Raw genomic sequence first — 288,358 nt, 5'->3', positions numbered from 1 at the left:
TCGAGGCGGCGAGGTAATCAAAACGGCTGCGGTGGTGGCTTTGATTAATGCCGTCTCAGACCGGCGGTCCCAGCAAAAAACTCAGGATAATCGGACGGCGAAGGGTTCTTGCGTCTGAAATTTCAGACGTTCTGATACGTTGACTCTATGGGGTACGTGGTGGTACCGCGAAGCCGTGCGAAAAGTCGGTCGTTCACTGTACACTGGCAACTCCTCCAGCCGACGATGGGGCGTCAAAGACGATTCGCTGCGATTCCTGTCTGTTACTCGAGCCAGCATTACCGCGGCTGTCGTTCCCTTTCAATAAAATTACAGCTAATTTTCCCTGATAAAAGCACAAAATCCCTTAGTTCTTCCAGACTACCCAATATCCCTGAGAATTCCCGGTTGGTAGACACCCTGTTAATTAAAACGAATTATCTAATTAGGCAGAATGCAAGAAATAATTTGAGTATCTCGAAGCGACGGCAAACAGCATCACATTCGTTCTGTCAAGCTGCACCCGTGAGCAAAAGTATACGGACCAGGGATCGCGCGATAAAACTAATTTTCTCCTGTGTGAATGCAACTCGAAAATAAAGATAGTAGTCAAAACTCCGCATTACGCATTTTCTAGTGCACAAGTCAGTTTCAGTTTATGCGTGCTAATTACGAACAAATTATGTTTTTTCGGAGACAGTGTGGTGCGTATACTTTTGCTCACGGGTGTACGTAGAATTCGCATATTTTTAATGTTTGGCTCAAGTGAAACACCCTGTATAGCAACATTTCATGCCACCTCAATTAAAAAAAGTATTTCAATATTCCTCCTTGCTGGGTGGAATCGAACACGTCACACGTGTTCAATCACAACAGCCTTACACTTTGGCGCTGCGCCGTAAATGCGCGCGGACAACGAGGGCAACATCCCCAGCATTTGCATGTACCAGCGTGTCATGCATCTCGGAGGCCGCGCACGGAGTTCTCGCTGGCACTGCTAGGTGACGCAGCATGTCTAAGGGGAAGCACAACAGGAGTTCGGCTGCAGTACACGCCTCATCATGACGAGTTTCGGCGGTGGAAATATGGTGTGTTGCTACACTGATTTAATGCTAACCACATTAACCTCGACATAACCATGGGAGTGGTTTTGTTGGATTTTTTTAATGAGGGGATTACACTTGCTCTGAATGTTATAAAGGGAAATGCTGATGGTCAAGCCATGCGGTAGTAGCACCACCAGGTCATGGGCAGATCCAGGGTAGCATTAAAAAGGGGGTCCTGGGCCCTCCTTTGGATCTGCCAGCACACCTTGTGGTGGAGAACAATACTTCAGTGATACTCTGGCCTACAAGATCAGGAAGTTTGACATGGGGTCACACCACAACAGCCTTGATGCCATGCTGATGATACAAGCATCGTAAAAATCACATCTTCAAGTGCCATTCATATGCGAAAAAAAAAGAAAAAAGAGGGCTACAAGGGCGTAGTGTAGGCAATATTTAATTGATTGCTGTCAATTCTACTCATACAAGACACACTGAAAAATATTTTGCAAAAGGATATTCATCAGGAGACACCCTCTAATACCAGATGCATTCCACAACTTTCATAAGAGAGGCTAAAATGTGATGTTTAACATTTCTAAAGTGCACAAAGGGTTGCGAGGTATGCTGCCGTGGAGGGCTTTGGACTAATTTTGACCGTTTGTTCCTTCCCCAAGAATGGTACATGAGTGTTTTTGCATTCCAACCATTATCAAAATGTGGCGGCCACTGTCTGGAATCTAACCCACAAGATCATGCTCAGCAGCAAAACACCACAGCCACCAAGCCACTGTCACGGGTACTATAAAGAGTGCTAAAGAGCATCTTTTAGGGTTGTGGCTGTTATAGAAATACCTGCAATCTGCATTGCACCTCAGCCTTCACAATTTACAGTCCAAAGTGGACCAACTGTTGCCCCCCCCCCTAATGCACACAAATTTTCTAACAATGTTGAAAAGCCTCTACATAACAGACATGCAAATCATTTGTACAATGAGTACGTACTTATATTGGAAGCCACAAGCAACTGTAACATCAGTACTGCTGTGTGCAAAACAAGTTGAACTACCAGCATCACAACACAGGACAAGTGAACCAAAAGATAAAATACTGACAATCACTTAAGTATCCTTAAGTGAGCTGAATGCAAAAGCATAATGACTTTTCTAATTAATTAATAATGTCCATGACATGTGACATCATACATTGCCACGTTCCCTTCAAAACTGTATCTTAATCCACCTTGCTCCGATTTGTACCAGCCTCCCTCCACCTCGTTCAACCTTAATTCACTCCAAATTAAGTAATCTTGGAGTACCTTGTTATAACTTAAATTCAATCTAGATCACATGATTTACCTATAATTACTACTAATTACCATTTTTATACAATTTACTATCTTGTGTATTACTACTGATGTCCTACAAGCTGCCGATGACATAACATTCATTTTTGGTACCACTCGTGGACAACGATGGCTTTCCTGCCTCATGGGACATATAATGCCTTCGCATTAATGCGTGCCATGAAGCTGATGAATTCAGCCTTTAATGAAACCTAGCCTATGAAAGATGCGGCAGCGTAGGGCTTAGGATCAATTTAGACCATCAGGGGTTCAACACGCACCTATATCTAAATATGAGTGTTCTTGCACTCTGCCCTCGATATGAATACGGTCACGTTGTCGAGCATTGAACCTGTGACCTCAAGCTCAATAGCAGATCATAGCCACGGAGCAAAACACAACACAATACTTGTGGAGTTGAAGTAGTACTTTATCTGCATAACAACACAGATTTCAAGAATCAGCACTTCTGATTTCCTTCATAACATGGGCTACATGCAGCAGGTTTATTTTCTTGATTTTTTTATTTACACAAAGCTTAACCAAATAAAACGAACTGTGCACACATCATAGTGACAATGCATGAAGACATAAAATGATGAAAATAAAGAGATGAATGTAACATTCTGCAGTTCATATGTCTATGCATCCACTTATGGCTTGCTTTGCGACGCCTCTTTCCTTGCAGCATCTTGGAGCAACTGTGTGTCCACTTCATCTGCTGGCAGCTGAACATAACGCACTACGGACCCTCTTATGAAGCAGTTCTTGACAGAGAGCTAGAACAAAATGACCATTTTAGCATAAAAAAATGTTTACTGGTAATGTGAGTACACAAGCTATCACATTTGTTTACAAACAAATAAAGCAGAAATTATGTTCAAAGTACGGTGTTGATTCCCTATGAATTCCCTGTTGAATCCGTATGGCAGGTCAACTATTGCTGATATGTTATGGTACTTATTGAATGTGTTTTAATGTTATTATGACAATCATTCAGTGTCCAACTTTCTTTTGAATTTGCACGAACTTGTAAATGGCAGTTTTAATGAATAGACGTTTAGGTATTGTTTGTCTAAACTATACTCCATTAGGCTTGCTTTAGCATGTGCAAGTGACCTGCTCCTCGTGAATTCGCAAGTGCGCCGGACACACAAGGCGCATTACAGTACTGCTGGTGCATGCGAAAGATACGCTGAGCAACTATACCTGGCTAGCCACACAAAAGAAGCGTCAACACTGAAATGCGGCAACCAACTAGTGCGAGCAAACTGTGCAGTCATATTTCGCGCCCTTTCACGGAGAAAGATCGACATGCAAACGTTACTCACCATGTGGGGGTACTTGTCCTGCTCAGTCACACTGATGTCTGTGAGCTTTATGTTTAGATACTGGTCCACAGAGTGGAGCGTTCCGCACATACTGCCAAGAAGAAAACAAACGAAAATAAACGCAACCCTTTCAGATGCGCATAAATGGTTGGCAGCTTGACTGACTCCTCACCTTAAGTCATTTTTCAGCTCTACGACAACATCTTTCCCGACCAAGGACTTGAAGAACGAGTAGAACAACTGCAAAAATAACACATAAACATAAATAACAGGTTGAATTTGTCCATGCGCAAACTATACACGCAAAAACGTTTCGTCACGGTAAATGAGAAGCAAGCAGGCAAAAACACCCGCTTTCTCGTGCTCTAGCATGCCGCAACTCTTAAGCACACGGCACAATAAAGAAAACACACGGGTAAACTTCTCACCATGTTCACAAAAACGCAAAAGAAAAGTTTCTTGACAGCACAAACGTCTTTTTTCTGGAGCCCAACTAGCCGATCGAACCACGCAGACCGAACTAGAAGCGTTGCAAAGACAGCACGGACAGCACCCAGAGATCGGTGGGTTGGATGGATGGATGGATGGCGGCTACACCCTTTGTAACGGGCGGCGGCCGGCGCCACCTAGCCTTTTGCTTCCCCTCCTATTTTTTTTTTCTTTATATCCCCTTCTCCTTAAACTAGTTTTTACTCCCCTCCTCCCCCCAAAATAAATATCTAAAATAGTATAGAAAACATTAGCTCCCCGATTTATGGTATTATCTCTCCCTTGACTTCCTCCACCAATCCTCTAGCCTCCCCTTCGTTACTGCCACTCATAGAGTTTCCTACAAAAATTGTAGGAAACTCTATGCTGCCACTCTTCTCTCGTCTATTTGCCCTCGTTCCCAGGGAAAACCTAATGCCCCTTCCATATCTGTCACTGTTCCCTCAGCCAGAGTCGGGCGAAGGTCTGTGCATCTCAGCACTATATGCTCTGTGGTCTCAATTTCGGCTCCGCAAGCTGCGCACAAAAGGTCCACGTCTTCAAATTTAGCCCTGTATGTTTTCGTTCTCAAAACCCCCGTCCTAGCTTCGAATAATAGTGAGCTGCCCCGCGAGTTATCAAATAAGAGCTCTCTCTTTATCTCCTGTTTTTGTGTCCTATACATAGATAGCGCTGGCTTTCCGAGCATTCTTTCTTCCCACATTTTTCTTTCCGTCTCCTTCACCTCCTTTCCCACACTAGAACCACGTTGGACCCCCTGCCTCGGCTATAGGTATCTAATCCTCAGCTTCCCAGTTCTAAGTGTCCACTTTGTGTTCAAACTATTAATGTATAGATATTTGTACACTTTTCCCGCCCACCTTTTTCCCCCAGTGCTGGGAGTCTGTTCATATTTTAGCTTACTTATTGCCTCTCTACCTTCGAATGACGTCCATCCCATGTCCCCCTGCACTCCCTCATTAGGGGTGTTCTCGTGCGCTCCTAAGGCCAACCTGCCTACACTTCTCTGTCTTGTTTCCATGCATGCCTGAACTTTCGATTTCATGCACAGTACTAAATTTCCGAATGTGAGGCTAGGTACCATAATCCCTTTCCATACCCCTCTAATCACCTCGTACCTATTATAGTTCCATAGTGCCTTGTGTTTCATTACAGCTGAGTTCCTTTTCACTTTATCAATCATAATTTTTTCATGTTCTTCCAAGTACTTTGTGCCCTCGTTTAGCCATATGCCCAAATACTTGTGTTTTTCAACATGATCAATCTTAGTGCCTTGTATTTCCAATGCTTCCCCCTTTCTTCATTGTATACTATTATACCAGACTTCTCTCTACTGAATTGCAGTCCCAAATTTTCTCCCTCCTCTCTACATATCCCCATTAGTTCCTGTAGCCCTACTCGGGTGTCAGCAAGCAGTACAATATCATCTGCATTCATCAGTCCGGCTAGTACTTGAGCTACCTTCTGCCCTGCTCTGTTCTAGCCGCTTTTCATTTGGCTCATGTAAATCATAAAAAGCAGGGGCGACAATGGACAGCCCTGCCTGAGACCACTTCTTATTTTAGCTGGCTTTGTAGTTTCCCCCTCCCATGTTATCTCTACCTCATCAGCTGTATAAACTTGTTGTAGGAATCGAGCCACCTTTCTATCTAGACCACATTCCTTCAACTGGCTCCATAACTTTTCTCTGTTTACATTTTCATAGGCTCCTCTAATGTCTAAAAAAGCTATCCATAGTGGTTTCTGCCTGACTGCCGCTATCTCTATGCCCCCCCCTGTGTTATATAACAAATAAATTATCATCTAGCCGTCTCTTCCTTTGAAATACATTCTGCAGCTCTCCCAAGATCTCTTCACGTTCTGCCCATTCCTCCATTCTCATTTGCACCATCTGCATTGCTACTCTGTATATGACTGATGTGACAGTTATTGGCCTGTAGGATTTAATGTTGTCCTTGCCCTTACCTTTGTAAACTAATATCATTCTGCTTGATTTCCAGTCCTGTGGAACATCTCTCCCTAAAACTATTTGTTCGATAAGTTGTCGTAATATTAATTTACTTTGCTGGCCTAATATGCTTATCAATTTCATAGGTATGTCATCAGGTCCTGTCGCTGTTCCCACCAGTTCCCACGGGGACCTTGTGTTCTGTGCCATTCCTTACTTGTCATCCCTCTAGCACGACACTGATGCCGATGATGATCGTGCTATGTATATGTCGTATGTTACGCTTATCTGACCCAGCTACACGGGGCCCTTTCGATCGTGATCGATCCTTTGAAATCGAATTTCTCCATTGGCTTTCCATTGAATTTTTTCGATTGACTCGTGATTGAGAAATCAAGCAGGCAGCCAATCGCGTTCGAGAAATTTGGTACCGACTGGGCTCGACGAAAGTGCCCCCCCTCCCCCCCCAGCTTAGCTCGTTGCCAAAGTCAGAAAACAAGAAAAAGAAAAGATGATGTCGTGTGGACCACTTACTCATTTTTTCCTATAAGAAATAAAATATGGCACTGATAGAAAACAATGTTAAGAAGGAAAATGCGCCCCCATTCTCTATTGTCAAGCTTCGCAAGGAGCCAGCTGGTCCTTCATTCTATGAAAAGCCATTCCCGTTAAAAAACCGTTGGCGAGGGGAACGGATGTTGTTATTTTTTTTAAGGATGTGCGAATATTTAAAATTTCAAATACTTCGGGTTTTGGATACCACCAGTTCGAGCGAACGCCTGGCAATCATGTCTGCGTGCCTCACCTTAGGCAGCCTGCGAATTTTCTAAAATTTACTGTTTGGCCAACCTCCCCTTGTTTCATTCCTAGTATTGCAGCGATCGAGCTACTCTGCGTGCATCTGGTGACGTGCTCTTCATTTGTTTTGTCTGTGGCATTGTCGGTGCACCAGAGGAATATGATCACCTTTCAAGCTTCTCCGGTCACCTAACCTCAAGTTGTTAAATGCATTACATATGTATCGAATAGCATATATAAATGGGTCTTTTTCACCCCTAACGGTCTGAACGGTCTGCCGGCAATTTTTGTCACATTAAAGTATGGAAATATTTGGTGCTAAGTTCGATATTCTGAAATCGTTCTTCAAATATTCGCATTCGATTCGAGTCGCAGTTTCGCTCGAAAGACGAAGCATCGATTGCGATAGCAAATAATTATATAAATAGCTATACAAAGTAAGGATAGCAGTTTTATCGGCCGTATATCACTGTAAACAATCGGTTACTAACAAATTAACAAGTATGGTGTAGCGCGCGCACAGGCAAAAATGAACAAAATCCCACTTGATGATTGCGGACACTCGCTGGCAAAACGCTGGCGTGAGGAAGCGCGGCTGCAGGAGCGAGTGAATTGACCTTCGTGCTGTCTCTCGCTTCAGCGTGAACTATAACCTTCGAAAACACAGGGCAGACGAAGCTATCAGCTCCCGGCGCGAATAGACTCTGTCCTCATCGCGGCCGCGCCACACGCAGCCGCCGCCGGAGTAGAACGCCCACGACGGCGGCGGAAGTGCGCCTGCAGTGTCCATATAATTGTTATCGGAATAAGGATACCGCTATTCGAACACCCCTACAATTTTATTGCGATAGCAATTATATGGACACTCCAGGCACATTTTTGCTGTCGCCGTCACCCGTGATGTAACTACAGTTACTGAATCGTTTGCTCCTTCCGTGCGACAATCAGTAGTATACTGATGCGCATTTAGCGACCGAGTGTAAGGGGAGGTGACGATCGCGGCTCAAGATCGCGTGACCCGCCGTGGTTGCTCAGTGGCTATGCTGGTGAGCTGCCGAGCACGGGGTCGCGGGATCGAATCGACGGGCGCGAAATGCGAAAACACCCGTGTGCTTACATTTAGGTCAACGTTGAAAAACCCAAGGTGGTCGAAATTTTCGGAGCCCTCCACTACGGCGTGCCTCGTAATCAGAAAATGGTTTTGGCACATAAAAACCTATAATTTAATTTAATCACTCTCGCACGGTGGAATGTGGGGAGGCAGCGCGGGAGAGAGGGGGGCGGCTCCGCCAACAAGTGCGTACTTGGCACTGCCGCTCGCCGTCGCGCGCGCTGTATCTTGAAAGGGATCCGCAGACGGCTCATGCTGTTCTCGCCACTCCTGCGTTGAAGCGATAGACCGCACGAAGGTCACTTTTAGCTCGCTGCTGCTGCAGCGCTTGCTCACACCAGCGTTTTGTCAGCGAGTGTCCGCGCTCATTGAGCGTGATGTGCTCATGTTTGCTTGTGTGCGCTGACACCCTGCTTGTTAATTCACTTAGCAAGCGGATGTTTTCAAGTTTATATAGCCGTTAAAACTACTATCCTTACTTCGTGTAGCTGTCTACTAATTTGCTATCGCAATCGATGCTTCGCCTTTCGGGCGAAACCGCGACCTTTTTTACAAGTTCAAGATAAACTTTAATCAAATACCCCATTTGGTCTTATTTGGTGATAAAATGTTCATTATTAGCAGATGGAAGGATTCCGTTTCGCGTCCAGGCCATTGTACGTGTGCGACTGGCAATTGCGTAAGTAAGATTTCAGCTCCGAACAAGCGTTGTCAAAATGCATGACGTCACAGGGAGCTGGTGCAAAAAAGGCGGGAATTTCAAGGTATTTCATTTTTGCGTCCTTTCTGACTGACGATTTTTCCGCTCATGGTAAGACTGACCCACATTCAAGGGATTTATAATCGCAGCGAAGCAGTGATGGTAAAATATAGTGTTTTTATTTGCCATCTCAGCGCTGTGCGTTTATTACATTTCATATTACATTTCAAAGTCAGCTTTGCTGCCTTCATCTAGGAGAGATCAGTGAAGTCTGTGGCTTTCAGCGGGGAAACCCTGTCAGCCAGTGCCCGCTTGTAAGCTGTGCTAAATGCGTAGGATATGTGCCTCGGTGCTCGAGAGACTACTTCGCTTTCAAATTTCTGCACAACTTCGGCGATGAAGTCCATGTACTGTGCCAGAGGCCTCATCCGGGCTGTAACTTCGGTCACCTGGAAATCCGTTATTTGCGAACCTGCGCACACACGTATAAAGAAGACAACGAGAGGGTAACGACATTAACACATAATTTTTCGAAGCGCGCGTGGCTATATATGTCCCAGTCTTACGCTAAGTTTGTTTTCGTGCACGAACATAATGCTTACGCTGCGCAGCACAATCCTTTGCTCTCACTATATGTAAGGCGGTGCACGTTCATTATTTTTCATGTTTGGACTCCTTCCAAAGGTGTACCTGTCAAAAAACATTGGTAGCAGGACCTCTCCTCCAACGCGCATGTAAGTATCGCAAGAGAGAAAAAAAACCTCTACAACTTGTGTGGCAACAATTTCTGGAATGAATTGAAAGGAAATAACGCCAAATTCGTTGTGAACTTTCGGGAGTGCTGCTTATTTGACTGGTTAGTGTACCTTTATACAGCCTTATGTAATTTATTTTATCCATTACCTTCCATATAGATAACTGAAACTTTCTCTGTCATCTGGGCCCGATGCAGACTTTCTTGATCGAAATAATGGATTGCTATTCATCACTCACTCACTCACTCACTCACTCACTCACTCACTCACTCACTCACTCACTCACTCACTCACTCACTCACTCACTCACTCACTCGGAGCGGGTTTGACTCAGACGCCGGGAAATAAATGGTTGTGTCGAGACCAGAATCATCCCCTATAGCTCAGAGGTTACATGCATCTCGTACATTCTGTGCAGTTGTCTTGGCGCGTCTCGAGCTTGAAGTAGATGTTGCCGGTGTCAACGAGCAGTTCGGCAACCACAGTGTTGGATCGGTCGTCGGCGATCACCTCGACTTCGTAACGGGCGACCACACCCCGGAGGTTCAAGTTGCACCAAATCTCGACAAACGGGGAGCCATTTTCCTGGTCGCCGCGCAGGCCGCAGTCACCGACTCGTCGTACCTGCACCGCCAAAGATCGTTTTACGCGGTGCAAATTTAGTCGAGACAATTGCACACCTTGCCAGAATGGCAAGGTGTACAGTAGTAATATTCAGAAATGGAAACTTGCTCATTCTTCATGAGGCTCTATAGGGTCTTTAGACATCGGCGCGGTGAATACAAGCAATAGATGTTTGAGATATTGATGGCGCATAAGCTGAGAAAAGGCAGTGATTTCGAAAAAAAAAATTGTGTAAGTGACCACAAGCGTATACACCATTCTTTCATCATAGAAAATAAGGAGTGAAATATAATGACGATAAAGTTGCACAAAAGCTCGAATGGATGCTGGAGTGTGGTGGCACATGCATAGGCGTATCTCCCGAGGGGGGGGGGAGGTCATTATACCCCCACCGTCAGAAGTGGGTCAGTCAAAGACTTGAAAGTGTGCTCACAAAATTCATGTTTTGATTTTTTATTCTGTACAAAAGCCATTTGGATGGGTTAAAATGCTGTCGGTCCTGCAGCATCACTAAAACATTAGCCTGAAGAACATTCGCAGCCGCAGCAGTAAATGGTTTACCAAAACCAACTGGAGTACATTTTATGTTCCTATAAGGATGCGTGGTAGGGCCACTTTATTTATGATATTCATTAAAGACATATATATCAGTTAAAATTAAATTGGACGCTGATGACTGTGTTATTTACTCGGAAATCAAACGTACTTCTGACCGACCGAAGCTGAATCAGGACTTCCAGAAGATTAGTGAATGGTGTCAATTCTGGCAAATGGAAATAAATTTCTAAAATACTTTTTTTGACTAATATACTTGAAACCTTTGAAAACCTTTAAAATTAAGCTGCTGTGAAAATAATCTGCTTGTTGCTTGGACAACTCACTTTGAATGCTTAAGACATTGGATTAATAACACCCTTCATTGGCCAAAACACATTGACCACGTTATAGCTAAACCAATTTGGAAACCGTTCTTTCTTCGAAGAGCTTTAAAATTATCACCCCCTGCTGTTTGGTTGCTATATGTGCACTGTTATCTTACCACTATCAGACCATGCTTGTATAATTTGGGATCCTTTTACTAAAACTACACTGATACAGTGTTGATACATCAAAGGTAATGTCTTTGTCATCCGGATACGCCACGAGACAACGACATAACTTCACAGTTATTCCCTTTCGCAGCCGCGTTATTGCTTCAAGTACTGCTTCTTTTCTGGAGTGGTTAGCGAGTGGTAACTAACTAAAGTGGTAACAGACTAACTAAATATGAACTTCTTCAATCAAGTCCTGACCCTTTTGTTTAGAAACTAATGTGGTGAAATCATGTACGTTTTTGTATAAAGATGACGTTCTTCAATCAAGTCCTGACCCTTTTGCTTAGAAACTAATGTGGTGAAATCTTGCACTTTTTTTTGTATACACTGTGATTTGTGTCCGTATTTCATACATTTTTCAACTTTTACGATTTTAGCGTAAAATTACTGATTTGTAGAGCTTGTTTACGATTGCCGTATTGACGGCAATAATTGCACGACTTTTCATTTGCGTCCCATTTATTTAGGGCTGAACAGATCTCAACAGCTAGAATGCAAATATATAGTAGTCGAACAATTTTTCAGAATCTTACTTTTTGGAGCCGCTGGATTATTTTGAACTACCGGCGGTAGCGCCGCTATTAAAATGGCAGTTAAATTTTAGCTGCCGTTACATGAATATTTCATATATAAGCATCACGAACACTTTCGTTTTCTTTTTGTGATGCAAATCATTTCTTCCAGCGAGTTACCTTATGCATTGCACTCCTACCGCACAATGTCAGGTAAGTTATTTAATAAACTGTGTGTGTATTGACTAAGGAAACAATTTTTACTATTTTTCACAAAATTTTTGTATTTCTTGGCTTCGGCGGTAAATAGCGTGTTTTTTTTAGTTTTAAGGTTAGCAAGTCCTGTATTTGTTACATTTCTGCAAATCTTGCTATCAGTCTTGTTTCATTGCCCGCCTTGCCAAAATCCTCCTAGATGATTGCAGTATAAATAAAATCCCTCTACACCCTGCTGGTAAATTGACTGTTTTTCAGTCACCTGCACGCACATTAGGCGTGAAACGTCTACGATTCACTTCACAGTTTTAGTGCAAATTTTTCTGACTTTATTGTATCATTTCACTGACACGCTTCAACAAACTTTCGCTACGCGGGATTGTAATTGTTAATTATGCGTGATTGATAATCAGGTCTGTCAATGACAAAGATACGCTAACTGAGACATTGTTCAGCCTCTTTTGATGCAATATATATATATATATATATATATATATATATATATATATATATATATATATATATATATAGTCATATCATCAGAAGCCAACAAACACTGACACCAAGAACAACATAGGGGAAATTACTTGTGTTTAATAAATGAAATAAAGAAACGATAAATTAATGGAAATTAAAGTGGATGAAAAAACAACTTGGGAACCGAACCCACAACCTTCGCATTTCGCGTGCGATGCTCTACCAATTGAGCTACCGCGGCGCCGTTTCCACATCCACTTTCTTGGGTATTTATGTGTCCTAGTAAAACCCTGGGAGTGTTAGCCAGCGCCACCACTCACAGACCTTGGCGGCGGACGTGGAACGTCCTTTTTGCCGCAGGCGTCACGAGAACGTGGTCTTTATGGGTGAAGGCAACTGGTCAATAAACCCACACATGCTACCTGAAGGCATCAATGTTGCCGGATTCGAGACCCTCGTTACGTAATAAACGAGAAGAGAGGGGGTTAACCGAGGGTCCCGATTTTTATTAGTCATATCATCAGAAGCCAACAAACACTGACACCAAGGACAACATAGCGGAAATTACTTGCGCTTAATAAATGAAATAAAGAAACGATAAATTAATGGAAATTAAAGTGGATGAAGAAACAACTTGCCGCAGGTGGGAACCGAAACCACAATTAGGGTAGAGCATCGCAAGCGAAATGCGAAGGTTGTGGGTTTGGTTCCCACCTGCAGCAAGTTGTTTTTTCATCCACTTTAGTTTCCATTAATTTATCGTTTCTTTATTTCATTTATTAAGTACAAGTAATTTCCCCTGTGTTGTCCTTGGTGTCAGTGTTTGTTGGCTTCTGATGATATGACTAATAAAAATCGGGACCCCCGGTTAGCCCCCTCTCTTCTCGTTTATTACATAACGAGGGTCTCGAATCCGGCAACATTGATGCCTTCAGGTAGCATGTGTGGGTTTATTGACCAGTTGCTTTCACCCATAAAGATCACGTTCTCGTGACGCCTGCGGCAAAAAGGACGTTCCACGTCCGCCGCCAAGGTCTGTGAGTGGTGGCGCTGGCTAACACTCCCAGGGTTCTACTAGGACACATAAATACCCAAGAAAGTGGATGTGGAAACGGCGCCGCGGTAGCTCAATTGGTAGAGCATCGCACGCGAAATGCGAATGTTGTGGGTTCGGTTCCCACCTGCAGCAAGTTGTTTCTTTCATCCACTTTAATTTCCATTAATTTATCGTTTCTTTATTTCATTTATTAAGCACAAGTAATTTCCCCTATGTTGTCCTTGGTGTCAGTGTTTGTTGGCTTCTGATGATATGACTAATAAAAATCGAGACCCTCGGTTAACCCCCTCTCTTCTCGTTTATTACATAACGATGGTCTCGAATCCGGCTACATTGATGCCTTCAGGTAGCATGTGTGGGTTTTATTGACCAGTTGCCTTCACCCATAAAGATCACGTTCTCGTGTCGCCTGCGGCAAAAAGGACGTTCCACGTCCGCCGCCAAGGTCTGTGAGTGGTGGCGCTGGCTAACACTCCCAGGGTTCTACTAGGACACATAAATAACCAAGAAAGTGGATGTGGAAGCGGTGCCGCGGTAGCTCAATTGGTGGAGCATCGCACGCGAAATGCGAAGGTTGTGGGTTCGGTTCCCACCTGCGGCAAGTTGTTTCTTTCATCCACTTTAATTTCCATTAATTAATCGTTTCATTATTTCTTTTATTAAGCACGAGTAATTTCCCCTATGTTGTCCTTGGTGCCAGTGTTTGTTGGCTTCTGATGATATGACTAATACAAATCGGGACCCTCGGTTAACCCCCTCTCTTCTCGTTTAATATATATATATATATATATATATATATATATATATATATATATATATATATATATATATAAGCCATGTCACGAATGGCGTGAGTGTTATCAGCGTGACATAGCATTCGCGAAAGGAAAGTAACGAGTGCCGAGTTTTTAATTAAGGAAATGCAAACAAAGCAGATGACTATTATTGTTGTGTGACAAGATAAGCCCCAATGGGTGAAAAAAATTTAAAGAGTGTAATCGTCATCTATTTTGCCCGCATTTCCTTTCTTTAACGCTGCAAGCCCTGCACTTCTAAGCGCAAGCAAGGCAGATGTCGATTATTGTTGTAGGACACGATAAGCCCCAAAGGGTGCAAACTTCTTTAAGAGTGTAAACTCTTAACAGTTGTACGCCATTTAGTGAAAAAAATTACACCATAAGGAGGGTGAAAAGCGTATGTGTAGTCTAAGTGAAAACCAGAACTTTGTTTTCAAAGAGAACCTTGGACACTCTAAAAACAGTTGCACCCTTCGGGGTGTATATTTGCCACACACTCTTAAAACGGTTGCACCCTTTGGGGTGTATATTTGTCCCTCAACTATAATCGTCATCTGCCTAGCTTGCGTTTCCTTTCTTGAAAGCTCGGCGCTCGCTACACTCCTGTCGAGAAGCTGTGTCACACTGAAAACGCGCATGCTGTTCGTGACTGGGAAATACCGGGCTCGCAGCGTTAAAGGAAGGAAACGCGGGCAAGACAGATGACGATTATCGTTGCGGGACAAGATACGCCCCAAAGGGTGTAAACTTTTCTAAGAGTGCACAACGATAATCGTCATCTGTCTTGCTTGCATTTCCTTTCTTTAACGCTGCGAGCCCGGTACTTCCCAGTCACGAACGGCATGCGCGTTATCAGCATGAAGAAGCATTCTCGACAGGAAAGTAGCGAGCGCAGTGTTTTCAAGAAAGGAAACGCAAGCAAGACATGACAATTATTGTTGTGGGACAAATATACACCCCAAAGGGTGCAACTGTTCCAAGAGTGAAGTGCCACTTGCGAGAGTTCCTGCATGCGTCGGGCTTTATGAAGCGCGTTTACATTTAGTCATTTCGCCCATTCAGGGTGAACGTGAGTTTTGCGAGAACTCTCGGAGGCGAAGTTATAAAATGGCACTAGCAGTAACACCCACGAAAATAATTTTCCAGGACGCCGTTTTCTTTTTTTTTATGCGCACTTCAGTGTGCAATCCAGCCAAAGAAGGTCAATATTTTATGCAGGAATTAATACCACGTAAGGAACAATTTGCGACGCTATAGATAGCTTATGACATTCCTGGCATGAAATTACTAAAGTGAGCCCAGAATTAATGGTGGCGATTTTTGCAGCGTGGCAAAAGTGCACCCTAAAAGGTGCGTAGGTTTTTCAGACTGCGCTCGGTGCCTCGGTCGAGGTGCGTGCGTACTCACCCTTCGGCGCAGGTTTAGCAGTGTCCCGTTTTGCAGGTGGAACTCGACGTACCCCGAGAATGTCCAGTTGCGCTGGTTGTCTACGTCGAATGAGATGTCCGGAAGCGAAAGCACGTCGACGCCGGCGCTGGACAGTAGCTGGTCCAACACGAAGTCGATGTGCCCGGGGCTTGCGCAAGCGCAAACTGCGCAGTGAAAACGCGTATACGCGAGGAAGTTACGGGCTGCTTCATATGCTTGTAATTAAACGGGACAGGTGTGTACAGCGCAGGCAAGAATAGCCGACGCCAACGTTAACTGATCAACGCTTCTCTTTATATTTTGATATATTTGATATATTTGGATGACGGTCAGTCATGCACAAAGAGTTCAAATAAATCGACGAATATTACATAACACCGAGAAACACAAAATTTTGTAACAAAGCGCGAAACAATACAACACATTTGCATATGCTTGAAATGGCATGAATATGAAAAGCAGCGATCGACAAAAAAATTCGAAAGATGTACTATTCCTGAAAATAAATGGACTAGGACAGGCTTTAATCAGAAAATTTTGATTACACGAAGGATCAATATATTCATAGTTTAATAAGTTTAGAAGGGAAGGTAGCTTGTAGGACAAAGATTGTTCATCATAATTAGTTCTAGGGGTGGGTACAGTCCACATTTCTTTGTGCCTGGTTGGGCGAACACTTGTGTTTGCTTTTAACTTAGCAAGATGGATTATGGTATCGGTACCGTACTTAACAAAAGCTTTATAACACAACATCAGCCTATATAATTATATAAACAGAACACTGGAAGAATTTCGTATTTTGTAGAAGAACCATATAACGTACAGCAGCAATATGTCGTATGGATATTTTCTGCAGCAAATACAGCTTGCGCAAATTTGTCACACCAGTAGTACACCACACTATGCTGCAGTACTGCAACAGAGAGGACACTAATGCATTGTAAATCATAATCTTCACCTTTGTAGAAAGAATACATCGCGTACGTGCAAGGACACCAATGGCAGATGACATCTTTGAATGACATCCGGATCGCCGCTGCAACTTCGTGAATTCCTGCGGTACCGCTAGAGATGCTCTATAGAAGGGCGTAAATCTATGTCTGATTCTCTCTAAAAAAACTTTGCACCATCTGAGGCTTATGTTGACCACAAGCAGTAATCATAACTTATCTTGCGTGCCTTTGCTTTCTTTAATGTTCTTCGAACGTAACGTGCGGTTTAAACCATTCTAAATATGTATGCAGATTACAAACCTAACAAGCCAGAGCAAAAAGACCCTGAAAGTGAAAGGAAGAAAAAAACGATAAGTTTTTCTTGACTGCGGAATTCTCTCGAGTATCTCTTTAGAAGATTGCTTAGAGACCTTTAAACCACAAGCACACCACTTGTGACAGCGCAGGTCAATGTCTTTGATAAGGCCGCAAGGGTCAAGCACTCTCTCCGGTGTCTTGGAAGATTGTAACCCTTGAGGGAGCCTCATGGAGATTCACTTGTGATACATGGCTTTTCCACCGGGAGAGCTTATACCTGAGCGCCCTGTTTAAAACTAAAGTCGTGCGTGCTAACCGTTACGAAATTGACAGCGTGCACGTTAATTCCGTTTGCTATAAATGTGTACGTCACGATAAGGACTGGAAACGCAGACCAGTCGTGAGAACAGCCCATTGTCATTTGTGGGCTTGCCTTGAGACTGTCAACGAGGGTATGCATGAAATCGAAGTAAGTGCATGCGATACTTTCAGGCAAGGCTCTGAAATTTTCGAGTTCATCTCATGCACTCACTCACATGACCACCTGCGTAATCTCATATACGCTGCGGTGTTCAACACATCTTTCTGTAATGAACTTTGCTAACGATTCTCTTGCGTATATCGCCGGTTGAAAGTTTGCGGGAAGTGCACGAAAAGTTTTCGCAAATGCAGGCAAGATTGCTGATAAACCGTGTTTTAGTTCGTACATAATTTGGTACTTCGTATTTGCACTCATTTGTAGTAGAGAATCCTTCGTCGCGTTCTAATATCTATGGTAAGTGCATTGGTCGCATTGAGTAATTAGTCTCTGCGAATGTATTAATGCGCGCTGTACTAAAATGCCGCAAAGGCCTCCTTCAAGTGGCACTCCCTCTCGACACCGGCACTATTTGTCCCATTTCCTCGTCGTTCCCAATCGCAATAAAGTTTACCGCATATAAACCCCGCGCTTCCCAAATGTTATATATATATATATATATATATATATATATATATATATATATATATTGAAATAATGAAATGATAAATTAATGGCAATGAAAGTGAATGCGAAGACGTGGCACCGTTCTCCACCTGCGGCAAGTGTTTTTTTTCATCTACTTTCAATGCCATTAATTTATAATTTCTTTAATTCATTTATTAAGTACAAGTAATTTCCCCTATGTTGTCCTTATTTTCTTTGTTTGTTGGTTTCTTATGATATGATTAATAAAAAATTATGTCCCTCGGTTCACCTCCACACTTCGTATATATATATATATATATACACACACATCTGTGTGTAAGAGAGAGAGAGACGGGGACCTATCTGTCCAATGCAACGTCTCATTTATGAGCCGAATCTCGCACTTACCTGCAAACAAAAGCACGGTTGCAATGCGTACCGACATTTTGATCTGCAAGTAAAGAAAAAAAAAGTTGGTTTCGTTTCAAGCCTTTCGTTTGGAGCTGATTCACTCAATGCATGCGTTTCCTTAAAAAACTACGCTTCCGCTAATTTCGTTATAATGAGTTGATTACAAGAAGCGATAACGAAGGCCAGCTATCTATTTTGAATTACCCTCCAGAGCCCCGGTGCCGGTACGTCAGTGTGACGTCAGGGATTTCAGGGTATATATGTTGTATTTGATCTCTTTTGGGGCCCTCGAGACTTCAGTCTTTGGCTCCGTTAGAGTGCAATGCAGCTCATATTTGCCGGTAAAAAAAGTTATCTAGCTCGGGCAAGCGCCGTCAAAATCCATGACGTCACAGCGAGGCACCCGTCTTTCGCTTTTTTTCCCCCACCGTATTTGTTGTCTAACTATTTTACTAATTTTACTTATACAGCTCAACCTACTTTTCGAGTGCTCCTTTAACTATGAGGCGAGTCCTTCCTGTCGATGCTCTTCAGTACTATTACGTCAGCTCTGTAGTGTTCTTCAATTAACACTCGGATGGGACCTTCCTGAAGAGTCGCAGACATTCACAAAGACAGCGCCGTGGGAGTGTCGCGAAGCAAGCTCAACGTCTAAAATAGGTAAAGAAATGGTGTCATCAAAGCGCAGTGCATGTATACCCGCTGCTTTGCTCCGCGAAAAGCTCGTGATGACGGACAATGAAATCTTTTGAACTGCCCATTTCGTCTTTGAAATGCGCATGGCCCGCTCACAGGCTATGGACCAGAAGTATGCGATAGTAGTAGTTGTCCACAGTTATTTCTGGTCGACATGGCCTGCGCAATATATACTCTTCGACAAAATGACTGATGAATGTTGGACGATCTAACACGCGTCAAGCAATTGTTCTGAATGAATTTAATGCCAAAAGAAGAGCGCGTCGTCAATGGGGCATCACTCGAGAGCTAGATCTTCTGTGAAGATTTTATGCTCGACGAAAAACTTGAGTTTTAGAGCTCAGCATCCGAAGACTCACTTATGCGCGAAAGAATCTTGATTAAAAAGAAAAGGAAGAGAGAGAGGGGGAAAGAAATAAATGAAGAAAGAATCGATTCATGATGGAGAGACGGGCTCCGAATTAATTTCTTCCACAGGGAGATCTTCCACGTTCTCCTAAAGCGTGGCACCCTAGCGTTTTTGCATAGCGCCCCAATCATAATGCGGATGCGGGAATCGAACCTGCGACATTGTGGTCAGCAACAAAATGCCATGTATACGTATACAGCCGCAGATCAAGCCACCTCGGCGGCTAAACGAGCGAAATGAAGAAAACAAATCGTACAGTATTGTTGATCAAATTACCGCAGTGCCACACAAAACAGCGGTAGCTATCTTCCTCGAAGCGATGACGATTACGGCGCAACTGTGGCATACGATGGTGGCACGACGACAGCATGACAAAGCGACGACGGTACGACCGCTTACACGTATCGCGCGTAATTGGGGAGGACAAATTGACTTTTTCTCCTAACTTCTACTAATTACATACATAATGAGAATAAATGTGATTATAACCGCGGTAGCCTCCACAAAATTTGTCAGAACTGCACCTCTAACACCTACATCTATGGGAACAAAAAAAAAAACAATAACAAAACTAAGATCTGTCATGTATATATACTATATATAAAGCGTACGAGGTGAAAATAGTAAGGTTATGCGTTAACCTGTCGGTATACGTCCGATACATACAGTAGGTGGTACGACTTTCTCCGGAGACATCTCGCTGAGATGCTGTACTTACGAGATGTTGAGTTCTGGGCGGCTTGATATCTACTGGCTGGCGGTGTCTGTGATGCGCTCTCCTTGTAGTGGTTTCAAGATCAGCGTCCACTGATAGTCGAGCGATCACAAAGTTTGGCGAAGGCGTCGTGGAGCCTATTGCGTTTCTTTCGCAGACGTCAGGGCTTTTTATCTTTGTCACACACGGTAAGGGTCACTTGAACGGGCCCAGCAACGCCGAGGATACATTTCTCCCGTGCTCTATCTGCCATTGATTGAATCGCATAGGCGTGTTTGGCAGCGGTTCGAACCAAAGAAATTTTTTTCACAGCACACTTATTCGAGTTCTAAATGGTCGCTAATAATTTCAGGATTATGTGATAAGTTTAAAGTTACTGTTATTGCTAATGTTCATGGGATAGTTACTTTGATTATTTGTACAGTTCACAAGAGGCAAGGACCCCTCACCGAGAACTGCAAACAATGCAGCTTGCTAAAAAAAAAAAAAACGCAGAAGACACTTGGAACACTCAGGAGAATGTTATTTCGCAACATTACACAAAATTATACAAATTGCAATATGTCACAAGTGCCAAAATTCAACACGCACGCACGCACGCACGCACGCACGCACGCACGCACGTGTGTGTGTGTGTGTGTGTGTGTGTGTGTGTGTGTGTGTGTGTGTGTGTGTGTGTGTGTGTGTGTGTGTGTGTGTGTGTGTGTGTGTGTGTGTGTGTGTGTGTGTGTGTGTGTGTGTGTGTGTGTGTGTGTGTGTGTGTGTGTGTGTGTGTGTGTGTGTGTGTGTGTGTGTGTGTTGCACACACACATAAAAAACGAAAATCTTTAAACATGACAGCTCTGTTTATATTTTCCTTTTTCCCTCTGACGGGAGGTCCTGCATGCTTACAGTTCTTCAACCATGAGTCCTCCTACATGTATATGTAAGCTTTGTAATATTTAATGTAGTTTTCTGCAATAAATCTGAATGACACACCTTTATTTACCGCAAGCTCGGTTGCTAAATTTCGCTAGTTGAAGTGGCATTCTCGTCGGAATCGCCGCACAAGGCGTTCTGGGTGCCCACTGCCGTCGAGTGCGTTGGATATGAGCATTTGTTATTGACGCCACTCTCTTCCCAGACTAGCCTTCCGGCGGGCGTGGTGGAGTACTCGGCATTTTGCTAGCTTAATTTGTTCACGAATATAGGTCGATAGATCATTTTTGAGTCACATTTCCCCCCTCGCACCCCACCCCCACTCACCCCCGACCATTAGCGGTTTTTCTGATTATTCTTTTAATAAAGTTTATCTACCTACCTACCGCCCCCCCCCCCCCCACATTAATGGCGGCCGAGCTATATTTGAAAAAAATATGGGATGTATATATAAATTTTGACAAATATAGATATTGCGGCACAGGAAGATGTCGCTGGGGTGTTGGGCAGACGGGCAAACTTCGGGTCAATACGTCGGCTTTTGGCGAGTTCCAGGCGGCGGCACTCTTTTATAACAGCATCCATCGTCGCTACGTTGTTGCACACGAGCAAGTTGAAGGCGTCATCGGCAATGCCTTTGAGGATGTGGGAAACCTTGTCTGACTCAGTCATGTGGGTGTCAACTTTGCGGCACAGAGCCAAGACGTCCTGAATGTACGGGACATAGGGCTCTGTTGACGTCTGCACACGGCCGGAAAGCGCCTTCTGCGCGGCAAGTTGGTGACCGTAGCGGTTGCCGAACAAGTCTCGAAGCTGTGTCTTAAGTGAATCCCAACTGGTGAGCTCATCTTCGTGCGTGCGATACCAAACTCTAGGTGTGCCACCGAGGTAAAAGACTACGTTGGCGAGCATAATAGTAGGGTCCCACCGGTTATTGCGGCTGACGTGTTCATACAGGCTGATCCAGTCATCGACGTCTTCCCCATCTTTGCCTGAGAATACGCCAGGATCACGGGGAGCGGGGAGAGTGATGTAGGTCGTCGAAGTGGCAGCAGGTGTCGGAGCCGGCGGAGTCGAGTTGTCGTCGCCGGGAGCCATGAAGGAAGGCTCGACGTACCGTCCACTGCGAAGCTCCGTGACGAGGTACAGGGAACGTCCACCTCCACCAGATATATTACGTAGGAAGACACCGACGAAAAGCTATTTACAAGTATATTTACAAGGCTACAAAGCAATACGCTACGCTTGGCCAAGAGGCAACAGCCCGCGCTAGCTTCTAATCGTCGTCGTCGTCTTCACACTGCTCGCCTTTCGTGATCGCACATATTGTGCCGTAGCAATATAAAGGCCAACAAATCTCAGTGTAGGCCAAAAAGATGGGAAACTGGGCTAATTGGTGCACTTGCATCGCGAAGCAGCGAGGCGCAGGTAGAACAGGAAAAGTACTGATCTCAGGAGCACATGCTGCGTCTGTAAACCGCGCGCAGTCTGTTTCATTCGACCTATAATTTTATGTAAAAGAAGCTTTCTTACCTCGCTCTTTAAATAAAGACGCAGACTACCTACACAGAACCAAGGATCCTCCAATCGGTTCAAAAACCGCGCCTCATAAAGTAACGCCATCTGCTACAAATGATGCATAAAATTTAAAGCACAAATGCGTATGAACAGTTACAATTAGTAGTTAGTTGCAGTTTTTAGATATATATTAAATATAGTAATATGGTTTTGAGCGGCTTTTTTTTGTTTTTAATCCGTCGAAATAGCACAAATAGCAATGTTCAGCTCTTTTCACGGTGCCCGTCGCGCCCGTCGATTTAATTTTGCGTAGTGCGGAGCACCACGTGAAAGTGAAGTTGGCGAGGTGCTGAAGTTGTCTGCGTTTAAAATCGTGAAGCGCTCGTTGTGACTCGAGTAGACAGCTAGTGTTCTGCCTGCAGGAAGTGTTAAAGACCTAGTCAAGACACTGGTGTAGTGTTGTGTAGTGTTGACGGTGTGGTTACGACGACGGAAACATGCCGAACATGAAGAGTGAGTCCGGAATAAGCCACAGCTTTATTTTACTTTGTCAAGAATAGAACCACACAACTGTATGAAATTTATTGATCTGGGATTTCATTGCTTCCATTCATGCAATTTCAGACAAAATGAGCAAGCGGGTGTCGTGCCGGCAGCGCTACAAAGTAGAAAAGAAGGTAGAGTCTCAATTCTGGAAGTTTGACGATGTTGTCGCAATTTACATAGAGTATTATTTCGTCGTCGCGGTTTACATAGAGTATTATTTCAGGTACGGCAGCACTTGAAGAAGAAAAAGAAGGAGGCAAAGAAGAACCCGCACAAACGTGAGTAGTAGACCTGCGCAGTATCATGTAAGCACTCTTGCGGGGAGCAGTCTAGTCGATGGAGGAATAGGGTACGTCGTGTCAGTAGCTTGTCCTTCGTAAATGTGGAAAGTGTGGGGGCTGTCACCGTAGGCGATTACGTGATTTCTTGCCTGCCGCGTCAGCAGGTGCCCCTGTGCGCATAGGTAACCGTGTCAGATATGTTGTAGCTGCTTTCGTTTTCATAGAATGCTCGGATAACTTGTAAAACAGCTGGCGGCTGCATGGCTCGTTGAGGGGAAGACGTTTCCACTTAGCACAAACCTACAGTCTTGTAGGTGTACATGTTGATATTAGGTAAGCAATTTCTTCTGTTTATTTCTGAGAAAAGGGCATTCCTATTCATATGTTGAGACAAAAAAAGTTGAGTTACATTACAACAAACCTGCAAAACTCGTACGCCAGGTTTCCTTGACGTAATGGTGTTGTCAGGAAAACGGGTGCCACTCAACACACTGTGGGGAAAAGCTGTCGCTGTGCAACTTGTGCATAGGCATTGTCACATTCTCTGCTCTGAAACCTTGAGAACATGACACTCAAAATTTAGACTACAAAATGTAGTGCCTCCTTGGTGAACTGACCTTTATCTTTTTACTATTTCATTGCAAGCCATTTCCAGCTGCGGCATGGAAGAATTAGTGGCATTTTCATGTTGCATGCATAGTAATATTTTGTCAGCTCTGCAGTACCCACTCAAAGCTATAGGTTTATATTAAGGCCACTTCGATGTTTGTCAAGATGCTATCTTATTAGAGGACGATGTGTCAAATTTTTGTATATTTGGAGGTATAGCAGTATGAGAAGATTGCTAAAATGCTAAATGGTGCAAGTGCAGACAAGCCAAAGGATCCTGGCATTCCCAACAGCCTTCCCTTCAAGGGGGCGCTGCTCAAGGAGGCACAGCTGCAGCAGCAGATGCGTGAGGAACAGCGGCGTCGCCAGAAAGAAGCTCGACAGGATCAACACGCCAAACACCGTGACCTTGGCGAATTACAAGCTGACGCTGTTAAACGCCAAGCCCAGCACGCTGCTGTCAGTGTAAGCAGTGCCATCTGTGGGAGATTAGCGACATGTTTGGGTTGGGATGTCATTTTGGTGCCACATAGTTTGAGTGTGCCAGGTGCTAACCATGTTGCAAATGTGCAGTTTCAACTGTATGTATGTGTTCAGTAATTGTTAGGGTATGTTTCATCTAAACAAGGTTTATTGTGTTAAAGTACATTTGCTAATATTAATGGCATTTACTGAGTAGATACACACTCCTTTCGAAGTGTCTGCATACGTATTACTTTTCCTTTGGTGGGTGCAGGATGTAGTGTCAAAGTTCGCTTTGCCCTGTGTGTCGTAATAAGAATGCACAAAAGCATTTAGTGGTCAAATGCATTCTACCAGCACATAGTGCTCAAACATGGCCTCCCATCAGTCCAACTGCAGATCTTGAGGGTCAAGACAGAATGCAGCAGAAAGGCAAAAAACAATAAGCTTTTTGTGACAGTCGTTAGAAGGATGCTCACATCATTCACATGATGCTTCACTCACTTGCACTTTATTTCTGTAAACTGCTTTTTTCAATCCTTGCAAACCAGAAACACATAGAGAGTGAACAGCAGCAAGTATGACAAGTGGGATTTTTTTTGCAGGGCTTGCTGATTGACCATCTGGTGCAGACAGGCCAGGATCATCTGCTTAAGGAGCTGTCTAACCGAACAGGTTACCAAGAACTGCGGAAAGTTGTGGAGGCTGCCGATGTTGTGCTCCAGGTTAGTGGCCTTGCACTTACTCAGCACAACATGAAGGGAAGAGCTTTGCTGTCAAAGGTAGCCAGACAATGTCAAAGCACTCCATGTGTCTTGGACCTAATGTGTTGCCACTATCAGATGTATGAAAAGCAACTTTCTTCTGGTAATGGCTGCCATGACAACCAAGCACAGCTCTGGAAGTTTTTGTTCCATGACATCCGACGTCTTTTAGTGAACAATTCTGTTCGTCAGGCTTTTCCTTGCATGATGTTACTTGATCATTAGCACTGCTTTATGTTTTGCTGATGAGTGCTTCTTTGTCTGCCCACATGACCAAACCTTTCGGCCACTTAGTTCACTGAGGATTCTTCTCTATTTACACACATGTTGCTACGAAACACAAGGACATGAAGCTCTTTCCAACATCATTGTGTTTTTGAGAAACTCCTGAATATGTTGACTGCTGTTTTAATGTGAGTGAGGAATGGGTAACGGCAAATAAAAAAGCACAGAGCTTGCATGTCATGGCAGTTGGTTGAGCAGAATGTTTGGAGTAAGACACACAAGTCTCTGCTTCAGTATCCTAGTCTTAGACTGGCATTTACAAGCCTTGCAGTTGAACTGTGGTAAACAAATTTTGTCTTGACCGTTTGTCTGGTGACTTGTTTACTCATGGTGTTATTGAACCTTCTGAATCTGTTCCTCTATTTCTCACGGCCATTGTTGCAACCAGTTGAATTTCCTTTGGCACTTCACAAGATCAGCCTGTGCAGGACGTACAGTGTGCACTAAGTAAAGATCGGACTCTTGCAAGAAAACAGAGCTGTGAATTCTTGATTATTATATGTTGTATTGTTGCTGCTGCTGCTGCTGCTGCTGCTGCTGCTGCTGCTGCTGCTGCTGCTGCTGCAGGTTCTTGATGCCAGGGATCCATTGGGCACACGCAGTCCGCAGTTGGAGCAGCTGGTGCAGTCGCGGGGTAAACGCCTTGTGCTGCTCCTCAACAAGATTGGTGTGTATTTTTTTTCACTGAAAGGAATGTGCAAATTAAAGAATGAATAGAAAAGGGAAAACGTAATTAGTTTTTTTTTTTCCATTTATGAAGCTACAAGAAAGAGAATAGGCAGTGAGCAGCCTTCATAAACAGCGTGAGGACCAAAAATATGTGTTGGAAACAAAAATACATAATCATCTATCACATTTCCTGCCTCCTGTGTCAGTTATCTAGCATTAAAATCAGAGAGTAAAACTTGATTTTCTGTGATTTTGTTTATATAGAGAAGTGAGAACAGGACAACATTCATTTGGGCTAGATGGTGCATACTTGAATTAGGAAGGAACAGCGCCAACTAAGACGATCACAAGTGGGGAGAACGACACAGGACAAGCGCTTGTCCTGTGTCGTTCTCCCCACTTGTGATCGTCTTAGTTGGCGCTGTTCCTTCCTAATTCAAGAGAAGTGAGAGCATGTGTATATTATCATCAGAAATTTCCTAAATAAGTCCAGTGCAGGATGAAGTCATGTAACTCATTGTAAGTTTTCTGTGAAAAACAAACAAACAAAACACCAAGACGCAATAAACAAACCAATATGAAAGGTGCTCTGTTCCTACGAAATGTAGCCGTTGGCGGCATGAGAAACAGGCTGCTTTATCATTACAAAAGTGTGAGGAAAAATATTTGTGTCTGAGCAGACTTCTGGGCCAAGTTTATTTCATGTTGAGTCATTGTTAGGTGATGTGATAGGGATGTAAAGGAAAAATTTAATTGTCATAGGTTCACTGCCCCTTGTTGTGCTTCCCTGGCATTGTGCACTGACTTTACGTCAGAGAGGGTATACTGCCATAAGTGATCACCTCAAAGTTCGCCTTTGAACTTACTGTTTGTCCTCGATGTATACAGGAAATGAAAACAGTTATATTTGCCACCCTTTGACATTGAGTATTGTGCCACTGTGTTTGGTCACACATAAAATTAGCTCAGGAATGTGAAACTTGTGCACCTCGCAGACTTGATCCCACGGGAAAACTTGACAAAGTGGCTACGTTACCTGCGCCGAGAGCTTCCCACCATTGCCTTCAAGGCATCCACTCAGACCCAGAAGAAGCACCTGGTGAGTATTGTTGACATTTTGCATATATGTGGAGAAATCTCCTGAGAAAGCTTTCATGGAGCACCACATTGTCGGTTCCACAGGATGTAGTGAACATATAGATGCAGTAATGTTGAGTGCAATGTTGGTAGAAGCAGGTAGAATGAGCACAGCTCAGGCTTAGGAGTTAAAAGGGTTACAGTCCTGGTGCACATAAGGCATGTTGGCCACTACAGCCGAACCTCAGTACAGTCAAATCTCGATAATTTGAACTCAAAGAGAGCCAAAAATTTATTCCAATTAAAAGAAGTTTGAATTAAAAGGTGGATTTGTTCATGAGGTACTCGTACACCATAGCACGATGCAGGAACGATGCGAGTTGTGAAATATCATAGCACACAGCGAGCGAAGGCCACGAAACTGCCCGCGACAACCCACGCTTGCTTTGCGATAACAGCAGTGAAAACGTAACTTCAGGGAGTGGGCTAAGCTGGCGCCGGGCTGGTGCAGAGATGGGCATACGTGGAGACCTTCAAAGGTGAGGGAATTAAGAGAGAGTTGAGAGGCAGGGCGAAGGGAGTGCATTTGCAAGGACGGGGAGGGAAGCGGATTTGCTTTCCCACCAGGTTTGTTGATGGCGCGGATGGGGAGCCACTATCGTCGGCTCCCCTCTCACGCTTTCACTTGCTCATACAGCATCGGCGACGGTGTTATCGCCTTTGGACTTTATACGGAACCTCGTGCGTGGTGTTGAGGGGTCTCTCTTAAGCTCTTTCTCTATGGTGGGGTCAGAGCAATACTTGTCGGAGGTGCCGCCGTGTGATCTGCTGCGCTGCTGAGAGCATTGTCGGAGTGTGGTATGTTCGAATTAACTGTCAAAAATGCTTGCGCATTCAAATTACCAGGCGTTTTTGCCCATTGGAATATACATAACGGGACCACAGTGTCAGTTGAATATTGAATATAACAGAGGTATTCTTGTAAAAGGTGTGACTTTGGTGGTGTAGGTTCAATTGTATAATGGCCTCCCACCTTCATGTGTTTACCTTTTGATTTCTGGAAGAGTGCTTTATTAGGGGTGGGAGGGGGGAGAGACAATGGTGATTAACTGTGAGCAGTGGAGCCCTTCTCTTTTTACACTAAACAGCTGTATCTGTTCCTCTTGTGTTAGTGCTGTCTGAATTCTCTCTATATGTGCTTGCCTAGCGGGTGTAACAAGGCGTGGCATGCTTGGAACCTTTACTGAAGGTTAGCAAATTACTGCAAAGCATCTACCCATTACTGCGGTGCGGTGCTAGCGGCGTTCATAAACTAGCAACAATGGGAAACTTCTGATATTGGCAGCTGTGTATTCTCTGTGTTGTGTAAATGCTGAAACTTGCACTTATATACTCAACTTTCAACTGTACCACTTGATGCTTAAAGCATACTTTGGCTGCAAATTTGTGTGCTCTCAAGAGAGCAGATTCAAGGCAAGACAATGTAGCACTCTATTGACTTACTTTGGATGCGTGATAGCTCCCAGGCCCCAAGTTCACATGCCCAACAGAAGTGATTGTGGGCTGATGGTGAGGAAGGTTGCGTTACTTTACAAAGAAGCTCGAAAACAAGTTAAGGAATGCGCAAAAAGCAATGGAATGAATAATGTTAGGCGTAACGTTAAGAGACGGGAAGAGAGCAGTGTAGATCAGAGAGCAAACAGAGATAGCCAATATTCTAATTGACATTAAGAGAAAAAAATGGAGCTGGGCAGGTCATGTAATGCGTACGTTAATAAACGGTGGGCCATTAGGGTTACAGAATGGGTGACAAGAGAAGGGAAGCGTAGTCGAGGACCGCAGAAGACTAGGTGGAGCGATGAAACTAAGAAATTTGCAGGCGCTAGCTGGAATTGGTCGGCACAGTACAGGGATAATTGGAGATAGCAGGAAAAGGCCTTAGTCCTGCAGTGGTCATAATATAGGCTGATGATGATAATTGCACTTCTTGATACACCACTTCATAAGTCGATAACTTATGAAGTGGAGAGGAGGCATTTTCACATCAATCCAAAACCCTACTTAGCCACTTATAGTGCAGAATGACCTAGCTGGTTTGACATTGTGTATATCCAGAAGCAGTGTTGGGAGTCTTGCCTGTAAAATCCAGCTTTTTCTTTTTTTTTCTTATTTTTCGGTTAAATGTTGCAGTCTCAGCAGAGGGCAGCTCCTGATGCAGAGACACGGGCCTGCCTGGGTGCCCAGCTATTGCTCAAGCTGCTGGGGAACTACTGCCGCAACCAGGGGATCCAGGGGTGCATCACAGTCGGTGTTGTAGGTCAGTGCACTGCCTAGCAATTTTAAAGCCTAACAAATGTGCTTTGTTGCTCTTGTGGCTGCAACCAACTGCAGTGGGGTCTTATCTTCATTGCGGCAACAGGTTATCAAAACGTTGGCTCCAACCTGTCTCATCTTTGCAGGATTGAATCCCGGCCATGGCGGCCGGATTTCGATGGGGGCGAATTGCGAAAACACCCGTGTACTTAGATTTAGGAGCACGCTAAAGAACTCCAGGTGGTCGAAATTTTCGGAGTCCTCCGCTACAATGTGCCTCATAATCAGAAAGTGGTTTTGGCACGTAAAACCCCACAATTTAATTTTTTTTGACCTGTCTCTTCTCTTGTTGGCCCACTGTTTCTGAGGCTTATTAGTGAGTTGACTTGACATATAAGTGTCCTGCCCCCTGTGTTAATTTTTTCCAAGATCATTGTTGGAACTTTCCTGTGCTAGTGAGTTGAGTGGTCAATACTTGTGCAGGCTATCCGAATGTGGGCAAGAGCAGCCTTGTCAACAGCCTGAAGAGGACGCGAGCCTGCACAGTTGGAGCTGTGCCAGGTGTCACCAAGTAAGTGTCATTGAGATTCATGTTCCTTAATTTCGCTTTTCATCGTGTCTTTTGGCTCTTTGATCTACTTTTGTGTAGAAGTAGCCACATGTGATACAAGGTGAGAAAGGGTGTAGTATCGAAATCTGAGCTATTCACCATTCATTCTATGACATTCTGACTGTTGAGAGAAACACTCTTGTCCAGTAAAACCCTCTACTGTTACCATACATGCAGCATGGGCATATTTTTTCTACACCACTATGATGCTGGTATGCTTGGCTTACTGCTTCATTGTTATGTTAATAATCCATTTCATGAGCTCTGTGCGGCAGAGCAAAAGCTGTGGGTTGCCTCAGCCAACCAGAAAAAGAACGAGAAGAAGGGTTCATCTGTTGCTCATATGGCCCTGATCACTTTCAACTTGATGCTGGCTGAATAGAATGGAAGGTTCAAAGAAAGATTAGTAGCGCACAGTGGGCGAGTGCTCCTCCCTTCTCTGGAACATGCAGCTGGCTCTCGTTACTAATTTACTGATGCAAGCCCTGGCCTTTGCTGCTCTGCACGAAGTTATGAAGATGGTGTGTAGCATGTGCAGGCAAACAGTCAGTTCTGCGTTCACCGGTGGTTTGCTTTCGCCCTGTGTCATAGAGCCTTTAGAAAGGTCCAGCTTGTTTCTTTATTTTAGGATTTTAAAGTGCAAAAAGAAGACAGTAACTCAATAAGTGACATGTTTCCAGCTACATTTAACATTCGGGTTTCTGTTCATGAATATAACATGCACTTTCGCTCTGAGAAAATTGGTCCGAAAATTGCCTGTACGTTACAAACGGCTATGAAACCAAAACTATGTTCGTGGCGTTCGCAACAACCTACCATCAAAGTCATTAGGCATGAGTACAATCGGGAGCGATATTCTTGATCAATCACTTTCGGATATACTATCTGCGAGATTTCGAATGACTAGGCACCGGATGCATCGACATATATGGCTGTCAGCATTTCTGGCACTGTGCCAAGCTCGCCAGATGTGCATAGTGCCAGGAAAGTTCTCGACCCTGTGCTTTTGCAAGTCCAATGCAGAGTTACATAAAATCTTGTGGAAGTGATAGTACTAGCAGTATCTCTAAAAGGGATCACTCGAGAATAGCATCTCCGTATGCTTGGCATCTGTCCAGTGAAGTGCAAATGGCGATGGTGACGCACTACTTTCATTATGAAACCTCATTTTAAGAAACGGTTTCCCTTCTGTGAAGTTAAATTTTGCACATCTTGTTTTTCTGATCATGAAAGCAGGAAGCACGCTGTATTTTTCTTTTAAAATTATAGGGTTTTACGTGCCAAAACTGTGATCTGATTATGAGGCATGCCGTAGTGGGGGACTCAAGAAATTTGGACCACCTGAGATTCTTTCACATGCATCTAAATCTAAGCACGCAGGTGTATTCGCATTTTGACCCCATCGAAATGTGGCCGCTGTGGCCGGGATTCGATCCCTCGACCTCGTGCTTAGCAGCCCAACATCATAGCCACTAAGCAACCACAGCGGGTTGTATTTTTCTTTTGCAAATTGCTTGCATGTGACGTTCAGGTGAAGCTTTACTTTCTTACTTTAAACCCACGAATATTGAGTATGCCTTAGGTCTAGGGACATGTTAGAATTCTGTAAATACGGTGCTTATAAATGGAGGACTACCAGAGACCACAATGCAGTCTTGGAGCTTGGCAAACTCTGTTTCTTATGCAGATTGTTGACACGGTTGGATTGTTTCGATCTTGAACTGTCTTTGCAGGTACATGCAGCGTGTCCAGCTGGACAGCCACGTGTGGCTTCTGGACAGCCCCGGTGTGGTGCTGGCTTCGGGTGATGCAACAGAAGCCACAGTGGCGCTGCGTAATGCCAAGAGCCCCCAGTCTCTGGAAGACCCCGTGGGGCCCGCCTGCTCCATCCTGCGGCGGGCGTCACGCGAGCAGCTCATGCTCCAGTACCGGCTGCCTGAGTATGGCTCGCCCGAAGAGCTGCTGCTCATGCTGGCCAAGCGCATGGGACGACTTCGCAAAGGCGCCCTGCCCGACGCAGCTGCGGCAGCCCGCAAGATCCTTTCTGACTGGAACTGGTTGGTTGTTGCTGTCTTCTTTTCTTTCTTTCTTCCTTCAAGCAGAAAAATTGTGCTGAGTTTCGTTTGTCTGAAGCCACAAGCTTCCTGAAAGCACAGAAAACTGCAATTCACATTAATAAAAATTACAGTAGTAGATGTTGTATGGGTTGTCTGTCTAAATCCAAAACATGCTTTTAGTGCTTCGAATGCAGATGTCATTAAAGGTGCTAGTTTTGTCTAGCCTGGCTTCAGTGGTGGTCAGATGCAACAATGGCTGCATATGGTACTATGGTTGTGCACAATTCCACAGGCTACACCCGCCTCTTTTTGATTGAGTGGTCATGGTAGTGTTAACCATTTGTAATCATGAAAACCTCATGTGAGAAGAGTCATTTTTAAGGAAGGTCGTCATTTGTGCTCCTTAGTGGCCGCATCAAATATTGCACGGAACCTCCCGAGGACAAGTCTAATGTGGAAGACAGCAGCATTGTGTCAGCCCTGGGTGCAGAGTTTGACTTGGACGCGATCGCTGAGGAGGAGGAGCGCGAGCTGAAGGGTATGGCTTCCCATTCATTTTGTTTTGTCATGACAGGCATGCTTTACCACCTTGCATTCTGTGGAGAGGAATGAACAAGCAGTTTACTGGTAATAATGTCAATTGGTGTAATTTTCAATTCTGGGTAATTATAGCCATTGTCAGTGTTGCTTTGCTTACTTCTACTTCAATGCATATTAAACCATTTAATTCAGTGCTTCCCATACTTGTCCGTACTGTGACCCATCAGTACTACTGGAGGTGGTAATTTGTCATTCACAAAAATGGCAGCACACTGCAGCAGTTTTCTGAAAAAATGATTGTTAGCTGAAAACAATTGTCTTCATTTTGTTGTAGAAGAAAAGATAACCCCATGACCGAGGAAGTTACCGTACCAATCATGAGGCTAGCAAATGGCAGCATGAGGGCAAAATAAATTACTGCCTGAAAGCACATAAAGCTGCAATTCACATTGTTCATAAAAATTACATTGTGTCATGATCCCTCCTCTCTTTTATGCCCCAATATTTGTATTTGATTTCAGTCTTTTTACATGCATCTCATGAGTAGTAGTGCACAGTCACTGTTGATGCTTAAATGCCTATCATTACTGTAAAAGCCAATTGCTGAGGGCCAGGAACATTGAAAGAAAGAGGGGCAAAAGACAACAAGGACTTGCCTTTTAATGGATGGCTCTTCCTAATGTTTAAAGTGAGCTTATTTTCAATAAAGCAATGTTTTGCCACATAATATGTATGCACATTCCACTCGTTTTAGCCTGCAAAATTCAGTCAGCTCTTTCATTTCGTTTAACGCTAGAACGTTATCTAGTGAGGCGAGTCTAGCAGTGCTATTGGGGGAATTCGAGGGCAGTAAATGGGATATAATAGGGCTCAGTGAAGTTAGGAGGCCAAAAGAAACATATACCGTGCTAAAACGCAAGCACATCCTGTGCTACCGGGGCTTAGCGGAGAGACGAGAACTAGGTGTCGGACTCCTGATTAATAAGAATATAGCTGGTAACATACAGGAATTCTATACCATTAACGAGAGGGTGGCAGGTCTTGTTGTGAAACTCAATAAGAGGTACAAAATGAAGGTTGTACAGGTCCTCGCCCCTACATCCAGTCATGATGACCAGGAAGTCGAAAGCTTCTATGAAGACGTGGAATCGGCGATGGGTAGAGTGAAAACAGAATACACTATACTAATGGGCGACTTTAATGCCAAGGTAGGCAAGAAGCAGGCCGGAGACAAGGCAGTAGGGGGGAATATGGCATAGGCACTAGGAATAGCAGGGGAGAGTTGTTAGTAGCGCTTGCGGAACAAAATAATATGCGGATAATGAATACGTTCTTCCGCAAGCGGGATAGCAGAAAGTGGACGTGGAGGAGCCCGAACGGCGAGACTAGAAATGAAATAGACTTCATACTCTGCGCTAACCCTGGCATCATAAAAGATGTGAACGTGCTCAGCAAGGTGCACTGCAGTGACCATAGAATGGTAAGAACTCGAATTAACTTAGACCTGAGGAGGGAACGGAAGAAACTGGCACATAAGAAGCCGATCAATGAGTTAGCGGTAAGAGGGAAAATAGAGGAGTTCCAGATCAAGCTACAGAACAGATATTCGGCTTTAACTCAGGAAGAAGACCTTAGTGTTGAAGCAATGAACGACAATCTTGTGGGCATCATTAAGGAGTGTGCAATGGAAGTCGGTGGTAACTCCGTTAGGCAGGATAGCAGTAAACTATCGCAGGAGACGAAAAATCTGATCAGGAAACGCCAATGCATGAAAGCCTCTAACCCTACAGCTGGAATAGAACTGGCAGAACTTTCTAAGTTAATCAACAAGCGTAAGACAGCTGACATAAAGAAGTATAATATGGATAGAATTGAACATGCTCTCAGGAACGGAGGAAGCCTAAAAGCAATGACATAAACTAGGAATTGGCAAGAATCAGATGTATGCGTTAAGAGACCAAAGCCGGCAATATCATTTCTAATATGGATGAGATAGGTCAAGTGGCTGAGGAGTTCTATAGATATTTATATAGTACCAGTGGTACCCACGACGATAATGTAAGAGAGAATAGTTTAGAGGAATTCAAAATCCCACAGGTAACGCCGGAAGAAGTAAAGAAAGCCTTGGGAGCTATGCAAAGGGGGAAGGCAGCTGGGGAGGATCAGGTTAAAGCAGATTTGTTGAAGGATGGTGGGCAGATTGTTCTAGAAAAACTGGCCACCCTGTATACACAATGTCTCATGACCTCGAGCGTACTGGAATCTTGGAAGAACGCTAACATAATCCTAATCCATAAGAAATGGGACACCAGAGACTTGAAAAATTATAGACCGATCAGCTTACTGTCAGTTGCCTACAAAGTATTTGCTAAAGTAATCGCAAATAGAATCAGGAACACCTTAGACTTCTGTCAACCAAAGGACTAGGCAGGATTCCGTAAAGGCTACTCAACAATAGATCATATTCACACTATCAATCAGGTGATAGAGAAATGTGCGGAATATAACCAACCCTTATATCTAGCTTTCATTGATTACGAGAAAGCGTTTGATTCTGTCGAAACCTCAGCAGTCATGGAGGCATTACGGAATCAGGGTGTAGACGAGCCGTATGTAAAAATACTGAAAGATATCTATAGCGGCTCCACAGCCACCATAGTCCTCGATAAAGAAAGCAACAAAATCCCAATAAAGAAAGGCGTCAGGCAGGGAGATACGATCTCTCCAATGCTATTCACAGCGTGTTTACAGGAGGTATTCAGACACCTGGATTGGGAAGAATTGGGGATAAAAGTTAATGGAGAATATCTTAGTAACTTGCGATTCGCTGATGATATTGCCTTGCTTAGTAACTCAGGGGACCAATTGCAATGCATGCTCACTGACCTGGAGAGGCAAAACAGAAGAATGGGTCTAAAAATTAATCTGCAGAAAACTAATGTTTAACAGTCTCGGAAGAGAGCAGCAATTTACAATAGGTAGCGAGGCACTGGAAGTGGTAAGGGAATACATCTACTTAGGGCAGGTAGTGATTGCGGATCAGGATCATGAGACGGAAATCATCAGAAGAATAAGAATGGGCTGGGGTACGTTTGGCAGGCATTCTCAGGTCATGAACAGCAGGTTGCCATTATCCTTCAAGAAGAAAGTGTATAATAGCTGTGTCTTACCAGTACTCATCTACGGGGCAGAAACCTGGAGGCTTACGAAAAGGGTTCTACTTAAATTGAGGACAACGCAATGAGCTATGGAAAGAAGAATGATGGGTGTAACTTTAAGGGATAAGAAAAGAGCAGATTGGGTGAGGGAACAAACGCGAGTTAATGACATCTTAGTTGAAGTCAAGAAAAAGAAATGGGGGGGGGGGGGCGGGGATGGGCAAGACATGCAATTAGGAGGGAACATAACCGATGGTCATTAAGGGTCACGGACTGGATTCCAAGGGAAGGGAAGCGTAGCATAGGGCGGCAGAAAGTTATGTGGGCGGATGAGATTAAGAAGTTTGCAGGGACGACATGGCCACAATTAGTACATGAACGGCATTGTTGGAGAAGTATGGGAGAGGCCTTTGCCCTGCAGTGGGCGTAACCAGGCTGATGATGATGATGATTCATTTATCTTAGATTTGGAGTTTTTAGACAGCTTTCAACACCTGCAAACCCCAACAGACTTGGTTGAAGGATGTGGTGACTGTGTCTTTATCAAATGAAAGAAATTGAAAAGAGAGCCTCTAGAGTAGCTAAAAGATGTTTGCCTAAGACCGGCTCTTATATTGGCAACCACCTTTCGCACTCCAGGCCTCCCTGTAGTGCGACCAATGGATGTTGTTCCTTTGGAGTCCATGGGTACCGCAGACATGGCACCTGAAGAAGAAACCGGCACCTCCATGGACACTGGCCAGGTAAGAAGCACCAGGCATTGGCAGACATGGGGCCTCGTAAGGAGTTGGTTACAGAGCGAATGGAATCCCCTCTGGAAAGCAGACATCAAGATTTTATACCTTTCACCTGCTTGCAAGCTGTCTTCCGCATTACAAGTGGAGCCAAGTGCAGGTCATGTCAAATGGTACATGGTAGCTTATGTACCTTGCTGAGATTATTCATCAGTGATGTCTGTGTTTAACACAAAAACCGAAACTGGCTGTCACTTACTAGACCCCTGGCTGCAGCAGTTGCATTACAGCACGCAAAAACGCTCATGTAGTACCACTTTTTGGATGCACATTAAAAAAAAATGAAGGGTGGTTAAAATTTATTTGGAGCCCTTGACAACAGTGTGTCTCATGTAGTCCCTTTGTTGCTTTGTAATGTGAACCTCCATAAACCAAGCTGTCATTTTGATTTTATTTTTTCATGGGACAACATATGCATCATATGAACAGTTCAACGAGTCTTACTGAGAGGGACATTGAAATCCAAGCATAGTCTGGATTGTGTCATGGTTAAAATGTGGCTGAGACATAGAATTCACTTTCTCTCTGCGTCTGCTGCCGGCAGGAGTCATCTGGACCACAATGGACAGCTGAGGCACCGCGCAAGAAGGCTACGAGTGCCAAGGTGACAAGCAAAAGTGAAAGTGGAATCGAATCTGGGCTGCAACAAAACAAGGCTCGACGGAAAGAGTTCAAGAAGATGCTCAAGAAGCGTAAACGATCTGGTAAGTTGCCACGGTGCATAAGTCTTCCCAATGCATTGGTTCCACTAAGTGGAAGCCAGCGCCGCTGTGTTGTGGCAGTAGCGTTTCTTGTTCGTCAAACTCCTAACTGGGGAGTGCATCTGTAGATGCACCTCCAAGTTGGCCATGCCATGGGGAGTGTGTCTACAGATGCACGACCCTCTCGTTACGTTGAAAAGCACGATTTAAAGGAAACAATTTTATTCAAACAGAATATGTGCTAGTGTCTCTCGGAAAAAATAAGGAATGGTGGTGATGTGTTTGTTTTCTAGATGTTGCCGCTTAGATTTAGTTGACTGTAAAGTGGGGAGCATGTCTGCAGACACAGGAGTCCCCTCTTCACATAGAGATGCGCAATTCAAATGAATAATCTTTTTCAACGAGAAGGATGTGTGCTGTCATGTATCAGGAGAAATAGTGAGTGGTAGTGAGATGTTTTTCTTCCAGATTGCACCACTTTGCATTTGTAGACAAAGGGGTTCGTCACCACTACATCCGACTACAAAATGGGGAGCTCGTGGAAGGTAGTGGAGTGGCATAACAAATGCTATTAATCACTTGGCTGTATTCGCCTTTAAAGTTAGCTTCACTGTAATACGGTCTTGTTATGCGGTGAAGCATATAAAGTTTGGGGGGGAAGTGCCACTGTTTCGGGACATGGCACGTGTTCTTTAATTTACACACGCATGTGCGCCGTCTTTGATCAGAGTATGAACACCAAGAAGAAGGACCCCCTGTCTTTTGTAGGCTTTCTGAGCTTCTTCATCTTGCTGCCTTCCTTTTTGCTAGCTTTCCCAAAACACAGATGGCTCTCTGGTTCTGGGTGGAAGACAAGTGCGCACGCGTGTAATTAAGGAACATCAGAAATAAGCTCTGAATTGCTGCCAGTATAGACGTCTAGGTGCTCGCACTGCACCTAGAGACAATGTGTGCCCTCTTGTATAATTAAGAAACATGTACTATGTCCTGTTACAGTGACTCCTTTCGATTTTTGGCATGCTTCACCGCACAATAAGCCTGTATTGCGGCGAAGCTAATGTTAGAATTATTTGGCGAAGGCTAATTTTGAGATCGACATAATGAAAGTTTAGGCCCATAGAAATGTATGGGCACCGGCTAGCACCTTCAGTTGGGATTAAATTATCAAAAAAATTGCATTAATGAACAGGAGTTGAATTAGCATATATTTTCTGTATTTGATGTTGCACTGGGAGCTGTACCATGCTGCAAGATTAACATGAAAACGAGTTGCTCAAGTGAAAAGGAGCGCAACACTATGTTAAACAACTTAATTATTTGAGACATATCAAAGTCTAGTAAAAAAACATTTTTCTTGGTTAACACAAAATTAAAAAAAAAAAGAACGCCATCCCAAGGTGCAGTTGTTCTTGAGCTAACAATTCCCCCGTTAAAGGGTTAATGCACCTCGGCAACTCCTGAGCTACCTGTACTTTTGTGATAATAAATTTTCAGAGGGTTCTCGAAGACGCTGGGCTGAAGGAGTGCACCCTGACCATATTTTGTGCCGCACTATTGGAATAAAAGAAAGGGGGGATAGGAGAGCAAGTTAAGGTTAACTGTAGTGAATTTCATTCCCGCTTATGCTTTTCGAGTTATGTTAGCTTTCGGCTTGCATCCTTAGCTTGGAGCCTACCTCATTTTTGATTGAATGGACACATAGTGGTTTCAATTTGAACTCCCATGTTATTATTTCCAAGAACTTTTATAATGTATGCTTTCCCATTCCTATCTTCATTAACAATGGTAAATACAGTCAACGTCCTGTTTTTCGGACTCCCGAAAAATCGGGCAGTTAAAAAAAATGAATGCATCCTTTTTACTGCTCCCAAGGGCTCAAATCGCCACATGTACGTTTGAAATAGTTCTAAAGGCCTGCCAGTGCACGTATTAAGCGTATTGGTGTTTGTACTGTGATAGGAGACAGCGGGTGCACCCGTGCATAATTAATACATACCGTTTCCCTTGACCATTGCCCCTTCCCACTCAATATGCGTCACCGCAATACTTTGCGTATGCTTCACCACGTTACATTTGTGTATTGAGGCAAAGCAAACCTTTAGGAACTGGCATTATATAACGCGTCATGTTTTCTGTGCTTCGAAGCCTTTGGAGAGGATTACAAAAGCGGAGCCAGTGCCATTTCTAACAGGCAAATTGTTTCAATAAGAAACATGGCACCGAACAGCAAGAAGCTCGCTAGCGAACATCGAAGTAGCTAGGCGTAGCGTTGCTGCGGTGATGGCTATGGCTGGCAGCGGATCTACGTGCAAGCCTACCAGTTCGAGACGGCGAGATAATAAATATGGCGGCGGTGGTGGCTTCTATTAGTGCCGTTTCAGACCTGCGGTCATGGCAAAAAGTCCGGAAAATCTCACGGTGAAGGTTTCTTTCATCCGAAATTTCAGACATTATTATACATTGACTCTATGGGGTATGTGGCAGTGCCATGAAGCCGTTCGAATTATCGGGCATGTTCGAACAGTCTGCCCTCCCAAAAACCGGTCGTTCACTGTACCTTGAAGTTCTTTATGGTTTGTGGCACTAAACCATAATGCTCCTTTTTGAACTATGCACAGAGGGAGATACTGGCAACATTGTGTATATATAGCTTCTTTTGCTTGTACTATCCGCTTAAATGGTTTACAGGGCATGAGATGTAACAAAAAGGTGAATATATTTTTGCAGCCTGGATGCACAGCCTGGTATTTTTGATTTGCTGTATGTACCAGTATGTGAAAACAACTTAGTGCTGTACAGTTTTGCTAGTTACAGGCATGAAGTGTAAAAAAATTTGGCTTTTCACAGAACTTGTGCCTTGTAATCTTCTAGTGTCAACTGTACATTTAATGTTTGTGTCAGTTTCAAGTTTGTATTCATATTCTATTGGCATAAGCAGAAATGCAAATAAAAATAAAGTAAATCACTTGAATGCGATATGGCATTGCTGTGAAGCCACTTCCAATGTCCTCTGTTGCCCGAAATTTGGAGTTAGAGAAGAAATTGTAAAGCTACCACATGTGCTGGCAACAGCATTTTTGCAGAGTGCATATAGCTCAATCATTTTGTTAAGTTATGTTCTACTATGCCAGACCAGCTCAACAAAAAAAATAAAAAATATGGCTCACAACTTATAACTTTATTTCGCCCTTCATTTTTACACATGCTTGGCTTAAATTCTTCTGATCATCATCTTCAAGGGAGCTATGGTGCAGAAATGAATTTTGAAGCAACATAAGTGTTGATCCTAGTTGTAAGTTCTTTAGGATATTTCTAGATGTCTTGTTTCAGAACCAGTAGCTGTGACTGTCTCACCATTGCCGATATTCTTTGTTTTTATTTTTCAGACAAGGTTGCATCTGCCCTTTCGGACTCCTTAGAATCTGCACTTGCTGGCTTAGGTGGGAGTGAATAAATCTATTAAAATGAATATTAAATCAAGCATCCTGTAGCCCTGTGTCCCTTCTAACTAATCAAAAACATCATTTTGTGATTGGTTGATTCAAAGGCAATGTGCGCCTGCATTGTGAACTTATGTGTGAGCAACCTGGAAAAATCTTACCGGCGTACAAACACATTTCGGACTTGAAAAATATGAGCTTTATAGATGTCTCCAGCAACTAGTGCTCCGTTGGAGCCTTCACAGCCCATATTGGACTGTGTTACTTAAGCTGGCGCGGTTCATCACCTGGAGGCCTCATGAGGCAATACTGGGTTCGTTCATTTACCTGCCTTTGCATATTGCATGGCGAGTCATTAAAATAATATTAATAAAACTAATAAACCAATTACTTGTGTACATGAGTGTCTACATGAAAGTATTAAGGGATTAGCAGCGAGTGAATATTGCAACTGTGCATGTGTTATATAGCTCTGCTTGCTGAATTGTAAAAAGGTGCCTACAGCCAATTGACCATGGAAGATGGCTCAGTGTAAAAGGCATCAGAGATGGCACGAGAAAATATTTGCTAGTGGAATGTAGTTTTCTTGTTCCTGTATGTCTTGTTTACACAGGTGGAATCCAGAACATAATGGCCTTGATTGTATGCAAGACATGATCCTGCTTTACAGTGCATCCTGGGAGTGCTTGCATTATACTGGACGGAAGTTCACCTTGATCTGTCTAAATGAAATCTGAATATACTTTTGTATCCAACTTGTTCATCATAGGAAATATACACACCGCCATGGCACTGCTGGTCAAGAAAGTCTTGAATTCAATTAGCGCTATGATGTTTGGTTGTTGGCAGCTCTTTAAGATATTTAAAGTGTGCTAGACCTTAATAGGGAGCAAGTGGCTAAACTGGGAAGTCTAGACTTGTCATTCTGCAAGAAAATCTGGGACATTTGGTATGTGCAGCTTGCATCACTTGCAGCTATGTTATGGAGCATGTGATCTCATTGCTAGTTGAAGCCATGCATGGTGTGTTTAGGGCTTTTAGGTCATACTCCTTTGAACAATATTAATAAAAATTGCAAGACATATTAAAGCTAAAAAAAGAAAATGACATAATATCAGCACAAACTAGTTCTGTGGTTGTTGTGTCAAAGCTTGAGAGTTCGCAGTACACTGTGGTCTACATTTACAGCAAGGAGGTCATAGTATAAACTAACGGCATGCTGGACTGGTCATATCTGAGTGCTCCTGCAAAGCTGTAAAGGTAGTTTAACAATGCAGCAGCTTTAGCATGACAATAAGCACGCTATAATAATGCTACGAAAGTCAATTGTCTCCATAATATAGGTTCGTTTTTTTGCATGACTATCAGACAGCTTTGAAAGTGTTCTCAAATGACCAGTTGAATGTACCCTTACATAAACTCCTTTGTTTACTGTGAATTCTCTAAACGCAGAAATTAAGTAATGAAAAATCTTGAGTACTGCAGCTGCCTGGAGCAACTGCATCGCCGCAAAAGCATGTGATGGAACTATGAGGAGAAACGTAGAGTGTCTTACAAAGATTACGAGAAGGAACTCTGGTGCTGCGATCATTCAGCTAACATGGGATCGATGGTTAATTATTACATGGGTTTGGCTGATCTTTTCTCTTGTAGCTTCATATATTCTCATGGCATTGCTTACTATGCTTTATGTGCCTTTATTGGCCTAAATTTCAAGGCACCTTACATTTTTCTAAACACAGAAAACAATAAGACTCGTGCATAATGCATGCGAACATGCATGATCGTTACAAAAGCTGTTCCACCTGTCAAAGTGGACACTAGAAATGACCCAAGTGTCTCAAAGCACTGGCTTATCCCTGATTTAAATATCGGGCTTGTGTGCTAGGTGGCACTCTGTTTGAATCTGATCACTTGAAATTTTATTTCTTTATTTATATTCATTTATAACGCAGTAAGTCAAACCTTTCTATAACAAGTGATGAATATAATGAAGCGATTCTGCCTCCACCTTCAACAATCAGCTTGCAAATTGATGTACTAACCTACATCATTTGCACTGGCTGAAGCGCCATGCTTGCAGCTCCTGTAGAACTTCGAGGCACCCTAGTAGAACTGGCGCCAGAGTTCCCTCTAGTATCAAGCCGGTAAGTTGGGTCAGTTGGTTAGGATTCGAAAGTGTCTGCGTTCACCCGGTCGACGGAACGCAGGCGTTAGGTTCACCCAAACGTCACGTCCGGGATGTCGCATTCACTCTTTGTTTTTCGCGTCCGTGATGTCACATCCGTCTTTGGTTTTTGGCGGCAGAATGGCAAGCTCAAAGATGAGCTACGCTCAAACAACTGGACAAAGATATGGATAGTTTATTTTTTGGGGCTTGTGCTAGCGTAAGCTATCGTAAGTACTTCACTTTTCCATTCGATGTGCCTCTACTATGCAAACCTACGCTTTCGGCTGCCTGATACTTCATTTCCAGGTTCCTTACCAGCTTATTTTCCTTGTGACGCATCCCGCGGACCGCCGCACCGATCAGCCAGTGCTACAGTGTACTGGTAAGAGCCTTTTTCACAATCACTTAAACGTAACATTACCTGGTTACGGTGCTGCTACACGGCAGAATGTGTAAATGGCAGATGACCCAAGTGCGGCATGTGCGCGCACTTGCTTAGAGAAAATAAAGAGTATTCATCATTTATCTCGCAATGTAAACGCACATTCCTGACACATGGTTCAGCTCTGCCGTCCGCCGACTAAGGGCGGTAGTGAATGAAGTCGCTAAATGAGTGCTTTGCGGCGTCATTGCACGCGCGGGAAACAGCGTTCGTTTACATAGTAATATGAGCCTTTACATAGCAATATCGCTGCGCTGTCAACAGCCATTCTCTGGTAACCTTTCTCCGCAGCGTAACGCTCGAGTGCTCTGTGCAGATGTGACAAAGGTTGTGTATGCGGTCGGTATTTGTGATTTTCTAGAAAGAAGCTTCATTACAAAGTACATGATCAGGCTGCGTGGTCGTCCATTCTACTAGAGCGGGACAATCAATAAACGATACAAGCATGGACATACACATGCTGTTGCCAAATAACCCTTATGGTGGGTCCATTTAATACTGGTGATTTAATCGTGGATGAAGACTGGGATGTTCTCTTTATGTGCTTGCTTCAAAGTAGGATAAATCGAAACGTGGCCAACAAATTTTACTAGTGTTATAAGGTTTTGTGAGAAAGGGTGTTGTGTATTGCTTTGTAACGAGTGAATTTTAAGAGTGTGACATTGTCTCCCATCACACGTGTATATCCCGGCTGGAAGTTATGTTCATGTGCTCAACAGTGCTTCAGGAACCCCCTGAGCGCTTACACATTGATATTATAGCCACTTGTGAATTCTGGTCCTAATGTAAGCATTAAGGGGTTTTAGCACTCCTCTTAGTGATAACCTTAGACGTTAATTCTATAGTGTGTATTGTTAACTGACAAGCTGGGTCTGGTAAGTTTTACATCTTGACACTAAGAACCTGTGGCATGATGAGTTTGCGCAAAAGAACAGTGTAGGTGCCATCATATATACATTCATTGTCATTCACGCACACTATTGGAGGGACTCCAATCTACATTAAGTACAGCGCAATCGGCGCCAGTACTAGTGGTTGCTCAATGTGTGGTTTGGAATTTACGCCAGTGCAATAATCAGTACCATCTTCAATCACGCACTGACTGGACAGCGTTATGTGAACAATATCCTTGAAGGAGTGGTTGATGAGTTTCGCAGCAAAGTCCCACTGTCACATCTTCCGCTTCTGCTGTATCAGCAAGATGGGCCACCTGCATGCAGCAGCAGCCGAGCACGAAACTGGTTGGGTGCTACTTTTCAAATAGATTGGAAGGCATGAGCCTGTAAATAGGCCGGCTAGGTCACTTGACCTCTCTCCGTTAAGTTTCTTTCTTTGGGGTTATGTGAAAGATTGTGCCAGACGTCAGATTAGTTCAAGGTAAGGATAATGGATGTCTGCCATAGAATTCCGGCATCGGTCATCAAGAAAGCCACTAAAGGTGTGATAAAATAGACAGTACTGCGTAGCTGCAAAAGGAGACCTATTTGAACACGTCCTCTAGGCTGATGTTCAACGGGGCTTACGAATTAATAGATAGTAAGAGCACACAGTTTTTTTTTGTCTGTGTGTGTGTGTGTGCCGACATTCTGATTGCCAGTTCGGCTCATAGAAGCGGTATATTTAATTTCGTGAACGCATTGGTTTTGCCTTTTCTCTACAAGTTGGTCGCTTTCCAGTGTGTTTATTTTGCTTTTATTTGTTGACACGAACCTGTTTTTGCAGCACGTATACACTTTCATGAAAAATAAGACGCTCACTTTATATTGGCTTTGGTCCGAAGCAAGTTTCTGGTGTGAAATATAATTCTGGTGTGAAATATAACTTCGCCCGCACTCTTTCGATGCGGTGCGAGCAAAGTCTGGATTTTGAAACATTCTGTGCCTATTACATTGCTCTTCACATTTCGTGTGTGGTCAGAGCTGCACTTTGGCTGCGTTATCAAGGTGCTTTTGTTATCATTTATCAGTCGGCCTTGAGAGAGAGATAATAAGTGTGACGTAGAGAGAAAGGAGTAGCTGCGAAGCTGCGAAACCTGCTGTTGGGGCTCCTTCCGTACCATTATCAAGGTGGTGCGCTGTCTCTTCGGGTTTGCGATAGGCAATGCAGTTACTTTCAGTCAGCTTATTTGAGGGCACTGCTTTATGATGTGGGTGAGAGTTCACTCACATGGTGTTTTTCATAGTTCGTGAGGTTATTTTCCCATCGGTAAAATTGTACGCAATTAGTATGTGGCTGAAAACACTGCAGTTAGATGTCATTTTGGGATGCCAACAAATACCTCATTGACACTTTGAAAATTATGAGAGTACTTCTCGAGTTAGATAATTGTAATTACCAAATTAAATCTCAGTAACGAAAGAATTACTGGCTACTACTCCACTTTACTGGAAACAATATGCACTAGGTTTTCTTCGAGTAACGGAACTGTTTTTTTTTTTTTTAATCTTAGTGCATGATAGCTGTGGAACACTCTCTCTCTTCATCCCTATACCCCTTTCCCCAGTGCAGGGTAAAAAAACGGACATGCGTCTGGTTAACCTCTCTGCCTTTCCTCTCTTCTATTTCTCTCTCTATATAATTCACTCAGTAACCGTAATGAGGCCAAGCCAGATTCACTCGAAATCAGAATCAACAGCAGTCATGTGCGGCAGCACTTATGCTCGGACTAGCAGAAAAATAAGAGAGGCTGCAGTTTTGCAGAAAGGCGAAGCAGTGTTAGTGATAGCCAAGTATGCGACAATTACACGAAGGAAGATTACACCAGCAAGGGGACTCAGGCTGTGAAATTGAACTGTCTCCTACTACGAGGTCTTGTATATACTTAGCGCCATCACTTCAGTGCTCAAGTCTTCGAGGTCAAGCGAAGTTTCTTGAAGTGCAAGAAATATATATATATATATATGTATCGTAAGGAACTGCTTTATTCCAGCCAAGCTCGGACTACTACCTCGAGGATTAAACTGTGCTGCTGGTGATGATATATGCAGATGGAAAAGATGTGCAGATGATGAAGTTGAAAGTCAGGCATGTGTTGTGCCCATGCTAATTCTCTCTCGCTGTGGAAGCGGCCACCTGGCAGCGCGTAAGTACTATAAAATGCGTCAAGTATTTGGTTTTAAGCAGGAGACATGCACTATCTCTGTGCCACAGCAACGGGAATCGGGTGGCGTTCTAACAAGCGAGACATGGTAATTGACAGGTGATGTCTGCTGAATGACCGTGGAAAGTCGAATAAAACACGAGAAATTTTTTGCATAAGCCAGGAATGCACACAGGAGTCCAAAGAACTTCGTCACCAGGAGAAAAAGTCACAGCACAGTGGGTCCAGTCGTAACGAAACTTGCGAGCGTCCTGGGAGACGCCGGTGTTAAGCGGGGCGAGGCGTCTGCACTCTGCGAGGCGAGACACAAACTGTTCCAAGAAAGGAACTGATGGGGGTACAGGAGTCGAAAGGAATGATACATCAAGAATGAAACTTGGTGAACAGCCATAGATGAAGAAAAAATGTTAAAAGCCAGTAGTACGTTGCGTAGCCATGTTATAGGCGAATGTCATGAACGGCAGGATTGCGTCCCCGTTCGTGTGGCCAGGGTGGATGTACGTACATCACAATCATGTCAGAGAGGGTATGGTGAAAACACTCCGTCAACCTTTTTGCTCTGCGGATGGTAACTGGAAGTCGTCTTGCAAATTGTGTTAGAGGCGCACAGAACTTCGGTAAGGATAGAAAAGAGGAAGACTGCTGCGGTCACTGAGGAGAATGCGCGGAGCGCTGCAGTGTAAGATAATGTTGTGTAGAAAGAAATTGGCGATTTTAGCAGCAGTCCCGGATGGTAGAGATGCTGTCTCCGCATAGCGTGTTGGTCTATGGCCGTTGCAATCTAACAATTTCCATGTAAGGTCATGGGAACAGGACCGTACAAGTCTATTCCAACTACTTCAAAAGGCGAAGCGGGACAAGGCAGAGGTTGTAAAGAGCCAGAAGGAGCTGTTGGGTTTGCTTTGACAATGAACGCAGGGTGCAACATACTTCGCAACGGCTGAAGATGGGCCAGGCCAGGAGCAGCGTCTTCATATTCTGTTGTAAGTCTTGTGGTAGCCTAGATGACCAGTCGTCGCATGATCGTGAAAGGCTTCAAGCACCTCACATTGCACAGAACATGGTATGACCGGGACCCATTTGTTGCCATCGATCTGATAAATGTTGCGATGTAAAACCCCATTGTGCAGCTTGAATTGATTAAGTTGTCGACGAAGTCTGGCATTTGGAGGCGACGAAGAATCTTCCATGCGTTGGAGAATAGTTCAGCAGTATGGGTCGACGCGTTAGTGGGACACAAGGACAGATGGGCTGTCGTGTCTTAGCCATTCGAGGGTTACAATGGGTAAAGCCGATGAAGAGGACTCGGGACGTACACAATCACGGAGAGGTTATGGTGAATCGTCATGATTCGGCAGAGGGTAGCAAGAGAGAGCATTGGTGTCTTGATGCTTCTTTGCAGCCCTGTAGGTGACATTGAAATCGTACTCCTGTAGGTGAAGCACACAGCAACCCAGGTGACCTGATAAATTCTTTAGCGATGAAAGCCAGCACAGTGTGTTATGGTCGGTAACGACTGTGAAATGGTGGCCATGAAGACATGGGTGAAATTTTTGCACTGCCCAACAGCAAGGCACTCCTGCACTGGTTAGTGCACGACTAGCATAAGCAATTACTCGTTCGCGGAATGTGTTGTCACATTGCAGTAGAATGGCACCGAGACTGACTGCTAGCGTCGGTGTGAAAGATGGTGGGCGCGGTCGGATCAAAGTGGCACAGTACTGGGTCTGACGTCAGGGCATGTTGCAAAAGCAGGAAAGCATGTTCACATTCGTCGGACGAAACAAAGGGTGCATTACTGGCGAGGAGTTGATGGAGCGGGGACGTAAACGTAGCGAAGTTGCATATGAAGTGCCGGAAGAAGCAAGTCCAGGAAAACTGTGCATGTCTTTTTGACGCAGTGGACACAAAATTCGAGGATGGCAGTAAGCTTCTCGGGGTCCGGTCGAATACCTTCTTTGCTGACTATGTGCCTCAGAAATTTGATGGCCTTGCTGGCCAAACTGCATTTGTGTGTGTGTGTGCGTGTGTGTGTGTGCGTGTGCTGAGCTGCAAACCAGCATTTGCAAGACAGGCAAGGACTTCATCAAGATGTTGCAAATGTTGTGAGAACATGGTTGAAAACACAATGTCGTCGAGATAGCACAGACAGGTTTTCCATTTCAAGCCACACAAGACTTATCGATCATGCGTTCGAATGTGGCAGGCACATTGCAGAGTCCAGAAGGCATCGCACTGAACTCGTAGAGCCCATCAGGGGTAGCAAATGTCGTTTTTGCTTTGTCGGATTTGGACGTCGGTATTTGCCAGTAGCTTGGTCTAAAGTCAAGGCTAGAAATATATTCAGCACCGTGGAGTGAATCTAGTGCATCATCCATCCGTGACACGAGGTAAACATCTTTGCGCACGATTTTGTTCAGCGCACAGTAATAGACGCAAGAACACACTGAGCTGTCTTCGTGACAATTGCAATGACATGAGTGTCAACAGCTCAACTGACAGTTGATCCATGAGGCAACAGTTGGGGTTCGATTTGGTTTATTGCAGTAAGCAATGCAGACCCCTCAGAGAAGCGAATAAGGCCAGGCGTAATCAGAATTGCTCGAGATAGGGTATGGTCATAGGGTAGAATGAATATGCCGCCATCCACAATGTTACAGGAGTTGACACCTATAATCTCTTCTCTAGGTGGCCAAAGAACGTAATCGGAAGAGGTGACGAGACAAATGCATTCTTCGAGGTTAGGAAGAGAACTGCCAGTGGCATCCAGTTGTGTGACGCGCTGACGACAAGAGATAGAAGCGAACGCCAAAGATAAGAAGTCCCACCCCAAGATGAGTTCATGGGTCACTCACGAAATACCGCAAAAGCAATGTGGTGAAGAATTTAGTCTATGGACACGTGAACAGTACACGGTGCGATTGGACGAATAATAACGTTGGCCGCTGCACAAAGAGAAAGGCCGGAGTAAGGCAATTCTTGTGTTTTATAGAGTCCCGAACAGTCACATGGCAATAATCGCCAAGCGTCTTGTAACAGGGAGCCACCTCAGAATTGCACCAAACAAAGATGATGGATGCAGCCAGTCTTGCCAGATAACTACATTTTGACTATTCTGTATTGTTTGCATTTTTTGTGCAAAAGGAATTCTCGCAGAGAGTTTTATCTTCAGTGGCCTTCAGTTGACGTCATCTGCTACAACTAGCACATAAGTTAACTCCATAGCACCACTAGGATGGAGACATTGTGTCGTGGGATGCTTCCTTAAAAGTGGACAAGAAGATTCTAAAGGAAAAGTGTGAGATGGTCACAGTAATAACCAAGGCATTTGGCATGGGAATGACCCAGCTATGAAGGTATTATCAGATGTGGACAAGCATATAATACTAAATGGCGCCTTGCACGAGCCCCAAGTGTCAAATGTAATGAGTATTGTGCATTGAAAGGGCCAAAAATGTTTTGTACATGCAAGGGAACACTATGGGCATTTGATAGCAGTTGCTTAGATGTACTACATTAACAGGAACCAAACAAACTCCCTTAGACATAAGCATGCAGCAAATTCAAGGACTAGATGAAGCTTCAAAGAAGTAACTGCATTTCATGTAGGATAGGTGTGAATGACCTTTGTGCATGAGATCAGCGACAAAAACACTAAATGAATGCAGTACAGTGTCTGTATCATATCTTGTGCAGACCAAACTAGCCTGGAGTTTCAGCGTTCCTTGTCAGTTCATTTAAATAGGCACTACATTGTTCAAAGTGCAATATTGTTCTACAAAACATAATATGCAAGATGTAGCATGCTAACCCTCGTGGCTCAACAACTACTGAACCGAAACCTCAATGAGCAGTGAAGCTTCCTTGTAATTTTCATCGTAACCATACTTTTGCTCTTGAAAGTGAACCTCTTTAGTGAATTTGCTTGTGTATTAATTTTTCATTAGGCAAGTATTTTTTATACATGTTAATGTCTCAATCCTGCTTTCTCTTTCCGGAGCTAAACAAAATGCCTCTTATTTCAATTTGATCTTTTGACCTAGGAAGCCATCATCTGGTGCTGTGTACAGCAAGCACATGCTTCGGGCAAGGAGGGAGCCAGCACCATATCTACATCAGCAAGAACCTCGGTGCTCAAAATAAACATTTTCTGTGCAAATAACTGTCTTTTTATACTTCCAGCATGAATTAATAAGTTTCTTTTGCCTTCACATGCAGGAAGGTTTATAGGAATAAATAGTGACTGTTGAATGCCCAGGAAAAGCCTTGAAGCCGTTTTACTTGTACAGTGATAAAGTACATGTGTACTTGAACTTGATAGTACAGAAACGAAAGGCAAAGAAACAGGCAAAATGCTTGGGGCAGCAGTGGTATAAATGGTAGATGAACACAGCTAATTGTGCTGTCCAGTTTCATTCAGTTTGACCAAGTGTTGCAAGAATTGCCTTCAATATGAATCATTCAGTTTAGCCAGCTAAAGTCGAACTCGTACAAACTTTGGAATGTCTGCTGAGAATTTTAGCATAAATGGTATGTGTGCATCCTTCAGCAGCACTACAAGCCCAATAAGGTTTTTGCGTTACTGTCCCCCCTCCCTTGGGGTTATGGCAGTGTCTACTTCAAGTGCTTGAGGGTATAATGGAGAATGACTCCAATTTGCTATAAATATGCAGGACAAGAGCTGGTAGGCCTGGTTATAAGCATGAATTAGAAATTTATAGACCAAAGGCAATATGAATATAATATGTTAAATTACATCCATATATGGGAACTGCCCACATGAAAGGAAAGAAAGTGCAATACTTGCAACCTACCAACAGAAACATCAGTCTAGGGAAAGATTCTGTAAGGATCCACTAAGTGGACTATTTCAGCACACACTGATTAGGTAGCGCTCTAAGTTGGTAGAGCAAGCAGCAATTGTCACCGTGGGCTCTTGTGCTCTATTCATTCAGCGTGTACTGGAATGGACAGTCCACTTAGTCAACACTTACAGACCAGCCCCCTAGGGCTGTGGAAGCACGCAGTATATTAAGCTTAAGTCTGGAGTGCTACCTCCTACTTATGTTGCAAGTCCTCCTGTTTACCTGTGCCTTTCAACTGAGAGCTGAGCACCGCCTAGGTGAAGTCAGAAAAAGCAACCAGCGTCCATAGAATTCAAACTATTACTATTTGCCCTGTAAAAGGGGACAGTGGAGCCTAAAATGACAATTGACTTGGGCCATATTTTTCGCGATATGCCCGAGAATATTGGGATTTCCCACCAATTTTACCCTTCCTACATCACATAGCGAACAACCTGAAAACTTAACACTGTTGCGCAGAGCGATGAAGGGTCAGGATTTGAGCGAGAAAACAACACACGACACCTGAGCGCAAACTATGAACTGGTTTTTTTTTTCTGCAAGTGAAGCGTACATAAAGCCTACACGCATGCACAGGAGTCCTCTTCCCGGTCTACCTACACCCTCTATTGTCAGCGATTATGCTAATCTCTTTATTGCTGAGTGAAATAGACGGCGGGCTGACACATGAGCCCTGTGGGTCCACCTTGAGGTTTTATGCTTCCACAACTTCTCTTTTCCTTTGGTTCCTACTTTTCAGCAGAATCATTGTCTTGTGATAATCACCAGTTGATAGTTTGTGCTCAGGTGTCGTGTGTTGTTTTCGCGCTCAAGTCCTGTCCCTTCGTCACTCCGCACAACAGTGTTAAGTATGTCGAACCAACTAGCCCACTGCACAATTTTCCTGAACTTGAAAACAATTGTAAACTAAAGTCCGTGAGAAACAAAGTGTTCTGCCATGACATACAGATTTATGCATGATCACTTTGCTATATAAAAATACAATTTTAGCCAATGTTAACAAAGAGCTTCACTTTTGGAGTTCACTTAAGTAATGTCTGTGATGCATTGCGACAGTACGAGGTCCTGGAGATGCTACTGTGGAGATATGTCAACATTGAGCCTATTCCTGTTTAATCTATGGATAGATGCCTTCACGAAGAGTTGGAGAAACTGCACAATACAATGTTTTATATCACATGTAATAATTATGCTGTGATAAAGTGTAAACGCTGAGCTTAATGTTTTAGAAAAGCTCAAGAAAAGGCTCCAGAATAGGTATGATGGATAGGCAACCTTTTATTTGGCTCTCTTCATAGTGAAGTCTGGACGCATCACCTCAGCCACACTTAGTAATATTTGTGGGCTCGTACTGCCCATGCCTTTACTGCACAAGTTGCCTTGGTGCTCCCAGTCTTGACAGGTAACACTTAAGCACCCTCTCATGCACATGTTTGTTTCAAAGCTACAGTTGCTAACTAAAGTAACTCCCACATGCGATTCTGTAACTCTAGACCTAACTGCAAAAATGCATGCAGTACTACGAGTTTGGCATGGAGTTCACATGATATGTGCACAACTTCAAATTTCGTATAGGCAACAGATAACTGGTAACCTGTTAGAGTAACAAAATGGATGCCAAGGAAAATTCACCCAAAGCCTTAGGCAGGAAAATGAGGTGTTGTGATGAGATAAATAGCAATCACTTTGATCGACTGACTAAAAGCTGGCAGGGGTATTGCATTTGACATGATTGAAATGAGCTGCAGCATGGCATGGTAACTGTGGCAGCCTTTACAATGCCGCACTCTCTGAATTACACTTGTGTGCACCCATATGCTGCAGCGACCAACTGTTTTTATTCAAGAAAGCCAGGTTTGTGGTTCAGCACACATCATACGCTGGCAAACTCACTGATGAGTCAACTCCCTCAGATCATCCCATGAGTCTGAGTGAGCCCAGCTGAGCAGTATTTTGGCGAGTTTGAGCCCGAGTGAGCTCGGCTGAGTAGTATATTCTTATGAGTTCAAGTGAGCAGTTAAGTATAATTTTGGCGAGTCTAGATAGGGAGTTCCGATTATTTTGCCAACATATATATGGTCCGTGTACTTTCGAAATTCAGGTACGACACTTGCGCATAGGTTGGAAATTAAGCTTCTCGCCAAGTGACTACTGCAGAAATGATCATAGAGCTAGAGAAGAACGATACGCCTTAATGATGCAGCGTGCCGCGCGGGATCCATGTGTGCAGCGTTCCAGTGGATGGGTGCGTGTTTGGGAAATTAAGGGGTTTCGGCCCATCCACAGATAATTTCCATAATACCTTTCTCCATAGTGTATTATTGCGATAGCAATTTTTGGACACCCCAAGCGAATTTTCGCCATCGCCCTGATGTTTGGTTTAAAGTCTAAGTGTGACAAAAATTATAGTGCCCCGTTGAATCCCACATGCTGGGGGTAATTGCGAATGAAAGGGTGCGAGGGTGAGCCGAGAAGGATGGCAGCTTTATGCGCGCTGTCCACGTCCCGTGATCAAGCGCGCGCTAGGGTAGGAGAGCGCGCGACGTCTCTTGCCCGGCCGTGCCCGTGCATATGGCTGTCCGCGCGCAGCAGAGTGCATATACACGGCCCGCTCGTGCCACATTTTTTAAAGTAATTTGCGGCCGGTGTAAAGGCGGGAAGCCGACGTGGCTGCTGGTTTCACGAGTGTTGGAAGTAGCGTTATCTAAGTTTCTGACGAAACTTAGAGAACAGTGACTTAAAACAGTGACTTCCTTAGAGGGGCCAAAATATTGGGGCGTATGAGCGGCACGTATAGTAGAATGCAGTGTTCCATTGTAAAAAAAATTTTGATGTAACAAAGTAGAGTGCTGAGCGTTAGGTCTTTGTTACATCAAGGTTCAACAAAAATTAAGCGCTGGAAATCAGCGCTGGACGCATATCAACTCCTTACTCCACACTGAAAACATTTGAGAAAACATTTTTTAAAAATACTTTGTACATTTGTATAAATCCCTACCTGCAGATATTCCTCTGGGTTAGCCTAATTATGTGCTGCCTACTTACTGACGCAGCATACGTATCATTGCGAAATTTATAATTTTTTGCTTTTAGAAAAAGCATCGAGTTATTGAATTTTGCGAACAGAAAAAAAATTGCAACTTCCAATATAGCGCGCTTCCTAGGCTATTAAATAGCTACAATGTTCAAGGAACGCACTGTTTCCATGAGTGGTTTACTCATGCAGTAAGATGTACTGCTCCTACACCTTGTAATAAAAAGCATATGCATCGACACATAGCAGCTGATATTCTTGCTTATTTTCTCATCACAGAGGTAGATGGGGCACATGAACCTATATGCTCACACAAATCAACGTGACCAACTACTGCGGAGACATGGCAACGAATTCTTTGTTTACGTTGTACACCACAAGTGCGAGGTTTGCGCATTAATTTGACTTCATGAAACCCTATTTATACTACAGGCTTTACGGCAATGCTTGCATGCAGTGCGGTGAAGCGCTCGACAAAACTGCACATATTATATGGTTTGTTTGATATTAACTCGAGATGCAAACGTTTGTGCAGGCAGGCAAGCAATGTTTCCATTCACGCAGCGCACCAAAAGAGCGTGGTATATGCATTGATCTGGTTTCATGACATCGTACTTTTGCCACTAGCTTTACGGCAGTGCTTGTGTATAGTGCTGCGAAGCACGACGGAACTGCACATTATTATACGGTGTGCTCGAAATCCACTCGAGATGCAAACGTTTGTGCAGGCAGGAAACGAATGATTTAATTCACGTAGCACAACACGAGAGCGCGCTCTATACAGTCCTTTGATTCATTAAACTATTTCTGCCACAGGCTTCACAGCAATACTTGTGTAGAGGGCTGTGAAGCTCGACGCAGCTGTAACAACATCCCACGGTACACCCGATTTTTACCGAGTTTGTTTTAAAGGGCCCCTCACAGGCTACATAACAAATTTTGGTTATACGCTGAAAGTTGTTACGTGCCCTCTAAGAAGTGTTCTACCGCAAGGATTTTTCAAATTGGTTCATTAACAGCAGAGAGAGAATGATTGAAGTGCCGCGAACACATGATTTCAGGAGGCGAACGTCGCCGCCTATATAAACACTATCTCGACTTTCCCCGTTTCGCCTGTGTAAGCAATTTTCCTTCACTGCGTTCTCCCATACCGGAGCCGAGGGGTCGCGCGGCGGGTATACCCTGCCGTCTTCTTTTTTTCACCGTCACCGGCACACTTCCGGTGACGGTGTCGCGCGAGCTCTTGCGCTTGTCTCGTTTCCTGTAGCGGACGATAATGCGCACTCTACACGAGAACACGTGATTAGCGGTATAAGTCAGTGCCCCAGCACTGAGGCAAACGCGAGAGGATGAAAGAGCATGATCACCCGCTGTGGTTGCTCAGTGGATATGGTGTTGGGCTGCTGAGCACGAGGTCGCGGGATCGAATCCCGGCCACGGCGGCCGCATTTCGATGGGGGCGAAATGCGAAAACACCCGTGTGCTTAGATTTAGGTGCACGTTTAAGAACCCCAGGTGGTCAAAATTTCCGGAGTCCTCCACTACGGCGTGCCTCATAATCAGAAAGTGGTTTTGGCACATAAAACCCCAAATATTATTATTAAAGAGCATGATCGCAATGCTGGAACACAGTAGACAATGACGTATAGTTTCGTTCTCTGCGCGCGTGCAAACGTCGGAAAAAGGAGACGAAACGGAAATTAATCTCTCTTGCTACAGCTAGTGCGAAGTAAAACAAAAGCACCCAGACATTCGGGTTGTATTTTTCATTATTTCTCTAAACTTTAATTAGTCCACTGAAGCAACAGATTCAACAAACAACTGATGCTGCCTTGAATCTAAGTCACGTGTTACTCTGAGTGCCATCACAGCACAGCCTGTGCTCCTATGCAGCAGCAAAGTTACGGGCATTCATCTGCTTGCTGCTGCGATAACATTATGACACTTGAACTCAGAGGTACGATTTTTGTTGTGTGAGGTTATAGATAGCCAGTAGGCTACTTGTCTGATGTTAAATGCTATGACCCACTGGCAATCCACGATGCACTCAATGAAAACGTTTTTATGCTGTGTGCGGCGCGTGACTCACCAGTGACCCACACGCAAGAATTCTCGCTCTTGTGTTGCCATCTGAGGTTTGAAATTGCAACTAATATATCTTTTTACTGCACTGGACATGGGGTGGCATGTTTGTTTCGGAGAGTGGAGTGGCGGCACATTTCTCAGTTGGGTTTCTTGCAAACTTTTCGCCGCAGTTCTTGAAATACGTGCCGTTGGAATAAGTACCTGCATTTTTTTTGCTACTCCCAAACTTTTCAGCGTGTCTCATAGATAGATCCTCATGCCCCTTATGGATGCAAAAAAAAAAAAGCACAATGCAGAGGAAACAAATAAACTTCGTTTTGGGCCAGAAGAATGCACCAGCAACTTCGCGATCACCAGCGGATGAGTCGAGTGCTTCAGTGTCAGATGTTCAGCAGTGGACAGACAGTGAAATCAGTGAGAAAGATAGTGTTTACGAACCATCACAGACCTCAGCCAGCATGTCGAATGGAGAGCCAGACCTGACTGATGATTCTGAGGTGAATGATTCAGGATACGATGCTCTCATTTCTCTCAGCCCATCTCTAGAGAAATGGACACCGGCAACAACCACTTCGCCTAGTGTGACACCACACTCTAGGCCGCCCACTATCATTCAGTTGCCATCTAGCCGTTATGCCCCATCTTTATGTTCACTGTTTATTACGGATGACATTTGGCAAATGATGGTCAATGAAACAAACAGGTTCACACAACAAGTGTTGAAGTCAACTACTCCTAAATCTAAATCACGGTTGAAAAATTGAACGGAAACCAATGCCAAAGAAATGAAAGCATTTATTCGAATACTGATTTGTATTGGTCTCCTCTGCCTTCCTACTCCCAAATCTAAATCAAAGTTGAAAAATTGGATGGAAACCAATCTCCAACAAACGAAAGCATTTGTTGGAATACCAATTTGTATTAATCTCGTCCATCTTCCTATCTGAGTCACTACTGGGCAAAAAGTAACCTGTATGGTGTTGAACTCATTCGTCAAAATATGAGCCGTGACCGCCTTTTCCCTACTTTTGAGGTTCCGGCATTTTGCGGACAATTAACTGGTTGCAGAGTTGCAGGATCATGTCTTTAAGATTCATCCTCTGGTAGAGAAATTGAACCAAAATATTTGCCACTGTGCTTGAGCCGGGAAAGGAGGTTGTGATAGATGAAACAATAGTGCCATGGCGTGGCAGACTTTCGTTCTTACAGAGTCAGGCTGTTCAAGGCATGTACCAAAGACGGTTACAGGCTAAAGGTTGATGTATATGCCGGAAAGTGTGACTGAACAGTTGGCATCGGACATGCCGAAGATGTATGCTTGAAACTCCTGCAAAATTACAAGGAAGTCGCGTGCCCGCTGTACGTAGACAACTTCTACATGAGCTTGCCGCTCACTCTTCGCCTTCTAAAGGAAGACACTTTCATTCGTGGCACAGTTCGCTCAGTGAGGAAAGGGCTGCCAAAAGATCTCACTGAAGTAAAGGTTGCAAATGGCAGTGTTACCGGACTTCAGTCCAAAAATGGAGTGAAGGCACTGAAGTGGATGGACAAGAGGCCTGTTCTGATACTCACACCTGTCGCCAAATATGAAGCAACTTTGGTGGACAGTGGGAAGAAAACAAGGGACGGCGCACCAATCATGAAACATCAGGCCGGTCTCGATTACAATGCAGCAAAAAAGGGCATCGACTATAGTCACCAAATGACGTTATACCACAACTGCTTTAGAAAAGGACTCAAGTGGTACAGAAAGGTAGCTGTTGAGTTGCTTGTTGGAAGTGCCATCATAAATGCGTGGAACATTCGTGGCATGCTTGAAGGAAGCTCTACGCCAATTATAAAATTTCAAGATGAACTGGCTCATTCACTGTTCGGCCCTCGTCAAGACAACATCGAAGAAACTCGTGGGAGAAGTGTCCACATGCTAAGAAAAACTGGCACATCGGCACACGACACTCAGTGGCACTGCACTGGCTGCTATGCGGCCAACAGTACCAGCAATAGCCCAAACACTATGGTGAGAGTGAGAAAAGTGACCACTTTCTGTGAATAACGCTTCGGCAAGCCATTCACCTGTTTGTTGTGCTTTAATTCTAAGCACAAGTAACCTGAGAAGCAAGCTAGCTTCAACTGTAAAATGAGTAGGATGAAAACTTCAAGACATGGCTAATGCTCATACTAAATTTTAGCCTTTCTCTAACTAATAAATATTCCTAACACAGGAACTGACTTCTTGTCTTTTCTAATGGCAAGCACTTTGTAGTTCAGCATAGGTTTCTAGCATCTTGAATCCATTGAGGGGCCAGAGAATGTATTAAAGAAAGATAAAAATGCATAATGTTGTGCTGAATGTGATCAAGACACATGTACAAGAAACTATAGTTATTAGTTCGATGAGGACAGTAATGTGCTTTAGCAAGTTAGAAATTTGTTACCAACTTGCCCACATTCACATCTTAACTGATTTAACAATGTTTCCACTACGTGGAGAACCTTGCTCTACAGTGCTTTTATCACCCTGAAGAAGGTTGGTGTTCCTATTATAACACGTGTACTTAAGAAGCTCAATCTCTCAGGATTTCATGTTGTTTTACGTGACATAAGCTTACGAGGCTTACAGATTACGTGCTCGTATCTCAACGTAAACACTAACTTCCTTTTCAATGATTTTCATTTCTGTAAAAGCACAGTAAATTTCGTCAGACGAGAAGTGCAAATGCGTTTTTTATTCTTTCATACTTGGTGCTTGCTATTATACAACTTACTTATATTACAACTTGCTTGTTTAGAAAACTCATAAAGAACACTCCCCCCACTTTTTTCTTTTTCTTCTTTTACTTTCAATTGACTCTGACTTTCATTATGTTAATAAACTTCAGAAGAGCTTGCTCTCAGGCTAGTTTGTACACACTGCTAAGAATGAAAAAATGTAGAGAAATTGGGACAAGAAAGAAAGGCCTACAGAATGCTGATTTGCGCGCAGCAATTTATATCAAGGATGGGGTGCTGGACCAGGGAAGCTAAGAAGCCGCCACAACAAACTAGGGGAGCTAGGTAAATGGCTTCGATGTCCACACAGAAACATAAATATAGGCATGTTAGAGAATGCTGTGTCATTCAACAACCCCGTGAATGTTGAAAAGTGGGACAGTGATTAGCTGAAAAGAGTTTCAGAGAGCTCCAGGGAGTGGGGAGATGGATACGGTAAGGGGGCTAGGCTGGTGACGCGCATTAAGGGCATCAAGAATGAAGTGAAAAATTATGGAACATAGGGGGATTGTCTCATCACTGCTTGATCGCTCTACACCAGATAGCCGTGGCCAGTTGCCTTAGCCGAGATTCACCAACCCTGTCATAGCATGTGCTGTGCTTGCTGCTCTGCAGTCTTTAAAATAGGCAGGTGTCAGGGAAGCATGCCCATAATGCCTGCAATTAAGTAATAGGCGACTTGCAAAATAGTGCCCGCTCTCTTCCATACACAGCCATGGCTGAACCACTCACTAGCAAATCTGGTAAGAAAATAACGCTGACCTCCACTGTTACTTGGGCTGCAACAAGTCTGGGCTGCAAACAAGAAGACACAAGACAGAGCACTGTCATGTTTTTAGCACAGCTCGCTTTCCTAAGTAATGTACCAACAAGGTCATAATATACATTATATAAATACATCAATTTGTAAACAAAATGTTATTTTTAATATAGTCATTTTTAAAAACAGCACAAGGATGATAGCATAATTTTAGGCGTAATGGCTGCATGCCTTAGCAATGAAAAACTTTTGTCAGAAGTTAAGCAAAGTTGTTTTGGCAACGTAAAAATGTGCATCCTCATTGCTAAAGCATTCCTGTCCGGGGAGTGCTAGGAGTTTGTCTTGGTGTGATGTAAAACCCTCCACACATTTATATAGTGCAAGAGAGAGAGGTGATGGGGGAGTGGTAGTGGCCAGTGGAGAATCCTTCCCTGAAATAAATTTCTGGCTACGTCACTGAATGTCTGCAATGCCTTGTAATAGCAATAGGTCTTGGATGGAAACACTATAGATGATACCAGTGAACCTATTGAGCCTATTCCTGTTTAGTGAGATGATGGATGTTTTCCCAAAGAATTATATAAACTGTACAATGGAATGTTTTGTACCACCTGTAATAACCATGCTGTAAGAAAAAACAGAAAGGCTGAGCTTAAATGTTGTAGGAAATCTCTTAAGAGGCTCGAGGATAGGTATAGATGACTAACTCCCGTATTCTCCACTCAACACTCCACCTGGATTCAAATGCACAGCAGCCCTGCTCCTTGACAGAGGTGGTTGCTTAGCTTTAATTAAACTTCATGTCAATTACTGTGAAACACAGCGTCGTCTTCAGTCTAGGGGTGGCACTGCGCTCAGCTCAGTGGAATGAAGCTTCCAGTCATAGATGGTTTCAGAATACAGGGTAAGTGACCTCACATTTTACTCTCTTCGTCGTGAAGTCTAGACACCAAAGCCTCGGTTTGAACAAGTAATGCTTTAAGCGCTCTCTCATGCATATGTTTGCTTTAAGGCAGAGTCAGCTTACTATTTCCTGCTTCTCCCACATGCAAATGACACAAAAATATCTCAATAAAATGATTGTGATTTAAGTGGTACACACTCTCTGCAATGTGATTAAATGTTTGTAATAAAAGAAGCACTACTCATGTGCTGGTCAGCATCTGCAGCAATATGTTCACCAAGATATTTTTTTTGTCTCAATATATTCGATATTGTTGCAAATTTAAGAGGTTTTGCAGCTAACATGTAGCTGTTTACTTGTGTCTCGAGAACATACAGCTTTAGGTGAGAGGAGCGCTATATTGCATGAGACAAAGGAACATTTTTAGACTGCTTGTTTTATTTTTGTGCGAAAAACAATTGTGAAGGTTTTAATTGAAAAGTAATACAGTAGGTGTTGGCAACGCGAACAAGCCATGCAAAGTGTAAGCATTAGAAATGAACTATCCAGATGAGGACCCCCCACCCACTGATATATGTCAATGCTATAATATCAAATGCTGTGACATTTAACACATATGGTAACTAAAAAAAAGGATAACTAAAGCAAGAGCAGCATTAATAAAACAACAATATTAACTGCAAAATTTATATAATTTTTCTCAAAAATTTTATCTTAACATAAACTGTGGCCTCACACACAGTGGGCACCTTTGCTAACAACCTTCACATTTCACTAGTGCTAATTCTAGCTTCCCTCTAGCTTCTAGCTTGATTCTAGCTTCTAGCTCAACTGCAATGTTTTGAACGTCAGGGCATGTGCAAGTGAAAATTAGTTTGTGATGGCCATGTGGATCTGTTTCTCTGCCTGAATAATAGGGAGAGGAGGGCAATATAATTGCCTTGAGAACTATTAAGCAGAAGTAGCATGGTGGATGAGGAGCAGTGGCTGGGATAAAACATTTCAGGAGTTCAATGTAGTAAGGATACAGGAGTAATATGATTAACTTCGCAAGAATATGAGGCCATTATAACACTAAGGGAAACAGACTGGCCCATCACAATGAATTTTCAAATATTGTAACTGATCTAGAACACCTTGCACGGCTGCTGTAATTAGGAAAAAAAATGTAGCATTGTCTTAAAAGACAGCTTTTTTGTTTGTTTACTCTGCTATGCCACTGCACACATTATCACTATTACTTTTTTTTCTTTTGGAACAGAAAGTCACCATATGCCTGGAGGTTTTAGATCACCTTCTTGGTGTGCTCCCGATATATGAACAGTTCGAAAACATTAACATTGTTGCTTGGTTTATTGCCCAAGTAGACCGGCACGGAACGACTAAGGAAGCAGGCATGTGAATATGCACACCCTGTATCCAATCAACCCCTATATCAATCAATTTTGTACAATTAGACCTCCATATATTGAACTTTAATGTAACAAACCGTTTTACTTTGCAGAACTTGTTTGGTGTGCATATAGAAATCATCAATTTATTGTATTCTGTTCATCTGCAATTTCAATTTACTGAAATTATAAATTCTTCTAAAACTTAAATGAGGATATGTGTTGCATTTGAACTGTAAATTCTATGGACGTACAAGCGCTTTTCGGGAGTAAAGCTTCACGATTTCCTTCCCAAGTTTATTCGACTTAAGGACAAAATTCTGCAGCAGTTATAAAACGACCACAGGTGACAAGCAGCTGAATGCGAGGTATCTGGTACAGACCGACGGGGGAAAACTTACAAATCACAATAGCACACATTCAGGCGAGTATGTAAACAGGCGAACTAAGCAGGGAACAAAAACAACACAGCACTGCTTTCATAGGTCCCGAATGATCAGAGTTTCGTCAGTGTTGGTGCAAGCACGCATCCGCAGATAAAACGGCTCCCACCGTGCATTGCCCAATACTTCGAGAGCTGACGCCTACACAACCACCGGGGTAGGTTATAGCACTTGTTTCTGCTCTGATCGTATAGTGTTCGAATGATGTCGCGACAACGCAGGTACTTGCAATAGGGGCGACGACCTTCCACAACTCCAGAACATCATAAAAGACCGTTTGCACATGTACTAACCAGCCAAACAAACTAACCACGGCAGCGAATACCACTTAAATCGAAAATACAACGCAGAAACGCCTCGAAAAGGTTTCACCATAGAGAAAGGTTACGCCCTGTTTCCCAGACGCTCACAAGAAATTCAAGAAATGTCCAAAGCGCACTACCGCCGCCTTTTAAAAATCCAACGGGAGTCAAGCCAAATCAGTAACAAGTTGGCTATTTGGGTGAACGCAACGCACCCGTTCGAACCACCGGGTACGCGCAACGCCGGCCGACAGGATTCTTGGTTAGCAATTATAGGAACCATTGCGCCGACACATAGGTCCGTTCGATTTGCCTGCACCACTGTGAACCAGTTCATGACGGTTCACGAGAAGTTCAGAAATTGTGCAGCAGCGCGACACTCGAAACGAATGCCAAGGTGCAGAAAAAAGACTGCTTCCGTAATCGTTCGAGTCGTCGTCCGATCTCGGAGGAAGTCTAAAACTGCGCGAAAAAACGAGAACAAGCGAAAGGAACACACAATACACCACAAATCCATACTCGGACTTCAATACCTTGGAGATTCCTCATTCTTTCGCGCAGTTTTAGCCTTCCTTCAAGCATGAACCAGCTAGCCAGCAAGAACGTAGTACCAATCTCAGAGGCCGTGGCCAAATTTGCCAAATTTGCTTATTTTGACGTCGTTCACGTCTTCATTAATGGCGGCGCCCAGTGCTTGCTGTGCATGCGTGTGCGCTTCGTGGAAACTTTGGATCTTGTTGATTGCAGGGATGTTTATGCGACCTGCGCCTCTGTTATAGTTCTCGCATAGATACAGTGGTATTTTGAAGATGACTGTCAAGCAGAAAGGTGAGTGAAAAGGGCTGCACAAGACATGCTGCCGCTGCGAAGGGTAGTTTGTGTGTTGCTCATGATTGCCTTCCGCACACCAGGCGTTTCTCAGGAAACCCTCAAAGTCAAGGTAATCTCGGAGATCATCAAGGAGCTTCTCGCAGCGCAGAAGGAACGCAAGGATGTCAATCTCAACAGGTGAGTGGAATCGTCGCACCTGTCGGCCTGTGTCAGCTCGCAGCTGATCATATCGCTTTTGCAGCGTCAAGTGCCAGATATCTTCGAAGTACGGGCTGAGTTCCCAACCGAAGATAGTCGACATCATCGCTGCCATGCCTCCGGAATATAAAAAGGTGAGAGCGTGTGGATTCCGCTCACGGGGTGTGAAGTGTACTACTTGCTCCACAGGTGCTTCTACCCAAGCTCAAAGCGAAGCCAGTGCGGACTGCCAGTGGAGTAAGGAACCGTTTAGTTTAGAATGACAACTGGGGCGCTTCTAAGATGTGAATATTTGCAGATCGCAGTTGTGGCAGTCATGTGCAAGCCTCATCGATGCCCTCATATCAACATGACTGGAAACATATGCGTGTAAGCATTCATTGACCATCCCAACTCGAGGTCGTGGGATCGATTGCCGATCACCGCTGCCGTTTTTTTTTTTTTCAGAAGATGCCAGAAAGCAGAAAATGCACGCGTACCGTGCTTTCGATGCATGCTAACGAACCCTAGGTAGTCTAAAATGACCCGGAACCCCCCTAAATATATCTGTCACTGTCCCCATGTAAATTAATGTCTGTAAGTTCCATAGCTATAATTTGGGGCTGTTGCAGATACTGCCCTGGCGGTCCAGACTCTGATTTCGAGTATTCTACACAGTCTTACACAGGTTACGAGGTAAGTTTCTGATCATTTCTCTGTTGGAATGTAGGTCTTATTGATAAGGCAAGGAATGTTTGATGTGATATGAGCCTGTATAACGTGGTAGTTTGTAATATGTTAGGGCGAGGCTTAGTCTCATATTTACATTAGATGATAGGACAAATCCAGCAACTGTGAATACCACCAAAGGCAACTTGTGGCCGAGGTGCGATCTATATTTATATGCGCCTCAGCATTCTCTAGCTTGGTTGCCTTATTATTAGAGCTTGAAATTGTTCTTTGGAATTTTTCGAAGGATTAAAGTGTACTTACGAGGAGATTATGTCTCACGCATACCATGTTCATCCTGGGTTCGCTTAACTGCAGCACGATTTATGTGAGCAAAGCACTTTATGATGAAATATACATGCAGCGTTTCAACTTTCTGTCCAGCCAACATCTATGCGTGCAATCAGGGCCCGGTACGATCCTTTTCTTCAGACAAGGCATCGTGTTGAGCAGGTATGCTTCATTGATATTCAGTTTGAAGTGAACGAGCCAGAACATTCCAACTTGCTTTGAGCACTATGTCCTGATCATAATTGCCCATCATACCCTCTGCTTTCTTCTAGTTTAGATTAATAGGTATGAAAGTTTTGGCACCAGTAAATTGTTCTGGCTGCATATTATCCCCTGAGCAAGATGAACACTGCTCTCATTAGGCAACAAGTAAGCCTCAACATACAGCACATTAGTAGCGCTTTGAGCAAAGCTTACCTACATGACTGCCTTAGCTTGCTTAAAGGCCAACTGTAATAAAATTTTGGGCTGCATAAGAAGCATAGTAGTAGGTATAGAGCAGCCTCTCTGCAAAATATTAATATTTGTTATGCGATTGGATACATCAGAACAGGCCAAGCAGATGTTTTTAATATCAAATGTGTAATAATAATAATAATAATAATAATAATAGAATGTTGCCATTATGGTTTGCTGGTAGTGATGCATGATGAAGAACGCATGGCTCCTTGGCATTACTTTCATGATTAGCCATTGCCAGCCCCACTGTGCACTAAAGATCTCAGAGGTGACATAGTGGCACATACATCATACTTGCCAACATATTGTCTGCTTTGGTGCCATTTAAAGGCTGCCAATAAAGAATTAGACAATTACTGGCCTAGTGACTTTGCCAAGATTTATAAAGTAGTATATATTACTCATTTATAACCACTCTAGGCAAAGTGGAATTTTGTAACATATGCACTGCATATTTCTGCATGTGTCTTTCATGTGTGCCATTGTGGATGCAGCTCCAGCAACTGGGCCATTCTGTGGACAAAGTGGAGTTCATCGTGATGGGGGGCACCTTCATGTGCCTGCCTGAAGATTACCGTGATCGGTTCATTCGCAGTTTGCATGATGCCTTGTCAGGGCACAACAGCAACTCAGTGGCCGAGGCCGTGAAATACAGTGAACGGGCTCGCACCAAGTGCATTGGTATCACTATTGAGACACGTCCAGACTACTGCCTCAAGAGGCATCTTGGGTGAGTTGTGACATGTTGCCTTTAGGAGTGTTGTGCAAAACATGAAGACATAAAGACAAAGCAAACCAGATGAAATGCCAAGGCTGTTTGGCCAGACATACCATTTCCAGGAATGTGACTGGAAAGCAGAAACAAAACATGTTGCAGGGCATCAGTATGTTTTGCCTTATATTTATGCAATATACTTCCTAGTTTGCTAGTCGAAGAAAAAGTCCTGTTGCAAAAGGGAAAGTTTTACAAACTAGGTATTACAGTCGAAACCTGCATCAACGAAATATTTTCATATCTCTGGTGAACATCCATAGGATTCAATGCATTTCGTACCTCTTACAATGAAATGTCGCTGTACTACAATCTCACATTAATGAGATTTGCCGGAACGTAACCCCGCATATTACTTACTCGCACAAGGCTAGCAGGCTCCAAAATGTGCTCAAATGCAATTGCTTTGCACTAAAATTGCGTGGAATACCATCACACCGCTGCCATTTTTGTTTGGAAAAGCAACCAAGCGTCAGGAGCGATTGCGTACACCGGAAACACGTCATGGCCACCATCTTGTTTCATGATCGCCCGTTTGAAGTGGCACGCATGTTGCTACCGGCATGTGACGACGGTTTTTGCGCATCTAGTGCAGTGCTTAATGCGTGCCTCAGTGAGCAAAATGCAGCAAAAACATGGAAAGTCATGTCCGACCGACATGGAATTGTTTGTGACGCTTGAGATGGTGGTCACAGCATAGAGGGCCACACATCGGGTCGTGATTAAGTGATTGTCTGGGAATACGCATCCCTTGCTTCAAGAATGTTGGTTTCGGCGCCACCCGACAGGCATCACATGCAGATTCGACACGGGACGTAAATTTGCGTGAAGGTGCCATAATCTCAATCGAATGCCGTCGGATATATGAGATGCGATCACTTTCGTGCTCAGCACTGGACGCATTGGCATTTACGGGTGACAGTGTGCGCTGGGAGAAATGCTACTGTTTGCTTGGAGCGCTGTTGCCCTGTGTCCTGTGCTGCGTTACACGAAATCTCGCAAAAGTCATCGTATCTCTGAAAGCAATTGACCGAGAATACCGCTCCATAGCACTGGTGCCACTAGTGATCAACACATGCGGCACACTTTGTGCTGCCGGCAGTGCGGTTTTATATCCTCGAGCAAAGCCTGCCAAAGTAGGCTAACGAAATTTTGACAGTAAAGTTTCGTTCTGTGATGCATTACCTATCTGTGCTGTTTCATTTTGCAACAACGAAATTCTCTCGAAAGTGAATTTTTTGTGTTCCCCGCCCGTTTTGTTATTGCAAGGATTAACTGTATTGGAAGCATGGGATTCTCAAAATGAATTCCTTGCAATATGGGATTCTCATGGTCAAACTATTATTTAAAGGCTTGAGCATACATAAGAACATGCCGTATACTTTGTCAGTTGTATCTATAACATTGTTTCCAGTGTAACTAACATTAAGAGTGACTTAAGATGCAGCAACAACAAAAATATTTCCATTGAAAATTTAATATTCCATTTTTAATGATTAAGCCACCATTGATAAATATTCCTGCATAATGAGAGTTTACTATATATATATATATATCACAGAAATGATCACGTTTAAAGGTTAGAGAAATAAGTTGTTGTGGGGATGCATTTGGTCACAATTTTTTTTTTGTTTTACGATTTGTGAGTGGAAAGTTTTGATGCGAGTGTTGTGCATGTTCCCGCAAATATGTTTGCCTCATGCTTGTAAGACGTATGCAGATGAATGTGCTTCAAATTAAAAGCTTTGCTCGTTGCTTCCATGTTTTTGTAGATGCCGAAGCGTCAAATGGCCCATTGATCGAAAAAGCTGGCGGTGTCTGTAGCAGTAAAATGGCACCTAAATTCCCCTTGGCTGCAATGTCACATCACAAGCATGCTTCGCGTGCTCGTTATGCTGGTTTGTGCTTGCTTGCTCAGGCAGCATGTACCACTATAAAATGTGAAGCATCTACATTGTTGGTAGCTGCAACGTCAGCAGTAGCGAAACATGGCTGTCCACGTCAGTACACCGCAGCCGAAGTAAGAGAGCGGAAGGACACAGCAAAATTAGCGCACAGGCAGGCAGTGAAATCTTTCATCGTTGTCAACACTCCCACTACATGGTGGGTGGAACAAGCATTAATACAAATATTACTTGTAGTGCAAAACTTGAAGGACTACACAGCGGCGTTCAATTGGACATTAATGCTTTCGCATTCACATCTCATAAGAACTTAGGTGTCCTTGTATTTTGTTTTCTTGCTGTTTCAACCTTCCTACAATAATGCCCATCTAGGTGATGTTGGTTTCTTCACAAATAAATATAGTCATTTTATGCTGCCGTGCATTGGTCGATTTCTTCCAGAGACATGCTCCAGTACGGCTGCACACGATTGGAGATTGGCGTGCAGAGCGTTCATGAAGACGTTGCCAGGGACACTAACCGGTGAGCACTGTGGTACACCACTTGCCTGATGATGTGTGAATGGTGCCAAATGATGCACAAGTGTTCACATAAATTAGAAATCGGAATGTGTGACTTGGAAAGTTCATTTGACCCTTGGGTAACCGTAGCAGTAAATGTAGCAGTGATGCTGCTTAGTTTTTCTTTTAATTACTGTTCAGTGTGGTTAAAAATTGCTAAACAGCTTTGGCAAAAACTTGGACTAGTTGTGTTCGTTCATAACTCTGAAACAGCTGGTGGTGTAATTTAAATAATTTACCTTAAACCTTTCTGTGATGAAATCTGGGGCCATTTTTTTTTATGCTATTCAATGCTTGTGTGATAGTTGTTGCACATTAACTTGTTTGTTAATTTGTTAATCCCTCAGCTAGGAAGTTTCGATTTTTCTACTTCTGCCCTCATAAACAGGTGCACTCTGCCGGTGTATGTTTACGATGCATCAGACTGGCACAATACATTAATCGGTATCATCGGTTGCATATGATTTCCCCCCCCCCTCTTCTTAACTTCTCAGAGGTCACACAGTCCGAGCTGTGTGTGAATCGTTCCAACTGGCAAAGGACGCGGGCTTCAAGGTTGTAGCCCACATGATGCCGAACCTACCAAATGTTGACTGGGAGCGTGACCTCGACCAGTTCGTGGTAAGGGCTGAATACCACAGCAGGCCCTCTGTTGGTCATAAACTTATGCTTGATGCTGCAAAGCTCCTCACAAGTGTAAATGAGCATGCTGAATTTGTAGCAGTTAATTTCTAACCAGAACATGCAGTAGTGCAATCTAAGATGACTGAAAACTGGAAGTATCAACCTCAAATGACAAATATGTTGAAAGCAAATGACCCTCTTCTTATTTGCATCTGCACGAAAGGTTCTTGGAAATGGAGGTGTGTGAAATTATGCAGCAGCTGTTCAGTGGTGATTGCTTTGATTTGATGCTGCTCGTTTATAGAACAAAATGTCAGTGACCATGTGATGTGCATGACAAAGCACTGTGACAATGTTGTTCTGGAGCTCTTGATTGTTTAATTGCAGTGCACTAGTACAGTTAAACCTCGATACAACTAAGTAGGTAAAATTGGCAATTTGCTTTGTTATATAAAAATTTCGTTGTATAGAAATTCGACCTTTTATGCAAATAAGTACAGTCGCCGATCGATTTTTCTTAGAAGGAAAGGGGCTGCAGAATTTCCTGAATTATCGGGCAATCGAAAAAAGCAAATTTGAATGAGAAAACAATTTATTCTGACGAATTTGGGAGTCGGTGATGAAGGATACGGTTTCATGCCACGTCGACAATATCTTTACATCAGCAGTACGAATTACGGTAAGTGAAGCCAGCCACGCTTTTACGCACACTCCGCCCCTGCAGCTGATAGCGTCGCCCGCTCAAGGACGACGCTATCATGAAAAGTGCTGGCAGTGGGGAGCGAATGCTTTGTCTGCCTCTTGCTCCTACAAGTCACCAAAACTCAAGATTACGAAACCTCCAATACTAAATGTGTGGGATGACAGCTATGATGCCTTCTTCGCCTTCTCAGCTAACATGATGCCTTCATGCCTTCTCGGCATGCCCACTCTTTGCACACGCGGCAGATTACTACCTCTGAAGCAGGGTGCACAGCTGCTTATGCGCTCAGCCGCGCTCACAGCCATGCGCAGCCACGGCTGAGACACGCGGCAGAAATCGTGAAGCGCCAACTTAACTCCCCACCCCCGTTCCTCGCATGCGTGCTTGATCATGTTACTGCAAGCGAGCTCCCCTCCCCCTATTTCCTTTTGCTAGCGTGGGAAGATCTTTATTGTCACACCCTTGCACACGCTCACTCGCACAAAGTGTGCGGACCATGAGAAGATCTTATCGCATTTGGACTTTATACAGAACATGATGCGGCTCCACTACAGTGGTCACTCTTGTCATTCCGCATGCAATTTGAGAGGTGCGTTTGCAAGCAGATGCTTGTAATTCAATCATTTTACTATTGGCGTCCGCGGAAGTTTCTATTTATTGTCTCGGCATTCCTTTGCAGTGGAAGCAAAATTTCGTTATATTCAAATCGTATACAAACACACTTTGTTTTATTGAGGTTCTAAATACATGGTGTTCTATGGACAAGAGGTTATAAAAGGTTAAATACTTCGTTATATCGAGAATTTCGTTATATTGAAGTTTGTTATATCGAGGTTTAGCTGTATATCAGTCTCAGTAAACCTGAAATCAGTGTACTAGTCTCAGTTTACTTTCCATTTTGCTGGGGAAATTGTAAAGCACAGAAGTTTACAAGACATTGGAAACATGCCCGTTATTGCTTTTCTAAGATTTTTCCAAGACCAGAATAAAGTTTTGTTGTGCCAAAACTTGTCTTAAAGATTTCATGTTGGACAAATGTTGGACCTGTATTTCAGTTTTGTGTTTTCCTTCCTGCAAAGTGTACAGTGCTGGGCTGCAGGTCGATGTTGTACATATATTTTTGTGTGTGTTCATTTATGTATGTTTATACTAGTCATGTGTATATATATATGCCCCCTTTCCCTCTTTTCTTCTATTTTCTCTTCGCCTATCTTATTGCAACTTTTCTCTCCTGTATCTATCTTTTCTCTTAACCTGCATCTTTCTCACAGCTGCAGTAGAGTTAAGGTGTCCACTGCGAAGTGCACTGAGAAGGGAGACAGTTATGATGCCTGTGGCCCTTCATTTCTTATCTTCTTTTGTCCTTATTGTTCTTTATTAGAAAAAACTACTACTACTACTACTACTACTCTTAATTTTTAATGAACTTTTGTTTTCTGGAACATTTAGACGTGTTACTTTATGCATTTTGTGTGCAGGAGATATTTGAGAACCCAGCATTTCGCATGGACGGCCTCAAGATCTATCCTACATTGGTGATTCGAGGCACAGGCCTGTACGAACTATGGAAGACAGGTCGATACCGCAGCTACCCGCCAGGCTTTTTGGTGGACCTTATCGCGCGCATCCTTGCACTGGTTCCCCCGTGGACCCGTATCTATCGTGTCCAGAGGTATAGTCAATGCACGAAGCTGATTGCAACTTCTCTGGATAATCTTGCATTATTGTGTGCTATAATGCAACAATGCTCAAATATTAGTTATCCAGTTGTTGCTAATGCAACATGTTCCGATCTGAAAACGTCAGTTGCCCCTAGCCAAGAGCAGCAGGTTCCGCAGTTCCTGCTAAATAGCATGGTGCAAAGCCTGTTCTATTTGTTGCATTGGCCACTTGTGAATGCAAATTCATGTTCCTGTAAAAAAAATTAGTTTTGTCTGTAGTGTAGTGTAGTGACTGACGAAATATAATGTGCAGTAGGCCTTAGACTGTTTGGTTCGGTGTTTGTTGAACTGAAAATTCGCAGGTGCAAGTGAGCAACCTCCTTTCAAGAAGCAAAAAGTGTGAGTCATATTTGTTTGTGGAAGTTGTGCGTCCCAGTGGTGAAGTGGAAAGACTTGTATTTTCGTCATCCTTTTACCTATCCAGGCTTAGACACTGGTCTCTACTTAAACAACCCTTTAGCTTCTTACTGCTGGATTTGTTAATCTTTTCTCAAATGTCTGTTTGGGCTACCCCGTTGATAGGCCTCATGTTATCCTTGAAGAAAACAAGACGATACCAGTGCCATCCAGTGAACATATGAAGAAGCAGTGTTAGAAGAAGACTACTGAAGATGCAGCATGCGTGCTCAGTCATTGTCATTACATGTAGTGAAAGAAAACTTAATTTAGGACGGCCTCCAGAATCTGGAAGGTGGCATGTTAGAACATGAAAATGTGCATGCCAGCTCTATCCAGTACACGGAGGTTGAGCCTGCGTTAGCAAATCATGGTAGCCGCTGGTGTGATCACACTCTTCAGGATCACTATTCTCCGCTTCTGTAGCATCAGCAATATGGTTGTAAGTTTGAATGTTTGTGGCATAATAAGAATTTTTATTTCTTCATAATTTCCTTGCAGAGTGTTTGGGACACCAGTGATGACACTGGCAGACATAACAATGACCAGGGTAGTGAGCTCACAGCAGCTAAATGTAAAAAATAAATAAATAAAAGAGGATGTTGTGGCTTCTGTCGAACTCAAGCAAGAGGTGTTGGTCTTTGGGGCTTAGGCTGGCTCTCAGCTTTGAACACTTCCTTTGACAAAAGCAACAATGCAAAAAAAAAAAAAGATATCTCAGTGACCTATTTGCTGAATGCGACAGAAAACTCAGTGGAGAGCTTGAGAGGCATGTTGGTGCACAGCAACCCATCATCTGTGTTTTTCATAGATGCAAAATTTGCAGATGTCCAGCTTTTATGTCTCTTTAATCCTGTTGGCAGAAATGAATATGGATGTTGATAAGTATTAGACTCGGATTATTTTGGATCTTGCTATGTGATTGATGGCCACTGTTGCCTACTGGAAAAGCAGAACATTGCATCTGCTTGAGCTTAATGTATTGTAACCTGCCTGTAAGTATGTACTGCCTGTATCTTATTCAGTATAAGATACAGGCAGATACAGATACAGATACAGATTCAGTATAAGATACATTGTGATGTGAATGTACCTGTCACCAGTAGTGGAGCTGGCCTTGCTGTGGTTTAAAAGGAAACTGAAGAGAAAAACATATTTGAGCAGCATTAGTAAATTACAAATCTACAATACTAAAAAAAAAGAAAGAAAGATGCTCTTACCACAAGAAGAGGCTTGGTAGGCCTCAAAAGATGGGTGCTGCTGGCACCTTGAAGTTCTCGCACCATCTTGCTAAGGGGTCGTGGATTTCGATGGCATCTGCTCCATCAAGGCAAATTTCTTCATCGCATAAAATACCCAATCACAAATTAATACTTTTAAATATGTAACATCACACTGACGTACCAGCGCTGAGGTTCCGGCACGAAATTTTAAATATGCAATTTTACACATCATTTTCTCCTCCACTGATCAACCTACCATAATATACCAAGTAAGTCCCCCCTTCCACCCCCCCCCCACTCAAGCACTAACTCAAACAAAAACAAAAGGGGGGGGGGCTGTTCTTTCACAGACAGTTCTTCCTCATGTATGGTTCTCCGCCTGCTTGTCTGTGTTGTTTTGTGGCTGTCTTTTGGGCCAAGTGAGCAAGAAGGAAGCTCACAATCTGTGAAAAATTATTAAAAGTAAAATACAGTCTGAAACAACACCCAAATGCCTCAAACTAACATGCACTGAATGACAAATATGGCAGCATGTATAGCATCCATGAAATGCAAGCAGCATACTCTCGCCATTTGCATTTATTTCTAACGCAGCGAAATAGAGCAGGAAGACTCGAAAGCAGCAGGAACGCAGTTTTTTTGCATGAAAGTCAAAGCATGCACAAGACTCTTGTACTTTATCTGCACACTTGTTGTAAAAGGGCAATATAGAAACATGGAATCAAACTAAAAAGCACAATACATGAAAAATCTTGGTACTGACATACTTCTCCAGCAGACAGAGACGTAGAATGGCGAGCTCATTCGCCTTGGCTTGTTTCCGCCATGGGCACAGCCATTGCAGAAACCGACTCCTTTTCGTTGAGACGCAACATGGCACTTTTTCTCAAAACGGTTTTAACTCTGACTGCTCAGACAGCAAAGTGCGAAATCTCAGCCGACGGGCACTCGGTAGTGTTTACGTTGAGGAGCATGAGCCACTCTGCTCGAGCTTGGACCGAAAGCGGCACTTGCATTTGATAGCGCTTCTCGCAGCTGCTGGATGAAGAGTGTGGCTGCAGCAGTCTTGGTCCGCATCTCCTGCAGTTACCGTGCTTATCTTGTGATCCTGCTGCCACGCTGCCGCTTCGTTTTTAGCATTTGTATCCACCCCCTTCAGCAAGTGTCCGTATTGCTCAAGCTGGCAGCATTCAAGCCTAGTGCACAATAGTATTCCAGCAGTGAAGGGCTGGTTCTGTGTGTATTTGCAGCCGGTGGCAAAGTGTGCTGCAGTGAAGGGCAAGCGCAGAGGAACACTGGGGTTGAATGCAAGGACTCAATTATTTTATCGCGTAAAACAATAATTGTTCTGAGTAAACTTTCCGAAATAAATGCCATTGAATGGTACTATGTAACTTACTACCTTCATATGTTTACTTGGACCACCTCACTATGCAATTGACCGCTGAATATGCCCCAAAAAGCAAATTTTCTCAAGTTTGGAATTTTCTTGCTCACACGCATTATGTTTTTCGATCTCTGAAACATTTTTATCGGCTTCTACACATTCCGGACAACTTAGAGAAATAGTTGGAATGACTACTGTGAGAACATAAAGTTTCATGCAAAATTCCACCTTTTTGTACTTTCTTTCGTGTTTTATATTTAAACAAAAGTAAGATGAATTCAGTTCAATTTAATGCGTATGAAAGAGCAATGTCTTTCATAATTATAAAAGATCTTTCATAGTCATGCGTGAAAATTTTATTTTGTAAAATTTTTTTGGTTATACTAGGTTTTGCTACTGCTTGCAAACTTAAAGTGGTGGCCACGGCGTGAAAAAAATTTTTTCACCAATAGCAAGCTAGGATGATGTTTGTCATTGTAATGCAGTAAGCCATGACATTTTAAAAAGAAATTGAAGATGGTCGAGTGCAAAGTCTGGATCAGTTGGCGTGGAATGACCCAGTACTATTATCTTGAAATTAACGAAAATAATGTTTTGATAAAATACTTAGTCAGCCTAACTGATTTAGTGTTTCTTTTTAGTGTCCCTTTAAGAATATCTCATGCTAAAAACTTATTCTACAAAGTGTTTGGCATAACAGTGTGTCACTGTAACCACTTGCATGTTGCAGGGACATTCCAATGCCACTGGTAACCTCTGGTGTTGAGCACGGCAATTTGAGGGAACTTGCTCTGGCCCGGATGAAGGACTTTGGCACGAGGTGCCGAGATGTGCGCACGCGGGAAGTGGGCATTCAGGAGATCCACCACAGAGTGCAGCCGGACCAGGTGTGTGCGAGGGTAGCTGAAGGCACGTTAATGTTCTTCAGATGGGTTAGAACGAAAGGTGCTGCGAGCACGCAGAGAATCCAGTACTGGTTATTGCAGCTGCTGGTTGTAACAATAAATACTGTCTGCAATATTGATTGTAATATAATATAATAAGTAATATAATTACGGGGCTATCACAATGAATATTTCTTACTCTCATCATTGTCATATGTTGATGGCACTGTGATATGCGGCATCTGGTAAGACAGCATCTTGCTTCATAGTAAAAATGACAGTTGAAGAAATGGAGGTTAAGCTATGCAGATTTATCTTCTTTGCATCCTCACAAAAGTAAGCTGCATTCTGACTCGTTTTAGACACAAGCGGTTGCTCTCAGAAGGCCAGCAACTCTACATGCCAGAGGTTACTTTATATGGGGTGTTTTATTTTCAATATGTCATATACTGTGCAGATGACTGTTTACTCGGATAGCTATTTTTCTTTACAGAGTTAGCATATGAGAATATTTCAGAGGCAAGGATAGCAGAGCAGCTTTAATGTTGGCAGAATTTAGAAAAATGGCCTGTGGCGGATAACACAATTTTACTCTCCAAACTGGATTGTTTGAAGAGGCAGACATTACTTCCACAGCTAATTGAAATGCATAATCTAATATATACTGAACCTTTCTTTTCCAGTTAAATTTGACCTTCAGTGCTTAAGAAGGCATTTTATTAAATGAGTAAGTGCATAAAGTGCAATAACTGTGCACTTTATAACAAGTTTGATGGCAGTTAGCTCAAGACTGTTGCTAGTTTTAAAATTTGCTTCAAAGGTACATGCCTTGATGTCTTGCTGGCTTCAATTCGCAAATTGCAATATGTGCCTTAAGAAGGTAATTATCATTTCTTTTAATTAGTTGATTGTCACTTTTAATTTCTTATGAAAATAATGTCTGCTTCTTGGTAACCCAGCTCAAGAATTAGAATTGTGCCGCATCTTCAGGCAGTTTGAAAATTTCTCTTAACATTAAACACCTAGTGCTATAGGCAATTATTGTTGTGCAGTCCTGGTTCCCAGGAGATATCGCAGTGGCCTCAGGTGTTGTCGGTCCTCCTAATGCAGGTGGAGTTAGTGCGTCGGGATTATGTTGCCAATGGTGGCTGGGAGACGTTCCTCTCGTACGAAGACCCTCGCCAGGACATTTTAGTTGGGCTGCTGCGTCTGCGCAAGTGCTCCTCCGACACCTTCCGCCCCGAGCTGCTTGATGGATGCTCCATTGTGCGCGAGCTGCATGTGTATCCTTTATGATCCATCTTCCTGAGGTCCTTTTTATTGCTCAGTTTCACACACTGCTGCCTTGGTGTACAAGAGAAATGCAGTGGTGGCTATAAGTGATATAATAAAAAAGACAAAATGCCAGAATGATAAAAAAAAGATTACTATGGAGTCTCCCGTAGCACATGTGTATGGCCAAATCAGCCAATCGACCCCAGTTATGTAACTGTGTGCAGTATTTGATTGCAGTCAAACCTCGGTATAACAAACTATTGGATGTGATGAAGTAAATCTAAAATGTTTTTCTCCAATGTCAACATCTAATCAAGACGTGCCTATAATGAATATTGGATATAGTGAAGGTATTTTTGTGTTTGATGCGACTTTATCAAAACTAGGTACGAGTTACAAATTGCATCTAGTTAAAGATACGTGCACGCTGTTATTATTGTTACTATGCATAGGCACAAAAAAATGCTGCTGCAGAGGAGCATTGAGGGAGCAGACAAACTGATAACTGTCGCAAGAAGGGCCATGTCAGGGCAGAAACAATTAAGCTGTTGGATGTTTAAGCTACTTTTGCAAACAATTCATTTGACACATTCCTTGGTGAACCACCAAATTTGTTCTACAATTCAACAACTTGAACGGAAAAAAAGAGTGCTAGAAAAAGCACAGTTGTGATTGGTTCCTGTTCTTGCATCAACTGCAGTGATTAAGTGCTTAACACTGGTGACAACAAATGCTTTCAGACCACGGAATTCATGAAAAAGTGAAAATTTTGTGGCAGCCAAGACTTACACTCTTGAATTAAAAAATTTCATGTACGTATGCACTCCCAACAGCAGCCATGCCTTGTTGTAATCGTACCGTTGGCACGAGTTGTTGGGAACTCGGCGCTGACGCCCGTGGTTGCACCTGGGTCGCAAGCCCCAAGGGTAGCGTTGGCCTGGCGGCCTGGGGTACAACTGGAAGCATCCGAAGGTCCCGGCAAAGCATGAGTCGACTGGTAACAACAAAACAAGTTGTTTATTCTAACATCGCAAAGAGTTGGCGGTCAGGTTGACCGAAGTAGAGAGACGGGAGTGCACTTTACTCAACAGAAGAAATCGGAGCCCTCTTTTGGCGTCCGGGGGCAGCTGCTTTTATACTCTCGCAGTTGAGGGCAAGAAGGAACCCCTCTATAGACGAGCACGTGACTGTGCCGCTCGGGTACAATGGGGTAAGGTGACGCAGCCGTGGTGCCGGCGCCGTTTGGGCACAATGGGGAGGAGAAGGTGGCTCATACTGTCGTGTCGCCGCCGGTCGGGCACAATGGGGAGGAGAAGGTGACTCATACTGTCGTGTCGCCGCCGGTCGGGCACAATGGGGAGGAGAAGGTGGCTCACACTGTCGTGTCGGCGCCTGTCAGACCCCCTCGCTTCACAGTTGTTGGGAGCTCCTCTCCCCGGCTGCCGCGCTTCGACAAGCGTGGGCACCAATATGCACATACACTCACACACGCACATGAAGACACGTGGCATCGGAACATGCCTGGACGCGCTTGGCGGGGAGGCGTAGTGGCGACGCCGAACGGGCCAAAATGTCTGCCGCTTTGTTGCAGCCGCGCCGGCTAAACCGCGCGTCGTAGGCGAAACGTAACAGCCTCAACCTTGAATTTTGGGCTACTTGAGTAACAAAGCCATAAAGAAATTCTGCCTTTGTTTGCAGCTTCTTTGCTTTGTAATCTTTCATGGCTTGTTGTACATACTTAAGTATGACATTCATCTAATGATATCATAATCTGAATTAACAATTTTGAAAAAGATTTTCCATAATCCAAAGGAACTTGTACTTGTCAATGTCTTTGTGCGGGCTTTACTCAACAAAAAATGAAAAAGTCTATGCCTTGTTTTAATTTTTCTTGAGTAAAGCCAGTGCAAAGGCATTGACAAGTAATAAATTTGAGCCCAATGCATATTATTTCTTCTTGCAGATGTGCTTAAATTTTGCAGACATGGCACCTAGAATTAATGGCCTTCTAAGCAATACAGTTGAAACCTGCTACTGTATAACGAAATCCTGCGACTATGAAATTATTGTGACAGTGAAAGGTTTTTATATTCCTGGCGAACACCCATAGGATTAAATGCATTTCGTACCTCTCGACAACAATATGTCACTTAACTGCAGCCCCGCATCAATGAAGGTATTACAGAGGAGAATGGGTAAAAACATAAAAATGCATGTGTAACTATGGAAAACAAAAGGAAAAGGTCATGCACATTCTTTGCTTATCATACCTGTTATGGTGCAACAGCCCTGCTGGAATTGCTAAGTCCTGGGAATGAAAGGCTGATGATAAACTTCGGTGCGGCATTTTAATATTCCAACCCTGTGGTAGCGATCAATGCACGAGGAGAGGATACGTTGGGAGCATAATCATGCTTTCACGTAGTTGGGGATTCTGGTAATACATATTAAAAAAAGCACGAGGCAGAAACACCTACTGAGACACTTACTGAACAAGGAAAGACGCGGAAGTTTGCATTGATTTGACGCTGGCTGTGCGGTTGCAATTGTTAAGGATTAAACATGCAGCATTATTCTGAAAAAGTTTAAAGGATTGAATGAGCGTGGTAGAGTATGGGTCCCAAATAGATGCTGCATATTCCATTTTATTGTAAACCAAGGATTTGTATGAGGTTAGTTTCATGGAAGATTTAATGATGCCATTGTTGACCTTGAATGAGCAGTATGTATTAAACAAATGGCTGTGTGTTTTGCTCCATGTTTGTTTTTATTGGCTTGTGTGTGAACAGGTATCGGCTCATTTGTGATGATTCAGATAAGTGTTGTCTAAAGCAGCACATAGTTTGAGTAGTTGCTTCCTAAGATGTACTATGTACATGAGGTGTGAATGTACATACCAGCATGAAGGGATAACATTAATAATTCTAGTTTGTGTGGAATAAAAGCACTAAAATGCAGACATTAATACTGAGACTTCAAACTTCAGTTAAGCAAGAAAATGTGTAGGCATGCCTTGGTTGTTTGGGTTCACAGCAAATAATATGGTTGACAGTTGTGGTGGCTTCTGTGATGAAAATGGGAAGATTTCCCCTGGAGCACTTGTGAAAATTAAACTAAAATTGCCCATTCTTGTGAGGAGAATCTGCCTTTATAATATTTTGCACCAGTCCAGACAATTTAGTGTCATTATGACACTTCAAGTGCAACTGTACCTTCATGAGAGGTTACCTGTAGATGAAGGGTGCGTAGGGTTAATGACATTGCAGCTGAGTTGAGCTTTGTTGTGCAGCAGCAGTTTTTGTAAGTGCAAATGAATGGTGCCATTACGTTATGTCAAGAAACCAAGTGTTTCCTGCGTAAATGTACATGTTCGAGTTGTTCTCCTTTCATTTCCTGTGTTCTATTCATTTATTATTACACCCTAGTGTGCCTCCTTGACTCAGTGCACTCAGATACGGGAGTGTTGTACCAGTGAGTGCGCGTGACCCTACGAAGTTTCAGCACCAGGTGAGCATTCAGGCACTGCTTATTGTACTTCACGTTGCCATGCCACTGAAAGTTTCTCTAGGAAGGGACCTGTATGTTATAAATTACTAAACATGTGTTAAGACTTGCATTCAGGTTCACTTATTGAAGTTACTCTGCTCACTACATCAAAATCAAACATGAAAAGCATCAAGGTTATGTAAAAAAAAAAAAAGTGCTGACACTGAAGTATAAGCATTCGTTTTAAATGATTGAGACATTAGGAATATCATAGCTGATCATTGTGCACGTTGCTTACTTCCTGACTGAATTGATGATCACAAGATTTTTCTGTGCAGTAGCGTTTGGGTATAACAGGTGCATAGGTATTCAGCATGAGTAATCACACTATAAAAGATAAAGCTCATGGTTTTAATGTTAATATGTATTTCTGTTAAAATATTTTCTGTGTATGATTACATTTCTACACTTTTCTGTGGTTTTACACTTATTGTGCTACATTTGCATTTGAAATCCTACATTGTTGAAAATTCTGTTATGAATGGGTCATTATGAGCTGTGATGTATTTCGCATTCTGATTCCCTAGTGATGTTTGACGCAGTATTCTAAAGGAGGAAATGCCATCGGAATTTTGGTGTAATCAATGTATATTCTATATTCTGTATTCCACATGCCCTGTGCATGTGAAACTAGTGTCAGGCTGGCAAGACAAGGCTCTTCTTGGAATAAAAGAAACGGTAATTATTTGGCACCATCTGAATAACTTAACTTAGTATTGGGGTATGATGGGAAGAACAGTAGACAGTTCGTCTTGCCCTATTGCAACAGGTATACTGCAGTGCATGAAAATCACCTAAAATGAAATCAGACATCACTCTAGCCATAAGTTCAGAGCTTAGGAAGTTTACCTGTGATTCTTTTATCAGTATACTTGTTGTGTACATGGTTCATTTTTTATTGTATTGGATGTAATTGGACTGAGTTCAGCAATGCATAATGTCTTGTACTCGCATGCGCTTCCATCAAACTTCTCAGGGCTTTGGAACACTGCTTATGGACGAAGCGGAGCGCATTGCTCGTCATGAGCATGGTTCACACAAGCTGGCAGTGATTTCCGGTGAGTTGTGTAGCTTTAGTAGATGAACACCTGGTGAGCTACTTAACTGGCAGTCATTTCTGGTGAGTTCTTTCAACCCTGTGCCAGACATGGTGACGGCGTGCTTTTAATATGCAGCCTCCAAAGTATTTAGTGATATTGCGTGAGCTCCTCATAGTGGTGCAGAGCAACGAGCTTTACAAGGTTAAGAGCACATGTAAAAAGTGCATGTGAATGCGAGTTTAGTGTGGTTTAGTGTAATTTTATTACGTCACAGCACCATTTTTCTATGCACTGTCGTGACATCATTTTGCAGATTGTACTGTACAGTAAAAGCTTTGTTGTAGAGAACATGCGCATAGTGAACTTCTGGTTATGGTGAAGAGAAATGCCAATCTTGATTACATTTTCATAAATGTCCACATGCTTCTTCACTGATAGTGGAGACGGGTATGGTGAAAAAATGAATATATAAAAGAAAACAATGCACTCTTTTACTACATCTAGAATAAATTATGACTTCCTGATGGTGGCCACGTAAACAATGGTCGTTGCACTAACCGTGATTTCAGCAAAAGTTTCACTAAGTATGATAAAGTGTGTATGCTCTCGCCTTGAATTTTTATCAGGTACCATGTCGCAACAGTGGGGCACTGTAGCATGACACTGTGCATGACACTATAACAACAGTGTTATGCAGCCTTGGACAATGTATGTCATGTCTGTGAGGCTGTTCAGTGCTTACTTAAAAGTACAAGTGTCAACATTGGATTGTTTTTGCAAACTCTCCATCATGACAAAGCGGAAGGCTTTGTCTCTTTTTGACAAACATAAACTGCTTTATGGTGTTGATGCTCAGATGGTTAAATGCAAAGATGGGTAACCTGCACTTTAGTAAAGAGCAAATATGTACTTTTTTTTCAATGCGAATCAACCAAGTGTGCTGAGAAAAATTCACCATAGTTACAGAAAGGCAACATGGTGAACTACAGCAATAGCAATAATAATGATAGAGTGAAGACTTTCCTGGTCCCAACGACTTCAATATACAGAGGTTTTACTGTATTGTTGCATTTTGTTTATTTCACACATTTTTTAATCGCATGTGTGATTTGCTTCTTAGTTATAATCTTTGTCTGGTGCACACTTTGCTGAGCACCTGAAGAAGTGAAAGGCGAACTGCAGTGAAGATATAAAATGGAAGAACAAGCACAAAAAGAAGACTAGTGCTCACTTCCAGCTTTCAAGCTTTGCTCTCTTTAGCATGCGCCTTCGCATTGCTGTCCCTTGCATGTGAAATCACAAGTGATTGCCACCCAAGCTTTTTGCAAAGTTTAAAGGTTGTTACTGACAAGGTTTTGTCCAGCTGAAGCATCGTAGGAGCTTGTGAAGTTTCTTTTGCTGAAGGGGGGGCGGCTAAAAATGCCAAAACCTTGCTTTAGTGAAATTTAGGGCTGAACAAAGTCTTTGGTTGATACGTTAGACTGTTATAGTGTGATTCATTTCATAAACTCATAGAAGCATTATTTGTGACAAATAGACTGTGGACATTATATAATAGAAATGACACATTTTTTTTTTTATCTTACTGCTTCGGTAATCTTTGTTATTTTCTGAGGATTGCTGTAAAGCTTTTACTGCATGTAGGACAATTTTCCAGACAAGAGTCTTTCATTTGCGACTTAGTGACATTTTCTCTGCAGGCGGCAAGTCAACACTATTTTTCTATAGTGTTTTTCTATATGTTCTATAGTGTTTCTACCTTTACTTTTACTTACTTTTAATAAAGGCATTGATACTTAAGTGTTAATCCTTTTCGATATTGAGCCACACGAAACTGTGCTGGCTTAAATTTCATGTGTTCCGTACTTGTGTAACCTTGATCAGAAAGTTATTGTTCTGTCATTCATATTGCAGGTGTGGGCACACGGAATTACTATCGCAAACTTGGATATGAGTTGGACGGCCCCTACATGTCTAAGCTGCTCATAGCTGACCCTACTTGAGTGCCTCTGCAGGACGTACCTAGTGGCAGGGATTTGTTGTTGCACAGTTTTTGTGAAATCGCTAGTGAATATTGTACAGAAGGAATAAAGTGTTGGTGAAGTTTATTCGCTGAGCAAGAACAACTGTTTGTCTGAGAACTCTAATTAGGGCAAACTCTTTCGTGTATATAAGCATCTGATCTTAATGCACCTTTTCCATTGTATTTACTCAATATCTGTTGCTACTGCGATTTCTGTAAACATTATTCATGTTTGGAAATGATGGCATTATGGCATAGCTAGTGTGCAGGGACATGTGGAGGAGAGTTGTATTACTATATGCAAACATACATACAAAAGAAAAACAAAATGAAGCCAGTGGCGACATGTCATGTGCAAAATTCACATTATTGAAAATTATTTAACGGCGTTCTGTAAAATTTAAAAAATTTAAGTATTTAAAATTTATTTAGTATCATTGTTTAATATATAAGATTCAGAAAATTAGTAAGAACCAACCTCATTTTCTACTTAAGAATGTGTTTAGCACTCCTTAGAAGGTGGTTACTTGTGGCACTATGTCGCACTATGTATTATGTATGGCACTCCCCTTACCATTGTGCCCTACCCTTATGCGGAAACCAACTGGTACTTCGAGCACCACTTCCTCAAGTACTATTTTGGAAACCATGCAGCATCTGCGACCAGAGGCACAGTATCTCAATGACAGTGCCTCAATAAGCCAGCTGTCGCAAGGGAAGAATGTGAGGATGTTCCCCTTACCACTGGTAGTACCGCACGATAGTACCCTACCAGCGTGCGCTTTTTACTGCTGTGTGAGACTGCATTATCTTTGGCATTGATTCAATGAAATGGTTAGAGAGTCACAAGAAACTTGTGGTTAGTTCCAGAAGAAAGCTAAATGCTCTTAAAGAAGACCAGCATGCAAAGCAAACAGCTTACTGAACATCATTTCTGTAGCAAGGGATGTGTGGGTACAGGAGAGCAAACACTATGCATCTGTTTTGCTCATCAATATGGCCCATACTCCAGTCTCGCAACTTCGGATAACATGGCAGTTTCATGATAGTAAGCAATATAATAAATTAGAAATGTATCCCCTTGCGACAGATCAGCTGATTTGTATGAATGCCCAACAGAGTTCTTGCAATGTATGTGCCAATTTATCAAGAACCAGAAAACCGTGTTTGTGGGGGGTAGAACTGGCTGCCGGCACAGTGAGGCAGCAACTGGCTGTGCTGGTGGAAAACCGGCCAGATGGCAACCCTACATCGATATTGCACCCAAGGCGCCATCGTGCCAGTGGTGGTCATCGTATACCAGGTTGTAAAACATATTTTAAAGTAAATGCTGCAACAAGTAGTACTTGCAGGCGAACAGATTGGTGGACTACCGCAGCAAAGTGTATCTTGCGACGGTCAATGCAGATGTATTGTCCTTCACTTGCATTTTGCACGGCGTCTTTAATGTTACACAAGTCCCTTGTAATAATCATGATGATTTATTGGCATCCCCTTTGAAACAGGGCGATGACAAATAGTCACTTAGCCTAGTTGAGTTAATCAGACATGCTATGCATACTTTTCATTCTAGCATTTGTGTGTATGTCTCCTTGAACCTTTTTCTCTTCCTCAAAACTTCTTAATTTACCTTCCACCACTATATACTGATGTCTGTAACGAATCCGGTTGTATCAATCTCTTCCCTGCTTTTTTTCCCACAAATACTCTAAATGTCTCTTGCTTATATGGACTGCTGACTGGTTGATGCTTCCACCCAATTTAAATCCAAGTGCTTCTGGAAGGTGTACATTAACTCAGGGTCCCACTGCGTGAATGCCTTCGCATTCTATCAGGATGTGCTGGGTAGTCTCTGTACTTTTGCTGTCGCACACATCTCATCTTGTTGCGAATATTTAGGCAACCAGCTCGACTCTTGAGCCTCAAATAACAAGGCACTACCCTTTGTGTTATCATACAGATTTTCCCTTCCCATTTCTTTGTTCCCATTGTAAAGTTTCATGGTCTTTTTTGTTTACATTCTTTGCATCCAGAGCACTGTCTCTGTTTCTCTCACTTTCTTTCTGATGACTCCTGGTTGTATATTTACACTTTAGTTACCCTGCACTTATTTGCCAACTTTCCTGACCTCTTCCTCCATTCTGTGTCTACGCCATCCAGCAGATGGCGCAGCCTGCCTTGTAGCGGGTCGTAAAGGTAGAACTGGACGGATCCGTTCTTCCAGGTAAGCCCGGGCCAGGACCGGGGCCGGACCGGTTAAAGCGTTCTTTAATCCGAATAGCATTATTGGCTTTGCCGTTTATTTCTTTGCATGTAAGCTATTTCGTGAAGCACTCAGGCCCGACGAGAGCGCTGGCGCTCTGCAAAACTACGTGCTGCTGCCGGCATAAGCTTTGAAGAAATTTTGAATAGAGGATCTGTACACAGGATTTGCTTCTGTTGGTCGAATGAAATAAGGGTTTTCATTTCAGTATACGTGATTATTTATGTTGAAAAAAAAAAAAAGACAGCTATACATGTGATAGTGAGCGTCCGCTCAAGTTTAGTCCTGTTCTTCTCTGCTAATGGTGTAGACACGCACATTGGGCTCACTCTGCCCTAGGCGCCTGTGGATTTCTGTAAGTTTGTAGAGACGCACATCGAGGCGCGTGTCGATTGAAGAGCCCACGTTGCCCTATGGTGCCAATCCCGGAGATAGTGCATTCTAAAAATGTGGGCCGACCTCGTTGTTATGTACCAATGGGTATGTGCCGCTCTTCGGTGAACCTCCTTGACGCCAAATTGGATGTCTGGGTATGTGCCACTAGGTATGCTCGAACTTCGAGGTGCCGCCGCTAGATGGCGCAGCCTGTCTAGAATGAAGCGCGAGAGAGGAGCCCCGCTGCAGTACACGCCTCAAACATGACGCGTTTCGTATGCATGGATAGTCATCGTAGGTGAGTTCTGCCCGAAAGTTGTTCTTTTTCGTGGGCTTGGGCCAGACATGCGGTTTCGCACCTTCACTGATGTCATTTCGGCGGGATGTCGCCATGATGTCGCTTGATTATCAATGTCACTTGCACAGTGATGTCACTTCCTGCACGTACGCTCAAAACCAAGCACTGTCCCTCCCCCCTCTAGACGTCTAGTACAAGCGTGCACGGCCTCGCAGACGTGACGCGCAGCCAGGCGCGTACGATTACCCGCATTTTGTTGTGCCTTAATTACAGCCTGGTCATACCATGATAACCTGATAAATATTGTGATAGCTTCATCGTATTGTACACGAGCTTTGCCTCCATCATTATTTCCGTGCTAGGTACAATATTCTTGCGTAACTGTGTGTAAGCTTGCTGTCTTTAATTTCAAATAAATGTGCAAAAAATGATAGCTGTGACAGCCTGACCATATTGTGCACGATTAGTACATCCTTCATTATTTTCGTGCCCAAGTTAGAATTAGCATGTTTGAAACTTCAGCTGTTTTTGCTTGCGGTTCAGCCATGTATCACTTTTAGCTTATTCTTGCTGCCAGGTTTATTTAACTTAGAGGTGGTGCGAATATTCGAAACTTTCGAATAATTAATCGAATATTATCCTATTCGGCGCAGTCCCCGACTCGAATAGTGAATATTCGCAATTGCGAACATTTTCCCAATAGCCTTTCCATTTTTCTAATAGTTTTCGAATATTTTTTGATTATTCAGATTACCGACTGTGCACAATCAAACATGAAATGAGCAAACATGAAGCAAATTTATTTTCTGATTTAGTGGACTTCGCGTGAAGTTACGTAGAGCGCGATGGGTCGCTGAGGGAGCCCAACGTTTTGAGCTGAACCATCATCATTCGCACTCAAATTTCGCTCAGACATGACAATCGGCAATGGGTATCATGTTGCAGATATATATTCCTTTGCGAATAAATCTGAAGAAGTTCGATTGCAACATTATAGTGACGCCATCTGCAGCAACCATTCCAACTAGATAAAAAGTGCCTTTTTTCGCTATGTTATCGATGCCGCATACGCGCATTTCCGTTTTAATCTCGGATGAATGCACAGTCGCTAATGGGCTCACAAAACTGCTTTCTGTAAATTCATTATGACATGCGCGACCACGCACGGTGCTCCGTTCGAGGTTTCGACAAAGTGTACTTCATTGTGTGTGGTGTATAACAGAGGCTTTATAATATATGGAGTACTGGGATGTCTGCTCTGTGTTATATTGATGGCCAAAAAGGCTGCTCATTATTCGAAAACTATAAAAAAAGTATTCGATATTTGATTCTGTTCGCTTTTGGCAGCGTTCGATTTGATTCGAGCGACCGCAAACAACATTATACTTCGGTTCTGTCCAGCTACGTCGCACCTGCACGCTTTCAAATTTTATCACAAGTGGGACACACGGTATATATATTTTTATTTTACATGTTGGAAGTGGGGCAAATAGGAGGAAAAAGTGGAGTAAATATATTATACGCAATATGAGGAATTATTTTTTGTAGGACAGGACTTTGTTTCAAGTTTGTGATTGTAGCTGTCGCCTACTCTAATGCACCGTATAGTTTCTAAAAGAACAAAAGAGAGCGATATATAACAACAGCTTCACTTTATGCTGCAGGGCCATATCTCTACCACATTACAAAACTTCGGACTTGGGAAGCTTTCACAGCGACGTGATTTATATGCGTGTCCCAAAACATATGCTCTAAAGAATACGCACCTAATTAATGACTTGAAAATCGTGCACTTTCAATAATTACTTCTTTGTACGATAAGCTGACACTAAGTCAGCGTTTTTAAAGCAAATAATTATTTGCGAATCCTACTGGCCTTTTCAGAGCGTGGCTGCTGCTGGGTGCCGCTGCTGTCTTGCCTACTAGCTCAAAAGGAAAAGTTGCGTGCCTGATGGTGGGATCAAACTTCGGTCCTGCAGCGTGGCAGACCCTATGTTCTCTCTAACCATTACAAAATCGTCTTTCTTTTTTTTTCTTTTTTGCGTACATTTCTGTTGTGCCAACGCCATCTACTGTACTTGAGATGACCGCCGAGCCATGCGAACTCGGGGGTGCGCGAGTCGCATGCGTGCGCCATCCTCCTTTACGACGCAGCACGAAAGCTTCGCCTCACATAGGTTCAAAGATGAGAATTGGATCTGCGTAAATTAAAAAAAAAAAAGGTGTTGAATTTCTCAGAGTTGTACTGTTCAGCGCATTCGTATCGCACATTGCCTCCAGTTTTCTGAGAAAATTATTCGCCTGCTTATAGGCCTGCAGGTGACATTACCCATTTATTCCCCGGCGAACTTTTGAAACGGCTGTGCGCGTTCGAGGTTTATCACTAACGGGTCGTGCTACGTAAGGCCACTGACCCGAAACCATCTCCTCCATGTGCTTGTGAACAAAATCGTCGTGACGTCACTAGTGCGCTATTTGTAGAAAGCGTGGTCTCTGCTGGCGCAGTGTCTCGTTCCAGCAGAGACCCCCTCAGGTCCCTTCACTTCTTCGTCACTGCGACCTATAGGGAACGCAGCTCCTTTGGACACGAGACACTTATCAGCATCGGTTTCTCGAGCACTTCACAGTGCGGCGAGCACGGAAAAATACCGTACATGTTATTCAAAGCGAGTCGCGCTCTTTGCTTGTCGGGACTTGCAATACACGCGCAGGGATATTTATTCTGACATCCTTAAATAATTGTTAAACCACCGGTTCACCAGCGCTTAAATATCTGGAAAAGATTTGACCTCGTCATGTGCACTGTAAAAATCTCGCATTTCTCCAGGGACATTATTCCTCTCGTTTCCAAACAAGACGGAGGCTCGCAGGCAATTTGGAAACTAAGCGATAAACCGTGGGTCGAACAAGCTGGATGTCTCAGGCTGAAGCCAACGTTTCGACAAGGGAACTTGTCTTCGCCATTTCCCTGGTTTGTATGCGTTAGTAATGAACGAACGTAATTATCTCTAAGTGGCTATGGTGCTGCGCTGCTAAGCACGAGGTCGCGGGATCGAATCCCGGCCACGGCGGCCGCGTTTCGATGAGGGCGAAATGCGAAAACACCCGTGTACTTAGATTTAGGTGCACATTAAAGAACCCCAGGCGGTCAAAATTATCCCGGAGTCCCCCACTACTGCGTGCCTCATAACCAGATCGTGGTTTTGGCTCGTAAAACTCCACCGCGCGTGCGCGCGCGCGCAACCACACACACACACACACACACACACACACACACACACACACACAAACACACACACACACACACACACACACACACACACACACACACACACACACACACACACACACACACACACACACACACACACACACACACACACACACACACACACACACACACACTTATTTCCAAATTCACTAATGTGGAAAGCTGGCCGAGTTGATGAATAATCACAGAATCACGAGGTCATCCAGGTTCCTGTGTCACGTCGTTTAGACACTCTACAATAAAGTACGTTTGAGTCCGATCGAACCACGATCCGCCAGCACATAGGCTCGATGCTGTACAGATTAGGACGTGGACGCACGTACACGTCCCTCGTTCCCTTGCGGACAACTTTCTGCGGCAATGTATGGAATGGTATACGGAGGCAAGTAAGAGCGCTACTGGAAAAAAAAAAAAAAAGAACTCGAACATTCTCATCCGCGTTAGTTTAGCTGGGGAAGACAAAACATTAACATCATGTTTACAACAGGAAAATAAGACCGATGTTGCGTTTCGCCTGCGACACGTGGTTTTGCCGGCGCGACGGCGGCGGGGCGGCGGACATTTTGGCCCGATCGTCGTCACCGCAACACTCATCGCCAGGTGTTTCCAGGCGCGTCTGCGGCGATGCGACCGCCTAGGGATTTCGTTCCAGTCATTGTGCCCGAAACAGGCGAGGCCAAAGCAGGGATCTCCTTCCAGTTATTGGGCCCGAAACAGGCGATGCCAAAGCAGGGATCTCGTTCCAGTCATTGTGCCCGAAACAGGCGATGCCAAAGCAGGGACCATCTTCTCGTTACAGTCATTGTGTCCGACCGGCAGCGCCACGACAGTGTGCTGCGCAGCGCCACGACAGTAGGCTGCGCAGCGCCACGACAGTGTGCTGCGCAGCGCCACGACCAGGTGCTACGAGATCGTGCGCAGCGCCACGACATGGTGCTACGGCATCGCTACGACAGTGTGCGTCACCATTAGCCCATTGTACATTCACGTGCTCGTCTTTTGAGGGGTTCCTTCTTGCCCTCAACTGCGAGAGTATAAAAACAGCTGCCCCCGGACGCCAGAGGAGGGCTCCGATTTCTTCTGTTGAGTGAAGTGCTCTCCCGTCTCTCTACTTCGGTCAAACCTGACCGCCAACTCTTTGCGATGTTAAAATAAACAAGTTGTATCGTTGTTACCAGTCGACTCATGCTTTGCCGGGACCTTCGGATGCTTGCAGTTGTACCCCAGGCCGCCAGGCCAACGCTACCCTTGGGGCTTGCGACCCAGGTACAACCACGGGCGTCAGCGCCGAGTTCCCAACAGATCGTACCAGCAGTCCGATCCAAACATCTGGTTGCCAGCGGTGAGATCGCCTACGACTTCAAACAACGGTCTGCCAGCGGCGAGATCGCGACAACGGAGGCCAGCAGCAAAGAGATGCAGTTGACTGTATGCTGAGCAGCTCAACGTCGATCCGGGAGCAGTGCAACGAGCCCTGTGTGACGACTGGTTGCCTGCAGCGGAACGACTGCGCGGAATTCCTGCCTGCGAGGTTTGGTGAGTGCGGGACTTTCTTCTACTGAGCTTTGCCAGGCTTTTTGTTAGTGTCAGAAACAGAGCTGGTAATTGTGGTTGTCGTTGCTGCCGGGTTAGTTTGCGGCAAGACAATAGTAAGCAGTAGAGAAAGCAGCATTCAGAGCAGCCATGGATTTGAAGTCGTTGCGCAAACCGAAATTGTTGGAGCTTGCAAGAGAGTTGGGTCTGGATGTCTCAGACAAACTAAGAAAACCGGAACTGATAACGGCTATTCTTGAGTTAGAGGCTGAGGATGACGAGCTGTCGGAATGCCTTGAGACTATTGAGGAGAGGTCAAAAAGACAGGAGCGCGAACTTAAAGAGCAGAAAGAAAAAGAAGAGCGCGAACACGCTTTGGAAATGAAGCGTCTCGAGGTAGAGATGGAACGCGCTCGTAATGGAAGTCAGGCACACGGTGCAGGAGAACGCGTATTGTTCAAAATGACTGACCTGATGCGGCCGTTTAAGCTTGGAGAGGACATTGGTTTGTTCCTGGTTAACTTTGAGCGAACGTGCGAGAAGCAGGGGTTCTCTCGGGAAACGTGGCCACAGCGCTTGCTCACTTTGTTACCCGGCGAGGCGGCCGACGTAGTCGCTCGCTTGGATAGAGAGGAAGCAGAGGATTTCGACAAAGTAAAATCGAGTCTGCTAAAAAAGTACCGGCTGTCTGCGGAAGCGTTCCGTCGGAAGTTTCGGGAAAATGAGAAAGGCAAAAGTGAGTCATATACAGAGTTTGCGTATAGGCTTATGTCGAACATGCAGGAGTGGCTCAAAGAAGAGAAAGCGTTTGGTGACCACGATAAAGTTCTGCAGTGTTTCGGGCTAGAACAGTTTTATAGTCGGTTACCGGAGAACGTGCGATACTGGGTCTTGGATAGGCCAGACGTGAGTACGGTGGCTAGAGCCGCTGAGCTAGCCGAGGAGTTTGTGACGCGTCGAGCTCGCGGAGCTAAGGACGGTCAAAAGGGTGAATTTGGCTCCAAGTCTGAGAGGCCAAGGTTCACGCCCATGAGATTTAAGGGGGACACGCGTAGTGAGGATGCGAGTGAAAGCAATCCGACCAAACGTAAAGAGACGGCAGCCGAAGCCGAACGCAGAAAGCGGTTCGAGATGAGGCGAGCGGGCGTTTGTTATACGTGCCAGAAGCCGGGTCACTTTTCGGCGCAGTGTCCGGAAACAACACCAAAAGTTGTGTTTTTTTCAATAGGCAGCACTGACGAGAACATGAAGCTTCTTGAGCCTTACATGCGAGACCTCCTCGTAAACGGGAAAGAGTGCCGAGTGCTTCGCGATTCCGCAGCTACGATGGATGTAGTTCACCCGTCTTACGTAGAACCCCATATGTTCACGGGCGAGTGCGCGTGGATCAAGCAAGCCGTGGAAGCTCATAGCGTGTGTCTGCCGGTAGCAAAAGTGCTTATTGAAGGACCTTTCGGAGCGCTTGAGACGGAGGCGGCAGTGTCATCTATGCTGCCACCCCAGTACCCGTACCTATTTTCAAACAGGTCCGATCACCTCCTGCGCGAGAAGGGGCTTTTGTTTGGTGAAGCTAGTGTTCAGGCCTTAACCAGATCGAAGGTTCGGGAGCTCGCTGCAAAGGCGGTAGTTGCGGGGCCGACGTTATCAAACAACGAAAAAGGGTCAGAGGCGCAGCAAGCTGATATTCAGAGCACGCCCGAACAGAATAGAATTGAGTCTGTAGCGTTGAAGGCGCCAGATACTGGAGAGGAAAATCCCGACGCGGGAAAGTTAGAAGAGCTATCTACTGATTTGCTCATCGCGCCTACGTCAGACGGACTTGATAGGTTGCTAAAAGTCAGCCGGACGGCTTTGATAGCCGAGCAAAAAAAGGATGGCAGCCTGGAAAACGTGCGCTGCAATGTCAAAGAAGGTATCGCCAGGAAAACTGCGCGTTTTGTGGAAAGAGGTGGAGTCCTGTACCGGAAGTATCTAGACCGCCGAGGAGTGGAGTTCGACCAGCTGGTCGTGCCTCAATGCTATCGTCAGGATCTGTTGCGCTTGTCACATGGGGGTTCGTGGTCCGGACACCTAGGAGTTAAGAAAACTAAGGACCGTCTCTTGCAAGAGTACTATTGGCCAGGGTGTTTTCGGGACGCAGACCATTTCGTGAGGACATGTGACACTTGTCAGCGGGTGGGCAAACCAGGGGACAAATCGAGGGCGCCGTTGAAATTGGTACCTATCATTACGGAGCCTTTTAGACGGCTCGTTATTGATACAGTGGGACCTCTGCCGGTAACAGCCACGGGGTACAGACACATTTTGACTGTGATCTGCCCAGCGACAAAGTTCCCTGAAGCAGTGCCGCTTAAAGAACTCAGCTCAGTTGAGATAGTTAATGCACTACTGTCCATATTTGCGCGAGTTGGTTTTCCTGCAGAAATTCAATCAGATCAGGGCACAGTGTTTACTAGCGCTTTGACGACAACTTTTCTCGAAAGGTGTGGGGTAAAGCTGTTACACAGCTCAGTGTACCACCCACAGTCGAATTCCGTTGAGAAGCTCCACTCCGTCATGAAGCGCGTGTTGAGAGCCTTGTGTTTTGAACATCAAACTGACTGGGAGCTGTGTCTGCCTGGGGTGATGTTTGCTTTAAGGACCGCGCCGCATGCGGCTACGGGGTTTTCGCCAGCTGAACTGGTGTACGGTCGCTCGCTTCGATCTCCGCTTCGCATGCTTCGAGAATCATGGGAAGGTAGGGGCGACGACCCAGTCGTGGTGGAGTACGTGCTTAAGCTCCTCGAACGCTTAAGAAGGGCACAGGAGTTGTCAGGTGAAGCAATGACAAAGGCCCAGCAGAGGGCCAAGGTTTATTATGATCGGACAGCCAGGGCCCGTCGTTTTGAGGTTGGCGATGAGGTCATGATATTGCGCACATCGCTAAACAACAAACTAGACGTGCAGTGGGAGGGCCCAGCGCGAATTGTTCAGAAACTGTCGGACGTTAACTACGTGGTAAGTCTGCCAGGAAAGCGGAAAGCACAGCAAGTTTACCACTGTAATCTGCTCAAACCTTATAGACAAAGGGAAGCAGTGGTGTGCATGATGGTAAACGTTCCTGAAGAGCTTCCGGTCGAGCTTCCGGGACTAGGCTCAGTGACGAACAGGGAAGACACCGGTCAAGTCATTAGTGACCTTATCAGTAAAGCACCGCTGTCGCCTGAGCAGAAAACCGAACTACACCAGCTATTACAAGAGTTTCAAGGTCTGTTCTCTGAGAGGCCTGGTAGGACTTCTGTACTTACTCATGATATAGAACTTACCTCCACAGAGCCAGTACGATCCAAGGCGTATCGGGTGTCACCCCGCCAGAGCGATATTATGGAGGCGGAGGTAAAGAAAATGCTACGGCTCGGTGTTATTGAGGCAGGTGAGAGTGACTATACCTCCCCTTTGATTTTAGTTGAGGTACCGGGCAAGGAACCTCGTCCTTGCGTCGACTACCGCAGGCTTAATTCCATCACTAAGGATCAAATTTATCCGATCCCTAACATCGAGGAGCGCCTTGAGAAAGTTAGTAGCGCTCAGTTTATTTCCACCCTAGATCTTGTCAGGGGTTATTGGCAGGTTCCACTTACAGAAGAGGCTAGTAGGTATGCGGCGTTCATTTCACCAATGGGAACATTCCGTCCTAAAGTGTTGAGTTTTGGTTTGAAGAACGCGCCATACTGTTTTTCAAGTCTCATGGATAAAGTGTTGCGGGGACAGCAAGAATTCGCTTTACCGTATCTAGACGACGTAGCGATATTCTCCGCATCCTGGTCTGAGCATATGACACACTTGCGGGCAGTGCTAACCCGCCTGCGCGAAGCAGGCTTGACAGTAAAGGCTCCTAAGTGCCAGTTAGCACAGGCCGAGGTTGTCTACCTCGGTCACGTGATTGGTCAGGGTCGTCGCCGCCCCTCTGAAATAAAAGTGGCCGCTGTGCGAGACTTTCCGCAACCGCGCACAAAGACCGATATTCGGTCGTTCTTAGGTGTCGCCGGCTACTATCAGAGGTACATCCCTAGGTACTCTGATATCGCGGCTCCCCTGACGGATGCTCTAAGAAAGACAGAGCCTCAAACAGTCGTCTGGGACGAGACAAAGGAAAGAGCTTTTAGCGCCCTAAAGAGTGCCCTAACAAGCCAGCCTGTGCTACGATCGCCAGACTATACAAAAGGGTTCATTGTTCAGTGCGATGCTAGTGAGCGAGGCATGGGCGTTGTACTGTGCCAACGGGAAAATGGAGAAGTAGAACACCCCGTCCTGTATGCTAGTCGTAAGCTGACCAGTCGTGAGCAGGCGTATAGCGCCACCGAGAAAGAGTGTGCATGTCTCGTGTGGGCCGTTCAGAAATTGTCATGCTATCTAGCCGGCTCGAGGTTTATCATTGAGACAGATCACTGCCCTCTCCAATGGCTGCAGACCATCTCTCCCAAAAATGGCCGCCTCCTGCGCTGGAGCCTCGCTTTACAACAATATTCCTTTGAGGTGCGTTACAAAAAGGGGAGTCTCAACGGTAACGCCGATGGCTTAAGTCGAAGCCCCTAACGTAGGAATCAGCCTCAAAATTGTTTGTTACTGATGTTTTTCTTCCTGAGGCAGGATTTTTTTTAACATATTGCTTTTGTTTAGTGTTTCAAAGTGATGATATGCTTTCTAGTGCAATTTTTCAATTTGTGGACGCGTTCTGAGTGATGCTAGACTACTGTAAGGAACTAGGCAGTGGTATAAAAAGGGGAAAGAGCCTGGCAGGGCTTAGTGAGGGTTGTGCCGTGCTTGCTGACTGAGCGGTTGAGTTTTCAGCGTAGTTCTAACGCTTGCCGGGAACGAGAACAAAAATGTGAACTCTCCCGAAGTCACTTTGCAGTGTCCCGTGCGAACCTGAACGAGAGAACGAGGCCTTCTCTGTGCGCTGCGCTCAAGAAACGTCAAGGGACGCCCGACTTCGGTTATGAGCATCATCGAGCGACATCCCTCCGGACAGCGGATGCAGTCCCCTGTCCATCGGGATCTCCTTTCCCCGGCGGGGCGGTCTGTTGCGTTTCGCCTGCGACACGTGGTTTTGCCGGCGCGACGGCGGCGGGGCGGCGGACATTTTGGCCCGATCGTCGTCACCGCAACACTCATCGCCAGGTGTTTCCAGGCGCGTCTGCGGCGATGCGACCGCCTAGGGATTTCGTTCCAGTCATTGTGCCCGAAACAGGCGAGGCCAAAGCAGGGATCTCCTTCCAGTTATTGGGCCCGAAACAGGCGATGCCAAAGCAGGGATCTCGTTCCAGTCATTGTGCCCGAAACAGGCGATGCCAAAGCAGGGACCATCTTCTCGTTACAGTCATTGTGTCCGACCGGCAGCGCCACGACAGTGTGCTGCGCAGCGCCACGACAGTAGGCTGCGCAGCGCCACGACAGTGTGCTGCGCAGCGCCACGACCAGGTGCTACGAGATCGTGCGCAGCGCCACGACATGGTGCTACGGCATCGCTACGACAGTGTGCGTCACCATTAGCCCATTGTACATTCACGTGCTCGTCTTTTGAGGGGTTCCTTCTTGCCCTCAACTGCGAGAGTATAAAAACAGCTGCCCCCGGACGCCAGAGGAGGGCTCCGATTTCTTCTGTTGAGTGAAGTGCTCTCCCGTCTCTCTACTTCGGTCAAACCTGACCGCCAACTCTTTGCGATGTTAAAATAAACAAGTTGTATCGTTGTTACCAGTCGACTCATGCTTTGCCGGGACCTTCGGATGCTTGCAGTTGTACCCCAGGCCGCCAGGCCAACGCTACCCTTGGGGCTTGCGACCCAGGTACAACCACGGGCGTCAGCGCCGAGTTCCCAACAGATCGTACCAGCAGTCCGATCCAAATACCGAATACACTACTGAATGTTAAATCTGACATAAGCGGGAACACATGCGCATGCGCCACCAGAGGCAGGAACCCAACACTAGAATAGTTTTCGACGCTACTATACGTTCCTTCGCGTGCGTCACATGGCACAGCAGCAAGTTTCTTGTAAAAGCAAGCCTTCCACGGCGGTGGCTTAGCGGCTATGGTGCTGCGCTGCTAAGCACAAAGTCGCGAGATCGAATCCCGGCCATGGCGGCCGCATTTCTATGGGGGCGAAATGCAGAAACGTCCGGATCCCGTGCATTGGGGCCATGTTAAAGATCCCCTGCTGAACAAAATTTATCCGGAGTCCTCCACTGCGACGCGACTCATAATCAAATCGTGATTTTGGCAAGTAAAACCCCAGAATTCATCCATTCTTGCCAGTTTCTTCCATATTGTGCCGCTTTAAGAGTCGACTCGTGTCGTAACGGAACAGGTTGTAACGCTTCTTAATAATAATATTTGGGGTTTTACGTGCCAAAACCACTTTCTGATTATGAGGCACGCCGTAGTGGAGGACTCCGGAAATTTTGACCACCTGGGGTTCTTTAACGTGCACCTAAATCTAAGCACACGGGTGTTTTCGCATTTCGCCCCCATCGAAATGCGGCCGCCGTGGCCGGGATTCGATCCCGCGACCTCGTGCTCAGCAGCCCAGTAACGCTTCTTCGTCCAAGTACAATAAATCAGTGGTCGAACCATCGCCGTCGTAATCGTTTTGCTGCCAACGTCACAGACACACATTCAGTTGTTCGCCACAAACACGTTGGTCTATCTAGTAGCGCTTTGCAGAACCCCAAACGATGCTTGATACTCAGCTACCTGCTAAATGCTTCGTATAACATCGATACCCACAGTGCGTAGGACCTACGTAATATTTATATTAGTTTACTTTGCCTTTCTTCAACCCCCCGAACTCTTCAGACGAACCCATCCCCACAGAAAAGAGAATTTCAGGCGGTGGGCTGTCAGAGTGGATATGCATTAAGAAGACATGTATGAAAAGGAAATGTTGGATGTGAAAGCGAGTAGGGAATCACTGGCATCCACAAAGGAGTGGGTGGAGGGTAGGAGGAAGATGTCATGGGGGTGATCCCTTCCTCTCCAAGGTATCTATAAACGTTGCTCCCCTCTTTTCCATAAATATGCAACGTTTGTGCCGTCGCGCCAAGAACAGTTGAGCGAAAGGCACGGCGTACTATACATGTCCGCGTCAGCCGGCGTCTGATTGTGAAAAAAAAAAAAAAAAAAGAAACGACTATTATTTGTGGTTGGTGGAAGAAACAATGGCATAGCCTAGAAAGAAAAGAGGGACTATTTGTTATATATGCGGTGTTTACAATAACACCTATTGCGCAATGCGGGGCACATCATAAGCGCATGCCAGCTAGTGGGCAGGATCGGCCAATGTGGCCACGATCAATTAATTTGTGAATACACAGGTTGTTGAAGTGGGCACACAATTTGTCCTCACCTCCGCCTACCTACCTAGCACGTACGCTGACAGCCCTCAGATGCAGATTTAGGCGGTATTAGTGCGCATTTGACAGGCGCGCACTCGTTCGGGGAGAGACGAGAGAGAGAGAAAAGCTTTATGGGGGGTATCAAGCGGTTCTGTGTCAGCAACTTTTTATCGGCAAACAGTAGTTGTTTTTTCCTCAATCAGACGCGAGCTGACGCGGACGCGTGGCCTCGCGCATACGTGTGGTCGGCCCGTAACCGCGGGCTGACAGCTGAACGTTGTTGCGACGCCTGTTTCCCGAACCTCGACTGGCGTTACTATATGGTAGCGTGGCGTTGTCGGCGCGCGGCTGCAGGCGTCCGGTAGACCATGGCGACCAGGCAAGGACGAGACGATTTCTAGTGCGAAACTTGTTTATTCAATGGTTGGGAAAGTATAAGAAGAGAATGAATGAAGTACATTGCGGGGCCCCTCAAATAGGCCCACTAAAATTGTAGGCGAGATCTTGCTCACGTCAACGTCACCTGACAGGCACTGAGTCTGGTTGTGGATGGGCGGCTGAGACCTTCTCCCAGGTGACGTTCCACTTGCTTGCCTCCGCTGGCGACAACCCGCGGGTCGGGGATCGTAGGCGCCTGATCCTTTCTTCTAGGCGATGTTGCCCGTGCTTGCCCCCTCTGGTGGTAACCCGCGAGTCCGGAATCGTAGGCGGCTGTTCCCTTCTCCCAGGTGACATTGCGCGTACATGCCTCCTCTGGCGGCAAACCACGGAGTCTGGTCGAGGATGGGCGGCTGATCCTTTCTTCTAGGCGACGTTGGTTCGCGGAAAGGGCCTCCCCTAGAGTCGCACACACAAAGGGGCCTGTCATCAATGCGGGGCGCCTGCCAGACCGGCAACCACTCGAGACAACCATAGCAAATTATGAATCTATCCTTCGTTTCGATTAGGCATGCTCTTTGAGCGTTCTTTTTGCCCGGGGTATTACACGCCAACCGCAACAACGTGAGCCAGTAAAAGTGAGTGCATTCAAAAGGAAACGTAGTAGGAGAAAGTACACAGCGGAGAGAAAAAAAAAAATAAATATGAACCATTTTTGACGCTTACACCATTAAATCGAATAAAACAGAATTTTTTGGCATTGTCAGACCAGTTTTATTTCCAGCTACCTTGGTATCCAACCGAAAGCGACCTTTGTCACCGGGTATGGGCTGCACTTCATTGAAACCCTTTGACGCCAACTTCGTTCACTGGTATGTGCCAAAATGTATGTTTCACTTGTCATTACGCTCATCATAAAATGTAAAAGATATCGTCACCAATTACATAGTCATGATAATATAGATTGTTGATAAAATGTATAAGCGTAGAAAATGCACATACAACAATAAATCTTCATTTAGGGCACATTAAAATTATTTTTACCTCTAAAGAACGCTATTTGAACACTTGGATAAATATATGATATGAGTTCTGCTTGAATTTATCACAATAGCGACCATTATCGCTTTTTCTCGGACATTTCGCCTTCCATGCAATGGACATAAGTTACCGCCAGCTAGCGGGCATTAATAGGGCGAGCAGATGAGAGACTACTTCAAGAGGCTCTAGCCAGCGGCTCATTGGGTATAGAGTGACATTATAGAAATTTCCAAAAATTCCAGAAATTTGCGAGGGCGCCTTTACTAACGGGCCAGTGTCGAGGCGTTTTTAAAGTGAATACACAACGATTCCCGTGCTTCGCTCCACTCTTCAGGCTCGCACGCCGATATCCCGCACGTAAAGACGAAGACCTGTTCGAGGCGCGTGATGACAGGCGCGAACCGTTTACGAGAGAGGAAAGAAAATAAACTTCATTGATGAAGAAAGTCGACGAGGGAGTGTGAGACGTCGTTCTTGTGCAGAAGTTCAGCGCCCACGTGGCGCCCACTAAGGTGGCGGTAACCAGAATTTTTATACAGGTGAAAACAGGTGGAAATTAATGAGACGCCGCTGTATGAGGGCATATATTTCAGCAGCTTCTGGGCTGTGCGAAGGCGTGCTCAAAAAACAACAACAACAAAAACAAGTGGCGGCTGGCGGATAACCCCTCCCGAAATAAATCTCTGGATACGCCACTGCGTTGCAAGGTAACGTACAGGGTGCTGTTGGTTGCTGTTAGCCCCATCCTTTTCTTATCTCTCTACGAAGCAAAACAACAACAACAACAGCAGCAGCAACAACAACAACAACAACAAGATCAAAGGTTGTGTGCAGAAATGCAATGGCTCGAAAATAAAGTAAACATAATTTTGAGAAAAAAAAAAAAGAAAACTCGCTTCCCCCTCGTTTTCTGGGCCTGAAAAGAAGAAGAAGCAAGAACAGACAGTTTATACGATATGGATTGACCTCCGTTTCTACCTTAATTTTAAAAAAAAGTTACGCTTACCGCTACTCTGTTTTTGTTTAAGTTTCACAGAAAGATCCCGTTTATCTAGTATACAAGGCGTCCAAGCTATCACGCACAGTTAAAAAAATAAAAACAAAACGGAAGCTATCCAAGCGATCGAAACCAATTACATGTCGTTAGCGGCAACCTCAAGAAGCGTCCAATGTTTTCTTTGTTTTCTACGTAATTAATTAATTTGCAATTATTAGTCAACAAACTTTTTAATTACTATATTTACGGCCCACAAGTCAACATTAGGCGTAATTGAAAACATCAATTTCAGTTGTGTGCGACGTGCTATATCTTTGCATTAATAAGATCTTGATGAGGGCTAGTTGGTTCATATTTAGAACTGAGGTTTAACAGCGCGACTAAGACAAGGACACGAGGAAACAAATACCACAGACAAGCGCTGACACAGCGCTATACCACAGGCACAGCGCTTGTCTGTGCATGGTATTTCTTTCCTCGTGTCCTTGTCTTATTCGCGCTGTTAGAACTCAATTCTAAATGCTATATCTTGGGCTGCTGTTTTTATTTTTTTGCGTGTTAAAGGAAGCCCGCTATATATAATATGCCACGTGAGTGCGCGCCCGCACGCAGCGACGACATCGCTCTGTAACGAGCTTAGTGGGAAAGAAAACATCGCGTCGCGTTTGGGCCGGTTCTCAAGCGCGCGGCGCGCGACGATAATAAATAAATAAATAAACAAACAAATAAATAAATAAATAAATAAATAAATATGGTAGTTACCTATACTTATCGTCTTTAGTTTTATTAGCACGGACTTGCTCACATATGCGTTATCCTATAACCGTTATACTATACATCTTATCGTTGTGCTTGTCATCCTTGCTTTAATTTGCAGTGAAATAAGAAAAAAAGATCCCTCCAGCTAACTTTCCGGCTTCAGCGCGCTTGTTTGTCTCTACCTTCGCCACGTTCGTGCGTGCGTGCGATATTTTTTCATCGTGCATCGTCGACGCGCGTGGCACGCTTGAGAACCGCGGCCCAAACGCGAGGCGGTGTGCTGGGTGATGCGCTAGAGGCGAGATGGTCATGCTTTCCCGCTGAACTCGTTAAAGAGCACTGCCGTCGCTGCGCGTGGCGCACAGTCACGTGGTATATTATCATATTTCGCGGGCTTTCTTTAACACGCGGAAGAAAGAGCCGTGCAAGATATAACGTGTCGCAAACAAATGAATATGTTTTCGAAGTCAGTCTAACACCTCATGTGAACGTGTCCGCTGAGAATGTGGTAATTAGAAACTTGGTTAATGAATCATTACAATTTAATTAGGAGCCGCCGTAGATGCCTAGTAGCTATGGTGTTGGGCTGCTCAGTACGAGGTCGCAGGATCGAATCCCGGCCACGGCGGCCGCATTTCGATGGGGGTGAAATGCGAAAACACCCGTGGTGTTTAGCTGCACTTGTAAGAACCTCAGGTGGTTCAATTTTCCGGAGCCCCCCACTACGGTGTGCCTCATAATTAGATCGGGGTTTTGGCATGTAAAACCCCACAATGTATTTTTTTTTTAGATAAATTAGGAAGAACACCAAACATACGGGTCGCTTCTTCTGGTTACTGCTAACCTAACAGCGTGCAATTGGTTTCATCCGCATAGAAGACTACTGCATTAAAAAAAGAAAAAAAAAAGATGCATGATTGCTGGGACATTCTTATAGTATATATGAATCCCAACCAGTATTTCATTTAGTAATCTGTTTGTCAAGTGGTGTGCATGATGTCGGAAGTTCGCTCCTCTGAGTAGCAAGCAAGACATTCGCCGTTTGTTGCGCGATGTATGACACGACCTCCGGATAAAGAACGATACGATAGACCCTCTATTGTGACTCGGGGTTGGGGACGTGACGGACTCTTGGAGCAGACGAGGAGGAGACTAAAAGCTTTGTACAGTATGTATACATACAGCAGGTAATAGCATACAGATAGCGGTGCCTAAGAGTGCACCAGACTGACGACTCGGCTTGGCTGATGGCGACTCTAACAATGGGCCGAATCTGCCTTAAATCCCTTTGGCCGTCCCATGGTCGGCAGGACGAGGCGAGACTGGTGCTGACGTCAACCGCGTGGCCTTCCTCTTTCGTCAAAGGAGAAGTCCAAGTTGCATAAAACCGGTCTCCACGGCAATGGTCAGCAGTTCTGTGGAATTTTGAAGGCTGGCAGTGGATTCGTCGTAGTACTATGTGCCCCCAGACTACTCAGTTCTACACATGGGACATGTTCGGCAGTTTTCTTGAACTTTGCCGGTTGTCACCAAGGGCAACCACTTCAGAAGAAGGGGAGGGGGGGGGGGGGCATGCGTTGCCTCGATGTAGGCACGCAGTGTAGCACAACTTCCAGTAATGTTCTCAATCAACGAGAGTCACCAAGAGCTGGCTTTGAAAGCTGAGTCAGAAAAGCGGTATGCCCAATCGTTTCTTCATAACCGTTTTTCACCAGCCAGGAGACAAGTATCAGTTCTGAATTGTGGCAATTTGTGAGACGTGTGTGTGTGCGCCCGCGCCAGTGTGAGTAAAAAACTACCGTATAGACTCGTGTAAGGGACGCACCCACATATGGGCCGCACCTCCACCTGGGCAGCCCAAGATTTGGAAACAAAATTTCCATAGGAGATGCAATCGCATTCAGTGCCTCAACGCCGCACGAGCGTCGGCGAATTTTCGCGCGCTGCGTACTTCCGCGTGCCGCTACTAGATAGCGAGATCAGCGCGTTGACCTCTGATGCGGTGGTAGATACGGGGATCCGGGAGTGGGCACTAGTCGCTGGTTGTGCCGGCACCATTTCGACCAAGAGGTTCGGTCCCGTGTAAGGGTTACACCTTGTCAAGCTCGTGAATTTTTATTTGACTGTAGAAAGGGATTAGTGCAGAGGGGAAGAGGAGGCCGTAGACAAAAACGGAAATGAAAAAATGAAAAAAAAAAATCAATCAATCAATCAATCAATCAATCAATCAATCAATCAATCAATCAATCAATCAATCAATCAATCAATCAATCAATCAATCAGGTCACTGTATGTGGGCGAGGCGAAATTCGGCGATGGTTCGAGATGTGCGCATGCACTTTGCTTCGTGACAAAGCAAAGTGCATCGACACATTGAGCACCCCCGTCGAGTTGCCAATTAACGATAAGCAGAGCGCGTGACGTCAGCACAAGCGCACGTGGGTCGTCTGCAACGAGTCGGCCCTTTTGTTGAAGTCACGCGAAGTCAGGGAACTCGATCCATTTCGGTCGAAAGAGAAACAATTATAAAGGTGGAGTGTGTCGAGCGCGTTGACAGAGAAAGGCGGCAGAATGATCGGCCGTCGTCAGTGGCGGAACGGAATGGCGCGTGCGTGACGAGGAGTCAGAGCGCGGTGGTCTCGCGTTGCGTTGACACCTGATATCGCGCGTAAGCCTTTCTCCCCCCCATTGCTCTCGCGTGAACGAGAAGTGTAACGTATAGTACATGCGTCACGTGGACGCCCCTGCCTTGACCGAACGACTTCGGATAAAGTCTACAGCGCAAACAGAGACGAGGGTTGCAAATAAAGCATGGGCGACGGGACAGACGCTGCGCTGGTCCCGCCGATCGCCTGCGCGACATATCCCGCCATGCACACACGGACGCACCAACGGCCTATTGAAAGGAAGTACCGTGAAATATTTACTATATGCGAGTATATATTCCATTTAACCGATATGGGGAAGCTTAATAAAGTACGGATCGTTTCAGCCATGCAGTCGGAAACAAGCAGCAGAGAGAGGCTTGTCTACACTGTGGGCCACTGATTCTTCCGTGCGTAACAACAGTTTGACAGAAAGAGCCCGAGGGGACACGGCCTTTCTTTTCATTTTTTTTTCTCTTTTTCGATTCCCTGACGCTATGTGTGCCTAATTTTTAACGCTCTGCATAAATTGAGCGAGACGACGTAAAGGCGGTTTAATGTGTATACAGGGGGTCTTAACTTGGGAGGAAGTTCAAACGATCTGTGGCTGAACAATTCAGTGTCCCACTAATATCCTTTGAAATTCCTTAGAGGTACACCTGACGACGTTCTTACTTCTGTTTCGCAGAACATAGTAAGCATAATTCTTTACCAGCGTTGTTATATTCTCCTGATACATATATGTACATTTTTAAAATTAGCTCAATAGCGATTACGTAAAATATTCACTCTGGAGGTAAAGTCAAAGGCAGGAGGAACGTTATCGAAGTGGTTTAATCATGCCCTTGAAGACAGTTTTCTTTGAGAAAAATGACGCAACACCGATCTAGACCGGTGTTTTTCAAAGTGCGGATCACGAACCTGTTTCTGGAGGGTCCAAATATATGTACATTCTCCTCGCCGGAACAGAGATGAATTTTCAGTCTCGATGGTCTTTCAACGCCGTTTTAGTAACTTATATAAATGAACGAAAAGAAAGGAAACCGAGGGACCCCATTTTTATTCGTCATAACGTAAGAAGACAACAAAATCTCTCTCTCTCTCTCTCTCTCTCTCTCTCTCTATATATATATATATATATATATATATATATATATATATATATATATATATATATATATATATATACCTTCTGATTTGATGTTTATTATTCAGTGTAATATTACCATTGGCCACAAGACGGACAGCAGTGAAACGGAAAGAAGACAAACGGTGATGTAAACTAACTTTCCTCTCACCGAAACTGTAGAATTGGGGAACAGCAGACATGGTTGTGTCAACGAAGCCGTAGTGAGAAATAACGGGCGCCAGCAGGAGACGAAGAGGAAGCAGACGGCTGTTGTCGTTGGTGCTCGCGCTCGGCCCGCTCGGCCGTTGCCTCTTTCTGTGAATTCATATGAGACGCCGAGCGCAATTCAGGTAGTAAAGCTTCAATACTAAACTATCACTACAAAGCAAATCAATTTTTCTGATTAAAATAGATTATTAAATCAAAAGTTTTAAAGAACATTAACAAGCATTTTTGGTATCTCTATCTGCTTTTAAATGTCTTTCAAATAAATTGTAAATGTGTCTGCGTCATTGCAAAATGTACATTTTAGAAGGCTTGTAAACGGGAGGTAATGGTAGGTTTGTTACTACTAAAAGAGATTAGGTACTGAAAAAGTTTGAGAAACACTGATCCAGGCCATTCTGTCGTCACAGTCGACGAAAATAAATGCTGAACTTCATTTCGAATAGCGCGAGATCTCATGAAAATCCGGGATGCAGCATGAAAATGGTTGCCCACCACCAAAATTACCTCTTCATTTTACTGTTTTGGCAAGGAAAAGCTATTTTTACCGTAAAAAACGCAAGGGGATGATTAGATTGTTTTTGTACATGGCGATGGCACGCTTTCGGCAACTAATCGGAGTAATTGAACAAAACAGTGTGGTTTTCCCGTTCGCGACATACTAGTCGGCAATAAGAACCTACTTGAAAAGCGATTGTGACCCTGCTCCATCTGCAAGTCCTAGGGAAAACATTGAGTGACCTTGGGCCGCTTCATTTGAGGAGGTATAAATCGTCACCCGGTTTCGAAAAGACAGCTCGCCGCGAGTCCGTCTTGTCGTTCATCCGGCCTAGACAATTAACGCTCACAGTTTTTACGTAGCAACTTGCCGCCATGCATTCGGATTTCTTATATTGCTTCCTGCCACGTTGCAGTCTTCGTCATACAATTTAGAACGTGCGCGACTGGATATGTCGTAGAACCACATACTGGCGCTCTTGTAGAGGTTTGCTGCTCAACAGCGTTGGAGAGCTCGGGGAACCAGGTGCGTTGTAAGGAGCTCTGCAATACGGGCCCCTCGACAGACATTTTTATTATTTGCGGAGTGGCCCAACTGCACAGCAAGGATTCGAACTGCGGACCACGTTCTCAGCAGCGGAACGCCGTAGCCACTGAGCCGTCTCGGACGATTTGCTATGCATTTGCCCGTCGTATTTCTTTGGTACGGGTTGAACATTTCTTTGTTTGCCGTCGCCATCTCTTTCGGTGTCGACGGCGCACAACAGGTGATGAAACGTATTCCTGTACGCGTCAAAACGAGGGCGATATTGCTGCGCGGTGATCAATTTTTTTTCGTGCCACATCTGGCAACGTCGACCGCCTCGCATCACAGCTCTATACCAGCCGGCGGCGGTACGTGCCGGCGCAAAGACACGAAGAAAGAAAGCACAAAGAGCGAACGAGAAAACGGCGTTCCGTTCCGGCGAAGGGCGCGAGATGCGAATGTGCCGTACACCTCGCTTGCACCGCATCCCCCCCATCGCAGCGCGACCACGTACTACACGCGCACGCGATTGCGCAGAGAGCGCATGTGTATCCTCTACTCAGACGACCTTGCATGTCACAACCCGAGTTGGAAAACGCCGGCGTGGCCCTGCGCAGGCAAGAAAGCATGCGCTGCGGTGTGCAGGGCATGTGAAAAAAAGAAGAAAAGAAGAAAGCCAATCACGAATGCGTGGAAACGAATGCTTCAGAAATAACCGAAAGGAGGAGGTGGCCGAATGAAGCGCAGTTGGCCGGATTAAATGTTGCCAGCGACATCACGAGAAGAGCAAACACTTCGCCTGTCATCACTGCCCGTTTACAATAAATTTGCGTACGCCGCTGTGCCTTCTTCTTCTTCTTTTCTTTTTGTCGGCAACGTTGCCGAGACGTCGCTGCTCGGACCACTATATGACACAAGGATTCAATCATCTCGGCGGGCATCGGACGCGTCGTGGCAGGTTACACTGCACGAGCACTGTCATGTGAGCAGGCTGTGCGAGCGTACTGGTACGCACGACACTCTGCCACTTTTTTCGAAGCCATTGCAGAATTAGGGATTACAGAGGTCGACGCTCACTTCTCCGAAAACCTTGTCGTCTATTCTGCAACGGCTTGCGTGAAAATCAACGCTGACTGCCGGCGCAATTCTATTTTACTTCTCGGGTCTCTATTCCATCTCCTGCTTGTCGCTTTTAGTGCGTGTGTGACTGACTGACTGACTGACTGACTGGGCTCAACATCCTAATGAATTATGACAGAGGCGGCAGTTGAGAGTTTTCGATTCAACTTCAGTTTCACCTTAATTCGTCAAGCTTTGTCCGGTTGCTCTCGTTCCCTTGCAGTATTTTCAAGGAATGTATGGAAATCTAAGTACTTGAGCGTGTAGTGATTCCGCCCCCATCGAAATGCGGCCGCTGCACTCGGGTGTCGGACTCGAGACATCCACGCTCAGGATCTGAAAGACATATAACCATTCAGTCATTGCGATGAGTCACTGCGATGAATCACTAAACAGGTGAGTGTCCCTGTGGCTGGAAGTTGAGAGTTTTCTGAGCACCTGCTAACTTCATCGACGCTTGCATGCGGTACAAGCCTCGTTCGGCTGATCAGAACAGAAGAGATGAGAAGCCCACCTACCGCCAGGAGAATGAGCCACCATATGTTGTTTCAACACCAATTAATTCGACTAGGCCTTTTATTCGATCATGTTCAAGATACCTGTGAAAGGCCCATGCGTTCTCAGGTCCTCTTTTAATTCGAACATCGGTTGATTCAAATGAAGGCTCAATTTCCTGTTGGGTTCGAATTACTAGAAGCCAATTTCTTTGAGTTTGACATCTAACATTGGGTCGTAAACGCCACAATCACGCCATCCTCCCCCAAACATACGAGTCTCTTTGGCAATTGCTCCGTTTTTTCTCTCGGTTAACCCTACATGCGAAATGTAAACTGGTGCAACAGATACAGAACATCGACATGTCAGACATAATTACTTTTGTCGGCAGGTGCATTATTTCTGAGTATTTTAATTGTGATACATGAGGTTTTACGCCTCAGAGTTGCACTGTGGCCCATGGCTGGGACCGTATAGTTGAGGGCCTCAGATTAATTTTTATCATCGGCAGCTGTTCAACAAGTACCTGAATTCAAGTAAATGCATGAGCGTTATTGCTTTCCGCACCCAAGGAAATGTAGCGGCCGCGGCCGGGAACCGAACCTCTGACCTTGTCCTCAGTAGCGCCACTCCTAATGAGCCGCTATGGCTCGCTGAGAATGTTTGAGAGCGCAATTCGTCACTGTTACCCAAGCAAGGCAGCGACTGTCAGTTACCTCGATAGTTAACCTGTCTAAAGCAAACTGGCTTCCCGGAACATTGATATTGATCGGCGGTGCACTGTGAAGCCGCATCCGTGAATGCCACAACAGCAGAACCGCGGCGATGTCAGTAACACAACAATAGTATACGTAGCTTGTACGCAAGTTATTAGCAGGTCTCTTTTCCTAGCGTTCACAAATACTATAAATAGTTCAACGGGAGCTGCCGCAATGTTGCGAACAGTTGATCAGTGTCGAAACACGAAAAGTACTGCTAGCACGCTTCGTTGTATTGGTAGTCAAGCCAAACGAAAGTGCACGTGAAATATTACGAAGGATCTGGGAATATGCGTTGGTGTGCCAGCTCCCGGAACGCTGTCGGCAAGAGTGGATCACTCACTATAGTACCACTTCTGTAAGGCCGTCACCACGGCCACCTCTCGCCAACACGAAAAAACATTCCGTCGTGTCGCGTTATTTATGTGCGCGCGCATAGTACGTCATACGCAGCGGCATGTTCGTGAAATGTTGAATTGTAATGCCATTCACAGGAAGCCGAACTTACAGTTTGATATTTTTTGGGTGGGACACTGCCAACCTTTCACGATACTGTGACGTCGCCGTCCCATTAGCAACCAACGCAACGGGAAGCATCCATCGGATGTGTCGCGTCGCATGTAGACACAAGCACACGCACAGACACACCAAGCAATGACACACACACTCTCACGGCGGCCATCGCACGTGCACAGACAGCTAGTACGGACAGCAAGCGGGCCAAGTGCGCCCGATGTCGCACACGTGACCTTGTTTGCCGACGTTTCGTCGAGTGGCAATGAGCGGCGTGGTGGCGGTGTCGGGGGCCGCGCCAGTGAGCTGCGCGCTTCCAGCGGCGTCAGGCAGATCCCGCAGCGCGAACGGCCCGGCGCGCACAGCAGAGCGGCCGGTGTGAGAGCCCAGCCAGCCGGCGTGCGACAGGACGCGCGCGGACAGCCCCGCCTTGGGCACACGAGCGCCGCGAGCGCGCGACGATAACGAAGGGCGCGTCGTCACTCGATCGCTTTGTCGCGGCGCGGAGAAGGATTGCGCTGCTGCTCCTGCGGTGACAGCGACCGACCGCGTCGACGAGACTCCGGGACCATGGCGGGCATGTGGTTCGTAGTCTGCGTGCCTAAAGATGAAGGTGAGTTGCGGCTGCATCGACGCGTGCTTCTGCAAACCCGCCCACCGCAATGGCTCAGCGGCCATGTGTTAATTTCTTTTGTCGAGCATGTGGTCGAGGGTTCGATGGCCAGCCACGGCTGCCACAGAGCAATGGTAGGCCAAGTCCGAAAGCGCTGGCAAACTTAAATTTATGTGCGGGCTAAAGAACTCCAGGTGCGGCGTCTACCGCAGTCCAGGTGTTTTCTTGGCGCATTGAACCCCACCAAATGAATATTTTCGAACGTCTATTTTCTAAATGCAATTCCCGCTCTCCGGTCAATGCGAGGGAGTCGCGTCCGTCTACTCCCTTCAGCTAATTTGACCACTACTAACAGGTTGCATTTCACAGCTTCGTCTCGAATATGTCTTCAACCTCCGACAGTTCCTTGTAGTGTGTCAGGCTGGCACACGGTGCTGTGGCGGGGCAGCCCCGCTCTGCGCGTCGTCTTGCCTCGCTGGCTCGCCAGGTTGTACGTAGCGAAAGATTACACCGAGGTGTTGGACTTGTGTTTGCGGAAGCACTTGGAAGTAGGCGGACGATACTGCATGCCGCAACGGCTCCTTTGAGCACTGTTTCACTATCGGAACCTTAAAGCAATGCCGTGGGCGCGAATGATATCAAATAAGTCTCCGCTCAGGTTCTTTGACGATGAATGGACTCCGTGGTATCGAAATAAAAAAAGTTCTGAGGAGGCGCACTGTGATAGAATTTGCACTGCTGAAGTTCGACGTCCGTCTGCGGGTCCATTGAAGGTCGCGCTGTGCGCTGAGCGTTGGAGTCTTTGATGTATCATCTTTCAGTCGTGGTGAATTCAGCTCAGCTGGAATTGGTTCAAGAACAGCGCAAAAGTTGGACTCGAGGACAGATACTTCTAATTCTGTGCACAGAGGTGTGCTCCTGTTTATTTTCTTGTGCCCGAGTACATTCTACCGCAAGGGACCGGCAGGCCGCCCATTGCCTACAATGGTCGACTCGCATTTTTTTTGTGATAGACTATAATTTTTGCGTACTTACGAGTACTCTAAAGCACAAGTACTTTTGTCCTCGAGTTCCAGCTTTCGGCTGTTCTCTATAAACATGTCCCCGCGCGAACTAGCTGAACTTCAGAGCTTTCTCCTGTCGGAATTTTATCTCGCCAACCTTTCCTTGGAAAGGTAGTTTTGTAGTAATGTTTCGTCGGCTACAATAATGCTCCAACGTAATCGGCTCTAATTGAGACAAACTATTGACAACGCGAAATGGCAGAACACAAGTTATACGGAAAAGCGCTGTCCGAGAGTTCGGCACTGTTGGGCTCACCTATCGGGCAGCTGTTTCTTGCAGGCACTGAAATGGGACAGGCGCTCTAATGTCCTCGCCACAATTGCCTCACCTTTACGTGACACGACTGAAGCGTCAACATGCGTGCCTGCGCACATCGTAGAATGCAAACTTTTATTTTAAAGCGAAGATACTCCACGTGACTTGCGTAACGTGTAAATGGCGCCTGAAAATTACGTTTGCATAGCGTTGGCGGCAGAAACCGACTAAAGCGCGCTTCGTGTTCCGTATAGCGAAAGCCGGCGCGCGATTTGTCACCAGCTCAGTGATTTAATGTGTTCCGGCGCAGAGTTGAAATCTTACATCTGCGATCGACGCTGCCCCTTCCGCTGTTTACACACGTCGACATTGTTCGTCGGCGTAACAATGGAAAATTTTTCACTGTTTCATTTCCTTGTTCAGTCCGCGTTGCCTTCACTCGATGCTCTTGAGCATCCCGACGCTACTCCTCGACGTTCACGTTTATCATGAAGCGACGACCATTTTTATGTCGCTTGTACAGGTTTTACTCATTCTTATCGTAACAGCAATGCGACGCGCGCGTTTTGTTTCTCGACACCGAGGTGCTGCGTCACGTGCTTTCACACTAGTGCGGTCGAGGTGGGAGTGTCGGAGCGCAGCGCCCCAAAAAATGGGCCTTCGTAAGATAAGAACGAAATTTATGGTTTCTTCTTCACTCTGGCTGCGCCATACCTCACGCTGGATGACATATCAAGGAGGAATAGCGTAAAGAAATGAAAGTTGCGTAAGTCAGTTCGTGATCTTTATGCCCAGAAGAGCGGGCCGTTTACGACAGACATCAAGTCAGCGCTCGTATTTCAGAGGCACGTGTATTTTAGGTCACCTGTACTGTGGTGCTAAATTATATTACTGTTGGACTGGATGGCTCAAGGACATCTCGGAGAGCGCCCTTCAGTGCTTCTGGACGCGCCTTTTGGCTCTGTTGTTGAGTAGCTGGTTGCGAGTTTGAGTGGCAGGTTAGCTATGACGACCGTGTCTCCATGCGTACTCATTATAATTCAGGGCATTTACCTGCTTTTGATCGAGATAGGTAGCTCTGCTATGGGAGCTTATAAGCATTTTAATGGTTGTGGAAAGTGTGCTTTGCAATTATTGAATTTATGCATGCAGTGAGTGGTCGATGGCTAGTTTGTTACTAGATCATTCGGGAAAAAAAATTGTGGTCGTAATTCTCTTCTTCATAATACAAGCAACATACGATGTTATTAGATTTTATTAGTTCACTTGGAGAATCGAGAGGTGAAAATTTTTTGTACACAAACAGGACATCCTGTCGGAATTATTCTTCCAACGCAGTTTATGTTAAGCTCATTATGGAGGTTCCAAACAATACAGGCGTATTCGATCTTGGGTCTAATTCACCAAAATTAAGCTCGAAATTTAGATTCAGTGTAGTTTTTAGTTTATATCTTAGCAAACAGTTCGCTAAAAGTCAAGGCACTTCGTGTGGGATAGTAGGCTCTTGCGTAGCCTACCTTCCCATCTGCTGGCAGGTATTAAACAAGTCACACGTGTTGTTAACATGATAGTTACAGGACCGGTTGTTAGTGAGCCACTCTTGAGTGTTTGTGGATGAAAGGTGGATCTAGCGGGGATTAAATTTTAAATTGTTTGTATTTACTAGCTTCTAGTGGGAAAGAACCTAACCTATATAAAGAAGATGGTTGGGCTTTATTTCGATATATGGGAACAACTTTATTTCGATTCTGCGGAAGGGGGGAAAGCAGCTCTGATACCTGTTCATACACTAGCCGTGTAATTGTACCATATAGTATATACATTTCTCAGTGCCCTGAATATCAATTCAAGAGCGCAAGAAAGGAATTCAATTTTGGATGATCTTTACATTTAAGAGAAGTTCCTTACTCTGTTCGTCTAAAAATGTATTGCAGAAGCTAAATACGTGTGAAGCCGAGGGTTTGGTAACTGACTCATTTGAGTACCTGAAAACAGTTCGTGCGGTTTAAAGGGGTGTTGTCGAGAATTCTAGAACTCCAACAAGGGCTTCCTCAAGGATCAAAATTGGGCCCGTTATTGTTTTTGCTGTATATTAGTAATATAGCAGATCTAGTAAATTCGTCTCACCTAATAATGCACGCTGACGACACAACTGGTTTCTTTACATTGGAGAATATAGCTGAACTAAGAACGAAGGCAAATGCATGCATTGTATCGTTGAGCCAGTGGCCGATTGAAAATAAACTTCAGCTTCATGCGGCCAGAACTACATATACAATATTTAGCCCAATTATTAGGGCAGTTAACCTGGACTCTACAGCAGCCTTTCAAGATGTGATATTTCAAAGAGCACAAGCTCAAAAGCTTTTAGGAGTTTGGTCTAACAAAGTACTCTCATGGAGTTTACACGTTAAGCATTTCTCCAATGACTAGCTTATGCTTTTGCCATTATTTAAAAATTCATGCACATAGTCCCACTGTGGTTAAATGTACAGCTGTATCTCTCTTCTTTATTTTATTATTCTTATTTTTTTTATTCACAAGTTTTCCAGTTTGCTTACAGAAAACCAGAAGGGTCAGGACAAAAGGCGCTAGCATGCGCCTGACTGAGGCCCTGACCCCTGTACAACCAGCGCTCCAGCGAAGCAATCAGGACAGCGTAAAAACGAGGAGGAAAGGAAAAAGGAAGAGGGGGGGATTTGAACAAGGAATTCACGAGGCAAGATCGAGAAAAAACTTATACACTACAAGCTAAGAAAAACAAGCATACGATGTGCAACTAAAACAACACCATGAACAACACAGTTTGGGCGAACAATAAAAAAAGTCACGATTTGCAGCAGTACGCATTCGGTAACAAACATAGGAATCAGGAAACAAAAAAAGACATAGTACTTTACTATGTCTTCCATATAAAAACGCTACAGTATTCATTTGGCTCAAACTGACATGAATAAGCATTTAAAACTCGATTCATAAAAACAGAGTTCGCACGAAAATCACGCATCACAGCAACGAGCTATGTTCGGTTACATATATTTCTTTTATACAAATTTATTGAAGGCGATTGCTTTATTAGGTCTAACATTTCCTTGTTTTCATTTAGGAGCTTTGGAATTTTATACCTCAAGCTTTGCATCCCATAGTTCTAATCTTAGGTAGTTTATAGTTAATCACACGAAAGTTGCGGCGTGTGGTCGTTTGAAGATAGACTGAAAATTTGCCCAGTTTTTTTTAATGCGCGTGAACATATAAAGTGAGAGCTTCTCTGTATAAAGAAGATTGGTGTTGTTATCTGTGTTATCTAATCTTTGTTACGGTGCTTTAGTATGGGGCACAGCTAGCAAGTTAAGTTGCGAATAACTTTTCTGCTATCAGTTTTCAGTGTCTACATCTATTCCAGTTGTATAATGAACCAGCGAACAGCTCGGATGTTCTCCAGTCAAGTTAACCTCCCTGCCTCTCCTTCCTCCTTTCTCTCTCTTTAGTGATTCGCGAGCCCATCAAATATATTATAAATTATTACAAATTACGCAAAAAGAGAAACACGACGGGTCATTACTTTGCAAACGATCGGCTCATTATCGGCTATATATGAGAACGGAAAGCTCATACACTTCTCCTTAGAACAAATTATGGCACGCAGACTTGTGCATGTCAATGAATTGAAATGGTAAATAAAACTAAAGGGACATTTGATTTCGCTTACAGGCCCACTTAACAATTCGTTATAATGGTTATGCGCTGGCTGGGCACCGATCATAGTAAATTATATCGTGTCATTCCGATTGACGGAATCTTGATAAGCCGGCAAAAAACTTCAAGCGCTCAACCCGACGAGGACAGTGGAAGACTGACACACGAGCGCTAACTTGCAACAATTTATGGAGGCCCGCGAAGCGCAGTATATAGAGGCATTCTGTGGTCGAACGTCACGCAAGTGCAGCTACGAAAACAATCAATGACGACGCAAGTCTAATAATTCCTTCGAAGTTAAAGCAATCGATGGTCCGGACACAGTTATCCCCTAAACTATCAATCGTCTCTGCATCGATAAGTTCACGCCTCAGTTGGCAGCTGCTTCCTGTGACGATGGTGTAGTCTTCATAGATTGTCACGCAGCTCGGTTTTACGCCGGAGTTTGCGCTTTGGCCGGAACTGGAAAAAAGCACTAGGGTCATCGCTAGATTCACTTCCTACAGTGCAGATCAAGAAACCCTCCGCACTTGTCCTCCACATTTCTACGGTGTTCACGGAGGCGATCATTTACACACTTCCCACTTTGGCCTATGCAAGCCTTACGACAAGAAATCCGTATACTACACACGATCGATTCCGCACATTTGACGAACTCGTCCTCGTGCTTCTTATTGCATCCAGTCTTGTGCGAAGAGCCGTGGTTGGTCGTCTTGCATGATTGTTTGCATTGTGAATGATCGTTTTCTTTGTAGACTTCTTTATACCTTCATTATTTATTGCTTGTAACAGTGTAGTCATTATGATCATCATCATCATTCTTCGTATTCGTTTTATATTATATGCATGGACGCTGTTGGTCAAGTTTATTTGTTTTGGTGCATTAGGTGCACGTTAAAAAACCCCAGGTTGTCAAAGTTAATCCGGACTCCCCCACTACGGCGTGCCTCGTAACCTGAGCTTGGTTTTGATACGTAAAACACCAGAATTTATTTTTTTATGGTTTGTTGTCTTTATACAGAATATATCATATTTTATGGGTAACCAAATGTCATCTGTTCATATGCGCTGTGCTGCTGCACCTGTATTCGGGGGCAAGCAAATCTCTCTCAGGTGCTCCGTGCTTTTAGTTACTGCCTCCATTTGAAACTGAAAAGGCTTTACGGAAAATAAATTCAATTCAATTAAAAATGTTTAACCCTTTATTGCACAATTTTGTTTCCTCAAAACATTATTCATGGAATTGTAGAGAAGCATAACAGTAGCTGTACTTCCGTGGAATGTGCAGAAAAGGGGTATGTTGCGTATTTGCAACAGCGTTCAAATAAAGAAGTTGAAGGTGGAAGACAGACTTAGTGTGATTCATACACAGATGTTTATTGGAACGTGACAATCATTGGTGCACCTATGATTTAGCGTGCAAAAAAAAGAAGCAATTGTACTTGCTTGTGCAGAACAGGTGGCCTCCCACATTCGTGCAGTACGTCATGCAGATTCGCGTGCAGTCAGCAGACAATGCAGTGTTATCGCGTTATTGTCAAAATTTAGAACATAGAAGCACAGACGTAAGGCTGTGCCCATGACGACGCGACAAAAGGATGGACCGCATTCTTTTCAAAAAAAAAAAAAAAAAAGGAAATTCGACCAGAAAACATCTTGCACACGTATTGAGTCGAAACGGACTTACACGCGTGGTTGTCGTCACTCCTGCAAAGGTCGCTGTCTTCACTATCAGAAAAAATTGCTCGGCCATAAAAGTGTTTGGGAGCCATTTCACTTTTCTGAAGAAAATAAACCATGTACACGTTGTTGCGCTTGCGCAACATAGCAACGTTCCGTCGCGAGGGACAAACTATTCCGAGATAACGTTTTTTTTTAAATCTACAGAATCAGTAGGATGTGCAGCTTAGCGTAATATTCTTTCTTTGCACTTTGTCTTATGGAGAAATACATTAACAATTGGTAAAACTTACCTGCATCGCTGCTCGCGGGCGCGCGCAGCCTCCGCCACGTTTGTTTCGGTAGAAGATGCGAAGGATGAGCACAGATGGCGGCACAAGGCGGCGCGTTTTTTAGGCGATTTTTGCGCAACGTGTACAGGCAGCTACAAACTGACTTTGCTTCCGTTTTTAACGCCGTTCATAGGAATGTTGCGTAAATGTAACAAGGTGCAGTAAAAAGTTAACACGGATTTTGAATCAGACCGGCCGAGTTAGGCTAGTGGCTATGACGTTACGCCGCATAGCTCGAGGTCCGTGGTGCAACCCAGGCCGTTTCGGTGGGGACGAAATGCAGCAACGCTCGTCGACTTACGTTAGGTTCACGTTAAAGAACACCAGGTGGTCAAACATTAATCCAGAGTCCCCGCTATGGCGTACCTCGTACTCATACCGTGGTTTTTACATGTTAAAATTTCAGGATTTCTTTTTTATTGATCTTGAACCGTAGCTGCGCGGAGATGCCCTCGGGTGCGGATTGTTCATGTTCAGGCATTTAATGCGGCCGTCAAAAACATTAAGTTCTACCCTATAAGCACGCTTCAATACAGAGCCACCAAAGCCTGAGCCACACCAACAAGAATTACGTCGCAGCCAAGCAAGATGCCATATTGGCGCGGTTCAGCAGAAACTTTTTCCTTCGCTCTACACATCGGGTGCGTCTATAAAACACGGAGAGGGAAAGTCATAAGGGAAAGGCAGGGAGGTTAACCAGGCTGAGCCCGGTAGACTACCGTGCACTGGAGAGTGGGGAAAGTGGATTGAAAGAGAATAAAAAAGAGTTCAGTGTCCACTGTTACACACACGAGCGTTCATCGCCGAGTCACAGGAAGTCATACAGGCTGGTGCATTTCAAGGAACACACCAGCGCCTTTGTGGCCTTGAACATAGCAGACGCACGAGGCCGCTGGCCCAAGAGCTTCTCTGTGAAGGACTTGTCGTCTAAGCGTGCCAAAGCTGTCCCGGATGGCACTCCTCTCATCTTATGTGGGGCAGTCACGCAGGAGATGTTGGGTCGTTACTTCGAGATTACACGAGCTGCAATTGAGACTGTCCTCCATGCCAATTAGGAGTAAGTAGGCGTTTGTGACAGCAGCGGCACAGTAGCGTTTCTTCCCGTCGGGTACAACAAGGTAAAAGTTGCAATGTCATATGCGGGTCCATGGCATATAGGCGCCGCTTGGTGAGCTCCGGTGTGTTCCATTTTCTTCCAGTAATAATATGGACAGGACCGCTGAGGTGCCGCGTTTCATCCCTCATCGACAATGGTATCGAGGTTCCTTCAGATTAACCGTGTGCCTCACGGGCAGCTTTGTCGGCGCTTTAATTGCCGGTAATGTTGCAGTGTCCAGGTAGCCGCTGAAATAAGTCGTCGCATCTGTCCACTGTTTGATGACAGCGTAATCGCATCTCTACTACCAATAAAGCAGAAAGCATTGCAGCTCCAATCGGCTGTTGTGTCTGACCGCGTACTCAGCTTTACTCAAAATGCGTTAACCGATCGAGTCACGGGAAGTTTAGTTTCGCATCCTAGTGTTATGCTTCATGCTGATTTCTGCCAATGGGTTGTTTCGAGCGTATAGAAAACGGTATAAGTTTGATGTCTAGAAATGTTTATCTCGACTTGACTGCCACCTTCAGTCGGGGAATAATAATAAAAAATTAAGCACCACCATCTTGATTTGGGTGAGTTCGTTATGAATACTGTCGAAAAATTAATCGTCACTAACGTCAACCAAATAAATGAGCTGCTCGACAAAGGTGCCTGTAAAGATACCAAGTTAATCTTGTAATCATGTAGTCGAGCGAGAGGCTCTCTTTCTCTCCCTCTCTGTTCCCCTGACCCCTTTCCCCAGCGCGAGGTAGCCAACCGGACCCTTGACTGGTTAACATCCCTGCCTTCCTTTTGTATATATTTCTCTCTGGTCGAGCTCACCTTGCAATCGAAAGTTCCCTAACCATCTTTATTTCTTTTGCACTCTCACAGAAGGTCCCGCCTACCGTTATCGAACCATGGGACCTCCTACCGTATGTGAACTTTGTAAATATTTCACGTAATCTACTGAAATAAATCAGAATATGAATAGTAGTTTTGCCACTTCGTCTAACCCTGTATTGTCCTCGACGGTGCTGCCTTTGTCTCGACATGGACCAGTTACTTTCTCTAGCATCGCAAGAGCTGTGTAATTAAATTTCTATCTCTTAATAGTATGGCGAGGAAGGGGATCGGACACCTTTTCCATTGCGTACGGAGAAACACAACGAGACTGCAAACAGTCTCGTTGTATTTTTTGTGTGCGCAGATACGTAAGTCTTTAAAAGAGTAGGCCCGCCAGAGTAGACGCAGAGCCTTGCGTGTTATATTTGGTGAATTGTGATTATGATATCCTTCAAAAAGAGAACGGACCACATTGTGGAGGATAGACGAAACGAAGTGCGGTGCGGTATTATGATATATAATATCAAATAATTCAATTATGAGTCAAATAAAATACGTAATAAAGTACTTATCATTTCATAACCAAAAACCAATAAAAAAGGTTTAAGGGAAGCCAAAAGACCAAGGTGGAAACTAGCTGGCGCCAAGAGCACAGGGGCACCTCGCCCTCCTCCTTGCAGCTGCAGGTCTCTCCGGCGTCGACTGTTAGAGATATCGAACAGGATTCGAGCTACTCGCTTTTGACCCCTTACCTATACTGCTATCTGTCTCTCAACGCGGAAAAAGCTGAAAATTCAGTTGCTTGTACGAAGAGTCGAGCAACCGCGAGAGCGCATGTCACGGAGAGCTCACAGTTCGCGGAAGCGCGATGCGGAATTTCGAAAAGCATTTCCAGTGACTCCGTAGCTTGTTTACGCTCCCTCTCATAGACACACACCTCACATCTAGCCATCTTTTTCTGCTTTATCTTGCGTAGAGCAGCACAGCTCGTCCTTTCGCCCGAGACATTCTTTCTTCACTCAAGCGCCACGAGCCCTCGTTGCCGTTGCCCGCCTTGGAAAGTGGCGCCGCGCCATGCTTCGCGTACCTGAGCGTGATCAGCAGGCGAGCGTTAAGTTCGCGCACGTGGTACGTTGTATCTGCATGGTAAAACTCTCTGCCAGCGCGCGCGTGGTTGCGGATTAGCTGCTGCCAGCACACGACATGGCTAATGGCCTTCCACGGCTGGCTGGGCTTCGCACTGAGACCCGCCCGTGACACGGTGCGGAGGACTGTGCGGGGCCTGGCGTGTCGCGTCCGTCAACACGACGCTTCAGAGGAGGTCTGGAGATCGCAGCGAACTTCGGGCGGTGCCGTCGAATCGAAGCGGGGAAGTGCTGCGTTTCGATTAAGTTTGTCCATCGGGATATGAACACCAAACCTGTCGGTAATGTGGCTGAGATCGAATTACGCAGGATATATCAAAGCTTCAGTCCGGGATAGCTGGTTCATTGCTTTAATGGAGACGTAAACGGTGTGAAACTAAGGCGAGACAGGAATAAAGGCACATCTAAAGCACAAACACGGGCGCCTTTTTTTTTAACCAGTGATAAACATGTCCGGTAGATCTAGCTCGGAAGAAAAGCAAAAAAATTGAGGCTGTATCGTAGCAAAATCGGTCAAAATACGAACACAACGCTTTTGGCAAGGTGGTAGGCACTGATGAAACACACGTAAGTAAATAAATAAATAGATAAATAAATAAATGAAAGCACTACGGGTAGAGAGAGAGAGAGAGAGAGAGAGAGAGAGAGCAAAGAGGAAATGCAAGAGGTCAACCAGACGAGCGTCCGGTTTGCTACCCTACACTGGGGGTGAGGGAAAAGGGGGAATAGAAACAAGTGATGACTGTGTGTGCAGTGAAGCACCATGCATTTCAGGTAAAAATTGCAATAAAACGGGGACTGTTATTTCTTTGCCATCTTTTCGTCAATATTTCATTGCGCAGTTTACCTGAAGCTGATATGCACCAACTGACTCAACACAATGTTTATTGTAAAAAAAAATGCCCCCGCGGTTTTTTTATGTTCATTTACTTCTGTGCTCTTCTTTGTTTCGTGCCTTACGTATCAAGTAGGCTATATCAGTTATTATTTCCAAGAAATTAACGGGCATGTGTGAATATCTGAACATCGACTCGAGGCCATACCGTATCTGTATCGTATACGATTCAGTACGACGCCAGACCAGTAGATGCCATCCGTACTATGTCATGCCATAACATCTGATGCCACCCGATGCCATATAATACGACGCAGTTCAATGCCATGAGGCGCTCAGTCAAGCGACGTGGCAGCTTGATTTAAACTTTTAAACGCTCAAATGACCGAAAGTGGTGAGACGTCCAATGAACCCCAACATTGTGCTTAAACATGAATACATCCCTACATATGCCTGTATAAAGGACAGTCTTGTAGTGATAAAAATATTTAATGTTGCAGAGTTATACAATACAGAACGCTACTACCAGCTTACAAAAAAGTATACGCTAATTTTTATGTATTGTGGCATCTCCAAGCTAAGTAGGCATACGCGTTATATACGACCGCTTATGCTCTTCTGTAGCCGAAGTGCGTCCTCTTGTCTGTCATAGGTACACGTGTACGCATTGAAGTAATTGCCTTCAGCATCACGCATTTACTTTTCGGGACAATTTACTTTTCGGGACAAGCTCATAAATACGTTACAATTCTGCAGTCTGTAACAATCCTGGCATCGGCAGCTTCAAAAGCTTCTGTACGCTGCGTCGCTCGATTTCAGCATAAGTGCAGCAAGTTGAGCGGGTTGGTAAAGTTGCATGGTGAAGGATAGACAGCGCGAAGAAGGACCCTCAAACCAGTGCCTACGCTATGCAGCGCTATGGCTTATTATGTTCGGTTTGTTCAGTTTTATTTGGCTTTTCAGTTTATTTCTCGTTTTGCTCGTGCGAGATCGCTGCGATGAGACATATGTATTGTTACGGATGAGAGTATTTGTTTACAGATCTAATGAGAATGATCGTCCAGAAATGCAATCACTCGGTTCTGCATTCAACACCAAAACTCCGTCGTCTTCCGCCTCTTCCTGTCGCCGCAGCCGTGGCGCTACATTCCCCGTTTCGCAGACGAAGCTCATTGGGTGAGTCAGGACTGAGTGGCTGAGTGAAATCGTTTGAGGCGCCTAACACGCGCTAGCTGAGTATTTGTAGAGCAGCGTCCTTGCGACGTCATTAACTTTGTAGGGACCAGTATGTTGGGCCAAATGCTGTTGACATAAGCTGCGTTCACGACGAGTAACTCAGTCACACCAAGTCGCCCTTATTGAATGAAACTGGCTCGTGGCGGTGGTCATGCCGCTACGTGTAGCGATTTTGTGATGCCAGTGCGCGCAGACGAGTGATTTGACGAGCTTCCTCAGCACGATCAAGTTTCGGCGACTCAGACCTCAGTATGAAGCGCAAATGGGAGGGTGGTATCGAGGGAGCTGCGCAGAGCAGGTGGAAAGGGATATGAAATGTGGTTTCGTGCTTCCTTGTATTGTAGGCATACCTGGATTGCAGACCCAGCGACGAAAAGTAAGAGGCAGAATGCAGACAGTCAATGTCGCCTTCAAACCGAGGCAGTGGATACACGTGTCCTTTTTGGTCACGACGTCACCTCGAAAAGAAGTCTTTCATTCTGACTAAAATCACAGATGCCGCCCAGGGGCTGCACGATTTTTGAATAACAAACTTGTGCAGCATGTCCTGTACTCGCTCGGCAACAACTTCGAGTTTCGAGGATGATGCTCGGTACGGCTTTACCCGTACCACATGACCAGAGCTTGTGTCAATTCCATGACGAGCTCGGGAAAGCATTAAATATAGCCGCTTCTCACTTTCGCAGAAGTGAAACACCGAAGCGTGTCGTTCCACTGCCTTGACGAATGTGTGCCGCTCGTGTAACTGCAAGGTCTAACTAACCACGCTCAGGACCTGCGACTGGAAGAAGCAACTCTGTTGGCAAGAGGTGAAACTTGCTTCATTATTGATGGATGTGACAGAATTTCATGTGGCATCATCAAACACGAAGAGCTTCATAACTGTAGGAAGTATAACCGACACTGGTGAATAAAGTGCACACAGAAACCTGGATCGCTAAATAATCTTCACAATACGAAGTGCCGACGTATTTTATCACACTGGACGGTAAGTCGTTTAACTACAGCGTCAAACAAGATACGGCAGACACACTGAAGCAAATACAGCAATGGACCTCATGGAGTATTTGTCAGCCTGTTAGGCGTATATTACTCGTATACCTATGAATAATTTTGCTACGCTTGTTGGTTCTTGATCATGGTGAACGTTTAACAGTGCGATAAGTGAACCAGACGAGTTAGGTGACCCAACAGAGCCCGTGTGTGTCGCCTAGTCGTCTGATCCTTCGTCTGTTCTCGCCATAAAATTTTTACCATTTTGAACACACTCGCTCTACACTATTTTGATAGAAAACCATGCGATAAGAGATGCACGAACAAGATGATGACAAACGACTTCCTGTTTGTGTGTCTGAAAGAGACAGAGAGAGAGAGAGAAAGCTGTTTTTTTAAAAGCAGTGAGGTTTATAGGCGTAGAAGTACTCGCCTGATTGGAAGAAGAGAGAAATAGGCCCCAGGAGGGAAAGGTAGAAGAAAATGAGTAAGAAAACATCACTTGAGATCTTCGTTTCGCTTTAGACTCCTACTTGTCCGAATATGAGCAGTCTCGACTTTGCTGTTGACTTTTTATGCGATGTAACTGTCAGAATAACTGCTGGATTTCAGAGAAAGCAAACTGATTGAAGGTAATCAAATAAGTAGACAGCTTGACGCTGTATTGAAGTTTTTGGCAGCGCGAGCTGCGCAGGCTGCAGTGTATTGCTTGCTCTTGCCTGCTTTTGCCTCCTAAATAGATGCGCCGACGCCACCGCTACTCTGAGATAGTTTCCTGCTATTAAAATATTTGCCTCCGCGTCCGAGTTTGTGTACTCATGCTGTAAACCACGTCACCAAAAACTAGGACAGAACTTAGCACCGCTAACTCTTGTATGCGATCGTATAGTTAGTTTGGTGATTGTGACGTCTAAACAGTTGCGCACGCGTGCGTCATGAGCGACCTTGCGCACTTTCATTTATCTAAGTGACGTTTCTATACATCTCTTTTGCGATTTCGTGCTCACTGTGACGCGATTGCGTACGCTCAACCCACTTTGTTTTCTGTTCGATACTTCCAAAGTAGGTGAAGTCTACCTATAGTGTTATACGGATATGCGTGACCGACGATGGGATCAAACCTCCGTCTTCCAACACAGTAGCCCAATGCTTTAACCATGAGGCCACGGTCGCACACATATTTTCATCATGGCGAAGTCGCTCTTTGAAACGTCTGGCGTGTGTCACATGCCAGTTTGTCGCATTCTTCCCTCGTGACAGCTGGCGCTTTGAGACTATGCCAGACTGCACTACCTTCGGTATTGGCCCACATTTTCATCATACAGATACTACAACGTGTGTGAGGTCCGCTTATAATCTCATTGCATTAACATCTCATGTACAGTATGCGGTGTCGCAGGGCACGCAACTTCAGGCGCTTCTTTTCTGCCGCCTATCTGCATGGGCCGATCCCGAAGCTCGTGCAATTGGTAAACTGGGCTAAGGCGGTGTAGAGAGAGAGAGAGAGAGAGAGAGAGAGAGAGAGAGAGAGAGAGAGAGAAAAGACAGGGAGGTTAACCAGATATCAGTCCTCGGTTTGCTACCCTACACTGGGGATGGGAGATAGGGGTTATAAAGAGGACAGAGAGGAAAACGTTAAAAAAAAGAAAAGAAAGCACGCACACACAATAGGCGTTCCAGTTAAAGACGTTCACAAAGGCCGGTAAATCGCAAAAACCGCAATAGTGCTTGCACGGCCTTTTTCTGTGACGGTAGGACCTTTCGGTGGTGTAAAATTCTTTTTTCCGATAGCGGTTGGTTGTCCAGCTGGTCAAGTGCGTGGCGAAGGCATTCCCTCTGTGGAGTGTGCTGCGGGCAGGCGCATAAAATATGCTCGATCGATTCTTCATGGCCGCAGTGGTCACAGGTTGCGGTGTCAGTCATCCCTATGCGGAATGCATAGGCTTTGGTAAAGGCAACGCCCAACCACAGTGGATATAAAAGCGTGGCGTCTCTACGGCGAAGCTGTGATGGTGCTCGAATACTTAATGTGGGATCAAGTGAGTGCAGTCGCGTATTTCTTAAATGTGGCTCATTCCATTGCGACGCGGTGCAATGCCGAGCAAGTGATGTCACATTGCGCTAATTGCCATGAATGAAGGATAGAGGAAACTCAAAGGCTCACTCTCACTTTTGTAACTGCGGCACTTGTAACGGCACTCGTGTGTGTTGCGCGCGAACGAACGCACACATGCGCACACATTGTAATGCATGCGCTAAATCACCAGTTTGACTCCAAAATGATGATTTGTCGCTCCGCGATCGAGCCGTAAGTGGAATGAGCATTCTTTCGGAAGCACTTTCCCCTGGTGAGGCTCGTTCATGCAACTGTCGCTGGCCATGCGTGCACTACTACGTCTGCGAGCAACCGATTCCCATGCGCTGTCGCCGTCGAGGCCGTCCTTGAGCCGTAGAAATCTACCGGCGTTTGCGGCAGGGCGCGCATCTCATGTTCTTGCATGTTTTGCCATGCAAAGCAGCTGCATTCGTACTCGTCCTATACGCGCGCCCGCTTCATGCCGTATGGAGGACGACTTCCAAGTTCACGGGCCCCGAGGCCCGTTGCGACTGTGAAGAGAAAATCGCGCGAAAAAGGCCCCTGGTGACGTAGCCCGCGCGAGCACTGAGTGATGTACTCAGCCGAAGCTGGCGATCCGCGGGTGAAAATCTTTGGGGGTCGTTATTCGCGATTCCGGTGCCCTTGGCGGAACTTGGAACTGTGGCATTCGTTTTCGCAATTCCTTCCAGCGCTTCCGTATGCGAGTCATGAATTACTCATGGCACATTTCGCAGAACACGCGGTTAGTCCAACTTTTTTTTTTTTACACATGGTAGGTGTCAGCGACGTATGTCTCCAGTTATAAAATACAAATTTGGTAGTATATCGGCATTTTTAGTAGGATAATATTCGTAACAGTAACGGACGACGAAATTTGTGCTTACCGTCAATATGATCGATAATTACATTCCATTATTTAACGTTTTAATGACTAAGTGGCGCCCAATTGAAGCTGGTCAGCATTGCAGGCACGTCCGTTTGTTAGGTATCTTTAGAATAATTTTATACCGTATCATAACCGTATCGTAGCTCCTTTCCTGGACGAGGTTTCAGTACTCTGGACAGCAGCGTCTCGACCGGAGGCAAAAGTTTCCATCGCGAGCAAAGCAGAGATTATCGAGACCACGAACGCGATAAGCGCAGCTGCTCGATCGCAGACGTCCCGGTTTGATCACTTTGGGTTCTTGGCATAAACGTCTGATGCCATTGTAGAACTAAGGCCTTCCCTCATATCACAAGTGTTCGACGCACTGTTATCAGATTCCGTCATTTCCAACTCCTTAGTCTTGAACTACGCACGGCGGTTTCGTAAAGTTCGGCCGTTGCGTTGGCATCTGAAAATACTAGTAGGAACGGCGAATGATACGAACATTGAACAGAACAGAAATGCGTAACGTAGGGAAAGGGAAGGGAGAAATGATGGAACCGATGCTTGAATACAAGTGGTACACGTGGTCCAACTTCAGCCAAACATAGAAAACATCCAAATGCTATGTATCTGGACAGAATCAAGGCAATGCTGTTTGCAGTCGCTTGGAGATAGATTATTTTTTTCGTTCCGCATAATTAGATAATTAGTCGTAATTAATTAATCAACTTCACAAATATTATAATTAGATAAAAAGTGTTGAGAAAACTGTACAGCAATATTAAAAACTCCCGGTACAGCTTCCTGTAGCTTGATATGTGCTACATCAGTGTTCTTCCGAGCGTGAAAGAAGCCCGCGAGTACACGCAATGTACCTCGAGCGGTGTTTGGATCGCACCGCTGGTACGATCTGTTGGGAACTCGGCGCTGACGCCCGTGGTTGTACCTGGGTCGCAAGCCCCAAGGGTAGCGTTGGCCTGGCGGCCTGGGGTACAACTGGAAGCATCCGAAGGTCCCGGCAAAGCATGAGTCGACTGGTAACAACAAAACAACTTGTTTATTTTAACATCGCAAAGAGTTGGCGGTCAGGTTGACCGAAGTAGAGAGACGGGAGAGCACTTCACTCAACAGAAGAAATCGGAGCTCTCCTTTTGGCGTCCGGGGGCAGCTGTTTTTATACTCTCGCAGTTGAGGGCAAGAAGGAACCCCTCAAAAGACGAGCACGTGAATGTACAATGGGCTAATGGTGACGCACACTGTCGTAGCGATGCCGTAGCACCATGTCGAGCACGATCTCGTAGCACCCTGTCGTGGCGCTGCGCACGATCTCGTAGCACCCTGTCGTGGCGCTGCGCACGATCTCGTAGCACCCTGTCGTGGCGCTGCCGGTCGGACACAATGACTGTAATGAGAGGATGGTCCCTGCTTTGGCATCGCCTGTTTCGGGCACAATGACTGGAACGAGATCCCTGCTTTGGCATCGCCTGTTTCGGGCCCAATAACTGGAATGAGATCCCTGCTTTGGCATCGCCTGTTTCGGGCACAATGACTGGAACGAGATCCCTGCTTTGGCATCGCCTGTTTCGGGCCCAATAACTGGAATGAGATCCCTGCTTTGGCATCGCCTGTTTCGGGCACAATGACTGGAATGCGAGGAGGATCCCTAGGCGGTCGCATCGCCGCAGACGCGCCTGGAAACACCTGGCGATGAGTGTTGCGGCGACGACGATCGGGCCAAAATGTCTGCCGCCCCGCCGCAGTCGCGCCGGCAAAACCACGTGTCGCAGGCGAAACGCAACAGACCGCCCCGCCGGGGGAAGGAGATCCCGATGGACAGGGGACTGCATCCGCTGTCCGGAGGGATGTCGCTCGATGATGCTCATAACCGAAGTCGGGCGTCCCTTGACGTTTCTTGAGCGCAGCGCACAGAGAAGGCCTCGTTCTCTCGTTCAGGTTCGCACGGGACACTGCAAAGTGACTTCGGGAGAGTTCACATTTTTGTTCTCGTTCCCGGCAAGCGTTAGAACTACGCTGAAAACTCAACCGCTCAGTCAGCAAGCACGGCACAACCCTCACTAAGCCCTGCCAGGCTCTTTCCCCTTTTTATACCACTGCCTAGTTCCTTACAGTAGTCTAGCATCACTCAGAACGCGTCCACAAATTGAAAAATTGCACTAGAAAGCATATCATCACTTTGGAACACTAAACAAAAGCAATATGTTAAAAAAAATCCTGCCTCAGGAAGAAAAACATCAGTAACAAACAATTTTGAGGCTGATTCCTACGTTAGGGGCTTCGACTTAAGCCATCGGCGTTACCGTTGAGACTCCCCTTTTTGTAACGCACCTCAAAGGAATATTGTTGTAAAGCGAGGCTCCAGCGCAGGAGGCGGCCATTTTTGGGAGAGATGGTCTGCAGCCATTGGAGAGGGCAGTGATCCGTCTCAATGATAAACCTCGAGCCGGCTAGATAGCATGACAATTTCTGAACGGCCCACACGAGACACGCACACTCTTTCTCGGTGGCGCTATACGCCTGCTCACGACTGGACAGCTTACGACTAGCATACAGGACGGGGTGTTCTACTTCTCCATTTTCCCGTTGGCACAGTACAACGCCCATGCCTCGCTCACTAGCATCGCACTGAACAATGAACCCTTTTGTATAGTCTGGCGATCGTAGCACAGGCTGGCTTGTTAGGGCACTCTTTAGGGCGCTAAAAGCTCTTTCCTTTGTCTCGTCCCAGACGACTGTTTGAGGCTCTGTTTTTCTTAGAGCATCCGTCAGGGGAGCCGCGATATCAGAGTACCTAGGGATGTACCTCTGATAGTAGCCGGCGACACCTAAGAACGACCGAATATCGGTCTTTGTGCGCGGTTGCGGAAAGTCTCGCACAGCGGCCACTTTTATTTCAGAGGGGCGGCGACGACCCTGACCAATCATGTGACCGAGGTAGACAACCTCGGCCTGTGCTAACTGGCACTTAGGAGCCTTGACTGTCAAGCCCGCTTCGCGCAGGCGGGTTAGCACTGCCCGCAAGTGTGTCATATGCTCAGACCAGGATGCGGAGAATATCGCTACGTCGTCTAGATACGGTAAAGCGAATTCTTGCTGTCCCCGCAACACTTTATCCATGAGGCTTGAAAAACAGTATGGCGCGTTCTTCAAACCAAAACTCAACACTTTAGGACGGAATGTTCCCATTGGTGAAATGAACGCCGCATACCTACTAGCCTCTTCTGTAAGTGGAACCTGCCAGTAACCCCTGACAAGATCTAGGGTGGAAATAAACTGAGCGCTACTAACTTTCTCAAGGCGCTCCTCGATGTTAGGGATCGGATAAATTTGATCCTTAGTGATGGAATTAAGCCTGCGGTAGTCGACGCAAGGACGAGGTTCCTTGCCCGGTACCTCAACTAAAATCAAAGGGGAGGTATAATCACTCTCACCTGCCTCAATAACACCGAGCTGTAGCATTTTCTTTACCTCAGCCTCCATAATATCGCTCTGGCGGGGTGACACCCGATACGCCTTGGATCGTACTGGCTCTGGGGAGGTAAGTTCTATATCATGAGTAAGTACCGAAGTCCTACCAGGCCTCTCAGAGAACAGACCTTGAAACTCTTGTAATAGCTGGTGTAGTTCGGTTTTCTGCTCGGGCGACAGCGGTGCTTTACTGATAAGGTCACTAATGACTTGACCGGTGTCTTCCCTGTTCGTCACTGAGCCTAGTCCCGGAAGCTCGACTGGAAGCTCTTCAGGAACGTTTACCATCATGCACACCACTGCTTCCCGTTGTCTATAAGGTTTGAGCAGATTACAGTGGTAAACTTGCTGTGCTTTCCGCTTTCCTGGCAGACTTACCACGTAGTTAACGTCCGACAGTTTCTGACCAATTCGTGCTGGGCCCTCCCACTGCACGTCTAGTTTGTTGTTTAGCGATGTGCGTAATATCATGACCTCATCGCCAACCTCAAAACGACGGGCCCTGGCTGTCCGATCATAATAAACCTTGGCCCTCTGCTGGGCCTTTGTCATTGCTTCACCTGACAACTCCTGTGCCCTTCTTAAGCGTTCGAGGAGCTTAAGCACGTACTCCACCACGACTGGGTCGTCGCCCCTACCTTCCCATGATTCTCGAAGCATGCGAAGCGGAGATCGAAGCGAGCGACCGTACACCAGTTCAGCTGGCGAAAACCCCGTAGCCGCATGCGGCGCGGTCCTTAAAGCAAACATCACCCCAGGGAGACACAGCTCCCAGTCAGTTCGATGTTCAAAACACAACGCTCTCAACACGCGCTTCATGACGGAGTGGAGCTTCTCAACGGAATTCGACTGTGGGTGGTACACTGAGCTGTGTAACAGCTTTACCCCACACCTTTCGAGAAAAGTTGTCGTCAAAGCGCTAGTAAACACTGTGCCCTGATCTGATTGAATTTCTGCAGGAAAACCAACTCGCGCAAATATGGACAGTAGTGCATTAACTATCTCAACTGAGCTGAGTTCTTTAAGCGGCACTGCTTCAGGGAACTTTGTCGCTGGGCAGATCACAGTCAAAATGTGTCTGTACCCCGTGGCTGTTACCGGCAGAGGTCCCACTGTATCAATAACGAGCCGTCTAAAAGGCTCCGTAATGATAGGTACCAATTTCAACGGCGCCCTCGATTTGTCCCCTGGTTTGCCCACCCGCTGACAAGTGTCACATGTCCTCACGAAATGGTCTGCGTCCCGAAAACACCCTGGCCAATAGTACTCTTGCAAGAGACGGTCCTTAGTTTTCTTAACTCCTAGGTGTCCGGACCACGAACCCCCATGTGACAAGCGCAACAGATCCTGACGATAGCATTGAGGCACGACCAGCTGATCGAACTCCACTCCTCTGCGGTCTAGATACTTCCGGTACAGGACTCCCCCTCTTTCCACAAAACGCGCAGTTTTCCTGGCGATACCTTCTTTGCCATTGCAGCGCACGTTTTCCAGGCTGCCATCCTTTTTTTGCTCGGCTATCAAAGCCGACCGGCTGACTTTTAGCAACCTATCAAGTCCGTCTGACGTAGGCGCGATGAGCAAATCAGTAGATAGCTCTTCTAACTTTCCCGCGTCGGGCGTTTCCTCTCCAGTATCTGGCGCCTTTAACGTTACAGACTCAAGTCTATTCAGTTCGGGCGTGCTCTGAATATCAGCTTGCTGCGCCTCTGACCCTTTTTCGTTGTTTGATAACGTCGGCCCCGCAACTACCGCCTTTGCAGCGAGCTCCCGAACCTTCGATCTGGTTAAGGCCTGAACACTAGCTTCACCAAACAAAAGCCCCTTCTCGTGCAGGAGGTGATCGGACCTGTTTGAAAATAGGTACGGGTACTGGGGTGGCAGCATAGATGACACTGCGGCCTCCGTCTCAAGCGCTCCGAAAGGTCCTTCAATAAGCACTTTTGCTACCGGCAGACACACGCTATGAGCTTCCACGGCTTGCTTGATCCATGCGCACTCGCCCGTGAACATATGGGGTTCTACGTAAGACGGGTGAACTACATCCATCGTAGCTGCGGAATCGCGAAGCACTCGGCACTCTTTCCCGTTTACGAGGAGGTCTCGCATGTAAGGCTCGAGAAGCTTCATGTTCTCGTCAGTGCTGCCTATTGAAAAAAACACAACTTTTGGTGTTGTTTCCGGACACTGCGCCGAAAAGTGACCCGGCTTCTGGCACGTATAACAAACGCCCGCTCGCCTCATCTCGAACCGCTTTCTGCGTTCGGCTTCGGCTGCCGCCGTCTCCTTAGGTTCGGTCGCACTGCTTCCACTCGCATCCGCACTACGCGTGTTCCCCTTTGCTCTCATGGGTGTGAACTTCGGCCTCTCAAACTTTGAGCCAAATTCACCCTTTTGACCGTCCTTAGCTCCGCGAGCTCGACGCGTCACAAACTCCTCGGCTAGCTCAGCGGCTCTAGCCACCGTACTCACGTCTGGCCTATCCAAGACCCAGTATCGCACGTTCTCCGGTAACCGACTATAAAACTGTTCTAGCCCGAAACACTGCAGAACTTTATCGTGGTCACCAAACGCTTTCTCTTCTTTGAGCCACTCCTGCATGTTCGACATAAGCCTATACGCAAACTCTGTATATGACTCACTTCTGCCTTTCTCATTTTCCCGAAACTTCCGACGGAACGCCTCCGCAGACAGCCGGTACTTTTTTAGCAGACTCGATTTTACTTTGTCGAAATCCTCTGCCTCCTCTCTATCCAAGCGAGCGACTACGTCGGCCGCCTCGCCGGGTAACAAAGTGAGCAAGCGCTGTGGCCACGTTTCCCGAGAGAACCCCTGCTTCTCGCACGTTCGCTCAAAGTTAACCAGGAACAAACCAATGTCCTCTCCAAGCTTAAACGGCCGCATCAGGTCAGTCATTTTGAACAATACTCGTTCTCCTGCACCGTGTGCCTGACTTCCATTACGAGCGCGTTCCATTTCTACCTCAAGACGCTTCATTTCCAAAGCGTGTTGACGGTCACGCTCTTGTTGCTCTCGCTCTTTCTGTTCTTTACGTTCACGCTCTTCTTTTTCTTTTGCAGTCTCCCTCTCTTCAATAGTCTCAAGGCATTCCGACAGCTCGTCATCCTCAGCCTCTAACTCAAGAATAGCCTTTAGCAGTTCAGGTTTTCTTAGTTTGTCTGAGACATCCAGACCCAACTCTCTTGCAAGCTCCAACAATTTTGGTTTGCGCAACGACTTCAAATCCATGGCTGCTCTGAATGCTGCTTTCTCTACTGCTTACTATTGTCTTGCCGCAAACTAACCCGGCAGCAACGACAACCACAATTACCAGCTCTGTTTCTAACACTAACAAAAGCCTGGCAAAGCTCAGAAGAAGAAAGTCCCGCACTCACCAAACCTCGCAGGCAGGAATTCCGCGCAGTCGTTCCGCTGCAGGCAACCAGTCGTCACACAGGGCTCGTTGCACTGCTCCCGGATCGTCGTTGAGCTGCTCAGCATACAGTCAACTGCATCTCTTTGCTGCTGGCCTCCGTTGTCGCGATCTCACCGCTGGCAGACAGTTGTTTGATGTCGTAGGCGATCTCACCGCTGCCAACCAGATGTTTCGATCTGACTGCTGGTACGATCTGTTGGGAACTCGGCGCTGACGCCCGTGGTTGTACCTGGGTCGCAAGCCCCAAGGGTAGCGTTGGCCTGGCGGCCTGGGGTACAACTGGAAGCATCCGAAGGTCCCGGCAAAGCATGAGTCGACTGGTAACAACAAAACAACTTGTTTATTTTAACATCGCAAAGAGTTGGCGGTCAGGTTGACCGAAGTAGAGAGACGGGAGAGCACTTCACTCAACAGAAGAAATCGGAGCTCTCCTTTTGGCGTCCGGGGGCAGCTGTTTTTATACTCTCGCAGTTGAGGGCAAGAAGGAACCCCTCAAAAGACGAGCACGTGAATGTACAATGGGCTAATGGTGACGCACACTGTCGTAGCGATGCCGTAGCACCATGTCGAGCACGATCTCGTAGCACCCTGTCGTGGCGCTGCGCACGATCTCGTAGCACCCTGTCGTGGCGCTGCGCACGATCTCGTAGCACCCTGTCGTGGCGCTGCCGGTCGGACACAATGACTGTAATGAGAGGATGGTCCCTGCTTTGGCATCGCCTGTTTCGGGCACAATGACTGGAACGAGATCCCTGCTTTGGCATCGCCTGTTTCGGGCCCAATAACTGGAATGAGATCCCTGCTTTGGCATCGCCTGTTTCGGGCACAATGACTGGAACGAGATCCCTGCTTTGGCATCGCCTGTTTCGGGCCCAATAACTGGAATGAGATCCCTGCTTTGGCATCGCCTGTTTCGGGCACAATGACTGGAATGCGAGGAGGATCCCTAGGCGGTCGCATCGCCGCAGACGCGCCTGGAAACACCTGGCGATGAGTGTTGCGGCGACGACGATCGGGCCAAAATGTCTGCCGCCCCGCCGCAGTCGCGCCGGCAAAACCACGTGTCGCAGGCGAAACGCAACAGCGGCCAGTCGCGCTGCAATTTTGCGCGCATTCGCGGGTTTCTTGCACGCTCGGAAAAACTTTCTTGTAGCACATATTGAACAACAGAAGGCTGTACCGGGAGTTTTTCATGTCACGCTACAATTTTATCATTGACGCTTTTCATATAACTGTAATATTTGAGAAGTTGAGTAATTAAGACTAATTATCTAACAAGCTTAGAACGACAGAAAGCTGAGCTAGTTGGAAAGGATTCATTATGCAAAAGAAGTGAGGCGTGCAGACAGACACAAGAGTAGAAAAGTGGACAACACGACCGCTTCTCTACTTCCCACTTCTCTACTCTTGTGTCCTGTGTGCACGCCTCACTTCTTCTTTGCATAATTATCTAACAATCTGAAATAAAAAAAAAACATTGAGTATCTCCAAGCGATGACAAACGTTACTTTGGTTCTTTCCAGCTACATGGAGTTCGCATATTTTTAATGCTTGGTTCAAATTACGTGGGACACCTTGTACACTTTGCGAAAGGCGTTTGCCGCGTCTGGTGTACTGCCCTTTTCTGGGTCAGATATCGAATCAGGCGCTCTTGAACGATCGAAGTGCTCGAGCAAGTCTTTTTTTTGTGGAGCGAAGGCGCCGATGATAACATGTGGTCCGTGTGTCTGTGTCTGCGTCGTTTGCTTATCTTCGCCCCGATTCTGCATCGCTTCCGCCTGACTTGTAGTATAGCTGTCATTACAATTAGGTGAAGGTGTCGTGGTTGAAAAAGTGTGTGCAGTGTTTGTGCTAAAGAGGGAAGCTTTTGATTGTTCTGATATGTATTTTTCCACGCGGAGTACTTGTATGCAGCACATATTTATACACAGCACGTGGACGCACAGGAATAGGAATGGGCTTGTGCTGAAAGGCGTGTCATTGGCCTGGTAAAGAGAACCTTCACGTTGTGACCTACTCTTGGGGCTCGCAGGGTGGAACATGAGCCAACACAATTGTCCCTTTGTCAGACCTCTTGAAGAGCCGGCTAAGGTACTACGATTGTTTTGGGTCACCGCTCTTGCGTAGTGCTGGTCTGAGTGAGATGTGATGCTGTGGACACAGCTTGGTACGCATTCTCGACTAAAGTCATAAGCGGATGGATGCCACGTGGTTTTTATATTGACCCGGCATTTGCAGATATTATGTATAATGGCTTCTTCAACGAGCGGTGAACGTACTGTCCTACTCGACCTTGGCCTCAAAAATTCGGTGGGACTTAATGCGTGACGATCTTAGAGGCTTAGTGAACTTGGGCGAGTTAATAATCCATAGTAAACTATGGGGACCGACTGCAATGCATGCTCACTGACGTGGAGATGCAAAGCAGAAGAGTGGCTCTAAAAATTAATCTGCAGGAAATTAAAGTAATGTTTAACAGTCTCGGGAAGAGAACAACAGTTTACAATAGGTAGCGAGGCACTAAAAGTGGTAAGGGAATACATCTACTTAGGGTAGGTAGTGACCGCGGATCCGGATCATGAGATTGAAATAATCAGAAGAATAAGAATGGGCTGGGGTGCGTTCAGCAGGCATTCTGAGATCAAGAACAGCAGGTTGCCATTATCGCTCAGGAGAAAAGTGTATAATAGCTGTGTCTTACCAGTACTCACCTACGGGGCAGAAACCTGGAGGCTTACGAAAAGGGTTCTACTCAAATTGAGGACGACACAACGAGCTATGGAAAGAAGAATGATGGGTGTAACGTTAAGGGATAAGAAAAGAGCAGATTGAGTGAGGGAACAAACGCGAGTTAATGACATCTTAGTTGAAATCAAAAAAAGAAACGGGCATGGGCAGGACATGTAATGAGGAGGGAAGATAACCGATGGTCATTAAGGGTTACGGACTGGATTCCAAGGGAAGGGAAGCGTAGCAGGGAGCGGCAGAAAGTTAGGTGGCCGGATGAGATTAAGAAGTCTGCAGGGACAACATGGCCACAATTAATACATGACCCGGGTAGTTGGAGAAGTATGGGAGAGGCCTTTGCCTTGCAGTGGGCGTAACCAGGCTGACGATAATCAGTAAACTTGCCAAGGCGCGTTACAGACGGGACACAGGTAAAACAAACATGGCATCACTTTGAACTAATGTTTATTGAAAGGTTAACGTAACTTAAAGCGAGAAAAACAGTATGCAGACACCATAGACATCATCTGTTGTGCAGCACATTATCTTGTTTTTTTCGTTGTATACTCTGTTGACCTTTCCGTAAAAGCCAGTTGGAAGTCGCGTCGTGTTTGTTTTATCTGTGTCATTGCCTAAGTCCTGTCTGTAATGTGCTTTTGTAATTTCACTTCAAATGACTTCACGGGTAGGGTACCGGCAAGGTCACTAGACAATTACTCACTTCTCAGAAATACTGTGCAGCCGCTGTGGCTCAGTGTCTGACGTTTCGCTGTTGAGCACACGCTCACGGGTTCAATTCTCAGCCCCGGTGACTGCGCTCCTATGCGGGGCGGAATTCGAAGGTGCGTGGTCAGAACTCGGGCGGAGCCCTACACATGGAGCCACTCGTAACGCAGGCGGTGGTGGTTAGCAGGTGGGGTTAACAGGTGGGGTTAACAGGTGGGGTTAGCCTGGCGTGCTTGGCCGACAATCGTTCCGCCTGAGCATCTCGGGCTAAATCAGCGCAGTTTCACCAACCGTTCCTCAACTCTGTCTCCGAGGTAGAAGATTCATCATCATCATCATCATAATAATCATAATCATCATCATCATAATAATCATAATCATCATCATCGTCGTCGTCGTCGTCGTCGTTGTCGTCGTCATCATCATCGTAACGCTCACTGCAGGGCAAAGGCCTCTCCCATACTTCTCAAACTACCCGGGTCATGTACTAATTGTGGCCATGTTGTCCCTGCAAACTTCATCTCATCCGCCCACCTAACTTTCTGCCGCCCTCTGCTACGCTTCCCTTCCCTTGGAGTCCATTCTGTAACTCTTAATGACCATCGGTTATGTTCCCTCCTCATTACGTGTCCTGCTCATGCCACATTTCTTTTTCTTGATTTCAACTAAGATATCATTAACTCGCGTTTGTTCCCTCACCCAATCTGCTCTTTTCTTATCCCTTAACGTTACACCTATCATTCTTCTTTCCATAGCTCGTTGCGTCGTCCTCAATTTAAGTAGAACCCTTTTCGTAAGCCTCCAGGTTTCTGCCCCGTACGTCAGTACTGGTAAGACATAGCTGTTATATACTTTTCTCTTGAGGGATAATGGCAACCTGCTGTTCATGATAGAATGCCTGCCAAACGCACCTCAGCCCATTCTTACTCTTCTGATTATTTCAGTCTCATGATTCGGATCCGCAGTCACTACCTGTCCTAAGTAGATGTATTCCCTTAACGGGCTGTAAAGGAGAGAGAAGCAGAGAGAAGCGCAATTTTTTTTCCTTATTATTGCAAGCCCTTCCGAGGACACTGTATACGTCTTGAAAGCCGACGCGTTGAATACATTTCTTCTGTAGACCGGGAAGTAACGCCTTTCCTTCCTCTTCGAACTGCGGGTACAACTAGACGAAGTGTTCCACATCACCAAACTCACCGCGTCGACCAGTCACAAACAGCTTCAGAGAGGGCTCCTGGCAACGCGCCTGGCGATACAACGAAGAGCCAAATGCAAACTTCAACCTATATTGTCGCCTAAGCAGCTTTGCAAGCCCTCCGCGCTCTTATCGGATCGCTAGCTGCGGTTTCGTAGCCGCTCCTTCATGATAAAATATACTGCAAGCTCTTACACCCGCGTTAAAGTCGTATACCGAGCAGCTGTGCAAATATACGATATGATGCAACCGGTAGCGGCATGCGTTTTCTTTACGACCATACTTCGCATCGGTACTCGTCGACGTGGCCCGTTTGGAAAAAGAAAAAAAATCATTTCTGTGAAATCTGCAACAATTTGTTCGTAAGCCTACTGGCTGCTATATTTATCAGACCTGTCGGTTCATTCCTCCGTCTACAGGAAAACAAGAGATATTGTAGCAGCCTTAGCACAGCTCAGTACATAGTGTGTGTCTTGGTGCCGCGCTTGCTGCGCACTATTCGTTTGCAATTTGAATGGCCGACAAGCTTAGCTGTGACACCTGCATACGACTGCGGCTGCTTCATTGCGCACGTGTCTGTTTTGTATCAGCCAACGTTACAGTGCATAAACACAGGCGCTGTATGCTGCTCTCAACACTTACGGATGCGGTTTTTGGCATTGTCCGTTGTTAGCTTCCATAGGCAGCTGGGATTATATCTGACGGGCATCATTCCTCAATATTCTCATATTTCTGGCGGCCGTTATCGGGAGTGGAGGCTCAGTGAGCCAGAAGCGACGCGAATACAAAAGTCTGGTGGCGACGCAACCTTCAACTTTACGTATACTCTCTGCTTGCGACGTCGCAGGTTTTGACAACTTCTGCAGTAGTGTAGTAAATTCTTTATCGATAAGCAAAAATCACATTGTATTCTAAAGAGGCAATGCATTCAACATAGCAAATTATGAGAACTGTTTCTCCACGAGAATGGCCGGAGCACGCGTAAATGTCTCGAAATGTACGCCATCACACAGAAGTATGCCGTCTCTGTGCTTTGGTCTTGAAAATTAAGAAAGGTAAGGTTGTTTCTCTGCTAGCAACCAATTTTTCCCGCGACCAAGAAAAACTCTGGGCCGTCCAGCAGGTCCTCGGGGCGCTCGAAAGGCAGGGAGGGACACAGCGAGCCGCCAACGGCGAGCGGAGGCCCGCACCGAGTAACGGCAACCTCGAGGATGACGTAGGCCCTCGTCGGCGCGCGCGAGCGCCCAGCTGCAGGCACAAATAAAGTTTGCTCCAATCCAGCGAAATATATGCAGATAGTGGTTAAATTACTCCCGACAGTTACCAATTGACCTGGCGTCGCTTTAAGGTAGCGCGAATTCCCCGGCTGTTGGTCAGAACTCTAGCCCACTTGGCTATTTGAGTAATTGCTGTATGTGCGGCTGTACAGAGTGCGCAGCTGTCAATTGCAGACTGCAACTGTGTGACTGCACCGGCAGCTGCACAGAACTGCATGGTGACGCAGACTGGCCGCGGGCGTGTTTTGCGAGTGCGTAAGGCGGGAACTTCGCGTCGAGAGCAGAATCACCTTGCAAGCGGATGCAAAAATTTTGCCTGCGTCTTGCCTTCTTCGCTTTCGACAAGCGCGGGCAAAAGCAAGGGCTGAGGGGCATGAAGAAAACGTTTATCAGCGATGTTCCAGTATATGTATATTCAGACACAATCACGAGCTTGTGGGTTCCTACGCGTTCACCTGCGTGCAGTGTTTTTCGCCAAATTGTAAAACAGTTTACGCTGTAGTTTTGCATACACAATTTGCCTATGGCAAAAGTGAACTTGGCGTGGAGATACAAATGCAAAGGTTTCAGTTTTCACTGAAGGACAGCGAAATAATTCTGGGGTTCAGGAGCCAAAATCGCGATACATATATGAAGCGCACCGTAGTGGGGGGACGCTGGATTAAGTTCAACTGCCCGGGGTTTCTTGACGTGCACCTAAATCTAAGCATATGAGCGTTTTTGCATTTCGCCCTCGCTTAGCATTTCGCTTAGCTTAGCATTTCGCTTAGCAGCGCAACACCATAGCCGCTAAGCCACCGCGGCGGGTGAGGAATATAGCAAAGTTCGCCGCTGTTCGGAAGCGTATAGCGAAGCTGTTTGCTATTACTGTGCCACGTGTTTTCGCCGTCCGCTTCGACTACTCCCGTTCTATTTAGTGGCACGGGAAGGAGTCCTTCTGTTTGTTACGTTTTCTTTAAAGCCACACTTAACGAATGTTCGCTTCGACTTCGCATTGGTTGTTAGATTAATTTGTGCCATGACATCGATCTTGACGGTCCGCGACGTTGTGCATGTCCCTGCCTCTTCCATGTTTTTTTTTGTGGTAGCTGTGGTAACCTTAACCACCACGGTTATAGATCCGTTTTTTTTTTGTAACGCACTTGGGTTTAGTGCAGAAAGTGCGTACAAAAACATGTCAGCAATTTTTACTGCATGTTCTCGTTTTGCTTTCTGTGCTGTTCACCGTCACAGGTCGTGTTCGATTGAACAAGGTGATCGTTCGGTCGTCTTGATACTGTAGATTGATTCTCTGTTTCTGCGCTGATACGCAACCAATGTCCGACTATTCCTAGACACTTGATTGCACCGTAAGTATTTTTATTTTTAAGTTTATCTAGCTTCGCCCACCTGTTACACAAACATTTGACATCAGGCGGGATTTGTCATCGCCCGTGTTATGTTTTTACGTCATCTTGTAGCATCCAACTTCGTTCTCTGCGAATGCAACTTATTTGGAATTGAAGTATAACTTACCCATACGTTTCTTACTATCTCTATATATAAACCGTATTTCTGCATTGTTTCGTTCGGCGTTGGTTTTGCCCTTTGACAGCTGTCTTTCATGGCAAATACCACTCCAAAGCACTGTCTGAAATGCCGAACACAATGCTGCGTTTTTTGCTTTTTTACCCTTGCATTAAAGCCCCTCTTAGAAAGCATGCGTGCGATCACAACCAATGTATTTGTGCATTCTGTGCTGCTCTAACTTGTGTAAATTGTACACATATTTCGTAAACGATATATAGAGACGACCATACCGACCGCTGAAGTTGCGATACGACATTCATAGGCGCTACTACGCATTAATTTGACTATTATAGCAACATTGAGCTGTGGGAAGGACAATACCAATAAACGGTGCCCTCCTTTCTGTGCAAATATTCCGATGCCCTTCAGTTTTTCCCAACGATTATGAAATAAGTTTATAAACACTGTATTCTGGTGGAAAGCCGCTTGGGGCAGAGCGCGCCTATGTTGGCACGGCCACGCTATAGCCGATGCCTTCCGGAGAAATACGTCCTCAAGATCTGTACTGAAATGCACCTGTGGTCTAGATAACACTCATGAGCCGTGTGATATGTGGAGTGATAACTGTCAATTGGAAAACCAATACATCTTACCTGATTTTCAGAAAGCATTTCTCAGAATCGAGGCCAAATGCAGATCATTTCAATACTGCTTCAATTCAGCAACGGGACATGGGCTCTAAAGTGATAATCCACAAAGTAAATAGTCAAATTTTGATTATTACCTAACGTTACTCCGCACCATTCTGACGAGGAAAATCCCTGGACAATTTAGTTTATGTAGTTACCACTTAAATGGGACGTTAGACAACCTCAGGCGGTCAACATTAATCCGAAGTCCCTCGCTACGGCTTGCCCCATAATAATATTATGGTTTTGGCACGTAAAACACCAGATTTTATTTTAACCGTTTATGTAGAGTGAGGCGAATTTGCTCAAGAGGAAAGGAAGAGAGAGGTTGGTTGTTCAGCTGGCTGCCCTGTACCGGGGATTCATTTATTGAATATGAATTGTTTGACGAGGTTTGTAAATCTAGGCTGGAGCTCTTGTCAACCACGGGATTTGACTTCTCTGTGATGCTCGTACTCTGCACGTGACCGCAGTGTGACGTGTTGCATATTCTTTTTTCTTCGTCCTGCTTTTTTCTCCTCTTCTGCAAGCGGGCGGGCGCGGTGTTCCTTTTTAGGAGACAATTGTTAACCCGTTGCTATTTTTCTTCTGGCATTTATACATGTTTACGTGATTGGTAAACATAATAAATGTTGACAAAAAGTAAAATATGTTGCCGGCGTCTGCACAATGTTAATTTGTTAGTTGCATAATGTAATGATCGGTGAAGTGAAACATTCTTTTCAGCAGATCGCATGCATTCAAACGCAATAAAAGGATGGACAAATAGATAATACATATCACATTCATCATAGTGTGACGTATGGAGTGTACAAAACAGTCCTCTAGGGAGAGTGAAAGGGTAGAAAAGATGGGGAAGGCAAACGAAAGGTTGCTCGTGAGAAGTATCACTTTCAGTGCTTGTGTCTTAATGTATTTCAGTCACTGAATCGCAGAAGTGCGCTGTTTTGTTTTGTTTCACGAATTTTTGTTTACGTTATGTCATGCGAGCGTCATTTGAACGAGTTTCGTAGATTGCACCTCGGAAAGTTTTTTTGACTTAGTGTTAAATATGAGGCCCATCTGTGTTGATTGGCATTAGATGTTTGGCGTTTCAGTTGGTTCTGGGTGACAGAGGGCTTTAAAGAAAGTTGGGTGTCGTGTTTTGCTTTTTTGTTCAGTTATACGCAGTTTAACAATTTTTGCGTAGAACATTTTTTTATACATAGGACGGAAAAAAGAAACGGAAGACCTGATGGGGACGCAATATTGAAAACTATCTACCACCTTCCAATGATGGTCATGGATTTTGATGGGAGAATGTTATAAGTGAAAAATGATCAAGTGACATTCGAAAGGAAAATTATTCTTAGGAGCTTGCCCAAATAAACCGAAAATCGGGGAACAACCCCCTGATTTTATTATAGCCCCGTGGTTTGATCGTGAAGCTCACGAAAGTTCGTTAATTTTTCACTCAATAATCAAGGTTTTACCATAGAAAAGAATCTGAATAAAGTTTTGAGTCTGATCTGAATTGCTTTTGTTTTATGGGCCTGTGAAAAAACTTGTTCAAGATTTCAAGTTCTGGCTAGTTACTGAACAGAAAATGTAGTGCTGCGTGTTACGAAAGAAGGCAGGCATGCGTGAGAACAGGAAAGTGGCACCAGTTAGCAGTTTTGTTTTTTATACCGTCTTCCGTGCCATGCGACGCAACGCATTTCTGTAGTCTACAACTGGCATGTTTGTGCACACCCTCCAGGCCGGTCTAGACCCTCATTTTACTTGCTGTCCCACTGCAGGCCACCCCCAGATGCAATGCCAAATCACGGTTAAGCGTGCTTTTTATTGCAACAGCAGTTACATGGTCACACCCTCCAGGTCGGTGTAGACTCATTTTACTTACTGTCCCACTGGTCACTGCCAGATGCAATACCAGACGACGGTTAAGCATGATTTTTATTGCAACAGCAATTACATGGTCACTTCAGGTGAGTTTCGCCTTCGCCGTGACGCTTTGCATAAAGTCCAAATGCGATAAGGCTGCGCCCCTCGCGCAGTATGCTGTAGGTGCGAGTGTGAGCCGAGAAGCGCGACTTCATCTCGCGCTTCTCGCGCGCCCTGTGTCGGAGGTCGCGTGATCAAGCGCTAGGGGAGGAAAGCACGCGTCTCTTCTTTAGCCCGGCCTTGGCTGCGCATGGCTGTCCGCGCGGCTGAGCGTATACGCGGTCGCGCGCCCGATCTGCTACGGGTGCGAAGGCTGTTCGAGCTTAGACGGCTGGTAGCTTCATTTGCACTGTCTTCCTGCGCGCGCCTGGTGTTGTAGATCATGTAATTTCAAGTTAGAGATTCGTTGAAGCGATATGCAGCGTGAGACGTTCTCTCTCCGCTGCGGGCGCTCTTCATCACGCCAGCGCTGTGACAGCGAGTGTTCGCGATCATCGAGTGAAGTCTGTTCGTGTTTGCTTGTGCGTGTGAGACATCATGCTTGTTAATTTAATCCCACAAAGCCCAAATACCGTTTCACGTCAGAGAAAATGAAAACAACTTCATTTATTTCTGGCAACGGAGAGTATACTGGTACGAAGGAAACAGTGAAATAATTGAAAAAAAAACTGGCACGGTAATTATCTAATTAATAATTGATTTGCTATACTATCCTCAACTGAAAACACCTACATATCAATAACCTAGTAAGGCCTCCACACTGAGTTTCCAACACTTATACAAGCTTTTAGGCATCAAATTTGTCGTATCAAAGATTGTGTTGGACTTTGCGGGGTTAATTGGTATGCGGATGTTTACTGCAATTTATACAGCCGATAAAACTACGAACCTTACTTCGTGTAGTTGTCTGATACGTTGCTATCGCTGTCAGTGCGTCGCCTTTTGGATGGAACTTCGACTTCTTTCTTTTTTTTTTAGAACGTGACAGTCACGTGTCTCGACAAGGGCACTTGCCAAAACGCCCGTTCGAGTGCGCCGTTGTGATGTGTACAGCCGAGAGGGCTGATAGGTGACCGTCTTCAGTGCGGCCGTTGTTGCAAACCTGTGTCCGGTAACACATTTCTTATGAAACCCGAGGGGAGGGGGCGTGATCTCTTGGGAGGCTTCCGCGGAGGCAAAGGACTCGCATCAGTAGCGTCAGTGCACTCGAGTCTTTCTGACACAGAGGGAATTTGTTTAGGTGGACTTCGGGAGATAGCGTTATCGGAAGGACCGTGAGGGTGAATGGTTGCATCAAACGATAGTTTTTGGAGAGTTGCAAGAGCGCGAATAGGTATGACATCTCCAGCACATTTTACTTACTCGTCCGCTGTGAACTTCAGCAGTTTCCTCCGAAATTGCTCAGCGGAGCCAGCCGTGAAAAGGAATTGACTGACCAGCCACTGTCGCCAGCACTTCTTTTTTGCGAACGCTCTTGCGCTTGTGGAAGGCACTTTCGCTTGCGTCGCTTTCCGTGGAAGGTGTTGAAGCGTGCAAATACTGTCCCCCATCATTCTGAATGCAGAGAAATGTCGGAAGAAACCACACAACTCCGGCTCGAACAATTTCATATTTACTCAGAGGCAGGCCGGATTACGGCGCATGCGCCACCATCGTCGTGTACAGGTATTCCGCTGCCTCGCACGTGTACGTTTCATTGTGGCTCAGCTTTCTTCCAGTCCTCTAATTTCAGACAGATGTCATCAACATAGTCGTGACTAAAGACACACATTCGATCGCCTCTACACAAAATCTTATAATTGTGGCGACTATACACGGAATATGTGGTGAGGCGTACTGATATAATTCACGTGGGCAGCCTCCTGCGCTTATTGACGCTAGTTTAGCAGGTGCCCCACACGTGAAATCGTAAACCACGGGCTTTGAACGAGAGACGTGTGCGGCACGCATCCTTTGCGATACGCTTAGGTACTGTGGCGCTGTGTGACGCTTATAGAATTTTGGTAAATGTTCATTGCTTCACCAACAGTGTACGATCTCTTCGGAAGGCACTTATACCGGTGCGATCCTGGGCCTTGTGCGTCCCAAAAGCGGTTCATGCGGTACGTGCCTGAACAGAAGGCGGCGATGTAAGGCGGCAACGGTGTAAACCAAAACTGCTCGTCGTTCACTATTATTCGCCGTTAAACTGACAGCCGTAAACGATAGTGCATGTCAACGCATGACTAAGATAACAATGCGATGAATTATAGTTCAGTGTGTGCCCTAGGTGTGTGCCGCACATGGCGCGAGAAAAAAGAACGCGGGATTCAGAGAACGCGTGCTATAGTCTACGTTATATTACCTTTTGTTACGTACCGGCTTCCTATGTCGTATTTGGAATATACAATTGTTTTATGAGAAAAGGAGTAGATGGTGCCGCCTGAAGGCACTAGCATCTTCTAAATATGATGTTTTCGAAACGAAAAGGAAACGCTGCTCCTTACTTTTCATATTTAAGCGGCATCTTGAATTTTTGCCGAGTACAAGAATGTCATGAAGAGAGCTGCGGCTTCGCTGAAACTGTGTGCCTGATACTGAGACCAAGTGTCTCAGAACATGTACAAACATAGGCGCTAGTGAACTTGAACCGGACGAAAGAGTGCCGACACTCTCAAAAGCGGGAAATCAGGGGTGCGATCTTGTACGCGTTCCAAAATAGAACGGAGGTGGTTCGTTCTTTACGTCACGAAATAGGCGGTATGTTCCGTTCCGTTCGTCGGATAGCAGACGACACGGAATGATTGACAGCAGATATCACGTCACAATTGACGTCATGGCGTTCGGCACGGTTCAAATTGACGAATCGTATTGTGCTCGATGGAACGAACCGCCTCTATTCTATTTTGGAACGCGTACAAGATCGCACCCCAGAAGTCTAATTTTGCCTGCTGAATTTCTCAGAAAAGAAAATCTAGGCGCGGTGTAATCAACACGAGGTAATAGGTTTATTTGATGTGACGCGCTCCTTTAAAAAACGGGGCTTGATGGCGTAATCGTGTTCGACAGTGTCTACGCGTGTAACACTTCAGCGAGACAAAAGCAACGGCAGATTGCGCAACCGTTGGACGTCACCGCCTCATACGCGTCGTCTCGCAGTTGCGGCAAAGTGGGCTGCATTGCGCCTCTTCAGAAACATCGCGACTAAGCATTGTGGAAGGCTTCGAGCTTCGCGATGACACGGAGATTAGAACTCTCCAGGAGAGCTTTGCGGCGCCGCTTTATCGATAAACGTTCATCACGCTCGAAGTCTTAATAAAAAGCAAATGTCCTGCTCGGCGTTCAGGCATCGTTTACAGGTCTTTGTACTCGAAGATTTCTGTTTGGGCATCCAGCGAAGCGGAATGTTGGGTGCGGTTACGGTGGGAGCTTTGACCGTTGGATTCCAATGTTCTTTTGCTATAATAGAAAGATTCACACCGGCATGAGACGCTCTTCTGCAACCTGCTCATATGTGTCGCTTACATTCGAGGGCAGGGGCGTTTACCCGCGTTCAAAGTTAGAGGAGAGGACTGTCGACATTGCGTCCCGGCACCTGCACGAAGCCATATTATAGGGGTTTACGAGATTTTCTTCCCGCAGGTCAGGGCGAAAGGACGTTATATTGTCAAAGAAATTGGACACAGCCACGGTAACAAAATTAGTTTAGCAATAAAACTCGGTGCCCTTCCGCTCTGTGTAATAGGATGACCAGCGAAGCTGTGTATGTGGGCCCCTAATAGTGAACAGCACCTCAGCCGCGGGCCGGCCCGGTATTGCACTATCTTCTGGATCGGCTCACGTCTGCGGAGTTTTGTGTCTACATGCGGACACGATCCCGAGGAACTCGCACTTAACAGCTTCAGTGTACAATTGGCTGCGTCTTTGTGTTCCTAATTAACGACGACAACGAACGCGGGAGCAGTGGCACGAGCGCGTTCGTGCGGTGTCCCCGAGGGTTGCCAACCAGCCTGCAGCTGTGGAAGACGACGACGCTGGAGACGATCCCGAGGATGATAGTTTTGTGTCTACACACGGACACAATCGTGGGGGAACTAGCCCTTAACAGCTTCGCAGTAATAAAATATGCCAGCTGCATGGTGGGACCGAACCTTGGTCTCCCAGCACTGCGGCGCACCAAGCCGCAGTCACCACAGGCGTACTGTACTGTCGTGCCCACGCCCACTTGCCTTTCGTGACGACTGGCGCGTTCATTTAGCGCAGTACGTGCACGCGCATGCCAGCTTTCGTTAGGCGAGCGACGCAGGAATGGAGCGGGCGAATAAAGTGCAGGTTTACACCGACTTTCGCCTCCTTCTCTGCATACCCTTGCTCCCACCTTTCGTACCTGGACAGAAATGAAACATCGCCTTCATCTTCGTGACATCACTGCGTCGACGTCGCTCTCGCGTATATATTCGCATGAACCGCTGTTTGCGTTTGGACATAGTGTCTAAGTGGGGCAGTGAATAAACATAAACATCTCATGAGAGCGAAGTTGTGACCCGTGCGGTGTGCAGACATAAAGATTGCATGGGAATACACGCATATGACTACAATAATGACCGCTGTGTGGATAGCATTTAGTTTATGCTATTTAAATGACCTCTTCATGCACGTAGGTTCCTACGTGTGCTTCTAATCTGCATGGTCTTTTAAATTCATTTGAGTATCTTAAACTATTTTAGAAAAACAATGCGAAGAAAGTTTATTGTAGGCCTGTAAATGTTTAGGTGACGTTAACGAAAAACAATGAAATTGAAAATTGTCATCCACCCGAATGTAGCCCCAAGCTACAAAAGAAACATTTACGGGTTTCTCAGGAACCCATAAGGGCTTCCTTAGTAGCTTCGTGCTACGTCCTGGTGGATGAGAATTTCTCCTTTCATTTCACTTACTCTAATTTGCTGGATTCTACAGAACTGATTGCCATAAAGGAAAACAAGTGCTAGATTAAGATGCCACTCCACAGGAGATGGAAACAGTAAGCAGACAGGTCACGCAACGACATCTATTTACTACAGACGCTGAACATCGCTAAGTACACCGGCTTCTTAACATTCCTATGTACTCCATACGGCGCACACGGCTAAGGAAAATATGCGACTAATTTTATGTAAGAGAGCTGCACAGCGTCGGCTATTTACAAAGATGGGAATAAAACTGAAGTTTGTAAGCTACATACACTGAAATATACGTCGTAGATCTGTGCCAATCCGAGCAGCTGATACATCAGATAACGGAAGAGTATAAGCGAGTTCGCACATCCTTCGGAAGCATTAGGGGTCTGTCTGCTGTTGCTGTTCAAATGGGAAGTTTACTGAATCCCGTAAACCATGTACAATATACGCGCACTTAATTGTTGGTCACATTTGGCTGTGAACTTACCAATGCTTAATTTGTGTGTGTTTATGTGTAAGCAGTCTAATCATATAAAATATGTATTTGCTGTAAGTATCGTCTGTTAAGTTCGTCTCCCCAACGTTGAGTCATCGTAAGTATACGAGAGTAGCCAAATATGATTTCGGGTAATGAGTTGATCCATCTGAATACGTGATTTGAGGACTTTTATGGAAGTGAGACATGTTTATTTAACGTGATAAACCTCCAGTAATGAATTATTCGAAGGCCAGATGAGCACAAAGCTCGTACAGAAGATATGGTGGTGATGCAGTTGGGGGCCAGCTATACCTCGTATAAACGTGCTTCTTTGTAGCACAGAAAACGACGCATGTGGGCGTAACTGCAGCGAAAAAACAAAACAAAGTAATTCCTGAACGCCGGCTCTCTTGTTTGTCGCGGCATCCGTCAAGGCATGCAGCGCTGAAGCTGTTACTATTCAAGGGCTGTTTGTGCAGACGTCGCAATTACAAGGCAAGCCTGATACGAATGCGAGTTTTTTCACGTCGTATCAATATGCATGAGCTTTCTTTGTTGTATTTTCTTCTGTCCGCACGCCTTGCCACGCCTTGCGCGTCCCGCGTAAATACATAAATGGCATTCTTGAATATCACTATTCACGCCCTGCGTAAGTAGAAATTACTATGGTGCATATCCAGTATGGCGTGCTTACCTGTTGCACTGTATAAAAAAGATGGTAGGCGACCCTAATCTTGGACTTGGGTGTCTCTGAGTGGCACTCACACCTCGGCGTTGGCGTGTACTTTAGGTTAACTTTCGACGAACGCCACGCACGAACCGAACTCGGGGGCAACTGTTTCTCATTAATTAGCCGGTTAAATGACGTACCACCTTCTTGTGTGCGACATCATTAGTGACGTCATTACATCTGCTTTCTACTTCTGGGTTTCCAGGAATTTCGCAAGTCTACGATGCTCTGCTTTGGTGTGCGGCAATTAGTGATTTATAATTATTTGCAATTATTCCAGACACTTCAGTAACTCGAGAGAGAGAGAGAGAGAGAGAGAGAGAGAGAGAGAGAGAGAGAGAGAGAGAGAGAGAGAGAGAGAGAGAGAGATAATTTAATTGAAGGAAGGCAGAGAGGTCGGCCTGAGCAAAGGCGCTCTAGCCTGCTACTCTGCGCAGGGGGAGGGGGAACGGGGACATAAAGGTGTGATGACGGATGATGATGACATAGCTAGAGGGATGCGCAAAGGTGAAAGCAAGTTCAGCAGTCTGGTGATAAATATTCACAAATGTCATCCATGAAGCCACTGTCAGGTTTCGTATCAAGTCTAATCAATCGAACTTAAAAATCAAGGCGCTAGGACGAAGCTGGTGTGTGGGCCTCCCCTGCGTGAACAGCACAAGCGCCGAACAAAAGATTTATAGCATATAAAGACCTGCGATAAGCGGCTCCAGCACGGCGAGCGCTTGTAGGGCACTTTTAGCGGCCGGATTCTCGAAACTGATGAGAATCACGCGCATTGACTCTACCAGTTGCTTAAGCATTTTTTGTACACTCTCCTTCTCGTTGTGCTCATCTCTTTGCTTGCTCATTGCTCATTGGCCCTATGATTCTTGGCTTCATGGCGCGGAGGACCACTAGGGTCCGCTGGCATGGCCGTGGGCCTAGAGTGCAGCAAAGGCCATTCCGTGTCAGTATCAGCCGGCGGAGGTGAATGTTTGCCGCGTGCTCTCGTGGACCTTGAATTATCAGCAGACGCCGTTACCGTCTTCGATGCACGCACAGGCAGAGGTGGTCGTGGTACCTGTGCCACGCTAGGTAGCTCTCGTGAAATGGTTTTGTGATGCTTCTGTCGCGAGCGTTGGTCACTTTGGCGAACAGATTGAGCAGCCTCTATACGTGAAGATTGGTCTCTTGCCATTTTTCGAAGAATACGAACCTCCTGTTTCATCTTCGCGCATTCCTTCGAAGTCGCTTCGTGAGAGCCAGTACAGTTGGGACATTTAAATGAGGACGCCTCACAGTCGGTGGTATCATGCTCTCCGCCGCAACGCGAGCAACTGGCTTTGCTTCTACAAACAGCGCTCACGTGTCCTATCTTTGTGACATTTCCGGCACTGAATAGGCCTCGGAACGAATGGTCGTACTCGGCTCTGATATCATATATATAATAAAACCCATGAATCTTGTAGTTTCTTTTTCTGATTTATTTTGAATTTCCTCCCCGGTCGTCTCAGGAGGTGAAGGGAAGTGTCACTCGATGCTCGTGCCACTAGAAAAGCTTCTGCAGTTTCGTCTAAAGGGCGGAACATTAGCAGCGATGGCACCGCGAACTCCCCGGATGGTGTTATATGAGGGTACGAACATGTTGCCGCAAAGCACCGCGCAGGGCAACTCCTGTTGGGCAGAAGGAACAGCGCCCTGGCAGCTACCAGGCGTCTGAGGATGCTAGCTTCAGGAGCGCTGCCAGTGGCGTCGCACCTCGACGCTGCACGAGATGGTACCAAGGAGGAGGAGGAGGAGGAGGAGGAGGTAGCAGGAATAGACGGAAACACATGGAGTTTAGCCAGTTCTCAGACCGGCTGGCTACCCTGTGCTGGGGAAAATGGAGTAAAAGATAAAAGAAAAGATGGCACAGAAAAAAAAATAAAGAAAACAGAACAAGGAAAGGAGAATACGGCATTGCTAGATAGACTTCACAAACGCGTTTTGTCGGAGGCTCCTGGGAAAGGAAAGGCAGGAAAGGCTCCTGGGAAACTGGCCGAGACCGTCTTAGGCACAGAAGCCTTCGAAAGCGTTGTTGCGCTTCTTGCGGAGAACTGGTCTCAGAGACAGGAGATACCAAGGAAGTTTTAAAGAAGTTGGCAGGCGATTCATCCTTGAGTTGAAGTTGAAGAAAGACAGCCTTCTGAGCGAGTTGGGGGTGAGAATGGGGCGCAGCCACTGCGCGACTCTCGCATCACCTGTTGCGGGAGGCGAGTTGGAGGAATATCGAGCTGCTTAAATATTGTCGTCTGCACCATCCTCGGGGATCGGCTCACATTTTTACGTGTGATGACGTGTAGGCTAACTTTAAATACTTTCGAGGGTTTAATTTACATGCGAAAAGGACGATCTGATTATCAGGGACACTGTAGCGGGAAAAGCGTCCGTGGCGTGCAGACTTCTCCACTCTAGCACAGTATCGGGCTTCTGGGCTGGATGTCTTCTGTTCGAATCCGGCTGCAGGACAATCTCATATATAATATGTTTATAACTCACCACCTCCGGGATCGCCACACGAAAGAGGCCAGAATCATACCGATACAGAAAAGCGGGCGTAACTCGCCGAGGCAGACTTGGCCGGTATCAGCAAAATTACATGACTTCGAGATTGTGAGCCATAATATTGTTTTTAAGATATCTAATATACGACGTACAACACCTATATCTCTCAGAACAACTTTAAGCCGACTTGACTCGAGACCATTCTCTGAGTCAAATATATTCGGACCGCGGTTACACCTGGTCACTGGCACAAAAAGCGATTCGTGCACTAGTACGTTACTTCAAGTGCACCTGTTTAAGAGCCGGCCTATAGTGGTCCCTGTGTATCATCCCACGTGCACTCAGTGCGTTCTCCCTCTTTCTCTTCACCCTTCTCCTTACCCCCAGCGTAGGGTAGCAAAACGGCCGTGCGGCTGGTTGACCTCCCTGCCTGTCCTCTCCTTGATCTTTCTTGATCTAATATGAGCAATATGTTGCCAGTTGAGCAACAGACATAGAAGCTGTATACCGTGCGTCCAAGCTAACGTTAGCCAAGCTGTTCAGCGTAAGAAGGAAATTACAATACGTGGTGCGAGATACAATTATAAGAACTATGGTGCTCAGTCGTCAGCATTACGACTATCGAATACCGTAGGTCTCAAAATCGGATCTAGAACCATGTTCTTTTATTATTTTTTCCTGTGTTGGAACAGCTTGGTTAACGTTAACTGGGACACAATATATACATATATGAGCGAGTTCTCGCACCCTTTTCGAGTACTGTAGGGTCGGTTTCACCACAGCATAATATCTATCCAAGACATAGCAAATGTTTCACTTTATCCGAGATTACTACTTTTATAGTCTACATTATATCCGATGCATGTTCCTGTATTTTGCATCCGCCACCTCTACTAACACCTCCTAAATAGGATGCGTTGGTTCTACAAGAAAATTACTGGACACTGGTTCTACCGACACCGGCGACTGGCTGCGTGTACCAGTGGAATCGCCCAGTTGCGCTGTTGCTTTTCCTATAGTACGTAAATATAGTGATTTTTTATCACTGACGCTGACTTCGCTTTCTCACCTACGCTCTGGTCATGTATGCGACCGCTTCAGGGCTTCCACGCAGATTGCGATGCTGGCTGGTCTTTGAAATTTCATGCCGAACACGCCATCGCACGATAATTGCTGCGGAACTCCCTTTACCAGCTTTGCTGTAAACATATGCAGATCCCACGCATTGTGGGAATCAGCGTTATGCGAAGCATTTTGCAGGTGTGCCTCGCTATCCACCCTTGTCGGGGTTCTGCAACGTGGTACCCGATTGTGCAGCATTAGTGTAAAGCGAGCAATTTCATCCGAAACGGCGATTCCTGATTAATGAAATCAAGTGCGGCACGGAGTGGCGCAAGTTCTGCAACCGTTGAGGGGGTAACACATGAAGTTTTTTACAGCGAAGCGGTATACCGCTACACCCCAACGTGTCAGCGGACAGAAGAGTGTAAGCAAAGACTGTCATCAGCAATGGCTCATACCGCTACCCCCCAACGGCACAATCATGTCCACGGACATAAAAGTGCGAGCACAAACTATCACTATCAGCAATGGCTTATACCTCCCTAAGCAAGTAAAAAATGCACCATAGAGAACATGCCGAAAACTGATCACCAGTGGCTCGTATACCCGCGGAAGCAATGGCTCATACTCCCGTAAGCAAGCAAAATATGCAGTGGATCATAGCCCCATATATCACAGTATACCACGGTGTACATCACACATGCAGCTGTCAAGAGACGCTCACACATTATTTGTCTGCCCGCGTTATAGCGCTGAGAGACAAGTGATGTAATACGAAGAAAGTTTGCCAAAGTTTACTGTTTGTCTCGTCGCCATGTCGTGGGTGGTCGTCTCCCCACAGCTTCGCTGTCCAACCCACTTCACAGGGTGGAATGGGTCCAGATATTTTAAAGCTTGATTTCTTCGGAATTCGTCGGGATGATTACTGCAGCAGAAGAGCTGTTGAGTTTTACCGAACCAAGAATTTGACGGAATCTGTGGACGTTGTAAATGTGTTCAAATTTTGCTTGCTTCAAAGCTTGCAACGGTGCTCCAGCTTTCTTTTTGATGCCCGGAATTGTTAGTTCCACTTGCGGACGGTACAGACACCGCACTAGGTCTGATAACCTTGTAACAGGCGTTCAAAAACCTTGACAGTTAGGTAAGCCAGTTTTTAAAAGACAAAACAAATCACATCGTTAAATAAGCATGTCATTTAAATCCGCAGTTTAATTTGATGGGCAGTCTTCAGCGATTCAAAGGCAGCCCTTCAGTGCACACAAAGCCCAATGCGCCACGGACTCAATGAATAAATGGCCTCAGAAATTCGACCGATATATATAATCGCAGCCTTGACACGGGACGCAACATAAAATTTCAGTGGCTTCCAGGACAGTGAAGCATCAGCGGGAATGACCACGCCGACGAAGCCGTCCGATATGCTAATGAAAGGGGTCAATGTGTCTTTATTCCGCTTTCGCGTACAGACGCTGCGGCTAGGCGGTGATTGATGACCCGTGAATGTACTTTGCCCATGTGGGACTCGAACATTTTCACCATGTGTCGTTTGCGTTCGTTGTCTCATACATACAGGTGCATCTACCGCGTGGGCTGCCATGACGTGAACAGACCGCGCTGTACCTACCGTCTGTGGCTAGGCGTTACTTTTACCAACTCCTATACCTTCCTTATCGGAATGGCCAACAGCCCCGCGTGCGACAAATGCAGCTGTCAAGAGATGCTCACACATTATTTGTCTGCCCGCGTTATAGCGCTGAGAGACAAGTGATGGGCAGGGTGATGAACCAATTGGACAATCATCCACTATCAGAACTAAAAGCTTGAGGCCAGTGCCCCCGAAGAACATCCGCGCTGGAGGCCTTATACCCCTGTCACACGGACGCGGCTAAAGTCCTTTTAACTCCCTTCAACCAAGGACGTCTTTATATCGAGGGAGATGCGCGCCGTGTCACACGGCAGTCCTTTAGCAAATGAAGCTTAAGGAAGTTCCTAGCGAAAGGAGATGGAAGATCTCCCTTGCAGACTGAAGGGAGTACTCTTGTTCCCAGCTTGCTTGAATTTCGAGTAAAGAAATCACCGTTATTTTTATTAATTTCACTTTTACCAGCAATTATAACTGTTCTTATTGCATATAATATAGTATTTGAGCACTGACAAATATATTTGAGTTGAGCAGCTACATTCGACTCTCGAACCGGGCGTTCTCGGAATGGCTGCTGCGTTTGCCCTGACTGCGCAATTTTTGTTGTTTTGGTCAATGCGATCGCAGGTCTTGCGCATGCGCAATGAGTGATTCACGTCTTTCTCAAGACTTTTTAGCAATAGATAACGTGTTTCTTTCATGAGTGCGTACGAGGTGAGCAGCGCCTAATGGGCCCCCAGCGGCAGCTTTCAAAAGCTCGCTTATGGGCCGTGTGACACGGAGCTAACTCCTTTGAGGTGAAACTCCCTTTCGGTCCTTTAAGGGAAGGAAGTTTGAAGGAGATCCAAGTTGCCCGTGTGACACGGGTATTATTCGTATTACTAAGGTTCCTGCGGTTTACGGGTCTTCACGATAGATTTTAAGAACACCGCCGCTTACCGCTCTATAGTGTACGCGGTTTGTTTGTGCTCGTCTCTATCTCTCTCTCGCCCTTCCACTCTTTTCATCTCCCTAATCATTCCCACCTTGCTGGGTAGCCAACCGTAACTACATCTGGTTAATCCCCCTGCCTTTCTCTGCATACTTTCTCTCTTTGTTCGTTACGCAAGCGTGTGTGAGACGGCAATAACAAGGTCACGACCGCGGAGACGACGATATACTATACGATGGCAATCGCAAGACTACTGATGTATTGCTCTCTGGCGAAGAAACGTTACAGCATGTTCCGTTACGACTTGGACAGATCCCGAATGTAGTGCGCTGGGTAGAGTGCGCTGATCGTGAAGGAGGTACGATGCCGCATAGCGTCACAAAGTGCGAGCTGCCAGAAGGAAAGATTTGAAAGGAGAGAGTAATTATCACGCCATCACGCAGGGCGTTTTGCAGTGCAGTGTTCTCAGTGCATTTTTATTCAACTGTGTTATGGTAGCCTTGCCACAAAAACTACTGTCTGGCCTGTAGTACTCTCTGTGCGCAGATGACATCTTTCACTAGACGACAGCTGAATAATTTCGAACTTACGCTTGAAAGGCAAACTTTGATGTTCGTAAAAGAGCATAAATTTATTGGTGTTATTCTTGACCGCCAGTTGACATGGGCAGCACACATCTGCGCAATTGAAAAGAAAACCAGTACTGTAATAAACGTACCTCGGCGACTCGCTGGCAAAACATGGGGGAATCAATCTATTAACTATTAAAGTTCATAACCCACTCATAAAACAATAAATTGCTTATTCGGCACCTGTTCTCCGTGGTTTATAGCAAACTTCGGAGGAAAGCCTTCAACGTTTACTGGCAAAGGGGCTGCGAGTGTCCTGGGGTTCCGCAGGCTACTTCGAGGTCTCTAGTAATTGCTGAAGCTCGTCACTCACATCTTCAGTCGTACGAACAGTTGAAACATGCCAGAATATTTATCGCGTTTTAACTCAACGCGAGAAGCATCCATTAAACATTGCACTCAGTGAACGAAACAAAACCGAACTTCACAATGTTGTTCAAGAACATAAAGCATTATTACCAAGATTTGAATTATGCAAAGTGGACGTTAGTTATCGTCCTTGGATGTTAACAATTCATAAAATAGAATTATCTTTCGAGGGGTTATATCTAAGAGAGACATGTTCATGGCAGCCGCATAACTGGCACTATTCCAAATTTACTCACGATATCCCCAGTACATCCACGTATGTACCGACAGCTCAAGTAAAAAAATTCCTCTGCTTCAGTATTCGTCATTCCACATTTAGCGTTAGAGCGAACATCCCGAGCGACATCTTCCACCGTGGCAGAACTGTTTGAAATCCTGTGTGCTTTCTATCTATTTTATTGGCTTTATTGCAGTATATTGCAGCATATTGGGCCCGCTTTTGTTTAATATATTTATTAATGATATTGTAAATGTTAACCATTCAGCCCAATACATAATCTATGCTGATGATACAAGTCTTTTCTTTTCAGGAACAAATATATATGATCTCGTGAATCTAGCTAACTTGACATTAGAAAAAATATACTGCTGGACACTTAGCAATTCTTTATAACTTAACTGCTCAAAAACTAAAGCTATTCTTTTTCGCTCTAAATCTCCACTTTATGAGCTCTCTCATTCTTACAATCTCATGTTGAATAACAATAAAATTGAATTTTCTTCCACAGTAATATCTCTAGGTGTAATTTTTCACGAATATATGAAATGGGATCACCATACGGAACATTTACAAAACAAACTTTGCAAGGTCTTGGGCGTACTGAGAAAATGTCAGCGTGTTTTGCCAGTTTCTCAAACGCTTTCGATATTTAAGACACTGTTCTCATCACATCTGTGCTATTGTAACTTAATTTGGGGTAACGGAACACAGCAATCCATAAATATTGTTATCCTACAAGAAAAGGTCCTACGTTCTGTTGCAAACCTACCATTTAATGCATATACTTCAGAACTATTCTTCAAATATAATTGAAATAAATTAAATGTGCTATATGAATACACTTGATTAGTTTCCTTTTGATCTGATACCCTAAGAAATCGCGGTTATATACACAGTGTAGCTTACTTGCAACTAAATCCTTCTTCGCGCCTAAACAGACGCTCGGAAAAATGGTATGTGTCACGGCCACGCACAAGTTATTGCTTTCAAACATTAAATTACTGCTTGCCGAAGACATTAAATAAATTCAAGATTTCTTATGAAAACGTTCGCACACTCTCAAACATTTCTGTTTTAAGCATGCTGTGTTAAATATGTTCAGTTAAATCTCACTTTTTGTAAAATATGTCGTCTGTGCATATCATGTTTTCTCATTAGACACCGACGTTGAAACGTACTTTTTCTTTTATTGCCATGCTGCCTTAGTGAACCGGGGACGTGGGGCCAGTCAAGCTGTTTTTAATGCACCTTTTTTTCCCTCGTTCCAACCACTTATGTGAAGCTCCATGTATGTGGTAAATAAATGAACTTGAACTTGAAGTTTGCGTTTCATACCACCAGAAAAAAAAAATTCGCAAAAATTGGTTATTTTGAGCGTTTCGGCAAGCCGCTCTCACATTGCTTCTAAGCAGTAAGAACAATTCTTTGAACACTTTTATATTTTATGAGACGCTGAAAGAACACAAAAGGGCAAGCGCAATGAATCACGTAATTGCATTGCATTGCAGTGGTTACCCGGGCACTGCAATATTCCTGGAAGTACTGCAGCGGACGCTTCTATGAATCGGTCGCCCAATAACGCGGAGACAATCAATCTTCCCCTTTGGCGTAGTGAAGCCCGTCTTCTTCTGAAACAGATATCCTGCCGTCTCAGCAAAGCTGCCTGGTCTGATCAGCAATCCAAGAACTCGGTGTTATACTTCATAGACCCATGTATAAGCCTATCAATTCCGTCAAATCTGAGAAAGAACTGAAAATTCGAAACATTAGTGCACCGCCCTCGCCTTTAGTTTTTATACAGGATAAAACGGGGGTGCCTCTAGTCCAGTGTCAGAGGAAGATGTGCGTCATATTCTCCTCGAGTGCACTAAATACGATCCACGGCGAAGGGTATTGCAAGCAAATTTGTTACTTTTAGATAGGAGACCAATCACTCTAAAAAAGATACTTGGTCCATGGCCAACAGTGTGCCTTCAGAAAAGAGCACTTCTTGATTTAAAAAATGTTTTTCAAGGACACCAACATTTTGAGGAAATAAGCAAGCCTTGGGACTTCCGGCAAATACGTCAAACGAGAAATTCTTGGCGCTCGGCGTGCACAACACACTAGACGAGCTTAATAAGGCCCAGAGAGAAGAGCAGTATGAAAGGCTCAGTTTGACGAGGAGACGCATGTTAGATGACATCGGAATAACCTACGAAGCACAGCACGGAGTGTGGAGAGACATCCCAAGGAAAATAAGGGAACATCTATCAATACTCCCTATCCCCAGAAACATGCACCCGGAGTTTCACCGAAGAATCGCAAGAGCTCTCCAGAAGATTCCGTAGTGCCAGGGACGTGGTCTATGTGGACGCAGCGGAGTACGCAAATAGACAGTTTGTCGATAGTTAGTACGCGTCTACAGGGTGACTGCAGAGTTAGTGGCACAGTAAAAACAGGGAAGGCGGAGGTGGTGGAGGAGGCTGCCTTAGCACTGGCAATAGCGTCCACGGAGGCTAACATCGTAGTAAGCGACTCCAAGACAGCCGTCAAGAACTATGCAAAAGGAAGAATCTCGCCGGAAGCGCTGAGAATTTTAAACAACTTTCGTGAAAATCGCGACATTCACACTATATGGGCACCGGCACACTCCTCCCTTCCCGGGAACGAAATAGCGCACAACCTGGCTCGAGAGCTGACGGGCCCGGCAGGTGACAAGCAACAAATACTGAGAACAGAGAGAGACCGGATGACCAGCTTTAACGAGATTACAAAACATTATAAATTGGGAAGGGCCCATTTCCCCCCGGCACACTCCTCGCTGAGTAGACGGCAAGCGACGGCATGGCGCCTCTTACAGATACATATCCGAACCCGGTGGCCTACCACCGCTACTACCCGGACCTTTACACGGATAGATATAGATTCTGGCAAGAAAGGGTGGACCTACAACATATGGTTTGAGCTTGTCCTCGGGCGGCCACACAGAATAAAATAAACAAGACCAGAGAGCAGTGGGAGACCGCGTTGCTCAGCTGTGCACCGGAAGACCAACTCAAGGCAATCCAGCAGGCCGAAGATGCCGCCAGGGCCCAAGGGCTCGAGGCCGTCATCTAGGTAGAGAAGCCTAGGTCACAAATCTGCTGTGCACAAAGTTTATTCCTCCTCATGTACTGTTGGACTGTGTAGTTTTCATTAATCGGGTGTTCTTCTGAGTTGCCATATTTGTGTTGTTCACTCTTCTTGCGCATATTTATTTCCTTTGCTAAGTGACAAGTAGTAGCCGGTGCCGCCATAAAGGCTCCAGCCTCTCCTATAATTCAATTCAATAATAAAGAAGAAAGGATTTGGGAAACTGTCGCGCTTTCACATTTATTAGTAAATCGTTACTATTTGACGCGACGCACGCGCAAAGTGTTTCAAAGCGCTATTCGGAGCACTGCATGCTGAGAGACGAAACAAGATCAATAATATGGAAGCAAGGTTACAGCGGCTAAACTGCGTATTTAAATGAAATGACATGCTTATTCAACGATGTGGATCATTTTCTCATTTAACAGCAGGCTTACTTAAATGTCGACGTTTTTGAATCTGGAAACGATGCGATGCGGAAAAGCTGCACGGAGCGCCGCAGCGACCTTGGACACGGACGCTTGCAATACGGGACGCAAGGCTGTCGGAACATGAGCAACAATGCCATCGCGCATTGGGATCGGCTTACACGAACGAGTTTAGCAACGCTTCAAAGGTGCAACGTTGGGAAGCGGGTCGCAACGAGCGATCACGACCGCGCCCAAGCGCTTACGCGCATATGTATCGATGCTGATACGCAGCACGCGTCATGCCTTTAGCGTAGCGCGGCAACGTGCCTCGCGCGGAGGGGGGGTCACATGCATGTATGCCGCAACGGGAAAACGGCTGTTCTTTCGATCTCATCGGTGCCGTGGCAGTGGTTTCCCGGGCCCGACCGGACGTCCGCTATTAGGGGGACGTTCGCTGCCTCACTTGTCACCCGGGCCACCACCGCAGGTGCCGGCGCCTGCGCACACTGCAATGCGCACTCTTCGTCATTATTGTTGCCCACGCGGCTGACGCCACCGTGCCTGACACCCACCTCCCGAGCCTCCGGCTACTTCACAACTTTTCCTTCCTTCAAATGAGCCACCCGTGCGTTCCTTTCTTCCTGTTCGAAAAAGCTTCGTCGCGCGCAATTTTGCGCGCATTGCGTATACTTTCGCTATTGTGCCGTGCGCCGCCGGGCCGACGCGCACTTTTGCGAAATTGTGGCGGCGCTGTTCTTGCTTGTTGCGTCCCGCGGTGCTGTTGTGGCTGTCACTGGCAGCTGTTGCTGCGCAGGGCATAAAATGTGCTACCACTCTGTCATATGTCTCTATACAAACGCTTAATAAGGCAAGAATTACAGGTTCGTCTTTTACTGTTACACACGGTCCTTTACGAAACGCTAGGCGTTGCACACAAACACGAGAAAGTACTTCACTAAAGATAACCTACAATATAGTTGCTGAAGTGCCGGTTTGTGGTGTAAGTATGACGTCATCGTGCAGGAAAACACCCGCATCTTGAAGGTGCGCTCGCCTCCGATTTTCGTTCTCACTCTCGGGAATAACGGTGCCACCGGATTACCCATCCTGAAAGTGCTTTTCGATTAGAGTCAACAGGAAAAAATATGAAGCTCTATCTACCAGGCCGTCGCAGCTATCATACAGAGTTTTAAAGAAATACGGATTATTCAGCGTGAGTAAGGTCAAGTGCATATTGTGTGAAGTCTTGCTGAGAAACCGTCTGTTATTTTTAGTTTCTGACATTAACTAATTAATTTTAATTAAATAATTGTAATGCACAATTTTATAAAGAATGATCCTTGCAAGTTCTGGAATTATCTTAGTGAAAGCAAGAAACCAGTTTCCAAGATATCAGTTGACGGTAGCATGGTTACAAATTATAACAATATAATAAATCATTTTAATGCCTATTTTCATAGCGTGTTTTCAGTATCCGGACCATCTACGCCTACCGCGATCTCATTTTAACCATGCGAAGTCAATATCATTTCATATGCTGGTTTGGTTTCTATGCTTTTAAACTTAAACACGAAAAAATGTTGTGGTCCTGACGATCTTCCCAATGTGTTTCTTCGGCGATATGCCGAATGTGTTGCCAAGTTCCTTTTTCTTATTTTTAATAGTTCCTTGTGAACAGCAACCTTACCGGAAGACGGCCCGAGTAATCCCTATCTTCAAGAAAGGCGACAGATTATTGCTACCTAATTACAGACCGATATCTTCAACTTCCTCATGTTGTAAACTTATAGAACATATTATAGCCACTCAGACTACAGAATTCCTTGACAAACACTCCATATTAACAAGTTTTCAGCACAGTTTTAGAAAGTATTCGACCGTGACGCAACTCGTCACTGTTACTCATGAGTTTTCCAAAGGTCTTGATGATAATATTCAGATAGGCAATTTTTTAGATTTCTGTACGGCCTTTGATAAAGTTCGTCATGACAAACAAATCTATAAACTAAACAAAATTGGTCTTCCGAAGGTGTTGGTCGCTTGCGTGGCTGAATATTTGAGAAATCGGGCGCAGTCTGTCACAGTCGAGGATCAAAATTCGTGCCTTCTACCAGCCACGTCGGATGTGCCCCAAAGCAGTGTACTAGGGCCCTTGCTATATTTGTGCTATATAAATGATATCGTAGATGTAATTGATCCAACTGTTCAGATTCGTTTGTTCGCAGATGACTTAATTCTATTCCGTGAAGTTTGCCGCGTGCACGATCAACAAGAAATGAACAAAAATCTAGGTTACATATACTAATGGTAAAACACGGGGAATGCGGGAGATAGAAATTCAAGACGATGAGGAAAACGTGAACAAGGGGAAAGCAGGAGCGAACGTTTCGACAAGTTGACTTGTCTTCTTCAAGGCCTTGAAGAAGACAAGTCCACTTGTCGAAACGTTGGCTCATGCTTTCACCTTGTTCACGTTTTCTTCATCATATACTACTGGTGCAACAAGTGGGGCATGATCGTAAATGCACAAGAGTTTCCATTTCTATAACTAAAAAAAATCCCCTTTTCAGTATGCTTACTCCCTAGGTTCATCTACAGTTAATCATGTCGATAGCTACAGATATTTAGGCGTAACGTTCACTGCTAACCTCCCCTGGAATTCACACGTTGACATTTGTTGTTCTGCTTTCAGAAAGTTGTTTCTTAAGACACAAGCGTCGTAATTCACCACCAAATGTAAAGCTTCTATGCTATCAATGATACATCAGACCAAAGCTAGAGTATGCAAGCATAGTATGGGACCCTTACACAAAACGTAACATTGATAAACTCGAAAGAATTCAAAGAAAGGCCGTTCGATTTATCTTTTCTAAATTTCGTCGTGTGGACTCTCCCTCGGAACTAATGATAGCCAAAAACATGCTACTACTGTAGCACTGAAGGCAATTTCGGTTGAGCTTCCTGAATTCTCTCCTTAACCAGAAATTCGCTATTGACCCTTCATTGTATTTATCCCCCCTATCAACAAGAAATGCACATCAACAACCAAGATCTTTAACGTCATATTTCGCAAAAACTGATGCTTAGAAATTTTTCTTTTTCCCGCACACAGTGTCTCAATGGAATTCTACACCAGAGCATGATCGTCTTGCCATCGTTTAGCATTTTGTACATTTACCCATTGTGTTCATTTTTACCATTTGTCTCTGGATGTAAAACACAATGTATGTTCACCATTATACTCAATGTGATTTATAACAAAAAATGCCTGTCCTGCTTGAACCACGTTATGTGGCCTGCAGTATGTATAAATAATAATAATAATTGAACTTTTTCATTGTTCTAATTGTCAAAATGTTAATTGATTGTACAGAATTGTAACGCATGTCAAAATGTGTTTCCAGCAGGGCATATACATATCGCTTGTTTACTTTTGCCGGCAAATAGTGAAGGCCCACGAAATATGAAAAGTAGCATGCGAATGCGCACAAAATGTGTTTCCAGCAGGGCATATACATATCGCTTGTTTATTTTTGCCGGCAAATAGTGAAGGCCCACGAAATATGAAAAGTAGCATGCGAATGCGCACCCTTTCGCACGGGATACCAGCGCCATAAAACAGTCTCAATGGGAAAGCAAGCTGTTATCTCAGGCACATACTCGACGTTATCTCAGGCACGTACCTGGCTACGCCACTGGTCAACACTATAGTACGGGTGCAGTAAAAAAGACATTCTCGTGGAGACCTCACTAACAGGCCTCGCACGTGCTGCTTGCAAATGGCTGGAGCACCACACGTCTACTGCCGCATACAAGCCGCGTGTTTCTTCAAATAGCGAGGGAGCCACCAAGCGTTGCCCACTGCAGGCGCTTCCAGGAGTTCTACAAGCGGTGGAGCTCACTGAGAGAACATTCACCAATGAATACTGGAGATGTTTTCCTTGTCATGTGGTTTGTTATGCTACTCCGGAAGAGAAAGGTATTAATATATGAAATGACCGACGCATACGCAGTACACACACATATGTGCGATTTCGCTAATTTCCCTTCCAGAAATAGCAGTGGGTTCTCATCAGTAATGCGTGGAATAATTAAATGCACCCCGGAATGGGGGTCTTATAGTGGCTGTTCGGATTAATCGAGTCATGGAATGAGTCACTGGTGTCTGGCTTTCTCTGTAGCCTTATTCGAATCGCAGGTTGTGAGAGGTAACAGCCGGAGGTAATTCGACTTCATCCACTTCCCTTCATTTCACGTAGGGAAGGTTGGAACAGGAAAAGAGGGAGAGCGATAGAGCGTACTTCGGATCAGTCATGCGCGCTATAGACAAGGCACAGCGTGCCTGCGGCATGCTTGAATGAACTGCGTGTTCTGGTCCCTGTTTGACACCTTCTTTGTGGCTTATGGTGAGCTACCGCGAAATCCTCGGGGCCTAATAATAATGTTTGACCTCCGCTTGTCATGCTCGCAGAAATCGCGAAACAGAAGCAGCAGCCGCCGCAACACCAGACGCTGCAGGCAGCCAACGGTGCTGTGCGCAAGGATGTCAACGGACACCAGGATACGCGGACCTCGGCCAAGCAGGTTAGTGACTGCGTGTGTACGCCTAGATCCGCGCACAAGTGAAACAAGAACAGGACACTGCAACGACGAGCAAAAGGAACATATGACAGACGCACAGTCATCATGGTGGTGTCAAAAGAATTACAAAGAATACATTTTTCGCATCAATGTTTCGTTTCCATCTTAACATACAAGGGGTAATGGTGTTAGCAGTAGGATAAATTATCTATAAAGGGACACTAAAGGAAAATATTTAGTCGAGCTAGATTAAAAGATTAGGCTTCTGTAATAACGAATTCGGCATTCGTAGCAAGAACAGAGCTTTTGTAAGCGAGGAAATGACAAAAATGAAAAATCGCTGTGGCGTCACCTATATTTGACTATACTATACCTCTCATGTGACGTCAGCACTGGCTATTCACAGAGCGACAAATAGGGAGATCATATGGAGATTACGTCAACTCGTACGTTTTTGCGCGGGCGATTCAAATGGCGGAGCAGCAGCGAGAACTTAAGTGACAGTTCTCTATGCAGCAGTCATTACAGATAGATTTTTCGTCGCATAATCCATCGTATAACTTTGCTTAATATTTTTGTTTAGTATTTCTTTAAGAATAAAACATTTCTTGTCTACGCTGCTGCAGTACGGCCAAGACATTACCGTCCTAAAAGTAAAGCGTTACAGCATGTCACTATATAAGAAGTGGTACAGAAGAGCTCGGGACGGTGAGCCCTCGGGGAGCGTCGCGGGCATGTGCTCAGCAACCGCAATTTCACGTAAAGCTCTTCCGGTGGAAACCGCTCTTTTACGATCCCGCGGCGTGTTTGCACGACGGTGGCGTGCCCTTTACGATACACCGATTAAACCGAGGCTGTGGCATACGCTTCTTCAGCTATAACTCTGTTAACGGCAGCACCACCGACGCAGCCATTGCTGACGTCGCGTTGAAGCGCACTTGGCATGCCGCGACGTGACGCCACTACCCCGTCGTTGTGCAAGAGCTCGCGAAGCTTCTGGCAAATCCCACAGCGTCTTTGAATAAGTTGGATAGATAATGTAGCGTGCGCTAGGATTAACTTAAATTTTTTTCTAATCCAAATTTGCAAGTGTAATACATAGTGTTTCGCGTAGGCTCTCAGCGGAAGTTGTCGCGAACGCGAAGCTGTCGTTAGCTCTCAATGGGAGAAAAGACTCGCTCTAACACTCAACCGAAACAAAGCGACCTATAGCGCAGCGCAAGTTGACCCGAAACGCGACTACCGGAAAACGTGGATCCGCTCTAAACGGACCAGCAGAAAACAAATTCTCGTCGAGATCCGCCGGTCGAATTTAGCTCTAGGGAAGCTATAAGGGAAAATTGTGTGTAATTCGTCTTTGTATTACTTGCGGTACTTTTGAACGACAAACATTATTGGATGAGTTCACACGCAAAAGAAAGCTACAGGATATGAATAATTTGTAGTTACTTTGGTGTTACTTGTACCACATAGCAGTGATTTAATCAACGATTTGTGGAACATGAAAGTAATGCCACACATCAAATTTATTTACCTTGTCGGAAATAAAGATGTCTTGACTTATAGGCGTCTAGTTGCGGCCGTCAGCCTCATTGTAGACAGCATAAAGCCCCAGCCCCTAGTCCGAACTTTGAACTCGGCAAACTGTATCAGCTGTGGAGTGTGCGTGCGTAAAAAGGGGTGTCAATTCTTTAAACGCCCAGTCCAGCTCTGTTCTGCACTTCCGCTTAAGCGTGTCACGGGTGGGATAGTTGGATCAGGTCCTTCACAGATGAATTTAAAAATTCTATTGACTGTCTATAGGCTTCTTGTAGTTCATCTTGCAGGCCCATGGCGCTTGTGAACCTAAGTACGCATCAACGAAACAAAGACGAAAACAGAGAATCGGACATTGCGTGCCCTTTTTGATTCTCTATTATCCGTTCGCCGTTTCGGTAAACTGGTTTCCTTTCAAGGTTTTTTGTAGACCACTCTGGGGACCTTGTTGAACTTAACGTTTTCCTTATATAAAGTCTGTATATTGTCTATACACATGTCGTTAAAGTGTTCCCTTCGTATACTGTTCTCTGCAATTTTAAAATGTGGTTGTTTGCAGATCTATGGACATCAAACCTTTCATTACCGAGAACAAGCTGGGCTAGTCGACACAAGAACCTATAAGTTTGACTTCACCACGCATAAGACATTTCTGGCAAAAGTTATACGGCCGTTCATCAAAGTGATAGTGCCGCTATATTTTAGTCAAAGAATACACCTACTCCGTAAACCTTAGTTTCCAAGCTCTGCAGCGAAGTTTTTGTTAATATTGGGGTTCAACTGCTTCTTTCTTTACATATATATTTTAAAGCCCTCTTCCGAAAAATATATTCAGTAGTATTTTTGGCCGTTTCCTAACTTAAGTTTGTTTAAGCGAAAGGGATAATCTAGAAAGAAGTGAAGATTGGGGGAGGGGGGGGAGGGAGCCTCCATACGGTTTGAAGACAATTTGTAGAATTGACACACACACACACACACACGCGCACGCGCACGCGCACGCGCACGCGCACGCGCACACACACGCGCACACACACGCGCACACACACGCGCACACACACGCGCACACACACGCGCACACACACGCGCACACACACGCGCACGCGCGCACACACGCACACACACACGCACACACACACGCGCACACACACGCGCACGCGCGCACACGCGCACACACGCGCACACGCGCACACACGCGCACACACGCGCACACACGCGCACACGCGCGCACACACGCGCACACGCGCGCACACGCGCGCACACACGCGCACACACACGCGCACACACGCGCACACACGCGCGCACACGCGCGCACACACGCGCACACACGCGCGCACACACGCGCACACGCGCGCACACGCGCACACACACACGCGCACACACACGCGCACACACACGCGCGCACACGCGCGCACACACACGCGCACACACACGCGCACACACGCGCGCGCACACACGCGCGCGCACACACGCGCGCGCACACACGCGCACACACACGCGCGCACACACGCGCGCGCACACACGCGCGCGCACACACGCGCACACACACGCGCGCACACACGCGCACACGCGCACACACAAAAAGGCCTATACACCTGTGCTTCTCCCTAACTTGTCTCTTGCCTTATCCATAAACTTTGTACAGAGTATTCTTGGGATGGAGGGACGAAAGTAGGTTTGTGGACTTCGCAGCTCCGAACCACAGCCAGCAAGAGTCGGTATGTAGGTGGCAAGGCAGCTAGCTAAAAAATGGCAGTGATAAACAAGCTCTTGGGATCTTGCGACGAATGCTTTCGGGGAAAACTCGCAATTTAATATGAACCATTTATTAAAGTAGCATAAGAAGGAACACATTGGCTCTTTCTACAGGCAACTGTTGTCCTTCTGTCATGTCGTTGTAGCAACATTGCTTCCCTTCAGGTTGCAGATAAGCAAACCATTTGAAGTTTGCATAAGTTAGAAGGTAGTCGGTAAATAAAGGATCTCGCTTATGGTAAAAATAGATGCCCTGTCCTAAGGCAACCTTGACTTTTGGAACTTACCGTGACTATCCTTAACCACGAAGTGTTGTCCTATACCTACTAGTATTTCTATTTATGCATACTGCGATCTTGTACACAAGATCATAGCAGGTGGGAAACATTGTGTTAAGATACACAATTTTATAATAGCCCGTGGTTGTAAGTTAACGCTGTTGATGCTTGATCAATCGCCTCAGCTGACATTTTCAGGTAGTTTTACACTGTTTTGCAAACTGAAGCACAATATTACGATTGGGCTTACGTGGAGTGAGAACAGGCTTGGCAATGCTTCATCTGCTGGTGGTGCTGGGAGCTAGCGGGACTTTCAAAAGTTGTGCCTCAGTGAAACGTGCGCACCGTGGCGCAGGCTCTACAAGATTGCCTGGAAGAGCTGGGCGTCGATGATGCGGTGTGGTGCTCGAGGAGTTCCGACAAGGTCTACCAGGTGAGCAGGACCGCAAAATGCCTACTTTCTCACAGGGGATGTCATTTGACTGTAGCTGTGTGTGGGGAACTTCTAGGGATTCGAGGGGAACCTGCGAAATGCTTTTGCTCTGGCGGACCTTTGCGCGTTTACCCGTGCACCGGGCTCATTTATATTACTGGGATGCGACAGCGAGGTACCCTTATCATGACGCTGAGCAGAGTACAGGCTCCAAGGCAAATTAAAAATGCAAGGTGTGGAGCTGCCTTTACTCGGAACACTCAGCATTTGTTCAGAGCTCGACAATATGAAACGAACAGTGTCCTAGCTCCCATCAGTACACCACACTGAGCGCCAGCAGTGGCCAACCTGAAGGAGCAGTCTCTGAAAACAACTTTTTCCAAATTAAGCTTGGAAAGACCAGGTTTTCTAGAGGAAATTGCAGGGAACTACCCGGCTCGCTTTACGGTTCTGTTCTGGAGTCGTTAGGAAAAGGCAGAGCAATTTTGGCAGCTTTTCGGTATTTAAAAATTCTTATAATTGACTTCTTGAGTTTCACGTTTCGCGTGATGGTAAATGTTCAGCATTATGCTTCACAAGTGAATCTTCTCTGAAAAATGTTTCCATCCTGCATGGCGAATAGGACTTCAGATGAAATTAGCCAAGAATGATCATCGTGCGCTGTTCACAAGACTACCCAGAAGCTCTCGCAGGTCTCCAGAAACATGCACAGAATTGTGTTTATTACCATGGTCACCTTAGAGAAATTAACTGAAACGTGATGGGAGAGTAGGTTTGGGTCGTTACAATCTACGGCAGTCTGTGATCGAGAAAGAGCTTATTCTGTGCCAATCATCTCTAACTTGACACCCTTGGTCCTAAAGGAATATTTGAGAAACGTGTGGGATCGGTTCCCTAACGCTCAACTGCGACATGTACACATTCTGTCTGAGCGCAGGTTATGTTTCCCTGCGAGTCGGGAGAAGACACGGACCTGGTGCTCAAGTCTCTAAACTCCAGGGGAATCGGCCTGGACGCAGGCTCCACCGTCGGGTGAGCTTGCCACCATGCTTTCAACACGACGTTCACGCAAACATGCGCATGAATGACAAATTCAGTTGAAGCAAAGCTCCTGCGGTACATCAGACGTTGAATTTGCATGACTGTGCGCCATGATATAAACTATCTGGCGTTGGGAACAGGAATACGAGTATGTGAGGGTAACGCCCCTAATGTGACGTAATATGAATGAGTAATATGAAGTTCATTTCATAATAGTTTCATACCTTTGCCGTTCTTGTTTCACCCACATTGAGAAAAACACAAGTACTTAAATGTGAGTGATTGCTTGATCTATGGACGCTTTGGATGTTATAAGTCATAAGCATGTGCAAAGGAACTATAGATACATGCATGCTTTGTATTTCGTGGTGCTGTCTCTATTCTGTACACTTTGTTCCTCACAAAGTAAGCGAAGCTTAAAAATAGCAACCCCGTTGTGTGGGCAGTATCCGCGATGCACTACATCCATGATTGCGCTCTCCGTTAGGTTTCATTGTTTTTTTTGTCTCGCAGTTGTTCCCCCGTGTCGTATGACGAGTGCTTTACCTGGACGTGTGCTTGATTATCCATTTGAGGCCAATCGGTTCACCTTGTCCTATATGCAATACTTCGCGTGTAAAATGTGTTTGCTCGTCGCACACGCGCTTGTCACCATTTTTCATGTCGTATACATGCTTGCTGCCGGGCGACTTTATCGTTCGCGCCTGTTTGCTCCGTCATGAGTCGTACACTTCCATGTTGAAGCCAATAGATAGTCTTGTTTACAACTTGCTCATTGCGGAGCTCTCCACCGGGATCAAACATTTGCTTACCTGTCGGTATAAGATATCTTGCTGCCTCGTATCTTTATGGGAGAATCTAGGTCCCGCTCCCTCGCGACTGCGGAGGGGTTTCCACTTGATTTACTTCCGGATACGAGCATGTAATGTGCAGGCTTATGGCAGAACTAATGATTTAACTTGTTTTATTTTCTCATCATATTTCTTGTCTCAGATGTTTGGTCTTGTAAAAGCGAGGTATATTGCTAGCTTTCGCTCATATTGGTGCGAACTTTAGTTTTGAGTATTGATGCGCTCATACGACTCTACTGACTACCAAAGAAATACGTGCAGAAGAAAAAAAACGAGAAGTGTAACGCTTACAGTGACGCAGTACAAATGAAGTCTAATTTATTCTTGTTAGCTAATGCTTCACTAGAACTGACTGTCGCATGGCTAAAACATTTATGCTTTCAAATTTTGATACGTTGAAGTCAAACGCCTCGCATGTTTTTAACCTACCTAAGCTGCAGAAATTGACCGCTACTATGGGACCCGTAAACCTATTCCTCAGCGTGGCTAAACGCGTCAAAAGGAAGCAGCTTTCGCTTGGCACACTCATCAGATAAAGAAACGGACCTGTGCACTGAAGCACCTGGCTCGTGTTTCATGTTGGTCTACAGGAAAACGAACGTTCGCTCCCCGGAGACCGAGTATACTTTTAAGCCTTAGATTTCTGTTCAAATGCAAGTGCAGTAATTGAACTCTATCTTTTTTGTTTTTTTACAGGGTCGTTCCTTGTGCAATATTTTACCAAGGTGGTGACGACGCCACTGCAGAAAGCCACGAGTGAGTGCATTTCAGGTCAGATTAATGAACGCAGGTCTATAACATTTGGCAGCCTATCGCGCAGCTTGTGGTTGCAAACCCACTTTTGAATTCAAGCGTTTACTCTGGAGAAATAAAACTGAAAAAGCCCGCTTCATTGCAGAGGCCTGTCCTGATCAGTAAATGTGGTGACAGGTGTGTCAGCCAGGCGTCACTTGTGCTACACAACAAAACTTTTTGGATGTATCTAACCGTTAAAAACTATCAGTACCTTGTGTTACCTGTCTTTGTCTTGTTTCGCTGTTTGTTGAGAGTAATAGATGGTGTGCGGGTGCACGCACGCGTGAGTTTTCGCATTTATATGCGGTTTATAAGCAATAATCCTTTAGTCGTGAGTCAGCGCTCGTGTTACCTCTTTCTTCTTTGTCCCTGTTCATTCGTTTGCGCTGTAAGTAATAATGCAGATGTACCGACTCGCACGGCTAGTTACCGTTCAGGTCTCGGCATCATACAGCTATTTCACACCGTGCGTCTCAACGTCATCCCATGGAGCTTAAGCAGGGCCCACGAAAACGTGACGGGCCGTGCGAAACGTGACTGAGACTGAAGCTTAGTAAAACCACGCGCTTAACTTTGTCATAGTGACCCCCACTAACGATTCTATTTTAATGTGCTCAAAGTGAAACGACCAACCTGCGAAGCATCCCATACCTAGATTTAAGAAACTTTTGTCTAGCAGGTATAATGTCGTTGAAGACGTCACAATCCTGAAGGTGCCAGCGGAGACTGCGGCATGCGGACAGTAGGCAGAACGTGGTCACATTTCGTTTTCGTTAAACAGTGGTAAACTTGAGGGTCGTGTTCTCATGCATAAGCAAGCCAGCTCTATGGATATGTTGGAACGAGTGATGTCTGTACTTTTGTCTGAGCGCCTCCTACAGTTCATGAAAATGTTAAGGTTAATGTCAGAAAATGTTACGACCGTGTGGTCGTAATACATAAAGGTGGTTCCGTTAAAGACAAGAACAATTACAGACCAATATCAGTGCTTCCTACCTTTGCAAAGATAGCGGAGAACATAATACATAAAAGACTTTCTGGCTTTCTGACGGCAAACAATATAATAGTAAGCGAACAATTCGGGTTTAGAAAAACAAGTCGTCTGAAAGTGCACTTCTTGAAATAAAGGAGCACATACTAGACAACATCGAAAGGAAAATAGTTACCCTGGGAATATTTCTAGATTTTAGAAAGGCTTTTGACTGTGTCCAACACGATGTGCTCTTAAAGAAATTGCCATCGTATGGAATACGCGGCAAAGCTTGGTCTTTGATAAAAAGCTACTTAACTTCGAGAGCTCAATTCACATGCATAAATGGCGTAAATGCTGACTTAAAATTTGTAAAATTTGGCGTACCACAGGGATCATTACTAGGACCAACGTTATTTTTATTATACATTAACGATATTGTAAACATTGACAAAAATACAAAGTTAATTTTATACGCAGACGATACGAATGTATTCTTCACAGGTGCTCATGTAAGAGAGGTATTTTATCGAGCTAACGAATGGCTAACAGGTCGGGATTTGTGGCTTCAATCTAACAGACTTCAATTAAACATCAGCAAAACGAAATACTTACTCTTCCGGCCGCGAGGACACCACCCGACTGTAAACTTGGATTTAAAATTTCAAAACGTTACCATTGAAAAATCTGTATCAGTTAGATTTTTGGGGGTGACATTTCAAGAAAACCTCACGGACGCCTCACGTTGACAAGCTCCGAAGTGAGCTAGGGCGAGCTGTTGGAATCTTAAATAAAGTGAGATATTATATCCCGTCTGCGGTGAAAAGGCAGATATACTACGCGCTATTTCATTCCCGGTTATGTTACTGTTTCTTAGTATGGTCAACAACGACTAAGACTAACCTAGACGGTCTTTTTTGCTTGCAAAAGCGAGCAGTGCGTGCAATCGGAAATTTAGAACTTTCTGAAGACACTACACCCTTTTTTAAATCAAATAAAATACTGCCTATTCATAAATTGTATAAATATAAATTGGCCCTGGAAATATTGCATCAGCACCAAACAACACCTATCCAAACCAAATATCAAGTGAAACCTGGTCCGTACTGCCTACGAAAGAATTTAATACCCAGGCTACGTTCTCGTACAAAATATGGCGACCAAAAACTAAGCTTTATGATACCAGACCTTCTTAACGAATATCCGGAAATTGCTGAAGCACTCGTTACAGCTACCGCAGTGAACATTTTCAGAAAAATGGTAAAAATTTTTTTCCTTAACGCAGACTAAAAATCGTGCCGGACTGATCCCAGTTGGTTTCCGCTTACTCTGTGTCTTGGCTTTTCATTGTGAAAGTCCGATATATTTTCTGTACCCGGACGATTGTTTCGACATACCTGTACAATGTATCTGATTGTATGTGTATTTATGTTATTGATGAAAAAAAAGAACACTTATTGATGTTTAAGTTCTACCGTGTTCCAAATTGAGCCTATTGTAGTCAATACTTTTTGTTATTAATTTATGTTCTTGCCTGACTAATTTATGTTCTGATGCAATTTATGTTCTTGTGTGACTGCTGCTGCCAAGGGTGGCGAGGCCCAGTCAGGCACGTTCAGTGCCTTTTGTCGCGTCCCCCAAGGCATTTCTGTAAGGAATGTCTTGAATAAATGAATAAAGAAAGAAAGAAAGAAAGAAAGAAAGAAAGGTTGTTCAAGTGGCCGTAATCACAGGGCGACTTTATTTCTGGGTACAACATACCTAGAGGAAAGAAGTCCGCAATTATCGCTGTTGGCACATAGTGAAGTTTGCGACAGCACTACAAAAAAATTAATGATGCTGCATCAAGACGGCAAGTTGGGCCAGTTAGGATTCATTGTGAAGTTCATAACGCCGCAACACAAGACACGGACAAAAGGTAAAAACGACGACACCAGCGCCGTGTAGTCGTTTTTACCTTGCTTTTGTCCGTGTCTTGTGTTGCGCTTTTACGAACCTTAAAATGACTGATGCTTTGCGCAGAGAAGAGGCGTCCGGCTTCAAGACTGCTCAGCAGAAGTTTCTCAAGTCCGTGACGGCACGTCTCACAGTAGCTCAGGTCAGTATGTACACTTATAGCTGAATTTTTTGTACTGCCTGTATAAGCAGTAATTGTGAAAGTCTGTTTCACATCAGCTTTTCCCACAGAAATACCCAAGCCAATGTCAAGTGTACAGAATAAGACGACCTTTACTATGACCATCGATGGTGCGCTCTGGAAATCAATGTACATGCAGCAGTTCAGCTGGAACATTATAGCGCGCGTGCGTGCGCAGCGCTCATGCACAGCAGCGAAAGACAGAGGAACGCTGATCCGCCACCAAGGTGACTGGGGGCATTGTAGCGTTGGCTGTGTGCCCCCATAACCTATATTTGACCGCGCGTCATGGCCGCATGTGCCATCAGCGGGTCAGCAAATGCTCCTCGATCGTCCGTATTACAATCGCACTAAAAGCATTCTATCGGCTTACCTCGTCACTCCTGTTCAGTGGAGTTTAATGTGCCGATTTCTGTATGCCGTAATAGCTTAAGCGCAAAAATTTCTGGCCTTTCGTCTCTCGGGAGACTAACTTCAGGAGTGTGCGTGCCGAGTGCAAATATCGGAGAGTGCTTTGTCGCCGGTCGGAAAGGGAGCAACGGGAGGACAAACGGCACCCGTTACTCTCCATTCGCTTTGCTGTTTTCCCCAGTGTCGGCAATGAAGCGGCGGAAGAGATATTGTCTGTATGAATCGTAAATAGCTTAAAGTGTGCGCCGTCAACTGAACTACATGCTGGTCACCACTTTGTCTCCTCGTGAGAAAAGTGCGTGAAATATGAAAGACCATGCACTTCATGTGCACTCTTTAAGTGAACGATATCCATTAAACGCACACGTTATGAATGGACCGGAAAATATTCTTGGCTAATGGTACCCAAGTTCCTTCTGTTCCAAGGAAATGACAAACTTAAGCGATGTGTAGCTCAAGCAGGGCACGCTAAGCGACAGAAGTTCGTCTTATCTGTCGTCTTATCTGTTGGTCCTGTGTGCCCCGTTTGCGCTACATGTACATCACGTATACAGTGCGCATCAGGTTAAACCGTTCTAATAATAATTGGGAAGCTTTCTTCTTGCAGTCGCATATGGTTGCTAGTGCGCCCAACGTTACTCTCCACACATAGCATAGACGAAACGCCGAGTCTATTGTGTATTGCCGCACCTGGGTTGAGATGTTCTAACATGATCTGTTTTTTGTCTCGGCAGCCGAAGCTTTCGTTGTGATGGAAGATGTTGCTTTGTGCGATGTTCTTTTTTGTATATATTGTCCGTATACCTGTGATCGCTTATGACCACCTGGTGGCTCGAAATGCGAAAACACTCGTGTGCTTATATTTATGTGTACGGTGAAGAACCCCAGGTGGTGGAAATTTCCGGAGACCTTCACTACGGCGTGCATCATAATCAGAAAGTGGTTTTGGCACGTAAAACCCCATAATTTTTTAACCACCTGGTGGCCGTATTACTGTAAATAGTCCCTGTACATGCATCATTTCATTCATTGCAATAAATACCATGTTAAAGAAAGGCGGCCATGGTGTAGAGTACCTAGTCCGTTAACGTGAAGACCCGAGTTCAAATCCTGCTTTAGTGCGCTATTTTCTTCATTTATTCTGCTCTATATTTTTTATCAGTGGATAAATGGCTAATGTCGTTAATTGCTTCTTTGAGGAGCATTGGAAAGAATGATCATTACTCCTTTGAGGAGCATCGTAAAAGAGCAACTGTTCGTCCTTGAAGGAGTAAGCGCATGGGGAGTCACAATTCATCCCCTCGCAGTTGCACTCGAAAAGGACGAATGCTTGTGGCAGGTCAGGCACTCCCCAAAAGAAATAAAATATACCCTTTTCCCGTCTTTTTCGTGTACTTTTAAACGTTTACACTATTGAGGGCGTATTTTGTCCCACAACAAAAATCGTCTGTCTTACCCGCATTTCCTTTCTTTAATGCTGCGAGCACGGTACTTCCACGTCACGAACGTCTTGCGCGTTATCAGCGTGGCACAGCATTCTAGACATGAAGGTAGCGAGCACTGAATCTTCAAAAACGGAAGCGCAATCAAGGCAGATGACGCCTATTGTTGTGGTGCAAGATAAGCCTCAAAGTGTGCAAACTTCTTTAGTAGTATGCAGGCCGTGTAGGGCGTGTAATGGTGTCGCACCGGCACCACTACACTGTCCGTAAGATGCGCTGGTGCTTGCGCCAGTAAATCTACGTCCCTTTCATATTGTGAGCCTTCATAATGTTTCGCAATTTCTAATTGTTTGGGTTAGAAGTTAAAAGGCATACGCTGCGAACGAACTATTTTATGACTTATTTGCGAGTGCAGTTGTCAAATTTTGAGAAATCATTCAGTCAAGGCCATAAAACCTAGCCATAACAACTTTGGCTTTTAATAATGTAGCATCAAGTTAGGGTACCGTACCATCTACAAGGAACATCACAGGGACGTCGCCTTTTCGGGAATACTACCAGAGATTCCTAAGCCTAGGCATAGCCTAGACCTAAGCCTAGACCTAATCTAAGCCTAGACCAGGCATAGATTCACCTTGAAGGACAGGCATGAAACAAGGCAGTAATACATTCGCTCCTCTGGTTTGCACGTGAGGCGCAGCTAAAAGAATACGTCTGGATGTACCTTGCTTACCCCTTTATACCCCTCCCTATTTCTCTCCGTACCCCAGCCTTGCTTTTTTCTCGACGTGAGTGGTGTTCTCCAACAAGAGTGAAATATTGCAATAAACAGTTCACCACAGCAACGGCAAAAAAATTCGCCTGGGTGTTCATATTTACTATCGCAATAAAGTTACGAAAGCGATCGGGCTGAGATCGTCACAAGCGTAACTTCATGAGATAAAGCAACGATAGGCAGAGCGCTAGGCTACGATATAACAGCACATAAGCGCAATCTCTCCAATGTTATTCACTGCGTGCTTGGAAAAGGTATTCAAGCTATTAAACTGGGAAGGCTTAGGAGTAAAGATCGACGGCGAATATCTGAGCAACCTTCGGTTTGCCGACGACATTGTTCTATTCAGCAACAATGCAGATGAGTTGCAACAAGTGATTGAGGACCTAAACAGAATGTGTAAGAGTGGGGTTGAAGATCGATATTCAGAAGACAAAGATAATGAAGAATAGCTGGGCGAGGGAGCAAGAGCTCAGGATAGCCAGTGAGCCTCTAGTCTGAGGAGTGCGTTTACCTAGATCAATCACAGGGAACCCTGACCATGAGAAGGAAATTCAAAGAATAAAAATGGGTTGAATTGCATACGACCGACATCGTGAGCTCCTGACTGGGAGCTTACCATTATCATTGAAAAGGAAAGTTTACAATCAGTGCATTTTACCGGTGCTGATCTATGGAGCAGAGACTTCGAGACTGACAAAGAAGCTTGAGAACAAGTTGAGGACCGCGCAAAGAGCGATGGAACGAAGATTGCAAGGGATAACGTTAAGAGACAGAAAGCGAGCGATTTGGATAAGATTAAACGGGTATAGAGATGATATTCTGATTCACATCAAGAGAAAAAAATGAAGCTGGGCAGGTCATGTAATGCGCAGGTTAGATAACCGTTGGACCATTACGGCTACAGAATGGGTTCCAAGAGAAGGGAAGCGCTGTCGAGGACGGCAGTATGACGGCTAGATGGAGCTATGATATTGGGAAATTCGCTGGCGCTAGTTGGAATCGTTTGGCACACGACAGGGGTAGTTGGAGATCGCAGGGAGAGGACTTCGCCCTGCATTGGACATAAAACAGGCTGATGATGATGTATAGATGACACAGGCTAAGCGACATTTTTTTACCATTCCGATTCCAAGACGATGCATTTGAAATCACCATCGCCTGCTGCTGCATACTTCTTAAGATTACAGATGACAGTTCAGGAGCTTCCAGAAGCTCTTCAGGTGTCATTGCAATTCTCTGAATGTTTGCAGGAGCAAGGTGTTTTTCTCAAAACCACGTGGGGGTTCCTTTTACTTATCACCTGTACTTCGTAACGGTTCTTCGGGGTAATTAAAGAAATCACTCTCTTGACTCTGGGGCTTCTTGCATATCAGCGTCGCTTTTTATTTGTGTTTTCGCATTTTTTATCCCACGTTGGAGCAGGTAAACAGCTGGCGCCTGAGAGGTGCCGACATGTTGCGTGTACTTAATAAAATAAAATTCATTCTAAAGCAGTGTCCATAACACACGTCCCCTTGGCGACTGACCGGCCTGTCCTGTTCTCTATTGCGCAGGTGGTCGAAGGGGTGCGGTCAAACGGGGAACTCAACTTCGACTACGTAGCTTTCATCATATTGGCCGGGTGAGCATTGACTGCGGCATGCTAAACCTTCTGTGAAGGGAATTTAATTCAACCTAAGTGCTGTGAAATGTAAACGGTGTACAGCAGTAAGGTAGCGTACAAGTATACTTAGGAACGCGACCGAAAAAGAATGAAATAAAACGCGTAGCCGTTTCACAATAGCAGCCGTAAACAGTTGTAATAAAAAAACTGACTGCATTAAAGTACAAACATATAACTGCAGAAACAAAACACAATGTTACAAATAAAAGGCGACACTTCGCTGAATTAGTGTCATTAAAGAAAAGCAATACAAACACTACGTTAACCAGCGACATCAAGCTGCTACTGCGAGCCTGATCTCATTGTTCAGTACTGTTGATAATCACATGCATGGCGGGATGTACTTTCCTGCCAACTGAAGCAGAGGAGCAGGGACACTGAGGTAAACTGCAGCTGCGAGTGTGAGTTACTTTAATAGCGAGCGCGTTGTCTTTTGCTTAGAGATGACCTTGCAATAGTCAGTTATCCAAAGTGAACGCACTACTGACAGGTTATGAACGGGCATACAAATTTGAGAGAGGAGGGGTGACACATGACTTGTGTCTGAACGCACTACTGACAGGTTATGAACGGGCATACAAATTTGACAGGGGGGAGGGGTGACACATGACTTGTGTCCTCCTTCGTCCCTGTCAAATTTTTGTGATCATTTTCACCCTCTAAAGATATAGTAACTCGCCCAACAACGCATATTATGAACGCGCTACAATCATGCAGCATATATCACTGCAAAAATTGACATCACACATACACAATAATCTCGTATGATCATATGAGAACACATGCGAAACATATGCATTCTCATATGGTCACACGATGTTATTGAACGTTTCGTATGAGATTTTTTTCATAGGGATGCTGCTGTGCTTCAGCTGACGATTACTGAGTATCGTGGTGAGGGCACGTTCTAAATACATTTCCAATTGTTGGAATTAAACTAGGATCCCCGCGCGCAACAGCCCGATATCGTATTCATTGGGTCAAAAATGCATGCATGCATGAATGCATGCGTGCGAGGGTGCGGCAGTTTCCCCATGTTCCCAATGTCGCAGCTAATGACATGCGGAATAGTTAAAGCTAGTGCTTTGAGAGCCCACGTGACAGGGACCCCACATGCAAGACTAGCATGGGGCTCCCTACTGTGTGGTCTTACGCAACATTCGGCGTCGTCCCAGTTCTCCTAGTACCCTACCTAACAAAACAGATCAGGTCGTTACGGAACATGTTTTAATGTTTTCTCAGCCTAATACAATAAGACGTCATACCTTATTAATCGTGCCGTGTTCTTGCCGTTGTCACAAATATGCTTGCGTCAGTGTACGATTACTCACCCTATACACTGACACGTTGGCCATGTAGTAACAATTAGCGGTACCCCAAAATATGCCTAATATTCGGCCAATTGCAACACACTTGTCATAGCATTGATTACCACAGTGCGCGTGATCTACATTCTTCTTGCTATCCTGCCACTACGGCCTCGCGCATGTTGAGCGCTGACAGCTATAAATGAAAGTTAGCAAATTAGAGGCGCCACGAAGTGAAGAGACAAGCGGTGGAAAAGCGCAGTGTCAAAATGCTTCGCCGGTGCATTAGTTGGCCGCGCCCAATGATACGCGAGATGGACAATTCGGCGCTCATTTTTACTTTCCTCCGTGATTTTGCCTCTGCGTTTTTAGCTCTACTTTCACCTCCGCATTCCCACAGCAGGAAATAGTGACGCAATGTGTGCGAAATCTGGACGTGCTCACTCCGTTGAGCCACAGATAGAGAATTCCCAATATAGATAACCTGAATACAAAAAATAAAGTGAACCAGTAAGAGTTCCATATTGTGTGCATCAGAAACGTTCCCTTGACGCCAACCGTTCGCTTGGCATCGGCACTGCATGGTCTCAAGGATTTGAAAGCACGTAGTTTCGCAGCCAGGTGGAAAAGAGTGCCGGAGTCTTGGTGGAACCAGAACGCATGCGTTAAGCGTTCGATGTAACCAGTTTCTTGTATCTTACTTTGTCTTATATGCTTTCTCATGCAGAATGATCGCAGCACTTGGTCTAATGGACAACAGTGTGGTCTCTATCATCGCAGCCATGCTCGTCTCGCCGCTCATGGTACGATTAATTTATGCAACTACTCAGACCACTTCATCTTTTGACGTCGTTGAACTTGACGCCATAATGCTGCTCTAGAGCTATAGCATGGTGGCACGATGAAAAGCTGCGCATTTTATCGATTCACTTATCTTTACAGCAGCGCTGTGGCCAGTGCACGTAACGAACATTTGTCTGCGCGACTTCCAGGGTCCCATCGCGGCCATCACGTTTGGCATCATCATCAGGGACAAGTCATTGGTCAAAGTCGGACTTCGCACTGAGCTGATCGGGCTTTTCCTCTGCCTCCTATTCGGTGAGACACTGGCCTTAAGCGTTGTAGCGTTCTCTTTCGGCACGCATTCGCGAATGTTGTCTGCATGTAAGTTTCAGTTCATCAACAAGAAAGACTACAGTGGCCGGCGTGAAGTGCAATCCTCTGGCCATCTTATTTTTTGCTGGGGAACGAGTAAAAAGATTAGATTGATAAGGAGGATTGGGTAAGGTGAAGGCAAGGGGGAATGAATACCTGTGTTTATCCGGAGGCAGCACTTATATCGACGTTTACTGCATGCCATTTTAATTGATATTTTAGATATTTATGTCACCCGAGAGTTTTCATTCTCGTACGGGATACATACGAAGGGATGTGTTGACTGGTTAGGCGAGAACTATATCCGAGCTCGCGCGATGAAATGTCTTTTGGAGAAACAAGCATAACTGTTTGCCTGCGGGAATTAGCTAAATTGCTTTGTAAGTTGCGTTGTTACCAATCATTGTGAGGAAAGAACAGCACGACCTTTCAGTTAAAATAGTCGGCACTGTCGTAAATAAACACTTTGAGGCTGCTGTAAATCTGAGCTATATTTCCTTCATGCCTTGGCAAATCTATCACAATTCCGCAATTTCTCCTGCAACCTCTCGTCTATAGCTACTTTTCGTCCTTTAATTTTCCCTACGCAAGCTTTAACTCCTAATATAGCGCTGTCAATTCGCTTTGTGTTATGAAGATAAGTACCCTTATAAAACGACCAGGATTACTTACGATGCCACTTATTTTTGTATGAATTTTTGTTAGAGAGAAAAAGGCTGTATATTCAAGGCCACAATGCCGATCAGATTTCGTCTACCAATCGCAACCCTTATTTTGACTTTATGACCGAGATTTATATTTGTGCAATGCATATTTTAATACAGCTCTCATCACGAGAGGGACGTAATTATGGGAATTTCAAATACGGGCGTTTTTAAGCTAGGAATTAGGTTTGAAGAACACTGTCCGAAAAAGACGGTATTGAGCAAGCATTGTATCCAGGCGCAATGTCTCTCCAACTAACCTTATTTACCTCGTCGCCTTTCACTAAGATAACATCCAGTCTTGGAGTAGCTACATACGGAAGGCATTTCCAAAAGCAAATTCTAGCCTTCAAGCTATCCTAATTTAGCGAGCTGCCGTTTTTTAAGTTATGCTGCTCCTGAAGACCGGTAAATACGGATTTGCATTAACAATAGTTTACTGTGCTTATGCTTGCAAAGTTGCAGCTCAAAAGTTCATTAATAAAGCCGTGACTTGAAGACCTTGGTCGTAATGACTGGGTCTTGTTCGGCCACGTCGCAGGGTTCTTTTTCGGGCTGATCATGGCCTACTGGGGAGACATTCAGGGTCCGGGAGGCTGGGGACCCAACACGTGGCCCGACGCAGAGCAGACGGCCAGGTAAGTTGCCTGTGCTGCATGTGTTCAATGACTCCCAACAAGGAGCGCTTCGTTCATGCTCCACAGAGAGTTGCACAGCTACATCGATATTAATCTACTCGCAACATGAATGCGGCAATAAGATCTTTTAATGAAACTTGGTAGCAATTCTCATTATGCGCCTTCGGGACCATATAAGACCTCTATTGCACCGTGCGTCCAATGTAAATCCCGTATGACATTGCAAGGCTGAGAAAATTCAGCTCCCTCGTCAGTGGCATCGGAGAGGCTTTTGAAACGTCATTACGTAGTTCTTATTATTTATTCATGCTTCAGCAAATGGCACTGACATTAGAAAAATGGCAGCATCCCCTGCTATGATTGCGAATCGCACCGTGTGGGGCTGATAAATACTTAGGCGGTTTTATGTCCGAAGGCAGTCCCTAGTCTACCGGCGGCCTTTTTGGATCACTATGGAGTAATTCCGGCCACTAGAAGCCTCAGCGTATTGGCATCTTTCTTTTTTTACTACATTTTAATACCAAAGTGGCTGCCATCACCGCTGGGTAGCAAACTTCTGATTAAGTGACAAACAGGACCCCTTAACGGCTGGACCGCTGTAGCGGGCAACATGTTTGTGTAAGTATTCGGAAAAAGACTTGTGGATCCTTCTTTCCTCTGGTGGTTATTACCGCGTGCGCGCTGTCAAGAACGCGTTCTTCCCAACGCATAATATCATGCACTTTATTTCTAAGTCTTACGTCGAACAATCGCAGGGGACAGTGGCGCAGCTTGTGGGTTGGCGCGCTGGTAGCGCTGCCCTCCGGCGCCGGCGTGGCCATGGCCATCCTGGGTGGCAACTCGGCGTGCCTTGTGGGAGTCGCCATCTCTGCTTCGCTGCTGCCCCCATCCATCAACTGCGTAAGCACGAGCTCCCTGCTAATAAAACAGCAGTGCGTCACTATAGTTTCACGCGTTCGGCTTGTATAGATTTAGTTTCAGTTCGGCAATTCATTGGGAAAAGCATCGAATTTTTCCTTCTAGTACTCTGAAGCGCTGTAATGTAACGTCTCCAGGTTTGTTGAGCATTGCGATTTCAATAATTTCCCACTACGCAGCTTATTCAGTTTCACCTATGGTTACAAAGGCCAATGTGGGCTCCACCTTTTGACGAAATCAGTTTGTGACAAGGCTTTTAACTTTCTCGCAGGGGTCCTTGTGGGCTTTGTCACTCATGAAAGTCTTTAAGTCTCTCGGCCAAGATCCTGTCAATGTAAGTACTTTTACTGTGTGATTCCACTGCGTTGCTTGATTAAATCGCACATGTTCTCACATATAATGACAGACAACATAAATGAAAATTGTTCAGGCCCATTTTAAGCAGATACTACGGTATAAAGCAAGAAGGCTGTAAGAGAAAATACAGGAGCGTCAACGAGAGCAAATATCGTGTTTACCCTGTATCAATACGTGTTACTGCACAGAACATCGAGCAGCAATGTAAGAATTTTTTACCATGGCGCCTTGGCTTTTGAAATAGTCCCGCCTAGAAATATAGGGACTGAGAATGAACATGAAAGCCAGAGGCTGTCTGGCTGGCTACTCTGCGCCAGGGGATGGAGAAAGCGACGGAAGCCTAAAGTACAAATGTACTAACGAAAGGTGAAGTATCATCATGAGCAGTGCCGCCAAACCTACAATATATATATCTTAAATCTACGTATTATCCCCAAATTTGCAGATAAATGGGCTTTCTTATATTTCCACACACGTACGGTCACCTGCAGTATGAGCTGCGATACGGCGGTCATGGTTGAAGGTGCCCCATGACTGCACGCCATTGCCGACATACTTTCACGACGACATTAAAGTGCAAATACCTCTCCTGATTCCCTGACATAAAATTCTTATTATGCCACTGATGCAGGGTCTTTAGCGGGCGTACGCTGTGCTCTACAAAAAAGCGCTGACAGTTACTTTTGCGGGATTAATTTCAAGTCCCATGTTCTCCTACTCGTACTTAGCAATAGCGCGCGTTCTCTTGGCACGGACCCGAGCAGAGCGACCGTACTCCGTCTTAAGCTTATAGTTCATAGAAATAAAAATAAATATGGGAGAAACACTTACATCAGCAAAAACAGCTACCAGAAACTAAAGCTAGTAGTCCTCACAGTGAAAAAAAGAGAAAAAAAAAAAACAAAGAAACGCCAGGGCAAGGCGTGTAGGTTTCGTTGAGAACTATACAGTTGCGAGAAGTGTGCCGCTGGTCACCTTTGTCGACTGATAACCTCGTTACCCTTGTTTCTAGACCATCCACGACGCCACGCTTCTGCCCTGCCTACTTGTGTATACGTGTCAACGGAAAGCCTACGTCGTTTTCCGTCGCGCGTACCTTGCGTACAATATGATCCTTGATCTCATTCATCCACCGCGCAGCGGCCTCTGCGAATCACGCTTCTACGTCTGCTGAATGACTGATGAGTTTTTTTATCTTCTCTCGTTCTCTCATTATTCCGCCCTTACGCTATACAGTTCTACAGAATAGCCTACCGAGCGCTTCATCTGGTTAACCTCTCTACCTTACACCACACGTTTTTTCACCTTCTGCTCAATAAAGCAAGCCGCTTTCTCACAACGCCATGGCTCCGTGAAAACGTAACGCCCACATTATTTTTGAGGATGCTGACAGGGCTCTATACTCGACTGAAATATTTGGACAGTGGTGGACTGGGAAAAGCGCAATGGGTTCGTCTTGAAATGCAGCGCAAAAAAAAAAAAAAAACAACGGACACAATGTCGGAAGCAGATCGTGTACAGCGGTTCTGATAACGTTTAAGGCAGCACAGCCACTTCTATTTAAATATTTCGCACGTGTAGATGACGTACGCGCATTGATGCGAACACACACGCAGGCACAGTTGCTCATGCTGGTAACATTGAACAAACAGCATGAAAAGTGGTGCTCGTGATTAGCACCATGCATGAAATAACTCGCCATGTTGCGAACCAGCGCTTCCATGCGCGTTCATCATTATGTTCCTATATGTCTTTGTTTATGTGTCAGCCCACTCTGACTTTCTATCCTGCAGGCCGAAGCTTCTTAGCTGTAGATTCGAAAGCTTTGAAGATAACTGCTGCACGTTCGCATGCGCAGGTGACCGTGCAGATTCCGGGCACGGACCAGAACCGCACTGTACAGACGTACCCCGCCTTCGTGGCGTACCCGGGCTTTCAGGCTTACTACTTCGACAACGCCAACATGCACAAGGAGTGCGCCGTCATGGCCATAAACTCTTTCTGCCTCACCGTGGTCAACATCCTCTGCATTATCATCGCAGGCACACTGCTGCTCAAGGCAAGTAAGCAGAGTAGCGTTTTTGCACGGACACTAAATAGTTGAGCTGCATCACGCTTCTAAAATGCCAAAGTCCACTCATGCCGCGAGAGAGCGGGCTCGGTCAGCCAGAAGGAAGGGTGGCAACGAAAGATTATTGACGACACGGTCTTAAAGTTCTCGCCCCAGCTCGTCATGACGTCATTAATTTTGACGGTATATTCTCGGGCCTAGCTGATTTCTTATCAGTAAAGTCGGACATGCAATGTGTTCTAGAGGAGACTAACGCTCAACTTGGCAAGTTTCGAGAACAATTTTTATTGCACCATAAACGCCCAATCTGCAGGAAGATACCTTGAAATCTACGACGTCACACTGACGTGTTGGTGCTTGGGTTCTTGCACGAAATAAAAACAGGTAGTTTCATTGCTTCATTTAGTGATCAAATTGTTACTACAAAATTAGTTTTAGAATAATTGTTTATCAATTTGAACTAATTCAGTGCTTCTCTTTAGTATACTTTGAGTATGCGTGTCGCTTAATTTCATATTTGTAACAGTGGCTGTCAGCAGCTCTTGTGACTTTACTGATACAGCCATGACATACATCGGTCGCTTACTGCTGTGTAGCTGCATTTACCAGCCCAATCCTAGTTATGCTCTCCTTTTTTTTCTGTTCAGGTCAAGGAAATAGCCCCTGAGTCCAGCATGCCACGAACGCAGCGCTTCTGGAAACACGACATCAAGGTCAGTCTCGTATATTTCCAGGCTTACTTGTTTCAAGCTGCATGCTTACGCAGAAGCTGGCCGCACAATAGATCTCGGTGGAGCGCCTACTGCCCGCGGACTGCTTACTTTTAACTTCCAGCGTATGCCGACGTCACAGCTTATTTCAGCGATGCGCGCATCCTTCTACCAGTTTCAGAATTTTTGCTGAGATGTAACTTGCCAATTTTTCTTCGTTAATTTCGTAATTGTTCCGGCGCTGCAATTTATGTGTTCGTTTTCAAATGACAAGGCCTCAGACGCTATTTATTCTGTTTCGCTATTTTTCTGTTTCGTTTAGTAGCCTGACCTGTATTGAGTTTGTGTGTCCTGTTTTAGTCTTTGATGTTCCTGGTCCTCGCTTTCCCTTTTTTCTCAAGTGCATATATACTTTTAAAGCAAAGAATAATTCTGCGGAATGTGGCGCGCCGCTGTGCAGTGAAAGGAGAAAACTTCAGCCGCCTTTTCGACTTCTTCCAACTGTAGATGGGCGAATCGGTGGCACGGCCTTTTAAAGCACGAACCTGAAACTATTCACTTGCGAGAATCGCCGCGGCGAAAGTTCCACGTGATGTCACTTGGTGACTACCTTTCCTCATTGCACTCTCCCTACTTATTCTCCTTATGTGTATACATCGTAACGGTAAGCACTCACAAATGCTGGTCGGGCGATTAGTCGAGACAAAGCAGCCGGATTTGCACAACTATGCAGTGTTATGGGAAGTACATATTAGCATGCGCGCACCCAAAACAGCTTTCATCGCGCAATCAGAGGTGGTTGGAGAGTTCGGTTGTTCTTCCTTTCCTTCTCCCGTTTCTTTTCTCTTCTCTCTTTCACGGACGTTCTCTCTCGCGGGTCGCGAACTTAAGCTCTGTAAATGGAGCCCTTTACATATGGAGTTTCCGGTCAGGGTTATTGTAGCTGTTTGAAGCATGTAAACACACAAAGGAAAGGGACTGTGAGAAAGAGGGAAGGCAGGGATGTTAACCAGAAAGGCGTGTTGTTGACTGACCTGCGCTATGGAAGAGGGGCATAGAAAGAAGAGAGGAACGAAAGGCGTGGATGTTTAAACGCGCGCGGACATCACCACACTCAAAAGTTGGCTCGCAAATACCGCCGGTAGGAGCACTACGGCACTCTGCGCAGCAACGGCGACATCAATGCGTTTATTCAGGTGTACGAATTTAAGGTTCACCCCCTCTACGAAAAAAAAAAGCTTTAGAAACTTTCATAACAGATGCTCAATTTTCAGTAAATCCCTTTTGTTTCTTAACATACAGTATAGGGAAGAGCTTGTAACATGGTGCGGTACGTATGGCCGGTTTTCGTAGTCGTAAGAACTTATTTGCAGGCTTGAAACTTCCAGCCGCCCTATGTAAGCACATTTTTAAGGACATAGCACTAACTTTTACGACAAAAGAAAACATTCATGGTTATATTGCGCTCAGTTTTACAAACACGATATTAAGGAAGGACAGGACGTGGTCGTCAGTCCACGTCCTGTCCTTCCTTAATATCGTGTTTGTAAAACTGAGCGCAATATAACCATGAACGTTCACCAACTAGCCCCCTTCATTGCTTTACTAAAACGAAAACATGTTCTCCTTAGATAAGTTCAATGCTTTGCCGAAAAGCTGCGGTCTAGGCGGGGTTGCGGAGCGAGTTTTACGTGTGGAACATTACCGAAGCTGTGATTACAGTGTCATCACGAATATAAGACTTGCATACCGTGTGGACGAAGTCTTACTGTCGCCACTGGTGCTCTCCACGCATTTCCTCGCAGATTGCGCGCGACTACAACAGGACCCTTCACGAGTCCAATGACTTGGGACAGGAGTTCCTCCAGGAATGGGCGGTGAGTTCCGCAGATCGCTCTACAGCGGCCGCTTCTGGAAACTAATTCCTTTCTGTCCGTAAAGCGCGGCGCTTTACTCTGTACACGTGATGTGTTACACAGGTGAGGTTTTCAATTTTGAGCAGAAAGGAACAGTCAGGCATGATGACAGCTCAAAGCTGTTGCGTTGAAAACTTCAGATGTAAGGAATGCTTATGCTGTTCGCCAACTCTACAAAGCCAAAACGCCATTCCACACAAAGAAAAAAAAATGGAACAATTTGTTCACTCCTTTTTTTCCTGGTCATGAAAACTACATTCGAAAAAAGAAAAAGAAAACACTGAAATGTTATTTCAGCAATGATTCATTAGCATAGTAATCAGTTCCCTTCAGTATTAAAAAGAAAGAAAACTCGCTTCACCATATTAAAAGTGCTACCAGGGACTTTGTGTTATTTTCACGCATTTATATCGTAATTGGCAAACCACTTCTGCGGACTCGCTTAAATAGTAATTGGGAGGTATGAAACTTAGCCTTCCGAAAATGATACGTTGGGCTTTCAAAGTTTAACTTAGCAGCGGCCGAATTACAACTGCTGCCTTACACCTCTGAATACTCGGTAGACTTTAATTACCAAATTCATTAACTCGCGTTATTTACAGCAACCTCCTTGAGAAATCTACGTCAATCCGAGCATTTTTTGACGTGTTTTACTCTGCGCTGTCGGCCATTTTTGGTACCATCCTTCGATCACGCCGACGCCGATGGGCTTTCGTGTAGTGGGGCATACACTGCTTTCGCCTTAAGCTGTTTGATCAAACGTCCGCTTTTTTTTTTCTCTTGCTAATATGGTCAGCGTTACCAAGGGGTCTGAAATTGTCTCCGGTAGCACGTTTTGTGGCCTGCATACTTTTGACGTAGAGTGCATCGCGAAACGGAATGCATTAAATTATACGTATTGCATGCACTGTGAAACAATCTGTCTTATGTGAGGCTAAAATTATCATCAGTTGTTCCATGCTCTGTCATTAAAGGTTCAGTTGCAGCGATTTCTTGTCACGTGGCTGGCTGCATTACAACTAAATAAATACAGAAAGTAAGCAAGAAATTACAAAAACGCTGCATGCCAGATTCCGGTCTTCGAGGTGATTGTGGCTCCGGTAATCCTGCGCGCAATTTTTCTAAAGTGGTTTCTTGTGAATGCGCAGAAAGTAAGTGGCGTGGATCCCAAGCTGATGTCGTCGAGCGACCCGCAGTCACGGCTGGCGCAGCTTCAAACGCTACAAGACATTCTTATGGTGGGTGTTGGTGCTTAAAAAAAATGTGCAGTTCTTGCTTTTCCTTCATTCTTAAGTATATATAAACAATCACTGCGACATATTTATTTGATGATTCTATGTCGCTGTTGTAATGGCTTAACGCTAAAAAGAAGTATGGCCCAACATACGTGGCGGAAAGGTGTTCACTGGTTGAATGGATTCCTTTGCACAAGTCAATATTCGCAATGTCGCAGAGTTAAATCAATGTTCAAGGGCGAAAGCAACGTCGCTTGGGGTGAAGCAAGCCAAACTGCTGTTTTTGTGCGTGAGCCTGCACTTGTGGCTTATTAACCACTGGGTCCAAAGAATTACTCCATGCGTATATATAATAGTGTAAATGTTACATGTTCTTTTCTAAATCGTTTTCTTCCACAGGATGCTGAGGACGACGAGGTGTACCAGACGGTCACAAGGCATTTGGGCAACCAACCGGCAGTAAGAGGGCACTTCCTGTTTACATAAAAAAAAGTCGCTGAGTTGGAGAATATCTGCTAGGCTTTCTGGCAGTCGAAATGAGTTCAACAGCGACAGCATTTCCAGGTCTTCATAATATAAAGAGTTGGGCTAGATGAAGCTGTGTCAGTATTAAGAGACCTTTCCAGCGCTTAGTGTAAACGAAGACAGAAAGCAAACTAATAGGAAGCAAGGACAGGAGAAATGCTGAGTGCTCCTCAAGCGTTCATTGTGTCTTGTTGCCTTCTATTCATTCATCTTCCGCCCTCTTTTACAATAAGTGGTGCAAAAATTTTAAAGCAAATCTTGATGCTCATTGAAAACGATGTAATTTCAGGAAGGGAAACATGCTTCTGTATCAATTGGATGCTGCAATGCTGAGTGTAGGATACAGATGATTCTGTTGATAATCATTTGCTGTCCCCCACTTTATATATATATATATCTCCGTGTCTAAGGTTTTCGTATAAACGAAAGTCGGGGAGGTGAATCCTATGTACGTCCGGTTTGCTGCCCTACGCAGGCTAAAGGGGCTTAGGGGATTGAAAAGGAGAAATCATTGATATTGCTTCATTCGGAGTTCCACATGCAAAATGACCGTCGCTCACTGAACTGTTCCGATGCACAATGAAACGATAATACAGTTCACACGTATAGCATATCCTCGGTTTCCTGAAAACTCAAGCTGCTGCACTTTGCCAGATTATCGTCGCCATCGTCGTCATGCTGACGTCTTATTGTTCTCACACACACACGCTTGTGGAACACACGCAGTTGAGTTCTTACACGAGTTAAACGCAAACATGCTCAAATTAGACAACCCGCGAACCTTTAAAATAAAATGTGTTACCTTTTAGAGACAAAGTAAAATTCTACTAACTGCAGCAAGCAAAATTTTTACATGTTTGCTGCTTTAGGAAAATCAGCAAAATTGGACAAATTTCGAAGGAATTTCAGCGGCACATTTATAACACAGCAAGTTGGCATCAAGAACATACAATAAAATTATGAACAGCGTCTTTTAGAGCGTCTGCGGCGGATGAATGAGGTGAAATTTTGCATCTTACGCATACTCGATATAGGGCTTACGTTGATTTCGAAAATAAGTTGTAAACGCAAATTATTAGTACATTATAGCTAAGCATTGTTTGCGTCGTTCTACCGATGACTCGAAACTTGCAGAGGGGTAAAACAAGTTAGAGCGCGAAACATGCACGCACACACCCACACATGCAGTCGCTCCCAAAAAGTTGAGTCGCTTCAGCATACGCCAAAGAGGATGAAGGCGAAAACCTGCGCGCTCACGAGACATTCATTGAATTACTTCGAAATTATCATTCGAATGCGTTGTTACTTCCTATTACTTGTTTTCTCTTGTTCTCTTTTTCGGTCGCCTAGACATGGCCACTGGTTCTGCGAAGTTAATGGCACGTTAGAACGGTCATGGCAAGTCCATTAAGACCATTAAGATACATGTGCAAGCTCACTGAATGAATCTTTCTTTAGTTTAACGCTTTAATCTACGAAGGTAGCTACATGGGCTTTTATATATGGTGGCTTCCACTTTATTGTAGCGCAGACAGAATGAGAGGTACACGGAAAGGCAAATTAGGCAAACACTGAGCTAACATTCAACAGACTCATTTCCAGTTCTCGCAGGCGTACTTACTCCTCAAAACGTCGTAAGCCAAGTATACATTGCTCGGCAAAGAACAAAACGCAGACTCTTTTTATGGCCACACTCATTAGTTGGAAGGGTGTCCGTTCAATGCGAACAGAGATAATCAAGCTCTTTTATGGATAAAGAAATTGATGGCTTATTGGCGCGTGTACTCTAATTTTGGTGCCGTAAGGCCGGACGCCCAGCGGATTTTTCGACCCATGAGTCATTTAAGGCTTTCGCCTCAAACAGCACACATCCGCGCACCAGAATTCCCGTGGGGAGCAACCTTCACGTATATAGATTCCCACAAACTTTCTTTTTAGTGCAACAAACCTAAGCGAATTCAGTTCAGTGGATGACAGGAAATACGCTTTCTCCCTTTCCATGTACTTAAACAAAAGCTCCCGAAAAAGCTTTATTTTAATGGAATCCGTTCAGAAGGCAATGGTAACTGGGTTTTACAGCATATATGCTATACCACACGCATCCTCACGCTGGAAGTCATCTCCTTGCACAGCACAGCCGCCACGTTTGACCAATGCCATATAGGGTGCACGGCTGAATCACGGATGATTAATACACTGCAAGACAATTACAGCTCAGACACTGACCCACAATAGACATATTACGAGAAGGAGCAGTACAAAACACAAGGAAAAGAACGTTATACAAACGTACTCGCTATGAATGTCAACGGTATAAAAGAAATAATGTAAGTCCAACGCACATGTTGTTACCTGTGAGGCTAAGCTTTCGTGTCGGTGTTCATAAAATGTTATAAAACTGTTCAAATGCTATCAAACGCGCCGCGTCATGCGGCATAGTTTGCGCCTCCTTGACGGGACGCCAGGACTCTCCCACCTCGCTCCACGCGACCAGATTCCACTTTGTCTGGAACGGGCATACTTCTTATTACACCAGCTTCGGCATCGACTAGGTTTACTATTGTAAATTCTCCCGCATCAGCCTACTTTATTTTGCGAGAAGCCGACCGAGAATGGCGTGTGTGTGTGTGTGTGTGTGTGTGTGTGTGTGTGTGTGTGTGTGTGTGTGTGTGTGTGTGTGTGTGTGTGTGTGTGTGTGTGTGTGTGTGTGTGTGTGTGTGTGTGTGTGCTTGTGTGTGTGCTTGTGTGTGTGCTTGTGTGTGTGTGTGTGCGTGTGTGCGTGCGTGCGTGCGTGCGTGCGTGAGAGAGATTCGGCAAAATTTATCTTCCGCTGCTGTGTATCTTGGCCAGCAAAAGTAATTTTCTCGTATGTACCCCCTATCCATTGGATTGATTTTCGCTTGTAGCTATCACCATGGCAAACCGATTGGGCGATTGGTCAATTAAGCGACTGACGGAGTGGCTTACTGACCACGCAGGCTGATTGGGTTTGCTGGCTAGTTATCGGCTGGGTGATTTTATTCGACGACTGATCAATTACATACGCAGAGCCTGGCGCGGCGGCTGACGATGGCAGCCTTGCCGGGTGGTGGCCTCCAGCCCTGCGCCGATCCGGCGGACCCGGAGTCCGGCTTGCGGTGGCGTCGGAACAGCCAGCTCGTGTCCAACATGCTGCACAACTTCGAACGGCGCAGCAGCAAAAACCTGGGCGTGTACGCCTACGTGAGTGCGCGAAGCTATTCGAGTGAATACCGTTCCAAGATATCGAGTCGTGCCTGCATTCCCTAGCTATGCTGCAAGTGTTTGGCGTTCTCTTCGGCTGTACGCGCTTAATGGATGCAGGATGTAGCTTCTGGCTAGGTTATACAAATTGTAGACTAATTAACAGCGCGAACGCAAAACTGGGACACCAGAAAAGGGAAGGGTAAACGCAGTGCTGACTACCAATTGGTTTATTCTTTTCGAAACAGTTGCTCGTATGAAAATTACGTGAGAACTAAAAAAAAATATGAAAGAGAAGAAAATTGAAAGGAAAGCTAATCAGTAAAATTCAAAGAGGAAAAGTAAAACGATATGAACGAAATCTGCACGAAAGACACCAAAATTCAACATAATAGGCATGCGTCGTTATAGTACTTCTATTCAATTGTTGCATTTTTTTTGTAGTTCTAACGTGCACTGTATGAAAGCATCTCGTTCGAAAAGAATAATCCAGTTGAGTCAGTGCCGTTTGTCCCTTCTCTGGTGTCGAAGTTTTGCGCTCGCGCTGTTAGTGGAATCCTCCCATTTTCTCGGTGGTGGTTTAAAGGTCTGTTCATGTATTGGAAGCAGAACCAGGCTTCGGCCAAATTTTCATCATGAAGTAGGGAATCCGCTGCGATGAAGCTGCAAGCACGTACTTCTTTTTGCATATAGATCGACGTTATCGTTGCAAGTGATATTAATAAAAAATAAAACCGTTGGACCACTTCGAACGTTTCCAATGTTCTGAACAAAGTCATGTATCTTTCAAAGAGCGTGTAGCAAATACATGTACAAATTGTAGTTCTAAATGGTTGCCTTGGATAAAATATAAGAGTGTCACTTGCTTTAGAATATTTCATCAGAAGGCGTGCCATTTATTCGGACTTGTTCTGAAAAGTAGAGATATTTGTCATACCTACTTTAATTGGTGATCTTTATTTGGGACGAAGTTAAAATTTTGCTTTGAGTAGCTGACGGCATTAATAGTACGCGATTCGCGTGTCTGACGCCGTAGTAGACGCCGCGGTTGTCTCCACTCTGTATGGAGCGGCGGGCGAGGAGGACAACGAAGCACTGCAGCAGCCACTCGAGAAGATCGCCCCTCCTCTCTAGCCTCACTCCCCTGCCTCTCGCGCCACAGGAGAGGGTACGCATCCGGGCCGCGTTCCTCGCTCGCGCACGCGAGATTGAACAGCGTTCGCCGGCTCACCCTCACAGGCCTTCACTCATACGGAACCCGACGGCGACGGCAGAAATGCGCCTGAAGTGTCCATATAATTGCTATCGCAATAAAATGTAATGTTGCCGTGAGTTCTCGTCCACGACAGTACAGTAGCACTTAAGCGGTCTAAACTTTCGTGCCCGCAGGACAACCCGAGCCCCGTGCGGGACGCGCTGAGCCCGCCCTCTAGTGGGACGCCGGCGCAGCCGCCGCAGCTGTCCCGGCGCCGGTCGTCGGTGCAGCAGCGCTCCAGCTACTGGCCGTCCCGCTTCTCGGTGTCACCCGTGGCCGAGCCGAGGCGGCGTATGTCGCGCGCCAGCGTGCGACCCGCCATCCTGCGCGAGGAGGAAGATGAGACGTCACGCATCTGAGGAGGAAAGAGTAAGAGCATGGAGTAGCGTCTGCCCCAAGTCTACTCGCGGCCACCGAGATGGTACGAACAACGCACGCATTCTTGGAGGCCCACGATGTACTCGTGAAGATTACCATGAAAATCGCTAGAGGGAGTTCTGGCGCTTGTATCTACTGGAAATGAAAGTACGGCTGTTCAGACGGCGTGGGAATGATGGGAAGTACATGGATTAACCTAAGCTCCATGCTTCTGGTTTCGAATGATTCTGCGGTATTTCAAATTGATCGTTCTCAACAAAATATTGCATTGTAAATACAACCATTCGCAGTGATCACGCATGCAAGCGGAAACTTATAGCCTTATTGTGTTTATAAAACTACGATTGTTTGGAAACTTGAAGAAAGCGTGATAAATAACGCCATAAGAACGCCCCAAAGTCCAAAACCAAAGAGTAGCTCACATGAAGATGTAGACTTCATGTGATTAACAGTAGTAGAACAAGGAGTGTCGCTGAAGGCAACACTCCGGCCAGGCAACGCCTGGCCGTAGCTGGCCTCGCGAAGGCAAGTTTCCTTGTCGAAACAGCTTCAGCGACATTCCTTGTTATACCACCGTTAATCACATCAAGCCACAAGCATGCGAAGATTTGGACAAATGTGTGCACTGTCTATTATTCATATAGTTTTTCTAGTAAACAAAGTGTAAAATGTAACAAACTGCTCCCCTTTAACTCCACTACGTGCAGAAGGTTGACCAGGCTTTTCTTTTCTTGTCCCGTCTACTTACAGATAACGGAGAAAGACGGGCACAGCGGCGTCCGCAGCTGACGCATGTGAATAGCGGGGCAACAGTGGTAGTCAAAGCCTCGCGATTCTTCGGGAGAATTGCCACTACCGGTTCGGGGGGTCCAGCTGCACTGAGGAGGCACGTCTTGAAAGCCGCTTGATTCGGCGAAGTGAGAGCCGCTCGCGGCTTGTTACGCACACTTTCACGCTTAACCGACTGCGGAACTTGAGTGCTAAAGTACGCCTGGCGAGAGCAGTTATGCCGTTGCCGTGGCGTATGTACAGCCAGTCGGACAGTCCACAGCCCACCCTTGCGCCGCGTCACGAATAGAAAGTACTGTATAGTCCATTCTTAAAGGGAATACCTGAATTACAATCGAGTGAGTCAATGTAAATGCTTGTCATATTCGCGACAAAATGTCCTGTATACGTGACAGCATACTACGCGCATGCATATGCTATAATCTGCATATCTTCTTGCCACCACTCCGCTGTAATTGGTTGCGACCAATTAACTGAATGTTGCCTGTTAGAGTGGGCTAGATCGTACATCTTTACAATATGGCACGTGATGATTCTGTCTTTGTTCGAAAAGAGTTCTTTATGATTTAGAACGGGAACTTGAGAAAATTAAAATGATCCTATAGTAGCAAGAGAGGTCACAACGTGCCTGTCTTCTTGCAGAACGAGACCAGTGAACGTGGGGAGGACTAAGGGTGTGATATGTTCTATTTTTTGTTCATGTGTTTCGTTTCTCTTCACGTTTATTTAGCTCATGAATCATTGATTGTATAATATAGAGGCACGCTAATCAACTGCCTTCCTCATTGTGCACAACGTCGTGCGCGTCTGTGAAATAAACCATGTTCACCTTTTATGTTTATTGATGTATACCTGTTCATTTGATTTGCTTGGCAAGAAGTGCGACTGGCGTTCTGATGACTGGTTTGTTTCGTGGCCAGACAACCTTAATATGTCGCCTGTCTCGGTGCAGCGTTTACGAACGCCTGCCTGCTGTTTCCTTATCGGAATAATGGACATTGTCTCGTAATGCTTTTGCAATTTCTGCTTGCAACCCTGACCCGACTGGACACTGTGTCACTCAAAGAAGAGATATCGTTATTATGGACTCGACCGACATTGCGCGAAAAGCTACCAGAGCCATGCTGCGATTTAAAGACTGGGTTGCGCGGCCGCCTTTGAATGCGCAGTGCTTTAGCGGGCACGCATCATTTCCTAACTTTCCTTTTGAATTCCCCCTCCCCCACCCCTCTTTCAGTGCAGGGTAGCAAGCCAGGTGCAAGCTTTCTTGAATTTCTCTAGCGCCGCCAATAGTGGAGTTACCAAAAGTCTCGAGCAGATAGGGTGCTCTCTGCATTCTAAGTTTGTTTGCGGCTCTGACCCACGCATGTGGTTCTGGGAGAAAAAAGCAACTGAGGTGTGCATTTAGGAGAAAAGCGTGACTAGTTCTAAAACGAATTCCGAAGCGTAGGTTAAAGCTGACGGTCGCGCTGGCGGGCCTGTCGCACTCTCACTTATATGCGTCCAGGATGGCACGTGCGCGTCACTGCTACCGGATACGAGTAACGCGACGCCCTTCATCTCCAAGGATCCCTACGGATGTTTTCGAAGATGTCGTCACGGGGTCTCCCGATACTCGTGCGCGCTTCCGACTTCGGTATGAGCTCTCGGCGCGAGAGTTCGCGCATGCTACGAACTGCATTGCTCACGTGCATCAAAACTATATATGTACACGCGTTTTAATATCTCGAAGCTCGCTCAGCTGCCAGTGAAACTACCTTTCGTTGCTGGTTAGCCATCAGTATTATTTGTCATTAATAGTTACTCGACTGCAAAGCTTTCTGTAAAAGTTTGCTGTAAGTATTCTGCAAAATTTTGTAAGTTTTAGAAGCACACCAAGTATCTTAATCGTGACTCTTTCATGGTCAGGACAGCGCTTCGGATGCAGTAAGTGCAGCACTGTCCAAAAGATTTTTTTTCGTTTTCTTAGAGGTTTGATGTGAGAGCATCAAAGTACCCATTTATATAAAGAAACCGGCGTCTGTAGCAGCGAAACTGCACCTAAATTCCCATTGGCACGTCACATTGCGTGTGCACCTCGACGGAGCAGAGCGGCTGAAAGGGTACCACTGCATGCCTCGCTGCTGGGCCAGGTGTTGCATGAGGAGAGAGGGCATGCCTCGACGCCACGTCACTCTCTCTCTCGGAAGCCTGTGTTATCCGCGCGTTCCTTGTCCGCGCAAGCTTTCGCCTGTATTATAACTTCGCCTCGGTAATCACTATAAAGAAATTAAATAACCAAATTCGATAGGAAGAACTTTGGCAGTAGTAAGTTTCGAGCCTATGACCCCCTACGCCCAGAAGCAGTGTGTCGTACCACGGCCGCTGGTCTTATCCACAAGGCTAAACCAGTGCCTATCAGGTAGCAGGCCTGTGCACTTTGCTTTGTGGCACCATGCTACTTGGACCGAAATTTCCATTGCAAAGTCTGGCGTGACGAAATGGTGACGTCAAAATTACCACGACTTACTCGGGAGTGTCCCCATTAGATATTATGGTAGTCAGGCAAGGTAGCATGGCGTCACGGATCGAAGTGCACCGACCTTGTGCTATCTGGGAGGCGTTGGCCAAGCGTCTCAACTCGCTCGCTCTCCCCGAGGAGTTCACTACTCGAAGGACCGTTCAGCAGCATTCAATTGGACATTAATTCTTTCGCATTTCCAACTTTTAAGAAGTGCTTTGGTGTCCTCGGATTTCAGTTCTTCTCTTTCCAAGAGACTGAAAAAAAAAAACCTCAAATACTAGCGCCGCAGAAACTTCTCACTGCTACCTTGTTATCTAGCTAACTTGTTATTGAGCTAATGGGTTAATTACAACCAAACAAAAGGCTAAAGCGCCACTGCTGTAGACCTGGATAAACAGACAGCAGCCATACGCACTCTTTTCAAGGTCTTCCAGTTCGCACCAATCTTCGTACTTGTCAGCTCAGAGTTGTGATTTTCGCTTATGTTATCGCGAAGGCGTTCAATATAGCACTACTAGCATGTAGAAGAGGAATAAAATGATACGCTAACACAGCGCTATGCGTATGCCCTTTTCTTCCTTTGTGTCCATGTGCTAGTTGGGATATACATTGAGCGGTTTATCAGGTGACAGGCTTAGCACAGTAGGCCACAATCTACAAAACTAGATATGTAGAGGTCGAAAAGTTCTGATAAATTTAGTGAGCCTGACTTAACGGCGCGTCAAATGTAACGAAGCCCATGCTACCAAACTCCGCTCTGGTACGATCGTTCAGCAGCCAATGAAAAGTTTTGTTCTTTCGAGCTATGCAGTATCGGTGAATTCCTGCGTCCTCAAGTTGTGCCCGTGTCATAAAATGCTTTGTAGTTGATGCTTTCTATTCTCTGACTTGGGTGCCACCTAAGGGCAGAACTCTCAGTACGTCTGCGTTATTGCATTACATCCCGTCCATCTACGTGACTACGTTGTCCAGTGGTTGAACCCCATACTTCGTGCCACTGAGCCACTTCTATGGGCGCAAACAAAGCTATACCATTGGCTATATATATATATACCGCAGAGTCTGTAGGAGCACCCGCTGTAGTGTTCCATTGATTCCTCTTACAGACTGTTCCAGTACGTAACAAACTTAACGCATCTTTATTCGGGTGCAATATGACAGGCGCTGCTGACTGACAAGAGAGGTGGGCAAGGACCGGCTTCAGGGTTCAAGGCGGGAAATCCGGGTGGGGAGTAACGGTCGCCGTCACTGTAGTTGCGAGCCCGGGTAACCGGTGGTGTGCGGTGGCCAGAAGGGAGGTCGTGGGTGGTGGTGATGATGATGGTGCTGCAAGCAGTCGGAGGACGACGACGGCTCCCTGACCCTGACGGCACCACCGTGGCTCACGGCCATAGCCATCGACGGGTGGGGGTGCTGCGCTCCGGCAGCGTGTTCCGTGCTGCTGCCGCTACCGCTGTAATCCTGCAGGATGTTGTCGATAGCTGCGAAGAACCTGCGTACAAAGGACACAGGAACTGACTGAGGCTTCGAGTTTGGGTAGTTTGGTTGGGTTCATGATGGCAGACTCAACAGCAGCGAAAACCTAGGACCGATCTCCCGCAGCCAGACACTCACGGAGGTGGCGGCCTCGTACAGAGTCCTCAATGAGCAGAGTCATTGGGTACATAAAATTTTTAACTATTTTCTGCTTTCCGATTTCATTTACCGCCAATGCCTTCACAAGATCTCTCGTTCCTTTTTCTCTCTGGCCGCGAGATACCTTCCGTCGTTGTACAACGAGGAAGCCAAAGTGGCCGCGGCCACATTCGCTTCATTTATATATTTTTGTGTGCTTTTGTAAACAAAGAATTATTCGACCAAAAAAAGTGAGTGTTAATGTTGTTTCTTCGACCTTTCTCGTGCCGTACGTAGTTCTGTACGTGTCGGTAGCAGAACAGATATCAATCAGTGGTGCTCTTTAGTATGTCATGTTCTTGTTTGAAGACTTAGCGAGATCTTTATGTGAAAGTGCTGGCAATAGGAGTCAGTGATTGACATATGCAGAAGCAGAAAAAAAGGTGATCAGAAGGATGGACAACATGCTCGAATTCCCGCAACCCCAACTCGTGCAAGACAATTGCTGACCGGTCATTGTATCGGTAAACGTCGCGCGAGAGGAACGCGAAGAGAACGAAGTTGAGCAGCGATAATGATAGCGCTTGTGTATGAAAACAGTGAAGTCAACTCGATACGAAACGATGACGAACTATATAAGTACACCTGGCGACCAAAGTTTACGGACCACGGCATCTCCGAAAACGTTCCATTCCCAAGAAGCCTGTAGCTAGTAGCCAGTAGAACTGTATACGACAATGTGGTTAGCATATTCTAGTCAAGGCCCGAAATGCAAATACCAGACTGCGTTATGAGATTTTGGAGATATTCAGCTTTTTCTCAGGTCTCGTGCACCGCAATATTTTGTCAGCGGGCGTACACGTGAGAGAGATGACGTGCACACAGGGGCTCATAGTACAAGAAAGAGAACAAATATCTGTGTTTTTTTTTGTTCTCTTTGTGATACATTAGTCACTGCATGTACAACGTAACTTCATCGCTTATTCGGTACAAAGATAAGTTTACTTGTTATGCTCACAAACCTTTGGGAGATATCTGGGTCGTCCAGCGACGTAAGTACGTAGTCCTCTTCTCCAGCTTCGGTGAGCGCTGGCTGTGGCTGCGGCGTGTCAGGCGGTTGCCTGCGGAGATTTTGACGCAGCGAGGGTCAGGCATACGCTTCGCGGTTCGAGGGCCTCCTTGGTACGTAGACCGCGGCCGACAAATCGCCTCAAGAAGGAAGCTAACGTCATCTTAAATGTTGATAAAAAGTTAGATAAATGTAATCTGAGGCCGCTTGGCGATGTGCGCTTCGATCGCTTCATAGCTTACGGGTGAAGTCTAACCGTTGATGCATCTACATTATAGCTAATTAAGATCCAAAATGAGAGCGAACATTAGGAAGAAACTTGTGTTCCCACAATTGTGTACGTGCCCTTCACGTTGACACTGTCGCTAACTATGTGGTCTTTGGGATGTCACATGTAGAGAGCGCGCATCTGGTACCCACCTGATGTGGCGATTTTCTGGCGGCCTGCCGTCGACCGAGAGGATTTTGTCGATGACCTGGAAGACCGTGTCTGCGTGCATCTCTATGGCCGAGGACATCATGGTCGCCATACTGCACGGGTCCGGCGCCTGCCATATTATAACAGAGGACATTAGAGGCCCTCGATCAGAAGCAAACTATGAAAGCAGCAGCTGCAAAATTAGGTCTTTTACACTGAAATTTTGGAATACTATATATCTACGCACGCAGCCATAAGAGACGAGCAGGCTCCAAGCGCCCAGTGGATCAATATCTGTGTTTAAGGAATTGAAAGGACGACGGTGAACTACAATAGTACTAGCTTACTTTCCGTAATGTAGTATTTTACCGGTGCGAACATGTGGGGCTGAAATTTCGAGGTTAACAAAGAAGCCTGATGAGAAATCCGCCCAACGAGCGATGGAGCGAAAAGTCCAAGTGTAACAATAAGGGGCAAAAAAAAAAACGATGTAGATCAGAAAGCAGGGCTAGCCGTTATTTTAGTTGAGATCAGGGCGAGTCGGATAGGTCATGTAATGCGTAGGGCAGATAACCGATGGTCTGTTTCAGTTACAGGATGGGTACCAAGAAGAGAGAAGCGCAGTCGACAATGGCACAGAATTATATAGTGTACTGAAATTTAAAAAAAATGCAGTCATAACTTGGAATAAGTTAACGCAAGACAGGGGTAGTTGGAGGTCACCGGGAGAGGCATTCGTCTTGCAGTGAACAAAAGTAGGCTGATGACGACTTTCGGCTACCTACAGAAAACATAGCTTCCCAATGAGATGTTGCTTCCAATAATGCTGCTTTTGAGTCACTCGTATTTCACGAGCACACGGTACTCCTTTGGATTTGACCTTTTACTTTTCCGGATCCCCCGATGTCGTGACGTACCTGACGGTAGTCTGGCGTCGAAGCCACCGTAGTCGTTGCCGTGGAGACCCCGCAGAGGCACTCGAACGGCGGGCACGAACACTGCCACACGCTAGCCGCAGGGCTGCCACTTCCAGCTCCTGGGGCTACAGGTGACGTCACTGAAAGCGAGAGATATAAAGCAATGCCACATGGACAAGTGGTATTTTTTCCTATCGCAGGTGTCGGGACGATCTCGAGGCTCGATTTCAAAATGTTTGGGCATATAGAATGGAATCCATAGAGTTTCCTACAAAATTACTAGAGCGAACTCTAGCGGAGCGATCATTCAGCAATCATTAGAATGATGAGTCGGTGATGGATTTGTTTAATGTTCGTGCTTGTAGCTTCAAATGTTCTTGTAGCGTATTTTTGTTACGCTTTATATTTGTACGAACTCCGCCGTCAGCTCATTTTTACAAACGAAGTTTATTCCTCCGCCTCATCATTGTAAATTTCAAAGATATCTTTTTTTCCTAACTTACGAAGGTCATAAGTTTCTGCGCTTTATGTATGATTATTGGAAATTATTGCGCTTATAATGCGATATTTTGCTGTAAATGATCGATTTGCCCAGTGACGCAGCTGTTTGAGGCCAGAAGGAAAAAAAAATTATAGGCAGGTCCATGTACCACCTATCATTCTGGATAAGCTGGATAAACCGTTGTGCTTGCAGCTCTCGTAGGCACTGGCGCTAGAGTTCCCTCTATAGTGATTAGTAAGGAAACTGCATGATGGTATCCACACAGCTGGCGTTGGCCAATCGGGAGCGCGATCATAAGTATCCACGTGCGCCTACGCCGCGAGTTCCTCCGCGTCAGTGTACCCAGCTCACCCTGTCTCGAGTGCGGAGCATGACTTGCAGATTCCAGTCGTAGGGATTCGGTGCTACGTGCTGCTAGAGCGGCCAGACCCAGTGGTATTGTGGCGCGTGGAAAAAGAAAAGCGCTTAGCCAGTATTTGGGCCTACTGGCTGAGACTTCAAATAGTTCATTAAAAAAATTACTGGAGGGAACTTTTAGACTAGCATTCACGGGTGTTGTATGCATGGCGATTCAGCCAAGGTGGAATGGATAGTACACGGATTTGCCTAAACTTCGCCCTTGCGGCTTCAAGCGACTTTGTGACTTTGCAAATTCATCATTTTAAGCAAGACAGAGCGTTTCAATTGCCACAATTCACAGTGGTTATACATGTGCGCAAAAAGTAAGAATGCTTCGAAATTCAGGACAATAAAGGCGGATAAACCATAGTAAACAAAGCCACAATAACGTCTGTAGCCACAAGCACGAAGATCAGACAAACTCGTGTACTATAACCATCATTCCCATGGCAGCTGAACAATTGCAGCGCCAGAGTTCCCCATAGTAATTTTAGCAGGAAACCCTGTATGGGTCTTCGGGACCACCACTTCACCACGCACTTCAGTGTCACACACTTCAGTGTCACAATAGAGAGTATTAGTTGAGGGGACGCTAGCAGCTTGCGTCCCCTTAACTAAAGCTCTCTATTATCTTGACAGGGAGTATACAGTCCTTAACTCGGCACAACGCGGACTTACCGATGACTACGAGAAAAAAATACTGCTATGTTCTATGCGCACATGAGTTGGAAAGCCCGACACCGACACTAATCGCTTATCGTTCTTGCTGAAGGACCAGACTCGTTAGAATGCATAATTGTATTTTTACAAAATAAATAACGAGAAAGCTCGTCGAAAAGTAAGAAAATATATCTGTGAACGGACAGCCGAGGTAAGGTATTTAGTATTGTTCAGAATGAGAAGTGACTGACGCGGGTATTTGTTCATGTGTTCTCAAAAAGACAAAAAAGAAAGAAAAGGAAAAAGAAAGAAACAGAAGAAGGAATAAAAAAGTAAAAACGCATGCAATAGCTTGCTTGCTTACTGATTTCTCTAAGGTTATCTCGCTATAGAATCGGCGATAGCATTCGAGAGAGTTCTGATACATGAAGGCGCGTCTTGAGCCGAGCGATAATGTTTTAGCAGTTGCTATAGCTGGTGAAAAATGGTCACTGGAAAAAGACAATGTACGCGTGTCAATATAGCCGCCGCCCGCAGTGGTCTCTCGCCACGAATTATTTAATAACCGCAGATAACCTATGCTGTATTTGCTAGAAAAAAAATTGAAAGTTTGGAATATGCGGTTCTAGAACCGAATACAATTCGGATAAGAGTCTCTTCTATCGGCCTATGTAATGTAAGCCCATAAATGGCGTTACTACGTCCACTCACCAATGGGAGCTGCCTGCCGGTGGAAGAATGGCTGCACTGCGGTCTCCGGCCTGGACACCTTGAGCAGCCCGTCCAGCGGGCTGCGCCACTCCCTCGCTGAGCGCTGGACCTGCCCCGCGTTTGGAATGGTGGGTCACATAATTCATGGGGACGCAGGCAATTGTGCACATTATTCAATCACACGGTTCACATGTCAAATTAGAGATCCACGAGACACACAGATGTTCTTTGGGGCAAAATTCATCCACCAGGACCGGGTCCTGGCGGATCTTAATGCATCATGACTGCTCTAAAGCTCGCGATATGGAGCCGCCTATTTCACTTTCAACGGAAAGAGTCCCGGTACCTCGATATTACATCTCTCTGCAATGGTTCGGGTGCCCACTGTGGACAAGTATTACGGAGTCTTGGAAAACAACGTGTTATCTGAAAATACAAAACCCTAATATTCCGGCTCCAGTCTCCAAGTAATTGAACACCAATGTAATACCTGGCTTGAGGAGTTAGCGGTTTGGCTCTATGTTAATCAACTTCAATTAAACGTAAACAAAACAAAGTTTATGCTCTTCCATCCAAAAAACAAACCATTAGATCATCACATCAAACTATTTTTTAATGACTTTAACATCGAGCAAGTTCATAGTTGCCGGTTCCTTGGTGTGTTTTTTCGTAGCGATTTGGGTCGGAGTGATCATATAAACTACATTAGACTAAAAATGGCCAGATCTATTTATGTTATTTATTGTGTTAGACATCTCCTCCCACTACAAGTTAAAAAACAGTTATATTTTGCCCTTGTTCAGTCTCACCTGGTGTATTGCAACCTAGTGTGGGGTACATGCAACAAAACTGATTCACACAAATTGCTTTCTCTCCAGAAAAGAGCTCTACGTTTATTAAGTTCAAGTTCACCTGTTGAAGCAAATCTTTTCGAAACATTTCATGTTCGCAATTTCTTTCATTTATACAATTTTAGTTTGGCTCTTCACATTTTTTATAAAATTAAGCATGACTTTAACTCTTTTTCTAATACTTATAATTCAAGAAACGTTGCGTATGGTCTACGTTCCGTTGCCCTATCTACTGCAAGACCCAGAACAAATTATGGTAAACAAACAACCGATTATCAAATTATAACATTTGTAATGCCTACCAGTCTCTTACTCAGATTGCTTTAGAAAGTTATAGTGTGTCTGTATTTAAGAAAAAACTGACGATTCTTTTCCCCCCCGGTTAAATTTCAGCTAATTCTGTATGCTTGTTTTGTTCTGTATAATTCTGTATAATGTTTTGTTTATTGTTAATTGATATTTATTATTGTCTATCATTAACTATTTTTCTATTGTGATCATGTTTGCTCATTGTTTTTTTTTTCTTTTCTTTTGTCCATTCGGCCCCCGTTTCCATGATGTGTGATCGGGGTGTAGGCCTTGTCAGGAGGTATGCTTGGTCTACCTCCTTTAGCCTCACCTCGAGGGCATATTGTATATAATATGGCCAAATAAACATACTACAACTACTACTACATGTTTTTTATCAGCTGCCTTCAAGATCTAGTGAGTTCCATTACTCGCATAAGTCTGCTCACTGGCTTTAGACCAGGTAAGATTATCAGGTAGCTTTAGATTCAGTTTCAGTTTCAGTTTATTGATGCGATTAAAATGTTTTACAGAAAAAGTAACTATAGGAGGTCACATAGTCAAAGACTGGGGAGGGACCTCCAACAATAAATACATTGCAAAAGTACATTTAATACGGTTAACAACAGCAGTAGCAATCCTATGGAACAGAAAGTAATAAAAAAGTCAAGTCATAGCAATAACAATAAAGTATAAACACAAAAGGCAGATCCTAGGAGTATTATTCCACATACAGAAGCGCAAAAAAAAAAAACAACACAATCACTTTCCTAACAAGTGGTGACGAAGTTGACTGTTAAATAAATGAACGGAAGGAGATGATTTAATGGAGGGTGGTAGTGAATTCCATACTGATGTTGCCGAAAGGTTCGCAGTAAATTTGCCGTAGTTAGTTCTTGGTTTCGGTAGGAGGTAGTTATGGCGTGAAAATCGAGTGCCAGTGAAATGTGGGGTTTGGTCTTTTGTTATCAACGAAACTGGTAATTCTCCTCGACAAAATTTATACGCCAGGACGCTAAGAGAACATTTATTTAAATCCACTACTGACAAAATATTATATGTGCGGAGTAATGGCAGAGCACTAGATGAAAAATGGCTGTAACTGATTATTCTAAAAGCTTGGTTTTCTGTGCGCTGCAGGGGCGCCAAGTGAGTTGCGTAGTTATTGCCCCAAGAGGAAATGCCGTAAGAGATGTGGCTGTGAAGAATGCGTAAGCCGCCGTGGTTGCTCAGTGGCTGTGGTGTTGGGCTGCTGAGCACAAGGTCGCGGGATCGAATCCCGGCCACGGCGGCTGCATTTCGATTGGGGCGAAATGCGAAAACACCCGTGTACTTAGATTTAGGTGCATGTTAAACAACCCCTAGTTGTCAAAATCTCCGGAGTCCTCCACTACGGCGTGCCTCATAATCAGAAAGTGGTTTTGGCACGTAAAACCCCATAATTAAGAAATGCGTAGTAGAGTGAAACTAATATACGTACAGAAAAATAGGGGCGGTCTTTGATTAGTATTCTGATACCATATGCCGCTTTACAGGTCAATAAGGATATGTGAGTTGAGTTGTAAATTTCAAATGATTGTCTAGTTCAACTCCAAGAAATGTTGCGTGGTCAACAGCCTGAAGCGAAGTCGGACCAAAGTTAACGCATGGCTTCTCCTGTACACTTTCTTGCGGGGATGAAAGAATTACAAATTTCTATTTAGTAGCATTAATATTGAGCATATTATCTCGGCACCAACTAACGATTTAACGAAGTTTAACGACGCAAGTGGCTTGAGCATACAACTAAGGCTTTGCATACAATAACTAAAACGCACGCACGCACGCACGCACACACACACACACACACACACACACACACACACACACACACACACACACACACACACACACACACACACACACACACACACACACACACACGCACGCACGCACGCACGCACGCACGCACGCACGCACGCACGCACGCCCGCACGCACCAACCACGCTGTGTGCGCGTGTGTTTGTGTGTGTGTCACGGACTTCTCCATGGTTGTGGAACTAATGATGGGTACCTAGTTAATGTTATACTCTATCAGAAGTGTTAATGTGGCTTTTTTATTTGCAGCGTGGTTAGTAATTGGTGGTGGCCGAATCGTGGCCGGACTGATACAGTCCACTATGCAGGAGAAAGCTTCGTAGTTGGGAAATGCCACTGCAATCTAGTACGTCACGCCTTTGCATATCTAAACGTTCGCCGTTACTCTATGCGGGATGAAGGTCCAAGGATTATTCATAGGATAACACTTTGGCTGGCTGCTGGGCCGCGGCGGCAGCCACAGCAGCCGTTGTACCACAGTATATATCAGTTGTGCATGTAGCACTTGCACCATAGTACTCACACACCAGCGGCTGGGGAGTTGCTACTTTGGTGCAACTGCTACAGGAACAACTTGTATACTGTGGCACGACTGCATGACTGATTCAGTGAAAGGATAGTTAATGATGAACAAGCAAACAAAGTCGCTAGATTGAGGGGAATTTGACCTATACTGCATCTCCGGTTGTGTCGCTGCATACTACATCATGTGTCGGACATGCAGTGCGCTATCTTATTTAGTGACTTTAACGTATTTTCCTAATAAACAATCGCGTTATTTAACAATATTGTTTGGTTAGCAGTTGTGCACATTACTGATACGTGCTGAGAAATTCTGGAAGGATTCGCCTTTCCTCATACGACAGTGTGCTTCACACGGAGGCAACTAACGGTCAAGACGCATGCTTCATCCAATTAAGCTTACCTTACCAATCTAATTAACGCTGTGGAATGACTGTCTATGAATAAATGCGGAGTTATGGCGGTGTCTAGAACTTGTACTCAGCTCAGTGGCCCGTTACCGTACACGTTTCGCACTGAAGACTTTGAGTACGTTAATTATAGGCGTTCACATCGATGAAAATCATGCCATGGCAAATACATTCAATATGTGACCAATAATACGTAGCCGTATGCTTGGCTTTCTTCATCGGAATTTCAAAAGGTCACTTGGTTTGAAACTGGCAATTCGTAAACCGCCTTTCAGATGTAAATGTGAAACATTTGGAGGACGCTTAAGCTTCGCTTTTAAGAGGAAGCTTTAGCTCGGCCCCAACTCAGACGCGGCCTGTTCAAATACATGTAAAACGCAAAAACGTTTTTCCGAAATAACCTCTGGACCGATTTTAATGGAATTTGTTGAAAGAGAAAGTTAAGTTGTAGTGACTGTTGGAAGCGGAATTCCGATTTACGGCCTGAACTTTGTTAAAAAGATTTTTAAAAATGTGAAAGTTTGAGAAGAATAGAAGCATGAAGTTTGCAAGTGAATAGCTCTGTACCAAGAACAAATATCGCGGTTCTGTAAACGGAATCCATTAGACCATTCAAAGCGGACAATTTCAATACGTAAATTTATATCTTACATGAATGTGTTACGTTGTGTACAAGGGTTGTGCAAAAACTGTATTTCCATATTACTAAATTTTTTTAGATTCGTGTGCAACATAGCAATTTTGTCCGCTTTAGATGTAATATTAGCTGCAATTAAAATTATTGTGGTATCATTTGTCATTGCTGAGTAACAGAGTTGTAAACTTGATAGTTTTGGTTTCTGGAATTTTTCGATTTTCGCCAATGTTTAATAAGAAATTTACCACCTAAATTGAAAATTCGAAACTAGCAGTCACTAGATTTTGAATTTTTCTTCTAAATGCAACAAATTTCGCTAAATTTCGTGCAGTGGTTGCCGAGAAAAACGAATTCTCCTTTTACATGTATTTAGATGGGAGCACCCGAGCGAACGCTTCCTCTTAGGAGTGGAACGCGACAGCATTCGATGATCCCTGACTGCTTGTCACGCTTCCCGGCAAGCGCAGTTTCCTCGCGGATGCGCGGAGGCGAGCAGGGTGTTGTTGCAAGGAAACGAGTGGGCCACGCCGCTCTATCAATGGCAGAAAAGCCAGAAAGGGGGCTTGTGTTTGAGTTTCCGCGTAACATAATTATGTTTTCTGGTATATTCGAATTAAACTCCGGCGCTATTATGTCTGCAGGTTGCGTTTAGGTCGTACTTTATGATTTTTCTGATGCACTTTGCTTTGAGGAATTCAATTAGTTCTGTAACGCCTCTGCGCCACCGGAGGCCCTGCGTGGTTGTGGTTTGGAATGATTTTTCGCGAAACGACGTCCGACGCCGACAGCCGATTTATTTGCGACGCGAGGCCCTCAATGCTATCGCGTTAAAATGTGCTGCATGCACTTGTGGTTATCACTCTGCCTTGCTCGACAATTCAATTGGCGCCTTTCGTACACATTCTGTATGTTTTATTGATGCGATAGCGTCAAGTGGCCCATTGAGCGAAGAAGTCTCGGCAGTGTCTGTAACCGCGAAACTTTCCACTGGCTGCGACGCCGTCACGAGTTTTCTTCCCGCGCTCGTGACGCTGGCTCGCGCTTGCTGTCTCAGGCCCCGACGGAGCAGAGCGGCCGAAAGGGAACCCCTCGTGTGTGGGGTACTGCGTGAGGGGAGAGGCATCGCCGCCACGCCACGTCGATCTCGCTCTCGGATGCCTGTGACATCCACGCGTTTCTTGTAAACTGTACCCCACGCTACGGCTACAACTGCCATCTAGCCTTTCCTGCGGCGAAACAACCTTGTTGTGTCGCTTGTGGCTGGGAGTGGCGTTCACGAACGCATACTCCTACCGTACGGGAACGGCCGAGAGCCCGATGTGCGACTCCTGTGGGTGCGAGGAGACCATCGAGCACCTATTGTGTACCTGCCCTCGCTACGATGTCCAACGTCTCTCTCTGCGGGCAACTTTACGCCGACTGGACTCGCGACCGTTCACCGAGTCAAAGATACTCGGACCGTGGCCACACCCATCACTGGCTCGAAAAGCGATTCGTGCACTAGTGCAGTACTTGAAGTGCACCGGCTTAAGAGACCGTTTATAGTGTCCTTGTGTATGGTGTCCCTCCCACACGTACTCAGTGCTTACTCTCTCCCTTTCTTCCTCTTTCTATTCCCCTTTCCCCCACCCCCGGTGTAGGGTAGCAAATCGGATGCTGTTCTGGTTGACCTCCCTGCCTTTCCTATCTTTGTTTTCTCTCTTCTTGTCCGCAAGCTCTCTCCTGCATTCTGACTGCATCTCGATGATGATGATGACAAGATGTGGAGAGATAATTTAATTGAAAGAAGGCAGAGAGGTCGGCCTGAGCTAAGGTGCTATAGCCTGCTACTTTGCACAGGGGGAGGGGGAACGGGGACATAAAGATGTGATGAGGGATGATGATGCATAGCAAGAAGGATGCGCAAAGGTGAAAGCAAGATTGAGGGATGGATCGAAGGCCTATAATGGGGAATATGACGAGGAGGGGGGAGGCGTATTCAGAGCCGTCCTAGGAGCTGCGCGTCCTTAGCGAAAGCCAAGAGCGAGTCCAGAATGACCCATGACCCTGTCGGAATCCATCGAGCCAGTTGCCGGTCAAATCCACTCCTCGTAGGGCGACACTCGCACCGCCCTCAGGTGGTGGTCCCGCTGCTGAGCGTGTCGCTGGCACTCCCAAAACAGATGGGCTGCGGATGGCCGCGTGGCCATGTCACAGTCAGGGCACCGATAAAGTCAAATCAAAACGCGCCACGCGTCTCAAGTTCATTCAGCGACGTGCAATTGTACATTAATGCTTTCGAATTCACAACTCATAGTTGCTTCGGAGTCCTCATATTTTTATTTCTATTTCCTACCGTACACCGAATGTTGTCTCAACGAACTTTCAACTGCATCCTGCTAATATCTCAGAGGGAAGGTGGTTCGATAGCACCTTTTGACAACATCCTCTTTGCTGATCCCGATCTTAAGGCAGTATTGTTCCCGACACCTCAGGAAGTCCAAGTGTCAAGTTACCGAACAAACACGCGGATTATTTTGCGCAAGGTGAACACAAGGTGGTTATAATTATACCAGTGCCTTCCACCAAGGCATCCCTTGTAACCCAGAGCGCAGTTTCGGAAGGCGAAACCCCATACTCTCCCTCCCCTCCTCTTTTTTTTTCTTTAATTTTTGAAGGTTGACTGTTGTCTAGTTCTTAGACAATCTAGGACTCGAAAGTTGCTTTTGCAGCGTATTTGTGATGTAAACACATCTTTGCACCTACAGGAACAAATTTATATTTGGAGCTATTTCTCTGCCGCACCGCACTAGTCACTTTGCGTGCATAGACGCCATAATTTACGCAAGATTTTACCCGGTAAACCGGACAGCGAAATGCCACCTAGTTAAGAATTTTATGCACTCTGCGCTGTATCGTTAGAAAACAATTAACAAATGTTATATTCCAGGCGCATTACGCGAGTCTGGCCTTTTCCAAATTAAACCAATACCAAGTATCCCTGTTCGCTACTATTGTGCTAATGCCTCGTGTGATTTGCTCTACATAACCTTGAATATGTTTGTAAAATGTCATGGTTTGCCTGTACCGTAACAACCTGAAATTGAATCGACTACTTTCTTTTTCCTCGGAGAGCCAACCATATTGGAATGCACATTTACCTTTTATGCGGCGGACTTGCTTTAAAGCATATGTATAATATAATTTGCAGAAGACGTCAGAGAAATGCACTTGTACTTGCGACGTATTTTCCGCGCAACCTTATCCGACTTCAGCGCGGCCATTTTACGTGGTGCTTATTGATCGTGGCTGAAATGAGTTCGGTGTGGTTATGGATTTCAGTGTGGTACGCGTAACGCTTAAACTACAGCACGATAACCACTGCTCAACGTAAAACGGGCTCGCGAACGCCTGGGAGACGCCGCGCCGAATATACACCGCGAATGGCGTTCCATGTGGTTTCCGCTTACGCGGTCGTCCGCGCGCACACGCACCGCAGCGGCCTCGTATCGGCGTCGGCAGCGTCAGCTGTGCGGTGCAGCCGAGCGTGCTATGGGAAGCGCCGAGCGGAGGAGCAGCGTTGGTCTTCGGTCGGCGAGGAGAAAGGAGGCACGGCCAGCTCATCAGGCTGCGCAAACACGGCCCTGCGGGCGCTCGAGAGATCAAAGCGCTCGCGCGACCCCGTCGGCGGATCGCTCGGCGCGACGCGACGCTATCCGCGCTGCGGCAGCACGCGGCAGCGCGCCGAACCGCAGCGCCGCGCCATCTCGGTCGCACCAAATCCGTGCAGCGGCCCGACAACTAGACCCGGCGCCGGGGCAATCAAAACGGCGGGGCTATTAGAAACACGCTGTGTTATACTCAGCCTGCTGTCGCTAAGAGCAAAGACGGTCGACACGCGCACGCACGCGAGTAATGTGGTTTGCAAGTGAATTAGACGAGTTATAAGATTTCCTCTCTAGTTATAAAGCCGATAAGATCTCGTCGCGGACTACACCTGCAAACCCGAGTGGGTTGAAATTTGCAGTGTCGAATTTACAAACCCTCGGATTATCCGCGATAAACAAGCAGCTAAAGTTTGCGAGTGGCTACCAAAGCCTGCTTCTAAACACAAAGTGTATGCGTCCGATAACCTTCGGAAACTGGTTAACTGTATAAAGGACTGCGCCTTCTTTTTTTCCTTTTCTTTTTTGATTGAGAACAGCGAGCTAACTGTGTGAGTCCCTAGGTTAACATCGTAGAAAAGAAACAGCGCAGAAGGAAGAGTGGACGAAAGAATTGGGCAACGCGAGACGACAACACAGTGCCCGTGTTGTCTGACTCTTTCGCCCACGGTTCCTTCTGCACTGTTTGTATCTTACCATCTGCTTTCGCTCTTCCCAGACTGGTTTTAATCGCCGAGGAGGTTTTAGTACAGAAGGAATAGCCTGGGCACGCGTATTCCCATTTAGTATTAAAGGCTCGCCCGGAATGAGGTGCTATTTTCTTCTTCTTCGCACTGGAGAGGCCGCGTCGGTGCACCTCACACACAGCTTCAGTAGCGCTGCACCTCGTCGGCGATCGTCAGCCGCTCTATGTGGTCCGGGGTTCACAGAGGCGGCAGCCTGCACGCTGCCGGTGAGAAACACAGCTGGACGGGCGATGCTTCGTTCTCCGCTTCGGTGCGCTTTATTTAATTTGATCTCAGTAGAAAGGCTTCGAAATTGAGAGACGGAGAGAAAGAGAGAGGCAGAATACACGTATTCATTATGTGAATGTTGCTTTGGAGAGGCGTCCTCAAATTGAGAAATCACTCCTCCGAAGGCGCATCCATACCACGCTTGAGTCGAGAAATTGCTCTGCTCTTTTCTTTATAGCTAATGGAGTGGCATTTTGCTATTTCTCGCGTGGTAGGCCCTGGTAGCGGTGATATCAAGGCGTTCGTACTCTCTTACGGTGGGTACTCTTCCACCGAGGCACTTGGGCACTTAGATTGGGCACTTAGCTCCCTAAAGTGCTTTATCCCTTTCGATATGTAGTGAGGCCTTGTAGCTTTTGATTTCTTTATTTACATAAAACGTTATTTCCTGTCGTGCCCGCAGAATCACGCACTCTGCTCCTCTTCAATTCTTTGCGGTACTATGGTACTCGGTGCCGTAGAGCTCAGCGCCTGGCACGCACGCATGGGCATGTAGCTGGTATTGTAGCTAGGCATCGTAGTATTGGAATTGTGCGCATGAGAACAGTTAATAGCTGCATTGCTGTTTCGTGCGTGATGCATAACTAATTGCCTTTTCTCGCTAAAGCATTGATTGTCATTTCGCTACCAATGTGTCACACTATTTCCGAATTGTAGCTGCAGACAATAGCCTTGTAAATAGCGCTTATTTAGCGATCCCATTCTAACGCAGTGTGCCAGTGCGTCGTAAATTGTTGGCCGTGGTTCCCAAGGGAGTCAAAACAAATCTATAGGACGTGGGAGGCGACAAACCTGCCAAACGCGGGACTTGCCGCACCTCTGCATCGCAAATGCCAAATCGTGCCTCATAATCAGAAAGTGGTTTTGGCACGTAAAACCCCAAATATTATTATTAAATGCCAAATCCTAAACCCCGAGTAAAATTCTTGCTTGGGATAGTTGGATCATGCTTCCCCGAATCTGTCGCCAACGTTAAATCAGCCACAATTCTGAAACCTGAAAAAAATTTTGTCATCGCCACAGAAACTTTGCTGAATGAAAAAAAAAGAATCTTGGTGAATCATTTGAGGCTGTCACGCCTGATGTTTCCTGTGCACAGGGACACACACACACACAAACACACACACACACACACACACACACACACACACACACACACACACACACACACACACACACACACACACACACACACACACACACACACACACACACACACACACACACACACACACACACACACACACACACACACACACACACACACACACACACACACACACACACACACACACACGCACGCACACACGCATACACACACACATACACACACACATACACACACACGCGCGCGCACACACGCACACACACATACACACACATACACGCACACACACATACACACACATACACGCACGCGCACGCGCACGCACACACACACACACACGCACACACGCATCGAGCACTGGATTTAGGACGACGATGACGGCGATGATGGTTATAGCGGTGGTGTACAGTGAGACAAAGCGGCGCAAGGTTTCGCGCACTGAGGTAAGATATCGCAAGAAACACGCATCGTTGGAGACGATGAGAAGAAGACGAGCAGGAGAGGTGGCTCACACCAGGTGCGCATGCACCAGTCCTGTTACCACAGTTGTAATAAACAGTCCTCATCTGTGCGTCTCCGCGGCTTCATCGTTCAGTTTAACATGCCGCGATCACGATTGTATTCGAGAGCCAGAATTACCCTAACCACTGAATCGAAAGCTCTTACGAGCATCATCCCCCAACAAATTAAACCTCGTAGTGATCATCTCCAAGAAACGTTTAGACTCGTGCTTATGAAGTAATCATTGGTTGAATGCCAGTTACATATTGCGTCGAATATTGACCCTAACATTGTGAGTCGTGTTGCCGAACACCGCAGATAAATTACCAATATGACCTGATCTAAGCGTCAGAGAACGCATAATTTCGGCCCCTAATTGCATACCATGTTCAAACAGGCTCGCCACGCTGTTTTTCCCGCCTGCATATAATAACGAAAGATAGCGCAGTGTTGCGTTTCGCCTGCGACACGTGGTTTTGCCGGCGCGACTGCGGCGGGGCGGCAGACATTTTGGCCCGATCGTCGTCGCCGCAACACTCATCGCCAGGTGTTTCCAGGCGCGACTGCGGCGATGCGACCGCCTAGGGATCATCCTCGCATTCCAGTCATTGTGCCCGAAACAGGCGATGCCAAAGCAGGGATCTCATTCCAGTTATTGGGCCCGAAACAGGCGATGCCAAAGCAGGGATCTCGTTCCAGTCATTGTGCCCGAAACAGGCGATGCCAAAGCAGGGATCTCATTCCAGTTATTGGGCCCGAAACAGGCGATGCCAAAGCAGGGATCTCGTTCCAGTCATTGTGCCCGAAACAGGCGATGCCAAAGCAGGGACCATCCTCTCATTACAGTCATTGTGTCCGACCGGCAGCGCCACGACAGGGTGCTACGAGATCGTGCTCGACATGGTGCTACGGCATCGCTACGACAGTGTGCGTCACCATTAGCCCATTGTACATTCACGTGCTCGTCTTTTGAGGGGTTCCTTCTTGCCCTCAACTGCGAGAGTATAAAAACAGCTGCCCCCGGACGCCAAAAGGAAGGCTCCGATTTCTTCTGCTGAGTAAAGTGCTCTCCCGTCTCTCTACTTCGGTCAACCTGACCGCCAACTCTTTGCGATGTTAAAATAAACAAGTTGTTTCGTTGTTACCAGTCGACTCATGCTTTGCCGGGACCTTCGGATGCTTCGAGTTGTACCCCAGGCCGCCAGGCCAACGCTACCCTTGGGGCTTGCGACCCAGGTACAACCACGGGCGTCAGCGCCGAGTTCCCAACAGATCGCTCCAGTGTCGCGGATCCAAACATCTGGTTGCCAGCGGTGAGATCGCCTACGACTTCAAACAACGGTCTGCCAGCGGCGAGATCGCGACAACGGAGGCCAGCAGCAAAGAGATGCAGTTGACTGTATGCTGAGCAGCTCAACGACGATCCGGGAGCAGTGCAACGAGCCCTGTGTGACGACTGGTTGCCTGCAGCGGAACGACTGCGCGGAATTCCTGCCTGCGAGGTTTGGTGAGTGCGGGACTTTCTTCTTCTGAGCTTTGCCAGGCTTTTGTTAGTGTCAGAAACAGAGCTGGTAATTGTGGTTGTCGTTGCTGCCGGGTTAGTTTGCGGCAAGACAATAGTAAGCAGTAGAGAAAGCAGCATTCAGAGCAGCCATGGATTTGAAGTCGTTGCGCAAACCGAAATTGTTGGAGCTTGCAAGAGAGTTGGGTCTGGATGTCTCAGACAAACTAAGAAAACCTGAACTGCTAAAGGCTATTCTTGAGTTAGAGGCTGAGGATGACGAGCTGTCGGAATGCCTTGAGACTATTGAGGAGAGGTCAAAAAGACAGGAGCGCGAACTTAAAGAGCAAAAAGAGAAACAGGAGCGCGAACTTAAAGAACAGAAAGAAAAAGAAGAGCGTGAACGTAAAGAACAGAAAGAGCGAGAGCAACAAGAGCGTGACCGTCAACACGCTTTGGAAATGAAGCGTCTTGAGGTAGAAATGGAACGCGCTCGTAATGGAAGTCAGGCACACGGTGCAGGAGAACGCGTATTGTTCAAAATGACTGACCTGATGCGGCCGTTTAAGCTTGGAGAGGACATTGGTTTGTTCCTGGTTAACTTTGAGCGAACGTGCGAGAAGCAGGGGTTCTCTCGGGAAACGTGGCCACAGCGCTTGCTCACTTTGTTACCCGGCGAGGCGGCCGACGTAGTCGCTCGCTTGGATAGAGAGGAGGCAGAGGATTTCGACAAAGTAAAATCGAGTCTGCTAAAAAAGTACCGGCTGTCTGCGGAGGCGTTCCGTCGGAAGTTTCGGGAAAATGAGAAAGGCAAAAGTGAGTCATATACAGAGTTTGCGTATAGGCTTATGTCGAACATGCAGGAGTGGCTCAAAGAAGAGAAAGCGTTTGGTGACCACGATAAAGTTCTGCAGTGCTTCGGGCTAGAACAGTTTTATAGTCGGTTACCGGAGAACGTGCGATACTGGGTCTTGGATAGGCCAGACGTTTGTACGGTGGCTAAAGCCGCTGAGCTAGCCGAGGAGTTTGTGACGCGTCGGGCTCGCGGAGCTAAGGACGGTCAAAAGGGTGAATTTGGCTCGAAGTTTGAGAGGCCGAAGTTCACACCCATGAGATTAAAGGGGGACACGCGTAGTGAGGATGCGAGCGAAAGCAGTCCGACCAAACGTAAAGAGACAGCGGCAGCCAAACGCAGAAAGCGGTTCGAGATGAGGCGAGCGCGCTTGTGTTATACGTGCCAGAAGCCGGGTCACTTTTCGGCGCAGTGTCCGGAAACAACACCAAAAATTGTGTTTTTTTCAATAGGCAGCACTGACGAGAACATGAAGCTTCTCGAGCCTTACATGCGAGACCTCCTCGTAAACGGGAAAGAGTGCCGAGTGCTTCGCGATTCCGCAGCTACGATGGATGTAGTTCACCCGTCTTACGTAGAACCCCATATGTTCACGGGCGAGTGCGCATGGATCAAGCAAGCCGTGGAAGCTCATAGCGTGTGTCTGCCGGTAGCAAAAATGCTTATTGAAGGACCTTTCGGAGCGCTTGAGACAGAGGCGGCAGTGTCATCTATGCTGCCACCCCAGTACCCGTACCTATTTTCAAACAGGTCCGATCACCTCCTGCGCGAGAAGGGGCTTTTGTTTGGTGAAGTTAGTGTTCAGGCCTTAACCAGATCGAAGGTTCGGGAGCTCGCTGCAAAGGCGGTAGTTGCGGGGCCGACGTTATCAAACAACGAAAAAGGGTCAGAGGCGCAGCAAGCTGATATTCAGAGCACGCCCGAACTGAATAAACTTGAGTCTGTAACGTTAAAGGCGCCAAATACTGGAGAGGAAACGCCCGACGCGGGAAAGTTAGAAGAGCTATCTACTGATTTGCTCATCGCGCCTACGTCAGACGGACTTGATAGGTTGCTAAAAGTCAGCCGGACGGCTTTGATAGCCGAGCAAAAAAAGGATGGCAGCCTGGAAAACGTGCGCTGCAATGTCAAAGAAGGTATCGCCAGGAAAACTGCGCGTTTTGTGGAAAGAGGTGGAGTCCTGTACCGGAAGTATCTAGACCGCCGAGGAGTGGAGTTCGATCAGCTAGTCGTGCCTCAATGCTATCGTCAGGATCTGTTGCGCTTGTCACACGGGGGTTCGTGGTCCGGACACCTAGGAGTTAAGAAAACTAAGGACCGTCTCTTGCAAGAGTACTATTGGCCAGGGTGTTTTCGGGACGCAGACCATTTCGTGAGGACATGTGACACTTGTCAGCGGGTGGGCAAACCAGGGGACAAATCGAGGGCGCCGTTGAAATTGGTACCTATCATTACGGAGCCTTTTAGACGGCTCGTTATTGATACTGTGGGACCTCTGCCGGTAACAGCCACGGGGTACAGACACATTTTGACTGTGATCTGCCCAGCGACAAAGTTCCCTGAAGCAGTGCCGCTTAAAGAACTCAGCTCAGTTGAGATAGTCAATGCACTACTGTCCATATTTGCGCGAGTTGGTTTCCCTGCGGAAATCCAATCAGATCAGGGCACAGTGTTTACTAGCGCTTTGACGACAACTTTTCTCGAAAGGTGTGGGGTAAAGCTGTTACACAGCTCAGTGTACCACCCACAGTCGAATTCCGTTGAGAAGCTCCACTCCGTCATGAAGCGCGTGTTGAGAGCCTTGTGTTTTGAACATCAAACTGACTGGGAGCTGTGTCTGCCTGGGGTGATGTTTGCTTTAAGGACCGCGCCGCATGCGGCTACGGGGTTTTCGCCAGCTGAACTGGTGTACGGTCGCTCGCTTCGATCTCCGCTTCGCATGCTTCGAGAATCGTGGGAAGGTAGGGGCGACGACCCAGTCGTGGTGGAGTACGTACTTAAGCTCCTCGAACGCTTAAGAAGGGCACAGGAGTTGTCAGGTGAAGCAATGACAACGGCCCAGCAGAGGGCCAAGGTTTATTATGATCGGACAGCCAGGGCCCGTCGTTTTGAGGTTGGCGATGAGGTCATGATATTGCGCACATCGCTAAACAACAAACTAGACGTGCAGTGGGAGGGCCCAGCACGAATTGTTCAGAAACTGTCGGACGTTAACTACGTGGTAAGTCTGCCAGGAAAGCGGAAAGCACAGCAAGTTTACCACTGTAATCTGCTCAAACCTTATAGACAACGGGAAGCAGTGGTGTGCATGATGATAAACGTTCCTGAAGAGCTTCCAGTCGAGCTTCCGGGACTAGGCTCAGTGACGAACAGGGAAGACACCGGTCAAGTCATTGGTGACCTTATCAGTAAAGCACCGCTGTCGCCTGAGCAGAAAACCGAACTACACCAGCTATTACAAGAGTTTCAAGGTCTGTTCTATGAGAGGCCTGGTAGGACTTCTGTACTTACTCATGATATAGAACTTACCTCCACAGAGCCAGTACGATCCAAGGCGTATCGGGTGTCACCCCGCCAGAGCGATATTATGGAGGCTGAGGTAAAGAAAATGCTACAGCTCGGCGTTATTGAGGCAGGTGAGAGTGATTATACCTCCCCTTTGATTTTAGTTGAGGTACCGGGCAAGGAACCTCGTCCTTGCGTCGACTACCGCAGGCTTAATTCCATCACTAAGGATCAAATTTATCCGATCCCTAACATCGAGGAGCGCCTTGAGAAAGTTAGTAGCGCTCAGTTTATTTCCACCCTAGATCTTGTCAGGGGTTATTGGCAGGTTCCACTTACAGAAGAGGCTAGTAGGTATGCGGCGTTCATTTCACCAATGGGAACATTCCGTCCTAAAGTATTGAGTTTTGGTTTGAAGAACGCGCCATACTGTTTTTCAAGCCTCATGGATAAAGTGTTGCGGGGACAGCAAGAATTCGCTTTACCGTATCTAGACGACGTAGCGATATTCTCCGCATCCTGGTCTGAGCATATGACACACTTGCGGGCAGTGCTAACCCGCCTGCGCGAAGCGGGCTTGACAGTAAAGGCTCCTAAGTGCCAGTTAGCACAGGCCGAGGTTGTCTACCTCGGTCACGTGATTGGTCAGGGTCGTCGCCGCCCCTCTGAAATAAAAGTGGCCGCTGTGCGAGACTTTCCGCAACCGCGCACCAAGACCGATATTCGGTCGTTCTTAGGTGTCGCCGGCTACTATCAGAGGTACATCCCTAGGTACTCTGATATCGCGGCTCCCCTGACGGATGCTCTAAGAAAGACAGAGCCTCAAACAGTCGTCTGGGACGAGACAAAGGAAAGAGCTTTTAGCGCCCTAAAGAGTGCCCTAACAAGCCAGCCTGTGCTACGATCGCCAGACTATACAAAAGGGTTCATTGTTCAGTGCGATGCTAGTGAGCGAGGCATGGGCGTTGTACTGTGCCAACGGGAAAATGGAGAAGTAGAACACCCCGTCCTGTATGCTAGTCGTAAGTTGACCAGTCGTGAGCAGGCGTATAGCGCCACCGAGAAAGAGTGTGCATGTCTCGTGTGGGCCGTTCAGAAATTGTCATGCTATCTAGCCGGCTCGAGGTTTATCATTGAGACGGATCACTGCCCTCTCCAATGGCTGCAGACCATCTCTCCCAAAAATGGCCGCCTCCTGCGCTGGAGCCTCGCTTTACAACAATATTCCTTTGAGGTGCGTTACAAAAAGGGGAGTCTCAACGGTAACGCCGATGGCTTAAGTCGAAGCCCCTAACGTAGGAATCAGCCTCAAAATTGTTTGTTACTGATGTTTTTCTTCCTGAGGCAGGATTTTTTTTTTAACATATTGCTTTTGTTTAGTGTTTCAAAGTGATGATATGCTTTCTAGTGCAATTTTTCAATTTGTGGACGCGTTCTGAGTGATGCTAGACTACTGTAAGGAACTAGGCAGTGGTATAAAAAGGGGAAAGAGCCTGGCAGGGCTTAGTGAGGGTTGTGCCGTGCTTGCTGACTGAGCGGTTGAGTTTCAGCGTAGTTCTAACGCTTGCCGGGAACGAGAACAAAAATGTGAACTCTCCCGAAGTCACTTTGCAGTGTCCCGTGCGAACCTGAACGAGAGAACGAGGCCTTCTCTGTGCGCTGCGCTCAAGAAACGTCGAGGGACGCCCGACTTCGGTTATGAGCATCATCGAGCGACATCCCTCCGGACAGCGGATGCAGTCCCCTGTCCATCGGGATCTCCTTCCCCCGGCGGGGCGGTCTGTTGCGTTTCGCCTGCGACACGTGGTTTTGCCGGCGCGACTGCGGCGGGGCGGCAGACATTTTGGCCCGATCGTCGTCGCCGCAACACTCATCGCCAGGTGTTTCCAGGCGCGACTGCGGCGATGCGACCGCCTAGGGATCATCCTCGCATTCCAGTCATTGTGCCCGAAACAGGCGATGCCAAAGCAGGGATCTCATTCCAGTTATTGGGCCCGAAACAGGCGATGCCAAAGCAGGGATCTCGTTCCAGTCATTGTGCCCGAAACAGGCGATGCCAAAGCAGGGATCTCATTCCAGTTATTGGGCCCGAAACAGGCGATGCCAAAGCAGGGATCTCGTTCCAGTCATTGTGCCCGAAACAGGCGATGCCAAAGCAGGGACCATCCTCTCATTACAGTCATTGTGTCCGACCGGCAGCGCCACGACAGGGTGCTACGAGATCGTGCTCGACATGGTGCTACGGCATCGCTACGACAGTGTGCGTCACCATTAGCCCATTGTACATTCACGTGCTCGTCTTTTGAGGGGTTCCTTCTTGCCCTCAACTGCGAGAGTATAAAAACAGCTGCCCCCGGACGCCAAAAGGAGGGCTCCGATTTCTTCTGCTGAGTAAAGTGCTCTCCCGTCTCTCTACTTCGGTCAACCTGACCGCCAACTCTTTGCGATGTTAAAATAAACAAGTTGTTTCGTTGTTACCAGTCGACTCATGCTTTGCCGGGACCTTCGGATGCTTCGAGTTGTACCCCAGGCCGCCAGGCCAACGCTACCCTTGGGGCTTGCGACCCAGGTACAACCACGGGCGTCAGCGCCGAGTTCCCAACAGATCGCTCCAGTGTCGCGGATCCAAACAGCAGAGTCACCAGCACGGGCACACGTAACGCGCAAGCGCAGCAACGTTCAGCCCGAATTTGAACCAAACGCACGTAGACGCCGCGGGAGGCGCTACGGGAGGACCGCGGAGTGCGCATGCGCCGACGCCGCCGGTTGCGGCCGCTCCGCGGCGCCTGCGTGGCGTGCATTCGCTGCTAAGTGGCCCATTTTTGGCGTCATTAGTCGCGGGGTCCGGTGGGGGGGAATGGGGGGCGGTGGACCGGACCGAAACCTAATAATGCTAATGGGTGGCAATTTAGTTTGCCCTCTGCCTCCCGCCGTCTCCTCGTGCTTCCCAATAGCGAGAACAGCGGCGGAAGCGTTTCCTGTGTGTGCGTGCGCATCGTAGAGGAATTCGCTCACGGAACACCGCGATCGTGAACCCTCTGTCATGTGTGAGTGTACCGCTGCTGCCGTCTCTCAAAAGGTTTCGAATGCGGTCTAACAGCACCGGAACACACGCGCGCAAGAAGGCGCAAATAATCAACTGGAAATAGAGGGACAACTGCAGGAGTAATAAGTCCACTGCCGACTCTGTGCATTCGCATTTTCTTGTACAACGCACTTTCATTTTGCGCGTGTAAAGGGCGCACAACAGTTGCGCAGTCTGACGCGCCCAATTTTCTATCCTCTTTGCGGCTTCGAACCACATCCGTAAAGATCGCTCCCAGAAGCTTGTGCTTTCTCAAGCTCCCTGTTTATGCTGATTTTGCAAATCCGGGGGACGGAAAATGCATTACAGTGCGCTGTTATTAGCTTTTGCCGAGCGCGTGTGTAATGCGCGTCTTGCTGTTCCCTGCGCATCTACAGAGTTTCAGGTCGTAGAGCTAATCAGACCCAGAAAAGGGGGCCTGAACAACGAGATCCGCTATCTTTGAGAAGCGGCGAAGTTATCATGACGTTCATTATGATTAAATTAGTTTATCCCCTTTTGCACTTTTTTTCTACCTATTGCCTTTTTTTTTACCCGTGTTCTATTTTCCATGCTATTTTCGAGTTACCTTCAACGCAGTGCGTTCTTTTTTTATATTTTTGCTTGTTTTATGTAGACGCATTATCTACAATTTATCGCACAGTAGTGGCTTGTTTTTGATACCAGACGTCATTTTCACTAGTACATTATCTTACGTTCATTATGCTGTTATTCTTTAGAGATTGCGCGAATTGTTCTTATTTATGTAATAACTTTATTACAGGTATTTTCTTACAGCTACACAGGTCTCCTGTATCATGTTCTGATTGGACCATTAAGATAACTTTTCGTTATTGGTCCGACAAGTGTTTGCACTTCATTCAACGTTGGATGAGAAAAGGAAACCGAATGAAATGAACTGCTGCTTGTTTTCTTACTGTCTTTTACAACAAAAAGCCACTTTCGTACGTATTCACACTATCGCGATCCTTTTCGCTCGCTAAGACTTCTATTTGACCTCGGGCCTCGCACTTATTAATTCGAGGAACTCTCGCCGAAAACCAGATGGAAAGCTTGAAAGCCATTTCGCCATCGCAGCTGCACTAGAGTTGGCATTCTAGTCCAATCAATCTATTCAATTGTTCGAATCATTTATTGGTATTGCTGTTACTACTTCGAGCAAAGTTAGCGCGCACAGACGCACATACACGCATATATATATCTTAAGAAGCCAACAAACACTGACACGAAGGAAAACATTGGGGAAATTACCTGTGCCTAATAAATGAAATAAAGAAATGAAAAATTAATGGAAATGAAACTGGATGAAAAAACAACTTGCCGCAGGTGGGGAACGATCCCACGTCCTTCGCATTGCGCTTGTGATGCTCTACCAACTAAGTTACCGCGGCGCCGTTTCCCCATCCACTTTCTTGGTTATTTATGTTTCCTAGTAGAACCCTGGTAGTGTTAACCAGCGCCACCACTCACAGACCTTGGCGGTGGATGTGGAACGTCTTTTCTGCCGCAGGCGTCACGAGAACGTGATGTTCTTGGGTGAATGCAATTGGTCAATAAACCCACACATGATACCTGAAGGCATCAATGTTGCCGGATTCGAGACCCTCGTTATAGCACATAACACAATTGAATAGACAGGTAAATAATAAAAGAGTTCATTTTCCACAGGCTTTCCTTTGGTCTTGTATATGGATACGTATATGTGTGTGGACAACAGGCCAACGCGATAAACCAATGAACTGTTGTCGCTTAACGCGACAGTTTCGGCAGTTGCTCGTGTCCGATCACGGTAAGCGTACCCCACGAGAAAGAGGGGCATCTAACTCTCGAAACTGAAGTTGCTTAAATGATATTGCGCGACATAAAAAACGACACGGACGTGAAAGAAGACGACACACCACGTCCGTGTCGTTTTTTATGTCGCGCAATATCATTTAAGCAATGGATTACCAACTTGCCCGGAATGCTGCTCTCATTAAACTGAAGTTAATCGTGAGACACATGTTTACTTCCCCAAGGAGCGGTAGGGAACTCGACCCTGAATAGACAGCAGGTATACGGTATACAGCGAGCCAATGTGAGTGCGCACAGAGGCGGCCATCACAATACCAAAATAGCCGAGCAGATTGATCAAGATACTGCGACCTCGGCGGACTTCCCTTCGTACAGAACGCGAACACGCTCGAAGCGCAACGCATGTCGTCAAGCACGACACCGGCTTCCTGCTCTTTTCACCATCCTGACGCGCGGACGAACAGACCGTGACAATTATTTTTTTCATTTCTGCCGCCAAATTTCGTCATGAGCACTCGCAAGGAAACCCGCGTGAGCGGAGATGCGAGACGAGGAGGGAACCAGGAGGACACATATGCAGCGACGAAGAGAAGGGCCGTGAGTGGCAGGGCGAGATCGGCGTCGGTAGGCAAGGCCGAGTGATCGACTGACGACGTTCCGGTCGGGTCTATTCGGCGAAGACAAGGCGGGAGCGAAGACGCGCCGCGGCGGCCGTTTATACCGGGAATGGGAAGGCGGTCATTTTTCAACGGGAGCCGCTCCGTTTGAGAGGCAAATGGGCGCTTGTTTGCGCGTCGTCTGCCCGCTCCGCGCGTGAGACGGGCCGATCCCCACCTCCCGCCTTCCTGACAAATGGAGCTCGGGCGGCCACCGCCGCCGATCGCTGCTCGCTCGACGAACGGCGACGAGCTGTTGCCGCAGCTTCCTCGCGGCTACGAAATACGCTGCGGTGGAGACCTATAAGCGTCGCCACGGTAATATCGTGCAGCACTACACAGCCCGTGAAACGCGTTTAAGAAGAGCGACACAGAGGCTGCATCCCGAGGACAGAACGGCTGTTTTGGACAGAAGTACACAACGCAAGTCCTCAACGCAAATGCATTGCGTACTTCTGTCCTCGAGCCCAGTCTTCGCGACTTTCTTCCCCAAAATGATTTCGCACCGACTATGCCAACCACATGATGGCTGCTCTTAAGAAGCCTGTTGAGATCTGCGTATGCGAGCCCGTATTGTTTGTGTTCTGTTTTTCCTTGGATCACGTATGGCTCGTCAAGTGCGACTGAAACGCAATTGAGACACTCTATACGCGAAAAATGAAATCAGAAATATGCAATTGCTGCAGCTTAAAAAAACTGTCTTTGCACCTTCAGCTGTATTAAGCATGTGCAGTATGTGCTTATGTTACAGGCCAAGTAGACGAAATGGTACTTGGAAGACAGAGGCTTGCAGTAAAGGAGCTCTGACAGTATAATAGCTGAGCCATCGTTTCGACAAGAGGACTTGTCTTCTACAATACCACGCGTGCTACTTCCTTCCGCGCGCGAGTGGCTGCCTCAGCATGTCTTGTAGTAACATTCGCAGTACTGCACGTATCTACCGATGTGGAGTAATATACACGAGCGACTGAAGCAGCTGCGCCCATCCAGCCACCGCCACCGCGGCTTTCGAAAGTCAAGCTGCTCGCGCGCCGGCGCCAACCGACCCTCGCCCATCCAGGACAGGTCTCCTGGACCCGAGACGGCGGCGCCCTTTGCCCACTTTGAGCGGAGGTCGCGCGCCGGTCGATATCCGCTGGCTAGATGACCATTACCGCACAACAAGTCAGAGACGGCCTTCTTCGGGGCCAGGTCTGAGGCGTCGTTCGAAAATCGCTATAATGGACGCTTGCCCGTAATGACACGTGCTTTTGGAAAGGCTTGTGAGCACACGGGCAAGCTTAGCTTTTCAAATCGCGGTGTCTTTCTAGCAGTCACAGATTGCCGAAAGCATTTCTAGAAAGTTGACTAGCGTGAGGGGGGTTGAGAGGTGTTGCTTGTTTGCCTGTTTTCTTTTTTCCCGAGATGCCGCTTAAACGTGGAGAGAGAACGTAATGGGCGTGTAGAATGAATCGAAAAAGACGCGTCGCCGAAACAATGCAGAGCACACGCCCTCTCTACAAGCTACAGGTGCAGCAGAAAAGATTACAGACACAAATAACGTGTATAATAACAACAGTGACACATGTTTTCACACGTCAAAGGGGGACATAAGAATAACAGGCATCTTATCTATACTTGAAGCAAGCCCTATACGCGAAGGTACATCCCTGACCTGCACTTGCCATATATGACGTGTCAAGCTACTTGTCGAGCAAACTCTGCGGCATAAATTAATCACATACTAGCGACGAGAGTTGTTAGGATAAAAAAATTATGGGGCTTTACGTGCCAAAACCACTTTATGATTATGAGGCACGCCGTAGTGGAGGACTCCGGAAATTTCGACCACCTGGCGTTGTTATGATATTTTGCGTAATTTGGAGCCAGTGGTCAGTTTTTTGAGCAAAGATAGATTATATGATAAGAAAACGAAACGTGGTAGTCCCGTCAGTGCCTGTGTGCATAATAATGGTTACGACAGCGCAGATTAATCCATGTGCAGATGCAAAGTCATATTCGGCCCATTTTGTATAGTCAGTTGCATAAATATGTATATATACTTACCGCAGTGCTCATCTCTGTGGAAAATATTTTATTAAGAACCACTTATTAAAAACGATGAACCATTATCCTATAAAGATAAAACAGCTTCCGCCTTGCAACTGCACATTATCCGCTACCCCTTTGTGAGCATACATTTTACTCAGTGTTATCAAACACTGAGGCTAATGTGGCTTAATCAGCAACGAAGCAATGACCCACTCCGGCGCAACGCAAGTCGAGGAAAAGTCCGACTCATGGAAATGTTAAAAACATTGACCGCGGACAGCTCGAGTCTTTTGACTTACAAGGACACCTCGGTGTCGACACGAACTCGGAGGTTATACGAGCGAGCGTGCGACTCGGCGCCAGACCGACGCCTCACCTTGGTGGGGTCGGGCAGTCCCGCGCGCTTGGCCCTGAGCGCTCGGCGAGCCTCGGCCGTCGCCTTGGGTTCGGGTGGCGGGTGGTCGTGCAGACCCTTTGCCTGGAAGAACACCGCCTGCTCGGTGTGGCGCCAGAAGTGAGTCACCGGGTATCCGCAGTGGCCTCGGCACGGTTGCACCTCCAGCCGGCCAGGACAGCGACGATTTGGGCATGGTTTGCCTGCGTCGTGACGTGAATCAATATTTATTACGCGGAATTACATAGCGGGTTGAGGCACTTTTTCATCTGTACGTTCGCGAGCAGATTCTCCAAAAAGGTGGGCAGCCAAACGATTATTTCCGGCTTTGACCGAGGTTCGTCACGTGGTGCCAACGCTTATCGCAGTAGAGATAACCTGGCCTAAGCTCTGCGCAATAAGCTATGTATATAGTCAGCTGTCACTGAAGTAAAATACGCAAATGTGTGATCAAACTCACAGCTAGGAGAGTAGTCTACTGCAGGAAGTAGTATACTGCAGTTTTTTTATGCTACTAAGCCTGTAATGGTCGAAGTGGGATGTTGACCTACGTGTGTCCGATTCGCTTCTGATTCGCTTCGAGTGCGCGCAGTCGCTTCTATGCCTAATTGAACAGAGAAAGCCGAAGCAACACACAGAATAGAAATAAATATCTGAAGAAACGACAGTGGTGAAGTACCATTTCGTTGAACTGTTCAGGAACAGATCACAGGGAAAGCATCGGTCTCGTCTTCTGTATTACACCACATATGTACTCATTCTGCTTAAGTTAGGCAAACATACATGCCTTATTCCCTAAATTTCAGAGTAGCGCGAACACTTGAGGTAATGAACTCTCTCACCAGCAACCTTCAATCATACTAGCGCGCGACCACTTCGTGTATTGTTGTACCATTGATATAAGTATATATCGACCATTATAAGGAATGTATTACTTAGTACAACCAAAACTTCGCTTTAACGTTTCTTTGGCTCATCTTTTCAATAATAGCTTTAAGGCTAGTGCTATGCTCTACACTGGAAATGGGTAACATGCTAGTGGATCCGAGGAGAGTTCAGCAAATAGTTAGATAGACAAATGATGTATTTTGTGCTCTGAAGTTTTACAACAAAGGAGGCGAGAAAAAGAGCTGCTCATTAGGCAGCTTGACAAAACTTTCACCCTCTGATTACAAAAGCAGCAGTACAATCAGCACGTACTTTAACAAAAGAAAAGTACAAAATATTTTAAACTCATTCTTAACACACGCACAACAAAAGAAATACACAACTACATTGTAACATGTGTTCAGTTATATAAAGTAAACCACAATTCCCTTATCTCTTTTTTTCGTATAACACTCGACGTCAATATTTTGTTCATAGTGGGAATTTAACAATTTCGGAATCGTGTTCTTCAGCATTTGTTCTCCGCAACCAGTTCTTACAGCTGTGTTTTTCCAATATTATGCATGCCTCGTGTCATGGGTATGTCTATTCGGCGTTAACAAAGTGAGTTCTTTTAAAAAGCAGACCTTACGTTTCTTCTCGCCCTGATAAACAGTACACATAAAATTTTTTTGTATGTGTGTAGTTGCTAGCCAAATGACGGCTGTCACCCTGTTTTTTCTTTCGAGCTCGTTCCACTGGTTAAACTTTACCATTATGTATGTACTATTACAAGCAAATGGTTTAAAGCCACGGCAGCAGCGGCCAGTTCACCTCTGTCCGTCTGTGGAGTGTATCAACATTGTTTCCTTTGGCAACCGCCGTTGTAGAGCCTTCGATGTCCAAACAATTGCCTTGAGTGCTCTGTTTAAGAGGAAGCTTTAGCTCGGGTGCTGCTATCTAAATACATGTAAAAGCAGAATTCGTTTTTCTCTGCAACCACTGCACCAAATTTGACGAGGTTTGTTGCATATAAAAGAAATACTTAGAATCTAGTGACTGCTGGTCTCGAATTTTTTAGTTAGGTCGTCAATATTTTATTAAAAATTGGCAAAAATCGAAAATTTTCAGAAAACGAAACTATCAAGTTTACAACTCTGTAACTCAACAACAAAAATGATTGTGAACTGTATCTAAAGCGGACTAAATTGATATGTTTCACATGGTTATGAAAAGAAATGAGTAATGCGGAACTACATCTTTTGCAGAACCCTTATAGCCAATGTAACAAATTGACGTAAGATGCAAAATGGCATATCGAATTTGTCCGCTTTGAATGATCTAATGGATGCCGTTTACTAAACCACGATATCTGTTCTTGATGCAGAGCTATGAATTTGTAAACTTCGTGCTTCTATTTTTCTCAAACTGCCGAATATGTTAAAATTGTTTTAACAAAGTTCAAGCCCTAAATCGAAATTCCGCTTCCAACAGTTACTAGAAGTTAATTTAATCTCTCAAATGCAACAAATTTCATTAAAATCGGTCCAGGGATTACCTGAGAAAAACACTTTTGCGTTTTACATGTATTTGAATAGGCCGCGTCGGAGTTGGGCCCGAGCTAAAGCTTCCTCTTAAGAGAAAGCTATGGCTCAGGGGTTCCTATCTAAATACATGGTAGCAGTGAAATAGTTTTTCTCAGCTACGACTGCACCAATTTTGATGATATTTGTTGCATTTAAAATAGAATTGGGTTCTAATGCACGCTGTGAAAGTGGTTGGCCAGCGAAGCTGTGGTATCACCTGATCCGATAGACCAATCTGACATAGCCTTAAAGTTTGTCCTGCTGAGCCTGAGCACGACGCCTATGTGCATAATGATGTTGCTGCTCCCGTCGCCGCTCATCGTGTTCACGCTGCTCTTCGGGAGTACATATGCATGGCTTTTCCATAGCGCTATCACAATACAAATAAGATCAGTTGCTAGGTGGGTTCTTCTTTTACGAACGAAAGTGTAGTGACGTCACTCCCTGCTTCGTATGCAACAGTTGCTGCTTCCCGGCAACAGCAGTTATGCAACCGTAATCTTTACCGGGAAACGCTCGCGGTGAACGCTATGCGCGAAGGCGAGCTATGTGGTTGTTTTCGTTCCTTTGCACGGCCGGCGCCGCCGCTGCCGTAGACACGCTGAAGCGAGCGCCATCTGGGGGTGCTGCAAGAAACACAATAGCGGACGTGGCGCGCGCCTTCTGCTGTGATTGTTTGAGTTTTTGGTTACGGAGACGATGAAATCCCGGGATCCTAGTCGTATGCAGTTTCGCTGTAAAAAAGTTAGAATGTCTGAACTTAGTAATACAACTTAAGCATTAAATCTGATTTTTATACACCCTTCTGAAATAAACCACTAATTTTTTTTAGACTGACCTTTCAAAACTCTTGCAATCATTGTAACAAATTCACGTAAGATGTAAATTAATACAGTAAATGACATTCAAATCGTTTCAGGAGTTGTCTCACGAAAGCATTTCTGCGTTTCAAATCTATTTGAATAGGGAAATCGGAGTTTTCCAGCTCGAGCTGAACCTTCCCTTTAACAGTCCACTCAAGGCATAGTACCGGCGAGGTTGATTGACCTCCTTCATACACGGTGCACCCACCCTGCTGCTTCTTTCGCGCCTTGTCGCAGATGGCGGGCCTCAGGTGAACGCGGTGCCCAGTCTCGGACGAGCACCGGAGGCTGCACACGAGCACGCCGAGGCAGGACTTCTTGAGGATGCTCACGTTGTGGTTGTTGGTGTTGCGCATGGCCCAGCCCGAAGCGTGTCGCCGGGCCTCCTCGCAATCGGGCCGGTACACGTAGCGGCAGTGGCCGTCCGCCCACTCCTGGTACTCGTCGAAGCGGCTCACCTGCGGCGCACCAGATATACTGCTTCCTCTGGTATATAGGGTACGATAGGCCAAAGATAATTCTCAGATGCTTGTGCAATACGTTGTGCACGGGTATACTTATGCGGTCTACGCACTCGTCCGTGAAACTGAAATCCTGTGTGTGTTCTCGGGCAAAAAGGAGCACCTGTATTTACAAAATCATGAGCCATTCCACTCTGTGAAGGTGGATGACCAGCGAAGCTGGGGACGTATTCTGAAACGATCCGCTTCGGCTATATTATGGCCATCAGGCGCGCTCTGATTGGCTGGTTGAGCAAAATCGGATGACGCAGTTCTCAATCAGCCAATCAGTTTATCCGATTTTGCTAAAACAGCAAATCGGCGCGCGCCGATGGCGAAGGCGTGGTCATGGAGACAGTATCGCCGAAAGTGATCGTTTCAGAATACGGCCACTGTTTAGCACAGGACACAAAGCTGACACAATTTTGAACAAAGGTACGAAAACATTTATATTGTCCTGATCGATGGTCATCGTGACGATAGGTGCGCGCACATATTTTCGTATCACCTCTGTTAGTAAATGCGTAAGCATTTCTATGCCTATCCAACGAGAAATTTGTTCGTCACATAAGACAATGAATGGTTCATGCCCCCTTAAGCAATAGCTCGTGCCTCCGTAAGCAAGCAAGCAAAAAAAAAAAATTCTAATTGCGAGCCTGCTGATCTTGAAAATGGTGCGTGTTGATAACTTCTACTGAAAATTCATATCCAAGTGATGAGACGTATACGCTTTTGCATAAAATGAAACGATTTTGTATCAAATTCGGAAGCTGAGTTTTTCCACACGCAAATTTGTTGACGGACACGAAAAATCCACGGAACCCTACGCATAAACAGCTTGGTTGTAATATAGAACTGTATAAATGCTTACCTTCTGTGTGTTCCCGGACTCATAGAAAGCATTGTGTTAATGATGACTGACTTTTTTTGTGATACATTTGTGTCACATTTTATTACAAATATTGTGATATTTTTTTCTTGCCAAGCGACAAAGAATAGCCGATGTCACCTAAACGCGTCAACTTCTCCTATTCCATCGCATAAATAATAATAAAAAATAATAGAAACGTTCACATCAGCAGCTCACGTATACTGAATACATTGGAACGGAGAGAGGGACAAGTGATGAGAGAAAGGCATTGAGGTTAACCAGGCTGAGCCCGGTTGGCTACCCTACTCTGACGAAGGGAGACTGAAAGATGAGACGACAGAGTGAGCTTCACACTGTGCACGAACCCACACGCAATGAAGCGGTAATTCATCGTTCAGTTCGCCACAGTTGGCCATACATGCTGGCGCACCTCAAGAAGTGCAGCAGCGCGTTTGCTGCTGTTTAGCAGCACATTCGTGCTTCTTGAGGTGCTTCTTTGAAGTTCCACATAAGGATTCTCAAAAATTGTCTGCGCAATAATTGCTGCTATAATTCTATTCAAAACACCGGTGACCAGGCTATACTTTATTTATATTGTAGTATGCGCTGCGACTACTACGTCTTGAAATAAAACGCCAAAGCATGAAGTAATCGAAAAAAAATGAGCAGATTTCTAGCGCTAACGAAACAATCAAGTGTAGTTAGCGTGGTTGTGGCTGCATAAGAAAAACAAGCCCTTGCACTTCTTTCAATTATTGTTTTATGTATCCAACATGAAAGAAACTATGGACATTCTGTAGCCTCCCTTGTCAAATTTGTCTCGTACCATCACGTTGGTTGTAATGTATTGCAACAATGCATACGGTTCCACAAGTTATTAAAATGTAGAAGTCCTTGAAGTAGCGTTACGTTTGAACTTCTAGATACAGGATTTTTTTCCTGTACACTTTATTTGACCTGTGCACATTATTTGACCAGAACGGCAAGTCTACAGGAGGGCAAAGCAGTTACAATACGTCTACAGACTAGAATGACAGAAAGTTGAACTAGTTAGTAGGAATTCATTTTAGAAAAAGGTAGGCGTATACAGGCGCGGACACCAAGTACAGGGAAACGCTTCTGTTTCCGCCTAGTTATGTCCGTGTCTGCAGCTACCTTTTTGTAGCATGAATTTATAGATCATCTACAGCCAGCATAAACTCATTTTTACAAAAATGGCGAGACAAACAACAGTTTCGTACTCGCGTCTATAATTGCTAACCATAGAAGCGGAAACGGCGCTTCAGCGTTTTGAATGTTTGTCTTCTAACTCACATTCCCAGTTGTATACTCAATGCGATCTTGGCCATTCCACGCAGCCAAATCAACGTCAAGGAAGAAAAGGCTAGAACAGCCGGCAAAGCATCCGGCAGATTGCGGCCAGATAAAAAGTGAGTGATGCATCGAGTTTGCCAACAAGCTCAATGAATGGATCAGTGAATAGCACGGAACGGTGAAATGTGTGGAACGCAGAAATCACAACCGACCAAACAGAGAACGGACGTTGTTTTTTTTTTTGTTTGTTTTTCACCGACTTGTCGTTAGGCAGTATCTGAAGTCGATGCCTCGTCTCTTTGAACGTTTGGCGGCATTGACGAAAGCCCCCTGTCAAATGCGTAGTTATCGCCGGCTGGGTCGCTCCGCACGACAAAACCCGCAGGATAGAGCGAGTTCATACAAGGCACTGGACAGATATCGCACGGCGTTTGCAAACCACGGAGCCCGCAGCACCACCTTTTCTGTTCTCTGAGATGTTTGCACTATTCATTGATTTTACACAGCGTCAAGGTAGTCAATAGCGACATTTACAATAACCGGATTTACGGTAGCCTGAAAAGGGGCTCCATCACGGACCGGCAAAGGCAGAGTTGAAGATGTTGTAAAAACGCGCGCAGCAGCAGACGGTACTTTATTTTCTTTCAATGCTTGCAATGCCGCATTGTTACTGGTTCACTGTTAACGACTTCTTGATAGTATCCATAGTCGAAATTTCTTGTACCCGACTTTTACAGAAACAATGCAGTCGTCATATATATGATTTGTATGTATAGTTGCCGTTCAATTGATAATTGTGTATATGCACCTAGAATCAGAATTCCACTGCGACTTGCACTCGAATTATGTAATAGCATCTAATTATCTTGATATAAAGCATAAACGGTATTTAGAAGATGGAGGCGTGCATAGAAAACACGAAAGAACAGCAGAAGGGGAACTGAGAGTCCGCTGCCATTATTTGGGCAAAAGGATTTGTCTTCGCATAAGGCTGCAGCGATCATTCATCGCAAGAGGTGACACAGCAGCGAATGGCGGGGAAAAGGCTGCGAAACATTGGTACTTGACTGAAGCATCTCTTTACCTTATATCCCTTTCCTATAGATCAATGTGATAGTCATATTTTGCTGTGGTTAAATGCTTTCCGGCACTTTCATGCTGCATTTCACAGGCTTTCACCTGAAGAACTTTTACGTTTACGGGATTGTGGGGCTTTGACTGTGGCCACTTCAGTGACTACAAGAGCAGGGAAACGATTCTATAGGGTTCACTTGAAAGCCCGTCAATTCAATTTGTGCGAATATTGTAAATGGCTTCACATGTACACGTCCCTAGCATGGCACAATATAGGTGTGCGCGTTATCAACTGGCCCGATTTGCGTCGGAAATCTCAAGAGGACTTGCCAACATCTTCAGTTCACGGCAGCTGATCGGGGTTCGGGGATACCATAAAATTGATTATCCGAGCAAGAACGATTGCAGCTCGTTTTAAAAAAGAAATTACACGTCTTCTTTTTCTCTTAAACAAGTATGATATACTGCAATAACTTCAAAGGAAAGAGCAAGGAGAAAGATAAGAGAGAGCGCTGCTTTGTCATACCCCCCTTTTCTCCTTACATTAAAAAAAATTCCTTGCAGTTGACGTACTTCGTTGCTTGTTGAGCATGAACCAACTAATTCGCAATGGAGTACTTTCTTTTCCGAAATCACAAATTGCAATCGAGAACGAGACTTCATCCGCCAGTTTCGCCCGATGACTGAGCGGCTATACACGACGTTTTGCTGCTGAGTACGAAGTCTGGATTCTATTCTCTGCCATTGGAGGCCACATTCCGGTGGAAGTGCTGTATATATGCAAGAGTGCTCGAAGCTGTGCGTGGGCGCTTAAGAATAACACGTTGTGAATATTAATTAGAATGCCTCCTGCACGGTGTCTCTCATATATAGCACTGCAGTGCTAAGGGGCGTTAAGCGCCGATTGTAAAGATTGACAAGATTTGGGCAGTAAGTGAGTTTATACACCAGTTAAGAGTGACAACGCGACGACGCTACCTCCTTCTTGCTCAAAGGAATCCTCCATCGAAGCTACCAACTTTTTGCCGTACCAGAAGCATGTTTACGCGTCACGTTTGGCATGACACTGACGAACCACGTTTCTTTCTCAGTCTGAACTTTGAGAATCAGTTGGAAGCTTCCAGAAGCGCCTTTTTTTCACCCTACCCGACGTCACCGACAGTTCCCTGACTGTTCCGGTGTTTCGGCCAACCAAGTTGTCGCTTAACGTCACCCCCCTTCGACCCGCAGTGACGCAAAACGAAGGTGCCGGGTGATTTCATCCTGTGATCTCCCCCGGGATTACAACCGGTCCTCAAACCGCTAAACCTATATAAGGCACGGGGAAGCTCGAAAGAGAGCGGTGTGGGAGGGACCAAGGTTGACGGGGTCAGACACCATTGTGAGAGTAGCGGGGAGCGCCCGCCCCGGCGCCAAACGGTGGCGGCGGATCAGAACAATGCGTGGGCGCGCGATGGTAATCGCGCCATCACTGGCACAGACAGAAGGGTCCTACAGGAGGCGCGAGAAGCAGTGGGAGAACCGTCGACAAACTGTCACCCGATCCTCGGCGCTCTGATCTCTCCTTCGGGGTCTCCGCACACTGGCGGTCGTATGCTGGCATTCACAGAGTCACACCGAACTTCGCTGTCGCCGGTACATCTCGGCATGCGAATCGTTGTCGCCGACTTTTTCTGTTATTCTTTGCATCCGTATGCTTTCGTGGCCAGTGCATGGAGTGTTCGCCTGCTTGTGCATATAACATTTGACGTTGTGGGTGTAACTGCCCAGGAATGCGGGGGTAACTGTCGCGGCTATAAGGTTTTTAGCGACGAGAAGGACCGTTCTCAACATCTGCTGTGCAAGTAACCATGCACATTCTGCATGTCAGTATGCGTTGTAAGTCAGTCTCTCTCGATATGTAATAAAGAAACGTGTCATAACTGCCGGGGATTGCTGGAAGGCGAAATTTCACATGTTTTATGACCATGCGGACTTATTAGTTTTGTTGCGCCGTAACAATGTGCCAGACTGGTTCTACCTACAACGCACGCTGTTACTTTATTCAGACTTGCAAAAAAAGTAATCAACGGCTGCTTAGCAGCATTCTTGGAAAGGAGAGCCCATAACAAATCTAATGTGTCGAAACTTGGAACAAAAGAATAACCTTGAGAAGAAACCGACTTGGCAGCGATCGGTGGGAAGGAAACACACGTTTACGCAAAGAGGCGGATTACTGGATCATGGGTTTTCATTGCAACGCGAAAAAAGATTGAAGTTGAAGTTATAAGGAATACGTGGAGATGGACAGGGAATACAACGCATACCGGCGACCTGTTATTGTGATAGAATGAATGTCAAGTAAACACACGGCAGACGGCAGTCGGAGTCGCTGTTATTAGGTGGTTTGGTGAAATTAGAAAATTGGCTCATCAGAGAGCGGTGCTCTCTGGCAGAGGATTTGCTCCAGAATCGGAAACAGTTAGGCGAATAAAGACACGTTGATTGGGAGATTCTAACAATGCTGCGTCTTCACAGAAACGTAGGACAAAGCATTGAATGCCACAAATATGGCGAGTTGGCAGGAACGCATAAAAAAAAAACAGCGTTAAGCAAAACGATAATGTAATAAGGTGCTCAACCAGAGCGTCGGCGCATTGCTTGCAATCATGAATGGAACGCGATCTCACGTGTGCAGCTGCTTTGAGTATTCTGCCTCTCGAGAGAGCGTCTGGTGCTTCGACGAGGCTGTTGTTCTACCGGTCGCTGCGAAGACGAGAGCTTCACGAGCTACATTCTTTATATGAAATTATAAAGCACAGAAATATTCACGAATAACGACCCCCAAAGAACAACAACCAGAAAAAAGAGTTTACTGATCTTAGTTTTTTGCCCCCATCATGGCCCCGTTGATACAAAGTACACTACGTCGTGGCAACAGAATAGCTGTATGCACACACATCCGAAACGATTGTTTTCGCCATCGTAGAAACCCACGCGCGGAAACTGAAGCCACGATTCCAACGCGTTTTCCGCTTTGGCGAGCCAAACAGCGTGTCGAAAGTTCGCGTTGAAAGCCGAGGAGCGTGCATCAATCGCTCATACATATACTCCATGCTGCCTCTCGGCGTAACAGGGCCATGTTATCGCACCATCTTCGAAGTGCACCCGCGCGTGAAATGGCCGTATATATATTTTTTTTCTTTTCAGGCGTTCACGGAATCCACCAAGACTTATGCACGCACCCAACGCAAAGTACCATGCAATAAGAGTGCGCGCTCTCTCCGCACTTGTAGCTCGGTCCGCTCCACGCATGCGATCGTCGACGACGCGCAGCCAACGGCCAGCTCGGTTCCTCCCGCTTGTCATGCACTGACTGACGTGCCCTGCGAGGCCTACCCTTTCGGAATGGTACTTAAATCCCGCTCCCTCTTTTAGACCGCAGAATCCATGCATCATAACACGCCGCGTCTTCTCCCGCCTCCGTATGGTTCGAGGGGGGCACACCGCAAGGCAGCTGCTGCTCGTCTGTCCAGGAACGCGGCACGCGCGAGACAGCAGAGTCTAACCGTGAAGCGACGGACGCTATCATTCCGCGCGTTGCCGCCGGTCGAGCTGCTGCCGTTGCCCCTGCGGTCAGTGGTCAAGCTCAGCTGGCTGTCGCGGTCGCGCCCATAGTGGCCCGGCCGCTTCTCCCACCGTAGCCGCTGCGAAACAGCGGCGATGGCTAAAACACTCGGAGGTCGGCGCGCCGCGCCACCCGGGCGCGTGCGTGTACATGCACGTACACGCACAAGACGTAACGACCGGTTGTCGACAGCGGCGTCGTCCATTACGCGCTCGGGCCACCCCTGGGCACACACACACACGCACGCTTGAAGCCGAGCCGGTATACCCGCTGCCGCCGACGACGACGGGTTGGGGTGCGCCGCTCATCGCGCCTTTACTCGGGTCCTCGAGAAGCCGCGAGGCGCGCCGCGTCGAGACCGTCTCGCGCTTCTGGTTTTCACTCGAGGCGCCGCGGGAGAGCTGCCGCGGATCGAGTGAGAAGCGAGGTGAAGTATGCGAGTAAGGGAGCCAGATGAAATGTGCTCAGGAAGGGAACTGGCTCGCGAGTAAGTGAATGTTTGTCTCGGAGGGACTGTGGAGGCGAGTGCAACTCGCAGTCTGTTTTGCTTTAATTCGCTACACTTATATACGCGAGAAAGAAATTAACACGTTTTTTATTGTATTAATCACCCCAAGCGACGTGTCACCGGGTAAATAGTTTTCCTCGAACAAATTTTGTTCTCATTGTCCGGGTGCTTCTGTGATATACTTGAAATACTTGACCTAGATTAATATGCTGTCGCGGAACTTCAAGTGGCTGACTACCAACCACGAGCTTTTGACCTCTTGCTAGACCATTAATCATTACTGTAATTTTCTGTATATTAATCTTTAAACCTACACTTAATATTTGTTGGTTAAGCTCCTCAGATGTTTAAATCGGCTCCAATGTTGCCAAAGAGGACAATATCATCTGCAAGTCACAGGCTGGCGAGATATTCGCTGTTTATTCTTCGATATAAGCCATCCCTAGCTAAACGGGATAGGGTATACAAAGGGAGATGGAAGTGAACAACCGAAGGTCGAAAAAAGGACGTATTTGGAGCCAACGTTTCGACAAGAGGACTTGTGTGCGTCCATGGCCTCGGAACCACGAGAAACGCGAGTAATGTCGTCCAGGCACGTCCTTGATATACGGAACACTGTCCCTATTAAGAGAGAATCCTTTTAAGGCAATGAACGCTGTCTCTTAAAGGCCTGTAAAGGGCCTTGGTTCAAGCTCCGTACCAAGTGACATTGGATGGACCATGCGTGCCCTGCGCACTCAGTTTCTAGTGCACGCCTTTCTTCGCCTCCGTCAGATGACGTCGTCTTTGGTGACCGCAGCAGCGTACAGTCGTAAGCAATATCACAACGAACACTGAATCCGCTAAGCAACGATTACTTTTGTGTGGATTCGAGTCTCACATATTAATTAATACTATATTATAACAAGTAACTATACATGAAGTTAGAACAATGAAGAGTCTTGCGCTTATTGTTAGGAAGGAGGAAGGAAGGAAAAAGTGGAGAAGGAAGGCAGGGAGGTTAACCAGTTTAGCTGAACCGGTTTGCTACCCTACATATGGGAGCGGGATGGGGGCGATGAAAGACGGGGAGAAGAGATAGGGAGCACATAACACGGCACACACATCGTTGGTTACAGTCTGTCACTCTTGCGCGGTACGTGACATCACTGTCACAGCCGCTTGTCCAAGCCCGCCTCCTTCATAAACCGAAGTAGACCCTTCGTCGCCTTCACCTGCGATGTCTTCTGTCGGCGGCATATGAAAATCGTGTCCAGGGACAATGGTCTAATGTCAAGGTGCGCTAGAACGGGTGCCAGGGACTGTCGCTGAAGATTATATTCTGGACAGTCGCACAGAATGTGTTCCAGCGTCTCCTCGCAAAGACAGGCATTGCAGAGAACGTTGTCGGCCATTCCAATGCGAAACGAGTAAGATTTCGTGAAGGCCACCCCTAGCCATAAGCGATAAAGCAGGGTGACCTCACTTCGGCGGAGTCCAGTTGGCATACAAAGATGCATCAAGGAGGGCAGGTCGTGTTGACGATTGCTCCGGTTGGTCTGGCTGCTTGGTGTGCACTATAGAGAGAGCGTGATCTCCCGTGCAAGCACTCGAAGTCTGCTGGCTGCGTCAGACCGTGAAAGTGGTAAATATTCCTGTATATACTGCGGCTTTCTCCAAACATTGCAAGGAGGACTTTATTTCGTGCGTGGAATATCGCGCAACTTGTAATGCGTTCAAACTTAATTCCTTTTTTTTTCAATCTCACGCTTGAGTGTGACATTAATTATTATCCACAATTTATTTCTTTGCTTCTTTTACATTATTCAGTACTCTTTTTTTCCTTGTGTACTTCTCATCACTCATAGTGCTTTAGTCCACATGAGAACCAACTGAAGTCGCAGAAGCACACCCCTCTAAGAAAAACAAGTACGGTCAAAGTGGTGACCCAGGTTGGACCCGGTTCGCTACCCTACACTGGATTCGTGGGGGGTGAAGCTAAATCTAATCTCATCTTAGTAGCTTGTCCATTGCACTTCAACCGTTATGCATGGCATGTGCGACCTTTCGGAAGCAACTTTGTTCCCTTTCGAATCGCTCGAGCGTGCATGCACAAGTATAGCACGCACCTTGGGCACGTGGCTGTCGTTTATGTCCCATTCGGCCTGGTGGCCCGGCCCAGCACCGCAGGCCTGGACCATGGCCGCGCCCCGGTGACCCGTGGTGGCTTCTGGTGCGGCCGGTCGCCCGCTCGTGTCGCTGCCACCGCTGCGCTGCAACTCGACGGCGTACGCTCAGCGCTGCTGGAGCGGCAACTCCGCTGTCGCTGCCTGTGTACGTGCGGACCGCCGGGGAGGCCCGCCTGCACACCGAGCACCGATCGCGTGTTTAATGAAAAGCCCTTTAACTTACCTTTCATTCCTTAAACGGACAGGAACGAGAAATGAAAAATCATTGTAGGCTGACAAAGTATTCTTTAACCATTCCATTTTCGTTAATTTAGCTTTAAGGCATCGATCACTTAAAAGAGTAAAGATAAGGAACGGCAAACTCGCATTTTCTTGAGCCATCACATCGACGGTAGTGGTTGCGTCGTCTCTGATTCCAGTGCATTTCCTCGTATTTGAGTCGTTTTGGCTCAGTAAAGGTTCTGAAAACCTGCGAAATTCAGACCTTGGCTTCTTTAGAAAGACAATGTCGTCCCATCCTGGCCTATAAGAAATCTAGCTAGGGCCGACCAGACGTAGTCAGAAGCCATGACGTCACGGCGAGCTGGTTTGGGAACTTGAAGGCAACGGCGCCACCCGGCTATGGTGTTTGCACAGTTTCCGGCTTCCTCCCCGGTCAAGAGTGGCTTTCTTTCAGTGTAGAAGGATAATTAGCTAGCAATTAGTAATTAAACAGCTTAACTTATCTTTCCCTTTGGTGTCGCTTTAATATTTCTTGCTAGCTTACATTAGGTTACTCTGCCTTTGAGTTCGCTTGCTGCATTTTCTTTTTCTTGCGTTTCTTCCCCCCTACCGTACTTGACGTTACGCTACATTCTCTCCTTTTGCTCCAACGAAATTATAAAAGGAGGTGCAATGTATAGTGGTGGTGGCTACTGCCTTACCCTTAAATATACATGTAAAACGGAAATATTAGAAAAGGAGAAAAAGAAACAAATAAACGTGCAGAAAAATTATCACGTACACAGCGCGAGCGTACTCGAGCTGCCCCATCATTGAGCACAGGAAGTGTTGATGTGGTCCGGAACGTCCGTGCCTACCGAATATGATGGAAATACGCGTGGTTATTGCTTAGCCGTGCATACAGAGACGACCATCATACCAGGTCTGGAGTCCTGAACCATATATTTATTTTCTCTTACTGATTTTTCTTTTTCAACGACATTGGTTCACATAATTTCACAGCTTGTTTTCTTTCAGGCTGCTCTTGCTAACCGCCCTGTACAGAAATGGCTGCGGACATTTGTCAGGCTTCTGGTACACAACGCCCCCCTTCGTCCGCAAATTTATGCATAACATTGATGGAAGGTGTGTGCTGCTGCTGTTCTTCTTCTTCTTCTTCTTCTTCTTATTATTATTATTATTATTATTTGTTGTAGTTGTAGTAGTAGTAGTCGTAGAGAGAGAGAGAGAGAGAGAGGAATACGGAGAAAGGAAGGGAGGTTAACCAAAGGTAGTTCCGGTTGGCTACCCTGCACGAGGGTAAGGGTTAAGGGGGATAAAAAGAGAACGAGAGTGGAAGGGGGAGATAGAGAGAAAGCGAGACGAGCACTAACAAAGCGCGTACACTATATAGAGCGGTAGGGGGCGGCGTTCTTAAAGTCTGTCGTGAAGCACCGCAGACCGCAGGAATCTTAGTAACGCGAGTAAAGCCTTCAGCGCGGATGTTCCTTCGGAGTACTGACCTAAAGCTTTGAGTTCTGATAGTGAACGGCTGTCCAACTGTTCCAGTACTCTGCACATCACTTGTCTTTGGGCACAATATCGCGGGCAGACACAGATAACATCTGTGAGCGTCTCATCGCTGTTGCATGTGTCACACGTGGGGCTGTTGGCCATTCCAATAAGGAAAGCTTATGAGTTCGCAAAGGCAAAGCCTAGCCACAGACGTTACAACATTGTCTGTTCACGTCGTGGTAACCCAGGCGGGAGGTGCATCCGTATGTCCGGAGACAGCGAACGCAAACGACACATGGTGAAAACGTTCGAGTCCCACAGGAGAAAAGCAGTAATAGTAGTAGTAGTAGTAGTAGTAGTAGTAGTAGTAGTAGTAGTAGTAGTAGTAGTAGTAGTAGTAGCTGCAACTATACTATTTTAAGGTGTTTCTCCTCTACTTTAATCCAAAGAGTACGAGTGTCTGGCTAGCGAGCGCCTATTCGCAACTTTCACGTATGGTGGCGTCGTCGCGCGGCGGCGGCCGGAAACAATCGAAAGATTATACTCGCCGCTGGCTGCCGCCTGTTCGAGTAGCCCATTGGTGTTGTGTGCGCTTTTCCTTCACTTTTGGTTGATGTTTTAACGCGTTCAAAGCTCTCGTGGGATCCTGAAGGACACTTAACATGTTCAGAATGAGCAAACATAGAAGTAACCGTATTTTATGCGCGCAGCAATGGGTGCCGAGCGGTAGTTATGCGGTAGGTGATGTGAGCCTTCACTCATTCCCACCGGCTGCATCCATGAGGAAGAAATTGATTATTAAACTGCGGATTGGCAAAGCTGCCACAGAAGCGATGAAGGTTTGCAGTGCGCACTTCATGCCGGAGTACTTTTTTTGGAATACGACAGATGAGTGACGATTCCGAGCACTTGAAATCGCGAACAGACGCACCTCCATAAAGACGCAGGCATAGCTCTATATTACGTGCAGGGAAAGAAATAATGCGCAATCTTAACTCAAATGTGTTGTAGGATGATTGATGCTTGCATTCTTGCCTCTCATGCGTTTGCGGCTACGTTGGGGCGCAAACATTCTCCGTGAAACCCTGTACCTGCTTCAAAATTTCTTGTTCTCGTTCATGCATTCGTGCTCTGGAACGCGGGCATGACATTCCACCATGTTTCGAACAGAGAGATGAGTTTCTTATTTGTGCATCGAAGCAAAGTGACGCAGGCGTAGAGGGACCTGGAATTGGTACCTCGTCTGCCACTTCGATGCGCGGCTGCAACGTGTGCACAGGCGCGCATGACTGCACTCGTAAGCTAACAAATCCTAGTCCAACAAACGTTAAACTATTGTGCAGTGTTCGCGTCGCGAACCCTCAGCTGATCTGCCTGTATATTATTTTATAAAGATAACTGGAAGAATGAAGAGAGCATATTGCCGCGGACCGGTAAATATCGGCTATGTATCGCTTGATCTGTCTATAGGCAAGACGTGGTAGGACTCACGCAGGCTGTAAAACTACCGCAAGACTGTAGCTTGCACAGCACACATAAAGCGCAATAACGAAATTACAAGGGTGAACGGTTATCGTATTAGCTCGCAAAAGCGTTCAGATATGTTTTTTTGTTTACTTCTTGTGTTCAACATCTAGCTTTGTGAACACAGGCAGGGATAATTAGACAAGAAATTTTCGCACACAGAACGCTGATTTAGGGCTGCCTTTCATGCCGTCGATGTAAAGGACTTCGGTCGCGCGACACCAGGGGCCCTATAACGTAAAACTATTCCAATAAATTTCTATTCCAATCTCCTGACGTCAAATTTGCGTAACCACCAACGCAAGCACCGGGCAGTCACCCGCAGGGTTGTCTGAACAGACCAATCAAATGATCTCGTCGTTCATAGGAGGTCACTTTTGTTTGCTTGAAAAACGAATAACATTGCCTACACTGAGCGGCTTGTCGTTTCTAATTGGCTGACAAGAGACGAGGAGAACGCTCAAGTGGAGAGGGATTCGATGGGGCCGAGCCACTGCACTGAAAGTCGATAACCGGATGAAGAGGGTGGTGCCGGCGTCTACGATTGGTCGGCTTTCCCTTACTTAGCTTGCGGTGGCTTGTCGAAAATCGCGACGGCACGCAACGGAAGCTCAAGAATGCCGCTAAAACGGACCCTAAGCAAAGAAGAGTTGGCAGAATGACGGGGCAAACGTTCCGAAAGTGCTCGAAAACGTTACACGGCCACGCCAGAAGTTTTATTATGCGCAAATACGCCCATGCTCTCCGGCATGTGCGAATAGCCAGCGTCTGAGTGATCGGCGGCAGCCATCTTCTGTTCCTTTCGGAACGGGGCAGCCTGCGGCTATTCCGAAAAAAATTCAGTTTTGTTCGGCATATTAATGCATCTTTATCGCGTACACGTCACTTTGACGCGGTGAGTTCTTGCGGTTTTGTGACGTCGCGTGAGAGGCAGGTGAAGTGGGAGCAGCCCGAAAACTTTTTACCAATAGCCGAGGGCTAATGGCGAAAAGGGGTCGAATCAGAAATAACTGTTTTTTTCTTTTTTTTCTGTCAAATCATGCATAATCAGTGTGTACACATCATATCAGATGGGGAGGTATCGCGGTTTTCGTGACGTCGCATGACAGACAGGTGAAGGGGGGGTGGTCGAAAAAAGTTTTTGACCAATCGTGGAGGGCTGGTAGCAGAATTGGAATAGAAAAGTTTGGAATAGTTTTACGTTATAGCACCCCAGGAAGGTTTTTTTCTCGACACGGTGGCTTATTCAAGCGGTCTAAGTAACAATTTGCAGAGAGCACCACACCGTATAAAAGTTTATGATACCCGTTCAAAGAGGTCAAATTAATAGAATAGCAAATAGAAAGCACGGTCACTTCCTTAATAACACCGTCGCGGTAAAACTGAAACCACAGCTCGTGTGATTTGCTTCGAAGCCGCGAAGTTTGTATGCAAAGGCCCTCAACAGTCACGGACGTCGACGTGCACGCTTTTATGCCGCAGCACACAAGATGACCAGCGTTTAGGACTTCCTCGCCTTCAAGCAGGCTTCGAATCCTGCGTTCTGCTCGCATAAAATGACCAATTACGCAGGCTAACGACAGCGGGCGTAAGAGACAGTTCAACATGACGACGCGAAACATGTCGCTGAGCAAGACGACCGCAGCACCGCACCGACTGCTCTGGTTCTTAATCTCTCGGACTATGTTGGATTTAAGGTGGCGCCCCCTGTAGGCCGCGAAAGTTGCGAGCAGGCTTCCTTGACCATCGCAATGGCAGCCGTGCGGACGCCGAACGCACGTCTTACCCCCACGCGCACGTCCCGGGCAAATTTCGCACCGACCTTTCACGCACGAGCAGCGATTAAATCCGCGGGGCTTCCGACGAACGTGATAATTTCCGTCGCGACAGAACACAACATCGCGCACATCCTGCTCGCGCGTGTTCCGCTCTCCGGCGCACACAATAGCCACGCTAAACGCTGACCGATACTTCAATTCGACAGGACGACGCGCTTCTCTGTACAGGGCGCTGCGCGGCATCATCCACCGAGACGGAGCGAGGAAACGGTCCCAAAGATGGAGCGCCACGGGATGCCAGCGAGTAATGCTCGATAATAGAGCGAAGGCCACGCTTGCCTATGCACAGTGGGTATCACGAGCTTCGCACGCGTGACCCGAACGCCAGTCGTCTCCGTCGGTGCACACGATCTCGTTTGCGACGTCTAACTCGCTGCGGTGGCCCGTCGCGCGGGTATATTTCACTCCCTTCTCTCCCCTGGTCTCCTCGCTCCGTCTGTGGCTTCGGTTCTTCTTTAAATTGCGAGGCCTTGCCCGTGCTGTCGTTTCTTAGCCGCGTCGTGTCGGTCGGTGTAGATGGTGCCTCTCACTTGTTGTTTTGTTGTGACGTCGCGGCGGGGCGTATACAGGGCGTAGTTATACACGGACGAAGTAATGCGAGGGACCTCGTGCGACTGCAGGCTCTCGGGAAAAGACCGATCCAGTTCAGCGAAAGCATTCCTGGACGGCACCAGCTCTGCGCGTTCGCGGGATGGGTTCGGTGGCGCGTCACGAAGGCATATTAGCGATATTAGCGACGCGGCTCGCTCTCGGCAAGGCACACCGGGGCCGATGTGCTGCTCGCGAGATTTGATTCACGGTTATTGGAGGGAGAGGAGGGCTGGCGCGGCAGCGATCACGACAACGCCTGGGGGCAGTACCACCGCTGCGGAGTCGGGGACGTCGCCTGGCTCTGAACAAAGGTGCGTTCGAAGAGGACTGGGCGCGCAAGGTCCCATATGCGAAAAAAACTTTTTTTAAACCCTTCTTAAAATACGAACACAGAGAGAAAGAGAGTTAATTTGTGATGGAAAAGTTGGCAGGTTGACCTGAATCGAAGTTCCGACCAGCTACTCGAGATTGGGGAAGAGGAATGGGAGCAGAGAACGAGGGAAAGAAATGCAAAGGAAATACAGGGAGCATAACCAGAGAACATCTTCGAATGGCAGTAAAAGCAGAAAAAGAGAAGTAGCGATGATTAGTACAAAAATGGCGGTTTGAATAAGCATGAACAATGAAGTCTATTCGAGGTCTCAAATCGAGACCACTCTCGTACAGAAATTTGACAACGACATTTCGAACATCCCGTCGACGTCGATGGTCCTGCCAAGCTGCTGAGAGAGCCTTTCCGGGCAAAGGTTGGTTGTCAAAACTGGACAAGTGCTCTAAATCTAAACTGAAATGTTCAGTTAAGTAATCGCGGTATACTATACACTTCTAGAATAACGAGAATGATTCATTCTTCTCGTGAGTGGAGCTAGGCTTGATAAGACGGAAATCACGCAGGAACGGAGGACTGGTGGCGAAATCACCTCAGATTTACAACTCTAAATAGCGTCCGATGAGGTCTAAGATTTTCACGGTGTCTGTCCGGCGTTATTCAATTGTTTAGCAATAACAATACACCTGTGGTTGATGAGGGCCACCACTTAGTCATCGGTTTTGTTTCTTAACGCGAAACCAATGTAAAACGGTACTACTGCTCAACTCACGTAGATAGCGACGTGACAGAGGGAATAAGCTTTAGTATATTCGCTAACAGCTTCGACACAAGCAACATTAGTGCAAAAAACAAACGCTCTATGCTGCTGGTTTCCAGGTGCGCTAAATGCGTCTGCCAAAACAGCGATACGAGCAGCGATGTCGTGTTAGGGGCGCTCAGGAAGGAAGGAAAGAGAAAAGCAGAAGGCAGGGAGGTTAACCAGAATAATGTCCGGTTGGCTACCCTACACCGGGGGAATGGGAAAGGGGAAAACAAAGATTACAGGGAGAGAGAGGAGGGAAAGAAAGAAGGAAATTAGCGATGAGTTTGTTGACGCGTGTGGGCTTATAGTAATTGCATTAATAGTCACATACGTTTACACAAGCCCGTCGTCCTCAAGAAGCGCAAAAGCGCCTCCACCGCTTTATGGGCGTACGAGCGATGGGGGCGGTGTTCCAGCAACACCTGCACAGAAAGCGGCCGATTGTTCAGATTTCGGAGAGCGTTAGCAAGTTCTTGTCTTTCTGGGGCATATCGTGGACAGCCCTGTAAAACAATTTGCACCCTAAAAAGTGAAAAAATGTGTAAATGTGTCTACAACTCACACCCTTAGGGTGTTCGCTATATAGGTAACGCCCTAAGGGTGTGAGTTATAGACACATTTACACCCTTTTCACTTTTAAGGGTGTATATTATTTTACAGTGAGCGGCACAGCAGGCGGTCGATATTTTCTTCGGTGCCGCAGACCTCCATCAGGCACGTACCCAGGGGGGGGGGCGAAATTAGGTGGCATAACCCCCCCTCTCCGCCCACTCTCATAGATTCGGTGCCCGTGCGATTAACTCAAGGTGCGTTCAGTTGTAGCCACCTATTCAACGGTCACGCGCATTGCTGTTGCTTCGTTAGTTCAACCTTCTTTGTTTAGACTGATCCAGTGACCAGGAAAGGGATACGGTTCGTAGTCAGCTGGTCTGTATGCACGAAAAACGAGTTGCGGCCGGAGAAAACGCCAGTTGCGTTTAATTTGTCCTTTTGCTTCATTATTTCCTGGAGTGACGGCTCGCCGCGACGGTGGCAGATCCTCGGAACGATATACCCTCGACCTGGGTTAGATAAAGCGTAGAATAAAATATTTCGGAACAGCGGCCATCATCAAACCCTGCAATAACCCTTAAGAGGAAGCTTTAGCTTGGGCCCAACTCCGACGCGGCATATTCAAATACATGTAAAACGCAAAAACGCTTTTTTGAGATAACCCCTGGAAATATTAATAAAATTTGTTCCATTTGAGAGAGAAAGTTAAATTATAGTGACTGTTGGAAGCGGAATTTCGATTTATGGCCTGAATTTTGTGAAAGAAATTTTCAAAAATACGAAAGGTCAAAACAGATAGACGCACGAAGTTTATAAATTAATAGCTCTGCATGAAAAACAGATACCGCAGTTCTGTAAATGGCATCCATTAGATCATTCAAAGTGAACAAATTCGATACGTCAATTTATGTCTTACGTGAATTTGTTGCGTTGTGTACAAGGGTTCAGCAAAAGCTGTATTCCCATAATACGGAATTTTTTTAGATTCTTCTGTAACATGTAAATGTCGTCCCCTTTAGATGTAACATCAGATACAATTCACATAATTCTGATATTATTCTTCCTTGCTGAGTTAGGGCGTTGTAAACTTGATAGTTTCGTTTTTTGAAATTTTTTGATTTTCTGCCAATTTTTTAATAAAAAATTGACAATCTAAATCAAAAAGTGGAAGCCAACAGTCACTAGATATTAAGTTTCTTTTTTTTTTAATGCAACAAACCCCATCAAATTTGGTGCCGCGGTTGCCGAGAAAAACGAATTCTCCTTTTACATGTGCTTAGCTAGGAGCATCCGAGCTAAATGTTCCTCTGAAACCCATAAGCAATATGACTTTCACCCATTACCTCATGTAGTTTTTCCCTAATTGTACAGCACTTTTCGTGCAAAACTGGCAACTGCAAACAAGAGTCCCAAGGAGTTGAGAAATTAAGCGATCTACTAAGGGAGAGAGCCAAAGCAACAGCCAAACAGGAAGAAAAAGCGAAAACTAACAATCAACTTCACCTAACAATCACCTTCACATAAACAACCTTGACGGTTGTTTGTGCAAATATTTATGGATCAACATCTTTTTTATTTAAGAAGGAAGTAGACGGAAAAAGGAAGTGGAGCAGAACAGTCCCGCGTATTCTGAGTGACGCTTCTACAGTTATCATTCGAGACGCCTAACGTAGCCACTTCTCTGCTGTGCTTATGTAGGTGTTTTTCTAACCTTCCGCGGTGGGCGTAGTACGTCTAGAATCGCAGCGTCCTGCGCCCTACGCGGTTGTACGGGACTGGCAGCCACGCATCGTTAGGCAACTTCCCAAATAACAATACGAGTCTGTTGTGGCACTTAAGTTGGTAGAGCAGTAAACGAGGTACCCAAAAGAACTGTGATTGTTCCGCAAATGTATATTCCTTTATAATTCTTCCAGAGCTAATTAAAAGAACGCTGCTGTAGTCGGATACAACTCAAGTCTACAGTGAAGCCCCGTCCACGCCCTCATAACCGCCAGCCACTGTCCCGCCGCGAGGCTGCAAATAATTCGTACTTCAAACTTTTCCTGTTACCCAAATCAAGTGGTAACCACAAAAATAAAATTATTAGCGCGTAAATTTATACGTTTTCTCTCGCCTATTATGGTGGAATTGCGAATGCCTAATTCTTAATTGAACTGAAATAAAATGCTTGCTTCAGCTATGTAGTATATTGTCAAGTTGCACTTCAGTTGGCAATGAAGTTTCATGAGTAAGACGGGCTCAGCAGTGAAATTAACTGTACCGCAGGCTTTTTAATATTTAATTATTTATGGAGTTTTACGTGCCGAAACCATGAAGCATGCCGTAGTGGGGTACTCTGGAAATCCGGACCACATGGGGTTCTTTAACGTGCACCTAAATCTAAGTACATGGGTGTTTTCGCATTTCGCCCCAGTCGAAAAGGCGGCGGCCGTGGCCGCGATCGGGATTCGATCCCCCGACCTCGTGCTTCGCAACGCAACATCATAGCCAGTAAGCAACCATGGCAGGTAGACTTTTGAAGAGTGAAATGCTTAGCTAGACTCCATACACTTTGTCCATTAGTAAGATGTTGATGAGGGCTAGTTGGTTCATACCTAGAACTAAGGTGTCCTTGTGTCCTCGTCTTTTTCGCGCGATCACCTCAGTTCTAACTTTGTCCATGTCTGTTGCACACCTCATTCTTTCCGTCGATGAAAAGACTCTTCAAGAACAGCAGACGCTCCGGATGTATAAAGTACGCCGCCATCTTGAAAAGACCGCATGCATGACGACGATTTTGTTTGCTTCTGTGAGTGGCTGGCGGAGTAACACAACCTCGCGTGGGCCGTGTGTCTTGGTCGTCAACAGCTGTTTTTTTTAAGTTGTATGCTACTATAGAAATATTTATTTTGCACTTTCGCTTCTTCAATTGTTCTTGGCAGTGTTATTCCTGCGCTTCTTTCCTGCGCGAGTCCATTTGATGTGGTTCCTTGTTTGCCTAGTAAATGAGAGGTGTAGCTCACAGGCGTACCTGTGAGATACACCTTATTTCATTTCGCTTTTGCGGGCTTACGCGTCTTTATGGCGAATGGCGGGCGTTTTGAGCATTTGTACTAGTAAAGGTACCCCCCCCCCCCGTCCCCATTTGCATAGAAAAGTTACCTTGGGGTTGGGCCCCCCTCCCGAAAGAAAATCCTGGGTACGTGCCTGCCTCGCATGCTGCACTGTCGGTCGCTCCAATTAATTATACTTTAATAGGAGCGCTCAGTATTATGTAACTGGATATGTACTGCCAGAGGCGCTTATTTCGAAGGAAGAACGGTGGCACTGTGGAGATCGAGCACAGCTGCGCAATATATACGCTGAAGGACTAGAAAGAAGAGAGAGAAGGGCAGTGAAGTTAGCCAGTGTATAGGCAGGTGGGCGACCCTGTTCTGGGTAAAAGGGGTAATTAGAATTAAATATAATAGAAGGATAAACGAAATTACATAAAAAGTAAAAGGAAGAAAAAGATGCGTACATAAACACGCATTATACATGACCTCAAGGAAAGTAGCAACGCATTTGAGGTCTTCAATGTTGAGTACTGTCTGGACCAGTGTCGCATAATTCTCTCCTCCGGCAAGTGGCTAGAGTGCAGCTTATAATACACAGCTCTTTTCTGTTGCGCACTGCACAGAGGGAAGTCACAGAGGAGATGCCAAATCACCTCCTCGCAACCGCACTTGTCGCATACAAGGTTTTTCAGTCATTCCGATGAGGGAATAAATTATCATTTGCGAATGCCACACCGAGCAGGCGGCACAAAAGTGTTGCTCCAGCTCGTAGTATCCAAGGTGAAAGACACTTTTGCAGACGCAGATTTAGCAGTGGGGTGGTAAATTCTATCTAGCTCCAATGTGACATTGCAAGCTCACGCGCTAGCGAACTAACACTTGTATCTACATCTGTTGCTGACTGGTGTTGGTATACAGAGGACAGGTCAGGCAGCCTCACCCGCGCTGCCGTTACCAGAGATGCCCCACTGGCTCCGTAACCATTGCGGCAAATTCTCTATAGTGATCAAATACTACGCAGTTTATCGCTGCCCAAACAATACGAGCGTCAGCCCCGCTTCGCCAACGCGGCTGCCACAATGGGCACTCACTCACTCACTCACTCACTCACTCACTCACTCACTCACTCACTCACTCACTCACTCACTCACTCACTCACTCACTCACTCACTCACTCACTCACTCACTCACTCACTCACTCACTCACTCACTCGCTCACTCACTCACTCACTCACTCACTCACTCACTCACTCACTCACTCACTCACTCACTCACTCACTCACTCACTCACTCACTCACTCACTCACTCACTCGCCCAATCAATTAATAAATCGCTCTTTGCATCTGCAACTTACGAAAACTAGACCTCGCCACTTGTTCACTGATTTAGCAGAATCACCCATTCCGGCGATCGTTCAGCTAACCTGTATACTCATCCTCGCGCACTATATTCGCCTAATGACACACAAGCTAGCTAGTTCTATCACCCATGCAACTACGAATGGTTACTGACCCATTTACGCTCATGTGTTCACTCAGCGTCTCATTCAAGTTCTCACTTTCTACATCCCAATTGCGCACGCTCACGAGCTGGCGTTCTTCGCTGACGCACACGCTCTCTCGCTTCCTATAATATTTCACCTATCGAATCAATCCTTCGCCTACTGACTGTGCGACATGACTGTAAATAAAATACCTCTTTCTCTTAATTGCAACATGTTTTCTCAGTCACTCACGCCCTGCGAGTACGACGATTCAACCACGCAGACAGATCAGAGGAGCCCTACCAAGATTTCATGTTTTTGGGAAACCAACAGATCCTGCCGCACATTCGCAGAGCATCCGTTATATATATCACCGCGCATATAAGCGGCCATATACAGGGCGGTCAACTACACCCGACATAACGCGAGCATCTATGCGAAAGACTCTTGAAGAGAAAACGATACGAGAATGGCACTGTGTAATGTCCGCTTTTTGTGCCGTCGTTTGCCACGGGGTATATTTTGAGGGCGGTGAATTACAGCGTGCGCCAAACTCGCGGGCGTAAAAGTCTCGCTCAAAAGGAAGCACGTCGCTTGCACAAACAGAAAGGAACGAAAACAACATGTTCGAGCTCACTCGGAGGCTTTCTTTTCCGAGGACTCGCTCCGTGCCCACCTCTTTTACGTGCTTCGTACACACTCCACTTAGAAGGAGGAGTTGGGCTGGGATGGCGTTAGGCGCACGGCGACAATTTGCATTACCATGCCCCGTTAGCATAAATGCGTTCGCCGTACACACACGGGCTCTTCGGCGTGTGATTATACGTTTCCCTCGAGCGACGCGTTTCCTCTCGTTCAACGAGTGGTGCAGTGGGTCACAATTGGCGTCCTTAAGCCGCAAAATTGTCTTCTTCCGTGATGATGACCCGAGCACGGTGCCGGTCTACGTGCCTCGGTCGATCCATCACTTTTGACGTTCGGCCGAGGCCTCCCGTCTCTCATCGTGGGCTGAACTCTTGGGGAGTCTGGCAGTGGGTTTCTTTTTTTTTTTTTTTGTACCAGGTGGGTCATTACCTTTACTTTTCGATACTTGTGTCGTGCGTAATGTGGCCGGATTGTTTGCCGCCGGCTGAGGCTTGAAAGCCAGGAAGACGTTGATCTCTGTAACTGGCCTTTGATAATTTCTTGAATCGTATTTAATCGCAGGTGACAGCTCGACTAACACTGTCAGAAGCACGGGACCAGGCGACAATACGACTCGGCCAATATTTTTCGGTCACTGTTGCTCGTGTTCTCATATACGCGTCAGAGCGCTTTAGAAGTTTAACATGAACCACCCAGCTCAATTTATTGCTGACTTTCGTTTTTCTTTCGCTGAATTTCCACAAACTTTGTAATGTGAAACACTGGCTGCAGCAAAAAATTTTAGGCGCGGACAGCTTTAATTTTATTTTCTTTCTGTTATGCCATGACTCGACCACAGGTGTAAGCCGCCCCTTGTGTAATGTCCAGAGGCCCTTAAGGTGGAATAAATGAAATGAAATAAACCAGATAAAATATTTAATATGCGGATTTCTTGGAAGGCTCGCAACTTCTCTATTGCAAAGCCAAGTCACATGATCGATGTATTCACTGCAGCCTGACACCATTTGCAAACTTTTACATTTCTAATAGTTTCTCTATGTCGCACAGAAGTAAGTGTATAGGAAGGAAGCTTCGCGCTCCGCATGTCAGCAGAAACGTGTAGTTATGTCCCAAGTCATTCTGAGGAATCAACCAGATGGAGCGCGTTTCAGAGGTATATCCGCGTCGAGGCGTCTGCTTTATGGAGTGATGACTGTGCAGTGTGGTGTTGAAAGTGCTATTAAGGACTCAAATGTAAATTTATTCGCGTTTCGACCGCGATAGCGTTTTAGTGCACAGCCTGAAATCGAGAGGTAGATGGCGTATAATTCCAGAACATAAGTATCTTAGAAATACAGCGGAAATACGCTTCATTCTTCTTTGCTACGGTGGAGAATCATGTGCAATGGCTTGTAAATTATTGTATGCTCTCGGGACAGAAGCCATTTCTTGGCCTATGGGCATGCTAGCGACGCCTCAGCAGCCGCAGAACATATACCTAACTGTCAGGTACAGAAGACCAGGCGCGTCACTAAAAGTCTCAGTGTTTTTGATTGGTAGAAGCTCTTGCGTCTCCGTCGCCTACTTTGACCAGAAAATCGCAATTCCGTCGGCAAATATCGATAAAATTAGGCGTTTTCCACCGTCTCTTGAGCTGGGTGCTTAGCCAACCTGACCATACATCGTATATCTGGTCAATGAACTATTAATTGGTTGACTGGTTGACTGATTGATTGACTTTCAGCTGCTTGGTTGCAGGTAGATACAAAGTGCACTGCTTTGTATAACCTCATGTGGTTGGTGCAGCGCGCGAGTCAGTCGCAATCCGCCTGAGCAAGCTAAAAGACTACTATGAGGCCACGAGCCCACTCTAAGTTCTCAAACTGGGATAGATATATGCGGACGGCAGCGTGTACTTGCAAACCTGTTGGTTTCCAAGGTGTCTGAGCGTGCGTGCTTTCTAAGAAGCATTCTTCAAAGCTGACTTTTCTCTAAGAAAAAGTGCTTCTGTATTTAACCAATCTGAAGGTGCTCGCCGTTACGTATAGTGACTTTGGCGTTGTGCTGCTGAGCTCGGGGTCGCGGGATCGAATCCCGGCCGTGGCGACAGCATTTCGACAGAAGCGAGATGAAAAAACGCCCGTGCACCGTACATCGCGTGCACGTTAAAGAACCTCAGATGGTCAAAATCAATCCGGAATGATTTTGGAAAGTAAAACCCCAGAAAGAAGAACCCATCTAAGGGCTTTCGTCACGTTGTACATTGAAGAGCAATATCTAATTCATTCTCTCGAATCTATCCCCAACAGGGCCACCACCATCATCGCCAGAAACATGGCCGAATTTCGAGCGTTAAAAATAACAAGTCATTGTTATTTTTCTCTCTTTCTTACGTGACTCAGTACTGTCGCGCTCCTCAGCCCATTTCTATGAAGAACCTCCAGCTCATCTGTACAACCTTACCTCGCGTCGACCACCTGTCGAAAGTATATATACCAATGTCCGCGACTAAGCGGTATCCAGGATCTTTCGTATCAAGGTCAAGCGATGACTGGAACCACCTGCCAGCTTCCATCCTGTCAATCATTGACCCTTCCATGTTTAAATCGGCGTTGCTATATAGCACTTGTGTTCATCTGAATAATGCGCTTATTGTATTCTTTTTATCCGCTGCTCCCTGTATACCGCCGAATGGTATTGAGCGAAAATAAAAGTAAAAGAATGAAGCGCGATGGCAATTTCTCCGCCTTATCGCACCTCACGTCGTTTGCATCCCAAGCCGTACTTTTCAACGTCTCTTTTGTCGCAGTAATGCCTCCAATGATTCTGCCTGGCCGCGAGCCATTGTCTCCTGGATACGCTGTTTCCATTCGCGAGCCCTAAAAGCTTGTACACAGGGCCTTCAAAGTTATACTATCAGTAATTTTAATAAAAGGCTGTGCTGGCTACGCAAATGCTGTTTGCACAGATATTTATGCGTATCGGTGGACACAATTTTCGCGGACAGGTAATCCTAGCAAAAACATTTAACAATGTTTAGCTATAATGCTTTTAAAGTCTAGCGATTATGGTATACGTTAATATTAGAAACGTGAAGACCACCGTATTTGAAGAGGTAAGAATATACGTTTGCTCAGCGGTGGGCGTAGCCAGACCGATGATGATGATGATTATGGGGGTGGTAGTGATGATGATGATGATGATGATGATGATGATGATGATGATGATGATGATGATGATGATGATGATGATGATGATGATGATGATGATGATGATGATCTGGTATGCGCTTATATTAGAAACTTGAAGACACTCACTACAGTGTAAGGTAGGCAACCGGGATCAGTTCTGGTTAACCTCCCCGCCTTTCACTTATCATCCTTCCTTCGCCCCTCTCAAAGGCAGTCATATTCGAGGACAACTCTATTTTACTTGACACTTCCAGAGCACTTCTGTTCCAAGATATTCCATATTAAAGTTGACAATCAATACGCTACAATTTCTCATTCATAAGTGGCAGTCTTGGCAAAAAGACAATGACCGATTTGACGCAGGTGATTGCTTGGGAAAGAGGGCAGCCAGCCTCGTTTGGAAAAGGAGTGCAGCTGTTATCAGCTCCACCTGGCTCCCAGCCTGGTCACCTATGAGCAATCAGCTATACGTCATATGACAAATTAGTCTTTCTGCCGAAACTTCCGCTTGCGAACGCATAATTAGCGTATTGATTGCCAAATTTGTTAATGACTAAATCAAAGCAGAAGCGCTCTGGAAGTGTCCAACAAGCTTTATGGAGTTGTCTTCAAGTTTTTATATAATATATAAGCACATCGCGCAATCGCTATACCCAAAACATTTCTTTTAATTGCGTATTTGTTTACTGTAATTTTGTCACCAAAGCGGTTAAACAACCTGTGGAAGCAGCATTAGCTTAGCCACCATAGCCTCTATATTAAATTGCTGATAATTTAAATTTGAAGGTCATGCGCTGATGAAGTATATAGAAATAAATACTAATGATCAACCAGAAAAAACGCAGCAATTAATTCATATGCCATCGTTGTTCAAGTTGTTAATTAGTTGTCCTTTTTTTCATGTACTTGACAAGTGCGTGTACTTGGTCTCTGGCTTACTGTTGTGCGATGCTCTTTTTAAATATATATCCGTCAGCTTTTCGTCATGTTATCACCGTTTGCATCGTTAAGTGCCGTATGTAGCGTAATGCTTCAAACTTGCGTTTTGAGGCACCCTTCGCGGCGGCAGCTCTGTAGCTATGGAACTTAGCTGCGTACAGAGCGTGAGGACCTAGTCGCGGGTTCGGCTCCCAGTAACGGCGACGGATTTCCGGTAGTGGTGAAATGCAGGAAAGCTCGTGGGCGCTGAGATTTTGGGCCAGTTAAAATATAGCCCCGGCGCTTCCTCTTCTGAAAGCATTAAACGCTATGTCGGCCGATACAGTTGTGCGTATAAAAATGATATCTTTGATCGCACCTCTTTCGCATTCATCTTCGCGTCCCGTAGAATGCGCTAAAAACATGCTTTCTCTCGAGAGACATCCAGTTTACTGAATGCTTCAACAACCGAGTGAATAGATTTTCGCATGTGTCAACCAGAGTGCTGATTGAATTTATTTATTTATTTATTTATTTATTTATTTATTTATTTATTTATTTATTTATTTATTTATTAAATGGAAATGCTGGCAACAAGCACAATATGTCGCCGGCTTCTCCACAACTATGACTTGTTAAATTCACAAATTGGTCCATTCATTTCTTTTTCCCACAACTCCTGAAGAGGTAAAGAGTATCCGACTATTTGCTAGCGATTACACTGCCAACAGCAAGAAACGGTAAAGCCATGCATGCCCGTATACGTGACCCCTCTGATGATGATGCAACAAGTATCACTGCATTGTTGCTGTCTATCAAAGGACGGCAAAATGAAAAGTAGCACTGCTTAGGAATCAGCTATCTGAACCAAGGAAAAAAACCTCATACAATATATAGAAATAAAGATAAAATTAAAGTCTTGAAAGAGATACGTAGAAAATTTATACGAAAAAGAAAGGAAAATAGCGTGGTCCTCATTTGATGAATAAATTTCATTTGGACTTTGTTATAACCTGTGTCTATGTTCTTTGCATTTTGAATTGCTACTTGAGAGTTATACAAATCAACAACTGCGAGTTAAGGTTATATTTACGTCCAATATATATGCTGTCTATTATGCCTACATGTATATTATAAATATGTTACACGTTCCTGTACACTCGCGTCGTAGCAGTTTTCTGTTGAACGATTGCGCAATGGCAAGAAAACAATCCATGTTCCACATTTACCGCGCTGCCGCATACGCGAATTTCGATGTGTGAAAAAGGATCCTAGTTTAAGATGCATTTTTAACATGGCCTTAATAGTGCGTGCATGCTGCGACATGACTCAATAATCCCAGTTAGGAGGAGTGTTGTCCTGTCTGTCTCATCGGCTTCTATTGGCAATTCCTGTCTCAAACCCGGAATGGCGCTCATCTATACACTGTGTTCAGAGTAACACGCAAAATCCGCAAATACCCTACGTGCCCCCCCCCCCCCCCCCGACGCCGAATCGTTTATTCTATAATAGGTGGAAAGTCGTCTGTGACTCTGCAGCTGTGAAAAGGTTTCGCTTCGTCCCCTGAAACTGACTTTCGGGAAGACAGTCTCACAGAAACTTACGACGAAGTTCAATATCTTTTTAGAACAAATCTGAGTGACATCTACACGACAATAAAACAAACAGCAAGAACTCGACGCAATAAAATTTAAATAGAAAATTCGCTATGAAAATAAACATAGCTCTCTTAATAAATCACATTGAAGTCCATAGAGGCTCAACAGAAAGCCTTCGGCATGTCAGCAATGGCTGTATTTGCGTTCTCTATGAAAATGAGCGGCATCCATAACCTTTTTCGGTGCTACAGCGCGTGCTGTTTTAGCGTTGAAGCAGCCGCGTGACCGTCCCGACGTGAATTCAATAAGAATTGACGAGTTCCAACAAGATCTTCCCCTGCACTAAATCTTTGAAGCAATCCGGGAGACGGCATGACGTCACTTCTAATATCAACAAGGGAGAATGATGCAACGCTATACAGCACTTATGGAGCTATCGTGTGCACGGTGGCTTATGACGCAGTTTTCCGGCACAGGCATCACTGCTTTTTTACGTATTCTGATCCTTCATGTGCGATGTATCCAAGAGTGCACATGCGTAATCTTTATTGGTCATCGGCTGTATTGTTGTTTTTTCCCCTATTCGTACTTGACACCTAATTTGATGTGAACTAAGCTTCTTTCAGCTGATGTCACTTCTGTTAGCGCCTCCTCCTACTGATGCTGCATTTTTTTTCTCTCCTTATCTCTTCTTCCCCTTTCCCCCTCCCCAAGTGTAGGGTAGCCAACCGGGCATATCCTTGGTTAACCTCCCTACCTTTCTCTCTCTTGTCATTGGCAATGAAGGCTGTGGTATAGGAATCGCAAGCCTCTAAACTCATTGTGCTGCAATGATGAAATACACATGGTCTGCAAATATAGCCTGAGCCCATGTAGTGTCTATAAAGTTCTCGTTTCTTCACGCAGTAATCTTTAGTAGCTCTCGGAGAGATCCACGTTAATGACAGCGCAGAGCGGCTTCTAACGTAACTGTACAACTTTGGGCTGCTTTGGCCAGTTCGGGGAACGACACACCATAAGAAATTTCTCGGCCAGTGTTGGATGGGCAAGACAGCCAAAACGGCAAACCGCCTCCATACCAGCTCAGGGCGGTCTTATATGACGTGATGCGTAGTTGTCGACGCGTGGCATAGAAGCAGCACCGTGACTTTGATAAAAAGAAATAGACGAAAGGCTCATCTAGCTTACTACAACAAACATTGTCAGACTCGTCAGTGTTTTCAGAGCAGGCTGAATGCTCTACGAGTTTCGCAAGATGCGCGGAAAGCGCCAGAGAATCAAAACACATGCCCGCTATGCTATAGAGCCTTTGGCAATCTAAGAGGATGCCTAAACCGCGAAACACGTTTTCCCTGCGCAGATTCTCCGCTGCTCCCGGGGGAACAGCCCAACTTCCAGGGTGCAACCGTTCCCCGGGTCGGGGTTACGTGACGATTCTATTCCATTGTTTCCATTTTCGCGATTCGCCAGTGGGCCGAACGGCGCTCCACCTACGGCATCGCCTGTATGTGCCGGTCGTGAGCGATGTATGTTAAAAAATGCAGAGAATAGAACGAAAGGAATCAATACAATAAACCAGCCAAACAACGCCGAGCTCTCCTCGCACGAGTTGGAAAAGCCCGAAAAGCTCGGGAATCGAGAGTTCGCGCAATGTCAAACAGGTTGGCTTACCCGTTTTCCGTGGCGCGACGCAATAGTTCGTCGACGAGACCGGTCAACAACAACGGGCAGCCTCTCCTCGTTACGTGGTCATCGGCGGAGCCACCACTGCGCGGCCGCCCGGCAGCACGCGGCGACCTGCGGCAACGGCCGGACCCGCCGGACCCCCTCCGCGACCGACGCGGCCAATGGCGTCGCTCGGCGGGCAGACCCCGGCCAGCGCTGCCCATTCGGCGGGCGAGAGCAGCGCGCCGCCGACGCCTTATTGGCCAGCGGGCGCTAGCACACCTGTTCGCAGACGGCCAATCAGAGCGCCGCGGCTCCGACGGTGGGTTGCGGCCCGGGGGCCGTGTTGTGCGTGTGGGATCGGACTACCAGCTGCGACACGCGGCCTCGATCGGTGATCTGGCGTGCGTTTTTGTGAGAGGCTGGTTCACTCGCTTCCGCCGAGACGAGGTCGACGTGCCTGCCTGTCTGAGAGGGCGATAGCTTTTCTGAGGCTTTTCTGCTGAATGAGCCTGGTGTTGTCCCTGCTTCACGCTCACTTTGTTTACGCCGAAGGCTGCCGTAATGCCAGTAAATTAACCGACTTGCGCTCAGAAACACTCACACAGCGTTGCTGAACACAGAAGGGGGTGCATCTATACCGTCTAGTATTCAAGTCGCCGGCTGTTATTTTCCAGTCGGTATTGTCGTGCAATAACAGAAAGAACGTGCTGTGCTTGAGCTTGATATAATTGAAGCCGGTCGAGAACGACAACAAATGACCTGTAAGCGCTATACGAGTTTCATTTGGTCTAACAACTATATATACTTAATAAGTAGGACTTTATGTACGTTTTCGTAGATCTTGACGACTGCAGAGCAAAAAAAAAAAGAATTTTTTTTTTTTGCTCTGCAGTCAGCACAACATGCAGCACACATGTTGAAATCTGTGAGGCGAAGTTCTAATGCATTGGGTAATTATTAAATGCTATACAATTAACGCGATGCACATAATTTTCTATTTTAATTTTTATTCTATGCGACGTGTAATCTCACGCAATGTTTATACTGCACAGGTAACAAGTTGATACAACATTTACCGTTATGCACAACACCATTCACAAGCTGTGCCGAAATGCAAACACCAAATGAGGTCGGCGCACAGTGCGAGACGTCTGTGCAGCGATGTCACGAGCCCGAAGGCAATGCGCGGTGCCTGTGGAAGCAAGAATCGTGATGACAGATGCGCGCGCAGAAAATTAATACGACACATACCTGAAGTCCAGTCGTTGGCGCTTCGTTCGAACGTTCCAAGGAAGAACTTCGTTATCGTGCTTTTTCGTGCTATTCAGCTTTTCTGTTGCTTTGCTACTTCAACCAAATCCTCCGAAATTCTGGATTTCAGTTTTACTTACTGCGACATCTTGTACCTCTTTCAGGATGGCCTTGTTGTAATTTCTGTAACGCTTTTAACTCGTGTTTCGTGTTGGTCTTCACGCTCGATAACAAAAGTGTTCCAGAATTTGTTTATGATGCGCCGCCTACAGCTCAATCGGTGCATGCCACTGTGCTCAGTTGTGATGGTATCCTAAAATAAATCTTGAGCCTGGATACAAAATGTCTTCAGGTTATGACGGTATCTCTATCGCTAATCTCTTACATCGCGGTACCTTACTGTTATTTTTCAGACATCTACAGACTCCGACCAAGAACCAAACTCGTAGAAAGCAGCTCAAGTTCTACCGTTGTTAAAAACATAAGATAAACAGCTTCTCTCTAATTCCAACTCTATATTTGTGTAAAGTTACGGCATATTATTCATCAGCCCATCATGAAATTCTTCGACTCAAATAACATTCTAAGCTTACCCGCCGTGGTTGCTCAGTGGCTATGGTGTAGGGCTACTGAGCACGAGGTCGCGGGATCGAATCCCGGCCACGGAGGCCGCATTTCGATGGGGGCGAAATGCGAAAATACCCGTGTACTTAGATTTAGGTGCACGTTAAAGAAACCCAGGTGGGCGAAATTTCCGTTGTCCTCCACTACGGCGTGCCTCATAATCGGAAGGTGGTTTTGGCACGTAAAACCCCATAATTTCAACATTCTAAGGTTTCCTCAGCGTTTTTTCCGTTATGGCAACAGCACTGTAACGCAACTAGACGATTTTGTTGATGACTTTTCTTCTAATCTGTAGAGAGGTGATCAAGTTGATTCTATATCTTCATCGACTTTTCTAAACCCGTAATTTTAACTGAACCGAACTGAAGACTTTACTCAAGTGTACATGTTTACATTTAGGAAGGGAGGTCGAAAAGGCAGTAATGCCTGACGGGGCCCTCCCAACTGAGGCAACACAGAAAGGGTAATCTAGCACATTTGAACGACATATATACAAATGCACAACGAATAACAGATAACAATGCAAGCGCGCATACGAATGTGAAAACATGTATACACAATATATATAAAAAGAGACACTATACACATGCATCACTGTATATATATATATATATATATATATATATATATATATATATATATATATATATATATATATATATATATATATATATATATATATATATATATATATATATATGCAACGTCAAAGATGCGGTAAAAATGCGCTCTTGTTCCACTAACCATCTTAAGAAAACGCCCTTCTATGCATTGAAGCACTGAAGTAACTGGAACGTCAATGTATTTCGTTATAAGTGGATATGTCTTGCGAAGTCACCGGCTACAATTCGTGAATTTAAATATTTGCCGTAAAGTAATTGATCGAAAAGTTTGCGCAATTACGTGAATTATTCAAATAAGCATTCTGATTTCTCGTAGAAGCCTCATCGAGCAATTTGGATCAAGTTTTAGATTTGTGCTAACTGCCGCAGGCAATTTTCAAAAATTATGAGCGTCTAAAAAAAGGAAAAAAGCACCCTTTTATATATATATATATATATATATATATATATATAATGCAAGGAAAGGTTCTGTAGGTCCGGTGCATAGGTAGTTGAAGAAACGGAGCACACTTAGGAAAATCACATTTTTAATGGTTTAACGTTTCGGCCGTGGCACGGCCTTCGTCAGAATAAACACAGATACAGGTACACACCCGCTTTTATGGGCATACGCACGTGGGCATAATCAGCAGTGCATGCACGTGTACACTTGCAAATAACAGAAAAAGTGCAGCAGAATGTATAACTGAAGCACGATAAATGATGTGTATGAAATATCATTATGATATCACGATGATTATACATGAAGTTAGAGAATGACATCAAGTGCGACATGGCAAAAACTAGCAACAAATTGATTTGGCTTGATTTGTCAATGCTGTACAAGAACAAACACGTCAAGATATGGCACTTTCGTTGATACCAGATGAAACAGTGTTAAATTTATGAATGAGAAAGGATTCCCTTACTTCTCGATCATGGTGGGATTTGAAACCTGATTGTATTACTGTTACTTTGATGTTGTCAAACGTATGGCCTGGCAGTCGAACATGTTTAGATAATGGAAGGTGCGGCAAGCTGTTAACGTGTGCTTTGTGGTTGTTGAATCCGATACGAAAAGATGTTTCGGTCTGACCGATATACTGCATCTGACATACTGAACATTCAAGAAGGTAGATGATGTTAGTACTGTCGCATGTGAAGTCACCGTTGATTTTAATAGAAAAATTGGATGCTGTGCTTCTAGCAGTCTTTGACGTGGTCATATGTGTGCAAACTTTATACAACGGGGCTTATTGCAGGGATGACAACCAGCAGGAGCAACCGCTTTAGTCTTGGAAGAAGTTACTAGGTCACGCAGGTTTCTAGAGCGGCGATAGACCACTCTTGGTGATTCCGTGAAAATATTTTTAAGACGGTCGCTCTGTGTCAGTAAGTTATAGTGCTTCCTAAGAATGTGCGACACGTTAGGAATAGATGCAGAGTGTGTTAGGATAAGATTAGTTCGTGAAATAGGCGCCGATCACTTGTCCGTGCAGATCAATTCTTTCCGGTCGAGACAGTCGGCCCGTTTATATATATATATATATACATATATATATATATATATATATATATATATATATATATATATATATATATATATATATATATATATACATATATATATACATATATATATATATATATATATATATATATATATATATATATATATATATATATATATATATATATATATATTGGAAAGTGACAAGCTACAATTCGTAGATTGAAACACGGGCCGTAAATGAGTTAAATAAGAAAGTTAGTTAATGAAGATATGTTATCTGTTCAAATAGGTATTTTGATTTCTCGAAGAAGCAATGGCCACGACATTGAGTAATTTCGATAAATAGTTAGAATATACTATTTGCCACTGGCAATTTTTTAGTGTTTGTGCAGGAAAAGAAACACCCTATATATATATATATATATATATATATATATATATATATATATATATATATATATATATATATATATATATATATATATATATATATATATATATATATATATAGAATACGGCGACAAGTAATTGACTTATTTCCCGCATTATTATTTTTCCAGATTTATGGTGTTTAATTATTTCTTTCATAGTTGAATGAATATGTGTTGTTTAGCTGCGCGAGGGCCAGTTATGGCCAAAGAGCGCCATGCCAGTGTCTTCTTTCAGTTATATTGTTGTTTAAAGATCTTGTGATATGGCTTGATTCTGTAATCCATTCCAAGTTACTTGTCAAATTGCATGCCGCACTAAATAACCCCCGTCGTGTTTCTTTCCTGTATTGCCAATTTTTATCGTTGTTGCTCCCAATTTGTTTCGTTCTGTACTGTAGATTTATCTCCTGCTAATGTTACGTCGGGAGTCCCACAAGGGGTCTGCATTACGTACTTTAATATTTTTAATATATGTCAATTATCTGCCACGTAGCACCTGATCTAAAAAAAACGGCTTTATGCTGGTGATTGTGTCCTGCATGAAATTATTATTGCAATTGATGGCCATTATCGCCTTGTTAAGTGCCTCCTTTCGCACGTGATGTAAAACATGGCAAGTGAATATTAATTGCGGTAAAACAGTTGTAATGTCCTTTACTCATCGAACGTAACTCCTTCGTTGTTTATTATTTTTTGAGTGGCGTTAAACTAACACGAGTGTTCCAATGCAAATTTTTCTTGGTCTAACCACATTGGACATGTAAACAATAAAGTACTTTAAAAAACTACGATACTTGCACTGCGCTTTAACTAAGACCGCATGCACGCAATACTAAGCTCCCTTTATATAATACATTAATTCAACCCGTCCTTGAATACGCCTGCGTATAGTTTAATACTTTCAATAGTACAAAAAGCTCACTTGAATCTGTGCAAAGAAAACCTATTCAATTTATCTGCCGTAATTACAGTCGCTTTTTCTCCCACTGCAAACACTGCAATCCCTGAACTACTCTCGCTGCGTTATCACAATGAATATTTAATGTTTCTGTAAACCATCATTAACTCCGTCTCTGCCTTGCGCGACAGCTGTGATATCGCACTTGCTAAAGAAAATTATATTCGTAGTTCTCATGCTTTGAACCTAATACATTTTTTTGCTCATACTAACCCGTTAAAACAAAGGCCTTATCCACGTACAATGCAACACTGAAATTCATTACCCAGTACTAATCGTTCCTTGACATTAAATGAATATTTAGTCACCGTAGGATAGTACTTTTTGAATATACAAATTGATTTACCTACATTTATTTGTTTGTTATCTGTTGTTTCTGTTCACGTCCCTATGTTAACTACTTCGAATTATTTGTGTGTCACTATACGTCACCAGCTAATTCTGGAGGATCTGACAAAAATGGGCACATACCCGACAGACAAATCAACGAGAATCAAAGAAGCCTTTGAATACCATGCGCTCTTCTATGAAGATATGTGTATGTTTTAGAGATACCTATAATATGACATTATACGTACACGTTTTATGTCATGATAAATATATTTTTTTTCTTTATAGATTAGAAATTCTACCCCGTATTCTCTCTCACCTGGAAGACCTGTGTAACAAAGGACGTGGCCGCTGGTCAGCACTGTATAAGCCTCACCAGTTCTTCTAACCTCAGGCCAATAATATCCCAGGCAATGCCTGATAATTCTTCAAAAAGCCCTGCTAAGCTAGCCTCACTCGAAAGGTTTCGCGTGTTGAACTTTTCAAGGGCCAGTTTCCAGTGGCGGCCTCTCCGCATCCACAGATTCTTACCGCCCTCTGCCACGTCGCACGTCTGATCTCTGCCTTGGTCACGTGCTCTGCAGCCGCTGGGGACGGAGAACCATGGGCTGATCGAAGGAGTCATGAGGGAGGTAGCGGCCGAATACTGAACCAGGGAGGCCAATTCTTGTTCTGGTGAGGGAAAGGCCCTAACGGAGAAACAAGAAATGAAATAGATTTTATACTCTCTGCCGATCCCAGCATAGTGCAGGTTGTAGAAGTGTTAGGTAGAGTAAAGGACAGTGACTATAGGTTAGTGAGGTTGAGCGTTCCTCTCAATTTGAAGAGAGAAAGAGTAAAATTAGGAATAGGCACACCTACAAGCAGTATAGGTTAAAAGCAGACGAGTTCGGGCTGGTGCGCGCAAGCTGCAACTTTAGAAAATGCAGCTTTATAACAGGGACATGAAGCTATCATAGAAGTAATGAATGAAACCGTAACTAGCCTGATTTCAGAAGTGGCATTTGAAGTGGGAGGTAAGGCACCAAGGCAACCAGAAGGTAAGCTCTTCTAAATAACAAATGACGTAATAAAGAAATGGCAAAGCATGAAAGAGTCCAACTCAAGAGAACAGCTGCAATTTGCTGAACTGTCAAAACCAATCAACAAAACAAGTAAGGGCTATTCGAAATTAAATGTGTCAGAGATTGAGGAAACAGCAAAAATTGCCGCAGCATGAAATCGCATAGAACAAGGCAAGTTGTATGCACTGACAGAAAAGTACGGTAATGTCATCAGCAATTTCGATGATATAGCAAAAACAGAAAACTTTATACTGACCTGTACAGCACCCAGAGTAGCCACGTCACATTCATTCGAAGTAGTGATGAACAGGATACAGAGGCTGCTTCTATAACTAGCGATAAAGTTAGAAGGGCCTCAAGACATGACCAGGGGGAAAGCGACCACAGAAAATGGAATGACAATCAATTTAGTCAAAGATGGAGGATAATGCCTGAAAAGCTTGCGGCTCTTTATACGCAGTGCCCCATGACTGTACCAGAAGTGTACCAGAGAGCTGGAAGAATGCCAACATTATTAAGGGGCACGTTAAAGAATTGAAGAATTATTGGCCCATTAGCTTGCTTTCAGTATGGTATAAAATATTCACCAATATAACTTTTAACAGAATCAGGGAAACACTTGACTTCACTCAACCAAGAGAACAGGCCACCTTCAAGGAAGGGACATTATACAATGGATTACATCCACGCCATCAATCATAATGAGAAATCTACGAAGTACAATCAACCTCTCTATATGGCTTTCATAGATTATGAAAAGCCAATTGATTCGGTAGAGATACTAGCACTCATAGAGGCATTGCGTAATCAAGGAGTACAGGAGGCATACGGGAATACCTTAGGAAATATCTACAAAGACTCCACAGTTGCCTTAGTTCTCCACAAGAAAAGTAGAAAGTTGTATACCTATCGACAAAGGGGTCAAGCAAGGAGACAATTTCTCCATTGCTTTTCACTGCATGCTTAGTAGGAGTATTCAAGCTATTACACTTGGGAGGTTTAGAAGTGATCAACGGCGAATATTCAGCAACCTACGGTTTGCAGATGAGAGTGACCTGTTCAGCAACACTCAGGTTGAATTGCAACGAACAATTCAGGACCTTAACTGAGAAAGTGTAAGAGCAGGGTTGAAGATGAAGATGAAAAGGGAAGAGATGAAGATGAGAAGGGAATTTGCAGAATAAAAATGGGTTGGAGCGCATTCGGCGGACTTTGTCAGATCCTGACTGCAAGCTTACCATTATCATTGAAAAGAAATGTGTACAATCAATGCACTCTACCGGTGCTAACACGTGAGGCAGAAACTTGGAGGTTGACAAATAAGCTCGAGAACAAGTAAGAGCAACGAGCAATGGAATGAAAAAAATGTTAGGCGTAACATTAAGATACAGAAAGAGAGCGGTGTGGATGAGAGAGCAAACGGGGATAGCCGATATTCTAATTGACATTAAGACAAAAAAAATGTAGCAGGGCAGGCCATATAATGCGTAGGATGGATAAACGGTGGACCATTAGAGTTACAGAATGGGTGCCAAGAAAGGGAAGCGCAGTTGAGCACGGCAGAAAACTAGGTGGAGTGACGAAATTAGGAAATTCGCAGGCGCAAGTTGGAATCAGCTAGCGCAAGATCGGGGTAATTGGAGACCGCAGATAGAGGCTTGTATCCTGCAGCATCTGAGGATGATGAATGAATGAATAAATTTATTGTTTGATTAAGCAGAACAGAGTTACACTTACTGGCCCTACTGTGCCGGTCAAAGCTCAGGGCTAATGTCACTCCATTAGCTGAAGCTTTAAATTGGCGCGTGAATACAACGTTCACAAACAAGGCATGTTCCAAAAGTTCATTCAGCGAGTCAGCATAATAGTGGGAGAGGGTGTAGCGACACTTCTCTCCCTCGATTTCTCCACTCCAGAAGACCCGATTGACTTCTAGTAGGAATCCATAGCTTGGCACAGCGCAAAAGGGACGAAGGACGGAACAAACAATACAAAACATGCATTATCCGAAGTCATAGATTTGTACCAACTAGCCCTAGCACGGGGCTTGCTAAGTTATGTTTCTGATATGAGTCGTACTTCTGAGAGACAATGCAGAATTTAATATGTACGCTACTGCTTGCAACCCATTTTATTCTTTGCCGGAATAGATATCGACGAACGGACGGAGCAAAGGATCAACATAAAATTTATTGTGAAATTGAGCACGATTGGCGCATAAGTTCATCAAATGTTTCAAAAGATCTTCGGAAAGGCTGCCCTAAAGTACAGAACTATGCTCAAGTGGGTCGAGCGTTTTCAGGTGGGTTGTAAGGACCCCAAGAACGACGTAAAATGAGGATGGCCTTCCACCTCGTGCGTGCGAATAAAAAAAAAAAAACGTCAGTTGTGTGCGTTCTCTTGTATTCCGTGACCGTCGCATGCCGCCGCATGCCGTCGCATGCAAACACTTGGTTTGGGAAAGTCGTCCGTTCCCCGGATTTTGACTAAAAATTTGGAAACGAAAAAGTTTGCGACAGGATGGTGCCGAAACTGCTGACTCCTGAGCATTACTTCCGACGAAAAGAATGTTGCATTGATTGCAAAAAATTTCAGACGACAGCGATAAATTCTTGCAAGCGGTCGTTATCGGTGACGAAACTTGCCTTTAAGAAAACGATATCGAACTGAAATCACGGAGCAAGGAGAGGAAAAAGAAAGAGAAGCCAATACATTATAAAAAAGAAAGAAAAGCGCGGAAGAACAAATAAAAAAAATCGAAATCGTGTTAATATTGCTTTTTGACTTCCGCCATAGAATTTTGCAACGCGAATTTGTTGCTAAAGGCCAAACTACCAATGCACATTTCTCTGTGGAGTTCCGGAAGCGTCTGACAGATCGCGTTGAACCGCGTGCGACTACAATCATCAAAAGAGGAGCGCTGGATCCTGCACCATGCATGATAACGTCCCTGTGCACGCTGGGCTGCTAGCGCGCGAGTTTTTGGCACGCATTTCCATCACTCTGCTAGAAAACGTTCCCTACTCGCCGAATTTCGCCCCCTTCGAATTGCTTTCTTGTTCCTGAAATGTAAACTGGTGCTCCGGGGGCGGCATTTCGAGGATGTAACGACAATTAAAAATAAAATGACAATGCTGCTGAAGCGCTTAACAGATGACTTTCCAGCGAGCTTCCAGCAATGGAAGTAGAGGTGGTTTTCAGTGTATTGTGTCTCGTAAGTACCTTGAGGGTGACCACATTGATCTGCCTGAAAGTTTGTGAAATGATATTTTTAAACGTACTGCGTCTACTTAAGAGAATGACCTTTTATATATTCCCACGATATATTTCCAAATATATCTGGCGAGGCAAAGAAAGGTTCGCTTTAAATATCTATAGAGATCTGTCTGGTAAGCCTTTCGTGATTGGTGAATGCCTGCAAGACTTAGCAACTTGACAGCTTCTGTCAGAGGTCTCAGTCTGCAGTCAGTATTTTTCATTTGCGTAATTTAACACTCTATTCACATCGGAATAATGGACAGTGCCTCATACCACTTTTATGAACGCGACAAGACCATAGTTCATAGCCTCATCCACTAACGGTCTTTTGGTGGAAAAAGATGGCCATTTATTTATTTATTTATTTATTTATTTATTTATTTATTTATTTATTTATTTATTTATATACCCTCAACGGCTCTTCGGCGGTATACATAGGAGCTGTTATGTTAGCAACAAAATGATGTTATACAATACCTATGCACTTATTCATTGCTAGTAATAATGGTATTGAATGAAGAATGCACAGGATTGCTGACAAGGAATGCGGGGAGGTGGTCCCAGTCAGAAGCACTGCCTGCAGCCGCAGCCGAGTTCCAACGACGCACCCATGAGAGCCCGTTATTTGAAACGTCTGAAATATAGACACTATCGGGGGGCGTGCTTTTCGTGTTAGGGCTTGAATTGACGCGCCTATCCCGTTACGGGCTCTTCCGAAATTTTGTAATTTGCTGTATAGTTGATTCAGATCAATTATATTATGGCCTTGTGGCACTGCACCCACAAAGCAACCAGCGTGGTTTTAGTTCTTTTACTTGTCTTAATTCGCAATGTTACGTCAACCTACATCGATGGCCTAGTATCACTCTAAGTACCTGTACCAAGCAGAGCAAACGTACGCCACATTGAAAATTCCTTGGAGTCCTAAACAAAAACATTAATCACGCTCGCATCGGGACGCGTGAAGTGCCCGCACGTTCATCACATAAAAGGAAGCCTTTTTTTGCACAAAAATTAACAACATAATGAACAAAAGAACTGAGTTGAGGTTATTGGGACGTTATTTGAGTCTTGTGGGGTTGATATCGTACGCCGAATACGGGAGGCTTTCAGCCCTTGACCAACGTTTCTCCTCTCACGTGCTGCAGAGGGTCCAGAGGGCCCTTAGAACCGTTTGTTCCTCCAATATGTTCCAGTTATGCTTCGGTTCCAAGATGGCGGGAAAATATCGGTTCCGTTCGGCTTCGCCTCAGCTGAAAATAACGGTTCATCTTCGGTTTCTATTCCATTGCGGTTCGGTTCGGCACCCTGTTTGCGATAACCGGGAGAAGCAGTGAGTGTTAATCCGTATGACATCGAAAACTCGGTAGATAGCGCTGGTCCCACAATCATTGTCACTGATTAAATGAACAATTTTGATGAAAAGTTTGTGCGTGCGGGAAGGCAACTGAAGAGGAGAGGTTCGGAAGCAGCAGGCTTGCGGCTACTCTATTAACCTTTCGGGAAAAGCAAAACACGCTTACCACTCGCGCGACTTGAGCAACGACCATAAACATAAAGGGCTTAAGCACTAAAATCTGCGGGCTTGTAGAGAGTATATGCTGTACGAAACGAACATTTGGGCTAGGAAACAGCACTGAGGCACAGTAGTTTTTGTTGTTTCATCTACACAAGTGGTACCTACCCATCGTATAGCATTGGCGAAGAATTGGGCAGCTTGCACAAAATGAAAAGTAGTTAAGAAAATAAAAACTGTCTTACTCGGGAAAGACGTGTTGTACACAGTGTTCACAGTGGAACAGTCATCATACTAGAGTGAATCAAAAGTTACTGTATTTTTTCAGAAAGGCATACGATGGGAGTCAAGTATAATGGCTTTCATTACATTGCACAGGTCCCGTGTATAGTTTCCTCTTCCTCACATCACTTTAGACTGATTTGTTGCGGTGCAGATGCCGCTCTTTGCTAACACACAGATGGCGTCGAATGTTCGCCTCCGGTCAGCTTATAGGCGAGCATTTCAGTACACAAGAGAATCGCGGTGGCATAGCGTTGTGAGTAACAGCTGTTCACGTCGAACCGATACACTGGCGTAAATTGAATATGAGCGCGCGCAACCACACAAAACGAAATCACCTGCCGTTCCAACGGCGCGGACAGCAGAAGTTCCACAAATTATCTTCGCGCACTCCACATACGAACCGTTCCCTCCTTCTTGCTCCTTTCGTACTCTTTCGAGCGCGCACCGAAAACTCGGGCCCGTCTTGTTATGCCCGCTGATCTGCATGTGCGGCATCTCCACGGGGGGCGCCCTTTTCGCTTAACCGCGCATTAGGCCAGCGACACGTACCGTGCATGCTCCTCGGAGGGTCGCGGCGAGATCCTCCGGGGTGCATCACTGCCGCCTGGTGCTCGGCCACGTGTGCGCGAGTGCGAGCGTAAGCTGCCTGCGCGATGCTGTACTAACGCAGAATGCACCGATTTCCTTTTTTTTTTTTTGTTCTTTCCTCATTTCGCGGTCACTCCGTGCGTTTGTAAGCGTGCTTTCGAAGGAAGCAAACAGGCGGCGCTGTCGGCTTCGTTCAGAGCGTAACGAGGTGCCGAGTTCGATGAATGAGTCGCGGCGCGCTGACAAATGGCGGCCGGACCACCTGGGCAGGCTCGCCGCGGGTGCCTGCGCAGCGGGGCGCACAGAGAGAGAGAGCCTTGCCTGGGTGGCTTCCGCGCACCGCGTGCGCACGCCAACGCCACGTCTGGTCAGCCAGCCACCGGGCTCGCTGTCCCGCGTCGCTTATCATCAGCGCCAGGAAAGATAAATAAAGCGGCGCGTAATCTTGTTACAGCGTGGCCTAGGACGGTACGAAACGGTCTGCCTCTCATACGGCAAGCAAGTGGAGCGGTTTCCTTTTTTTTCTTTTTTTGACATCAAGTGTGGCAAGATAATAGTTCTAGGTATGTTCGTAAATATACAATCTAATCTTACTTTTTCGATTTTTTTAGCTCAATGGCAGTTAAAATTGTGTTAAATTCAGAGGTGTTATGCGCCAGAACCACAATCTGATTATGAGGCGCGTCATACATGGGGGACATCGGATTAATTTTTAGCCACATGGGCGTATTTCATATGCGCCCAGAGTATAATACACGAACCTTTTTTTTTACATTCCACTTCCATCGGAATGCGACTGCCGCGGCTGGGATCGAACCCTCGACCTCGAGGTGAGCAGCGCAAAGCCATAGCCACTGAGATATCGCAACGGTTCAATAGATATTATAGGAATATTCCAGCTTCATTTCCATCGATCGCTATGACTCGGTCATATATGGCGTTCTGTTATTGAGCACGAGGTGCTGAGTTTGATAACTGGTGGCTACATGAAGGCGGAGTACGAAAACGTCTGCGCACTTAGACGCAAGCACATATTACGGAACGCCGGCTAACGAAACTTAATCCAGAGTCCTCTTATTCGACGTCTCTCATAGCCTGTTAGTGAGGCGTTAACCCACGATCGTCTTCCTTTTTTCTATTCGATGGACTTGCCGCAAAGCATACGTACAAAAAATTTCGCAAGAGGCGTCAAGTAAATGCATGCAGCCCTGTTTGATGGAGTCACTGCAGCAATGAATTAGCCCACATTATTGACCCTCATTCAACGGGTAAAAACATCTGGGACATTCACCTTCCTATGCATATTATGCGTAATGTTCTTTATAGTACCAGGACACAACCACAAAAGTTCACAGTCACTTCAGCATACGCTAAAGAGGATGAAGGCGAAAGCCTGCGCGCTCACGAGACATTCATTTAATTACTTTGACATTCTCATTCGAATGCAACGTTACTTCCTATTATTTTTTTCACTTGTTCGATTTTTGCGGTCGCCTAGACATCGCTGCTGGTTCTGCGTGGTTAATGGCAGGTTGGAACAGTCGTGGCAAGTCTATGAAGACCATTAAAACACATACGCAGGTCCAACGAATCAATTGTTTTCTATGTTAACACTTTAATCGACGAGGGTAGCTACGTGGGCTTGTATATATGGTTTCTTCTACTTTCTTGTAGCGCAGGCAGAATGAGAGGGACACGGAAAGGCAAAGTAGACAACCACAGAGCGCTAAGTTTCAACAACAGATTTATTTCCAGTTCTCACAGGCGTACTTACACTCCTCGAGACTTCTATGACAAGCGTACATTGCTCGGCAAATATGAACAAAACCGGGAAAGTCACACACGGATACTTTTGTGGTCACGTGCACTGATTATTTAGAAGGGTGTCTGTTCAACGCGAATAGAGATAATCGAGCTGCTTATTTGATCAAAAAATTTATGGCTTACTGGCGCATGCGCTTGAATTTTGGTGCCATAACGCCGGGCGGTCGTCGGATTTTTCGACCCATGAGCCACGTAAGACTTTCGCCCTAAAAGATGACGACTGTCCGCCGTACACACAAGTGCCGTGTACTCCGGACACGTCGTGGGGTTGTCACTTGCAGATCGCCAGGCGCAGGTGACAGCAGGTGTCAGGGCCACCCCAGCCTACGAAGACAGACTTCCTCCGCCCGAGAAAGGTTGCGGGAACGAAGCAGACATGCTGCGGTATAAGTGCACCTTTGTCCCGCGGGCGGATGGACTTGCGGGCTTGTAGTCGGGGGTCAGACAGAAGCGAGGGTGGCGGATCGTCCGGTAAACTCGGTGAGGGAGCCATTCGATCGGCCAGCTTACTGAGTGGACTCCCACTGTGGGCCTGAATCCAGTGCGCATTAACAGTAAAGTTCGACAACTTTTTCGGACTGTGTATTCTGTGGCAGATTTTGATTGCCTTTGTAACATTCTTTAGTTCTTTCAATGCACCGAGTGATTCCGTGTACTTGTAAAGTTGCGTAATTTTTATGCGAAGCATATTACTAGAGCTCAACCCAGCTCCTCAGGCGCGGCGGTGTCGCCTTCAATACCACGTGACATCGTGACGTCACGACAGAGGAGAAACGGGGCTCCAACTCGCGCCGTCGCGCGCGGCGTCGCCTTCAAGGCTGACCACGTGACACCGTGACGTCACGACAGAGGAGAAACTGGGCTCCAACTCGCGCCGTCGCTCGCGGCGTCGCGGCTGCGCTTGTTTCTAGGTGGCTTTGGCTCAACTCTTGCAAGATGGGCTGGGTGGGAATCGAACCAGGGTCTCCGGAGTGTGAGACGGAGACGCTACCACTGAGCCACGAGTAGTAGTAGTAGTTCAAAGCGGTACAAAAGCGCCTCTAAGTGAATGCGGTGTTGCCTTAGAAACGAGCTGTTTCTAAGGCTCAGGCGTGCGTCGCTTGCTCAGGCGCACATTTCGTTGCCACGCCGAACGCTGCGTTGCTCGACGCTCACCGCGTCCAATGCGGAGCGCGTAGTCGCTGCGCCGTAGCCCATTGTCTTACACCCCTTGGCGGGTCGACGGGAACGCTGTCGCGTTCCACTCTTGAAGGCGAAGCAGAGTAACGCATGAGTTGTTTCTTCGTCTAGCCGAACCAAATATAGCCAAGCAAAAGCAGTTCACCAGGCTAAACAGTGGTTCAACAACTAAAATAAAGGCTAGTATGCTTCGCATCCTGGGCTTAACCTTAGCTAAGCCACAGCCATTTTTTTGTAATGCACTGACACATTTTATTACGTCATGTATGGCTCGTAGTTCTAATAACAGGGAATCCGGCGTTTTAATGGCATATGTGCGTGTATAATTAATTCAGGGATGACCACGGCTTACGCAGGAGACCTATCCTCCTTGTGGAATGACCACTGCATTCGTGCATACGATTAAATGGCCCTGAGGAACGGCATGCAGAGTTGCGCAAGCTTTATGATTATGTCGGCAAAGATCGGTTGTGTTACTTACAGTAAGAGATGCGCAGCATCACAGAGGAAGATCATTCTTTGCCGTGGTCAGAGGGAGCTCTCCAATGATATGATTGTTAAGAGCAATGGCCTCCGCAATGTTATGTCTTTCAGGAATTCTGGCCTTCTGTCACCGAGACACGAGCTCTGAGATATAGTTCTGAGCTGAGCGTGCTCTTGCAGAATTGGAATGGGTGTAAGACGATTCGATCTTGTGTACTCAGGCGTAGGTGTATAAATAAATAAATAAATAAATAAATAAATAAATAAATAAATAAACGTCCGGGCGGTCCCAACTAATCCGAAACTCTCTCTTTTTTTTTTAATTATTGCTTCTTGCTGGCTGGTTAGTAGTTTGAATGTGACCTGGAGAGTGTTCTCATCCTTTACCTTATTTTCGTCCACCTGTGTGTTTTTTTTTTATTCGTAGGTAGCTGGCAAAGGAATCAACGTACTCGGGTAAGTCTATTTACATGTTGCTAGAGCATTTACTCCTGTATGTCCTTCGATTACCTTGTGGTCAGACACCCATTTGAGAGTAACTCATACCTAGCTCGCTATTCCAGGTTACGTGATCTTCGCGGTTATTGCTTTCGCGGCGCGTCGTGCTCATGATACTACGTGACGGAACACTGAGAATCTTAGACAACTGAGCTCTCGCAGTCATTGGTTCGCACTTTCTGAGAAACAGTCACATTTTCTTTCTTTTTTTTTGTTAAGTTTCAACTCTGCTTAGTTATATCATGAGCAGCCAGCAAATAAAGACAGCAAGGACAACATAGGGGAAATTACTTCTGCTAACTAAATGAATGAAAGAAATGATAATTTAATGGCAATGAAAGTGGATGAAAAAACAACTTGCCGCATACTCTCGGGCCCTTCGGTTAACCCGCTTTCTCCTCGTTCAACTCTGTTTTCTCGTAATTCATGACACACCCTGCCAGTTTTGCTATACGCTGCACAGAGACTTGTTTGTATTTGGTGCGCAAGACATTTTGTAGTCATGGCCATGTGCGGAAGCCACCAATAAAGACATTGGTCCGAATGTTGCAGACACCACGAAGCCGATTTACTATTTGAATGACTTAATTCGCGGGCATTCGCGGACTTCTCCTTTAACATTTAAATTTCTAACATTCCTGTTGTTGAGGACGCAATTGATTATTGATATATTACGACTGCAAAATATAAAAACTGGATAATTACAGCGCAAGGACAAGCCCAAGTACGATGATATATTTACACGGATGCTTGCCTCAATAGGCTCTTGGATAAATTAAAAACTATACACTTTGTCGCAACGCTACTATAAAATCGTGCACTAAACGTTTATGTTTCATCGCCAACCGCCACACTACAATTTAAAAGCAAGCCATGCAGACAAAAATGAACAAAAGTGTGCTATTCTGAGTGTTCACGCAGTAACAAGGAAAATATGTTAGGGGATGGATATACCTAAGCCAATGCTCTAATTGTAAAATTATATATCTTGCTTTTCGTCTTTCACGAGACAGAATTAAATATGATACATTAGAGAAGTTGAATATGGGCTTCAACAGGGCATAAAGTAGGGTAGTGAATGGCCTTCAAGCTCTGTCCCACTATTTCCATGCTTACCCACCGTAAGCATGGAACGCTCGTTCCATGCTCGTTCCATGGGCATAGGAACGCTCGTTCTATGGGCATGGAACGCTCGTTCCATGCCCATATGAACGCTCGAAATGATAATCTCACCTTACAAAAATACCGTTTTCCAGATGAGGCTCGGCGAGCAAACATTTGGCAAGGATGACTCCTGTTGTTAAGGTAGAATGACGAGGCTTGGATTGTTTCATGTCGTGGAGGGGAAATGTTGCCCGTGGGGAATGATCTGCAATAGCAGAAGTATGTCTATCTACCTGTCGTCTGAGACTTCAGGCAGCCGAAAAAGAGTTGAGGGTGTTGGCCAGTTAAGTGTACGGCTACCGAGATTCACTAATTTCTGGCGGGGTAAAGCGGATTAATGCGTAATGTCAAGTTTGTATAAGTTCTGTTTTTAGGAGTATGGATCACAGCATTCTACCGGTACTTGTGTATCGGTCTGAAACTTGGACGACAACGTAACCCGAGAACAAGCTGAAGGTTGCGCATTGAGCGATTTATATGGAAATAATACGCGCAACGTTGAAAAACAGGAAGACGATAGTGTGGGTTAACGAGCAAAAGCAGGTGCCTGACATTCTATTTGAGATAAAAAGGAAAAAAAAATATAGTTGGGCAGTAACGTACCGTATTTGCGCGTATATAACGCGACCACGAATATAATGTGAGGCGGGACTTTCGGTCTCTCAGAAAAAGAAATATACGTATACTACGATTATAAGGCGCAGTGATGCCACAAAGAAACATGAAACGAGGCATAAAAGCGGAGGTCCGCCGGGAACTTTATTCATCATTACTGCGAACTCCGTCACGAAATAATAATTAATTATGGGGTTTTACGTGCCAAAACCACTTTCTGATTATGAGACACGCCGTAGTGGAGGACTCCGGAAATTTTGACCACCTGGGGTTCTTTAACGTGCACCTAAATCTAAGTACGCGGGTGTTTTCCCATTTCGCCTCCATCGAAATGCGGCCGCCGTGGCCGAGATTCGACCCCGCGACCTCGTGCTCAGCAACCCAATGTCACAAAATACACTGAAAGGACGAGAGCATGCACAATTTACTCGTCGTCACTGCTGACGTCTTTGCCACTGTCGGCGAGAACGGCGTAGTCTTCCTCCCTGCCACCAAGGTTACTGGGCAGAAGTTCCCGCGGCAGAATCTAACATGACGTGTTGCATTGTGCGTTCGAATAAGACTCCGTACAATAAGACTCCGCGTGACGGATTTACAACGAAGGTCGGCGGCAACGGATATCTGCGCTCATAATCGGCGTCTACGACACGAAGCAAGCTATAAAGAAGCACGGAACATCGCTGCTGGGCACACTTGGCAGTGGCGACAAGCAGCAACCCGTGACTAAGCGATCTCGATTTTCGGTGCAGGTTAGTGTCTGGCAAATGTAGCTGTATGTTCTTGTTTTCGGCGTCGTCGCTTCTGCCAGGTTTCTGTTAAAGCTGTTCTTTTTGAGTGTTCGGTGAAATATATGACAAACAAGCAAAAAACAAGAGACGCCGCTACGAGGCGCACAAAATCCAGTGCGTGTCTGCAGCAGCTCTAGAATAATTTAAATGCGAAATAAGCGCTTGTGACTGGTCGTTTATATTTATCATAGATTCTGCAAACTAAGCTTATTCTGAGTTTATCGAAAAATTTCTTGGCATTTACAATCGACACTTTCTATAAAAAAAGGTAAGTAAGCCGTGGGTGACGCGAGCTCACGCAAAAATGATCAAACGCAAAAATCAAAGTAAACCACTTGTACAGTTTTCGCATATTAAGTTTATTTCTTTCTGCATCAAATGGACTGAAAAACTTTTTAATATCTCTCTCATATATCTAACAGCTAAGGATGCTGATACGCGTACACGCAGCACAGAACAATGGCTGGTGCCGCGATTCCGAACTAACTATAAATTTCTGGCTCTACAATTTAATATTGCGGCCATTCTAAATGAAGATACACATACGCATGACTTTTCACGAAAACAGTTGCGGCAATACCTTGTGAACCTGCATTTTGCTACGCACCCGTTCTTATGTGCTGGTATTTGTATTTATTTTGGTATTAACATTGTTTTATGTCTGCTTCCGTCTGTGACAATGTTCCTTGTTATGTGTATTCGTACAAATTGTTAATTTTTGCATCTATAGTCCTTGTATAACGTTCTCAATTCTGCTGACCTTTTGTATAAATTACGTTGCAATGGCTCTCCCTCGTTATTCTATAAGAGATATGTAATTATTTTGTTATGTTCTTGAACCTTGCCACGTGAGGTTTTGCGGGCCCATGTCAAGCTGCCTAGAGCAGCTTTTAGCCTGGAATACCTTGCAGTTTCTCTGAAGAAAATAAACATTATTATTATTATTACATGGTAGCGATCGCGGTGGTGCCTAGTGGTTTAGCTCACTGTAACTTGCAGCGCCAGAAAATGATATAGAAAATCACACTCGCGTTATATTCATGTCATGAGCCCGAAGATAACGCGGGACGCGTTTTAAGGCTGAAAATTAAAAAAAAAATAAGAGAGCGTACATTATATTCCTGAAAATACGGTATTGGGCTGGTAACCACTGGTCTGTTAGACTAACAGAACGGGTGACGGGGGATTAGAAGAACATTCATAGGATCAACTTCTGTGGTGAGATTGATGAAACACGTTGGTGTCGGTTGGCTCAATTGGAGATTTTTGGGAGATGGATTCTTCCTAATGTGGCTATGATATAGGCTGTGGATGATCATGATAATAATAATAATAATAATGACACCACCTCTACTACTACTACTACTGCTACTACTACTACTACTACTACTACTACTACTACTACTACTACTACTACTACTACTAATAATAATAATAATAATAATAATAATAATAATAATAATAATAATACAACGGTGCTGCTGATGATGATGACCGTGATGCGAAGGAGAGGAGGTTATATGACTTAATAGTTCCAGCACACACTTGAGTCTCAAAGCAACTGCTGGCTTCGTCTTGACATTGTCCATTGACTCTTGGGCTTGACTACCGGCGTGACCAGTTTCTTAAAGCACCGCCATTGTGAACAACATTTTCCAGCAGATAGGTGCCCTTCGTGCGTAATATTATAGAACTATTGCGGATAATGAACGAATATGGCACGGAAAGCGTGCGCAGTTCACACAGTTCCCTACTTTTGCCAGACACCGTGAAATAGACCGACACATTCACTACTAATACTGAAGTTGAGCACATTTCGCTCACGTGATGTACGCGTCGGTTTTACAACCCATGAAGAACTTTGTAAGTGTTGAATTGCGGCCTCATAAGTAAGACATCTTTTCTAGTGTTTAGCGCAGACGTTTCAGAAAACAGCGAACAGCGAAGGAGATATTGACAAGCGCCATAAAGAACAATGCCGCCAAATCATTTGACTGGCCAACGCTGTACGATGGCTTGTTTGTGGCTTACGTCTGTGAAATTTTCATTCCAGGCACGTTTAAACAACGATGCTTCTTGTACTCTCGCTCTGCCGGCGTCAATTCAAAACACGAGGCTACGCTGGAAGAACATTTGCAATCAGCGGAGTCAGGCCATAAATTGGTGGACATGGATTGCTCCCTTTTGTCGCTGCCGACGATTCGGACGCCTCTTTAGCGGCTATCGGTCGGCTCTTATCGATGACGTCAGCCAGAGCCTAAATCGCCACTCCTTTCATGGCTCCCGTTCTCCCCTCTCCCCTGAAAGACAATCAGGAGTGAGCCTGTGAGTGCGCCGCTTCCCACTCAATAAAGCTAGGCAGCAAAGCCCAACGCAAGTACTGCAGTGAAGACCATTGCCGTGCCAACGGCGTCGCTAAGCTCTATGGTGTGCCTCAGCGCAGTGGCAATACAATAGTGTTGGTGGGGTTCAGCAATCGATAAGCTGATCCCAGCCTGTTTTATGGCAGGATCTGCGAAGAGGGCTGACCACGTCGCCGCTTATCGCATGAGCTGTCTGCTCATCCTTTCCAGCTATTGGACCGACGGGGTTGTTTGTTGCTGCCGTTGCGTCGGAAAGATAGTCGCTTAGGAAAGCCATGTGTCTTTAGTTTTGTGTTCGCGTAGATCTCATTGAAGGGTCGGATGCTGAGGAGCTCATGGTGAATGAACACGCTGTGTAGACTTCGGAATACCTTTCTGTACGCTTTCACCAAATCGCTTGGACATTAACGTTCTCGTGTTGACGTGCATCTCGGACCGAATCGATTCGTCGCAGGCTGGTGAGTGATTCGGGGCACTGCTTATGACTTTGATTCACATAATCTCCTCTCTACGCTGACAAAGCTAAGAATTTAGATTTACAGTTTCCAATAGTAAGTACTGCTTCCATTCACTTAGAGGCAGCTTCTCAACATCTGCAGAAGTTGGAATTCCTTGCGGTAGCCGCGCACCGGGAACTTTTACTCTAATAATAAACGTTATAGTTTCATTCAAATGCATGAAGTCAGAGACCATAGCCTCCCAGCGTACACACATCAACATCTACATTCAATCTGCTGCAAGACTATAGAGAGTCTATTGCAAGAGTAGCCAGCTATTCATAACCAATGCTATGTACAAGAGGTTTTCTCTGTCTTTATTTAGCCTTGCTCCGCAGGGTTCTGCTTTCCACTCTCCTGGAGCAGAAACGTGTGGGCGATTCCAAACGATGGCCGCAGCCAGAGAGAGAGGGAGAATAAAGAATTTTATTAGGTCATCTTTAATTTCTTTTTCTTCATTGTTTTTTTTTTCCTTGGAAAGTCATATATTAGGCATCGCAGCTATATAAACAATATTCCACTCCTTCCTTTGAGCACACTTTACCCGGCAGTATTCTGTAAATTAAAAAATAAATAATAAAATATTTGCATAGAGATTTGGCGTCCCAAAGAGCCTTCTCTGCACAGCCTGACTGCAGTACCATTTAGAGATTGAACTTAAAAATCCTCGCGTGCCTTTTAGGCATCCATTGTAACTTGAAACTGTTCATTAAGGATGCCTATTAATAGTCTGCATTGCTCGGCTAACAATTTTTTATAACTGCCTCGAACAGGATTCACAACAAAATCTCAAGTATCTGTATATTTGCGGGAATCCATTACCGTCATTGCCGTCTAAGTGCATGCACCACCTTCCATAGGGTTTATTGAGGTCTTTGCCGAAGTTACAAAAATGTGTGCGGTTGGCTGGTATATTGTGTTTAGCAACTCTTTTGGAATAAGAACATTTTATGTGAATACGGGGCTTGATTTCTTCAGATAGGCCTTCAGAACACCGTAGTGACATATTCACGGTAAAGTTAATCATGAAAGCGTTAGCTAGGAAGCAGTGGCCTAGCTAGGTCGTCTCGCACCCGGGGCTCATAAGTCTTTTGTCCCCCCCCCCCCTCCGCTGGGTGTAGTCAGTAAGGCGAAGATATTGAAAATTTTCGGGGAGGGGGAGGGGGGGTGATGTTTCAGCACCAGCACAGCCGCCTTGGAAACTGCGCATGTCTCCCGCACCCCCCCCCCCCCCTTCGCTTTCGTTCCCAGAGATAGCGAATGTAGCCAGTATAACGTTGTTTTATTTTCTGCACCGAATAACGCAGGGTTCTGTACTGATAACTTGTGATACGCGCATCTGCACAGACCGCAAGCCTTGGCAGCTAATACAGATGCGGCATTGCGGAAAATGTTGCTCACAAGTAACAAAAATATTTTAATAAAGTTTTATTCGCGATTTTAGAGGCAATATTGCAAATGCCATATTGATGCCCGACAGCCATATGTTGGCCAGCAGCAATTCGTTGTTGGTACTACGGCGTGCAGTGTTTTCACTGTGGGCAGTCCTAAACCCAAACGAAAATTAAATAGCGTGTCAGTGACGCAGATCTCACCACCCTATTAGAAAACGGCACCTGCTTCCCTGTTGTGCGGGCGTCAATGCTATGAGAATTACGAGTTCTCTTCATTCTTATCCATAGAGCCTTTCTTTATTTGCTGCTATTATCAAACGTGATTATCCGAGCGGCGGTACCGCCACAATGTTGGGAACGGAATAGAGCACGCTCCGTGTCGATTCCTGGCGTCACCATGTAAAAAAACGAGAAGGCCACAATGTAGCCCGTGCCTGCGAAAGCTTGCGCTACTGGTCGTCTGCACTAGCAAGGGAGAGGATAGAGAGGTCGACGTCACTGGCGCGCGATTTCATATTTCTTTCGGTAATTCCATACTGGGCCGCCCGCAGTGCCAAAGTACTACAGGCTGTAGCACCCATGAAGATTTTCTTTAGAGAAGCTTTTGTTGCGTAACTGACGTGACTTTGGGTCCTCAATTCCCTAATTGTAATGTTTCCTCTATAATTGCTATTTCACCAGTTATTTAAGATATCTTATTTTAAGATGGCGCGGACTGACGAAGAGGGACCCAAGAGCCACATCGCCAGACTGTATATGTTTAGCGACGCCCGCTCTGAGCACGAGCGCACCGCACATGAAATGTTCCACGAAGGCGAGTAATTTAGTGACCACTTGGCGAATTAATTTTTTTAGCCCGCACGTTCGTGCAATTATTACGCAGGGTGTTGATAAAAATATACTTCATCCAGACAAGTGTCCATGCGCCATAGCCATCTGCCCAATGTAAACACGGCCACACGATGACGCTTTTATGTTCTTTACGAGTTCCTCTATTAGTTGGTATCTTCTTTAAAAATAAAAACGTGAATAATAATGATCCAGCGTTTTTACCTGCTTTCTTTTCTCCGTCGCCTACCTTTTTATGTCGCTCATCGCTTGCACCCCCCGACCCTACACCCCCTATCCCGATCAATCACGCACACAAACGTAAAGAGCTGCTACCAACTCCTTCCACTTTTTATTCTACACGTTCCAAAACTTTATACCAATGCATACGCGCATATTCCTCCACGTTATCGTTCCTTTTCTTTTTCATTCGGCAAAGGCATAACTGACTTATAAGTATAAACCCCATGCAAGCGATCTTGCACGCGACAGCGACAAGCGACGCGATGGAGATGGCTGTCGCGTTCGCTCGTCGCCTACAAGTCGTACCCCATGCGAGCGACGACTTCGGGCGACGTCTCCCCAGTGTTGCCGGTATGAGCGCAGCAATACAGGCGCCGAAACTACCGTGACGTGTGCTTTATTAACTTAAGTTGACGTGTTTTACTGTAAAAAGCAGCATAAAGTATTTTTGAAGGTCTTGCAGTAGGTTCTCATACTTGCACGTATAAAAATTCAATCGTTTTCTCGTTCCATGTGACAAACGGAAGTGCTTGAGTTTTGTACATCCAGTTCCGGCTTAGCGCTATTGGTTAGTCGCTCATAGCACTTCCGGGCGACGATCGACGAAGTCTAGATTTGCAGAACCGAGCGATCGCGCGACAAGACCGAGCGATCTGTTCACGCGACGGCCCGATCCGTCGCTCGAAGCCGTCGCTCGTCGCTGTCGCGCACAAAATCGCTATTTATAGTGCGGCAAGTCTCACTGTGCTGTGCGATGACAGTATTCGGTGCCACTGACCGATTGTGATTGTGTGTCTACGCTCCTTCCTTTCCTTATCTCTACTTTGTTACCACTTTACCTCCCCCTCCCCTCTCTCCCCAGTGTAGGGTAGCCAACCGGATCTTTTTCTCTAGTTATACTCCCTGCCTTTCCCCTTTTCTCTCTCTCTCTCTCTCTTGATCTCGCCATCAGCGGGTTAGCAAAACGCGCGTTACCGTTCGCACGGTCTCCCGCGATGTGACGACGAGCCCCGGAAAACAAAACCTCATTAATTTCGGGATTCCGTGACACGCAACACTTGTGTACTCACGCCGACGACAAAAGACCCAGCGCGAGATTTATGACGCCTTCTGTCATCCGTGTCCTGCGGCAAGAGCTGGACACATGGCACATGTTGTTTTATTATTCTTCTTTCGCGCGTATATAAATATATTCTCTCTTTCTTTTTTGGTAAATTGGTCCCCCTACGCGAACTTGAAAAATGAACTATCCGGGATGTGCAGTCCAAGCGAGAGCAAGCCGAACGAAACACGTGTACACGCCACATGCTTTCTCTTGCCAGCTGAGGAGTTCGTCTGAAAAGATGCATCAATCGTATGGGCAGTGTGGTAGAGCAAGATGACACTTAATAACGAGAGCCATGCTGTCTTTAATGAAAATAGCGAGACTGATTGACGACGTGGCACGCAAATCCAGATGCTGGGTGAACAATGTAATATAGACACTGATCCCACCAACACACAAACTGGATACACAGAAATGGCAAACGTCATGGATATTACAGCGTCCACTCGTGTCCAGTTCATTATCTGACTGGTGAATGAGGACAGCATGGGTTCTCAAAGAACCAAACCTCGCCGCAAACATCTCTAGGGGGCCTTTATTGTTTCAAAAGCGCCAAATATTTGGAAATACTTTAAAACCCGTAACGTCACACCGACGTATACCGGCGGTGCGTTCTTTGTATCGGAATGGAAAACGACGGCAACACGAAAAGGAAGGACACAGAACGATAATGCATCAATTCCAACTATCCCAGCTTTCCACCTTACCGGCGATGTTGTTTACGAATGAAATTAAAACGAATGAAGGTTAGCCTCGTATAATTAAATTTCTTCCCACAAAATAACGAAAATTGAGTTTTGAAAGAATATTT

The 288,358-nt window shown here is 45.6% G+C and overlaps 7 protein-coding genes and 1 long non-coding RNA gene across 10 annotated transcripts; 4 read left to right on the top strand and 4 right to left on the bottom strand.

Moving 5' to 3' along the window:
• Window positions 1–1,462: 1,462 nt before the first annotated feature.
• On the bottom strand, window positions 1,463–4,324 carry LOC142557703 (U6 snRNA-associated Sm-like protein LSm2). The gene is made up of 4 exons (XM_075669739.1): window positions 4,130–4,324; window positions 3,874–3,941; window positions 3,702–3,792; window positions 1,463–3,149 (listed from the first exon to the last, which is right to left on the bottom strand). The coding sequence occupies exons 1-4, from the start codon at window positions 4,130–4,132 to the stop codon at window positions 3,024–3,026; spliced, it is 288 nt and encodes a 95-aa protein (XP_075525854.1). The 5' UTR covers window positions 4,133–4,324; the 3' UTR covers window positions 1,463–3,023.
• A 4,580-nt stretch (window positions 4,325–8,904) lies between these two features.
• Window positions 8,905–20,142, bottom strand: LOC142557702 (uncharacterized). The gene is made up of 5 exons (XM_075669738.1): window positions 20,086–20,142; window positions 18,312–18,354; window positions 15,687–15,871; window positions 9,910–10,126; window positions 8,905–9,219 (listed from the first exon to the last, which is right to left on the bottom strand). The coding sequence occupies exons 1-5, from the start codon at window positions 20,113–20,115 to the stop codon at window positions 8,999–9,001; spliced, it is 696 nt and encodes a 231-aa protein (XP_075525853.1). The 5' UTR covers window positions 20,116–20,142; the 3' UTR covers window positions 8,905–8,998.
• Window positions 20,143–22,866: 2,724 nt separating this feature from the next.
• Ns1 (Nucleostemin 1) lies at window positions 22,867–40,917 on the top strand. The gene is made up of 14 exons (XM_075669737.1): window positions 22,867–23,083; window positions 23,195–23,247; window positions 23,340–23,394; window positions 24,269–24,471; window positions 25,074–25,193; window positions 26,085–26,184; window positions 27,182–27,285; window positions 29,454–29,580; window positions 30,060–30,147; window positions 31,920–32,243; window positions 32,651–32,781; window positions 36,581–36,684; window positions 37,280–37,439; window positions 40,823–40,917. The coding sequence occupies exons 1-14, from the start codon at window positions 23,068–23,070 to the stop codon at window positions 40,888–40,890; spliced, it is 1,653 nt and encodes a 550-aa protein (XP_075525852.1). The 5' UTR covers window positions 22,867–23,067; the 3' UTR covers window positions 40,891–40,917.
• A 2,192-nt stretch (window positions 40,918–43,109) lies between these two features.
• LOC142557700 (uncharacterized) lies at window positions 43,110–50,873 on the top strand. Its single transcript, XR_012822814.1, has 3 exons — window positions 43,110–43,273; window positions 43,353–43,428; window positions 49,277–50,873. It is a non-coding gene; the product is annotated as an uncharacterized LOC142557700 (long non-coding RNA).
• Window positions 50,874–63,809: 12,936 nt separating this feature from the next.
• On the top strand, window positions 63,810–83,779 carry Elp3 (elongator complex protein 3). Of its 2 annotated transcripts, XM_075669736.1 has the most exons (16): window positions 63,810–63,969; window positions 64,053–64,149; window positions 64,214–64,304; window positions 64,360–64,407; window positions 64,469–64,539; window positions 64,782–64,845; window positions 65,263–65,331; window positions 66,123–66,358; window positions 68,746–68,826; window positions 69,359–69,485; window positions 71,670–71,863; window positions 75,649–75,805; window positions 76,913–77,085; window positions 80,530–80,584; window positions 81,600–81,681; window positions 83,578–83,779. In XM_075669736.1, exons 1-16 carry the CDS (start codon window positions 63,951–63,953, stop codon window positions 83,664–83,666), a joined length of 1,653 nt encoding a protein of 550 aa, XP_075525851.1. In that variant the 5' UTR covers window positions 63,810–63,950; the 3' UTR covers window positions 83,667–83,779. The 2 variants fall into 2 exon arrangements, with proteins under 2 accessions (XP_075525851.1, XP_075525850.1); XM_075669735.1 differs by lacking the exon at window positions 63,810–63,969 and having other exon boundaries at window positions 64,031–64,149.
• Window positions 83,780–99,208: 15,429 nt separating this feature from the next.
• Window positions 99,209–110,455, bottom strand: LOC142558572 (uncharacterized). The gene is made up of 4 exons (XM_075670706.1): window positions 110,445–110,455; window positions 110,120–110,373; window positions 108,373–108,453; window positions 99,209–99,637 (listed from the first exon to the last, which is right to left on the bottom strand). The coding sequence occupies exons 1-4, from the start codon at window positions 110,453–110,455 to the stop codon at window positions 99,309–99,311; spliced, it is 675 nt and encodes a 224-aa protein (XP_075526821.1). The 3' UTR covers window positions 99,209–99,308.
• On the top strand, window positions 110,244–197,310 carry LOC142557698 (uncharacterized). Of its 2 annotated transcripts, none has more exons than XR_012822813.1 (20): window positions 110,244–110,496; window positions 165,093–165,205; window positions 169,124–169,201; window positions 170,139–170,233; window positions 171,790–171,849; window positions 174,881–174,956; window positions 179,180–179,247; window positions 181,324–181,399; window positions 181,589–181,694; window positions 182,997–183,093; window positions 183,849–183,993; window positions 184,283–184,345; window positions 186,227–186,427; window positions 187,087–187,152; window positions 188,955–189,026; window positions 190,214–190,303; window positions 190,700–190,759; window positions 193,874–194,047; window positions 195,437–195,723; window positions 196,431–197,310. XR_012822813.1 is itself a non-coding variant. In XM_075669734.1 (20 exons), the coding sequence occupies exons 1-19, from the start codon at window positions 110,454–110,456 to the stop codon at window positions 195,659–195,661; spliced, it is 1,908 nt and encodes a 635-aa protein (XP_075525849.1). In that variant the 5' UTR covers window positions 110,245–110,453; the 3' UTR covers window positions 195,662–195,671; window positions 196,431–197,310. The 2 variants fall into 2 exon arrangements, 1 of the variants encoding a protein (XP_075525849.1); XM_075669734.1 differs by having other exon boundaries at window positions 110,245–110,496; window positions 195,437–195,671.
• A 2,907-nt stretch (window positions 197,311–200,217) lies between these two features.
• LOC142558571 (uncharacterized) lies at window positions 200,218–242,283 on the bottom strand. Its single transcript, XM_075670705.1, has 8 exons — window positions 242,212–242,283; window positions 232,438–232,687; window positions 228,896–229,116; window positions 205,263–205,371; window positions 202,991–203,130; window positions 202,076–202,203; window positions 201,609–201,707; window positions 200,218–200,464 (listed from the first exon to the last, which is right to left on the bottom strand). Exons 1-8 carry the CDS (start codon window positions 242,281–242,283, stop codon window positions 200,218–200,220), a joined length of 1,266 nt encoding a protein of 421 aa, XP_075526820.1.
• Between the last annotated feature and the right edge of the window lie 46,075 nt (window positions 242,284–288,358).

Source organism: Dermacentor variabilis, chromosome 9 (genome assembly GCF_050947875.1).
Source record: "Dermacentor variabilis isolate Ectoservices chromosome 9, ASM5094787v1, whole genome shotgun sequence".
Lineage (NCBI taxonomy): Eukaryota > Metazoa > Arthropoda > Arachnida > Ixodida > Ixodidae > Dermacentor > Dermacentor variabilis.
This window is presented reverse-complemented; position numbering and strand designations above follow the sequence as displayed.

Coding starts and splice junctions, on each gene's coding strand:
- LOC142557703 (XM_075669739.1), bottom strand. Junction 3,793..3,873: donor GAGCTGAAAAATGACTTAAG/GTGAGGAGTCAG, acceptor TCTTCTTGGCAG/TATGTGCGGAACGCTCCACT. Junction 3,150..3,701: donor AGGACAAGTACCCCCACATG/GTGAGTAACGTT, acceptor ATTTTGTTCTAG/CTCTCTGTCAAGAACTGCTT.
- LOC142557702 (XM_075669738.1), bottom strand. CDS start 20,115: ATGTCTCCGGAGAAAGTCGTACCACCTACT. Junction 15,872..18,311: donor AACCGTGCTTTTGTTTGCAG/GTAAGTGCGAGA, acceptor TTCACTGCGCAG/TTTGCGCTTGCGCAAGCCCC. Junction 9,220..9,909: donor CCAAGACAACTGCACAGAAT/GTACGAGATGCA, acceptor GTGTGTGCGCAG/GTTCGCAAATAACGGATTTC.
- Ns1 (XM_075669737.1), top strand. Junction 26,185..27,181: donor GCTGCTCCTCAACAAGATTG/GTGTGTATTTTT, acceptor TGCACCTCGCAG/ACTTGATCCCACGGGAAAAC. Junction 30,148..31,919: donor GCTGTGCCAGGTGTCACCAA/GTAAGTGTCATT, acceptor CTGTCTTTGCAG/GTACATGCAGCGTGTCCAGC.
- Elp3 (XM_075669735.1), top strand. CDS start 64,031: ATGATTGCCTTCCGCACACCAGGCGTTTCTCAGGAAACCCTCAAAGTC. Junction 75,806..76,912: donor ACAGAGTGCAGCCGGACCAG/GTGTGTGCGAGG, acceptor CTCCTAATGCAG/GTGGAGTTAGTGCGTCGGGA. Junction 80,585..81,599: donor CTACGAAGTTTCAGCACCAG/GTGAGCATTCAG, acceptor CAAACTTCTCAG/GGCTTTGGAACACTGCTTAT.
- LOC142557698 (XM_075669734.1), top strand. CDS start 110,454: ATGGCGGGCATGTGGTTCGTAGTCTGCGTGCCTAAAGATGAAG. Junction 189,027..190,213: donor AGTTCCTCCAGGAATGGGCG/GTGAGTTCCGCA, acceptor GTGAATGCGCAG/AAAGTAAGTGGCGTGGATCC. Junction 194,048..195,436: donor ACCTGGGCGTGTACGCCTAC/GTGAGTGCGCGA, acceptor TCGTGCCCGCAG/GACAACCCGAGCCCCGTGCG.
- LOC142558572 (XM_075670706.1), bottom strand. Junction 108,454..110,119: donor ACGAAACGTCGGCAAACAAG/GTCACGTGTGCG, acceptor TATGTCTTTCAG/ATCCTGAGCGTGGATGTCTC. Junction 99,638..108,372: donor CGGAATCACTACACGCTCAA/GTACTTAGATTT, acceptor GTGCGACTCTAG/GGGAGGCCCTTTCCGCGAAC.
- LOC142558571 (XM_075670705.1), bottom strand. CDS start 242,283: ATGGTCCAGGCCTGCGGTGCTGGGCCGGGCCACCAGGCCGAATGGGAC. Junction 203,131..205,262: donor CCGGCAGGCAGCTCCCATTG/GTGAGTGGACGT, acceptor TCTCGCTTTCAG/TGACGTCACCTGTAGCCCCA. Junction 201,708..202,075: donor CCAGAAAATCGCCACATCAG/GTGGGTACCAGA, acceptor AAATCTCCGCAG/GCAACCGCCTGACACGCCGC.